We start from the raw sequence: 288,358 nt of genomic DNA, 5'->3' as shown, positions 1-288,358 counted from the left end.
GACCTGGCATCTCAGAGAACTTGTGCCACCAAGACAAACAATGAGCTGAGATTTGGTATGGAGCAGGGACAGGCCGTTCCACGGTCTTCCCGGACCCCGCCTTCGGTGTGTCCACCAGAGGCGGAGAGGGCAGTGCCAGGAGAAGGCAGGTGGCCACCCCCCTTCCTGGCAGGAACGCAGCACCTGACCACGGTGCTGGGAGGGGGCGCAATCTGCCCACCTGCCTCCCCCTGAGAGCAGCATCTGACTGCAGCATCAGGAGGGGGAGTGACCAGCCCACCCACTGGGAAAGAGCTCAGCTCCTGACCCAGTGTTAGCAGGGGGCTCGATCTGCTAGCCAACAGCCACTGGGAGCAGCACAGACGAGGGCGCCAATAGAAGGCCTCTGGAAACAGCAAGCTGATTTCATGAAACAGGGCAAAGACACAAAGACCTCTTGATAAAATCATTAAGAGTACACCATCTCCAGGAGAACTAGATAACTGATACACCTTAAGCCACAGTGCCAGAGAGATGTGAGCAATATGAAGAAGCAGAGGAACCACTCTCAATTAAAAGATCAAGAGAAATCCCCTGAAAGCACGATCAAGGAAATAGACATTGATGGCCTACTAGATCAAGATTTCAAAAAATGACTGATCAAAGTAATGAAGGAACTGAAAGAAATAGTGTTTAGAGATATAAAATATGTCAAAGATGAAATAGAAGCTATAAAGAAGAACCAAGTAGAATTAGTAAACTCATTTGCTGAAATGAGAGCTGACCTAAAGGCTGTAGAAAGCAGGCTAGATAATGCAGAGGAACGAATAAGTGACCTAGAAGAGAGGACAACAGAAAGCACCCAATCAGAACAGCTGAGAGAAAAACAAATAAAAAACAATGAAAACAATATAAGGGACCTATGGGATAATATAAAGCATGCCAATCTACACATAATAGGGGTTCCAGAAGGGGAAGAAAGAACAAAGGGGATTGAAAAGGTCTTTGAAAAAATCATGACTGAAAACTTCCCAAACCTAAAGAAGGAATCAGATACCCAAGTACAGGAGGATCATAGGGTCCCAAACAGGAAGAACCCAAACAGACTCACACCAAGACATATCATAATGAAGATGGTCAGAGTCAAGAATAAAGGATCCTAAAGGCAGCCAGAGAAAAACAAAGAGTGAGTTACAAAGGAACCCCCATAAGGCTCTCAGCTGATTTCTCTACACAAACACTACAGGCCAGAAGGGAGTGGCAAGATACATTCAAAGTCCTGAATGAAAAAAAGATGCAGCCTAGGATACTCTATCCAGCAAGGCTATCCTCTAGAATAGAAGGAGAGATAAAGAACTTCACAGACAAACAAAAACTAAAACAGTTTAGCAACACTAAACCCATGCTAAAAGAAATACTGACAGGTCTACTCTAAATAGAAAAGAAGCAGGATGCTACAAAAATGAGAAACTTATAACTGGAAAGAAGATAACTGCCATGAATTACAAAAAGAATAAACACAAAATTGTAAAAGAAGATATCTAAATCATTAAGAGTGGGAGAGGGAAGCAAGGAAAGCCACTGTGGAAAACAGTATGGAGATTCCTCAAAAGACTAGGAATAGACTTACCATAGGACCCAGGAATCCCACTCCTGGGCATATATCCAGAAGGAACCCTACTTCAAAATAACACCTGCATCCTAATGTTCATAGCAGCACTATTTACAATAGCCAAGACATGGAAGCAGCCTAGATGTCCATCAACAGATGACTGAGTAAAGAAGAGGTGGTATATTTATACAATGGAATACTATTCAGCCACAAAAACCGACAACATAATGCCATTTGCAGCAACATGGATGTTGCTGGAGAATGTCATTCAAAGTGAAGTAAGCCAGAAAGAGAAAGAAAGATACCATATGAGATTGCTTTATGAGGAATCTAAAAAACAAACAAACAAAGCATAAATACAAAACAGAAATAGACTCATAGACATAAAATACAAACTTGTGGTTGCCAAGGGGGCGGGGGGTGGGAAGGAACAGAGTGGGATTTTAAAATGCAGAATAAACAAGATTATACTGTATAGCACAGGGAAGAACACACAAGATCTTGTGGTAGCTCATAGTGAAAAAAAATGTGACAATGAATATATACATGTTCATGTATGACTGAAAAATTATGCTCTACACTAGAATTTGACACAACATTGTAAAATAACTATTACTCAATAAAAAAATGTAAAAAAAAGAAGGTTCTAATACCCTATTCCTGTTTTTAAATTTCTTTTTACATGCTTTCCTGTCCATTAATTCTGATATAAAATATTTATAACAAGTAACAAAAACAAAAATTAATTTTGTCTGCATAGTGCCTTTCCTTTCATTTCAAAAGTTTTTAAATGAATCACATATATTCACAAGCTTGTTTTGCTCATTTCCTTTTTCCTTCCAGTCTTTTAAAAAATATTTTGATAAGCTAAAAACATATTTCTAACACTAAATATCTTTAAAACTTTAAAGGCCCAAAACAAAATACAATAACACAAGAAGCAAAGATGATATTTAGTTCAAATAAACACATCCTACTTTTTAAAAATTGAAGTGGTGTTCATTGTAATCTACATAACTGGTTTAACTGCATTTTCCAATAGTTTTGCAGCCTGAATGCATCTGCTGACAACAGTTAATTCTGTCAAATATTATTACCCCAAAGTTTCCTTTTGTAGTTTCTAATTCGGTTTAATTTGGAGAAAGAATATTTGCCATAGATAGAACAACAATGAAAGATCATATTTTAGTAAAGCTTTATTTTCTAATAAGTGCTACTTTATTTTATAATAAGTGTTTCAGCAAATTCCTCGTTACTTGTAATCTTTTTACTATCACTTGTTAATGAGTTTATGCAAAGCAGTAAGACTTTCGTAAATGATTCATTATTCACTTAAAAATTTTCGTGCTTTCTGAATGTTTATCATAATGAATCTTTTAAATAACTATTTTATTGAAAACAAATTTAACCAAAGAATAGTTTTGCTTATTTTGAGTTGCATGTTGCAAAATTGCCATGATACTGACTTGATGAGGATTTCCTTTTCTGATTATTTTTTAAATTAGGAAAGTAATATTTGCTTCTGTGTTTTGGAAGATTCAAACAGCTCCCCATTCATTCTCTTTTATTAAAGTTTTTTCTAATGTTTCTTTTTGGAAGTATAACCCATACAGAAAAATGTCCTAAGTGTACAACTCAGTGAATTATAACAAAGCAAACACCCCACTGAACAACCATGAAGATCAAGGTGAAAAACATTACAGCAACCCAGAAATCACCCCTCCCAATTGCTGCCCCCTCTTCCTCCTCAAACACAACCATGCTCTGACTTCTAACACTAGAGATGATTTTTTTCTATGTTGTACTTTATGTAAATGGAGACACACTATATGAATTCCTGTCTGTCTGACTTCTTCATTCAACATTAATGTTCGTGAGATGCATTTGTATCATCATGTACAGCTAATGACATCCACTATTTGTGTGTTCATCTCACAAGTAAGCCGTCCTACTACTGATAGATAGTTTGGTTGTTTCCAGTTTCGGGCTTGGGATGGTTAATTTTGTATGTCATTTTTGACTGGGCTTCAAGAGGCCCAGATATTTGGGCAAACATTTTGGATATTTCTGTGAGGATGTTTTTGGATGAAATTAAGATTTAAAGCTGTCGACTGAGTCTACAGATTGCCCTCCTAACATGTATGGACCCAGTCCAAACAATTTAAGGCCTGAATAGAACAAAAAGGCTGACCCTCCCCTGAGTAAGAGACAATTTCTCCTGCCTGACTACCTTCAAACTGGGACATCAGCTTTTTCCTGCCTTCAGACTCAAACTGAAACGTCAGCTCTTCCTGGATCTCAAGCCTGTCAGCGTTTGGACCAGAATTACATCATCAGCTGTCCTGGGTCTCCAGCCTGCAGATCTTCGGACTTGCCAACCCCCATAGCCACGTGAGCTAATTCTTTACAGTAAAATCTCTTTATAGATACAGCCTGTTGGTTCTCTGGGGAACCCTGACTAATCCAGAGCTCTTATTCATAATATCACTGAACATTTTTGAACGTGTCTTTTGGTGCACATGTGCACTCATTTCTCTTAACTACATGTCTAGGAAGAGAACTGCTAGGTTAAAAGGTAAGCATGTATTCACCTTTAGTAGATACTGGCCAACAGTTTTCCAAAAGTGATCATGCTAGCTCTCCACCAGTCGAGCGTAAGCACTCCCCTGGTTCCACACTCAGGCCAACTTTGGTGTTGGCCTTGGGGTTGTCAGTCTTCCAAATTTTAGCAATTCTGTTGGCTGTGTCAGGTATTGCACTTTGGGTTTAACCTGCATTTCATTGATAACTAATGCGGTTGAGCTCCTTTTCATGTATTTATTGGACATTTAGTTATTCCCTTTTGTGAAGTGTCTGTTCAAATCTCTCATCTATTTTTCTCTTTGGTTGTCTTTTTTCTTGATAAGTATGATGAAGTTTTTTCACCCACGTATTGACCACCTTTGCTCAAAGTTGTTTCACTGTTCACTTTAGTTAAAGGTAGTATTTTTGACTCATAATGAAAGATGAAAATTTTAGCCCACCTGTGCTGTCTCCAGTGCTTTTCCTCTACCTCACAATTTGCGTTATAATTGTTCTAGTTTTTGTCTTAAAATTTTACATACACTTAAAACTTCTATTTTGTGATCAAATTTAGAATCTACTCATTCCTATGTAAAATAAGTCACCTAGAAAGGTCCTTCACTCACATTAGACATTCAGCTAACACTTGCTGAAAAAAAGGATTAAGAGGCTAGAGAAGATAATTACATCTGTATTTCTCTCCCAGTCTTCTACACACTGATGCCAGTAATATCATTTTGTTTACATTTTCAGGGTTTATAATGTTTACATTGTGTTCTATATTATGGTTGCCTTCCACATTGTATCCATAGGTTGATTTTTAAAAATTCAAGACTAATGAAAAGCAATATGATCATTATGATCACAACCATCACTGTGATGGATTGCATTTCCCCAAAATGGCTGCAACAGTATTTCCAGCCCCACATGTTCCTTTAGAATCACTCTCCCATCAAGAGGTGGAGTCTGTCCCCACTGCCCTGGAACTTCAGTAGCTTCTGTTGGCTGTCTTGCCTAACAGAGTCCAGGGGAAGCGATGCTCTGTGGCATCTACTACTTAGCAGTCTAAGTCATAAAGGCAGCAAAGCTTCTGAGCTTCTACCTGGTTCTTTCTTGGAACATATGCCTTTGGAACCTTGAGCCATTATGAAAGAAGTCTGACTACCTTGAAGCTGCCATGCTGAAGAAACCACGTGGGTAGGGCTACCTCTACATAGAGAGAGACACCAAAGAATTCGCAGTCCTCATCTGTCAGCCCTCTCATCTTTCCAGCTCAGGGACCAGACATGTGAGGGAGGGAGCCTCCAGGATGACCCCAGACCCAGATGCCATCTGACTGCAACCTCACAAGATGCAATAAGCCAGAACCACCTGGCTGAGCCACTTCCAAATTCCCTGCCCACAGAAAGGATGAGAGATCATGATTGTTGTTGTTTTAAGCCGTAAGTTCTGGAGTGATTTGTTATGCAGCAATAAGATAACCAGAACAATCACTTACTGTACAACCAGTTAGGGTGATTGGATGCATAGAAAAAATGAAGATAGTTTTATTTCATTAAACTTGTCTCACTCAAATTCTAACCATTAAAATCAAATCAATGTTCTCTCCTTTTCTCTGTAGCTCCTCAAAATGATGTATATTTTAGTTTGTCTCATACCTGAAAAAGGTTTTTTTGGTACAGATTTTTAAATTTTTTTGTTTTTTCCCCTGGCATTCTTTTTCCTTGTTAACAAAAGAGATGATTGCTTTATCTTTCATATTGAAATCTATTTTCTTCTTGAAGACATTCTTCACAGAGTCCTTTGACTTTTTTGGACTCACTGTCTCCTGGATTTGCTGCACAATTGTCAAACTGAGATTTCATTTCAGTATTCTCTAGATTAGTACCTTATGTTTTTGAATCTCATCCTGTCCTTCCTCTTGGGTTCCTTGTATGTTCTGTGAGAACACACACTTAAGAAACTTGTTAAGGATGCATGGAACATTGAGTTTCTGCATCACTGTGTATCTGTAATCTCAGTTTTGCCCTCACGCTTGATTTTCTAGACTCCAAATCCTTCTCCCTCAGTAGATGAGACATTACATGGTCTTCTAGCTTTCAGTGTTGCTAGAGGTCTGTTTTCCATCTTATATTTGTTCTTTGGTGATATCTTACTTTTCTCTCTGGAAAACTTTGGGATTTTTCTCTTTAGCCCTAGTATTCTACAGTTTCTACAGATGTGCATGTACAACCGAGGGTCATTTTATTCAAATTTTTGACATTTGTTGGGCTTTTTCAGTTTGTAGACCTGAGTCTTTTCTCAGATCAGAGCACTTTATTATGATAGATAAACAAGATTATACTGCATAGCACAGGGAAATATATACAAGATCTTACAGTAGCTCTCAGAGAAAAAAATGTGACAATGAATATATATATGTTCATGTATAATTGAAAAATTGGGTTGTACACTGGAATTTACACAACATTGTAAAATCATTATAAATCAATAAAAAATGTTAAAAAAATAAAATGAAAAAAAATTCACCCTATAAACACTAAAACAGAACTGAGTGGTAATTACATTTCTTTCAGCCCTCACCAGACCAAAAAAAAAAAAAAAAGCACTTTATTATTTTTTTATTACATTCTCTCTTTCATTGTTTTTATTTTTTTAACTTTTTAAATTGATCTCTTCCATTGTTTTTAGAACTGCTTTTCTTTTCTTTTTTTACAACTGCTTTTAAATACTGAATCTTTTAAAAAACCTCTTTTTACTGACTTAATTTTTCTCTTCAATTATCTATGTCTTTTTCTTTTTCATCTGGCTCCCTGGGATGTGTCTTCATTTTTATAAATCATATCCCTAATTCCATTCCACTATTTAGCTCTTTCACATAATTCTTGAAAATTCTGATAATCATTTCAAATTTCTAGCATTTTTTTCTTGTTCTCTGACTGATCCACTTTACCCCCATAGCAGTCAGTACTTTCTTTAAGGATGCAATAGCCTCTCAAATCTCTGTGAAGATAATTAGATATTTTGTAAGGTATCTCTCACTGTTTTTGCTGTTTCCTCAGAAGCCAGTCTGTGTTTATCTGTCTTTATCTTGCTTCTTGTTGATTTTCCTCGAATGCCTGGTGATCCTTTGTTGACCGTTCATACATATGAAGAATGATGTTGATTAATATAGATTGGTAGAGTGGATTTCACCAACAAGTGTGTTTACTCAGAAGGCCATTTTCTGAATGGGAGAGCTGACTGTAGCCCTGTGTAAATGGATGGATTTGCCACAGTCAAGCTTCCATTTAGCCGGCAAGTTCAGGACCATCACAATTGCCCAAGGAGGAAGAGGAAGAGCTTATCCAGGGGTGGAACTCCACTTTGGAGTGGAGCTGGATTTACGTTTATTGAGGAGGCTGTAAATCCCCCACAGGTTGGATTGTACTTCTGCCTCCACCCAAGTCCCCATTCCCTTCAGGAAGATCTTCTGCTGTCTTCAGGATGCAGTCATTTATGCTCCAGGTGAGGGTAAAGAGCTGCTCTGTATGTGGAGTGGGGAGGGAAGGCCTGAGTGGACCACCTGGTCTGTGGTTTATCTGTTATGTAGTTAGCTCCTCTGATCACTGCCCCAGGCCCATGTTTGTTCTCTCTACCCATGGGCCCCAAGCTTGGAGCCTCTAGGTGAGGATCACAGCTGAAGACTTATCACTTGTGTGTTTTGGCTTGTGCATCACTCTGCTCTAGTACATTGATACGGTCTAATCTGCTCTCTGACTCCCAGACCTTTATCTAAGTCATTGAAATTTCTGCTGATGACATCCTATTGGTTTTCAGCATTCTAATAAACTTATTCATTCTTTTTTTAAACTGAAGTGTAGTTTATTTACAATATTGTGTTAGTTTCTGGTATACAGCAAAGTGATTCAGTTATATATATATATATATATATATATATATATATATATATATATATTCTTTTTTGTATTTTTTTCCATTATGGTTTATTACAGGATATTGAATATGGTTCCCTGTGCTATATACCTTGTTGTTTATCTATTTTATATATAGTAGTTTCTAACTGAAAATCCCAAACTCCTAATTTATCCCTCCTCTATCCCCTTCCCCCTTTGGTAACCATAAGTTTGTTTTCTGTATCTGTGGGTCTGTTTCTGTTTTGTAAATAAATTCATCTGTGACATATTTTAGATTCCACATATAAGTGATATCATATGGTATCTGTCTTTCTCTTCCTGACTTACTTCACTTAGTATGATAATCTCTAGGTCCATCCATGTTGCTGCAAATGGCATTACCTCATTTTTTATGGCTGAGTAGGTTGCTTCCAACTCTTGGCTATTGTAAATAGTGCTGCTATGAACATCAGGATGCATGTGTCTTTTAAAGGTAGAATTTCCTCTGAGTATATATCCAGGAGTGGGGTTGCTGGATCATATGGCAACTCTATTTTAGTTTTTAAAGGAACCTCCATACTGTTTTCCATAGTGGCTGTATCAACTTACATCCCTACCAACAGTGTAGGAGGGTTCCCTTTTCTCCACACCCTCTCCAGCATTTGTTATTTGTAGACTTTTTAATGATGGCCATTCTGACCAGTGTGAGGTGGTACCTCATTGTAGTTTTGATTAGCATTTCTCTAATAATTAGTGATGCTGAGCATTTTTTTCATGTACCTATCGCCATCTGTATTAGACTTACTCATTCTTTATATATCTTTATTGACATTTCAATAGGATCTTGGGAGAAAGGTTAGGCAAATACACATGATCTGTCTGTCTTTTTGAACTGAGATTGTACTTATAGGCCTAAAATATTTTATTCAGTCAATAAAGCATTTCTACATTTTTCTAAAACAGAAAGAGAGGGTATAATTATACTGAATTTTTTCATGGAAAACCTGCAGGTCCAAAAAGTCAGAAGCATTATCTTGTCCATTATTACCTTCCTAATAATTAGAGTATCATAGTAATTAAAAGCCTGGTCTATGAGTCAGACAACCTACATAGACCTTGGTTACTCCACTTACTAGCTAGGTGAAAATGTGCAATTACTTAAACTCTTTGGACCTCAGTTTTCTTGTCTGTAGAATGGGGATAATGATACCTTCTTTGTGGGTGTTGTGATAATTCAAGTACTTAGCACAGTGCCTGGCACGTAGTAATGTCTTGGTGGTACCCAGCAGCTACAGTAATAGCACTAACATCCCATTTATGAGACGTTCTCCCTGTTATTCTAACTTCTCTTGGACACTGTTGTTCTAACTGATCAGAGTTATGAGACCTTTTTTGGGTTTGAGCTTTGTTTGGATGACCTTCAATCCCTGCCATGGGTTTAATCTCCAAATTGCAGGGAGCATGGTGAAGATAAGAGTACAAATTGAATACAGACGATGGAACAGCATGAACATAATAATAGTTTCCTATGCTTTTGTAGCAAAGATTTTCCAGCATTTATTTCATGTATTCTTTCAAAACATTATGATATATGTAGTTTAGGTATTTATTGAACATTTATCCGATACACTTTTTTTGGAGCAAGTTAACTTTCTGGGTGTTAACTTTCTTTTGTGGAAGACAGTAATAGTTTTCCCAATTATCAGAGGATTTTCAAAAGACCCACTGATAGCAAACGTATTTCTCCGAATAATGGGGCTTTTGTTTTAAATGATAGATACTTAGTTTTAGTAGCTAAGAGAGGCATGCTTTGGTAAACATAGAGTAAAATGCACTGTCCTACCCCGAGAGTTTAAACTTTTTGAACTCTCTCTTTTTTTTTTTTAAATAGGCCAATCCTACATAGAGCTCCAGTATATGAAACAGATGAAAATGGTGCTTTCCTGGTTGAAGAGGATTTGGGGACAAGAACTCTGTCCATTGGGCAGCCCTTTCCAGCTGCTGCCAACATGGTGGCTGCAGGGCCACATATTCACACCTCTTGGGCTCTAAGAAACAGAATTTGAAAACACTGATCTGACTTATTCCAAGGACAAGTTTTCCAGTTTCTATGAAAAAGCTACCATTTTTATGTGCCTTCTTTATGTGCCCAATCAATGTCCACAGCAGTTTTAATCCTCCTAATAACTGCTCCTGGAAGACACTTATTATCCCATTATTAAGTAAGGAAATCAAAGTTCAAAGAGATGAATAACTTACACAACATCCTGCAGTTAATAAACAGAGGACTGGCTTTTTACTTAAGACTGGCTCCAAATTCTGTCTTTCTTCTGCCTCAGAATGAACAAGAAAATCTCTAAGCTCCTTTCTAGTGATAAAATTTCATAAGTTCAAGGTATCTTCAAAGACAAGAGTACAAAACATTGACTAAAACAATGAACCCTGAGCCAAAATCCTGACAGAGAAGGAACTATAAGTACAAACAAAACACAAAATTTGAGCAGAGATTGAGAAGTCATTTTTAAGTAAATAGCCTTCTTTAGTCCGTTGGCTCTTCCTAAATTTATTATAGCAAGAAATGTCATTTTAGATGTTTTGCTCCCCAGGATCTTTGCTGTGTTTCCTCATTTTCAAAAAGAACCCTCATTGCTTACTTATTTTCCTGTTCGTGGCTACTGGGGTCCTGTTTAGTGTGTGGTTGATGATTTACTTTTGGACCTATTCTGTTCTTTACTGAATTTTCTGGGCTCTCACATGTGCAAGGCAATGCACTAAATGCCCAGAGGCATAATCCCTGACCTTGAGGCACTTATCATCAGGTCAGAATAAGGGAGACATACCTGTGTGAGATAGCAAGGAACACACACTACATACACCAGCAAGAAGTACAGAGATTATGGAAGGAATGCAGAGGTGGGAGAGGTCACTGTGCTCTGGTCCAGTCAAGACAGGCTTTGTGGAGGGAAAGGCACTTTAACTGAGCCTCTGGGATAGGTAGGGCTTTGCACAAGAGAGTGGAGGTAAGGATAATTCCAGGTAGGAAAACAGGCAACCAGGAGGACCACCTGGCTGGAGAAGAGGGCTGGTGTCTGCCAGCAGCACTGCCTCCTGGCAAGAGCAGAGGTGCTTTCTGCTGACCCTACTTCACTGTGGGAACACAGGACCGGTAATAGCACCTCATTCCCTATGAGCTGATCTTAGTCTTTGGACAAATAAAAACTAGTGTCTTATAAAAAGGGAGAAAAGAGTGCCTCCACATATGATGCTTTCCCTTGTGTCTGCATCTCGGGGCAGGAATTGTGTGGGTCAAAATCCTCCTGAAAAAACACTTTGGGATTATATGAGTTTCCTAGAGCTGCCATATAAAAGTACCACACACTGGATTGGCTTAAAATGACAGAAATGTGTCCTCTCACAGTTCTGGAGGCCGGAAGTCTGAAATCAAGGTACTGGCAGGGCCAAGCTCCCTCTGAAACCTGCAGGGGAGAGTCCTTCCTCCCTCTTCGAAGCTTCTGGTGGTTTGCTGGCCACCCTCGCCATTCCTTGGTTTTTCAGCTACAACACTTTAGTCTCTGTTGCATGGCTAAGTCTTCTTCTTGTACATTTCTGTTCCCTTCTTTTAAGCTGTAGTGGGCGAAAGCCCCCATCCCTGACTCCAGTGTGACCTCATCTTAACTAACTACATCTGTAGCGACCCTATTTCCAAATAAGGTCACACTCTGAGGCACAGGGTGTTAGGGCTTCAACACATCTTCTCGGGGGACGCAAGTTAATGCATAACAGGGATGAGCAGGATGATTGTGGATCTCTAAGAGAAGGGTTTTGGCTAAAGAGGAGAGGAGAGAGTTTGAGAGCCCATTAACATCTGCCTCATAGACTGGTCTTCTGGAGGGGCCCCCATGGACCTGTGTTTGGCTCCTTGGAGAAAATAGTTTCAGATGAAACTGAAAGGGTGCTTTCCTCAGAAATCTCTGTAAAACTTTGGGGCTGTGAAGCAGTGAATGAAGCACAAAAGCTGCAAGAAGGAGACAGGGGAGGGGAAGCAACCGGGGGGGAATGGGCCCCCAAGTGGCTCAGAGTACTTGTTTGGCAGTACTCAAGAGTGTCATTAGCACAACTTTGTGATGACAGAGCAGAATGGAGACATTACACAGACTACCATATAACATCATCTCAATGCTCATGAGATATGTCCCAGCCAAACAGGAAGAATCTGGAATTTGTAGAAAAGAGAATATTTGAAAGAAGTTAGCTGTCACTTGGTGAAAGAGTAACATACCATATCTGCTACCATAGCTGATGACATAATTGGATATTAGTTCAACTTGAACCCAGTGGCCAAGCTGCAAAACCAGTCCTGGTGGAAAAATGCCTTACTGTCAGGGTGTCCATAGAAAGGACTTGGTAGGAGAATGATCCTGAACAACCATGCGCTCACTTGTCCTGTTTTAAAATCTCTGATGGATAAAGAACCTCAACTTCCTGCAGGCACATCCCCAAATCTTTCAGAATAATCACTGAGGCTTAGGGGGAAGGTTCCATAATCACTATGCAGAGACAAGCCTAAGAGGGATGTGCTGCTGAGTGTCTCCCTGCTTTGGACAAGGACTCTTTGTTCCCACCCCATGTCCTCCCACCACTGGTATCTGGAGTATGGTAGGTCCTTATTTCTTGCCAAATACACAAAACCTGATTTCAACAAAAATAAAACAGAGTGTGCACAGAAAGGCAACAACAAAGGGAAAAATCAGTAAATGGTGGCATTTAGCCTCAAATGTAGATAACTATTGTCCTCTCATTAAAAATGTAGTAAGAATGAGTAGAAAGACAAATAGAACGAAATTAAAAGTCCAGAAAGAGACAGAATACATTTAAGGTATGATAAAGGTGGTATCTCAAATAAAGGGGGAAGTTGCACTTCTTAATAAAAGATGTTGGGACAACTGAAAAATCATTTGGAAAAAATATGAAATTGGATCCATACATCATACAGAATATCAGGAAAAACTCCAAATGGTTAGAGATCTCAATGTAACAAATGAAATTGATTTATTTTTCTAAGAAAATGGGTAAATTTCCACTTAGCAGTTGGAAAGCCTTCCTATGACTCACTGTTCAGAAGAAATAAAGGAACAGATTGACAAACTTGTCCAAGCATTAATACAGTATTTTGTGTGACAAAAACACACGAAAAATGACAAATTTGGGGGAATATCTGCAACTTACTTCAATAAGAGACTAAGCTCCCAAACAGTTAAAACACTCTTTAAAGAAATCATCATTCACAACAACAACAAAAGAAAAAATTGATGTAAAAATGGTTAAAGTGCACAGGCAGACAATCCATGAGAAAATAAAGGAGATGGCCTTTAAAAATATGAAAAACAAGGTTCAATCAATAAGGGAAATTTAGATTAAAATTGTACTGAGCTATTTCTCACCTATCAGATTGGTGGAAACTCCAAGAGTTGAACAATACATTCTGTTGGCTGGGCTTAAAGCATCTGGCACTTTACATATTGCAGGTGGGAGTGCAAAATGGTGCAGCCTCTATGGAGAGGAGTTTAGCAACAGCTAACCAAATTACATATGTATGTACCTTGTGACCCAGCTTCTTGGAAACTGCCTGAAATACACCTACCGCCACCAATATGAAACATATTTGCGTAAAGCCATTAAACGCAGAATTATTTTGTAATAGCAAAGGATTGGAAATACAAATCTCCATCAGTGAAAACCAATGAGGTTAATAAACTAGTAGTAAGGGTCTAGTACACAATGGTGTGCTTGGCAGCCACATAAAAAGAATATAAAAAGAATGAGAGAGTTCTATAGACATGGAGTGTTCTCCAGGATACATTGCTAAGTCAAAAACGGTGCAAACAGCTATGCTTATGTATAAAATCAGAGAAAATAAGATTATAAATATACATATACAAATATATTACTTACGCATTCATGCATGTATGTGTGCATATGTGTTCTAGTTCTTTTGTAGAAAGAAATACTAGAAGAATACGCCAGAAACTATGGTCACCTATAACAGATGTGAGGAGGAGTCTGGGGAAGGATAGGAATGGAATGGATAGGAATGGAAATGAGACATCTCCGAGAAAGGCTTTTTACATCGTTTTGATTTTGATTTTGAACCATGAAGATGTGTTATACAGTGAAAAATTAAATTAAGCAAAAGAGAAAAAACTAATAGGTCATTAGACAATCATCAGAACCATCAGAATTCAGACAAACCACCATCAGAAATCAGATTCTTGAGTTGAAATTTTCTCTATAAAATGGCAATACCACACAAGCCCTCTGGCACCCAGCAACCCCTGGAGATAGTAATAAATACGGAGGCTGAGAACTCAGCCCAGGTGCCCCACAACAGGCCTGGAAAGGGATTGCCTGGAAAGAAGCAAAGACTGCTGGCTCTGGAGACATGGAAAACTTGGGTTGAATCTGCCATTTGGCATTTCCTGGAAGGTGAGTTTAAGGAAGCAATTTATAAATGTCCATCAGCAGATGACTGGATAGAGAAGTTGTGGGTTGTGTATACAATGGGACATTATTTTGAGCCTCTTCCTCATCTGTAAAGGAGCTGCAATAACAGCTTTCACATGGGTCCTGTAAGGATTAAGTGAAATATTGCACAACGTAGTCCCTGGCTCACACAAAATTAGTCTCATCTTCCCTCTTTGTGGAAGGTCTCTAAATCCTAGGGACAAGAGGTGACCATGAGGCCAGGAAGCCTGTACCCCACAAAGGAGATGACTCAGGAAGGAGTGCACTTTGCTTTACGGCACACCTCTGATTAGGTGCTGGTCTCCCAGACCCACTGGAAACAGAAAGGTCTCCTGGAGGGCCTGCAGAGTACGGGGCCCCAGGAACACTTGTCCAGGGACCCAGAATTTCAACCCAGTCACTTTTGACCTCCACTGTCTGCTTCCTTTTTCCTCTGCAGTGTGGTTTCCCTCCTTCATGAAATTATACAGAAATTGCTGTGAAGGAGATTCAATTTCTTTGGTTCCTTTTGACCTTTGACTGAGAAAAGTGATTCAAAGTCTGCAACAGGGGAAGAAATAAGCTTTGGAAAGTGCCCGCAGGAGATTTGAAAATCTTTGAGCACAGTTTGGATGCTACTAGGGACCAGACCTGGGATTATTTGTTTATTCATATAATTCTGTCTCAGGAAGAAGCAGAGACGCAGATTAACCTCCCATTTCCTGGGACTGTTAAGATCTGTGCAATTGAGGGTCAAAGAAGGGCTGGAGATGCTGATGGAAATCAAGGGGCCCCTGGTCTTGGTTCCAAAGTCAAGTTGCTTCTAGTAGATAATGATTCCAGGTATGACAATCAATTTCTGAGTCTGACTGACAAGGGAAAAAGAAAAGACAAACCCCAAAACAATGTTTGGTTAAATCAGTCTTGAAGCCAGACTGAATGATGGACTGAGCATTCATTCATTCATTCATTCACTTCACTCATCAAATAAACATGTATTGAGTACCTGTTACACAAACTTACATGCTAGTTGGGGAAGACAGAAATTAAGAAACCTGATTAAGGTACTTGCCATGGTCTAGAGAATTAAAATCAGAAGGGATTTTGGATTCTTACATTTGGAAAGAATCTTAAAGGTCATTTCACATTACCCTTCATGTAGCCAATGAAGCAACTAAGGACCAGAACAGTCCTACCCAAAGCCATACAGCTGATTAATAGAACAGCCAGGAAAAGGGTCTCTTAACTCCAAGTCCAGTGCTATTTCCATCACAACTTGCTGGTTCAGAGGACAATTTTCAAGTGTATGGGAGAGAGAGAGGGGGAAAAAAAGGCTGGAAAATACATACTTATTTGATATGGTGAAGCAGGTGAGTTGATAACTTAATTCTCCTCCTTAAAATTCTGTAAGAAGAGAATTCTTTGAAGACAGGTGCTGGGTGGGTAGGGAAAATGTATTTAATTAATTATTCCAGGATCCAGTCACAAATATGGGCTTCTTGGAATAACATCCATTATGATCCTGAAGGAAGGCTTCGGCGTGCTTCGCTGCACTAATGAAAGATGAGTCACCTTACCATCTTACATACTGGCTTCCTCTTCAAAATATGTCCCTTTGAATAAAAAGGCCTAGCTGTCGTGGTTGAACTCAGATTCACTTTGTCTCCATGGCAACCACAGCAAATCCCCACAAGTTACCAGAAAAGGCACTTGACACCTTGAAGCACAATAGACAGACCCTTTGTATTATAGCCACTTCTCTCACCGCTAGAAGGGAAGGAGACACCATCAAACACACATTCCACAGCTGCAGGATAAAAACCTCTCTGCACCTGATTGCCAAGTTCAAGAGTCACTCATGAATATCACTACTTGTAAGCTGACAATTTCAGATGGCTCTCTGACACTCTCCTCTGCCACCCTTAGGCCAAGCCCAAACATAACTGGACCTAGTTATAATTTAGATCTATCAGAAATTGCTTCGGCTGCATAAGACAGACCATCCAAATGAGCAGTGGCTTAAACACACAAGGTTTTGCTCTTTCACTTAAGAAGTCTGGAGATAAGCAATGTGATGCATCTATAGCTACTCAGCAAAACCTTTAGGGAAACAAGGCTTCCTCCAGTAAACTGCTCCACCATCCATCCCTAGGGCATAACTTCCTTCCTCGTGGTGCAAAAGTGATCACAACCTCACTTCGGTGGCAGGTGGCAGGGTGATGTAACCAATGCGTGCCAACTACCTTTCTAGGCGGTTCCACTGCAGTTGCTACACATTTGTATTAATGTTTCTTTGACCAACACTTAATTACTTGGTTACATCTGGAACCACAAGGGAGGTAGGACAATATAGTCTTGATTCCTGATACCTCTGTGCCCTTTTAAAAGGCAAAGGTTCTATGAGAAGGATGGAGCAGAGCCATCTGTCCCTGGCATAACATGTAATCTAGGTCCCTTGAAGAGCTTGGATGCCTCTCAGCACAAACTATAACTCAATTTTGGCTCCCAGCTTTGGTCCACAAGCCCAGTGGTTAAAATGGTCTTCATATAATCATGAGCTAATGATGATCTGGTGAGAGTATTGGTGGAGGGTTTACCTCTTAGCGTGTAGAAGCAGCGATGTCATGAAGTTACCAGGCAGGGGGGCCTCGGGGCTTCAGTGCATGACTAGAACTCATGGGCAGACAGGTCCCCAGGTGGATGTGTGCTCCTGTTCTCTCAGCATCCTGAGGACCAGCATACTTGGGCTGGGGCACACCTGGATACAATGTGATACCACTCCTACCCCATGGACATGCTGCTGAACCCAGAGTCTGAGTTTGGGGGACAGCTGTTGAGGGGAGGCTGGGAAAGCTGGGGACTCCAGGACCTGGAGGCTCAGACCCCTGGAGGCTCAGGTGCATGGAGACTGGATTCAGGTACAGCGTCTTCTGCCCGGTTATTTATGGGATAACCTTGCTTTTCTCTCCCCAGGATTACAGAGGGTCATATTTTCAGGGTTTACAGCTTCAAGAAGGGACGGCCACAGCAGAATAATTTAGAATAAGATTTTTCAGCCTTTGAGTTCAAAACAGATTTTCGAACTCCCAGCAGATATAAGAGGTTGTCAGAAAGGGCTTTTGTGTCTCTGTGCCTGGCTCCTGGGTATTAAAAGCAAGTGTTTCTGCCATAAGCAACAGATTTGGAGAAAATGCCTGATTCTATGACATAAGAGCCAATGTGCTCAGCTCTTAAGTTTCAGTTCTGTCTGGGGACAAGGCGACAAGGAACATCAGGGAGAATAAGAGAAGCAGTGATGGGGTCTGCACCCAGCTAACTCTGGCCCAGTTTGGAAGGCAGGGGGACATGGATCCCCTACATCAATTTGAGCATTTTGTGCCCTGAATTTCCCTTGGGGCTCTGAGTGGTGGTAGGCACCCATGGTGCCTCCTGTTTCGCTGTGACATAGGAGAGAGAGATGACAGCATGGGACACCTGGAGAGATGGGCCCAAGGTGCTCCCACATAAGCCCCCTGGAGACCTATGGGGCACAGGGGTTGCAATGTTTTCTCAGAGGTCACAAAGGATGTAGCTGAGTGACAGAGGACTTGGGGCCAGTGCACTAAGGACAAGGGAATACATGCTGCATGTACCCAAGCCGGTCGACAGGGTCCACTGACCCCCTCAATGCCTCGCCTTTCTATAACGGTCTCAGAATTCAGATGGCACCCCGAAAAGATGGAGGTGCAAGTTCTGAGCTGACAGAGTTTAAAGCCGAAATGACTCAGAGAACTCTGACTTACCAAGCCATTTCTCCCACCAGGAAACTTCAGGCTCAAGACAAAAACTAAGTAGAGTTATGAAAGAACAAAGAATGCTCCACGTTTGGCACTTCTGAGTTTGTGGCCTGAGAAATTTGATCTTGCAACAAAATTGTTTATCAATCAGCTTGTTAAAAAAAATTGGGCTTTATTTCAAATCACCTGAATAAAACAGTAAGAGAAAAATGTTATTTCTGGGAGGGTCTCGTGTGAGTGAATAGAGTTACTGGGAGGTTTCTTACAAATTTTTATGAGTAACTTTTTTCTGCTAATCAAATTTAATCAAGTACTATTTAATTAGGCATTATTCATATTTGTAGATAAATAATTGGATAGAAACCTTATCAAATGATTATGGGCACAGTACCTGGTGGGGAGTCTTAGCAGTGGTTCTCTTATAGCACCTCACGTCCTCACTGAATTTCATTCTCTAGCCATGGAAAAAATAGGCTATCTGTGAATGCCTTCAGTGGAGGGTCTTCCTGGGCTCCTGTTCTGGTCACTTAATTAGGGATGGTTCCACCTGCTGGCTGAGACCCTTGGAGTCGCTATGTCACCTGTCTTAATCTTTAATTTTGGGGGATATTCATGCTTTCTGTGAGGAAATGTTGTAGGAATTAACATAAATTTCAACACCTGGCACATAGTGGGTGCTCACTTATTTCCTCCCTTTCTTGATACCTCTTCTGAACTGGAAGAGAATGGCTAAGAGTTTCCTCCACCCTCCAAATCCCGTTGGAATTTTTGAGTGTAATCTGCTGAAGTTCTGCTATAACCAGTGACTTACTTTGAGGTCATCCACAAAACTGTGTATTCATAAATTATTCTTTATTTTTAAGAGACCTGAATATTTGACTTTTCTTTAGTAGGAATACTGGAAAGCCTTGTTTTTTGTCCAAGGGGAAAAGGATTCATCAGTCAGATAAGTGTGCCCAAGCTAACTGACGTCCAAGAGCCCACTGTTTCAATGGTAAGTATTGAATTATGTTAGACAAAGATCAGAACGCTGCCTCTAACTTCCCAATGGATGCTAAAAATAGCTGGGATACTGTGATTTCATTATCTGGAGCAGGGATGAGGAGACTAAAAAAAAAACCTAGCTGAAGGCCACTCAAAGTCAATCAAGGTCCACTTAAATAAATAGCAACTAAATGTGGTGGGCTTATACAAAGAAAGAGGAAAAACAGAAATCAATTTTAGATTGGCTATTAAAATAAAGGACACAGAACATAAAACTCTATTCAACAAATACAGCAAAATATAAAACCATACACTGTAAGATTTTGATTATCAGGAGCCCTTTAGAAAGAAGCTGATAACTGACTTCTATATAGCTCAGGATTTACATTTTCAAGCAATGAATTTTTAAGACTTTAAATGGAAATCTCTCTAAAATAGACCACACTTTTATACATTCTTAAACAGAGTATGAATAACATAATTTAACCTCTTCCTGACTTGGGATCAGGCTGTTCCCAGCAGGACACCTGTCCTGCCAGATGCTTGAGATGTGTTTCCAGGAGGAGCTCTGCAATCTCCTTGGAGGTTGTGGGGCCCAGGGCACCTGGAGCCCTCTGGCCAGACTCTTTTTGCCTCGAGCAGCTTAGTGGTTTATCTCAGTTTTCTATACAAATATTATCACTTTCTATGTGTGTCCTGGTTTGAAAAATGCTGAGAAGTGCTCGTAGGTGGCTAAACTGGATTGCAAGGGGCCATGTTCAGGGGTATGGACGGCTTATGCCTTCCCTGACCTGCTATCTCCTGGCAATGCTTTATTCTTGTCACAGTAACAGGGTCATCCATGTGACTGGGTGGTTGAAGAGTTCACTGTCACCAAGCCACTGACTCAATCCTCTATGAGACAACCAAGTTGGTCCTAATATGTGAGAACTGTTAAAAATTAAGCTCATTCAGAAAAAGGAAAACTCTTACACTGTTGGTGGAAATGTAAATTGGTGCAGCCACAATGCAGAACAGTATGGAGGTTCCTTAAAAAACTAAAAATAGAGCTACCATAGGATCCAGAAATCCCACTCCTGGGCATATCTCCAGAGGAAACTGTAACTTGAAAAGATACATGCACCCCAATGTTCATAGCAGCACTATCTACAATAGCCAAGACATGGAAACAACCTAAATGTCCACTGACAGATGAATGGATAAAGAAGACGTGGTATATTTATACAATGGAATTTTACTCAGCCATTAAAAACAGTGAAATAACGCTATTTACAGCACCATGAATGGAACTAGAGATTATCATATTAAGTGAAGTAAGTCATACAGAGAAAGACAAATATCATATGATATCCCTTATATGTGGAATTTTAAAAAAGGGATACAAATGAACTTATTTACAAACCGGAAATGGACTCATAGGCATAGAAAACAAACTTACGGTTACCAAAGGGGGAAGGGGTGGGAGGGGAGGAATAAATTAGGAGTTTGGGATTGACACATACACACTACTATACATAAAATAGATAAACAACAAGAACCTACTGTAAAGCACAGGGAACTATATTCAGTATCTTGTAATAGCCTATAATGGAAAAGAATCTGGAAAAGTATGTATATGTATACATAGAACTGAATCACTTTGCTGTGCATCTGAAACTAACACAACAACACATTCATTCCACATAAGTTTATTGAGCAAAGACACTAGCACCAACTCTGAAGACACAAAGGTGAGGGACATTGGACCCCTACCCAAGTGACCTTGAGAGGGAGACGGTGTGTGATGTGGTGGAGGAAAGCTCGACACAAGTCTGGCCTTCATAGGGGATGCCTGTCCTTCATTTATCTCACGGCCCAAACGGGAGATGAACATAACATGGCAGCAACACCCCATGGCATGTCTGAGTTCCTAGGCCAGAGTTCCATGTGGTATAATGATTTGTTACATGATTGAAGTATGCTGGGTTCCTGCAGTTGCTAATCCTGACGTCCTACCTGCGGGCCTTCTAGTAATAGTCTCTGGAGGCCTCCGGGTGTCTCTCACGTTTTGCCACAGAGGCAGGAGAGCACATTTAATGCCCGGTCCCTGTCCTGCCGCAGCTGTAGACGTGAAGTCAGAAGAAAGAAGGGCACAGTTCAGCAGTCTTCCTCTGAGCCTGGCACCCAAGGTGGGCTTGTTATCTTTGCTTTTCCTTCCACTGAAACAGTTGGTTAAGCCTGAAAACTCCACACTGAGTGAAGTTGAGATTTTTGTTGCGAAGTGTTTGGAATGGAACAGATTGATCCAATTGGGCTTTAAAAAACAAAAAACTTAGCCAACCATTAGGAATAATAACTTTTGACCTATAAGAATGAGAGGAAACCAAACATGTAAACAAACCACATCCAGTGATGGCATCCTAAGTGCCTTGTTTTGCAAATCCAGGGACATTTTCAGCTTCAAAAGGGAATATGTTTATGTACAATTTGAAAGTTGTGGTTTCCTTCTTAAGTAAAATGATTTGAGATTTTGTTTAGATAAGACTTAGGAGGGCTTTGTTCTTCTGAAGACCTAAACTCTTTCGATTTAAGCTGGGGTTTTCCCTCTCTATCCAATAAGGACAAATAATGTTGAGCATTTGTTGGGGACTGTGCCAACTACTTACATGAATTATCTCTTGTAAATCTGAAATTCAGGGCATTATTGATGAGTCAAATTTTATATTGCTTTAGTGTTTCTTGAAAACATATTATTGCATGATAAAAGATTCAAGAGATACAAGAGAAAGAGAAATGGGCTATCTCTTGATATGCATGTGGCATCACTGTTGTCCTGGTGATTATCTAAAGTTCAAGATTATCCTTACAAACATGATCACTGCTCCTCTAAGACCAAGTATATTTTGAAGAGTTCACATGATCCAAGGACAGAAGCTATGTTTGTTATGAATTTGGATTCTTTTTTTGTAATTTATAGAACCCAATAATGTATCAGCAATGAACTCAGGTCTCCCATGTTGAGAAAAATGTTACTTTGGCTGTGAGGTTTCACGAGGCAAAGATTTTTAGACACCCTGAGCAAAATTTTCTGATTTTTCCAGTAAAGGTTCCTGTTTGCCAGGAAAGGTTCAGATGTCTGGAACATCTGAAGTACAGGTGCTCCTGGATTAGTGAATATTCCATCTATTCAAGTAACTCAAGGGTTGTGTTGAAAACAGGAAGGCTCCTCAGAGGCCCGGACACCAGAAAGCAACGGCAGGGCTCTGCCTTTCCTTCTCCCAGGGCAGCCCGCTTACTGGGCTCCAGTCACACTGGCCTCCTTCAAACCACACACCAAGCCTTCTCATGCCTCAGGGCCTTTGTACCTGCTGTGCCTGCTGCCTGGAAGACTTCCCTACCCCAGTCCTTTTTAAGCCTGATTATCCTCATTTCCTAGGTCTTAGCTCAAAAATCAAGATGCTTTCCCTAGCTCCCTTATCTAGGGTAGAACTCCCCGAGTGAAAGCATTTATTCTAATCTATAATTATCTTGTATCTTCACTTGTTTACCACCTGACTCCTTTCATCTCCACATAAGATCCATAACAACAAGACCTGGGTCTTGTTCACTGCTGTAACCCCACTGCTGAGCATCGTGCTCAGCAAAGAGTCATTGCTCAGTGTGGAGTGAGTGAGTGAATGAACAAATGAATGAGTAAATTAATTAATGAATAAATCAGTAACGTCGAATTTAGCTATATTAACAAAATGAGGTATTAAGAGGTAACACATAAGCCCTCCTTACATTTATATTGTCGTCTCTTTGAAAGATGTCCCCATTGAACATACAGTCTGTAACTGGGAGACTACATACAAGGGTGAAAATGGGCTAGTGCATAAGAAGTAGAAATAGCAAGATGGAGATACACAATTTGCCTCTTAAGAAGTATAAGGAAAGTCCGTTTGCCTCAAATACTCTTTAAGTCTGAAAATGTTTCATCTATCAACATCTTGTCACTCATCACTGTTTCCACTCCCGATACGATTTCTCCTGAGAAAATAGAAATGTCCACCCACATTCCTGATTGCCTCACGCGTCCCATAAAAATTGGGGGTGGACAAGCAGGGGAGAAAGTATATTTAGGGAGGTATTAAAAAAAAACCCTTCTTTTAGGACCCTAATTCCATGATCTGTTTAAGGGGGAGAATCCTGTCTTAAGCCACAGGCCTCTGAATCTGTAGAAGTCTGCAGCTAACATGGTAAGCTGTTGGCTACTAGGAAATGAAGCAAACACATATAATGCTAACTTGCTGGATGGAGGAAGGAGGACATTTATTATGAGCAGCTGAGAGTTGCCTGCAGGCTCTGAGAGATTGCTAGAATCTGGGCTTCCGGAGGAGGGAGAAAAGATTGGAGGAGCATGAAAGAAGAAAATTAACTTCTATGGTCTTGAGACCTTCCCCCAGAGACTAAGAGGCTGAGACGGAGGGCAGGGCTTAGAGGGAAGGGACTGGAGCTGCAGTTGTTCTGGGGTCAGTGCTTCTAACCCCACTTGCAGCAAAGCTGTTGAGATTCTCCAAGGTATAAGAATAGGAGAAGCGCTGCAGCCCAGAGTTTAAAGTGGCCTCAACTGTGTATGGAGAAAGATGTTGACGAGCTTATAGTTCCTTGTGTCAACCTACGAGTAAGTGGGAAGCTAATGCCTTGTGGCCGAGACCTGTCTCCAGGTCTTGGGGAGCTGGAAGCTGGGAAGAACGAGTCTGGGTTCTTCTCAGTGCATACGGCACAAGCATATCGGTGACAGGCCAGGGGAAGTCCCTGCATGGCCACAGGCACCATGAGTGGGTTCAGTTCCGTTCGGTTTTCCCTGAACCCCTGACTCTGCACATGGCAGTGTGGACCAGGTGTTCTAACCCAGACACCTGATCTGCAGCACTGTTCTAACCCAGGAGCCTGGGTGGTGCCACCTCACGGCCTCCTCAGGGTGGGGCGTGTAGTTTTCACTGATGAAGGAACTGAGGCTCAGGCAGATGGAGGCCCTTGCTTAGGGTTACGCAGTGGCGGACCAAAAACTCGAGCCCAGCTTTCGTGACACAGGAGAGAATCTTAAAGGAAGACAATTATGCCGAAAGAGGAGGTGGAAGGATTCTAAGCTTCCAAAAAGCCTTGCAGCACAACATTGCTGGTGGTGGTGACTCTTCACCCTGACTATGACTTAAGAATCACCTGGAGCGCCTTTAAAACCCCCAGGGCCCAGGCCTTACCCTGGGCCAATTAAGACAGAGTCGCTGGAGCTGAGTCCAGGCATCAGCACTTTTTAAAGCAGCCCAGATGGTGCCATCGTGCATCCAAGGTTGAGAAGCCCTGTCTAATGGCAAGCTCGGGGACAGCTGTTGAAAATAAAAATACAACAATTTAGGAACACTCTCTAAAATTAAAAAATACTGTTAATTTGCTCCTTCTTTGGTCAATCCAGGTTGTTTTTCAAGATAAAAACCTGGGTTAAGTGGGTGTAAAAGCAGGAAGAAAATTTAAAATAAATGACTAAGTGAGAAATAAAAGCCATGAATAATGTAAAAAGCAGACGAGCTGGAACAAGTAGGGCAGGAAGCAAAGCCAAGGAAATAGAATAGGGGAGGTCACTTGGGGAGGCTCTGCGGGTCTGAATACCAATGGAAGAAGGAAAGCTAGCGAGCGGGTCCTATCTTTTTGAAATTTTGGTGCAATGAGCATCTTGAATTCCAGAGGGAGATCAGCCTTTACAGATGATTGACAAGCTCCAGCCACAGACGGCCAGAGCCTCCCAGGAAGGGCAGCCATGGCTCAGTATGTCCAGGACTGAGCAGGAATGCTATAAAAAGCAGTAGAAATTCAGTAACACTAGACTCAGGCCTTTGCTGAGCTCAAAGGTGGGGCATGGGGAAAAGTGTATCAGAATCCATGGGGACAAGTGTATCTGAATCCATGGGGACAAAGACGGGAGAGGAGCCTTGTTCAGTTAGAAGAGCTCTGGACGCACTCCTGCCCTCTCCCTTCTCTTGTCTCCTCCTTCCCTCCGCCGAGAATCACTGTCCCAACAAGGGCTCACCTATGTGACCAGCTCCCCTGGAGCCCCACACAATCAGGACATTGTTTGCACTTTCCAGGTGGCTCCCTGAATGACCCAGCTTTTAAGGGTAGCAGGGAATGGTTTCAAATCATTGTCCCTTGATGACCGACTTTAGCCTCAGTCGTGGTTCCATCAAAACCTCCCAAGGGGAGGATCACTAGTCATTGCCCTTTGATCAACAGTAAATCCTCTGCGATTTGCTTCTGACAGATTCCCAGCAAGCTGAGGCTGTGAATGAAGTTTTGTAAACTCCAGATATTTTACTAAGCTGCAATCACTTATTTGCTTTATGCTTTCAGGATAATCCTTCTTAGCACACTGAAGGGAGGAGTTCACAATGTAAGATTCATTTGTTTGAACTGGTGATTCTTCATCGTTATTAATTGTGGTTGAAAGTTGAGAAGGTACCTGCGATTGCCAGGTGTGGGAGGACAACTGGAAGTCACTGAGTTTCATAAATGACCTTGATGGAATCGTAGTTGAGCTGGGGCAGGACAGCCAGGTGCATATTTGGATCAACTTTGTCCTCAGGTATTGCAGGAGTTATGTGGATGCGGTTCCCTACCTCAACCTATCTGACCTGCAAAAAGCCTTCTTGAGAAGATAGAGGAGTTTAGATTGAGAAGTACTTGCTACAATATCTGATGACCTTGTCTATGAATCTAGAGTATGTAAACAGTTACTACCTGAATCTGGCTGAAACAGAAAAGTCAGCATGAAAGGTTTTTCCTACTTTCTTGGTACACTTTCATTCAGTGCCAAGTGGCATTTTTCCCTGCTGTTAGAAAATGGTATTGTTATGGACTGAAAGTTCACATCCCCCACAGGTTCATATGTTGAAATCCTATCCCCAAATAGGATGGTATTAGGAGGCGGGGTGTTTGGAGGGCAATTAGGATTAGAGGCAGTCGAGGGGCTGGAGCCCTTAAGGATGGGATTAGCGCCTTCTAAGGGTCATGAGAGAGCTTGCCTCCTCTCCCTGCTCTCTGCCGTGTGAGGATACCACAAGAAGTCAGCATTCCAGAAGAGGAGCCTCATCAGAACCCAACCATGCTGGCACCCTGATCGCAGACTTCCAGGCTCCAGAGCTGTGAGAAATACATTTCTGTTGTTTGTAAACCACCCAGTTTATGGAGCAGCCTGAACTAAGACAGGTATGCTCTAGAATGTTCTCAAAGCATTGACTGGAAAGGCAGATATTATTATCAAAATGTGGCTAAAGATACCTACAACCTCAATGATTCACAGTGTTACTATGATTTCCTGAAGAAGGAAAAAAAGCTCCAAATTGGCAGATTGGCATAAATGGTGCATAATGAGGTATCTTTTTGATTGCCTGGCTTAGGAAACGGGTGCCTTTGATGTGAGCGTGTGTAAACGTGCTTTTGACACCTGTGTGTAAATGCGTAAAGCAAATATTATGGCCCAGCAGCAATTGCCATAAACACAAAAATTCCTACACATTTAGCCTCACAACTCTACGAAACTAATCATAATGTTCCCATTGAACCTTCTAAAATAAGACGCAAATCTCTTTTGCCCGCACAAAATTAGTCAAGCGCCTCATCTATGTGATTACATCTCTGGCAGAAACTTCCTTTGGGCCTAACCCACTTATTTAAGCTGGCCCGTGTTGTATACTCATTAATGGGAAAGGGGTATCTTGTACCTCTTAAAAGCACAACAGGGCTGGGAAAAGGAGAAATAATCACAAGCCATTTGACTGGCTGCCAGGAGAAAAGTAAACCATGGACTCATGCGTGTGTCACTGACCCCTGGGCTTGTCCAGAAGAGCACAGCAAGTAACATGCTTACTGATTAGAAGTTCCAGACCCCTGAAGCTGCCCAACCCAAAGTCAAGCCACATTCTGAGAGTCCCACTGATAGCTTCGAAGTAGATTCCAGCCTTAAAGAGAGATAGTACGAGTTGGCAACCTTTTTGGTAAAGGGGCAGAGAGTAAACATTTTAGACTTTGCCAACCATACAGTCTCTATCACAGCTCCTCAGCTCTGCCCCTGTAGCACAAAACTAGCCCTACACAATATGTAAACAAATGGTCGTGGTTGTGTTCCAATAAAACTTTATTTACAAAAGCAAGCCATGTACCAGATTTGGCTAAGGGTCGTAGTCTGCAAAACCCCTCCCCCGTCTGTATTTTTGAGAGAGGTATGGATAAGTGGAAGGTGGACATGTTCACCAATTACAGAGTACAATTTGTAGAGGCAGCCTAGGGTAGTGGTTATGAAGCCTGAATTTATATCCCAGCTCTACCGCTTCCTAGCTGGACGACCTTGAGCAAATTACTAAACTGCTCTGTTCCTCAGTTTATCCATCTATACAGTGAGGATAATAATAGAACTTAGTGCTGTAGCTTAGGTAAGAAAGAGCCCTGTGTCTTCAGCATGTAGGAGGGAGTCTAGGTGGATGGAAGGTGAAGGGTTGGTCTTAACAAGAAGTAGGTGATGAAGAAACTGTGCTCACACAAGTTGGTTCTTGTTTCTAGGATTCATCAGCAAGTGCTTATGTAACAGTCTCTGGCATGGATCAGGAGCTGTAAGCATAAGACTCTGGCCACTCCCAGAAGCTAGAGTAATGATCCAGAGTGGGAAGAGGAGGCAATAGCCATGACTCCTACCTAACCTGACAAGGCACCCATGCTACTAACGTAGAATAATCTTCAGAGACATTTTGAGACTTTGAGACAATAGCATATATCCCAACCAAAATGCTTTTGGTTGCAACAAACAGAAACAAAACCAACTGAAAGAGGCTTAAATTATCAGAAAATTTAAGTAGTATCTCACAAAAGAAAACGTCCAAGGCTGCTAAATTCATTGGTTAGGAAAAAGGTCATCGAGGATCCGGACCCTATTCTGCCAGCCTGCGTGGATCATCCCTGTCCTCCTGCTCACTCCCCTGTGGCTGAAGACGGCTGCTGCTTCTTTGTGCATCACACACAGATACAACCACATCCAGAGGAAGAAAAGACCATGTCCTCATGGGTGTCTCTTTTCAGAGTAAGGAGACATTTCCCAGAAGCACCCCCAGAACTTCTCTCTCAATTCATTGGTCACAATGGACTACAGCTCAGTCCTAAACAGTCCATGGGCAAGACGAGTAGGACCACTGAGGTTGGCTTAGGTGGGTTAGGATTTGCCCCTGGAGTTGGGCTGGGGTTGGGGTCAACTTCCCCTGATTCACACAAAGGAGGAATATTGTGGAGAAAGATTCCAAACCAATTGCAGAATTTGGAGGAAGATTCCAAACCAAATTTGGAGCTCTGACAACAAGGAAGTAGGTGGAATGTTGCCTGGCAATCAACAGTAGGATTTTAGAGACATCACGAAAGCCCACCTGATATTCCTTTACTTCCTGCAACTTCCCCCCCATCTGCAGGTGGTTAAAACCCCTTTAAATGTCCAAGGCCTGTTAACCCACAATTTCAAATGAAAAGCACAAAAATATGAATGCGACTGAAAAATAGTGAGAGTTGGATGTTTGCCCTTAAATTGGGATGTATATCTCCCCTACCACTCTCTGAGCTCATTATGGGCAGGAGACTACTATTCATTGTGTCCCCAGGAGGCAGAATAGGCTGACACTTATTTCCTGTCTTGCCAAGCTTCCCAGGTGCACATCTTGGTAGGAATCGTGATGAGACACACTCAGCTCAGGCATGCATCCCAGACATAAGTCTGGCTTATCCTGGTCTAAACGGTTCCACCCCAGGCTGGGGTACCTTTTCTTGGTCCCCGTTCTTGACAACATCTTTTTGAGAGGATTTACCCAAATCTAATGAGACTGTCTCACAAATATATACCTGCCCTTTAAACTTGCTCTGTCTTTTCTCCTGTGTTTTTAGTTATAGCCTCTCCATTTTCCTTTCCAGCGTATCCGGAAGATACTTCTCTGCTTTATCATTAACCAAATAACAGTCTACAGATTAATATCTATTATTGTTATACCACTATAGTTTTGCTTGTGGTTGGATTTATCATTTCCATCTTTTTTTCTTAGGTTCACATTTCCTGCTTTCCCCATGAATTGTTTCCTCTCCTGAGACCTGCAATCCCCATTGTTCTGTTTTTGCTAATTATCATCTTATCTTTCATAAAGGAACATCCATCAAACTCACATTTCCATCAACATGCAAAAGATAATCTGTGTGTTCACAAATACAAAAGAGGCAGTCCCAGATTTACAAATGTCTCATACAAATGGCCAACTTGTATGTACACCATCCCCCCTACTCCCCATCACATCCTTCAGTACATAGAAACTAGGGACTGTGACACACATAAATTCAGCAGGTGCTGGCAGAAGCCTACCAAGTAGAAACCTAATGTTCTTGTCCCTTCTACAGCTGATCCTATCTTGTACCCACGCAGAAGGACGCTGATATTTATTTAACTTTAAAGGGTTTATAATGTCCACAAAGGAATCTGACACCCAAATTAAAGTTGTATCCTTAGTTCACCTCACTGTGCAGCAGTATTGCAAAATATTTGGCAACATTAATTCCCATCTGGCCACCTCCACAATAGCTAAACACAGCAGGAGAACTTAGAGAAATGAAATCCAGGCATGCCTCATGATTTATTTGCTGTGTGAATTTAAGCAAAAGCCTTAGCTTTCGATATAGATTTGATTTGCAAAGTAGGCTTCAGAAGAATAAAGTGGATGTAACTTCCACTGAGGTGTGACAGGCCGTCTTTAGGCTTCTTGGAGTCTGCTGTAGTTTTTGTGGACTCATGAGATTGGGTTATATTTTGCAAACTGTGTCTCATAGTGTTTATGTATACTATACATGCAATGTAGGCTCTTCTTTACTCCACTGTGGAGATTAATGTATAGGCTGTGACTGTCTACTCCCAGTGGAACATGCTTTCTGTTCTGGAAACAAAGAGAGAATGAGTTGATGAGACACGGGGTGTTAGAGCCTTTTTAAAGGCACAGAGACCAGTGTTAAGAATGAGTTTATGGGGATACTTAGCACCAGTCCCTAAGGGAGCAGTTGCAGACAGCCTCTGAAGCTGCTTAAGGACTGGCAACATCGCAGACTGCTGTAATCACACCGGTAGTTGCACTAGATCAGCCTACTGCCGTTCTGGGCACACAGACGATGGACAAGAACCACCTGTTGAACTTAGCTGAAGCTTAAGAAGAAGGACTGAGGTTTAGTGCATGTAAGAGAGGAGGAGCGTCTAACCCTTTTTCAGAAATGAATTAAATCTCAGTGCTCCGTCTTCTATCCTCTTTGGAGTCTGAAGTCTATTTTCCTAAGATCAGTGCTTAAAGGGGGAGGAATGGGTAGCGGAAGAAGATTAAGGAGGTGGTTATAAAGACACTAGCTCACATTTACTGGGAACTTACTATAGACCGAATGTTATGATGATGCTTTACCAGGACATCAGGGGAATAAAATAAAACTCTGGACCCATGAGCGTTTAACTAACTCTGTTCTTTAATTATGAAAATTAATTCCTAATATGTCTTCACTGTATTCCAATCTACCCGGGCATTTTAAAATAAAGCAGAGGCATTTTACTTTGTTCTTATACTTGGAAACTCACGATGAAACAATAATGAGGGATTGCATTATGCCAATGAAATGAAGGCTGGGGATACAGCCAGGCTGATGTTAATAAAGCAAAAAAAATGGCCAAATTTTAGCATGATCTTGGACATTAATCACAGTAGCCTTGAAAATAACTTATTCCAACCAGCCTGCCATTCTCCTCTGAGGAATGAAGAAGCAGTGTGCTCGGGGCTGAAAAGGAGAGAAGGGCTTACCCATTCATTTATTTATTGAACAAAATTTTATTGGCTCTTATTAAGTGTCATGTGCCGTACTAAGCACAGATGTAACAATGGATAAAACAAACTCCCTCCTCCCAAGGGGCTCACGTCTAGAAGGCAACACAGAGAGGTAAGCAATCAATGTCAATAGAGTGAAAAAATTTAAATGGAGGAACTGTCAAGTATAAGGAGACGGTAAGAGGAGCATCTGGTCTCGTCTTAGGGAGGAAAGGGAGAGAAGAAGAAGGCACCTAAAGCAAAGTCCTAAAGGATGAGTTAGCAGGAAGCCAGGAGCAGGGGCAGGAACATTCCCGAGACAGGAAAGAAACGACCCCAAGATCATGGCTGGAGATAGGAAGAAACCAAAACCATAGTGGAGTCACGTGGTGAAGTAGGATGCTGATGTGGGCATTTGGGCCACATTCCTAAGGGCAATAGGACAATAACCATTAATCCAAGTGGTATAAATAATTGAAAAGACCACCAAAAGAACTAGGACATCAGACACATCAACTATATGTGAATCCCACCACTTTAGGCTCATGGCTTGCACTTGTATGTAGCGGACCACGTCAATCAAATAAAATGAACACTAAAAGCTAACATTTAATGATATGTGCACTTGTATAGAAGCACAGGCCTGTTTACCACTGAGCTGCACGCAACTGAGCTTAAATAACTACAATCAATAGCACTTTTACAGAGTTAAGCCAATTTTCTTTTCTCACTCTGTTAGCTCCTAAATATCTATTATCAATGAAATGTCATCCGTTGTACTTTAGCTCACGCTCATGTGATTGTACCCAAGTTAAGAGACAGAAATCCAGTAATATTATTTCCATGGATCTCAGGTTCTTCTCATTGCTTCACATGCTCCGTGTTGAAATAATCTATGTGTGAGTGAATCAAACAAGGGAAGTACTGGACGGTTAAACAGCAGTAGCCTAATACAGCAGGAAGAAGACCGATTTTGAAACTACAATATTTTGGGGAGGGGTATTTTTACGGTGAGACATAAAAACAACCACAGAGTAAAAGGCTTCTAAGGAAAGGCCAGAGACCATCAAGATGCATGAAAACAAGAGGGCTTATGTGATCATTGATGGGACTTCGGCTGCTGTCATTTTATATCAGGTTTCTCTTTTCTTTTTGTGAGTGTTTTTACACCAAGGGGAGTTTAGCAACAGAATAAATGGTGCAGTTCATAGCACTTATGAACAGAAATAATAAATCAATGAAAGTACAGTAGGCGAAGGCTTTACTTTAAAGATTACCATCTCAACAGTTGCAAGCACAGAAAGAGAAATCTTTGAAATTTGCACGCTGACAAGTACCAGCTCACTTAGGCTGATGGGAGCTACAATGTGACAAGCGGTAGGTCAGCAGATGAATGAGCCCTAGAAGGACTGCAGAAGCCCAGGGCCCAGGCCAACACCAGGACAGGCTTTCTCCCACCACCCCTAGTTATGGGTTCCATCATTATCCTGCTGGTGGGGGAAGGGGAGGGATGTATTGTCAGCAGTTCGACAACACAACAGTTATATCTGAACATTATTTCAAGTTTGCTATGTGTCTCCTTGTGCATGGCAGGATAATGTTCTCAGTCTCCTTCATCTGCTCTGTTTCTCTCCATCCCTGGCAATCTGAGGTTATGCAATGAATGGCAATTAATGTCAGCAAGAATAAAATTTTCTTGTCCTTTTGAATATTCTTGCTCAAAACACAGACTGCAGACCAGCAACACTGGTATCACTTGGGTACTTGTTAGAAATGCAGAATCTCAGGCCCTACCCCAGACCTACTGAATCAGAACCTGTATTTTAACAAGAAACCAGGTGCCCCAATGCCATGGATGAGCCACTCTAAAGAATCTGAAACACCTTATGGGACTCTAAGAAGCCATCACCATCCTCCAGAAGGAGCCAGGAATGAAATGTTCACAACCTTCATGACAAGGGGCACCTGTAGGACAGAGCCAGGACACTGGGAAGAGAGAAGTCGGCAGAAAGAGAAAAATGGAGGGAGAGGAACGTAAAGGGCTGTCAGGAGCACACTGAAGCTGCCTTTGAATGAACTGGGAGGTGACTTAGCTGGGTAAGTAACGTTGTGTTCTATGCTCTGGACTCTTCTTCTTTGTAACCAGCCTCTTGTAGAATTGCATTGCCTCTGTGTGTGCTATTTTATGTTATTATGAGGCATAATGACTTACCTTTTGCATTTTCTGAGGGTAACTATTTTGTCTTGTTTTGAAATGCTAGTTTGGTAGTAAGAGCCCATCCATACTTTGCTGGCTTTCTGTGCTCCCTGCTGCAGCAGGACCCAAGCTTTCTGCAATGTTTGCCCCAAAACTATTTGGGACACTTTCCCAAGGGAATTGAACATGTGCTCCCAAACTGCTACCATGTAGCATGTGTAGGACCTCCTAGTCTTTTCTGGGTAGACCCGCCTTCACTGGGGAGAGTTGCCAATGTTGAGCATGGTTACTGCTTCTGCTGGTTCCACTGTGCTTGGAGGGCTGTGGCCCATGCTGACTGGACCCTTCCCCACCACCGCTAGAGAGCTGGATCCCTGAGGGCCAGGAAACTGGTGAAGAGGGCGTACACTTGGAGAGTTACCAAAGTGTCTCACCCTGATACATGACAGAATTTTCAGTTTTTACCCTAAATCCCTCTGAAACAGCCGCTGAACTTGGCCTGTGGGCATCCCTGTTACACTGAGACTTTGTAAGTGGGTCAAGTTTATTGAGTTAGATTGAGTTCATGAGTTCTTTCCTTATTCTCACACGTGCACAGGCTTAGGATGGGGACTCCCCGCCCCACAATCCATCATCAATGCTCAGGTATTTCTTAATCCATGCAATTCTACAAAACTGAAGCTAAAGCTGGGACCACCCCACGACTACCTACAAACCATAGTAGAGAAGAATTCATGCCTCAGCATGGATTCAGCTCTCATAAATGAAGCATTTTTTTAGATGCACTAAAATTTGTAAAAGGCACCAGGGAATTCCATAGAGCTTTCCTTTGTTATTACGCCAGGGCCACCTCTCCCACTCCAAGCGCTCTCCTTATGTCCCTCTCTCATCCTTGCAGCGGGTTCAGGGACTCTCTGGCTTTCCTCTCTTCCTGGTAGCAGCAAGCAGCCTTGCTCTCCCTTCAAGACTGACTACTAAGAGGGGAGTAGTTCCCACAAATATTCCAAGTTCTTGCTGTACCTAAAAACTAACCCACAAACCGTGTACATTTTGGGTTTCATTGCCAATCCCTTTACAAAACAGATCAGGGAAAATGAAACCTAAAACCATAGGGAAGTTTTAAATTATATAATCTTACACTGTTCTTTCCATTTTACTCTCTGGATAATAAGAATAGTAACAATAATAATAACTGAGATCTATTGGGCCTTTACTGTGTGCTAATTTCTCATGAGCATATTTAAATTGAACATCACAGTTGAAGCTGGGTCTCTGATTAATTCCATTTTGCCAAGGAGAAAACTAAGGTTCATGGAGATTAAAACCCTTAGCTAACATCACACAGCTGGTCAGTGGCAGATCCACAGTCACGTTATTAAGCTTCATGCTATAATGGTTTTCTACTTCGTCTTTCTTCTGATTCACTTCTGAAACGGCATCTGGACGCTCTAATAAACTTCCCATGTTTCTATTCAACAGAGTCGTATTCAGTAAAGTTCTTCACCATCCTCTCCCACCCTCATCAGCTTCTAGCAGGAGAAGTTTATCAGGAACCAACAGCAGTGTCCCAGGAGCTATTGATACATCTTTCATTTATAAAATAGAGTCTGTGTTAAATTCATTTGGAAAGCACTGAGTTAAACAAAACTTAAGAGATTACTTTTCTGATGGCGACTATTGTATTCATGTGTAATTCACTAAAACCATGTTTTTTTCCTTCCTGAACCCTAACTAATACTGTGCAGAGCATGTGACAAACAGATCCACGCTTCTCAAACTTTAAAATGCAGGCACGAGACCTGGGAGTTTGTTAAAATGAAGATTCTGGCTCCGCGAGTCTGGGACAGGGCTGAGAGTCTGCATTTGAGCAAGCTCCCAGGTAATGGTTGATGACGTTCGTCTGAGGACCACACCTGGAATAGTGAGGCTCTGGAATACAGTTTCATCAGTGGTGCTCACGGAAGACATGCCAGCAAAAGGCTGACATTGTGGAAATTCACCTGCAGGTACAACTGAGTCAGAATTACAGATGTTCCCTTGTCTCAAAGGAGCTTTTGACATCTCCAAGGTCCTCTACTGCTCCTCATTCCTCCCTCTGGATGATTCTCCACTACAGCTCAGTGACTGTTTAGAAGAGACACCTGAATATATATACTTGAAACTCTTGAATATTGCCTGACATTGATGACATTTATAAAAGTCTTTTGTCATCTCTGAGCCACTGTATAGTTTTTTAAAATTAGTTTTATACGTATTAGTTATATATAACATAAAATTAGTTATGTATGTGCCTAATACATAGTTTTAAAAACTAGTTTTATATAATATATGACTAATTTTTTACACACCCTGACTTCTCTAAGGTTCTAAGTCCACAGTCTTACAATTGTTCATACTGTGTAAGGCACAAAATGAATAACAGCATTTTATTTCAACTAAAATTTTGCTATTTATAACTGAAAACCAAATGGCCCTGGAAGGAGAGATTCAGGAGTATGCTGCTAGGAACATTCAGTTCTTAAATATAATAAAGCCCCTGTTTAAAAATAAAACTTAAATTAATGCAACTAGAAAAATTGTATGGCTAAACATGATTCCTGCTTCTAAAAGCTGTTCTAATCATGTCAACCAACAGATTATATTAAAATAGATATAATCTGAATACATTAAAAATTGTAAAAAGATCAGGACACCTGTTATCTTGATTTTGGTAATCAGATTATTACTTGAATTTCATTTCAGTTATTTTTTCCTCCCAAGTTTAAATGTGAGCACAAATATCTGCTTTCTTTTGTTCTTGTTTTTTCCTCTTGAGTATCCCATGGAAGTGAAATCAAAGTGATGTAAAGTTCACCCTTTCTGCCACCTTTGGTCTTACAATCTGATAGACAAAGCATGTATTTCTTTTCTCAATTCTAAGACTATTGAACCCCAAAAGACAAGAGTCAATTGTAAATACTTAACTAGAGCTCTAGGAGAAAACATCTCAACTCAGAATTAGTGATCTGGCTTTAAAATTAGGGGGCAGGAGAAAATTGACACTTAGCAGCTCCATTCATGCTGTCCCTACCCCACTCCTCCTTATTGGGGTTCCCATGGCTTATCTAGGAACAAAACAACCTAGGTCCATGGCCAGCTAAGAGATGAGCCTCATTGCTGTGATCTTTTTCTAGGACACGTATCTGGAAGGCCAGTGGGGTGGGTCTTTTAATCAGTAAGCTGACATTTACATGAAGTCAGAGTGTCTCAGCTGTAACAAAAAGCTGTTCTTCACTACGTTTAGGGATGGCTGGTTGGCCTTATTCCATCTTCCTATGCCGAGTGCAGAGCTGTAACTCTATTAACATTTTCATTTCAGTCGAATTAGTGATCTTGTTCTTGACCCTGTACTCAGAGACCTGAACAATGGGGGGTTAATTTAGCTGAGAATTTGGCCTTTTGTTGTATTCATAACTAATAAATTAGCAGACTTGAGTGGCGGGAAATATGAAAAGCTAAAAGAACATAGGAGCATGTCTGAGCACCTAGAGAAAGCCAGAATTAAAAATAATTTGGGGAAATGGGCTGGGTCTTATTAAACATATGTGACGTTTCCCAGTTGGGAAAAATAGCTGCTGGGAAAGTGAGTTTCGAAGATATTTCGGTCTCACTGACAAGCACTCAATTTCGTGAGACTCTAAGTATGCATCTTATTTTCACCGATCTTTATTTCTATTCTAGTGGTCCTCAAGACTATACACACATATGATACTATGTAAAAGCTGTCTGTTCAGCTTCAACATCATGCTACATTCTTCTCCCGCTCCAGCTTTATTGAGATATAATCGACATGTATCATCATGTAAGTTTTAAGGTATACAATGTGATGATTTATACATATATATATGAACATATATATAAATACTTAGTACAATTAGGTTAGTTAACATATCTATCACCTCACAAAGTTACTTCTGTGTGTGTGTGCAGTGAGAACTTTTAAGATTTACTCTCTTAGCAAGCTTCGGATAAACAATACAATATTTAACTATAGTCATCATGCTGTACTTGATCTTCAGGACTTACTCATCTTGTAGCTGAAAGTTTGTACTATGTTACATTTTTTGGTGACTTTTATAGAATATGGATTTTTCAATGTTGATTAAGATCTTTTAGATGATTCCCTTAAAGATTTTTTTAACATACAAAACATTGAAACCTTCTTGACATAATAAAAGGCTGAAAGTCAAAGGTAAAATATTTCCCTAGTATAATTATGGTGCCATGTTTTTTGCACTATGGAGGGACATGTAGGGTAGGCAGAAGACTAGGATGTTGGCTCTTGAAGGGACTTCAGAGCTCATCTCAACCCTCCCATTTTACAGGTGAGAAACTGAGGCCTGGAGAGTGTTCATAACTTGCCAGAATCACATCCAGTTCTCATGACAATTCAGTAATTTTTATGCACTGTAATTATATCATATAATTGATTATATAACCATTATTTTAACAAGTTTAAACAAACATTATAATTAATACTTATACAATTGAATGATTTGCTTTATATTCTTTGACAAGGATTAAAAACTGAAAATGCATTATTACACAAAGCCTCTTCCCTCTCCCCAGGAATCAGACTCAACCTAATGGATCCTGATTTGTTGGTTTCCCCTCATGTTCAAAGCAACAGGAAATGTCCAGATGCTTAGATAATAAAGCGTCATAGTTGCTTTAGAAAAACAGTTTACTTAAGAAGCTTACCAGAAGCCTTTCAAAACTGAGATATTATCTGCATAAATAAACTATTTTGCTAAAAAAATATTTAAAATAAGAGATTATTGGATTTCTATTTATCATGGCTCTGTATCTCTCAGGATTCTGGAAAAATAAAATATATGTCTTTCTTTCCAAATCCAGAGATAAAATTTCACTTGAATTTTCTTTCATGAAAAGAAAGAAAATTCAAAGCAATCCCAATCAGAAGCCCAATAGGCACTGTTTGATTTCCTTTTGTTTCATACAAAAAATTAACACACTGACTCTAAAATTTATTTATAAATGTTGAGGGCCACAAGTAGTCAAGGAAAGCCTTAAGAAAAATAAAGTGGAAGAATTTGCTTTACCAGACACCAAAACTTAGTATAAAATGGCAAAAGACAGCATGGAATTGTTACTATGGTAGACGACCCAATGGAACAGAAGAGAATCCCCAAACAGTTCACGTGTATATGGTCACTTGATTTTTCGCAAAGATGACACGGCGGAAGAGTGGGGAAAGGATGATCTTTTCAATAAATGATGCCAGCTGAAGTCCACATGGGAAAAAAAAATGTGACTTCTGTCATAGACCAAAATCCATTCTAGGTAGATTATTAACTAAAGTAAAAGTACAATAGTAAAGCTTTTAGAAGATGCTGAATATAGAGATCTCTTAAACTAAATGCCAATAGGATAACTGTAAAAAAAAAACGATTTTTGGACTTCTTTAAAAATAGGAGCATACATCCTTCAAATGGTACAATTGAGAGAGGTAAAGGCAACTGAGAAGAAAAAGTAGATCTGTGTGCTATCTTCAGCACACACAGAATTTCCACAGTTCAATGAGAAGAAAATAAACAACCATGCATGAATGTTCAGCTACACATTATTTCATTTCGAGAGTAAATCCATTTCTCCTCAGAATATTTTGAGCTCACTTTGGGCACAGTGTTTCCTACTCTTAGGAAACTCCCTACTCCTCAGATTAAGCAGTAGATTCAAATAAAGAATGTGAGAGCCAGTAAATACGAAGAAACAGAACTTCAGTTACTTCGAATCTGTTATTCCGTGTGACCTCCTGGAGTTTTCATGTAGGTTTACCATCAAAAAACAAAAACAAAAACACAAAAGAGACACAAGGGAACACTGAAAGGGGTTGGATGTGGCTCTAACCTCAGTGACGGTGATGGTATGAGGGCTGATTGCACATGGCCAAACGCATCAAATTGTACAACTTTAATAAGTGCGGTTCTTTATAAATCAATTACATCTCAACAAGGTTGGTAAAAAAAAAAAGCCTAAAACTCTCGTTTATCAGGGTTATCATCACAAGTGGCAAAACCATAAAGAAAAGGAAGGAAGTGGTTACCATAGACGGTAGGGTAATGGACCACTTTGGTGGGCATAAGTGGGCTTCTGGGAGGCTGAGAAGTTCATTCCTGGTTACACAGGTATGTGTTTTATGATAATTCACTGAACTGTACATTTGTATACAGTCCTCTGTTTTTATGTCTAGTTCACAATAAAAACTTTTTTTTAAAGTTAATGGGAAATGACAAAGAGAGAAAGTAAATCTCTCTAGATTTCTCTTTCAAGAAGCTTGCTTGAAGATTCTGCCCCAGCCTCTCGAGTGAATCAAACAGGCTGCACGAACTTATGCTAATGTCATGTTATAGGCCAATTAGTTCAAGGGTGGTTCTTCTGGCAAACATAAATACCACAATAGTGGAAAACATTAGCCCTTCTGTGACGAAGTGCCTTAAGGAAAATTACAGATCATGTAACAAACCCTGGAATACAGCCCTGCTACCACCTCACTCTGGCTCCAGAATTCTTCCAGACCAGGTCTTTGTTCTCTCTCTGCTCCTCATTCCCCAACTCTCTGTCCATGTTGGCCTCATACTTTGTTCATTTCCTGCCTCGCCCCTTGGACAGATGGTTTTGAATTGCCTGGCCAGCCTCCGGTCCTGTGTCCTCTCTCAAGTCACAATTCTGCTGTTGCTTTGCAGCTCAGATGGGAATGTTTACACCACCCACAAAAGAGAGGTACAGAAGGTGTGCCCAGTGTAATGAAAACCTTGCAGCTGTAGAGGTGCTTCATGTGCAGGTCCTCACTTGGAATATATATGAATCATGCATAAGATGCAAGTATTCTGGTCTAATGGGTTAGATATCTTGGTCTTGACTGGGTATCTTTTAAAACTATTAGCTCATAAAAATATTTTTAAATAACAAAACATTTTAAGGGAAGTGTTCACCAATCAAACCACATTGCTGGAGCATTTCACAGGTTGATTCCCATTTCCAGCAGTTGAATGTATTAAGCATATGGTCTAATATTATTATTTATGTTCTAGAAGAGTCAAGAAGAGGTAGCATATTTGACACACATTGTAAAGTGATTATAAACCAATAAAAAATGTTAAAAAAAAAAGAAGTAACATAAGCAGTAACTTTACCTGGAAATGTGCATGCTATAATAAAAGTCCATATAAATCATCTTAAATCCTGCATATCAATTTTTAATTCATTTTATTGGAAATCTTTGCATTTTCCTATAAACAAAAAAGGTATCGTTTTATTTTCCCATGTCAACAAGCACTTCCTCTGCATGGAAAGAATCACTTATTCTGGAATAAGTACTTAAAAATTCTGAAATAGTTAGAGTTGATGTTTTAATAATTGACAAATGAGTACAGTGTTCTAGGCAGGTGTAACTCATTGTCTGATGTTTCATTTTAATCCAATTTTCAGCTGACTTATGCTCTTCTGGTATAGTTGAGCAGAAAAATGAAAGAATCCTTCTCCCTGGAAAGCTAAATATTTTAGTCAGGTTGAAAAAGTATGTGCACGGGCCCCATAACAGTAGTAATGAATGATGAAGGCCATTCTCCAAGGATTTGGTATAGCACGGTCATTTTTCATCGCTATTATTTTTCTGTCATGTCTTTAAAAAAAAAAACCCAGCCCATTGCCTTTTCATGTTATTACGTGTGACTTATTTTTCCCCCTCAAGATTTCTGGTCTGTTGCTATAGCAAAAGTAATGATGAAATTTTGCCTAACATTCTTTTGCTCTTGAATCTCAAATAAGGAACTCTGTGGCACTGCCTACATCTCTTGCAGTGACTACCCAGGCCTTCTTTATGCAAGAGAAAAAGTCGTTCCCAATCTTTAGCCAATCCATTTATTTGGGGGACAGTAATTTCACCAGTCAGCAACAATTTCACCATTTCTTCAAGCCATTTCCATTGGGATAGAGAATAAAGTTTCGAACTGACGTTATGTGGTACCACCTAAGCATCTTTCTCCTAAATTCAGTCAACGATCTCTGCAGAGCGTGTAGGGAAGCTTTAACTAACAAGAGTATATTACATTCGTTCATGATACAAACATTTATTATTGCCTACCATTAGCCAGGTACTAGGTACCAAGGATACAGTGTGGAAAAGACAGACACGGTCTCCACCCTCATGTCACACCCAGAAAAGTTCACATGCCCCAAGTGTTGAGAAAAGCACAGGGTACTACTGGAGCACCAGGAGGGTTACTGGATCCCATTTTAGGGAACCAGAGAAGGCTTCCTGAAAGAAATGATAGTTAAGAGAGACATAAACTATGAACAGAAATTAGAGGCAAAAAAACAAAAACAAAGAACCATAGAGACAATATCAGTTACTTCAACTGGAGCATGGATTTCAGAGGAGGGGTAGAGAAGGCAGTGTGCCAGGATAAGGTCAGAGAGAATGCAGGAGCTGGAGGGCCAGATTTTGAAAGACCTTTTAAGCTGAGATAAAAACGTTGGGTTTGATTATCTGTCTAATGGGTAGAAAAACATCGGAATGTTTTCAGCATGTGCAGTTCTGATACCAGAAGTGGCTTCAGAGGAACAGAATCTTAAGGATGAGTTCTCTAAACTGGGGACTGTTCCTTTTCAATCCCACTGGAGTCCTCTAGAGCTGTCTAGAGCTGCTGGAAGAATTTTAGTGCTTGGAGGATTGTGGGGCACCCACTGAGCTGATGAACAGCACAAAGAACCGTGGGGTAGAGGCTGACATGGCTTTGGAATTAACTGTGTTTCACTCGACTGGGAATTTTCCTCCTGTGCACTCAGGTCGAGAGTGAATTTGGAGGGAGGAAACTAATATTTAGGCTGGTCCGTACTGGAAAAGTTCAGGGCAGTCGTCGAGTTGTTCTTCCTGAAGCATCACTCGTAGTTGCTAAAAATAACATCAGCATTGCTAAGTAGAGAAAGGGTCGTTTGTAAGGCTTGTTTCTCAGCCTCCTGGTTTTCCACGCTGTGTAGGTTAGGGAGGCAGGTCACTGTTCAGGAAGCAAGGTGCAGGACCACTTCTATGGCACATAATGGGTACAAACTCAAGAGAATTGTGTTCTTCATCACAATTTAGGCTTTAATTGAACACAAATGTCAGTGCAGGCCCTCATCACATCCTCATGACTGTAGGATTGAAAGAGACTCCTTACGGGCTCCTTCCTCCAGGCCACCCCCACTCCAGGGCATCAGCTCCCTAGAGCATCAGTTCTGTTGTGTTTCTCCACTGCTCAAAAACTACCAGTGGCCCCTCAGTGCCTAAAACAGTGGTTCTCAGCTCTAACTGCACGTTAGAGTCACCTGGAGAGAATTTTTTAATACCAGTGGCCAGACTACTTGAATCAGGATACAGATTGAATGCTTGTGTCATCTCCACAAATTCATATGCTGAAATCCTAACCACCAATGGGATGGTATTAAAGAGTAGAGCCTTCAGAGGATGATTAGGTCATGAGGATGGAGCCCTAATGATTAGTGCCCTTAAGAAGGAGACTCAAAGAGCTCTCTTGCCCCTCCACCATGTGAGGACACAGAAAGAAGATGAGATGGCTGTCTATGAACCAGGAAACTCTCACCTAATCTGCCAGTGCCTTGACCTTGGACTTTCCAGCCTTCAGAACTGTAAGAAATAAATGTTTGTTATTGAAGTCACCTGGGACATGCTATTTTTGTTATAGCAGTCTGAATGAAGTAAGACAATCAGCATCTCAGTATTTTTTCATATCTCCTCAAATTATTTTAACATGCAGAAGTGTTAAGAATTACTGACCTGCATGATAGAATGTAAACTCCTTCGGTATTCAAAATCATCCAGAATCTGGTCCTCACATACATCTCAAATCTTATCTCAGTGACCCTGCATGTACCTCACAGAGTCCCACGTCTGAGCTATGGGTCCTGAGCATACACTCCTGGGAAGACTCCCTTCTCCCGTCTGCTTGTCTGCCTCCTCTCCAAGTCCTTCACCAAAACCCAATGCCACTCAGAGCCTGCAGCCTCCTGCGACCTCCCCTTTTGACTATTTATTTCTACTGTTTTCTAAAAATACGCTTTCTCAAATACAACTTTATGATAAGTCATGATGGTGGCTTTTGTGATGATTGATACGTCGTCTTATTTACTTTAGCCTATTTGTATGATTCTTATACCCAACTCAATTCTTGAACATTCTCTCAGGTCAGTGAATAGTTGTTGAATTAAAAGAATGAATAAACACAATGACAACAATAATTGCAATACTTTTTACAAAAAATTCCTTAGATCAACTGTGGTTAGGGAGAGTATGAAGGAAGAGTTAACAGAGCAGGTCTGGTTGCTTAGTTCTGCTGTCTCCAGAAGAATCTGGAACCATGACTGATCCTTGACCAACCTCTGGGAATGTGGCTCTCAGAATATCCTTCCTATTGTGACTGATGATTCTGTTTCATACACCTACAGTGTCAACCCATGCCATGCTAGCCAGTCAGGTGGCTTTTCACAAATATCAAGATTGATGACATGCGCCTGGTTTTATTCTTGGGGTCCTGAGTTGCCATGGCTGGATGCATAGCAGGAGATGCCTATGTGATCAGCTCCCCCAGCCTCACAGGGGCTTCCCTGGGCAGAGACCTACCACCCATGTCCCTATGTTTCACTGCTAGAGAGGGGATACCAGTGCAGTCTCAGAAGGGAAATGACACACAAGCCTGAGCCTGGGCTCTCTGGACACCAAAGACGCAAACCTCTTTCCTGCTGCTTTTTTGCTCTGTATCATTGCTATAATAAGCCTGATCCATGAATATAACACTTTTTGAATGAAAGAATAGGTGAATGACATGAATGCAATGAAGAATGAAATGAAACGGCCACCCAACACATGTGATGTCTATTTTTCAGTGCAGAATGGATAGATCTGTATTGAGAAACTTTAACTGTAAACTGTAGAATCCACTCTAGCAAAGCGGGACTCCACTTGGGAAAATATTTAACATACATGATCAGATAAAAATTAACGAATGCCTGAGCCTTTCAAATCTTGGATGCCTCTTGTCTTACTTAGCTCCAAAGAGACATTTCTTGGAGACAAATTTTTCTCATCAAATTGTTTGCCAAGGAGCCAGACTTCCCTATTGCCTCTTCTGCTTACCTGGTATGGTGTATCCAGAACACTTTTCTACCCAGGAAAAAAGGATGCTGCAGTTTCATGCCACATCCTCCATCATAAGGCGAGTCAGACATATGCCAGCATGTGAGTTACCTGACTGCTGGTGCAGATGGAGAATGGTTTAAATAAGAAAGGACAGAAATGAATCATAGTATTTATTGATGAAGGCTAATGTTAACTGTAATGGGGAAAAACAGGTAGCTATCCTTTGAAATCTGGATTCTGTTCATACTTTTGACAGGGAGGATGTGGCAGGAGAGGAAGTGGAGCTGGTGATGGTCTGACTGGCATGACCTTTGGGAATGAAGAGGTGAGAGGTGAAGGAGAGCAAATGTAAATGTTCAGAGTCCTTTGTATGCTTACTGATGTTCGTAATCAATGATGCTGATTTAAGTTTTTTTTTTAATCTTTCTCTAAATTCCACTGTCCTCTGTTTAAGAAGCTGTAGCAGACATTTCCTCCTGAGGTTGACATTTTTATCAGAAGAGAAAGCCTCGGGACTTTGATAATAGCTGATCACAGGGATCCTGGATAACCAGCATGGGCTTCCCCCCTTGATTCTGCTCTAATTAGGTGATCACAGCCGTCTCTCTTGACATGCCTGCGCGGGGCTGGAGATACTTGGCAATGAACCTGTCAGTCATGCAGAGAGCACAAATGGGCTGGGTTACAGAGGCAGCCAGAGCCTTGCCTTTATGTCACATTATTTATTTGGAAATTGGTCCACACGCATGAAAAGGAGGGTATAAACCATTGTAGACATATACTATATATAAACCTTGCCATATTTTATTCTAGGTTAGAAGATCTGAAATTTGAGTTATTTTATAGTAATAAAAGTGCAAGAAAATTTCACATAAACCCAGGGATACTAAAGAAAGCTATGAATAATAAACTGGGGTAAGTCAATACTGTTTTGATGTGCTCAAGTAACTTCCTACTTAAAAGAATTTTGTGATGAATATTTTCGTAATACAAGAAAACCTGTATGTTTCTCTGCAATCTAAATTGTTTCATAATTTGATTTTTCTGGAAGTTGTATAAACCAAGCTACTGTTGGATAAAAGGCATTGAATTTTGAGTTGTGGTGGTTGCCCCTTTGTCTTGCTCTCTGGGCTATTTAAGCCATGATGACATACCTGGATGACCACAAATCAGGGACTCTTTTTTTATACTTAGCGCTAATGGTATGAGGCTCAGTTGTACTACAGCAGTGCCCTATGCAGTGAGGAGGCACAAATCTAAAGCCATCTGAGCATGAATCACTGACTCCTCTCTCCCTCCTGTGTCCTGTTCAGTACAGGACTTTTGGTGTGTCTCCTACAGAGCTGCAGGTCAGGGACCCAAGAACGTTTCTTCATTGGGAGCTCTAGTGGGGAAAAAGGATTGTTTGACGGCCAAGACCATCTTTGGCTCTAAAGCACACATTCTATAATCAGACCCAGTCTTTTCAGAAAACCAGGGACAGGGCACCCAAATGCAAGCCCACACCTCGCACAGCTTGAGGTTTTCAAAGCAAGCAGGGAATAATGACTGTGAACGAGCCAGCACTGTGCTCAGTGTGGAATCCAGTTCCTCCCACTTAGTCCGCAGAGCATCACTGTGGACAGATGTTACTCTCTTTGTTACAAGGCAGGAAATTGAGAGCCTCCGAGGTTAAACTACGTGTCCACAGTCATAGCCGGCAAGTAGCAGAGTCAGAGTTCTCGCCCGGGGGTCTGGCTCCTGAGTAAATGCTCTAAAATGTTATGACCTCACCAGAGTTGCCACATGAATTCCAGCTCCGTGCTGAGCTGTTATGTCCTCCTGCATCCCTTTTCAGCTTTCTAGATCCTTTTCACGTAAGGACCCTAAATGCCTAGACTTGCTGATCATATATATTTGTATCTTTACGTATGTATTCCTGCATCCTTCTAGAATATGCTGCAAAGGAATGCTTATTTGTTTGCCAATTTATTACCCTGACTTTAGACAACATTTTTAGGCCTGATAACAGTCTTCTTTTCCATCTGTCTTGAGGCAACAAGATGGAGAGGGAGAGTTCCTGCTGATTCCTGTCATAACTCATAAGCTCCACTGGGACAGAAAGCCCTCACTGGCTTTTCAAAACTTCTGAATTAGGCTTTAAAAAGAGCACTGGGGTCCAAGCACAAACAGCAAATCTTCCTTACAATTCTAATTTTAGACCAAACAGCTCTACAGTACCAGAGCACAGTAACGCCCAAACCCAAAGTTTGCTGTTAATTTTGATCACCCCAGGGAGTATCATTGTTCCAGCCACAGAGAACCCAGTTTACCACCGTTACTGAATGGTAATTCAGGGTGTACATAAACAAAATTTATGTGAAAATAAGCTGCAAATAGTCTCAAAATACTTACTGTCAATCACTGGGGATGGAATACTGATCCTCACAATGTAGCAGAGAAATAAGACAATACCATATAATATCATATAGCACCATATATAAGTGCAAAGACTTTTTCTCTTAGTCTTTTTCTTTTTTCTTCTCTCTCCCCTATTACCTACTACCCATGCCCCTGAATCTGTTATGCACCCTGTATCTTTAGACTCACAGCTGGCTTTCATGGGCCACACAGTCTGATTTCCTATGAAGACCTCAGTTTTTCCAGAGTAGCAAAGATAAACCTGTCCCCATTTTATCTCACATAACAAAACTTAATCTTCTTGAGTTCTACTTCCTCAAAACGATTGATGGGCTCATCCAAAGGTGTTAATTCTTATGAAGTCTTAACAGTCATTTATATGTTAACAATCACTTGTATTATCTTGACTCCTATGAGCAAGACTTGAGCTGACAAAGACAATAGGTATTGAGAGACATGAACATACTGGTAAGAAGCTGAAATTTGTATAATTGTTTGCTTGGGCTTTTCATTTTTAACAACCTTATTTGGCATAATTTCTGTACAGTAAACTACACATATTTCAGATGTATAATTTGATGAGTTTTGATAGATGTAAACACCTATGAAACCACCACCACAATCAAGATAGCTAACATTTCCATCACTCCCCAAGAGGTGCAAATTTCGAACTCCTGATTTATCCCTTCCCACCCTCTTTACCCCTTGCTGGACTTTTTAACATGAGATTTCCAACCATGTCACATTTTCTAATTTGGAATACTCACTTATCTAGGCCTTCTAGAGACTTCTCTGATCTGTATATAATTTAAGAGGAGAATTTTATTTTCCTCCATAAAGACTGATTTTGTTAGTCAAAGGCATTAGCAGCAAGTTTGAATTTGCATTTTAAATTTAGTGTGATTTATTTCCAGAGAGAAGTGGATCACTGCTGCAGTTAGTCTAGGAGTGACAAGGGGACTAATAATTTATATTGAAAGACTATTAGAAATGTGAGCTTCCGTATAAAGGAAAAGATTGGCACACTTGACTTCATAATTTAAAACTTCTATATGACAAAAGACTCCTTAAACACAATGATGTGACAAACAGCAGACCTGGAGAAAAATCTTGCAACATATGTAAACAAAGGGTTAGCATCCAGGCTTCATGAGGAGCTCCTTGCACTCAATAAGCAAAGGGCAAACAACTTAATTTACACAGGGAAAAGAATAAAAACCCCTCAGAGAAAAATGCAAACGATGAATAAGCACACGAGAAGAAGCCTAATCTCAGAATCAAAGATGTGCAAACTTTCTGCTTATCAGATTGGCAAGGTTAGTAAGATTAATATTTAGTGTTACTGCTGGCAAAGATCGCTGCCAGTGTCAAGTGGGAGAGTCAACTAGCCTCGCTTCTCTGTCGAGTGATTCGCCAATGTTTATCAAAAAGATAAGGGTCTTTTGGACTCACCAAGTCTTTCAAGGATCTATCTGGCATAAATATGTACAAGAGTGGACAAACATGTATGTTCAAAAATCTTAATTGCAGCATTCAAATGATGAAGTGTTGGAAACAATCAACGCTGGCCAGCAGAGGAATGGGTAAATACAGTAAGGTACACCCACACTGCACAGGCAAAGCAGCTGAAAAATGAAAGTGTATGTGCATGGAAGGATGTGACCTGCTTTATTGTTTTAAAGTTCCAGGGCAATATATACACTATTCCCATATTTGCAAATAACAACAAACAGCAGAATCACGTATGTGGATGTAAGTGTGGGTGTGTATTCATAGAAAAATGCTGGGGATGATCCAACCGTTAGCAGTGACCTCCAGGGAAGAGCTTGGGATTGGGACAAGGGAATATTTTTATTTTTTTACCTTATTAACTTCTAAGTTGCATTTTAAAAATTACTTGAAAAAAAAAAGAAAAAAGAAAAGCATGGGAATCCAAACTCATGTTATTATTCATCCTAAAGAACAAACAGACTGACAATTGCTATTAACTCCAAATACGTGTTCCAAAGACTTCAGCTAGCCAACAAAATCCTTGTATTTGGAACGCACCCTGAAATGTTGTATTTATTTTTCTGATTTTTAAAAAATGACCATATCTTTCTGTATCCTTCAAGTTTTAGTCATTTATGGCCACTTCCCCCTCCCCCCACAAAAAAATCTCCTTTCCCAGGTTGTCCTGTATATTACAAAGTAACTGTGGTGCTCACCAACTGAACTTAATAACAGAATAATTGTGTAGTCACATTAATAAAATTATTTGCTTTCTTGGCAAAAAAATATTTACTTTCATTATTAACATACTATTAAAAAGTTCTAGAATTTTCTTATAAAATAGTGTGCCAGATGACACAGATTCCATTATAGTACTGTTATGCTTTAGAATTCATATCTCCTTTCAAATGTTCCTGTTGATAATGCACATTTGCCCAAATTTCCCACTGATTATTTAAAATTCCGGAAAGTGCACTGCACTGAAAGTCAGGACATTCAAGTTCTAGTTTCTGTTCTATTATGACCTCATTGCTACAGGTATTAGCTTTTCAAAAATTTGCTTTATGCCACTTCGGTTTTACAAAAGACCTACTTATCACCTGCTCTGGCTAAGGGAAAGAAATCCAAAGAGGATTTTCGCTTTTAGGAAAACAGGTGAAGAACGAAAATAGTTTCAGCCTTGGTTTTGAACGGAAGCCGTTACAGAGGCAGTGTGCACCTCCCCTCAACCGTCCCCAGCAGGAACAGCACCAAGCACCTTCCTCGGGGCTCAGCATCTCCGCATCCAGCCAGGATAGCTTCGACTTGTGTCTGTGAGCATCTGTGCCTTATCTCCGTTTACTCTCTGCATCTGTTAGCAAGATGCGTCCTAAGGTAATTGCTTCTTTGCTTTACACCATTTTGGCTTGCGAAAGGTTTCACAGGAACACTCTACGTTTGGGTAGTTGGGGAAATGTGTATCTCTTTGCAGACCAGTCATTTCACATTTCCGTATCTTTGAAAAAAAATTTGGGTACCATCTGTCATTTCCTAACTCTGCTCCCCACTGACTGAAGGGCTCTTCTCCCAAAAATCTACCACCGACCACCCTGCTTTTCAACCAGAGCAATTCTGTTTCTCTGTTTTACTTACTTACTTACTCATTCATTCATTCATTCACCTAAGATTTTTGTCTGATTTCTGAGCAAAAAGTTATTGGAAAATATCCAGAAGAGATTATTTTAAGGCTCCTTTCAGAACAGACACTTCTTCAGTCTATGAAATCCAGGCTCTGGTCAGGAATGCAGACCCTTTGGTCAATCCTTAAATTATCCCAGCCTGAAACCGCCTGTTCCCCCCTAGAAACACAGACCTTCTTTATTTTTTCTAGAATGTGAAGTTGAGCTTTATAGGCACTAATGGAGATGAATGAGAAAGATTAACATGCATGTGTCAGGAAGCAAGAAGCAATGCGGACTGCTGGGATTCCCCCTCCCCTCTTCCTTCGAACCACCACTGGGTCAGTTGGCATTACTCCTGGCATGATGATTTTGCTTATGAACATGCTTTGTTCAGAAATAACAGCTGGCAGAGAGCTCTGAGAATACATTCATTAGGGAGTTGTAATTCAGGCTTTACAGTTAAAGGTCAGACCAGAAACCAGCACCAGCTCTTAATCAGCAGCTGTGGGAGGAGAGAGTCAGGACTTGATCTTCACTCTCAGCACCAGTGAAACTGAGGGCCTGTGTTCAGAGTCAGCTCCATTCAGCCCAGTAAGCTGGGTAAAATTTAACAACTGAATGGACTTTTCTTTGACTTGGGTGAAAAAACAAAATTGAGAACTTCTAGAGAGTTCTAAGTGGATGTAGACATAGCAGGGTTAGAGAAAATGTTACTGTACTGCTTCCACCTGTCAAATCCTTTCAAGACACAAGATACAGACACGACAGTGCGTCTCTGGCATCCCTGCCTGCATCACAAGGTAAGGGCCCATGAAACCGTTGGCCAAAGGGAAAGGCCAAAAAATAGGGTCAAAATAGAGCACTCATGTGTCACATTCTCATTTCACAGCCCCAACATAATCTATAAAGCCACCTTAGAAGTGGAACAAATAGGTTATTTATTCAATCATTCTGTTTTTTCTATAGGAGAGTCTTAGGAACATGCTCAAAATATCACAGACAAAACCGACTTGACCCCAACACATTGAATTCCCTAGTTCCCTCTCAATACCTCTCTATATCCCACACATCACCGAACCTCATTCTTATTCTTTGGGTTTGTGTTATTGAAGGGACGGCTCTGTCCCCCATTTGTCTTATATCCCCTCAGAAGCCCAAATGAAATGCTAAATGTAGCTAAATGTAAGTTATACCCAAATAAAAGACAAAAGAAAAGAAAAAGAAGGAAGGAAAAAGAAGAATCTTACTGAGATAATTGACACCCAAAGAGAATACCAACTAGATTTTTGAGAGGGAACCAGTCGAAATGACTCTAAAAAAAAAAATACAGGAAACTAATAAATAATAATAGCCAAGAATATTCTGAGAAGTCTGAGCATTGAAAAGTCAGATCTTTCCATATATTGTAGCACATTAGAAAGTTACAATAATTTTAAAAGGCCCTGCCACATCAATTGACAGACAAATCAACAGACAGACTAGAAAGGACAGAACTAGTCCAGAATCTATGTAGGAGTTTAGAACATGATAAAGGTAGCATTTCAGATCAGTGAAGAAATGATGGATTACTTAATAAATGGTACTGTGATAACTGGATAGTCCTCTGGAATTTTTATTATATTTCTAAAATATCCTACACTAAAAAAAAGTTTACTTCTATCAAAGATGTAAAAGTGAAATGAAACACTAATAGCATGTGAGCAAAACATGAGAGTATGCTTTGAATATATTCAAAATGAAGAAAGATTGTTCAAGGTTTGACACAAAACCCAAATCCCACTGGAAACCGGTGGAGGGACTGCGCAACACAGCTCAGAATTACCCCACTGAGGAGTGAGGAGGCCAAGTTATTTGCCCAGAACTCCTGAGGCATTAATTCCCAGCACTTCCGGCTACTGCAGGCAACCTCCACAGTAGGCCAAGGGGATAGGAGAGGCACCAAGGCACGTGATGAATATGAAAAGCAAAAATTTTTTGTGTCATTCCTTAGGTGAAAGAGAGAGAACTTTATCTCCTAATTCCTGAATTCTCATGAGATTTATAACCCACCCTCTAGCACGTAAGTGCTAGCTTTTACCAAGATATCCGGGGCACTTGATGCTTTCTGCTCAATTAGCACGGTCTAATCAATACAGTGGAACAGGGCCTTGTCCTCCGGGATGATGAACTGATCAGGGTCTCTACAGACTAGGCTAAGGTAGGCGTCAGAAAGGATGTATTGCTGCTGCTTAAAAGGAAACCGCGTTGAGTGGTATCTGCTTATTGGTTAGGAGAAAAGTGTTTGTTAGATTGACATCTGCGTATCAGACGCCTGGGATTGCGCTGATTTGCTCCGTAAAAGCAGATCACATCTGTAACAGCATCTGCTGTTGGAGTTACTACCTAGTTACGTTTCATAAAATCTAACCACTCTCCCAGACCTCCAGTACTTCTGCTCTGGCCAAAGAGATGACATTAAATAGGGCTATGATTGCAGTTGATTCCAGGACATATTTTCCAGGTCCTTGATATGGTTACTAATTCTGCAGTTCCTCGAAGGATGTGGCAGTGTTGCTTTGGAGGGGGGCTCCCATGTAGCCCTTCCTCCCATAGTAGCCCTCTTTTCAAGAGTCAGAGAACAAATGTGCAATTCCTTCAATTGCCAGGTTATTATACATTCAGGAATTAGAAAAAGAAATGAAGGATGTGTACATAGAACCCACTGTGTTCACTGTGAGACAACCTTCTAATCATCTGAGAAGCAGGATTAAAACAACAATTTGGGGCCCTAATCCCAGAGGACTTGGGGGAGGGGAGGGTACAGTTTTACAAAGATGGCCTTTGAATCACAGTTTGAGAAACATTGAATAATACAGACATGATTTTCATGGTCTCCAGTCCAGATCTTTCTCCTGGGCTCAAGGCCTGAAATATCAACTGCCTGATTAATTTAGACAAATCCTGTCACCTTAAATTCATCATGCTCTTATCCACCCACCCCAAATCTACAAAAGTGTCTTTTCCTACATGCTTACTGTGATCCTCCCACTTCCTGAGACACGGCCACAAGTGTGCCAGGTCCTCTATAACTCTGAGCCCACCTACTTCCTCTCATTGCTGCCCTCTGCTAATTTCTAATGGCTTAAGTTCACCCAAAGATAGAAAGAGCCACTGACTTTATAATGTTCTGTTCTCCCCAGGTCTCTGAGTCCAGTCATTGCAATGGCTGCTACCTGCTTCAACAGAGAGAGAAGACACCAGAGGAATAAATACATGAAAAGTTCCATGCCCACATGACTTCCCCAAAACACTATTTATAAAAGGCAATTTGGTAGTCAATTTTTCTTGAAGCTTCAGAACTAATTGAGGGATAGTGAGTAAGAGCAGTGAGCAGGGTTACTATGCAACTGGTTGCTTAAAGCTGAACATTGTGCAGCCTTATTTTCAAAAATCCTTCCGTCAATCCCCCACCCCCTACCTTCTTCTCTTCTATCCAGGCCACACTTCCCACCATTTGAGCTTTCTTCCCTCTCCTCCACGTTCATCCCCTGAGACTCCCGCTTCATGGGCATCCGTCCTGCAGAGAAGTGGAGCTGTTCCTTCATCTCACCTAAGCCCATCCCCAGCACGTGTGAAGAGCAGCCTCCCCAACTCAAACGGACCATCAGCGGATTTTTAAATACAGAGATGTTTCTCCTGCAACAAAAAAAGTTCTGCTGCCAGCTCTTAAACCAACAATTTTTTTCTCCCTGTGTCATATCATTAACGGGCTCTTCTGAAATCGCTTTAATATTAACCACAGTCTGACCACAATGATGTTTTTTTATACCTTTCCTCTTGGGAGGGCGGTTAAGTCAGCTGCAACCAGATGTTAATGAGGCCGGCCTGGGGTTCAATCCTCCTGATTACTAGTTAGCTTTGTACTGGTCCCGGGGCCAGGTCTTCCTCCTCTGTCCAGTGAGCAACCTTGCCAATGCATGGAAGGCCAGTGTGGGGGGAATAACAAGGGAGGGGGGTGGTTGGGGAGAAAAGGAAGAACTTTTTTCCTCATTAACCCTAAAATATTTAAAAAATTGAAACTAGAACCCATATTTCACTGAGAGTTCTGGTTAGGATTCCAGAGTTCTAGCCCCTGCTCAACTACCTTCTTACTGTGTTACCTCAAGTATGCCGTTTAATTTCTTCCATGCTCACCTTTCTTGTATAAATTAATTAATTAAATAAATATATATGCTTTGAAAACTGGCAAGTGAAATGCAGTGTCAAAGTTTATATCACTATCATGATTCTTCACAAAGGAAGTAGAAAAATCCATCAACCCAGATATAAATAACTCAAATAACTCAGCTATTTCAATTACCTTGACTTTGGAAAACTGGTGGACACTTACAACTTAAAGCTAAAGTACAGCCAGTCAGTGTCTCACAATGTGATGGTGATAACCACCCCCCCACCACACCTTTCCTTTTCTGTGAATTTTTTTTTAATCCAAGTATTTAAACTCAGTCAAAGCTCATTACAAATCAGTTGACCTAACCAGGCTTTATTGAAGAGATCCTTAGTGTGGAGTCCATGGACCACGGGTCTGTCAATGGGCTTCAGGATGCAGGAGGTTCTAAGAAGTCTCTGGAACTCTATGCAAAATTATATGAAGCTGTGTTCAACAACAGGGCCTGTAGTTTTCATCAAACCCTCAAAGAGATCTATGATCACAAAAAGTTAAAGAATTACTACTGAAGTTTAATTGCACGAGGAAAACCGAATGGATTTGTATTTACCTAACACAATGATAGGAATAGGGCCCAAAGATGTGTGGGAATGGGAATGCAGCTAGAAAGATGTTAAGAGTTGTCCAGGGAAGCATTAAGAAAGCCTGATTCAGGGATGACAGTGGAAACAGAAAGGAAAGAGGCACCTTTTAGACAGTCAATCCCACCCTCATGTGCTTTGTCATGGATGGATTTTCATGGATGAAGGATCCTCGTCCATCGCTGGGTATTTTTAGCTCTATCTGCAAGTTCTCTCTCTCGGTATAGGGTGTTCCATTTTCCTCCTAGCCTTGTAGCTTTCTGAAATGTAATCCATAAATAATTTATCCCTCATTTTGGAAGGATAACCTGAGGCTCCTAATATGTGAGTCAGGAATAAAAGATGTTTTGCTGAGTTTGATCTGAGAAGGAATATAGAGAAAAAGGAAGACCCATCTATGGGGAAAGTGACTGGAAAAGGATTTCTGGGAGAGAGAAAGAAGAGGGACTAATCTTTAGCAAAAGGAACTCTGGAGAAAAGCAAAGCTGTTAAAAGAAAAGGAACATTTAAGAAATTATGCTGTGTGGCATGCAATAGAACACTTCATGTACTTTCTTACTGATGCTTCAGTAAAATTCACATCATGCAGACTGACATAAACCCATAGGCTAGACTAATGGTTTTCAACTTTGCCTATACATTATAATCGCCTGCAGAACTTCCAATAAATACCCAGTGTTGGCCCCATCCCAGATATTCAGATATGCTTGGTCTCAAGTGGGGCCTCAGGATCAGTATTTTTTTAGTTTTCCAGTGACCTAATGTGATTTTTAAAACCAATAATCTAGGGTCTGGAACAGCGGGTTTCAATCCTCCTCTGATTCCAATCATCAGAATCATGTTTTAAGCAATCTAGATGCACTGTTCCCCTTCCCCACCACCACCCCTCAGACCAATTAAATCAGAATCTTTGGCCATTAAGAATTTTTTCAAAAATGCCCAGGTGATTCTGATGCTACATGAGTTACAGAACCACTGGCTCTAGAAGAAAATTATATCAGGGCCTAAAAGGCAGGATGAATCCATTAAAAACCCATGGAGATGGCTTCCTAATGGCACTCAGTTACAAATTCCCTGCCCTTGGTGTCTTACTCTCAAACGGTATTTATCAGCATTTTATTTCTAGCCAAAAAAAAAAAAAAAAAAAAAGTGAAAAAGTAAGAGGCTACACAACACTGACTCTACTCTCTGGTTAAAAAAAAAAAGAGCAAGATGTTTGGGATGAAAGAAAACATCCAACATTTGTTAAAGAGTTGGAGCTTTAAGATTCGTTTCTTATTCAAAGGAGTTTGAAGTGGTAAATGACAGGAACTCTGGTTTGCAGCGATACGGGGTAAAAGAAAACGGAGACTATCTTTAAAGAGCTGAGGTCCTTTCCACATTGTTACTGTGTAAAATCGTGAAGGCTGTTGTTCCACAGCACAAAGGCCTCCCCATCACCCACCACACAGTAGCAGGGGACAATTATCACTGTTCAAGCATCTGGGGCTCAGATTTATACACATACACAAGCGCACACACACACACTCGTGTGATTTCTTTTAGCTGATTCTGCAAATGCTGCTCTTGTTCATAGTGTATGGAAGCAGTTAATTGTTACTACAGGGACTATTCCAATTATTAGGGTAATGAAAGAAGTTGCCCACAAGCCATAAAGTCTCTTTAATTAAAAAAAAAAGCCAGTGTTTTGTTTTTTGGGCAAAATTAGTTCCTTACTTGCAGAGGACAGAAACGTAATGACACAACAAACCTGCATTTTGTCACTCTGAAAGCTGCTGGCATGCCACGTGTTTAAAAAAGCAGCATGATGATTATCCGCACAGTACCTGAATTCTAATTAAGAATTTTCAGTGCTGTACTTTCAGCATGAAAAAGAAAACAGAAAAGAAAGGATGAATCAAAAGTCTAATCCTGAGGACTGACTAGAGCTAGTGAGAGCCTGTGGGCCATTCTAGAGAAAGGGAGTTGATCTTTATTCGGGAACAGCTTGAACTTAGCTTAAAGTTCAAGAGACCAGTGCCACTGAGTCAAGATCAGATTGATTATCAAAATATCCTCAAAGCAGGAAGTATACTGACATGAAAAACGCCTTTCTACTGACACATGGAAGATAATTCAGGCACGATTTGTTTTGTTCTGTTTTACCACAACAAAGTAATAAATAAAATGAAAACCTTAATCATAATATCAACTGCCATTATGGATTTTTTTTTAAAAAACTGAGTATGAATACAACAGCACAGTTTCATGCTGCTTTTTTAAAGCACTACCTTTGATTCAGTGACAAAAACAAATTTGTTTCCGGGACTGTGGTTACTTTCCCTTTGCTTCTGTGAATCAGGACAAGAGGGGAATTCAATCAGCATGTGTTTACTGAATGGGCAGAGGAGAGAGGAGAAACCATCCAGCCGGGGAACTACATGGTGAAAGGCGTGGGTAGGGATGAGCAGAGCATGGAAAGCAGGATGACAGGACTCTAGTGACATGACGGTTGGAGTTCTGACTCCTCCACCAGCTATGCAGCCCTGGAGGAGTTACAGAATGCCTGCACCTCAGTTTTCTCCTCTGTAAAATGGGGATACTAATAGCACCTACTTAGTGGAGTCGTTAGGAGGATCAAATGAGTTAATATGTGCAAAGTGCCTAGCACAGCCATAAATAAATGTTAGCCTCTGTTAGTCATCTTGGACTAATCCTTCTTCTACCTATTGCATCCAGCTCGTTACCAAGATGTACAGATTCTGTATCCACAGATCTCCTCCATCATCTCCACCTTTGCAATTCCCACTGCTGCTTTCCTTGTTCCTCATTATTTCTGATCTGAAATCCTGTCACAATCTCCACATTGGCCTCCTCATCCACTGCTTTCTCTCAGGTCCACTGTGTACACTGAGACCAAAGTAATCTTTAGAACCACAGATTGCAGCCCCCTGTCCTGCAAAAACCTGGGAGTGCCCAGTGCCCATAGAATGAAGCTCCTGGCACCAAGGCTGTGTACCCTTTGGCCCTAAAAGGCTTCCCTGCTCTGTCTCCCACTACTCTCTATACTTCAAGCCTAAGCATGAGGTATATATCTGAGCAAAATGCTGCTTGTGCCCCAAACCATCTCCTGTCCTCTGCATGGGCTGCCTCTAGGTGTCCCTCCTCTCTCCCCAACTCCCTCCCTACCACCCCATGTGAGCATTTCTGTTTGTTAAAATCATACCATTCTTTATGCTTGAGCTTAAGTGCCACCTCACCTATGAACCAGCCTCCCTCCACCTCAGCAAACAGATTCAATATCTCATCTTTGAATCCTCGTAGCACTTTCTGAATATTTCTCTAAAGTAATCTCTCTCTGCCTCCACTGTGGTACAGCCATGGGTATTCGTGTAAACCTCCTTTTGTCATTGTGAGATTTTTCAGGACCTGGCCCTGTGTCTTACTGATCTTTGTCTCCGCCGCAGTATCTAACTTATATGGTAGCGCTGATCCTGTATTAAGAACTCAATAAATGTTTATGGAATGAAAGATGTGCACTGCAATTAGAGGTTGAAGATTTTGCAATGACCAATGTAAAAACACACACAAAAAACCCCAAAAGATAGTTGGAATAACCAATCTCGAGAGGCCAAGACTAAAAATTTGAGAATATATTTCCAGCACTGAGCTGAGGCCATCTGACAAGGACATAATTATTGTGGAGGTGGTGCCACATTGCCTCTTGAAGCACATGGAAGATACTCCTTAAGGAATTCTTTGCCCTTTGTCCTAATGTTTAATGAGCTTTCTCAGGTGCCTTGTTCCTAGGAGAGAGTACTACTCAATGGTAAACACCTAGATCTTCATGGCATAAATATATTCCATAGAAAATTAATAAATTGGTGCTTTGGCCTGCAAACTACTGCAGTGTGGAATCTTAATTCAAGACCTGATCATGGCTGGCAAAGTGGCAAAGAGTTCTAGGTGGGCAGGCAGCTAAGATAAGGTTTGATCTTTCCCTTGGATGCCCTACTCAAGGCCTTAGGAGAAAGAACAAAAACAAAACAAAAAACACCCTTTAGGAGCTCACATCTCCTTTTATTAAAACAAGTTTTAAGGCTCCTTTGGGCCTCAAATCACTCCTGGACTTCTGATTCACTCCAAGCCTTTATAAGTCATCTCTTCTGCCCCCTCTACATTCTACTCAGGGCCAAGTCTAAAGGTCAAAGGAGAAGACACAAGAATGGACGTCTGGGGCTAGATACTTACAGTGATCTGCTGGCCAGGGAGAGAGAACCAGCGAGTAACTTCTGTCCCCCCAGGCCCTCTGTTTTTCCTTTAAAGCCCTGCCAATCATCCTTGTTCTCATGGAACCATCCCCTCCTCTCAGTCTTGGTTTAACTCTGGTTGGGAGTCTCTGAGTGTCAGCCTGTGTGTGTCTGTGTGCATCTGTCTCTGCTAATCTGTGATGCTATTAAAGTCGTTAGGATTGTGTATATCAATATGCAAATTTATGCAACAACTAATGCGTAACTTAGCATTTTACTTTTGAGCCAAAAGACAATACATGATTACTTTCAGTGATTTTATTTCCCCCAAAAACTTTTGGCTATTGAAAAAAATCTCTCTGCAGCTTGTCTGGTGTAGCCCTTGACTCTGTTGCTGTTTTGCCACCAAGAGAAGGCAGAGGGAACGTCAGCAAAAGGGCCAAACATATTGGTATGGGCCCTAAAAAATTAAAGCATAAAAGAGAGGTATACAAACTGCTAGCATATGGACGCCAAGAAGGGAAACTTTAAGCTGAAAACACTGAGCATAATCATTTTTAAGTGGCACAGTGTGAGTGGGAAATGTTTTGCTAACCAGTCCTTAGAGAACTGAGTTCTACACTAGAGAAGGAGGAATCAATAATCTTAAACGACCTGAAAAGAAAGCTAATATGTGGCAACACTCACCCACAGCATAGAATTAATGAGCAAAACAGCCAAACTTTGCTACATGGGTCTAAGTATCTATAAGAATAGATTTTTCATGAAGGTAAAGTCCTTTTATTTCCTGTTTATTTTATTACACAATAAATCAAGAAATTTAAAGGAGTTAGATATTTTAAGAACCTCATTGTTTGAACAAATGTCCAAAAAGTTTTTTTATTCCCAGTGTTCTGCCCCTACCCTTCAAGGACAGCCAAGGTCATTTCTCACTGCTAGGGAAGCCACGTTCTTCATGGATAGAAGCTTAGGCTAATGATTCAGGGATTGCATTTCTTTGTCAACTAGCCTCAAATTCACGTTGTTTTAAACTATTCTCCAAGGACGCCTGACTATCCAAGCAGCATGCCCCAAGCCTCTAAAGGAAGAGGCTTGGAGGTGCCCACTGGTATAGGGGCAGTTGCATTATTAGGAGGTGAAAGGCAGCCTAGTCTCTGCCCTGCGTTTTGCCTACAGAGATGTCTGGCCATGCAGTTGATTCTAACACACCCAGTTTCTCTTCTTCTCTGCCTCCTTTTCTCTCCTTAGGTGCAGTTGGTTCTAAATTCCCAGCTGTCAGGGCCTTTTATGCTTCCACAACATGTCAGTAGGATCTCTTTGGGTCATAGGTAACAAAAAGCCAACTGCAGAGGCTTAGCCAAATCAGGCTTCACAGGCTGAATCAAAAGTGTCAGCAGCCCAGGGTAGAGATTTGAGGAAGTCATCAAGGGCCCAGGCTCCTTCCAGTTTCTTCCTCCACTGTCCTTACTGTGTGCTTTCATCCCAAGGGTTGCAGGATGGGTACCCCATATACAGAAATAGTGTCTCCATTCCAAGTGGGAAGAAAAGGAAAGGAAAGAAGGGAAAGGGCATATGCCAGTTGAAACTATCCCTTCTTATCCGATAAACAAAAGCTTTTCTAGAGGTCCCTCCCTTAGACTTCAATTATGCCACCAGCTCTGGGTCACATGGCCACTCCTAGCTGCAAGAGACCCCTGAGGAGGTGAGTATTTCGTACTGGGCACATCATCATCCTAAACAAATCTGCATTTCTCTTTGTGAAAAAGAAGGAATGAATCTGAGTAAGCAGTTAATTAATCAAGAATATGGGGGTGCATGTATCACATGCAGGTAGTGGTACAGGATGTTACATGAAACAGAAAGGAGTAAGACAATCACATTACTTACTGCAGCAACACAATGGGAGTTTGGGAAGGGGCAGGAATGCTGTAAGACCTGGCACTGTCTACAGCAGGAATCTGCAAGGTCAAAACTATTTCCACGCAAAAAGATGCTCAACATCATTGTCATTAGGGAAATGCAAATCAAAACCACAATGAGGTACCACTTCACACTCACTATGATGGCTATTATCAAAAAAACAGAAAATAAGAGCTGGTGAGGATGTGCAAAAATTGGAATCCTAATGCATTGCTGGTGGGACTGTAAGTGGTGTAGCCTCTATGGAGACAATTCAGTGGTTTCTCAAAAGGTTAAACATATAACTACCACATGACCCCAAAATTCCACTCTTAAGCAGAGATCCCCAAGGACAGAAAACAGGGACTCAGAGAGATACCTGCATGTCAAATTCATAGCAGCATTTTTCACAATAGCCAAAAGGTAGAAACAACCCAAGTATTTACCAACAGATGAATGGATAAACTCAATGTGGTATATACATACAAGGGGATATTATTCTGCCATAAAAAGGAATGAAGTTCTGATAAATGGATACACCTTGAAAACATTATGCTAAGTGACATAAACCAGACCCAAAAGAACAAATATTGTATGATTCTATCTATGTGAAATATCTAGAATAGACAAATTTTTAGAGACACAAAGTATTTTTATTTTTTATTTTACTTATTTTTAGTAAAATTTTTAAAGGCTGAACTCCATTTAAAGTTGTTACAAAATATTGGCTGTACTCCCAATGTACATCCTTGTAGCCTGTCTTACACCCAATAGTTTGTACCTCCTACTTCCCCACCCCTATTTTGCCCTCCCTGGCAACTGGTAACCACTAGTTTGTTCTCTATATCCATGAGTCTGCTTCTCTTTGTTGTATTCACTAGTTTGTTGTGCTTTTTTAGATTCCACATATAGATGATATCATACAGTATTAGTTTTTCTTTGTATTGAGACAGAAAGTAGATTAGAGGTTACCAGGGGCTGAGGGGATGGGGAATGGGTAGTTATTGCTTCATGGTTTGGGGCAGTGAAAGGTTTTGGAACTAGGTAGTGGTATGGTTGCACAATATTGTGAATATAATTAATGCACTGAATTGCACACCCAAATATGGCTAAAATGGCAATTTTGGTTGTGTGTATTTTACACAATAAAAACGTAAAAGTAACGTTTTATAGTAATACTAGGATATCACTTACCATGTCTCTTTTGCTCTCACTCTCTCCTGCACGTCCAGCGGCGTCTCGCAGGGGCTGTACGATGGGGTGATGACATCATTTCTCTGGTGGCTAACGCAATGTGTGCTTATGTGGTGCTGTGTTTTAAGATGTTCTGTTTTAATTTCCAAAATAATCAATATTGATAGCACCCACATAAACAAAGCCTTTTTAGGCTCCTCAATAATGTTTAAGGTCCCAAGGCCAAAGAGTTTTCAGTACCCCAGCTGCAGATTATGCCTTGAGCAAAGTACCATTTAAGGAAAGTTAAACTGAAGCAAAGGCCTGATAGAGGAGGTATAATTTCAGACCCTGAAAACTGTGAGGGGCTCAGACAGGGAGGACCATATTTCAAACTGGGACAATTATCTGAATCTGTAAGGCGCAATTATTCTTTTTCCCATCAAGCACACTAGACAAATGATATTTATAAGTGTGATGCACTCCACTATTTTTAAGAAAGTGTATATGAATACAAACATCATCATAAGGGTACTCTTGAGTTCTCTTTAGTTTTTTTTTTTAATACCTCACTTACAAATATCAGTATTTTGAAATCTTACCAATGACTCTGACTCTGTTGATTACAGTAAAAATTCCTCTTTTAGTGGCTCTGCTTTAAATACCAAGGCAGCTGCGTCTGGCACACGCTTTACCTTTAAACTCACTTATGAGGAAAGTCTTTTCTTTATAAACAGCACCTCTCTGAGGCTCAGTTTCCTCACTTGTCAAATGAGTCCCGTGAACCAATCTCGGATGTTCCTTCCAGCTCTAAATTTAAAACTGGAATTGTCACTGCAAAGCCCATTAAAAATTCCTGGGATATAAAAATAGAATCTAGGTAATAAAATATAGTCTCACCTGTTTTTTGGTTGGTTTTTTTTTGTTTTTTTTTTTTACTTTGTGCTTCGTTTAGTTTCACTTGCTCACAGGATGCCATGCGCAGAGGCCTCACCTCAGGCACTTCAGACCAGAGTTCCTGGTGCCGAATGGCGGGCGGACACCTCAGCTCGGCCGTGTGCAGAGATGCCGCGCCGGACACTCAGGCCAAGATGGCGGCGGCGGGCTGCGTGCAGAGCCGCTGCGCTGGGCACTGCGTGCGGTCTGAGCCGCGCAGCTCCGCCCGCCCTGCGAGAACCCCACCCACTTCCCCTCCCCCCTCCCTATAAAGCAGCCCCGCTCACAGCCTGTCGCGAGAACACGGTCTCCAGAGCCCGAGCTGGCACCTCCTGGAGCTCTTCTTTCTTTGATCAAAGAACAAAGCTTTCCTTTGCTTCTGGACCAAACTCGGTCTCGTTCTATCCTCTCCAACGACACTGGGCAGGATGACCACCTCTTGTTGGAGCCTGACTCCAAAAGGTCAGTAACAGAATGAATGTCACCCATCTTGAAATGGGCACCTAGGGGCCAAAAAGCCGTGCCTGCCCCTTGGCTGCTACGACAGGTGCACACTTGTTATGCCTGCGCTGGCTTCCCAAACGGGTAACCTGTGCAGTCACAGCCCCACAGGCCCCACGCTGTCTTGAAATTTTAACAGGTCTTGAACAACGGATCCTGAATTTTCCTTTTGCACTGAGCCCTGCAAATTACATAGCTAGTCCTGTAGGTCGTTAGAGAAGAGTGATCAAGAACCCAGATGCTGAGTAAGCATATCTGGTTCCAATCTCTGGTCTACTGTTTACTAGCTGAGTAATTACCACCAAAATTCTGGTTTCTAGGCTGGCTGTTCTATAAAGCAGCATCCTTTATAGACAGTACTAAACAAGGTCTATTCCTACTTGAGAGTGCTAAGTGACGAAAGAAAAAGAAAGAAAGACAGACAGAAAAGAGAGAGGGAGAGAGAAAGGGAAGGAGGAAAGAGAGAAAAAAGAAACACATACAATGTTGAATTACTATTTACACCACTTGATGATTTTTGTGTGGCCTCAGGGAAACCTCTAACTTTAAGATAAAAGAGATGCCTGGTGGGCAAATTGTCAATCATGAATTGTTTAAAATATAACTTCAAACCCCAAATATAATGGAGTCAGTTTTGAATCTTTTGCTGAACAAAAGTAAAAGAAACCATGAAGTAAGTATTATTTAACATTCTAAAGGCAATATCCTTGTAACTGGGATAATTAGATGTTCACAGTAGAAATTCCAACCCAGCATGGTGATTCAGTCTCCACAGAAAAATCTCAATAATTTAAACCCCGCTAATGCACGCAAGAACTGAGCTGAACTTTACCTTTGTACCATCTATGAGGAAACAGACTGCTTAGCAAATTAAATATGAATAAGGATTTAGAGGGGCTATTTAACTTATCAAGAAAGTAAAACACTCCTTAGTGGCATTATTTGCCTTCAATGTACTAATTACAGTACAAATTGCAAACTGTGTTGGTGTATATTACTGGCTTAAACTTCACTTATTTTAAAACACAGTGTTGAGTAATTCAGATCGTACTTTATTTTAAAATACTGAACTTTATATTGTATTAGGCAGGTTCTAGTTCTGGCTAAGGCTCATACAAAAGAGAATCTAACTGCTTACTAAGGGTTGTCTTCGGGTTAATGCAAATCATAGTTCTGTTCAGAAATTTCTCCTCGAGCTAACTTGTGACAGGAAAGAAGTCTCTGTGCAACACATCTTTGAAACCAAGTTCTAAAAAGCTGACATGTGGCAACTGTCAAGCTCCCACCCGAATTCTGGTTCCCTGGATGTCCAAAACTATTTTTAACCAGCTTTACACATCTACTAATAAATGATTTCTCCAGCTCCACCGTTGTTCTGCGACTCATCAGTTTTCCTGAGCACAGTCCAGATGCAGGCATTTGTTCTTGTCATAAACCTGCCAGGTGGCTTGGTCTCCTCTGTGCGATACTGCCTGCGACACACTGGGGCTTCTTTTCTCTACAGTGATACATGTGTGCACTTCAGAACTGAGCTCTGGGGTTAATTGCCTACCTGTCGTGGGAAGCTGGTCAGCCCTCCTGGCTGTTTTTCATGCTGGCTGAACCAGGTGGACGCCCACCCTAATTATGGTGCTTACAGATAAAGAACAAAGGGCAGGAAATGGCTGGTACACTGTGTTCTTTGGGAATTAAAGGAATGGGATGATGTGTCTACAAGCAGAGTTGCCTCTGTGAACCTGTCAAAGGATAATTGAAGGGCATCAGTCCTCCTGGAAAGAAGCAGGAGAGCATTGAGCTTCATCTGCTCCCCAGGTCAAAGGCACCTCCTGGTAAGTCTCTTTTCCGAGACAGACGCACAGAAACACATCATAAACAAAAGCAGATGGAGCAACAGCATCACTAATTGTCAGGGAAGTGCAAACCAAAACCGTAATGGGACATCACTTTACCCCCATTAAAATGGCTATTATTTTTAAAAAATAGAGAATCACAAGTATGGTGGGGATGTGGAGAAACTGGACCCCTTATGCATTGCGAGTGGGAATGTAAAATGGTACAGCCGCTGTGGAAAACAATATGGAGATTCCTCAAAAAATTAAACATAGAACTACTCTATATGATCTAATCCCACTTCCAGGCATTTACCCACAAGAATTGAAAAAAGGGACTCAGATCTCTGCACACCAATATTCATAACGGTATGATTCACACTAACCAAAAAGGTAGAAACAACCAAATCCCCATCAATAGATGAATGGATAAACAAACTGTGGTACAGACACACAATGGAATATTATTCAGCCTTAAAAAGGAATGAAATTCTGACATATGCTACAACATGGATGAACCTTGACAACGTTATGCTAAGGGAAAGAAGCCAGGCACTGAGGGACAAATATTATGTGATTCCATTACGTGGAGTACCTGGAGTTGTCAAATTCACAGAGACAGAAGGGAGAATCATGGTCCTCAGGGTCTGGGGGAGCAGGTAATGGGAAGGTATTGTTTAATGAGGACCGAGTTTAAGTTTGGGATGATGAAAGGATTCTGGAACTAGATAGCCGTGATGGATGCACAACCATGTTAATGTACTCATTGGCACTGAATTGTACACTTAAAATGGTTAAACTCATACATTTTATGTTGTGTATATTTCACTACAATTTTTTAAAAAGAGCAAATGGGAGCAAAGGGGAAAGGTGACTTCAGTAAGGTTCATTCCATTTGCAAAGGGGAAAATTACACTGAAAATTGCTTTTGCCTCTTCTTTACAGTCAAAACTTAACTTGTCCTTCATTCTTACAGGCTGAAAAGTCTTCAGAGAAAGTATTTGTCATATCAAATCTTATCCTAAAATCAGATAAGAATGTTTAGGAATTCAGAACATCAAAGGAAATTATATAATTTCATGGCTAATCTAGATAAATTTTTTTGTTTGTTTTATTGGTAGAGCCCACATCAACTGTTTCCCCGGAGGACAGTGCAGCAATGGAATGCTTGGGGGGGCACCCCACTATATGCCAAGTCAGGTAAAGTCACTGCCAGAGGCTCCATGCTGGAGGTTGGGCCAACACGGAACACACCGTCAAGGATGCCAAGAGCAGGTGAATAGAACAGAACCAGGGCGGGGTCAGTGTGTACCTGGGCCACGGTCCAGGCTTGTCAGGTGATCACCTCTGGGATAGGCTTGTTACTTTTAATCAGTCCTTCCCTACCTTTTTTGTGATCACATTTAGCCTGCTTTGAAGAGGCCAGTCCCGTTGGCATTTGTCAAACCAGGTTTAAAGCAAAAGTATCCCTTACCCGTATTTTCTAAATAGGATTGATAATTTTTTAAAACTGTGGAAAAACTGGATAATGACTCTTGTCAAAAGCTCCAGTCACTGAAAATCTTCACAGTGGCATGAGTCAGAAAGAGAACGCCTTCAAGTGGGGTGATCCATTTATTTTATGCAGACAACTATAGCTTGTTACCTAATGCAGGTCTAGAACGTGTTTTACCTTGTTTGAGGAATCTCTAGTTTTCAGCTCTTGCTGCAGAAACATGGACTATTTCCTGCACTACCATAGACCTCTCTATGGCTATCTGAGTAACTGAGATGGAAAGTCTTTAAACTGTTCTCTTTGAGCCCAAGAAACAAAGGGACTTAAAAAAACAACAGTGGCAGCAGTCTAATAAGATGATCCCTCTTGAAGCAATTCCATTTGATGAGTGATATGACTGTCCTCTATTAGATGGTTTTTCAGATTTTCCTCAGAGACCTCAGTAAAGTGATTTTTCATTCTTGTGATGCACAACTGAATTTCACACTCAGCTTTCTGTCAACATCTAAATCAGCATCAAGATAGGGTTAGTGCTTCTACTTTCATCTGGCCCTTGGGCTCCGGGAGATATTTGCTGTTTTTGCAGAAATTTAAATGACCAACACTCTTCAAAAAGCCAAGAACTTTCAAAAAATTGTGTCTATTTCAGTCTCGTTAACACTTCGAATGAAGGGGACAAGGAGTGTAAGTTTAAATGTCAGTTCTCTGAACAAGGCTCACTGTTCTGAAAGATGTCTTCATTTTGTAGCGGCCCTTTCTGAGCCTGGAAAACCTGCAAAAAATTTGCTAGAATAGAAATGACTAAGAGATTCTTCTATTTCTAGTAATATTGTAGGTGAGTTACTCCAGATAACCTTCCTTCTGAAACAACTAAAAAATGCTGGATAAGGTTTTTAAAAATCATTGAAAATGCATGACTGAAGTGGCAGTAATGAAAGACATCCACAAAGGATGAGACAGGGAGATTAAGAAAGTAAAGTGAGGATTTATTAAGAGATGGATAGTACACTCTCAAGGAGAGAATGGGCAGGCTCAGGTGAGCAGCTTCCCTGAGTTTCCTTGGCAAGTTGGTTACTTAGGGTGTAAAAATGAATGGGTGGAACATTCATTGGGGAGGGAAGAGTTTGGGGGCATAGTCCCTGATCTTCATCCCAACTCCACCTTCCCAAAGGAAGAAGGGAGTTTTGTCCTTATTTAGTCTGGATCGGAAGTGTCATGGCATGGGTGCATGATGGGTACTTCTGATCTGCAAGGGTAATTTTATTCAAATGAGGGCATAATGAGGAACAGGTTACATTCGGACACAGAGATTCCTGCCTTTTCCCATTTTTCCTTGTCAGCCTCCAGGTCACTTGTTACCCCCAAATTTGTGACCACTTATCAGCCCAGATGTTCTTGCTTTTCTTTCTCTGCCCAGGGACCCCTATTGTTTACGTGATGTATGGTTTCCTGTATTTGGTCCATGCCCCTCCTTTTTGCTCAATTCCTGCCGTTTGGCCTGCGTCCCCCTTTCTCTGCTCATATCTAGCTGTCAGCCTGCTCTAACAATGGAAGGAAGTAAGTCGGCATTCACCCTGGGAGCAGGAGCCAACCCTGGCCACTTAAAGCCTCTGCTTTGACAGCTGCATGGGGTGCAGAGACACACAGACAAAGACAAGGGTCCACCGAGGTGGGAATCTAATAGGAGACCCTGCAAAAAGCTGGGATGCCAAAGGACTACTCTCATTGTAAAGGTCTACCAAAAATAAACCTGCCTCACAGATGGGGACAGCGAGGAAAAAGGCAGCTTCCATCTTAACTCTGCGGAAGGGAGAAAAACTCAACTCCAAACATTTATAGCCAAAAGATGACTCTCTTGAAGATTTGCTGTCCAAATTCACCCTGCCTATTTTGTCCTACAAACCTCAAGCTAATAAATTATTTTAAAGTGTCATGGGTTGGTAATGCCCACACTAGAATAGAAAAAGCCAACACAACTACTTGCTGGATAAGCCAGAGGAATTATGTATTGATCCTCAAAGAATTTCTACAAATAAAGCATGAACCTTCAGTCACATGCAAATGCGCAAATACACACACACACATAGTCACACAACAAAGAGATAAACCACCAGATGCAAGCCATCAGGAGTAACACACAGCAAAATCAAAGCCACAAAAATTTTAGAGATTGGACAGAGACCAAAAATTAACTATGATTTAACTGTTTGAAGATATGAAAGAGAGATTAAAAGTATAAATGAGACAATAAAAATGGAGGTTGAGAAAGGAAAAAATTCATTTTATTAGTAAAAATAAAATAATTAAAACATAAAGCTTAAAAGACATACTAACAGCAAAATTCACCCAATTTAAGAAAGAATTAAGTGAACAGGAAAATTGATTTAAAGAAATTGCTCAAAATGCAGCATAGAGAGACAAAGAGATGAAAAATATGAAAGATTAATAGGAATCATGGAGAACTGAGTGAGGTCAGATAGACATCTAATTGCAGTTTATTTATCAGAGAGAATGAGGCAGAGGAGAGAGTCAAAGAGATCGAATTTCTAAAATTGTTGAAAGATACCGATTTTCATATTCAGAAACCCAAAGGAGGCATAGTGGTCATATATTAGCTTCTATAAAATAATAACCATTCATTGAGTGCAGACCCTGTAACAACACTTTATATATGGAGTAATTTCACAGCCACAGACTCAGGCTTCCACAAATGTATCTTTATGCTTGTAAAACTCTACGCAGTGTTCCATCTCTAAGCCCCATTCTGTTTGATGTGGACGCTTAATCCAGTGGCTTCTGTGTGAACTCAGTCTGCCTCAGCGACTTCCCAGTTAATTCTGACTTACTGAAATCCTCTTCTCACAGTTCCCCTGCACTTCTTTCCTGGAGGTGTCTGTCAGCTTCTTGATCTAAGCCAGCAATTCTCAACCTTGGCCGCTCATAACCATCAACCAGGGTGCTTTTTGAAATATGCTAAAGCCCAGGCCCCCCGTCAAGACATTCTGATGTCAAAGGGCTGGAGTGAAGCCCCAGCACCCGTACTTTGAAACATTCCACAGGCTGAAAATCACTGATCTAAGCCCCACGTGGACCTTCTACTGCAGGTCAACCTCATCTCGTCTGGTTCTCACCTCTGCCCATGGACAGCAGCCTTCTCTAACTTTAATGTGTGAATGAGCTCCCTGAGATTTTTGCAAATTGTAGATCCTGATACAGAGGGTCTGGGAGGGGGCCTGAGATTTTGTGTTTCTAACACACGTCCAGGTGGTGCTGATGCTGCTTGTCTGTGGACCCCAGTTTGAGTAACTAGCAAGAGTGAACAGAACAGACTGAATCAGTGCTTCCCAACCTTGATTCCACATTGAAGTTACATGGGTAGTTTTTAAAACATGGTGATGCCTGAATTCTATCATCAGAGACTGTGATTATTTGGACTGAGGTGCGGTCCAGCATTGGGAAGTTTAGAAACCCCCAAGATTGAGAGGCTCTGCCTTGACTAACGGCCTAGTATGATTGTTAATTTTGTGCGTTAACTTCACTGGATAACAGGATGCCCAAAAGTATGGTTAAACGTTATCTCTGAATGTGCCTGTGGGGGTGTTTCAGAAGAGATTAGCATTTGAATTGATGGAACAAATAAAGCACATGGCCCTCCCCAATGTGGGTGGGCCTCATGCAGTCTGTTGTCGGCCTATAAATAATGTGACAGTCTTACTCCTTTCTGTTTCATGTAACACCCTGTACCACTACCTGCATGTGATTCATGAGCCCCCATATTCTTGATTAATTAATTATTTACCCAAATTCATTCCTTCTTTTTTACATATAATAAAAATGTGGATGTATTAATAAAGATTAGAGGGGGATAAAGCTTTGTGGTCCATTAAAAGTAACTACTTAACATTACAGATTCTTAGTCCTTTTACAGTCATCTTAGGTTGTCAGGCTGTAATCAACAGTGATGCGAATTCAGCTGTGAGTCAAAAATATTTTTACAATTAATATTCTTACATGTATTCTGGTTTACTTGAGGCAGAGAACGATGTTGGATAATTCCAGCTGTGTCTACACAAAGCAAATGTCTTAGGCTGAACAATGAAGTTATGACTGGGGTAAGAGTGGGGTTTTTTTTTTTTAATTTTCTTTTCATCTTCCACAAATCCTGAGCATATGGAAAGATGCAATATGGAAATATTTTGAAGAATATAAAACCACATCATTATGAAATCTCTCGGGAGTCAAAATTCAAGCCAGTAAAAGCAGCAATTCTGGAACAAGTCTTTTCAGAACCGATGATATTTATGGCAGGAAGCTTTGTTATCCTCACTTCTTGCCCAAAAGCTGTGGGAAGTTGCAGCAAGTAGGGTGAGAAGCAAACTGGTAATAAAGTTCTCATTGGCTAGGGACTCCCATACTGAGAGCAACTGAGAAAGTTAAGGAAGTCCTCTGGGTTCAGGAAGGGTTCGTCTCACAACCAGAGAGAGATTATTTTCTGTGTCTTCATGATGTTGGAGAAATAATTTGGTCACAAGCCTCTCCTTATCACAATGGCTTTTTAAAATGTTCAGTGTGAATATTTGATGCTTTCACTGTAATCACTGTATCCATGTGCCTTAGTCTGTGTTTTACCAGTACAGTTTCTAGTATGTCGCCTGTGGTACGATCAAGAATTAGTAACAAGTGTTAGTGAAAAGAAGTATTCTTTATGTTTATGACACTTTTTAGAAGTTCAGAGCATGTTTCTTCTCTCTGCATATGGCTCCTCAAACATAAATATATTTAAGCTTAAGATGTTTTCTTAGCAGGAATTAAAGAACCTCACTATGAAATGATAATCTGTGTGTTCATAAGACAATGAGAAGTGATAGGTACTTGGATTCTATTGCTGAATTTAGGACCAAAATGTGACTCAGCAGCAGATTATGGGACAGCTGGGGCTGAGGAACTAACTACATAGACTGGAGTCCAGTAGATTTTCCAGGGCCCTCTGCCTCCTCCCCCATCACAATAACAGGAAGGAAGTGGGTACTGACTGGTGTTGTGGTGGGCAGACCTTCCCTAGGCACTGTTGTGAGGAGAATCAGTTACTCCGCATCTGACACTTATGAATACCCAGCCTTCCTCAACTGAAGGCTCATCTGCTCAGTCACAGGAATTCAACCAGAGCTGACATGCTCTTCCTGTATCATCTGCTTACATTATCACAGTGAGTGGTCATTGTCACTTTACACTTTGGTCTATTCTGCTAGAACATGAGCTTGGGAATTCCTAGGACTCAGGAATTGTGCCTAATTTGTTGCTGTATCCTTAATACTTAGAACTGAGCCAGGTACACAGTAGAGGCTCTGAAGAGCTCTGTTAAATGACTGAGTAGGTTCCCGTAACAGAAAGATGGGATTGCTGCGGGTGCAGGAATCTCTCCCGTACGATGCCTTCAGCTACAAGTAACAGAAGGCCCGACTCAAAGTGGCGTCAGAGCCGATCGACCCAGCTGTTCCACGAGAGCATCAAGGCTCTGGGTCCTCTTCAGCTGTCACTCTGCCCTCCGTAGTGTCAGCTTCATGCTGGTTCTCTCCAAGGTTGCAGGCTGGTTTCCTCGAGGAAATAACATCATTCTCTGTTTGTGTTTGGGTCGAGGGAGTGCCAGCAGTCCTTCCCTTCAGCCAGATTGGTCCATCCCTCAACCATGAGCTGACACCTGGGGTGTGTCTGGGTTCCTGAATCAGTAACTAGCAAGGGGAGTGGGATTACCATGACTGATGTAAACTGATCAGGGTCTTTGAGATCAATTCTAAATAAATGAAGACTTGGATGGAATAGAGGCTTCGACCACAAGGGTACAGGTGCCAATAGAGATTTAGATAACATCATTAATTTCTAAGTGAAGTGTTAGTGGTTGTCACATTTTCCCAATTAGTGTTAGTCTTTTTGCAAATACCGAAAAGTCTACATCAAATGTCTATGCTATATCTTTGCAATGCCACACAAGAAATGAACAAGTCCAGGGTATGGTCACTATTGTTGTTATGGCTGGGGAACCAGAAATTAAGTTCTACTTTATTAATAGATGCAGAAGAGCTCAAACCCAAGACAAGTCTCCTGGAAAATGGGAATGTTTTGCTTCTACTCACCCAACTTCCTCCAGATTTTAAATCTCATGCAAAGCATCCTGGGGTGAGGAGGTCAGGGAGCAAGCTCAAGACGGCAAGACCGTTTTACAGAGAAGATTCCTCACAGCTTCATGCAAAGAGGAGATAGAAAATAAATGGAATGAACAGGGCTGGCCTGCCCCTGAGATCTAGTTCCTGAGTAGATCTGAGACAAGAAACCCAAGAGTAAGAAGGAAGAGTTTGGGCACTTACCTTCGGGACACAATAATCCCACCCATTGGTAAAATGTAGCTCAATGAATGAACCAAACACAACCAATAATAACAATTTCTCCTCCATTATGGGGTGGGCAACTGAGATCCTGGTATTACAGGTTCCCCCTCTCACTATATCTGGGAGATATTACAGGTTAACGAATATCTACAAGGCACTTGACAGTTTACACTCACAAACACTCTCTTATTCTGTGTGCAGTGACTGTTACCACCCATTTTACAGATGATGAGAGTGAGATCCAGAACTCTTCAGATGTACTAATCCCACAGCACATGCTCTTGTGTCACTAGGCTCTGAAGAAGGAAAACAAACCATCTAAATTTAGGGTAAATGTTTAATGTTGGCAAAGGGATGAAAGGGACAAGGAGGGTCAGCTTGTCTGGAAGCAGGCTGCTCAAAGTGTATTTCATGGACCAAGAGCATCAGTGTCACCTGAGGCCTTGTTAGGAAGGAATTTCAGGCCCTCCCCAGACCTAGGCAATCAGAATCTGAATTTAAACCAGTTCCCCAAGAGATTTGAAAGCACATTGAAGTATGAGAAGTTCTTGCTTAGAACGGGTAGCACCCCGCCTGGGGTCTTGGGTTACTATGGATCAGGAAGCAGGAGACCGAGCGTCCTGTGAGGATGATGTGTGGGCAGACCTGCGGACTAGGAGATAACAGGATGCCTTCTGAGTAATTGGTGATGGGAACTAGACAGTGTTACAGCCCAGACTGAGGTCTCATATGGTAGCAGCTGCTTCTGTGTCCAGAACATGTCTATGCTGTCCAGATGAACAAAGCACTCCATGGAAGATGGCTCTTGACATATTTTTGTTGGTGCAAGGTTGGCCCATTAATTGTTCAGGACTACTCTGGTTTGTGCTTCTTCTTGTGCAAAGTCTGCTACCATGATTGGAAAAACCCTTGCAAACTGCACGGTAAACTCCAGGCAAGAACTAAGGAGATTTTTAACTTTTTCTCTTTCATCTCTTACATAAAAGGAGAAGCAAGATTATTTCCTTCTACGGAAGTGATAACAATTAAGACCTGGCTTCACCGTTCCCCAAAGCAAGTTGAGTACATTTATGTCTCTTTTCAAGGAAGCAAAATTTATCCCAGCATGCAAAGCGTGCAAAGCTTAAAACTCACATGGAAATGTAGTCTTCCAAGAAAATTGGATTTTAATCATTGCCCTGTTGTAAAGCCGGCAGAGCAATCCGTGGTCAGGGAGGGGCCACCGTCCAGCAGAGAACCACAGACTACAGAGAGTTTCATATCTGCTCAGCTCCCTTTTGTGAGTTCACACAGCAAATTATGTTTCATTTTTATGCTTCACAAAAACTCTCCAGAAAAGAAAGATTTCTAAAAAAACAAAATCTCCTCTTCTATTAAAGCCCCTTTCACATAAGCAAGGCTTTTATTTCAGCTTTCACGATACTCTTTGCTCTTCTGTGCTTTGTGCTGAAATCTTATAAAATCAAGATTTGGCTCTTTTATAATTCATGGCATGTGATGTTTTTGACCCTTGAATTTTCTTGAGACAAGGAAAGTGATTATACAGTTCCGTTCTATTGCATGGGGCAGTGGGTCTTTATTTTTCTATGAAAGCTCAGGATTTAGACTTTTCTTGATTAAGTTTGGTACCTATACCCTGCTGCCTCAGAGCAAAGTCTAACAAAAAAATACAATCAAGTGTCACTTTTTTTTTTTGAACTAACTGGGTGAGAAAGCACACTAAATCCATAAAAAGTTTATTATAGACACCACTTTAAAGAAATACAATTTTATTGCTTTCAAGCACATATAAGCTCAAGTTAGGCTAATCAAGTGGTATCTGATAAAGGTCCTTTAAGGGCTTGCTTTAGCAAATAAACAACGATGAAGTGTAATTATCACAATTCATTGACTAATTAATATTCTTCAGTACCACTGGTTTATGACTAGCTCACCAATATCCCTGGTTTATTTTTATTTCACAACCATCCAGCTTCTCTAAGAAGCAAGCTTCTTAAGTTTATTTACCTAAGTAATTAAAAAATTCTCCACTGAGTCTTTTTTTACATGGTTAATTGCTTAATAAAGCGTGATTTCAACCTTACCATTTTATAGTCAAGGTTTAAAGGGACTCTAAGCATAAGATGGGTCTGCAGCTAAATGATCTTTAACTCTGATTTGATGATACCTTTTAGTGAAGTGTGGGTTAGTGGAGGAAAAAAATTGAAAGACCTGGATTGAAAACAAATTATTAACCCTCTTCGATTTTATTTCTTCATCTGTTTGGGACTGATCCACACCCTCAAAGATTGTGTTAGGATAAAATGGATTTCAAGTATGTAGAATTGCTCTTTAAACAGAAAAGCACTATTCATATGTTGGGTGTTATTGCTATTTCAAAATCCGGGTTGCTGAAGCCCAAGTTAATGGGAGTTGTTTTTTTTTTTCATGTATGAAAAGAACTTGTTCAGTTAGGTTTTTCCCAGGGTGAATCACTCCTTGTGAGTAAGGAAACTTATCAAGAAAGTCCTCCACCATTTTTAGGCCATTAACTTGGGCTCCAGCAACCCGGATTTTGAAATAGCAATAACACCCAGTTATCTTTCTGCCTCTTCTGACTGACTAGAGCCTGCAATTAGATGACATTCAACAATCACTGAAAACCGTCTAGAGAGAAGACCCCTTTGCTGGGTGCTGGGCTCGGGTGGGGGGGGTGGGATCTGAGGTGGACAGAGGGCTGAAAGGCAGATTCAACAGCCCACCTGTCCAGTCCTCAGGAATTCAGTCTGTGGAAGGACACTTGTTGGACAGTCACACCCTATCAGTCAAGTAGTGTTAAGTGCAAAATAGAGATATAAAACGTACATAGAAAGGGGAGATTAATTCGGACTGAGAATGTCTAGAAAGTCTTCTAAGAGGAGATGAGATTTTAGCCAAGCCTTGAAAAATGTATGGGGTCTGAAGAAGAAGTTGGATCACTGGTTGGATCCAGTCTGGTGAGTTTTGGGGAGGGTTAGGACAACACAAGGTGGATGGAAGAGGTTGGAGCATGAAGTGGGATGGACTGTTGAAGCAGGTAGAAATCTGCATCCCCAAACTGAGGTGTGCAAAATGGCACTTCTTTACTCTGCTGAAATCAACTTAGCCCAGACTCTGAGCCCCTCTGCCACCAAGCAGGAGGGAAATCCCATCTGGCCATGAGGAGCTGCCTTCCCTCTCCCTTACACAGCAGTGTGTGGTGCTTGTGAGGCCCCCAGAAAATGGGGCAGGGACTGTCTATGCTCTACTCAACCAGAGTCACCATTGAGGTTTTCGGTGCTTGTGACTTTCATTTTGAGATGGAAAGCAGACATCTTTGCCTCCTCTGGGTGCCCAGCAGCCTCTCTGGGCCCACCATGCAGCCACATACTTCTAACAGCCCTCACCTTGCTCGTCTTACTTGAGAAGCAGCCACTCCCAGGGCTTCTATCACCTCTCCACCCTGGGAAATTACTCCTTCTCTCCTCTTGCTACCTTCAGAGGCAGTCATATCCTTGTCCTGCCTCAGGGACCCCTAGTAGAATTGTATCAGTCAGTTCAGGTGGCTATAACAAAATGCTATAAACTGGGTGGCTTAAACAAAAGACATCTAGTTTCTCACAGCTCTGGAGGCTGGGGAGTCCAAGATCAAGGTGCTGGAAGATTTGGTTTTCTTGGTGGGGGCTCTCTTCCTAGCTTGCAGACAGCCACCTTCTCATTGTGTCCTCAAACGGCCTTTCCTCAGTGCATGTGCTTTGAGTGATGGAGCTCTTCTGTCTCTTCCACTTTTTACAAGGGCACTAATCCCATCATAAGGGTCCCACCCTCATAACCAAATCTAAATCTAATCACCTCCCAGAGGCCCCACTTCCAAATACCATGGCACTGGGGGTTGGACTTCAACATATGAATTTTGGGGAGCTACAGAACTTCAGTTAATAACAATAATGTGTGCAATAAACTCAGATCTTTGCAAATAGCAGGAGTCCTGCTGGCTCTGCACTGGAAGAAATAGAAAGGGCCCAGCTCCCTATTTGAAACAGAGGTGGAAAGGTGGAAATACAGAGGAAAAAGCTCAAGGTAATGGTATCTCAGGAAAGAAAGCAGTCACATATTTTATAGCTTTTCTCATATGACTGTATTTTGCTGTTACTCAATTCTTTATTTGGATTGATTTTTAAACTCAACTGTATTGTGTGTACCTGAAGGTCAGTAAACAGGTTTTATATCTGTTTATCCTCTCTGGCACTTAGGTGAGTTGTATAATCAGAGAAAGCACTTATGAATATCTGTTGAATGACAAGAAATGAATATTCTCCAAGACTTCCCAGCATAGTACCAAGGGCCAGCCCTACATGGAGAGGAGTCTGTGGCTTCTCAGGAATATAACACTCCCAACAATTGCCCCAACACACACACCTCAAAGGACACATCAATAAACAAAGACTTCAAAAGCACAGGATAATTTCCTATTTTGCAAGCTATTTCCTTTTTAGTGTTAGACGATGGAGAAATTCATACTTATTATCACTGTGAAAGGTTTTAATTTGCTGTGTGACCTTCACACAGGAAACTTACCCAAGAGAAACGTTATCAGATATTGCAGAAAGACCATGGGCCCATGAAGCCGCATTTCCAAACATTGCTACGGTTGGGATCCAGGGGGAGCAGTAAACTGGATGTCTTTATTACCGTTATAACCAAGCAGATCTAAAAGATCACCTTCTCTCTCACACAGGCACACACAGATATATAGATACTAGAATCCTAAATAGAGGTGGTATGAATTTTCCACGGCTGCTGTAACAAATTACTACAAAGGTGGTGACTTAAAACCATAGAACTGTATTCTCGCATGCTTTTAGGGACCAGAAGTCTGAAATTAGTGTCACTAGGCTAAAATCAAGGTGTCAGTAAGACCCACTCCTTCCAGAGGCTCTAGGCTCTAGGATCCATTCCTGGTCTCTTTTGGTTTTGGTGGCTTCAGCATTGCTTGGCTTATGTCTGCATCACTCCAATCTTCAAGGTCAACATCATCAAATCTCTCTCTGCTGTCTTCACATCACCTTCTCCTCTGCATGTGTCAAATCTCCTTCTGCCTCCCTCTTAGAAGGGTACATATGACTGCTTTTAGGGCCTATCTGGATAATCCAGGATGATCTTTCAATCTCAATATCCTTAATTTAATCACATATGCAAAATCCTTTTTTTTTCTCCCAGATAAGGTAACATTCACAGGTCACATTGAGTAGGACATGGATATCTTGTAAGGACCATTTTTCAGTCTATCATAGAGATGTTTTTATGATTAATGCCAGGGACCCCCCTATTATAATTATTAATAGGATGATTACCCAGTGTGTAGACTACTTTGGTTTTTGCTTTTCTTTTCCACTTTTCTCTTCCTTTAGCTCTGTTATCCTGGGAGTTAGGAGATAAAACTCAAAGTCAAGTTAACAATTATCAACTCTGTTGTTTTTTTTTTTTAAATTGATGTGGAGCTTTATTAATTGACTAAAATGAAAATAATATTACTGAGGACTTGTTTATTTTTTGCCTAATTGAGCTCAATCAAGAATTAATGATATATGTGTAATAGAGAACAGAGATAGATCAAAAAAATCCTTCATTTTCTTTTTGTATTTTCTTTAGGTTTTTATATTGCTAGTTTAGCAAAATGCAAATTAATAAGCCATGGTGAAGTAGATTGTGAAATACTGACCTGAGAGGCAGGTTCTGTTTCTGACTATTTACTCTGACCAGTCACTTAACTTCTTTGTGGGAAGTCTGAAAAATGTAAAGAATGATTATATATTTTTTTCCATATATTGCATTAGGATTCTTTAAAAAAAATAACAGATGTCCTGGATTCAGATTCTTTTTGTGCTAAAGCTCTAGAAAATAAAATATGATAAGTGCTCTTGAGTGTTTCTAATGAAATATTTAAAACTGTGGGTTGAAATATTTATAAATTCATTCATTTATTTATCTGTTTATTCAGCAACTATTTACCCAGTGCCAACCATGTGTCTCCCACTGTTCTGGTTGCTGGGTACTTTAAAAGCCTGAATGTGCCTTGCAGAACTCTAAAAGCATGGCTTACATACTGGGAGAAGCAAGTGTAATTAACATACGCTGGTTTGCACTCCTAAGAAGAAGGGTGTTAGAGAAATCCAAGTCAATATTGGCCTTCATTTGCTCCTCTGAGTGTCCGGTGTGCTGCAGATAGGAGCACCTCTTTCCAGTTCCTCCCAGCCTGGCTTCATCAGAAAATAGCTCTAGGGCAGCCACACTCAACCTATCAGGATGGAGACTGGAGGGCATGCCTTTGGAGGGTTTACATTTGTGTTTCAACAGCCCCTGTGAAATAGAAGTCTGGTCAATTAACCGGTTGACTGAGTCAATGAAAAGAGCCAATCAAAATTATCCTAATTCTAGAAAGGAGTTTTTTACCTGAATAGTCCACCTTAACAGTCTAATACGTCAATCAACTGAATAGTGATCATTATCAAGTCATGGGTTTAACTAAGCCTATGTGATTTTAGTGCTGCACAGACACAAACTCAAATTGTGTGTAGAGGCAGGCTCCCTTTCCTCTGTACCTCCTTCATGGCCCCACTTTGCATGCTTATAATTTTTATTATAAATAAATATCCATTCTAATGATAAGCTCATTTCTTTCTTTACTGAAACTCCTTTTTTTTACAATTTAGTCTGTATTAGTATGGTCGACTTTCTTAATTGCTTGGTGTGCAGTGGAAAAGAGAAGCAAATGAATGTAACTTAAAAAAAACAGAGTTAGCAACTGAGAGGAGGGTTAAGAAGGACATTGCGCCATCCTGGTGTTGAGAGTGTGTCTGACCCAGAAAACAGGAGTTCTCTCCTTCTGTTAGGAATGACTAGGCTATTTTTTGGCAGGCAAAACTGCCTACAGATTCACTGATCTCTTCTTTTCCTATTTAAAAAATGTGAATATTACATTTACTTCAAGGATAATCTCCGAGTATCAAAGACAAAAATACAAAAGCATCACCTTGACATTTGCACGCTCCAAACATCCTATCTACTTTTTTTCTTTTTAACCAAGAATTTTGTATCATCATAAGTGGGTGACTGGGTTTTACCTATTTGCTCACATGTGTTTAGGAAAACCATTGACTACAAGTAAGTATTAGCTGGGACACAATTGTCAGTTCCCAGCCTTTCATGGTCTTCTTTTCCTTATCCCCCAAATTTCTTTTTCCGAATTATTGGTCAGGTGATCGTTTTCTTACTTAGCTCGAATTTGTTGGATCCAGGCTGTCTTGATGACCTGGCAGAGCTGGGAAGTGTTATACCCTGCATTGATGTGACAGTGACAGAGGGGAGGATGCCAAGGGCTCTGGGGCTGAGCAGAGAGGAGCAGAAACTGGTCCCGCTCTTTGCTAGCTGCATGACCAGGGCCAACAGATCCACCCTCTCTGAACTGCCAGTTCCTCCACTAGAAAATGTAGGTGGTGGTAAGCCCAGTGATCGCTGAGTCGGTGTATTGAGACGAATGAGAGTATTTATTTACCTAATGTGTGTGGTAAGTGCTGATTTGATAGCGCTTATCTATATCCTGTTACTTCAGGGCCAAGCAGCCCTCCACACCTTGCCACAAGGAGAATTAAATAGAAGCGAGCTTTCTGTTTGTAGAAACCCCTTTTTTCCTATCAATCCTATACTCTGTCTCTGGTCAGTGCGTTTATGTAGTGCAGGTTTTACCTTTCCCTCTTGACTGTGAATTCCTTAAGGGCACAGATTTTGTCGTGCTCATCTTTGTAGAGCCACCATCTTGCAATATATAGTTGTTTCATAAATGTACACTACAATGAAATGAAAAAAAGGATGTAGAACTCACCAGAAGGTTGTTTCTCTTTCAAATATGAGTATAGATGAATTTCTGCATTCATGCATGTATCAAATTATATTGAGTACTTTTTTACGTGAAACTTCCCAAGTTCCTCTTATCAACTGTAACACATTTCAAATATACAGAAACCTTCAGTTGCACCCAGGAGGGAAAATATACATAACACTTTAAATGACTTATCTAAGGTAATTCAGCTATTCAAATGCCTTTTCACTGCAAAACACTGCTATCTATCTAGAGGTACCTTTTCTTACCAGGAGCCTCTTCTCTGAAGCCCCAGACAGCTCAGCTGACATTTTCCTTACTTTGAAGAACTCGTTCCTCATTTTCATTGCCTTGAGGAACTCAGCAAATTCTTCTGTTACTTTTATCACTGTGATTACCACATACCTTTACTGTCTTCTCTGCAGTTTTGCTTGGTCTCTCTCTACTGTCTGTTCGCGTTAGAGCGCCTTTGCATTGCGTCCTCTGAGAGAAGAACTCACTTGCTAGTGAAACTGCCCGTTGTCCCAAATGATAAATAGTAATAATAATAACAACAGCAAGAGTATATAGCTAACACTCACATAGCACTTAGCATGCACTGGGTGTTACTCTAACTACCTTACACCTAATAACTCATCTGCTCTCTGGGGCAGATGTGACTATCTCCATTTTGCAGATGAGAAAACTGAGGTGAAGTAACTTGCTCAAAGCCCCATAACTGGGAAGCAGTGGAGCTGGAATTTGAACCCTTATCAGTAGTGCCTGTATCCACCATGCTCTACTGTCATAGGGTACCATGAACTCAGTGGGTCAGCTACATTCAGAGCTTAATCTACACGCAGACAAGAGCTGCATGTGCAGGTGCGGAAGCCCTCTGAACCCTGCCAGGACTCTGGGATTATTCTCTAGTTAATCTGTAAACCTGGAGGGAGTTCACGTTTCCCCTGTACTGCCCTGGTGCCTAGCATCAGCACCATATTCAGCTGCAGCCCAAGATAGGGCTGTAGTCTGGATCAGGTGCTCAGTAAGTACTAGTAAAACACAAAGCCATGATTAGACACTAAAGGGAGAGAGCTTCAACCTTCATGGCTGTAGCCAGTAGACCTCCCTCTTATGAGATAAGGAATTACTCTATAATGTCAATGTTGTTTTTCTGTATATCCTTGTACTCAACATAATATGGTGACATTCTCAAATGGAATACAAGTGTTTGCTGCATCAAGTACATTACTCATGGCCCTTTTATTTACATAGAATTATTGTAATTTAAGTTGGCTGCCGTTACAGTTTGATGTTCAGCCGCTTGCAAACTTGATTAGCCAATGTAAACTACGAAGTTTGGAGTCAAAACGGAGATTTCCAATATGTATGCAATACAGTGATTTGGTGTGGGGGTGTCATTTTGAAAACTTCATTATCTGTTACCTAAATATCTTAAAAAGAAATAGAGTCTGTTTCAGTCTTATCTTGTAGACTGTTATAATTCCAAATGAGATCATGTCTGTAAACTGTTTTGGGCTTTTTGATGGAAAACACATTATAAACAGTATGTCTTCTTATCGTACATAATAACTTGGTTGCTGGTAAAGGGCTCAAAATTACCTTACATGGAATGTGATTTGGAAATTAATGTCAATCTCCTTTGCACTGATTTTTGGAGATGGCAAGTTTTCTAAAATGAGAAATGGAAAATTCCAGGGTCAAGTGTAGACTGTTAGAGTAAAATTTTCCTTTATTTAAAATTCTTCCCAAAACCAGAGAAACAGAATCATCTGTGTGTGTGCGTGTGTGTGTGTGCACGTGTGTATGTGCATGTGTGTGTGTGTGTGTGTGGTGTGTAATTCTTGTGAATAAACTGGGTCCATTGATTTCAGGAACTGCTCAGCCCCTGTATGACGGGGGAAGGCGGGGGTTACTGCTGTTCTCTTTGTGTGGCTCGCTATGTTATTTTCCCATCACGCACATTGATACGTACCCTGAAGTTCATTCTGCATTGGCAAGCCACCACTCAAGATAACCTGAGTGACAATAAAGGGACCAAAGCATTGCAACTTTGTAACCATATGAGGTCTTGGCATACTGGGAATTGGCGGAGGCCAGTTCTGGACCCCTCGGGTCAGGAACTGGGATCCAAGGCCATCTGCGACCATGGAGGTAACGTCATGAGCAGACAGCGTAATCGCCATGACTGATGACAGGCACGGGAGCCCTTCCAGAGCCTTTGAGAGGCACAGTCCAGGTGTGGAGTTGGAGTGGGAAATGGAAGAGTGACCAAGGACCTGCAGGTAGAGGCCCATGTGGAGCTAGCAGAATCCTCTGTGCCCATTTCAACTGGCTTCTATGCCTACCTGCTCAGGCAGAGACTTCCACTGTGAGGCAACTCAGGGGGACCAGATAAACTCTGGCCAGGTATTTCTGGCAAGCAGAAGCAATTGTACAGATTGGTGTAGGAATTGTTTACTTTCTATGGCTGCATAAAACCTGGGACAAGGTCTTCCTTCCAGGATTTTCTAAATTTGTGTCTCAATCAATGTCATTAAAACAGAGCAGAGTCACTCAACAGGATAGATGTGGGGAGGAGGCTGATGTGAATGGAAAATCACCCACAGTGCTGTCTGGTGTGGATGCTGATAACACCAACAAGACAATCCAAGGCAGGCCAAAGGTCTGTGTGTCCAAGCGAGGTGAGGTCAGGGGCTCAACACAAGGCCAGAGGAGTGCAGGACTCACGGAGACCTTGGCCAGCAGGAAGGATCATTGTTGTCCATTTCACAATTCGACCTTGGGTCTAAAGGGTCTGGGCGTGGATGGCCCTGAAGAAGCTTGCATTTCCTCTGTTTTTGGGCAAAGGTGGACTCCCTCATTTAAATTCTGAGGCTGGGAAAGAAAAAAAAAGACCATAACCATAGGGCTCAAAATATTTCACCTTGTGGAATAAATGAATTTGATCAAACCATGTGAAATTGTCATCTGTGACCTAACAAATACATGTTGCTCAAACTAATATTCCTGTTGAGTGTTGTTTAATCATATTGGTATTGTTGATTTATTTATTGCATTAATGGAAGAAACAGAAATTAGTCAACATAAGCACATCAATTAGAGGATGTTTCTGACTCAAGGGAATTATTAGTGGAATGACCTTATAAGTTGTCATTTCAAGTCAGACAAAGCCCATATAAAAAAACCAAGAGTCAACTGAGTATAATTTTAAGTATTTTTAAGTGTTGTGTGGTCCTAAAACATCAAAGAATGAAAGAGTCCATCAGATTCCAAGATATTTACAATGGCATTTCTTAGGATGCCATCAAGTTCAAGGTGTAGAGTTAAAAGGAGAATGACATTTATGTGTCTTAGGGACTTACCTACCTGAGTGGGAGCTGCAGGCTCCTCGTGGTTGACAACAGAACAGGTCATGTGCTTACCTAGGGGAGGCGTGGGTCATCACTCCCCTCTTGAACTTAGGGAACCATTGACGAAACAACTGCAAGTAGGTTAAGCACCTCACCTTGGCGTCACAAGAGAATCCAAGCAGCTCCCCACCTAAATCTCTGTTAATAAATATCATCAGTTGCAACGAAACAGGCCAATAGCAGCCTGAGGCCCTTCCAGGTATGATGATCATGAGGGTTAATTTCAGAGGACTCTCAAGTTCGGCCCAGGAGGTTTCAATTCTCTTCCAGCTGTGGTCTTCCAACACTGAAAGGGCACTTGCTGCCATCATCAGTGATCACTTCCATCCCAAGTCCTTTCTATGTGAAAGTGTGGTCTGCCAGGCCCACACTGGACTCTTACCAACATAGCCATATTGGCCAGGAGATAATGGCCACAAATATTCTGGGAAAAGACCATCTTGGCCCCAGTAAACTGTGCCCTGTGAAACTCTCTTGACCATCCTCAAAGCTGCATGCCTTTCATTGTGAGCTGGCCCTATGCTACTTACAGAGACACTTGGATAACAAGCGAAAACCACATCTAAATTGCTGTCTAAACAAGATGAGACTAGTATTCCAAAACACTCAAAAAAACCAATATCTGGCCCTTAGATTAAATAGACTCATTCATTATTCAATTGAGATAAACAGACATACACACCACCATTAAGGGATTGACAAACTGTACTAAAAATGTAATATGTACTTAGAACATTTTTCAGTAGTCTGTGAGGTCAGTATCAACTGGATCTAGAATGTCCTGCACCTCAGATACTGACATTGAAACAAAGGAAAAATAATTTTGTTAAGGTTTTTTTCATTATTCCTATAGGAGAAGAGATGAGGCTGATTTGTGCAAAGTTGGAGACCATTTAAGACCTCAGAAAAGTCCTAGAGGAATTTCCACAGCCTTGTGGCAGCTTCAGACTAAGAGGTAAAGTGTATACACACATGACTTAACCAAGATGATGACCAAGTGTTGAAGAACTGGGTAGGGAGGCAGAAGACACAATCTCAGGGCTATCGGCATGAAACGGGTGATCACCAGGCTAATACCAATGGTGGGCTGCACAAGTCTTGCCTGCAGCTACAGTTTGCTGCTCCCTAAGTGGAAGATCCTCCTTCCTTCTTCTCATCTTTTGTTTGTTTGTTTTGTGGGGAAGCAATTAGATTAATTTTTTTTAATGGAGGTACTGGGGATTGAACCCAGCATCTCGAGCTTGCTAAGCAAGCACTCTACCACTGAGCTTTACCATTCCCCTGATTTCTTCTCATTTTGACCACTTCCCTCAAGTGTCTCTTACTGTGATGGTGAATAATCACAATCCTTGGAAAGGTATGATCAGAGCTTCATGACTATACAGATACAACGTGTGGTTTCATACATCCAGAGGCAGGGTGATGAGGGACAGCAGCCTGCCCATCATCAAAATAACTTGATAACACATACCATATATTCTAAAGGTTTAAAGCACAATTGACAAAAATATTCCTGATCTTTCACTCCCTCAAGGTCACAGCCCTTTTGTTCTTCAATACATACGATGACTCCCTTTCTTTTAAAATGTGTACCTATATCTCTCTTCAGGTACATACCTCACCTTGTTTATTACCCTTGCTTTCAAACTGTTGCTTGGATCTGGTTTCAAAATATGGGCTAGAGTTTGTATTATATGTTTGTTAGCTTGTGAGTACAAAGACCTAACTCACTTCCCCTGTGGGTTGCAAAACAATTTCCAGAAAGATGGTGAGGAGAGGTCTTAGGTTGCACTCAGAACATTCACTAAAAAACATGTTAAGAATTCAGATGAGGTCGTGACCTGGTTCCTAGCTGGTGGATATCCCTCCATTTCCTCCTGCATGCAGATTTTTTTAAGCAAAAGCCGATTAAAAAAAAAAAACGCAAGTAGTGGAAGTGTTTGCAAACATAGACTTTTTAAAGACTTTAAAAGCTTATTTAATGTGTTCATAAATCCAAAGCATGTGTGAACAAAAGTGACGTGGAGACCTGATTCCAGGTACTGTTATCTTTTACGTTTTTCCTGCAATTTATATTATATCTGCAAAGACCCATTTCCCATATGAGGTCACATTCACAGGTTCTGGGGATTAGGACTTCAACATATCTTTTGAGGGACACCATTCAAACCATAACAAAGGATGGCAAAGAAACAGTCATTGTTTCTGTTTAGTGTTCGATTTTCTTCAGTGCCCTGGAATACCTTCTATCCTTTGTGTTGACAACGTGACAGCAGGAAAGAGAGAGTTTTTCCCATAGAAAACCTGAGGTCATTGAATCTACACTAAGCGACACTTGGGCCAGTCCCTCTGAAAGCAGAGCAGTGCCTGGCAGGATTCTAGATGAGAGCTTATTTCCCACTTTCTCATTGACAGTTTCAGTTAGAGAGGAGGACCTAGGGTTTCCCCCTGGCCATTTCTTCATCTTCCCTTGATCGTCTATATTGATTGACAGCATGAAAATAAAAGAGCATGTTGAAATCCCTCCTGTCCTGGAGAGTGGCATGGGCATGTAGAAAATTGTCCCTGTGAAATATTCTATCTCCTTCCAACTCTGCCCCTTTCAGGTAGGAAGAAGTTCAAGGGGTTCATCATATGGTGTCTTTATTGAAACCTGCTCAACTGAGTTAACACTCTAGCTTTGGATCAGAATGGAGAAGACTTCTTGGTTATGCTTGTCAACACCCAACGGTTGGTACAGGAATATCTTGTTTTATTTTGCTTCACAGATGTTGCGTTTGTGTTTTGTTTTGTTTTTTAACAAAGTGAAGGTTTGTGACAGCCCCATATCAAGCAAGTCTGTCAGCTCTTTTCCAACAGCATTTGCTCACTTTGTGTCTCTGTGTCACATTTTGGCAATTCTTAAATATTTCAAAAAGTTTCATTACTATTATATTTTTTATGGTGATGTATGATCAGCAATCTTTGATGTTACTATTGCAAAAATATTACAGCTCACTGAAACCTCAGATGATGGTTGGCATTTTTTAAGCAATATTTCTCAATTAAAGTATGTACATGTTTTAGAGGCAATGCTATTGCACACTAAATAGATTACAGTGTAGTTCAAACATAACTTTTATATGCACTGAGAAGCCAAAAGATTTGTGTGGCTCACTTTATTGTGATATTCATTTTACAACAGTGGTCTGGAATTGAACCTGCAGTATCTCCAAGGTCTGCCTGTATACGTTGCCACATCTGAATTATTTTATTTTCTTCTTGGTCTGTTAAACTTTTCTATGCCTGTTATGAGAAATAATATTTGGAAAGAAGGACATCCAGGGCTTCTTGATATTTATAAATACCAAATTATTTGCATGCATGATTAAAAATTTTTTTAAATCATTTAAGATAACAGAATTGTTTTGAAAAAAAGTTTTCAATTCTGAACTGTGAGCACATTGCAAGATCTTGGGCTGAAGACCAGGTGCCTGTAGCAGCAGTGACCCAAAAGCCTGTGATGGTAACCCTTGCTGACATGTCTTAAAATATATAACAGTAGGGGCCTCACCTCCCCAGAGTCATCTTGGGCACTATTTTAATTGTTGTTAAATTGATTTTATCTTACAGATAATCAAAGAAAGTAGTGCATGGTGTCCACATTACTGGCTTGTTGAATATAATTGTTCAGCCTTTCTTTGTAATTGTAAAAGAAGCATGAAAGGCACACAGCACAGAATTCTTTGGAAGCAACAGTGCACATCTGTGTCCCATATATACCTTATTGGGCTCCTTCTGATTGCTCAGAACCCTCAAGAGAGGCCACGTCCACATCAAATCACTTTGACCTAATGAAGGTGTAATCAATACTAACCTTTCAGCCCAGTTCGACAACAATATCTGATCTAAAGTACAGGTGTGCAGTCAGCCTACAAAGGATTAAAGCTGACCCACGGTGAAGCTGCAGGTCAGTCTTGCTTCAAAGATGAGACAAAGTCCAACAAAAAGACCAACAGGTGCATAAAGTCTGGTAGATTAAAGGTCTGACATCAGATATATTAAAATAGTCGTAGCCAAAGCTTTGGTTGAGACTTGTTAACAATGACAATAAGAGGTGAAAGTTGAGTTTCGATGTTGTTGTATTTTCTTAGTCTGTTCAGGCAGCTATAGCAAAAATACCATAGACTGGCTGGCTTATAAACAACAGAAATGTATTTCTCTCAGTTCTGGAGGGTGGGAAGTCCAAGGCCAAGGTGCTGGCAGATTTGGTGCGTGTTGAAGAGGACCCACATGTTGGTTCATAGGCATGCATCTGCACATGGCAGGATGCATAGGGGAGGTCCTGGGGTCTCTTTCATAGACCTTAACCCCATTCATGAGAGTGGAACCCTCATGACCTAAACACCTCCTAGTACCAGCACATTGGGGGTTAAGATTTCAAAATATAAATATAAGATTTCAAAATATAAATTTGGGGGGAGCACAAAAACATTCAGTCCATAACGTCCCAAGCATATTCCAAGAAGTTCCTTAACTTAGTTTTTTCTAATGCTCAAAGATCTTTAAGATAATGTCAATATGGCTGATACTTAAAGGTAGAGTTGGTTAGATATGGGTTAGATCAAGCAAAGATATTTTTATATCAGGCAATACATAAAGTAGGACAAATATATGAAATATGTAAATATAAAATATAACAAGATATGTGAGAGCATAACAATTTCAGCTTTCCTTAGATCATTAGATGTATTGTTATGAGTTAGGCCAAAATGAAAATGTCTAAAGGAAGAATATCAAGTCCGTATAATACTTACCCTGGAAGTCGTGCTGTTGCTGTTGTTGTATGATAAAACTTCCCCCCCGAAAATGAAAGCATGACTTTTATAAGGACAAACAATGCAACATCAAAAGCACAGAATATCTTCGCTCTTAAAAATGTTGTTCTGAATTAGGAGACTGGAACTGTTGTCTTAAAACTGAATTGCTTCCTCTTTTAGTCTAACATGTTACTGAAATGTATGGCTTTATCCTAAAGTAGAACTGTCTAAAATTTAGCATGTAGAAAAAGTATAAAGAGTTTTAAAATAAGCATTCAAAATCTAGGGGCTGAGAGGTTTTTGAGTCAGATGCTGTGTAATGGTTAGGGAGTGGAGCAGGAGCTAGCAAGGAAAGAACATTCCAAGGGGAGTTTTAGACAATATGTTAATTTTGGCTTCAAGCTAACATGTGATGTATAAGGGTAACTTTTTTTCTGTTACTTTTATTCACCATGGGAATGTTTTCCATTGTAGTGCTGGGAAGGGTGGAAGAATATTTTTTGGGCAGGCGTCAGGTGCCAAATGGGATCGGCAGTCAAAGCTTACTGTGGTACAGATCACAGAAGCGTGCTGGGGGGTCACTTCTATTTATATTTTCTGTATTGTAAGTGGAAAATCACAGCCTAGTTGGTCATCTCTCTGGCCTCTGTCCCCACAGATGTTCTGCCAGCTGTCTGAGAAAGCACGTGGTCAATTTGTTACCTAGAGGATGGCATCTTTCTGATGTTCAGTGTTTCCTTTTGCTTGTGACCCTGGGTCTCTGGCTCTAATGCCATTGTAATCCTATTTTAACCAGTGGATGCTGGGAGTATCCCAACTAGAGGCTTTATGATTTGCCATACCGGGTGGTGCATGTCTTACCGAACAAGGACTGAGTTTTATTGCTAGCAAACTGAAAACAGTGATGGATGCAATTATAGCTGACAAGGAGCTTCCCTTCTTATCCCGGCCACTGTTTATTCCAGCATCTGCAAACGTTCATTTCCTTAAGAAATTGGGAATCATTGGTTATGTGTGGCAGCTGCAACAACAGAAAGAATTTTGTTGAATCTTTTGCATCCTGGTGAAGAAATCCAATGAGAAAAAAGCCCTTATTGTGGCCTGAAAGTTGAATTGTTCTCACTCTGCTTAAAGAAGCAAAGCTTCACACTAATTTCTGTCTTACCGCTGCCCCTAGGTGAACATCAAGTTAGTGACATATTGTATTATGACAATCATTTGTTGGAAAAGTACCAGCCTGGGCTGACGCGGGTAGGAGGACGGGTGGGATTGATCCTAACATGAAACCAGAGGTTTGTTTTGAAACAGACTGTGCCTGTGTAATTGAAGACTCGTTTTCTCGTTTTGGAGGTAGAGCCAGGAAAAGGTTCACCTTCTGCTAAGCTGCTCAGGTTGTGCTCAGAGGGTGGGCTTGTACTCACCAGGTATAAGGGAAACACAAGCAAACTTGAATGCCAACCTGCCGTTAGACTGCGGGCAGAAAGCGGAATAGAGGTTCTGTTTCTCACCAGTCCGTGGAGGGCACTGAGCATGCAAGGGGGTGGGAGAGGGAAGTACCCTCTAGGTCTGCAGGCACATCTCGGGGGACACGCAGCACTCCTGCTACAGGTCTCCACGGTGGCCCAGACTGAGTGACCGCTCCATCACATCAGTTGACCCCAGAGAGAGGAGACCACCACACCAGTTTCCATTTACGAGGTCATCCGTCATGGAGAACCCCAGGCACAAGCAACCAACCAGCTTTTTAAAAATATATTGCAAGACACCAAAAACATTCTTTAGGTTTTCATATAGCACGTGCAACTAAATTTAAACTGCCACCCTACACTCAAGTTGCACAGGCCAGCTGTATGTGTGAGGCTCACCCGCTCTAGCTGGCCCAAGAGAGTCCACCAACCAAAGGAAGGAAGTCTGTTACAAAGTGGTATTTGTTTGAGGAAAACGCAGACCCTCGAAGTTCCAGGATTCCTCTGCCAAAATGCAGCATTTACATCAAAGTCATCTGAGTTTCAGTGGACATTTGGAGAGTACTGGTTTCCATGGTGAGTCCAAGGAAGGCATGGTCTCCCCAACTGTTTACTCCTTGAGTACAACCTAAAAATTGCATCACATAGGAAAGCCTGACCCACTTCAGTTTAAGAGGCGTAAGGTCACTTTCTGATTAAAGCTGTATTAATTCCGAACCTCCTATACTATTATATACACAGCGGATAATTAATGCCTGCATTCCTTCTCATAGAGACTGAAGGAAGCAGTAAGCTATCCGAAAGAAAATTCTAGGAGTGGAAGCCAAGGATTCTTCCACTGGCCCCAGATTTGTCATGTGACCTCAGGCAAACTCCTTTATATCTCTGGACCCAATCTCCTCCTCTGCATAGTGAAAAATTATGTCTGGGTCTCTTAAGGTCAGACTCAGTGCTAAAACTTTAGGAACGTCTAATTGTGCTATAGCCTAGAAAAACTGTTCAGCATTCATTTTCAAGTCTTACATCTAGAAATATGCTTTCCAAGTTTCCTTTTCTTGTTGAATCAATATTTGCATAGGAGAACATCCACAAGAATATTTCAGATACAGTCACTCTATGCAGAAATGCAGAACTCTTAAGTGTTACATCGCGTTACATTTTTGTGGGTTTGCCCTGTGTTTTCCACAAGATCGTTTCTCCTTCCTTTTATCTTGAGCATTGAAATATTGTTAATGATTATGTCAGCCACAAGGCCACAGCTGCGAATTAGAGCTGAGTTTGCCTGCGTGAGAAAGGGTTAATTTTACACTTCTAGAGAGTTTTACTCTCTCCTGTCATAAATTTTGGATTTTACGACAAGGTAGGAGTAAGCAAACATTTTTAAACAGTCATGGGAAGTTAAAAAACACAAACATATGGATGTATATATGTATGCACATAGGCATATATGTATATGTATATATAAAAGCCATGCTAATTTTCATCAGAAGTTAAAAGCAAATTATCAGGCTCCATTTAAAAAATGCTCTAGGAATATATATTAGGCAAAATACATAATATTTATAAGAAAGAAGTTTTATTGGGCGAAGGTCCTAAACCACAAGATATCATCTTCAAATCAAGACTATAAACACATTTAAATCTCTACCTGTCTTAAATCTCTACCTGTCTCATTTCAGGCCGCAGTAAACCAGCCTGACTTTTACTGGTTTTTACAGCTTGAAAAATGATTTGGATTAAGTTTCTGAGGAGAGTCTATCCTGAGAAATCTCTCCACGGCCTCAATGTTATTGTGACGGTCTCACGTCTAAGAAGGCTGCTGTAAGCAAGTCTCGATTTGGAGGACTAGAGATGTTCCTCCCCCAAACCCATACAACTCCAGACAGTTTTTAAGGGTGTGTGTGGTGCGCATGTGGGTGTACTTGCATGTGCACGCACATGTTTCCCCATCTCCTTTTAGCTTAAGCAAACAAAGCAATACATGCCAACCATTTATCTACAATTCCAACATAAATAAGACTCAATACAAATATTTTAACCTGTTTCATCACAGTGGCTGTAACACCAGTCTTCAAGTTGTATTCAGCATCTGGCACAAGTCATATTTATCTTAAACAGGAGTGGGATTTTACTTACATGCCCATAAAACAGAACCATTTTTAATATTTATAGTAGAATCATTTATGTGCTATACAAATATTTATGTAGCTCTTCATATATGCTAGGTCCTTTGCTGAACATTGAGTATTCAAAGAGCAAAAATCAAAAATACAAAGATGTTATACTAAAGGCTGTCAGTCACGAGACACCCTATCAAAGACACTTGCTTCATTGAGAGCTCTCTCCTTCACCTCCCCTTCAGAAACAGATCCTAACATGCACAGAAGCCAAGCCATGCATGAGGTTCTAACCATACCTTCTTTCCATGCCTGGCTACTTTTAAGATATGCAAACTGTGTTCATGTCTGTAAGTAAGTTCAGAACCTACTCAGTGGGATTCCAATGTGCAAAACAGGAAATTTTATTTTATTTAATGGATCTTATCTTGCTCCTGAGCTCAGAAGTGCTCCATTTTTGGTCAGTTAGAAAGTGACGGCTTATTTTCACACGTGGTGCAGAAGAGTTAATGCAGCAGGTCTGAGACTGCTGTCTTTGGAAGGGCCAGCTTGCAAGGTTGGCTCTTGGCTGGAATCAGAGAATTTGGGTTTGGGGAGGGTTCTCCCCAGTCCCAGGGCTGATAAGAATGATTCATGGTTCCCAGGCTGTCTACACAAACAACACAGTTTATGCTGCACACCTGCTTTGCTTTGGGGAGTCTGAGATTTTGGCACCTGCTAGACAGAGGGTGTCTATGTGAGCAACTTGCAGTAAAAACCCTGGGTCCCAAGTCTCTAATGAAAATCCCTGATAGATAGTGTTGCACATGTCCTGTTACAGCTCACTGCTGGATGAATTAAGGGGTCCTACGTAACTCGGCTGGGGGAAGGCCCTGGGAAGCTTGTGTCTGGTTTCCTGGACTTCGCCTCATGTGCCTTTTCTCCTGCTGATTGTACCAGGTGGCCTTTCACTGGAAGCAGTCACAGCAGTACAGCTCTATGCTGACTTCTGCCAGTCCTCCTAGCTAATCACCAGACCTGGGAGTGGTCTCCGGGGCCCTCAACACACCCATAATTATTGAGTATCTCCTATGTGCCAAGCACTTTTCTAGCAGCTGAGGACAGAGCAGTCAGCAAAACAAAAACACCTGCTCCAGGGAGCCAAGGAGAGGAGGGAGTCAGGCAATAAAAAATAAATAAGGAAATTATAGAATGTGCCTGTTGTAAGAGGTGCGATGGAGACCAATAAAGCAGGAAAGAAGGTGTGGAATGTTGGGTCTGGGACTTGTTATTTTAAATAGGGGAGTCACACAAGGCTTTGAGTTAAGAGCACAAGGAAGTAAGGAAATGAGTTGTGTAAATATCCAGGGACAGAGTTTTCTAAGCAGCGGGAACAGCTGGTGCAAAGGTCCTGAGGCACAAACATGTTCAGTTAAGGAATAGCAAGGGGGCCAGTGTGGCTTCAGGGCCGTGAGCAACCAACAGAAGGGGTAGAAGATGGGCTGGAGAACATGGAGGGGCTAGATCCCATCAACCAGCTTTTTGGCTCTTATTCTGAGTGAGACAGGAAACTATTGGAGGTTATGAGCAGAGGAGTGAGTTGATTTTAAAGCACCATTGTGGCTATTTACAAAGGATACTCTGCAGAGCAGCAAAAGCAGAAGCAGAAATAATGGTTAGGAGAAGATTGCAATAGGCCAGGATCTGTGGATGGAGCCAATGATGATTCCAAGCTTTTAGCCTGAACAACTGATGAAGCTGCCATTTATTGAGGTGGGGAAACTAAAGAAAGAGCTAGTTTGGAAATAGATCAGAATCAGAAATTTTGTTTTGGGGTGTGTTAAGTTCGAGATACCTAATAGTCTAGCAAAGAGGTACAATTATTTCCATTTTGTAGATGAGGAAACTGAGACATAGAGAGGTTAAATGACTTCTTCAAGATCACACTTGCAATCTTCAGAAGTAAAGTGACTCTCTCACGGTACAAGAGTAAACACATTTTAATAATAAATACATAAACATTTAAATAATTATAATATAACAAATACAATAAAAGAAAAATATTCTTGTCATTACTAAGCTGCAGTTTATCAGCATATGGTTGGTGGCTAAGTGATCAACCAAAGTCCAGTTTTCCCCAGATAATTGTCTATTGGGAACAGAAGTTCCAGGATTGTGCATTGCCATTTGACACTGGTTTCCAGTCTAGGATCAATGAATGATAGTTGGGGATTATTGATATGTTTCTTCAACATTACTGTCAAGATGATTTAACATTTTTATTTGTGTGTAGTATACTTTTAGAGCTGTTTAACTTTAATATGGCAAAGAAAATGCAGAAATAATCTTAATATGCATTCCAATGCAGTCCCTGCACAGATATTTTAAGATAAATAATAAATTGAATAATTCATTTAAAGGAGAGAAGGAAATACCATTGGGGTAAATATTTAATCATTATCTGAATAAGTGGTATGCAATGGTTGTAATTAAAATTCAATACTTTTTATGTGCCAAGTCCATGTTTGTAAATATCTCATTTTGCGATACCTGGAGGCTGCATTGCTAGTTTTATTTTCCTTATTAATTAGAAACAATTACCTTAACCTGGTAAACATTCCCTTAACCAAGGGATCAAGGGCAGCCGTAAATCCCGTTGATATCTTCTACCCCAGTAGGATGCAACGGGAATGGCGCTTCACCTCTTTGCGTCAAACTCAAATTGAGGGAAACGGTCTACAGAATACCCATCCTGTACTCTTCAAAACTGTCAAGGTCCTGAGAAATGAAGAGAGCCTGAGAAACTGTCACAGATCAGGGAGACTAAGGGTACATGACAACTAAATATAATGTCGTGTCCTGGAGAGGATCCTGGAAGAGAAAAAGAATGTTAGTGGAAAAACTGATGAAATCCCCTCAAAAAAGATCTCTAGTTGCATCAGCTTCTTAGTTTTGGCAAACATACCGCAGTTATGCAAGATGTTAACATTAGGGGAAACTGGGTGAAGGGTGTATGGAAACCCCCAATACTATCTTTGCAAATTATCCTAAAGACATTTATTCTAAAATGACTCCATTCCTGTACATCTATTCATACGTTTGGTAAGATACAACTTGCTTTGAGAGTTTGAACATTTATTAATTCAAAATGTTTATGTACCCTACTATTTGTCAGATAGTTCAGAAAGGACTAATTCAGCCTGCTGAATGCATTATTAAACAATGAGAACTCAGGTTGTGTTAGTCCAGGTGACATCCCATTTTCTACTTCCAAGACCAGAGGAGAAAACATTTTGCAAGCTTTGGTTGGAAGTGGAGGAAACCAGGTAATGAAACCACAGACACAAAATAACAAGCAGTAATGTGTCTACTCAAACTAAGAGTTCTGAAGAATATTAACTATGAATAGGTTGGACTGATGATCAGGAAAATAACTTCTGATTGAGGGGGAAAGCCCATGCTATTAGATTCTTTTTCACAAAGATTGTGGGAAGCAGTTTTTTTTAAACCATACATAAAGATAACAAAGACAAAACGCTTTGCTTCCTCACATCTGTGTAACTTTAGATTGTATGTCAGCTCACCTTTCAGAAAGCCTGTGTAACGTACAGTTTAAGTCACAACAGGGAAGTGGAGACTAAAAAAGGAATGCCATTTTTTTAAAAACTGAAATAAAAGGATAAAATAGGAGGAGAAAAATCGAGGGCCAGCATGAGTTTAAAGAATTCTCTGCATTTAATCTTGAAATCAGGATTGCTAGTTTAAAAAAGCCACTTGGCATAACCTGTTTTGCTAGTAATTCCCTTTTTTCGGTTTGTAAAAGTTGAAAGTCTAGCTAAGCCAAATAATAATGAAACTGCTAGCATAACTGTTTAGTGATTTTTTTTTTCAGTAGTGAGACAAAGGTTCATACAAAAATAACCCTGATTTAGAACTAGAGTCCACTCCAGGCCATCGACGCTTACCTAGATTAAGGTACGGTCTCTTATACATGATTTCGAAATGCTTTTCTGCTGCTCAGCTGTCACACTACCTACTTGGATTATACTAGTAGCTATGAGTATGCTGAATAATTGTGGTCACCACGGAGGACAGCATTGATAGACCTACTCTCCTTGAGCCCAAGGCAGGAGGGTATTTAGGACAATGCACCCAGTTCAATAAAATGATGAATCAAGTTCAACAACAACAACAACAAAATGCAGCCCAAGTGAAGTATTCTCTCACATATTCAATTAAAAAAGGAAAGGAAAAAATATAAATTTGAAACCTGTAGAATTAAACTCAAAGTGAAATACAATTGGTAATTAGAACTTTGATAATGCAGTTTCAGAATATAAACACTCGACCAAAGTGATATTAATCATTTACCAAGTGAGTTTACTAAAGGTGAATATATTAGTGGCAGGTTCTTTTTAGGTAGCAGCAGGAAATCTCAGAAACAATTTTGGTGTAATCTAATCAACCACCCTCTTGCTAATTGAGGAAACTAGCCTACAGAGTTGTAATAATGGCCAGTAATTATTGGAAGCTTATTGGCTGCCGCAGACCCTGCATAATTTCATTTAGTCCTCACCAGAATTAAGCAAGCAAGTAAATTTCTTAAAGATGAGGAAATTTAGGCTAAGCAAGGTGAGTAACTTATACATGATCATGTAGAGAGTGGTGAAAAACTCAAAAGCTTCCCACTAAAATCTGGGACAAGACAAGGATGCCCACTATCACCACTCCTATTCAGCATAGTCCTGGAAGTTCTAGCCACAGCAATCAGGCAAGAGAAAGAAATAAAAGGGATCCGAATTGGAAAAGAAGAGGTAAAAGTGTCACTATATGCCGACGACATGTTACTATATATAGAAAACCCTAAAAGGTCCACACAAAAACTACTAAAGCTGATCGAAGAACTCAGCAAGGTAGCAGGTTACAAGATTAATGTTCAAAAATCAGTTGCATTTCTTTACACTAACGATGAATCAACAGAAAAAGAAAGTGAAGAAACAATCCCCTTTAAAACAGCACCCAAAGTAATAAAATATCTGGGAATAAATCTAATGAAGGAGGTGAAAGAATTATACACAGAAAACTATAAACCATTGATGAAGGAAATTAAAGAAGACTTTAAAAAATGGAAAGATATCCCATGCTCTTGGATCGGAAGAATCAATATTGTTAAAATGGTCACACTGCCCAAGGCAATCTACAGATTTAATGCAATCCCTATCAAATTACCCAGGACATATTTCACAGAACTAGAACAAATCATAATAAAATTTATATGGAACCATCAAAGACCTAGAATTGCCAAAGCATTACTGAAGAGAAAGAAAGAGGCTGGAGGAATAACTCTCCCAGACTTCAGACAATACTGTAGAGCTACAGTCATCAAGACAGCATGGTATTGGTACAAAAACAGACATATAGACCAATGGAACAGAATAGAGAGCCCAGAAATGAACCCATAAACTTCTGGTCAACTAATCTTCGACAAAGGAGGCAAGAATATACAATGGAATAAAGACAGTCTCTTCAGCAAATGGTGTTGGGAAAACTGAACAGCAGCATGTAAAAAAATGAAGCTAGAACACTCCCTTACACCATATACAAAAATAAACTCAAAATGGATCAAAGATTTAAACATAAGACAAGATACAATGAACAAGTCTTATTCATGTCCTATACAATGTTGTGTGATTCTTTCCTCCGAAAGGGTAGATTTCATTTCTTCCTTGTGCAAACCAGTGGGGGAGATGGGAGATGGCAGAGCTGCTTTCAAAGGCCATTGATCTTCTATGGGACTCACACAGTGCTTGGGCAGAAAGCACCCCATGTTCTGTATGACTCTTAAAAGAAAACACATGTGGATTATGATATCACTGCATAGCACATTGTTCTTACAATTTTATATGTCTTATTTCCATTGTGTTAATGGACTTTAAGAAACAGAAAAATTAAGTCTATCTCCCATTGTACATTAAGAAAAATACATCTTGCTTTATATTTTGATAGTGCCTCTGTGTAACTTAATTTCAATCATGTAACAACCCAGTGTGTACAGAGGGCAGGCCTTACCCCCATTTTACAAGAAAACTGAGCCTTGGGTTGTGACTTGGATAAGACTTGCAAGACAGCCTTAAAATCCACATGAGTGCAATTTCCTAGCCTAGCAAGCTGAAGGTTGGTGGATCTTACTGATCAACCTTCAGCTTGATTTTTGCCCATGTGGATGTTGCATAAAGGACCCTGAATGAAGACTTAGAGCAGAATGATCTTACAGTCGAGGGACAGGCAGTATTGGAGGTTGGTTAACAAATGACCTACTGGTTCAACTGTTTCACAAGCTTTTAGTGTAAGCTTCACTTGACTTCTCTCTGGAAATATCTCAGACATTGTCATATGAATGCTGGTGTATATTACCCCACAAGGACAATAAGGTCATATTACCCTCGGTGTGTATCTATATAAAGATCCTTCAGTATGCAAATCCCCTTGGTGTGATACAGCTGGTTCCTTATGTTAAATTGGTTCCTTCCTTTGTATCTGAAACCACATGTTGGCGTTACAGGAAGAATCTTGAAAAGGTTCTGTGCCTTAATATTTGTCCTGGGGCAATGAGATATTATAATTAACAAAGTTCAAAGGATTTTCAGGTAATTAGAATGTATGGTGTTTTAAAAAATAAGAAAATGAGTTTAGAAGAATTTAAAGACTATCAGAACTCCCTACTACCTTTCCAGTAACCTACTTGTCCAAGTATAAATACCTGCTACACGTTATTTGGGGAAATAACCTGAATAGTTAATTAGTACCTTGAATTGGCAGAGTGGGTAGAATAACATTAATATTTATCCTTTGAAGTGCAACTAATAGAGTTTCAGTCTGTTCATAGTGGAGGTTCCTATCAAACTTCCATTACTTTGGTTGGTTTAAAATACCTCATAAAATAGTTTGAGTAATGAACTATAACAAGACTATTTTTAGTATGATTTTTTAGATAATAAAAGCAATGGTGACTCATTTATATAAAGTTCTAAAATTAAAAATGTTAGGTGTTTTTTTTTTTAAATTGCTTTTTATGAATTCCTGCCAGCCAAAACAATCACGTGCAATATTGTGGTGTATTTCCTTCCAGGTTATTTTCATGTGTAGATTTGGTGTGTATTTTACATTTTAGTAATATTACTTCACTGGTTCTTAAACTTTAATCTGCAGTGAAGTCAGGAGGGAGAGGTGATCCTGAAGGCTCTGCCAGCTCCACCTGATACTCCCAGATTCTGTCTGCTCTCTGTTCTCTACTGTTATTCGTGCTGCATATGTGAGTTGCTGTTCATCCTTGGAGTCTGCAGGAGAATCTTCCTCTTGGGTGAGCTATTCAGACAAAGGCTGAGGTACCTTGAAGGTGAGTACCCAAGGGTTAGACTGGGCTGAGGTGTCTGATAAACCATCCACACAGGACGACTGGATACCACTTGATACTTGCCTCCTTTTTCTGCTCCTTCAGTGGATGTGACACTTCATTTTCCATTGCCACAGTGAAGAGAAGGAAAGCTGAAAACAGGAACTCCAGCAAGAGCGCTGAGAAGCAGTGAAGCAGTATCATCAAGTGACCAGAGTCTCATTATTAGGGATAGTAGAAAGGTCATTGAAACTTGTAAGCGAGTCACTCATCCCCAGCACTGAGGGAGGGAATGGTGAATCGTGAATCCTTTTCATAGTTTGATTTCTTTTGATGACAGCATCCAGTGAGGGCTTTGCAGCCCTCACTTTGAAAAACCTGCAAATGAAGGTTAGTTTGGTGAAGACTGGCCAAGGCCTAACGACTGTCAATCGATCTAATTGGTATTTGATCACAGCAATTGAGGGCAGGTGTCTTAACCTTTTCTCCTAAGATCTCTAAATAAGATTTCAAGTCTGAAAGGCTTATCTATGACAGTTGATTTAGAAAACTGCAAAAATGTGTGAGGGGCATTAAGGAGAAGCTTTGGCCTTTAACAAACCTTTTATACTTCCTTGGAATAGGTGTGTTACTGTAACAGGGAAGATCAGATCTGATTCGATATTGCATGTTTCTTTTTCTTCAACCTTTGTATCCTATTGCTTTTGTTACAACTTAAGAATGTTGCCTATAGCCTGAAATATAGAGGATTGTCCATTCTGGAGGCTCTGACCTTTAAAGGTATAACACTTTTCCATTCATATAGAGATAAAAAGTTGCAGAATAGAGAATAACATTTGTCTTGTTGGAGGTTTACAGGAACATCGTGACCTGACCTACCTGGACAGTACAAGAACAAAGGATTCCAACACCAAGAAGTTTGCAACAACCAACCACACCCTCTCCCCTTTTAGGATAGAAGGAGCCTGAATTCTAATGGGTAAGATGGTTCTTTGAGACACTAGTCCACCATATTCTCCATCTGCTGGCTTTCTGAATAAAGTCACTATTCCTTGCCCCAACAACTCATCTCTGGATTTATTGGCCTGCCCTGTGGCGCGGAACAAGCTTGGACTCAGTAACATTACATTGTGGTATCTTTGCTTTTACCTTTTTTCTCAACCTGAGGGATATTAGACGAGATCTATACTCTTCAAAATATTAATGTCATTAAAGACAAAGAAAGACTGAGGAGCCATTCCAGATCAAAGATGGGTAAAGACTAACAACTGAATGCAAAGCATAATTTAAAGGTTCTTGTTTTTTGTTTTTTGTTTTTGCTCTAAAAGACATTAATGGAACAATTGGTGAAATATGAATAAGGTCTGGTTATTAGATAATAGTGTTGTATCAATGTTAATTTCCTGATTATGATAATTCTATGAGATTCTGTAAGATAATATCCTAATTTTTGTATATGTGGATATTGATTTCTTAATATTTATCTTTGCAGTATTTATGGTTAAAGGTAGCATCATGTCTGCATTTTACTCTCCAATAGTTCATAAAATAATCTTAACTGTATACATAAAGAAAGAAAAGGATAAAGCTAGTGTGATCAATATTTGAGGATTCTGGTGTGAAATTGCATGGAAATTCTTTGTACTATTCTTTCCTCTCAGTTGAAAATTTTGTCAAGTAAAAAGAAAAATCTAAATAATAAAAAATAGCTTTTAAACCTTAAAAATGTTTAACATGGTCTTATTAACATTACATAAATATTGTAAGGCACCACTGTAAATACTTAGGATAGTTTTAATTATCGATAGAATATGTTTTCCTTTTCATGACAGACACTAAAATTCTAATGGCAAAACATGATTTTACATTTATAGTAATGAATGATCTAACTGGCCTTACTATATATCATCAGGAACAGCAAATCCTGCCAGTCATCCACCAGCAAGAATTGTCCCCTAAGAGAGCTGATTTACACAGCAGGACATCAAATAGATGATAAAGGCACAGAATATAGGTGAGCAATTTAAATGGGTACTCTCATTTTACCACTATACACTTGAATATCACTTTTTCTTTTCTAAGTATTTTTGCCTATATTATCTCATTTTATAACCTGCATTCATGTACTGAGATTTGCCATTTTTCAAGTACGCATTTTCACAGCTAGATGAGATTTTTAATAATCTCTATATGTTTGAAGCTGGTTAAAAACAACTACAATCTGAGAAAGACCTCTAATGGACTGGAGCTAGAAAAGGAAGAGGAAGATTTTATTATCCTCAAAGCATCTAGAAATATAGGGGTTGCTTATTCTTAATCTGTCACAATGCTGAAAGCTAGCACGTTCCTTGAGCATTCTATCGATGGTAAATCACAATATCTTTTAATCATGATAAGAATAGTGATACCAACCCAAGTAGAATCTTATTTCCAGGAGTATATATTTGCTTTACTCTACTAAAATGAAGGTAATTAGAACTTTGTATCACAAGTCTTTCTATCTAAATCTGACCCCAGGATAAACAGATACTTTATTTTCAAACATGAAGAAAATAAAATGCAGTCGTTTTGAACAATGGATATAATTTAGACTCTGCTGTCATCCCTCTGCCTAATTCCCCCCTTATTGTCATGCTCATACTTGCCCCCAGTCAAAAAGCTTTTTCCACTGGTTATTTCCTTTTCTGGGAAGGCTTTCCCCACGGATATTCATTCACAGGACTCCTGTCCATCCATTGCATCCTTTAAGTCTTGCTTCTGTAGCTTTCTCCACGAGCTTTCCATGGCCAATTTCTCCAAAATTGCACATCATAACCCACCCCTACTTCCTGTCCCCCTTCCCTGAGTCATTTTTTTGCTTAGCATTTACAGTTTACTTGTTTATCTTGTTTGTGGTCTATTTCCCTTCCTGGAATGTAATTTTCATGAAGGTAGTTTTGTTATGTGTTCTATCATTGGTGCCTAACACATTCATGGCATATCATTCATCTGTTCAATAAACGAATGAGTGAATACTGAAGACCAAATGAATAATAGCAATAATGGTAGCTTAGCAATGAGTAAAAGTACTACTACTAATAATAGTAGCAGTGAGCAAATTTATGCACTGCCAAGGCTATCAGTTATAAGAATTTTGTTTGTTGGTTTGTTTCTGTAGCTTTCCTTTTCTTTTTTTTTTTTTTTAATATTTTTAGTGTGAATAAATAAAAGACTATGTTTAGTGTGAATAAATAAAAGTAAGTTCCACAGCAGACCCTCAGCTCAGTCAACACTTGCATCTCCTGTAAGCATGTGCTAGAAAGAGTTTTACTTTGGCTAACAAGTTACTATGTTGTTCAATGAAAATGTGAACTAACCCCTGATTGATGAATTATTAATAATTCTTTCCTTAGATCAATACTGAACTTATCCATTATATAGAAAATGTATTAAGATGTGAAATGTAGGGGGAGGTATATGGAATTGCTGCCTTCCTAAAAGCTATGGACTAAATTGTGTCTGTCCCAGTTCGTATGTTGAAGTCCCAACACTCATTGTGATATTATTTGGAGGTGGGACCTTTGGAGGCAGTTAGGGTTAAATGAGGTCATGAAGGTGGGGCCATCATGATGGAATTAGTGCCCTTATGAAAACAGACACCAGAGAGCTTGCTTCTTCACTCGTTCCATAATGTGAGGACACAGGGAGAAGGCACCTGTCTATAAGCCAGGAAGAGAGCCTTCAGCAGAAACTGGCCATGCTGGCACCTTGATCTTGGGCTCCTAACCTCCAGAACTGTAAGAGAATAAGTTTCTCTTGCTTAAGCCACCAGTCTACGGTATTTTGTTACAGCAGCCTGAGCTGACTAAAACACTGAACAAAACTAAAACCAGATCCTCTAAGGTGGGAAATAAGAAGTAAACATTCCATATAGTGTAGGCAGGAGGACTCTCACCTTTCTCTAGAATCACTCCTTGTAATTACTATTGTTGCCTCCACATTGTCCCGAGAGTGGTTCTATTTACTTTAAAACTCAGATCCAAGTGAGATCCTGAGGCCATTCCCACCATATTCTGTATGAAGTTAAAACAGGGCTGGGCTGTTTGGGCAAGTTTTACAAACAGTTAAGGGATAGCCAAGGGCAATTACACAAAAACTAATAGGTCAGCACAAGACCTGGTTTGCAATCTGGACCCAGCTCTTGCGTTGACACCAGTTTGCCACCAACCACCGAGAAGTATGTGCCCAGACTCTTCTCCTGGAAGTCTGGGCCCTAGGAAGGGCAGGATCTCCTGCCTGTTCTAAGCTGGGAAATTCCTACAACGCCCACCTAATCAGTGCTGTGTTCCTGGGCTCTAGCAGCTAAAATGTCTCTGACGGAGGGAAATGTAGGGTGAGGATCTGAGGTTCAGATCCACCAAGGCAAATTGGTAGAGACAAGGCTGCTTCCCCTCACCCTGGGAGGCAGATGGCTTCCTGTCCAGCCTCTCCCAGGAATTCTGAACCAGGGGAGAGAAGAGGGAGGAAAAAGCAGCCAGTAGAGAGTACTGGAAATTTATAGCGACTGAGAGATTCCCAGGGAGAAAGTAGACCTTTGTGTTCAAGTCAATTTCAAATCATCACAATCTCCAGAAACACAGCAAGGACAAAATATTGAATAACTGAAATAGGGGACAGATTTGCATACCAAGTGATATAAACTATGCACATGGCAGCCATAATAAGTGAGCTGGGAAGAGGTGGTGTGATTGAAGCTTAGTGAGAAGTTGCCTCACCTTAAAGCACGCCAAGTTTTCTATCTTGTTTATTAAAAAGCTTGTGGATTTTTCCAACATATACAGCTGACCTCATGTCCTTTTGCTACTTCTGTAGCATTTCTAACAGTTGTCCCTTTATCTCTGGAAGACTGATACTCCCTCAATGTGCCACTGATTTTGGGAACGGCCACCCCCACCAAGTTCTGTGTCACACCCACTCACTCAGTGTATCATGTTGGCTCCTCTTTTACAGAAAGGCATGCTCAGATATGGTGTGAGGGGCAGGAAAGAGGTGTCATTCCAGATCAGTTGGGTAGAACACCTACTAGTTAGGAGACGTTTGTGAGTTTGAGCCTCGGGCACACTGGGTCTGTCCTCTGTTCCATGGCTCCCAAGTGCATCCTCAGCATGTATCTGCCCAACTTCATTCAAGATCAGAGTGACTGTACGTCTTGTGGGTGCATCAGCACCTCGTATCACCAGACTTGAGAAACAACTGCCAAATTATTAATCATCTCCATAAGTCAAAGATAGGTATCAAAATATTAAACAAAATATTTTTGTTGTTACACAAAATGTGCCAAATTGGAAGTTATTTCTCAGCTCCAGGCATCTCTCAACTGAATGACATGTACCAAAGAACTAAGCATATCACAAAGTATGACATTCCAGGGCATACTAGGAGTTAGAAGGAAAATAAACAGAGGAAAGGGTAATATTTCAGAAAATAAAAAAAAAAAAGAAGAGAGCTGAGAAACAGTAATAGTTGGAATTTGTTTCATGGCAGTTCTTTCTGTTTATAATTTTCCTAGTATTCATAATACTAGGTTTAGATTTGGAACTCCCCATCGCAAGTGTCTTTTGCTGTTTTGATTTTTTCTCCAGAAGTTCATGTGCATTTTTTATATCACAATCAATATTTAGAGCACGTTGCATGCAAAGTTCCAAAGTAAAAACATCAATACTAACTAGAAATGCCTCACAACATACAGGTACTTCGTTTTTCCCTTGTACTTTTCAGTCTTTTCCACCTAGACTACCGTAAACATGAACTACTCCGACAACTAGAAGAAACTAGAAGAAAATTACGTAAACTGCCTGCTAATTAAGACAACGCCATTTTACATTCCAGAGTTTGTAATTCATGTGTTGCCCATTCCTTCTTTGACTCTTTAAACAGCCAGTTTTGGAAATGAGATGCTCTGCTTTGATGGTAGGCCAAGATCAAATTAAACTACTCCTGAATTTCACAAGTCTAATATTTCAAATGAGAGATTTCAGCTCACTCCACGCATTTTAACACACTTGTGCTCGATGAAGCACTGCTTATAGAATAATTAGCTTGAATAATGTGTGAAAGCCAACGGACAGTTTTTTAGGCAGTCGCTAAGTGTTCTTCCCTCCATGCTCCCACCAGTGAATGTTCAGAGCTAAAGAGGGAGAAGGGCCTTTCCTTTGACCCAGCAAAGGGGTTCTGCAGCATTATGTGCAATGCTCAGAGAGAAATGCGCACAGATAGGTATCCAGCCAGCCAGATCAGACCTCGTGCTCAAGCACAAGAAAGATTCTGCAGCCTGACTATCACATCACGTCCTACAAATATTATCTACTGCTCCGTCTTGAGTCCTTGTATATGGGACACCAAGAAAAAGGGTGGAGCTTGGGTGTATTTGATCAGCCACTTAGTTGTGGTTTCTATTTTTAAAATCTACCTTTGTGTAACTGATCCTTTTACTTTGTGGGTTAATTTTAATGCTGTCTTTAAAAGGTGATAGCTGACTGAGAGCAAAAGAAAGCAGACACATAAAATGTAGCGCCTCCATGGCTAATCCGGAACTGCCTCAGTCACAGCTCCATCCAATCCAGTTCCCACCCCCGGGCCCGGGTGTGCAGGCTCTTATTTTGGAATTAGACCCAGCTGGGGCTTGAAACTAGCTCCAGACGTTTAGCAGCATTACCAGATGGTGGGATCCTCTAGAAAGTAATTCTACTGTGGGCTTTCTATTCCCTAAGCAGGTCTTTGAGCATAACGTGCTTTCTCACCCAGTCACCAGCAAACTCAGCATTCTTCATCCTAACTAACCAGCCTCCCCCTGTCTCTACTCCAGTAAGAAATTAGGTAAGAGAGAGACCAGAGAGAGAGAGAGGTCAGGGTCCCATACTTCCTGTATTATGTTAGGAGAAGCCAGTATTCTTTTTCTTCTTGGTCTTCATGATTTCTAGCCCCTCCCCAAGTGCCGTTTTTCCCTGTTTTTAGCTTTGTTTTGTTTTCAGAAATCCTTTTCCTCTGCGGTCTTATCTATTCTGTGATCAATTTCAAAAACAATTGGAATCTTTACCAACCATCCGATAGTTGGAGCACAATCTGGGTTTGTATTAAGAAACATCCTTGCCCAAACACCGAATATGCTATTTTCAAAATAGTTTCTCCACGAAATGAGTAGTTGGTTTTGGTGTTTGGTTGTTTTGGTTTTTTTATTTTTGTTCTTGGCCAATTAATATTTCTCCCTTTCCATTCATTTTCATGCCTAGTTCCCACTGATTCTGTGAATTCCCCAAATTTGTGTACTAAATTCCTTTTTCCTTAAATTAGACACTTTTTGGTTAGCTGGCTTTGGTTTAGCCAGCTTAGTCGCTCAATAAACAAATACATTCACTATGCTGTACACCAGAAACTAATACAATATTGTAAATCAACTATCCTTCAATTTTTTTTCAGTTTAAAAAAAAACTGAAAAAAAAATTAACCAGCATAACTGCCCTCCATCTTACCGCTTGTCTCTTCTCCGGGTTCTAAAATTTCTAGAGATTAAACATGTATTAGATGACAATTATCCAAATGTTATCCCCCAGATAAATTTCCCAGATCAGTAAACTGGAATTAAGTGAATGAGGAGTTAGTTGATATAAGACAGGACTAATTTCAGCAGCTCAAAATCGCGAGGTGAATTCTTAAAAGACACAAAGACGTGAGTGCGCATGTCTGTCTGCAGCACTGAGGGTAAGGACTTGGTTTAGTTTTAGCCATAGTGGGCTTTACTGAAAGACTGTGGTAGGATCCTATCTATCAGTCTTCTGCTCTGATTGCCTTCCTGCTTCTTCAGAAATAAAGGCCACTGGAACAGAGCTAATTGGAACTCTGGGCAAGGGATAAGGGCTGGAGAGGTCATGGGCAGGCAGCCGCAGGATCTGACGTTAGGGATCTCCTTGTATATACCGGGTCGTTCAGATGCTTTTATGAGCATTGTGTCTGCTGCTGCTCTTCACAGCAGCGCTGAGGAAAGGCGGGGCAGATACTATGTTCTTCGTTTTACTGCTGAAACACTGAGCTCCAGAGAAATGAAGTCAGTTTTCAAGGGTCCAAAGCTAAAACCCACGTCTCTGGCTTCTTCAGTAAGGAAACCAAAGAGGTAGGCTGAGTAATGGCGTTGGCTAAAAGAAACAAGTGGCAAATGAGAGAACAGTTGTAGACCTCTAATTATTAATAGCTACTATTGAGTTTATACCACCTGTTAGGTTCTGAGATGCGTCCCTTACCCTGAAGATGGGGCTAACACCTGGTCACCTGAGAGAAGAGATTGGCATTGGAGCATGTGCTTACTTAATGTTTCATGAATAAATGAGATAAGGCGTAAGATGGGATGGGCAACCTGAGAGAGGGCCTTGGTGCCCTGTAAGGTGTTTTGATTCAGCACAGCGGGTAAATAGAAGCCCTTGGAGAGGGTTCACAGAGAAAGCGCTAAATCAAGTTTCCTGTACTGAACATCCGCAAAAACTTTTATACTCAGATTGTGTTTTTTCAATGACTAGGTGTAAAACAAGGAACAAAAAACCGCTTTCCAACAACCCACAGTGGCAAACCCCAGGGGAAACAGTTTTCTTTTCAGCTTTTGGGGTTGCTCTCGTTCCTATCTGCTTTCACCTCCCGAAGTGCGCTATTGGAGCGACCCAAGGCTTCTGAAGAACGGCGGCAGCTTGGAGGCGTTTAATCTTTGTAAATTCAAGCCAGACAGAAAGGCGTCCCCTCCTGGGAGCCCCGGGCGATCGCTGGCTCCGAGCAGCGTCGCCCAGCGGGCAGAGGCAGCGGCTGCGTTCCGGGGCCTCCCTCCTTCCGCCGCGCTCGGCGCCCGCGAGCTGCCACCTCCCCAGGCGGCCGGGGGAACTCAGCGGGCGCTGGGAGGTCGGGCGGCGGCCGAGCGGGTGCCACTATTGGCTGGCGGGGCGGCGGAGGATGGGCGGGGCCGCCGTGATTGGCGGGGGCTCCAGCCGAAGGGGGCGGGGCCGCTATATCAGAGGAGTCCCTGTCGCGGCGCAGACAGTCGGGCTGCTGGAGTGCGGCGCCGCGGCGGAGTCCTGGAGAGCCGGTGGGTGGGCGGGCTGGCGAGGGGGTGGCGGGGAAGGCGGCAGGACTGGGGTCTGCAAGGCTGCAGCCTCCCGAGGGCCAGCCTCGCCGAGCCTGGAGCTGGGTCTGAGCCCCGCGCACACCAAAGACGAGGTGGCTGTGGCGGCAGCGGCGGCCCCAGCCATGCTGTGCTATGTGACGAGGCCGGACGCGGTGCTGATGGAGGTGGAGGTGGAGGCGAAAGCCAACGGCGAGGACTGCCTCAACCAGGTGAGGACGAGGGCCCAGACGGGGGCCCTGGCCGGTCCCCCGAGGCTGAGGGGCCTCGCTGTGGCGCCGGGCACCGGGACGCGCCGCTTGCCAGGGGTCGGCGGCGCGTCGGCCCCGAGGGGAATGCGCCTCAGGCGCCCGGCCCGTGCGCCCTCCTCCCTGAGGCGGTGGGGTGCGCGGCCCCCTTCCCCGCGCGCCGGGTGCGCGTGGTGCCTTGAGGGTGAGGGACGCGGGGGGCGGGCTTGCCACCCTTCCCCCTTGCCTGGTACTTTCCCGGAAGAAGGTGTCCCAGCACACCTGAAGCAGGTGTGTGCGTGATGCTGCCTGTCCGGTCCCCGCGGGGCCTGGCAGCTCCACCTGCGTCCCGGGATGAGGTGGACGGAGGTGGTCGCAGGTCCCTCGGGTTGCTTGGCAGACAAGCCGGGACCTTGGTTTTGCTGCTTCTCAGACGGACCGTTCACCTACCTGCATCTCCCGATTTGCGGGGGACGAGAGGATGGTAGATTTGGTTCATCTACTCCTCTGTTGTTCTTAAGCACGCGTTTCCTTAACAGTTAAAGAAGAACGGTTCCAAGCAGTGCATAGTGGTATGGCAGACGGCAAATTGGATCTCAAGTGAAACGCTGTGCCCTTAAAGCCCCTCGACTTGAATGTTTGGAAAACCTCCTCTAAAGCTTAGATGACACTTGTGGCGTGTTTCCTCACTGTGTTTGTTTTCTTGGAGTCCAGATGGTTAAAACTGTCCAGATAATAAGCTGCCAAATCAGCTGTGCAGTTTGTGCTGGTGGAGGGAATTCCGATGATTGGAGTAAGAAGGAAAACACCCCATGGATTCCCCCTCCTCAGCCTTTCTGGAAGCCTACGTTTTGACAATTCCTTTTGAGCCTCTGTACTGCATCTAACGGTTTAGCATCACTGGAGGCTTAGAATTTTGTTCTTCTGGGTGACAACAGGAATTGTAACACGGTGGTTGAACTTTATAAAAAAAGAAAGTTGTCAGCAATCTTAGACTCAGTTGGAATCCCTGGGTTTGCTTTGATTTCATGGACCTCTTGCTCATCCACACTGCATTCATTTTTGTTTTAGGTGTGCAGGCGATTGGGAATTATAGAAGTTGATTATTTTGGACTGCAGTTTACGGGTAGCAAAGGTGAAAGTTTATGGCTAAATCTGAGAAATCGGATCTCCCAGCAGATGGATGGGCTAGCCCCTTACCGGCTTAAACTGAGAGTCAAGTTCTTCGTGGAACCTCATCTCATCTTACAGGAGCAGACTAGGTAAAGTGACTGCAAAATAAACCAATGTCAAATAGATCTCTGATTCCACTTAAGAAGGGCCATTGCACCCTCCCAGAGATGTTCACAGGCAAATGTTTTCCTAACTTAGAAGTTTTCCATAGCACAGTTCTTTAGTTAAGGTGAAAAGAGTTGCTGCATAGTTGGCCTGGGATACATTTTCCAACTCTTCCTGTGTTTTTCTTGTCTTTATAAACAATGGCAGAGCAGGGTTGAATTCTTATAAACATTTGAGAAGAGTGCCACAACGCAAAAAATTTTTAAAAAGGAAAGAAAGAAAGAGAAAAAAAAGACCCAACTGACTTCCTGATAGCAGCATTTACTGCCCGAAAGTAACCTCTGCCTCCGCGGTGTTACTATAGTTCATTGTAGACTGCTCTAACAGAAAGCAGGAAACAGTTCCTCTTGGGTTTCTTAAACTTGGTCAACTTCTTCAGCCTAGTGTCAGATTACAGTGTGTAGCAAAGAGCTCTGTCCGACTTAACGCAGAATTTTAAAAGTTTTTAAGTTTCTTGAAAACTTAGTAAGAAAACTCTTTTAGGGCCGGTAGTAACCGAACTCCACCCCACAGATATGTTACACGTGATGGTTGAGTTTAGATTGTTAAATTTATCTCTTTACTTCTAGAAAACCACCAGTAACGGTAGATAATTGGAGAATGTGGTTTCCTTTTTCAAGCAGAAAATGGTTTCTCCCCTGGACAGGCTGTAATACTTTTCTCAAGGATGAGCCAAGCTAGGAAACTAGTGTTTAATATTTATCGCGGAAATGCAGGACACCTAAATTTATAGTGGCATGTTAAAAAAAAAAGGGGGGGGATGACTTTTAAAACACAGCAAACTTTGGATCTAAGTTCTAATGTTTTTCATAATCCTTTGGCTTGGGACTTTGCCATGCACATGAAAAATGTAAGTGTGACAGTTTCTGAGTAATGATGAGTGAGCCTTTAAGAGTTTTTAACATGTCATTTTTTGGTTGTTGTTTACCAAAGAACAGATAGACACATATTTTGAAATACTGTTCATTTGAATTTGAAATCTCTGCCTTGCTTTATTACGGAGCTTTGAAGGGTGAGGGAAATGTTCAATCTCGTATCTGAGGGAAGCTAATGTATTGAATTCTTAGTGATCCTGAAAATGTCTTGCAAAAATATTCAAGAGATTCCAAATTTAAGGATGCTTTAGATGTCCACGTCAATCAGAATAGGTTGGGCTTTCTTTGTTTCTTTCTTTCTTTCTTTATTTTAACTTCAAGCTGATTTCTGAACGCTTCCACTGTGCACGTCCATGTGATAACTTGCAGTCCAGTAAGAGAAAAAAACATATATACATATACATAAAAACACATCTTAGAATTTCCATTGTGTAGCTTTATCATGATTTTCCAATTATTTCAGGGCCTCCAGATGCAAATCTATTTTGATGACACACATTTATTTTTTAAATCTGCAGAAGTTTGTAGGGCTGAATGCATCATTTAAACAATGGCTGCAGTCATAATAGTAAATGTACATTTGTATTATGAATGTTTACAGAATAAAACTACTAGATAGCCTTAACCTGTGCTTTCCTGTAACTGAGTTAATAACTATTATCAAATCCACTTTATCCATGCAAGAAATAGAGACATTTTATGAATTGGAATTAAATTTCCTACTTTATTGACTCAATTGACTTTGCCTCTTGAGATTTATGCCTAATAGCACTCAAAGAATGCACATACCTAGTTAGACTAGCTATTTTAATTGATTTTAATTCCTTTTGAAATATAGAAAAATTTGTGTGATCTAAACTTTTGACTTTTAAGATATTGGTAAATTTTACTTGTTTTTGTGGGATTGTATGAAATACAGAATTTTAAGAAAATGCCACCCAAAGTTTATATGGCATTCTGCTTTAATAACTAGATAAAGTGATTTATAATTGGTGTCGTACCATTTCATCAGGATGAGACGTTGTACTGGGTCCAGTTTAGTTACAATTAATGTTTTTATGTGCATGATACAATAGAACAGAAAGGCTTATTTTCTCTAATGTTATGTTAGCAAGATAAAGCTGGCTGATAAACTTTTTGATGTTTATTTGTTATAAAATATTTATATAAAATGCCACAAAAGTAAAATAGATCTGTTTATGTAGTGAGTAAATTCAGCTTTGCCAGTCCAGTTATGAGAGGTGATGCTTTACCATCTCTCAGTCAAGTCATGAGGATACATTTAGTATCTTGAAAGTGTCTGGACAGTTTATTAAACGGTGCTGAAATATCCTGGCCAAGTTGTCCTCTGGACAATTAAAGCAGCCTGCTCACCGTACAGCTGGCCTAACTGGGGGGCAGTTAATACATTAGTTTGCATCAGATTAGGGAGGCTGTGAGGCTGACAGGCCTGTTTGTAATAGGAGAGTTCCAGGGGCGAGGCAGAAGCCCTGCATTCTAGGTCCAGCCCAGCCACCAACCACCAGCAGATAGAGACTTCCAAGCTGAAAGCCCTGGGAGAGATTGTTTCTAAAATCCCTTCTGGTGGTAGACTGTTTTTTTTCTTTGCTTGTGCTTCCTCTCCATATTATTTTCTTAAGGCTTTTTCTAAATACATTTCTCTGAAGATAGAAAAAAACATATCCAGTGTCTGCTTAGATTGAGAGACAGAGTTAGTCTGTCTCTGATGTGGCCTAATTTTAGATTTGATTCTTTACCCTGATTATTATGTGTGCTCTTGAATGGGGGGCTCTGGGAAGTAACTGGAGAGTCTCATTTCCTTTCAAAGGCTCTCAGTTATTCACGGCAATTCAGACCAGATTTTGTCAACATTTTCAAAACCAGAGATTAAAGAATTACATGCTTCATCTTCAGGGGTGGTAATTATACCATCCACTGCCAACAAACTCTTTATATTTCTCCTGACGTTTTAGAAGAGCTCTGTGATCTTTGCTAGGGGCACCCTGCTTAGTTAAGACTTACCAACACCTGAATTCTCTATCCCGGAAAACAACCCCAATACAATTACATGTTCACAGAAATGCTGTAATCTCTAACGTTGAATCTCTTTAGGGTTTTTTTTTTAAGGTGTAAATTTTTTAAGTATAGTCAGTTTACAATGTTGTGTCAATCTCTGGTGTACAGCATAATGTTTCAGTTATACATATACATATATATATTCGTTTACATATACTTTTTCATCATAGGTTACTATAAGATATTGAATATAGTTCCCTATGCTATACAGAAGAAACTCATTATTTATCTATTTTTTATATAGTAGTTAGTATTTGCAAATCTCAGATTCCCAATTTATCCCTTCCCACCCTCTTTCCTTCCTGGTAACCATAGTTTGTTTTCTATGTCTGTGAGTCTGTGTCTGTTTTGTAAATAAGTTCATTTGTGTCTTTTTTTTTTTTTAAGATTCCACATATGAGTGATATCATATGGTATTTTTCTTTCTCTTTCTGGCTTACTTCACTCAGAATGATGATCTCCAGGTCCATCTGTGCTGCTCCAAGTGGCATTATTTTATTCTTTTTTATGGCTGTATAATATTCCACTGTATAAATATACCACAACTTCTTTATCCAGTCATCTGTCAATGGATTTTTAGGTTGTTTCCATGTCTTGGCTCTTGTAAGTAATGCTGTTTTGATCATTGGGGTACATATATCTCTTTGAATTAGAGTTCCCTCCAGATACATGCCCAGGAATGGGATTGCTGGATCATATGGTAAGTGTATCTTTAGTTTTTTAAGGAACCTCTTTTCCATAATGGCTGCACTCCATACTACATTCCCACCAGTAGTGTAGGAGGGTTCCCTCTTCTGTACACCCTCTCCAGCATTTATAGTCTATGGACTTTTTAATGATGGCCATTCTGACTGGTGTGAAGTAATACTTCATTGTAGGTTTTTTTAAAAATTTTTTAAAAAATGTTTAATTTTTTCATTGAGGTATAGTCAGTTTACAATGTTGTGTCAATTTCTGGTGTACAACATAATGCTTCAGTCATACATGAACATACATATATTCGTTTTCATATTCTTTTTCACCATAAGTTACAAGATCTTGAATATAGTTCATTGTAATTTTGATTTGCATTTCTCTGATAATTAGCAATATTGAGCATTTTTTCATGTGCCTGTTGGCCATTTGTATGTCTTCATTGGAGAATTGCTTATTTACGTCTTCTGCCCATTTTTGGATTGGGTTTTTTTTTGTTGTTGTTGTTGTTGTTATTAAGCTGTATAAGCTGTTGATACATTCTGGAAATTAAGCTCTTGTCAGTTGCATCATTTGCAAATATTTTCTCCTATTACGTAGGTTGTCTTTTTGTTTTGCTTATGATTACCTTTGCTGTGCAAAAGCTTATAAGTTTAATTAGGTCCCATTTGTTGATTTTTGCTTTTATTTCTATTGCCTGGGTAGACTTCCCAGGAGAACACTGCTAAGATTTATGTCAAAATGTTTTGCCTATATTTTCTTCTAGGAGATTTACAGTGTCTTGTCTTATGTTAAAGTCTGTAAGCCATTTTGAATTCATTTTTGTGTGTGGTGTGAGGACATGTAAAGATGCGAGCAGTGATGGGTATAACTTCAGACCTCAGCTCACTCTCCCTCCTTGGGAAAGCCTTCTCTAGGCCTGCTCAGGAGACTAACCTCTCCCAAGACATCATGTAGCTTTCCTTTGTAGCATTTAATGAGTGTGTAACACTACATTTACTTACGTGACTATTTGTTTATTGTCAGCCAGTCTGATAGTTTATATTCCATCAAGCAAGGAGCTGATCAACCTTGTGTCCCCAGAGTCTAGCAAGTGCCTGGTGCGTAAACATTTGTTGAATCAACTAATTAAGAACTTGGAAATAAATTAAAATGATGTAGACTGCTACTGGTAATACACATTTTTCTCATTGATACTGAAATGCTTGCCACTTTGCTCCTGTAACCTGAAAGGCTTGAGACTGTTTAAAAGAAATCTCACCATTAAAAATGTTTTGCAATGGTTTTTCTCGATTAAGGATTTGCTCAGTGCTTGGCCTTCTTTTGTTTGCTCCCTTCCTTCATCTCCTCCACCCTGCGCCAGGCCATTTGTTTATTGTGGCTGTTCTTATCTTGAATGAACTACCACTGTCTGGACCTTTTATGAAGTGCAGATAGTTTTCAAGCTGCAGGCTCACTTTATCTAATTTCAACCACTTTGTAGGTCCTAAGTACTCATTAAACTCAGTTTTTCCCTGTCTCCCAGTTCGAGGGAAGATGGCATCACTGAAACTCACAAAGCAAATGCCTCATGCAAACTATAGGCAGATACGAGGTGATAATCTCAGATCAGTTCCGGGCTGAATCACCTTGATCCTAGGCAGTGCCTGTAATCATGTTCAAAGTCGTATGAAACATTGTCAGCCAGCAATGATCAAGGTTGATTGCATAATTTACCTTTGTGTGATTCAGGATGGGTAAATTCTTTAGGACACTATTGCAGGAGTATTTATATTATTCATACCAACTACATACCTAAGAGTGGAATGATACTTTTTGGGGGGGAGGGTATGCCCAAACAGCATAGGCTCCAAGAAAGTAAAAAAGGTAAAAACAGACTTGTATAGTATTTCCAAAGAGAGTATTAATAACGTTTCTGAATTCTAATTTATCTGTTAAGTTCTTCTTTTTGCTCAGAATATGGCGAGTTTGTGTTGTCATTATGTTTATTGAAGCCATGGATCTCCCATCTGGGCACTTGCAGACTCTTTTTGAATTTCTTTTTTTAAAAAGATATTTTATTTATTTTCTATTATATTGTTTATTTTATTTTCGCAGAGGGGAAGGTAATTGGGTTTATTTATTTTTAGAGGAGGTACTGGAGATTGAACCCAGGACCTCCTGCATGCTAAGCATACACTCAACCACTTGAGCTATACCCTCCCCTCTCTTTTTGAATTTCTGTTATGTTATATTTGTAGGAAATACCAGAGAACATTGAGATACTGATTTTCATATAACCAAAATGAACTTTTCATTTTGAATGTTGTTATCAATAAAATTTGAATATTTATTTGGCACTTAGGGTCAGACTCCAGGTGACCAATGGGATCCGGCTCCAGGTGTATTTATTCTCTTGAATCATGTCCCACTGCAGTCTAATCCCAGACCTGGCAGCTCTCCCCACTAATCTAGATTGTTGAGAAAGAGATTGTAGTTAACACTTTTAAACTCCACCATTGCCTGGGTTGTTGTTTGCCTTGGGACCATTATTCACTGTGAGGGAGTAATCGTTTTTCAGAAGTGCACATTTTATGCTTCCAAGAATTTTTCTGGTGTGAGTTGTCATCACTTTTGAACTTAGGGATTTCCCTTACCTGTATGCTCCTTATCTTTTAACTGCTTTGGAGCCTGAGGAGGAAGCAAATTTATCAGTGACTCCTGTTTTGCATTTGGGGGTTTGAGAAGGATTTCCTTAAACCTGATTAGGGACCTGGCTTGGTGACTGTTGGGCTGTGACAGGTTTCTCAGCTGCCAGCCTTGCAGGGAATGTGGTAGGTGTGACAGTTCCTTTTAGGTACAGCTCTTCATTTGAGCTCTGCACCTTGACCTCGAACGGATTTTTACTAGTATTATTTTCTCAACCTCTTAAAATGAAAAATTTCAAACGTACAGGTAAGTTGAAGATTTTTACAGTGAACAACACCCAATACCTAGATTCTGCTGTTAACAGTTTAATATACTTGCTTTAGCACATATTTATCCATTTATTGATCCCTCTGCCCATCCATTAGTCTATTTATTTGATGTTTTTCAAAATAGGTTGTTAAGTATATATCCCCCTAAATACTTCATTATGCATATTATTAACTAGACCTCAATGTTTGCTTATGGTTCTTTTTTTTCCTTTTTACATAAAATTTACATATGATGAAATGCATAAATCCTAATTATACCATTTAATGAGATTTGGCAAATGGATGTACCTGTTGAAACAAAACCCTCATCAAGATTTAGATTATTACCATCAGTCCAGAAAGTTCCCTCCTGTCCCTCTGCAGTCAGTCCCCGCCCTCCTTCTCTACCCTGACCCACCCCAGTCCACAACTAGGTTGTATTATTTTGCAGCATAGATTAATTATGCCTGTTATACTTCATGTCGATGGAATCATGCAGTACCTGCTCTTTTGTATCTGGCTGCTTCTGTTCATCATACATTTTTTGAGGTCCGTCATGCTGTTGTGTATACATCACTGGCTTGTTCTGTTTATTGTTTGGTAGTTGTTCCATTGTATGAGCGTCCTGCTGTTTATCCACACTCCTGTTGATGAATACCTGTTTCCCAGCTGCCATGAAAAAAGCTGCTCTGAACATTCAAGTTCAAGACTTTTCTGTAGACATGTGTTTTCATTTCTCTTGAGTAAATAAGCACGGAATAGCTGGGTCATAATTGTTTAGTCTTATAAGTAACTGCCAAACCTTTTCCCAAAGCAGTTGTCCCATTCTGCACTCCTACCAGCAAAGTACTGGGGGTCAGTTCCTCCACATGCCTGGTGTGTGTAGTGGTGGCACATTGTGATTTTAATTTCTACATCTCTATTGATTAATAATGTTTAGCACTTCCTGTGTTTATTGGCCTCTTGTATGTCTTTTGTGAAGTATCTATTCAAGTCATTTACCCATTTTTACTGAGTAGTTAGTTGCCTTTATTTTTGAGCTGCACAAATTCTTTGTATATACCAATCCTTTGCCTGATATGTTTTTTTTCTTGTGGTTTGCCTGTTTTTTTTTAATTCCTTTTGAAGAGTAAAAGTTTTTAATTTTGGTGGAGTCTCATATATCCATTTTTTTCTTTTATAGTTTTTGCTGACTACGTCCTGAGAAACCTCCGCCTACCTCCAAGTCATAAAGTTACTTTCCCATGTTTTGTCCTAAAAGCATTACGGTTTTAGCTTCAAAAATATAAGGCCTGTGATCCATCTTGAACTGATTTTTGTTTCACTGGAATTTAAGATACAAAACAAACTTAACAGCAATTCTGTTTTGATTTGGTAGTTTTTAAATATAACTTGGCAGTTTGGGCTTGGTTTAAAATAAACCGATGTGGTTAAATGACTCATTGGACTGAGGCAGACACGTGAGTGATCTCAGTGGGGGCTCCCTTGGCTACAATGGATGGCCAGGTTCAGGCAGGTCTCTTGGGGAAAAATTCAGTTCAGTTATTGGGGCTGGAGAGTTTTTAAACATAGCTACTTAGCCATTCTAAAGGTGTTTTAGGTTAGTTACTTACAATTTGAGTTTAATAGGGAATGTGGATGTGGTTATTTTATATTTGTGTCGTGAAAAGTTCTTCAAAATTATGTAACTGGGAAGATAACTGGAGGACAGTAGCTGAGAGTAACTGCCCACAATGAGCAGATCGAGAACTCCCGGTTGGTTTGCAGAAAGTTCTGCTTTGATTATTAGATGATTTCTTTATGAGATAAACCGGGATTTAGAGGAGAGTGCTCTGATGACAGTTTTTGAAAGATAAATGACCTCACATTATTCCTTAACACCATGGAAAGGAATTAATTTTAAAAACAGGAAATTTGAAGTACATACTTCGAAAACAAAAACAAATTAAGAATCTGTGACTTTGTTTTCATTAAAATATGACTTATCCACATATTTAGCTCCATTTTTTTGACTCTTCCCTAATGCTGCAGTGTGAATTCGTTTGTACCCATGATGCAAAAACATGAGTCAGCTAGAATGTTTCACTTTGGGCCCCCAAACCTGATCCATGTATTAAGTATCCATTTTCTTAGTAGCTGGGTAAAACTTGAAGAATCATGAATTTCAAGGTGCAGCCACAAAAATGTTTAGAAAATGAGCTTACGTCTGTAGGACATACTAATAGACATTTGCTTAAGACAAAGATATAATTTTTTTTCAAAGGTTTTCTGTCTGTTGATGATTCTAGCAAGTAGCCTACTTTGAATTATATATGCCAACCACTTTTGATATTTAGTTTAAAAAAAAAGCATTTCACTGCAGGCATGATTTCTTTGACCACATGTCCTTGTTTTGATATTATTGGTAACCTTTCACCCACTTTTTAAAAAGGGAGTTGGGGGGGGCGGGGGTAGAAATCCATGAGCCGGACAGTTAGTTACAGGCTGATGGTTAGAGGGAAAATAATAGGAGAAAATACTTGACTCAGAACCACCCCTGACGACTGAGCCGTCACTGGATTCCTTGTTCAAGTGTTTCTCCAAGCCCTGCCACCCTCCCTCTTGGAAAGAACACGTTAAGTGGCCCGCCCCAGCTCCTGGAGGGCATCAACTTGTCACCCAAGAGCCAGTTTGTGGCCAGAGTTATTTTGATAGCATATCTTCCTTCACACCAAAAGGCTGTAAGTTCCATGGAAAAAGGAACTATCAGATATATTCACCCTGGAATCCCCCAGTGCAGGGCTCGGCCCAGAGGCAATGCACGGACCAATTTGTTGACTTGAAACGAAAAGGTTGCTTTATAGCCATGAAACGGCAAAATGCAGGAAGGGGCCTACCAGAAAGTTTATGTAAACCATAAGGAGGAGCATTTTTCTACTTAAGGGTATCAATTACAGTGCAGCCTAGAATGTGGAGTACGTAGAAAAGGCTGTTGTCCCCCTCCTACCCCGACCCACCCACCCCTTTTAAAATTCTGACTCACACAGGATCAGCATTGCTCTCAAGCTGCTGACCACCTGTTAATATCTTGTTACTACTTCTTTGCCTTTGATTTTCGAAGCTGTCTGTCCAGAAGTGGGCGTGGACAGTTTGGAAAAAGAAATTGGGTCTATTTTGAAACCCTTCATTTGCAGGCTCTGCTAGTCTCTAAACTGATGCTTGGGAAATCAGTTAAAAGATTCTTTCACATAGGCAGTGATTCAGTTGGGAAGACATAGTTCAGGTGATACTCTGAACTGGCATATACTTTCTTCTTTAATGTCAGCATATACTTAGATTTTTGTTCCCTACTGACATGACCTCTGATGAATGCAGAGATGAAGGTACATTAACCAAGATGAAGTTTACCGAAAAGTCATCTAAAAAGCCTGAAGGCTGAAAGAGTGTCATAATATCGAGATTTTATGGGACTGCTAGACCTGAGTACTCAGATAGCTATTTTAAAACAAGTTATTTGTGTAGTTATTTCTTTGCCCCAGTAGGGCCCCCTTCTCAGTTTAGCAGTATGTCAGAAATACTTTAAAGACCAGCAGATGTTTGGGTTAATAAAAACCATGCTTATCTTCTTTTGGTGCTATTATGCATTCTCACTGTGAATTCTTCATAGGGGGCTTTGAATAAAGAAAAAACTGCAGTGTTTGGCAGAGTCTGATAATTTTAAACATTTCTTTATCATTATAGAAGGCACAGAATGTTGAATTTAAACATTTCTTAGAGGAAGATTAATGCCTCTTGTCAGCCTGGAGTTTTGAGACTCTCAGCAGAGCCCCTTGTATTTCTAGCCTCACGTTCTCCTGCCTTCTTCTCTTGCATTATTCACATTTTCCCCTTGACCTGGACGTCAGATACAAGACTAGCATGTAAATAAAAGCAGTGTTGAGGACTGGAGTAAGGGTATCCAGCTGAAGCGGGGAACTGAATTTAGGACTGCTGTTCAGAGCTTTACAATGGTGGTAACAATTCATTTGTTAGTGAAAGGAGTGCTGTGGCATTTCCGCATATTGGAGAGGCTGTAACACGTCATCGGAGAAAGGTTAGACCTCTACATTTGCCAGGGACAAATTTCATAACCTAGACCAATCTGTCTGGCAGTTTAGATACTCTGTTCAGAATCTTAGGCAGTGTGGATTGGCAGGCAAAATATCTGAAGTTTTCCAGGAGTTCTAAGTCTCATACACCTTTTGGGAAATGTAGAATGTAGCATTGTGTACAGTTAGGACAGGATGAAATGGAATGAAACTAGGGTGGGAATATAAACCAATTGCAGACAGTATGTAGTTTCATGTACATTTATAGAACTCTCTGATGTTAGAACTTAGGAAGTCACTTTACCTGCAGCTAAATGTACTAGAAGTTAGAACACGTCAAGATTCTATAATAGAGAAATAAATAGTTTGCTTGTGATATAAACAAAATGATATCGAAATGAGGAGATGGGGGAGGGGGATAGTTCAGTGGCAGAGCGCATGCTTAGCATGAACAAGGTCCTGAGTTCAATCCCCAGTACCTCTATTAAAGAAAAACAATAGATAAAGAAACCTAATTACCTTCCTCCCCCCCCAAAAAAATAAAAGAAAGGACAGAAAGAGTGGCTTTCAGGACACAGGGAACAGCAGGACCAGAGACGTAGGGGTGTGAACATTTTTCCAGGAAGAGAAATTGTCCCTTCCCTGGGGCGTAGTGGCTGGAGGGAATGACAGGAAATGTGGCTGGAAATCTGGGGCTAGACATAGAGAACCCTGGGTTCATGCTCACAGAGTTCTTCCTTGACAGTGGGGCTCCCCTGAAAGATTCTGAGTAGAGAAATGGCAAGTTTATACCAGAAGCACGCAGTTTGAAAGGTGGATTAGCACAGTCTGGAAGAGAGATCAGCTTAGTGGATATTGTAAATTCTCTGACAGTTGAGAGCTGCAAGTAGGACAGAGGAGGTAAAAATGGGGGAAACACCTGAATTTAAAGAGTTTTCAGGGACAGAAAGTAGGTGGAAGTAAGATGAGGAGTCAAAAGTGAGTAACAAATCAGTCTCTGGTCTACACTGGGAGAAAAAGTGGGTTTGGAAAGGAAGACAGTTTGGTTTTGAACAAGGTGAAATTGGGATATTAAAGGGCTTCCAAACAGAAAAGTCTGTAAACACTTGGACATTTGACTATGATCCTTAGGAGAGAAGTTAGGATTAAAACTAGAGATTTGGGGATTATTTGAATATAAGTGAGGATCTTAAGATATCAGTTCTACATCAAGATCAAGTTTCTGATTAAGATAATTTATTTTAAAAAGCATAATGCAGAAATGTGTATATAATTATTTTACATTTTGTAACTTGAATGTTACTGAATTTAGGTTAGATTTGTTTTGTTTGGGTTAGACTTTTTATTCCAGAGAAACTTAATCCTTAGACTTATTTTGCCTTCATATTCACGGTAGGAAAGTTTCTTTAACAGTTAGCATTTCCAAGATAGCTTTCTTCCTTGCTCTGTTTTCCTTACTTCAAAGAAATTATGAAATTGCTAAGCAGGTTGAGTTTGATACCAAGCTAGTCCCCAAACATAACCTCATTCTTGGCGTTGCTTTGCAGGCATATCTTTTTTTTGCATATCAAGGAGGCCCTCCTGGCAGGCCACCTCCAGTGCTCCCCAGAGCAGGCAGTGGAACTCAGTGCCCTCCTGGCCCAGACCAAGTTTGGGGACTACAACCAGAACACGGCCAAGTACAGCTACGAGGAGCTGTGTGCCAAGGAGCTCTCCAGTGCCACTTTGAACAGGTGAGTCCACAGTTCAGACTCAGGTTTATCGTCACAGAGCTAGAAAATTCAGCAATGCAAGTCAGAGCAAGAGCGAGCCCCAAGGGGGAGTCAAAGTCTGTTTATGACGTAATCTTGGAAGTGAGTGGCATCCCACCACTTCTGCTACGTTCTGCTCTTTAGAAACAAGTCATTGATCCAGCCCATACTCAAGTGAAGGAAATTACACAAGGGTGTGAATACCAGGAGGTGGAGATCTTTAAGGACTTTATTGGAAGCTATCCGCCCCATAGATAAAATAAATCCTGCATTTTTCAGTTGCAAATGATCTACTCAGTCCCAAATAATGCTGTATTATAATGAAACTTATAAAGCAGATGTAGACAAATGCATGAGACGTTTGTACAGATAAATTTCTTCTGTGTATTTTTTAGAGATTTTCCATAATTCTTTTCATTCATCCCCAGCTGGCATTCCCAGTAGTTTTCATTCTGAATATTTAATAGTCAAGAACTTGAACAGTGTCTTAGAAATATTTTACAGTAAGTTTGCTAAATAAATGAAACATCAATAATATATAGCTTTATGTTTTTGTAATTCATAAATGACAGTGCCAGTATAATTCACTAGTGGAAATGATACAGATGTATCTCTAAAGACTGCATCAGTTAATCTCTCTGTGTACAGACTGCATCAGTTAATCTCTCTGTGTACCTCTGTCTTTTTTGGTGTCTTGCAGCATTGTGGCAAAGCATAAGGAGTTGGAGGGGACCAGCCAGGCTTCAGCTGAATACCAAGTTTTGCAGATTGTGTCAGCGATGGAAAACTATGGCATTGAATGGCATTCTGTGCGGGACAGTGAAGGGCAGAAACTCCTCATTGGGGTCGGACCTGACGGAATCTCAATTTGTAAAGACGACTTTAGCCCGATTAATAGGTAAGTCTTCAGTGTTTGCTTAGACCTAAGCATGTATATACTTTTGTAGCTCTGATCGTGAAAATAGGAAATGGAGAGGGATTTACTAGACAGTCATCCTATAAGAATAACATGTTTTATTTTGGGTATGTATATTCATTTTATTTAGGCCCGATAACCATTCAGTTATTTTTTTCAAAATACAAGTTCAAGTGTACTGATGTGGCAGAAATTAGCATTTTTCAAGGAAGTCATTCACTGCTATTCAAATCTTGTTTCACCTACACACCCCACCCCACCCTAAAACTCACTCCAGTGCTTTTCTCCACTTACCCACAGCTGCTTTTAAAGGAGCCGTTATAACTAGGGAGCAGAGTGACTGTATGGCAGACCCAGGCTGAGCATCTGATTTTACGGCCAGGTGGGGAGCACATGAGGGCCCTGCAGAGGCGCACACACGATGGGAGTGACACAGCTCTCCTGGCTCACTCACTTTTCTCTTCATGTCTTTCAGGATCGCTTACCCCGTGGTGCAGATGGCCACCCAGTCAGGGAAGAATGTGTACCTGACCGTCACCAAGGAGTCTGGGAACAGCATTGTGCTCTTGTTTAAGATGATCAGCACCCGGGCGGCCAGCGGGCTCTACAGAGCCATCACCGAGACGCATGCTTTTTACAGGCACGTACCCTGTTCACCCAGAGCCCCAGCATCTGCCTCAGCTCTGAGATTTCCAGGTGGCCACGAGGCTGCTATAGTTGCTGGTATTTTTGTGTCCATGAACCTTGCACAGAATTGAAGAAATCAGCTGTTTTCAGACTGTTGGTTTCTGCGGTAGCAGCAGGGTCCTTGTCAACATCGTCCTGCTCTGCCCGCAGGCCATGTCTGTGGGTGTGGGCTGCACACACACGTTTCACTGCTTGTCTGTTAACTCCTCCTCCCCGAGGTAACTGGTCGGGCCTGTTCTGCTGCCCTGTTGGCCTTTTCTCTGCAGGATGTCCAAGGTTGGCTCTCCTTCCTGGGAGAGCTGCTGTCCTGAGTCCTCAGTATGTAGTAAAGCTCTCTCGATAACCATATTGATCCGTGCATTTCCAAGGGTGCTTTAGCATTCTGATTTGATTCTTATATTTGGAAAAGTAAAGCTAAGAAATTTAATTGGCTGAACCTTTTTTTTTAATGTTAAAATAGACACACATTCTGGAGCAGAGTGGAAATTTCGTAGAAATTTTTATCATAAAGCCAAGACTTCAAAGAAAAAAGTCTTTTTTCTTGCCATAAGCTGCTTTGGACTGTAGCTTCTCTAGTCCCTGGAAGTGGAGGTGCACAGTCACTGTCCTCTGGGGCTTATGGCTGTCTTATCAGAGGGCCTTCCTTTGGGGACACTTGAGAAGCACGGAGGTAGAATCATTCAAATACTTAACACATATGGAACTGAAAGAGTTTACTTTCAAGCACCCAGACCAGAGTGTGAAACATCTGCCGACACAAAGGCTCTTGTCCCCAGCAGCCTTTGCGGTGTGGGCGGCGGGGAGCCCGGGCTCTCAGTGCTGAGGTGGGTGTTCCATCCCCGCCCGCAGGTGCGACACGGTGACCAGCGCCGTCATGATGCAGTACAGCCGGGACCTGAAGGGCCACTTGGCTTCTCTGTTTCTGAACGAAAACATCAACCTGGGCAAGAAGTACGTCTTCGATATTAAAAGAACGTCCAAGGAGGTGTACGACCACGCCAGGAGGGCTCTGTACAACGCGGGCGTGCTGGACCTCGCGCCCAGGAGCGACCACAGCCCCCCGAGCTCCCCCCTGAAGTCGCCGGAGAGCGGCGTGAACTGCAGCAGCTGCGAGGGCCTCAGCTGCCAGCAGACCCGGGCGCTACAGGAGAAGCTGCGCAAGCTGAAGGAGGCCATGCTGTGCATGCTGTGCTGCGAGGGCGAGATCGACTCGGCCTTCTGCCCCTGCGGCCACACGGTGTGCTGCGAGGGCTGCGCCGCGCAGCTCCAGGTGAGGGGCGGCCGCGGGGGAGGGGGTGGGGCGCAGGCAGGGCGGGGCCGCCTCCACCCGAGGAGGGGCTTTGTGTTTGGTGACCGAGGGGGTCCCTTTGGAAACAGTTTGGACAACACTCTTTTCAACAACAGAATTGCTCTAAATCACAGAGTTTTTTAAGTCCTGGAAACGAGACTCAGATTCATAAGGTAATATGTCTAATCAGTGGCTGAGCCACGGACCGGAATCCAAGCCTCCCGAGGGCTGGTCAGGGCTTCCTCTTCTGTTTCATGTTGCTTCCACTCCCTGACACTCAGAGGATGGTCTTTATGACTTACTTGCATTATTTGGGAAAAAAAAACTTAGGGTTTGGGGTGACAGTTAACGCTCAGTTATCCACGGGTGGGTTGTTGACTATGATTATTTGTGATTCATTTTGTTTTTTTGTTTTGTTTTGTTTTGTTTTTTACTGCCTGTGCCTCTCGGGGCGCCTTGGCTGTCACTTAGTAAGTCAAACTAATTTTAGTATTAGTATAAAAAATAAAACAAAAGCACTTCTTCCCTAGTATCTTTTTCTTTCTTACACCCTGCATTTCCTCTACAATAATTTTTTTCAATTCGTTTTCATTTCCCAGAACTGTTGGCTAAATGTCACTGTGGTTTTATATAAAATTAGCCCTAAATAACTTCTAGTCCTTCAGAAGTTGCTAATTTCAGAATTATTTTTTAGGGCCGCATATGGGCCAACAGGATGCCTGTGTCCTTCCCTACGAGTTATTTCCCAAGGGGTGGTCCTGAATTTGCCTTTTTCTACCCGCACAGTCTGACCCTCATGCCCAAGGCATTTTTTTTCCTCTTACGGCTGAGGAAGGAATGTGCTTGCTGAGAAGCCAGCTGGGGATGTGGGGCTGTGACCTGTGACTAGGAGCAGAGCCATGCTCACTGGCCACATGGCATCGCCCTGGTGACACCAGCCTGAGTCAGCTGAGCCCAGGACACACGGCCTCTGAAACGGTCTCCTGCACCCCTGCCCGAGGCTTCATCAGCCCACGTAGGGACCACAGCCTCCCTGCCCAGCAAGAAGTCATTCCTAATCACTTTGCTCATTGTGCTCGATTTCGAGTTTGACTGAAAACCTAATTCATTTCCTTCAGTGTATACTTTTTTCGTAATCTTTCTTTTTAATCCCTTGTCAAGTACAAATTTCCAAACTGGTTGGAAAGCAAAGAGCTCTCCCAATGGAAAGCTAGAAATAATTGTGATCACAACTTAACTCAGAAAACACAATATAATAGGTCCCATGAGTGAACACTGAAGACACGCATCCTCATAGGTGTACTAACCCAGGCTGTCGGCTTCTCTTTTGCAGTCGTGTCCCGTCTGTCGGTCACGAGTGGACCACGTGCAGCACGTCTACCTTCCCACCCACACCAGTCTGCTCAACCTGACCGTCATCTGACCTGTTGTGCACTTACCGGACCGCACTATTACAAACTATAAAAATAATAGATTGTGGAGAGAATGAATACTCCAACACTCATCTGCCATGCAACGTTTTTTTTTTTAAAAAAAGGAAGAATAGAAAGAATACAACTATTCCTCACCGCCAGAACATACCATGCGTGGAATCAGCACCTCTGGGGTGGTGACCAGGAAGAGCTCTGGGACCCAGACACATTCCTTGGACTTTCCTTCTTTTTATGATCAAGTAAAGGAATCTGGAAAATTGTTGACATTAGTTAAGTGACAGTTTAGACAAAAAGTGGGTACCTTTTAGAAAATGATGCTGTTACATCTCCTTAATGTATCCCAAGGTAAGTTTCCTACCTGCAGCCAATTTTGTAAGAATTCATTCTAAGGATTTACTTGGTTCTCTTTGTACGGGTCCCGGAGCTCCGGACATTTTTCATAGGAAAATTTTTCTTAAAGAGGTAGTCGTCGTTTTAATGTCACTTCTGTTTTTCTAACTTGTTCGAGAATGATTGGGAGGCAGACAGATCTCAAAATCAATTCTGGGACTTTTTTTAAAGTGGACAACAAAGTTGTCGGATTTAAACCAGTCTGGCTAGTGGAAAACAGATCACTCCACGTGGATGGTTTCCTGTTCCTTCTCCTCTCTGCCCCCAGCCACCTCCCTTCAATTATAAAGCGCTTCCAGTTTGGTTAGATGATTTCTGTGGAGTCGCCAGCACTCCTTGGGCCTCTTGAGTTGGTGGAACATTTTATTTTGAGATTGGAAGGGGAGGGCATGTTCCTTGGGAAGGGAGGGCATAGCTCGCTGAGATGAAGCTAGGTGGTGTCCACGCTCGGGGCGGTTCCTAGCCCTCCCACGCACCCTGCTCCAGCTTCACCCAGTGGGGTCGCTTTTGCTTGAGCCATCCAGCCTTTTACAGCCTTATCATAGATATCCTAGCATTGTGTGCTTTTTTTTTTCTTTTTTTGTAGTAAATGCTTAAGTATTAACTTTTTGTTGTCCCTCTGTTTAAGAGGGGTTTGGGGGTTTTTTGTTTCTGTATTCTTAATCATGTTTTCTATTCCCACTTGGGCATTTTGGACGCTGGTCAGCTTGTGGGTTTTCTAGGATGTCAGGAAACCTAGATGACCTTACTGGGTGCAATACTAGCTAAGTTAAAGCTAGAAACCTACACTGTCACTTTACTGAGAATTCTGAGTATACTTTTCATATTGCCTTAATGTAGCAGTAATGTGTTTATGCATTTGTTTCTTTGCACAGACATTTTGTCAGATATTAAAACTCTACTTTTTTATGGCACATATTAACATATAAGCCTTTATTCCAAGAGGTATTTATTTTTTCACTTGTAAAAAGTAATGTTTCCACATAAAGAACTCTGTTATATCCTAGAGGACTTCTGTCTTTTATATTCAGGATAATAAAGACTTTAAAGCAAACATGGGTGTTTGTATCGTCACAGTTATTTTCCCTTAAGCCAGTTTTTATTCATCTAGAAGAAAAAAGCATTGATAACATCATGGTTGGTGTCTAATGTGGTCGTGTGCGAAAAATGTGAAAGTGTTTAGGGTATTGGCTCTAATGGAGGAGAATGTTTACCCCGTGATTCACTCATCTATGTTTTCTGGTTTATAGGATTGGAATGTAGGTGAAAATGGGGTAATGTACACAAGCAGACGAAAAGTAAAAGTTGGGAAAAGAACTGGAAGGTATTGGAGAAGGAAGGGAATGGCGAAGTTGGAAGTTAAAAATTTAAACTCAGATGATGCCGCTAGTGCGTCTCCTGGTCAGGACAGGTGAGTGCCGGTCTGGTCCCTGCAGTGGTGGCCTCAGGCTATACATGCCAGGGCTGCATTCTGTAGGATGGCCAGCCTGCTACTTCTAGGACCTCGCTACTCTAAGTGTGCCTGTGTGTGCTCATTTGTGTTGCTCAGGAAATACTCTGTAAAGAACGGTGCACATAATACATGTAACTCAGAACTGTCTGTAGCCATTGAGTAATTTCAGCTGCTGCAAAAGTTCAGTTTGGTACAAGTGCAGTTATTTCAAGTAAATAATTTTTAAAAATTTTTTTTAATTAAAAAAATATTTTTTACTTTATTATGGGTAGGGGGAGGAAATTAGGTTTATTTATTTTTGAGAGGAGGTACTCGGGATTGAACCCAGAACCTTGTACATGTTAAGCACACGCTCTACCATTTGAGCTGTACCCTCCCCCCAGTAAATAATTTTTTAAAAATTGAGAGACAATATTTGCTTTCTACTATTCTTATATGTAAGCCAATCTCCGATCAATTTCTAGGAATTAATTCATTTGTTCATTTAACACGTTAATTGAGTACCTGCTAAGTTATTACTGAGCAGTGGAAATTTAATCATGATCAAGACATGAATGGCACAGGATGCCTGTGTCATGTACTTAACCTCTAATTTACACTAGTTTCTCTGTATATTGAAGTTAAATGATGTTCAAAATCATAAAATATTAGCACTGGAGAAGATCTTAAGTGTGGTAGTCTCTAAATGCTGGCCAGAATAATGGATGGAAGGATGAGTGTATGGATGACAGGTCAACAAACAGGTAAGATATTGTTCATCCTGTGGACCCCTGAAGCTCAGTGACTAACATGAAAACTACTATTTTACAAGATGACTTAATTGAACTATAAGTAAAGTGCTCTGAAGACCCAGAAAGTAATAGTTAATTCTCCATAGGGGCCAAGGGCAAGGGTGCTTCTCAAAGGCCCTTTGAGCTAAGCCTTAACATTCTAGGTGGATCTTACCAGGTGGCGCATACAGGGTTAGAATGCAGTTTGGTGGGGCTGTCAATGAAATGAAGAAATAAAGCTGTGAAGGGAACGTGGTTAGAGTTACGGTAATGGGTGACCTTGAATTCCAGGTTTGATTTGGATGTGGTTCTCCACTGCCTTTAGAACCAGGAACTTCAGGGATGGGAGAGTGGCAGCTCTGATTCTTACACAGGGAATTCCTACCACAGAGGAGAGGATACACAAGAGTGGGAAGAGAACGGAGGCAGGGAACATCTATCGACATGAAAATGAGACAGATCAGGAGACTTCAGAAGTATGATCAGTATTGAGTAAGACAGACAAGTCATAGACAAATCCTGCCTCTAGTTTGGAACAGGTAGTCTTTAATAGAGGGACAAATAGAGGGGAGTGGGCCATAGGAGCAGAAAGGGAATTTAATTTGATTTTGAACAGGCTGCATTTGAGATGCTTGGTGACTGGCAAACCTGGGGTCAATTGAAAACTTGGGTTGGAACTTCCAGAGGATGGAAAAAGTAAAGAGAAGCATTTGGTGGCTGTTACATTTAACTGGTATTTGAAGACATGACAATACAAGAAGTCGTCCGTAGGAACGATAAATGGGGGTCAACATGCACTGGTGGTGAGTGAGGTGGAGTAAGTCACAATGGGACCGTAGGAGCAGGCTGGGTCAAGAGAAGCATTTTGATTTTGTATTTTAAACAGGAAGACGTGGGTAGGCATAGAGGAGGGGGCCACCGAGAGGTCTTTTTCTTAAGAGTTACAAAAATTAGTGGTGCAGCTAGAGATGTTTTCCCCCACCCTACCCCATTCCCATACGTCCACCCTGTACTTACCCTGTCACACATGTGGAGCTCAGGTGCAATGCACGAAAATTCTGGGGTTGGCCCCTTAACTCTGCCATTGAGCCCTGAGGATCAGGAGCCCCATAGAGTGACTGCTTTTGGGCAAAGCAGAAACTGTTCCAAGTAAAATGTGAGAAAGGATTGCCCCATAGAATGGAAGTTTGAGCAAATTTCTAAACAAGTGTGGGGGAAAGTATGTGGACAAGTCACTGCAAGTAAGCAGTGGCAGAGGATGCTTGGGTGTTGAGAGGACTCGTAATAAACCAGGAAGGTCAGTGTTTTTAAAAGTTTTACCAAGAAATGGGGGGAAAAAAAGCCTAGACAGAGTTCAAGCACAGTCCGAATTCAAGACAAAATGCAGCCATTTTGGTCTTTCTCACTACTTATCATATTCAGTTCCTTCTCACAGAAATCCTAGAACACTGCAAATCACTTTTTTCGTATTTGCAGAATCTCTTTGAAATGAGTTTGTTTAAAATCTGCAAGATGTTAGAGTTAGCCCTATGCCTTTTAAAAACAAAACTATGTCAAGACCCCACCAATTACACAGATTTAACACACCTGCCAGATGCATACAGAAAAAAAATTCACTTCAAGCAAAAGCTAAACATCTGTTGTTCATAAACTTGTGCTAAAGCTAAGAGGAAAAAAACTCAAAGGCATAAGTAAGGCGTCTATCAAAGGGTGATTCTTCCAGGTAAGAAGAAAATTCCTATACGCATATGTGAACCAAAAAGATAATAGTTCTAAGACCAAAATACTGTGTATACATGTATGTATAGACATACGCATGTACACGTATGTGTATACATATATGCACATATGTGTATATATTGCTGGTAATTGTTCACTATAGACCCTGTTCATAAATACTTAGAGAAAGTGAAGTAGGGAGGTCACTGGATTGGGTGCATTGGGGAAGGCTTTTTGAAGTGGCTAAGTTGTTCTTTGTCTTGCAATCAGTACAGAATTTGGGTTGGTGGGAGGGAAAACAAAGCATCAGAATGTGACACATGCAGGTGAGGGACCAAGGATGTGACAGAAAAGATAGGAAGAGAGTAGAGCCAATCCGTGAAGAGAAAGATCTTAGGTTTGATTTGATGAGGGTGTGAGAGATACAGTAAGATCTTTCTTCATCTGTTGGTTCCCTCGGTTTTTGTTCGTTAATTTGGACATTGATTTATTAACCTCAGCAAATATGTATTAAGCACCTGGTATATATCAGGCTCTCTGTTAGGGCTAGAACTGTGGTTCTCACCTGGGGTCATTTTCTCCCCCAGGAGGCACTGGGCAATGTCTGGAGACAATTTTTAATCATCACATGAGGATGGGTTGCTACTGGCATTTAGTGGTGGAGGCCAGGGATGATTGCATCCTATAATGCACAGGACAGCCCCCGATACCACGGAATTTTCTGGCCCAAAATGTCAATACTGCTGCTCTTGAGAAACCCTGGACCAGAGGGTTCAGATATCCCAGGTAAAGTCCTTGCCCTTTCAGGATCACCAAGGGGAACTGGCATTGTAAACTAATAATTCCAGTCTACTGAACTCCACAGTGAAGCAGGTCCTAGGTACTGTGGAGGAACAGAATAAGATGCCACTAACTTTGCTTACATTGGAAAGATTTCTGGGAGAAAGTCATGTTGGAGATGAGTCTTAACAATGAGTTAAACCTCACCCAGATAGGAAATGTAGGCAGAAGGAAAGTGTTCAAACATGTGACACATTTGGGACCAGTGGGCAGTTAGGCATAACTGGAATACAGGGTGTGTGGTTGGATGGGTTGTTGGCGGGAGAATGGTGAGAGACGAAGCCGGGAAGTTAGGTTGGGACCACATCCAGGAGGTAGGACCCCAGCCCGACTCGATAAAAAGGACAGTATCCACAAATGTCACGTAAGGGAACCTAGAAGTAGCTGGATTCCGCAGTTCTGTTCACAGCACTCTTTTCTGTAGATTTTATTTCCTCGTCTGGGCTCCGGTAAGCGTGTGTCCTCTGAGTTTTGAGTCAAGGTAATAGTGATATAAAACCCTTGCTGATAATTTGCCCTAAAGATGGAAGCTGTCAGATAATCATCCAGAATTTAAAAGCTCATCTCAGTATTCCTTCAGATGAAGAAAACGGCAGGATGAAAACATAGCAGAGCTTATTAGTAACATCTTATCCATTTTTTCCCTAAATGGTTAGAACATACTCCCTTTCCCCGCTCTTTACACCAGCGTTTCAGTTATTAAAGCTGTCTGTTTTTCATTCTAAATCCTAGGAGGATTTCCCCCATGAATTTAACATGACTGAGGAAACTTGCTCTAGGGTAAAACTTTGCTGCAAATGATCTGAGACCAGGCTGCTGAATAAAGAGACTAAAAATGAATCACGGCCTTTTTGTAGCTTCAGATGTGGAGCTGCCTTTCTCCTTCACCCCCAATTTCATGATTATTCATAATAGAAAGAGGCCAGCCTTATACAGTGATTGCATGCAACAAATGTCCTTTGTGTTCAAAACCAGGGGCTGATGCTGCTACGGGCCAGGAGAGTGTTAGGGGGACGTGGGAGGGAGTTGGGGGTAGAGGAGCTACCATGTCTACCTTCAAAGCTTCTCCAGAGGCCACCCCTATGGGTGCGGTATGGTGCTCATAGATGGCAGGTGTGTATGACACCCGTAGGGTCAGGCAGTGCCTTCAAAATGGCACTCAGGTTATCTGTTCAGGCCCAAGTTCCTGCATGTGTAAAAATGACTTTCCTGGGTTTTAGATATGATGTCAGCTCTACCAAAAGCCGGTGTAACTTACATCACAAACTTTAAGTGGAATTACAAGTCTTTCTCAGTGCCCCCTCTTCTGTTTCTGCCTCTTGGCAGGGGAAAGAGGAAGGTAGACCCCACCCTCCAGTCTGGGAGCCATGAGCCCCACCCCTACCTCAGTAATTGATTCGGGAAGGCATTTCCCACTTCATAGCTCCCCGCTGTTTGAAAGTTCTTTTTCCTTTTGAGAAGCCGCCAAGCTTTCCCTCTCCCCTCTGGTGTGTAACCTAAATTTATACACAGTACTACGTAAGAGTATTTGCTGAGGATCCTTAGCACGGGGGCCCACGAGGTCCAGCCCTAGATGCTAGACCGGTCTAACGGCTTTATAGGAATCCACCTGTCTCATCCTAACAATGCGCCTGTGAAGTAAGTGCCCTTACGGCCTCATTTATAGCGAGAACCTGAGGCACAGAAAGATGAAGTGACTTCTTAAGGTCACAGAGCTAGAAAGAGGGAGAGCCAGGAGTCAAATTGTGATGTTGTGATTCATACTAAAAAATATATATTTGGTCTTGGTCACCGTTCCTGGCACAGAGCTCCTAAAACCCTTGGAATTGTTGTACTAAGTGATGAGATCAATAAAGACGTCTTTGAGGTGACTTCTGGATCTCACCTAAGGATGGGACTGGTTGCCAGGGAACCCAACTATGAGATGAGAGGGTTGGAACTTTCAGTCCCAACCCCCAGCCTCTAGGGAGGGGAGAAGGGGCTGGAGCTTGAATCAGTCACTAATAGCTAATGAGTTCATCACCCTATGTAATGAAGCCTCCATAAAAACCCCGAAGAAAAGGGTGCAGATGATTTCTGGGTTGGTGAACATGTAGGGATCTGGGAGAGGGGCGTCTAGACAGGGCGTGGAAGCTCTGCGCCCCTTCCCGCACACCTTGCCCTGAGCATCTCTTCCACCTGGCAGTTCCTGAGTTACTTTTTAAAGCAATGAACTGGTAGTCTAGTAAGTAAAATGTTTCTCAGAGTTCTGAGTCACTCTAGCAAATTAATCTGACCTGAGGAGGGGGTTCTGGGGACCTCTGGTTTACAGGCAGGCAGAAGCACCGTAACAACCCGGGCTTTTTCAACTTGCATCTGAAGTGGGCGGCAGGGGCAGTCTTGTAGGACTGAAGCCTTACCTTGTAGAATTGGATGCTGTCTCTGGGTGGACGGTGTCAGAATTGAGTTGAATTCTCTGACACCCTGCTGGTATCTGAATTGCTTGGTGTTGTGTGGGAAGCCCCAGCCCCAGCCCTCACGTTGGAATTAATTTACAAAAGCCACCATGGCCACGGGAGCTCTGAAGCCCCACCCAGCACTGCTGCAAAACTGCACCGGGCCTCAGACGGGCTCACACAGAACATCCAAGGGACATGATGACAAATAAATGGCTTTGTTTCTTTGCTTTTGTTTTTTAATGAGTGTGACTAACAGTCCAAATTCTCTCCCTCCTTGAGTTTGAGGGTATAACTGTGAATTGCAAGAATCCTCACTATTCATGGCTCTCACACCCTTCCCCTTTGAAACAGCCCAATTCCACCCCATGAAGCAATTTTGCTTTTAATTATTATGTTTTCTAGGGAAAAAAAATACAAACCCTTTAACAGACAGTGGGAAGGTATTCAGATAGAAACAAATGGGATTAGGAGTCCGGGGTTTCCAGCACTGTGTTTTTGACCAACTGAAAGGATTGTTGAAAACAACTGAAGGACTTAAATCTTGGCTAGCTCTGGAGCTTTCAAAGTATCAATGTTAATACCCATTTCTTTGCCAGCCGTCCTTAGCTGGCTTCATGTTACCACCACTAATCCCCAAGGAGAGAACGAGAGCCGGTGTTGCGCAGGCCTTCGAGCTGGACAGGAGAATGTGTGTGCGCTGCATCCAGCTTCTGTGAGCAGCACGGCAGGTCCCTGGAGGGCCGCCCCCCCCCCCCGCCCCGTTCCAGGTCCACACCCACCGGGAAAAGGGCTAACATCTAGAGCCACCTCCACAAAGCGTTCCTTAGAAATGGATACTTCGCGCAAGACTTTGAGGAAAGATGGGGAAAGACTGACATTATACACGCAGTGTGGCAAAAAATGTCTGAAACCCCCATGCAGGCATCTCTGTCCTTCCTTTGCTGACACCATAAACGCAACAGAGAGAGGAGGCAAGAAAGTGAGCCTAATAAAAATAGGGAAGGAAATGTGGAAGAAGAGGAAGAACAGGGAACGGGGAATATTTTTCTTTAAACTCAGGTGAACCAAATATCTTTGTTAGCTGAGTTAGCAAAGGGGAGTCAACTGGGGGATGATGGTGAAACTCCTCGAAGTATTTCCTCCTCTTCTCTTTTGGGCTGTTTATTACTTATGAACCATGAGAGTAAATTGCAGTGCCAGGAGAGTGAAGATGGTGGAATTCATTCCCTTCCGTATGTCTCCGACCATCTACAGTCATCCCTCAGTATCCACAGGAATTGGTTCCAGGATCCTCCACAGATTCCAAAATCTGTGGACACTTAAGTTCCTTATAGAAAATGGCATCGTATTTGCATGTAACTTTGGCACATCCTCCTGTATTCTTTAAGACATCTCTGGATTACTTAGAATACCTAGTACAGTGTAAGTGCCATGTAAATAGTTGCCAGCATGCAACAAATTCAAGTTTTGCTTTTGGGAGCCTTCTGGAATTTTGTTTCTTTGAATAATTTTTGATTCACATTTGGTCAAGTCTTAGGATGCAGAACCCACAGATACAGAAGACTGACCGAATGTGCAGTTGGTCAAGAGAAGACTCAAGCCACACCTCTTAATGCAAGCCTTCACTGAGGCTTGGTGCAAGAAATCATTGAGTTATCAACAGACCTCAGCTTTTCAGCTCCTGAGTTGCTCAACTACACAGTAAAAGGAAGAAGCTGTGAATCAGTCAGAGCCTCAGTTTACTGCCCTTGAACTTGAATATCAGTGGCTTGGGAATGAAGGAAAGATCATGTTTGAATGTAAATGTCTAGCTTGCTATTCTGAGTCATAAGATAGTGCCACCTGTTTTTTAAGGGAGACCAGCCTCTTGTTACCTCAGTGTTACTGGGTGTCAGCCACCAGGGCCAGCATCACCCCAGGGATCTCCTGCACCTGGATGAGGCATCCAGCTGACACATCACTGTCTGACACACTGCTGTCTATACACACATCTGCTCAGGGCACCCTCCATGTAAAATGCTCAGTAACTACCTGCTGCCAGCAGAGCTCAACCCGTACTCCTTGGAAGTCAAAATTCTTCATTACTTGGCCTCTACATACCTTTCCAGATTAGGTTTCTGTTCCACCTGTCATCCCACCACTGCTGAGACTGGAGTAAACTGTTCGGCTCTTCTGAATGTGTGTAGTGTCTCCTCTCTCCTCACTCCTGGACCTTTGCTGACATGTTTTGTAATGCCTGGAGAGCTTTTTTTCTTGCCTCTTTGCATTGTAGCTATATTCACCTGGCCTAAATGTTCTTCAGGGTCCAGCTTAGATCTCCCCACTTGCACAAATTCTTGCCTCCTCTGTCAAAATGAATTTCTGTTTCCATTATAATTCCAGAGCACTTGGCACCAACACGCAGCGTCAGAAGGTTTTGTTTGCTTTTTTAAATACATATGCCTAGATTACAGTAGTTCCTCCATTGTCCTTCCCATTATCTAGCATACTATGTATTTACTTATTTATTTCTTTATTGTCTGTCTCCATCACCAGAAAGTAAAGAGATTTTGTCTGCTTTGTTTATTGCTGTATTCCCGATGCCCGAACAGTGCCTAGCAGATAGTAGGTACTCAATAAACATTTTTTAATAAATAAACAAATGACTCCTGGGAGCCTAGAGGTCCCAGACGGCCCTCCTCATCTTTCCATCACCTCAGAGTGGCTGGCAAAGTGCTTTGCACGTGTTTCTTGAATCCAACTGGATGGGAGAGCCAGCCACCTGGATCTGGCTATGTATATCTGCTTTGAAGAGGAGATGTGAATTTAACTGCAATTACACAGCTGTGGTGCTATGAAGCAGGCGGGCACGGTGGAGGGTGAAACTCTTATAGGAAAATTCTAGGTTAATGGGCAACCCTAATTGCTAAATCTAATTAGGAAGAGGAAATAAGTTAAATTAAGAATCCTTCGTGTAAGGAAACCAAATAAGAAGCTGTTGGGCGAAATTTTTCATTCCTCATTCACTTCGATCAGCTTTCTCAGAGAAGGCGGCAAGATAGCAGGACTTCAGCAAGAGGGTTTTCTTGGCCCCAAAGCTATGCTGTCATGACTACAGAAACCAAGAGGAAAGGAAAACCTGGTCTCCGGCCACTGAATTCCTCTTTGGAATGTACTCAGGAGGAAGCCGCCACCTCATCTCTCCCAAGATCAAAAGGATTATCGCTGTGAAAGCTCGGGCTCTCATGCTTGAATCTTTGCCAACAAGCTTCCAGTTTGGAAAACTAATCCTCCTGAGTGGGCACAGTCACAGCTGTCCCCGCTCAAACAGGTGGCGCAGAAGCACCGTGCAGGTCACGCCTCCTGCTGAAACAGTTACTTGTCTTCAGTCATTTTGTCTGAAAAGATAGATTTTCCCCCCTTAATAGTTGTAGTTTTAATATGTTTACGTCCTCATCTTCTGCCACACCTTAAGTATTACAGGGTCCCCTCCTTTTTTACCCTGAGAAATCCAACAAAACTGTATTAAAGAAATGCAATAATATGAATATCTCTAAGAATGACCAACATCAATTCCAACAGAATTGTTATAGGTAAATATATGTATTCAGAAGCAGAGTGGGAACTTTAGTATCAGCTCCGTCAGGATGCTGGCTAAGCTCTGTCACTTACTAATGATGTGAATTAAGGCAAGCAATAACTTTGATTTCCTCATCTGTGAAGTAGGGATAAAAATCATGCCTGTTCACAGTTACTCTGCAAAGATTAAATGAGATAATGCTCATATCGCACTTAGCATCTAGAATATAGTAACCAATTCGTCAGTGCCGAATGAATACGTTGAAAAACTGCCAGGTATCCTTCAAACCACTGATCTGGACCTGCTACATTTCTGAGACAACAGACTTATGCTCCAAACAAGTGGGTCCCAAGCCTACTGTTTATGGCCGTGCTGGTTGTAACCTAAGGGGTACCACTCAAAGCTCATACCCCAAGGATCTGTGCATTGATTACAGTTTTACTGCATATGACAATGTTTTCCTAATAGATGGATATAGAGTTGCATGGGAAGGGGAGACTTTTTCTACTTTGCACAAAGGCACTACACGGGCAAGCACTAGCCCTGGGCAGTGAAGACAAGCATTGGCGCCAGCTCTCTGGATGAAAGCAACTCGGGCTAGACGACTGTGGTTTTAGCCACAGTTGGGCTCATTCACGGGACTCTGAACACTGTAAGTATTGTTGAACGGGGCTGAAAAGCTGCTCTTGCTGGGCAGTGTTTTGGTTTGTCAGCTAGCTACTATGTTTGCTGTCCTTACTATAATCATTATTTCATTTTACTGTATTATTTATTATGTTCAAAGTCATCACAGAGACCATGCCTGTCTCTGAAAATAGTTTGTCAGCATCATCTACCTGCCATAATGAAGATGAAAAGGCAGACCCCAGTGAGCATGTGCCATCCTGGAGCCAGCCATCTCTCTCTGGAATGAGGCCCTCTGCAGACCCAGCCTCCCTCTTTAGACTGAAAATAGATCCTGATCTGGACAGAGGACCTGAACTATGCCAACTGGCTAACGGGGGGATGACAAGAAGGATGGGGAAAAGGAAGCAAGGGTTGTGAGCACTGGGAAGCAAAGTAAATCATCAGGTCAACCACGGAGCAGCAATCAGAGATGGCCTTACCACAGCAAGGTGTCCTGGGAACCATAAATAGTCACAAGGACAAGATAGGTGATAGCCCAGGATAGGAGTCTCTCCCTTCTTTAAACCCGCATAACATGCTATTTGTGCCTTCCTATATTACACTTACACAGTGCCTGGTCATCCTCCTGGAAGTGTGTTCATAAAGGGCAAAGGATGTAAGAACCATGATTCCTGTCTCTTGTTTGTTTATACCATAACAAGTCTCTGCTGATTGATCCATCCACTTTCATAACACACTTTTCTGTATCTTAATTGCAATGGTGGTAGTGGTAGAATTATACAACTCTGCATTTGTCAAAACCCATAGAACTGTATACCACAAAGAATGACTATTATTGTGTGTCAATTAAGAGAGAGAGTTTGTGGCAGACACCATTGTTGCCTACCCAGCAGCCTTCCTCCCATACCTTTCTTCCTTGCTAATTAAACCCTGACCTTATTCAGGTATCTGTTGGTTTAGGGGAGGCTGGACCCTCCCAGCCTCTCTTGGAGATATATCTTGATTAATCTAAACCAACTGGTAATCCAATTTCTCTTGTCATGGGTTGGTCTAAGAATGGCATTTGAAAATGAAAACACTATGTCAAAGAGATATTACATCTCCACATTCATTGCAGCATTATTTATGATAGCCAAGACATGGAAACAACCTAAGTGTTCATCAACAGATGCATGGATAAGAAAGATGTGATACATATACATCAGAATAGTAGTCAGCTGTAAGAAAGAAATAATCCTGCCTTTTGTGACAAAGTGGATGGGCCTTGAGGACAGTATGCTAAGTGAAATAAGCCAGACAGAGAAAGGAAAACACTGAGGCATTTGACATAATTCTTACCAATCTAAGATGTGAAGGTCTGGAAGCTTCTGCATGAGTTCTGTCTTCTTTAGAAAGGGACTTCGGGGGGCTCATGTGCCCTCTTTTGTGGCTTTCAGTATTGTGTGAGGATGTGATGCCTGGAGTTGTTACTACAATCTTGCAGAAAGGAGGGGAGCTAGCGCACATGCAGACAATGGCCCGTCAGACAGATGGAGAGAATCTGGGTCATCGTGACAGCACTGAGCTGCTGAGTTCATTGATCCTGGAGACCCAGCCCACCCCAGCCCACCCCGACCACCTCCTGACTTAACCGCAGCGCGATGGAATGTATTTTTTTCCTTGTTGTTAAAGCTGCTTTATTTGGTTTTCCTATCACCTACTGTCGAAAGCATCCTGATGAATACACTGGCCCCATGCTGTTAGGGATGGGTCAGGAGTCCTCTTAGAGAGTTGTATCCAACAGCAAACTCGCAGCAGGTGTCTGTTATGCTGTCGCCAAGGTACATTGTTTGTTCTGTCACAGAATTGTCTTCTGATTACAAGTTGGCTTTTGCTACGTATGGAGCCACTTGTACCTAATTCAACCAGCAAATGCTAGAAACTCAAGCCAACAATGCCTTTAAAGCTGTCAAAACTTGTCTCAGTTTCTATTATGATAAATTTCCTTTTCCTCCTCTTTTTCTGGGCCCTTTCCTGCTGGATGCCGAACACTCTGTTTCCAGCTCCTTTGCTGAATTTCCTCTCAATGGGCTTTCTGATGACGTTCTGTTGTCTTCATTTTTCTAAAGCGTCATCTTTCTTTGGCATTTATTTTTATCTAAAAACTTGATTTTACTTAAAATCAAGGTGGTTCCTTTCCCTCTTGATTTTACTTAAAATCAAGGTGGTTCATTGAAAGTTTTAAGAATTCATGTGAATAAAACAATCTTTAAATCCTTTCTGCCTTTTTAAGGAACCACTTTATTCATCACCTTTGTTTTACTTTTGTTTCTCATACTTTTCTGTTGATTAAAGATGCTTATCATCTGGGTCACTGGAAGTCTCTTTATTCCTATTGAACTTTTTCAGAGTCAACATCTTTGTCCTTTATTAACTCAGATTTGATGATTTCCTTATTAATCCAACAGAAAGGGCTCCTCCTCTATCCTTCCAGCTCTGCAATTGTAAGATAAAAAATTACCTGCCACCGGCATCTTGCAGGCAATGTGCCAAGCAGTCAATACATCAAGCAGCCAATGTTTTTCATCAGAACTCAACCTCTTTCATCTCTCTCCCTCTAAAATGCCGAGTGTAATGATTTGTTGCGTAGATGCTCAATCACTTGAATTTTTTTTTAGTCAAGCAGCCAATGTTTTTCATCAGAACTCAACCTCTTTCATCTCTCTCCCTCTAAAATGCCGAGTGTAATGATTTGTTGCGTAGATGCTCAATCACTTGAAATTTTTTTTAGTACAATCAGATTGAATATTTATAGTCACTGCTAGATGACAAGCAGCACGCAGGAATTTTGGCTATTTTGGAAGGCATGGCAAAGGACCTCAACACTGGTAGCATCTTGAGATCCCGGTATTTATTTTCAAGCAACTCCGGACAGTCAAGAGCTGAATATTTATGATGTGAATTATCTAGTTCTAGTCCATTGTTTTGCCTTCTGCTTGCTGACACCTCTGGCACCTTTTATTCTAATATATAAAATATCTAGTATCTATCAATTAATTAATTAGTTAAGTGCCAGGAGTTTGGCCCTAAGAGTAAAGTTTTGAGGGTGTTGGGGGAATTGCAATATTCAGGATCTTAGCCTTCATAAGGAAGGAGGCAGGATGGGATTTGTATGAAGATTTTCAAAAAGTCTACCCAGTTGACTCTTATTTTTGACGGCAGTATGATCATATATAGCCTTCTCATATCTTACTTTTTGTTCCTTCTGTCACAAGTCCTCCGTTCTCACCTCTGATGGCAGCCAGATTTCATTTCATTCATTCATTCATTCATTCATTCATTCATTCAACAGTTACTTATTGTGATCACCTGGGGAGCCAAAACCTGTTCTGGGTGCTGAGCATATAACAGTGAACAAAGCAGACAGAACTCCTGCCCTCCTGGAGTTTACATTCCAGCGCGACAGACCCTGGAAAGTAATAAATCCATAAATTCAGGAAGCGCTCATTCTTTTTAGGTAGATAAGGCTAAGTAAGGAGCTGTTGAGAGATGACCTCTCTGAAGGGGTACTGTTTGAACTAAGGCCTGATTTTAAAAGAAGACTTCATATTTTGGGACATTCTCTAGATAGTTCCTTCTTTTGTTTTCTGTTAGAGGTATCTTGCAGCAAGGAATAGAAAGACTGAAGTCTAGTGATGTGACATCAAGAAAGTCCCTTTACTTCTCTAGTCTCACTTTCCATGACAGCAAAATTAGGAGGCTGGATCATCAATAACAACACTTTGTTCCTACAAAACACACATAAGAAATCCCTGTAGCTATGATCTGACTTTTCCAACTGTTAACATCTTTTTTTTTCATTATCAGAAATCTAAGTGGTCAATATTCTTTTTTTTTAATGAGTTGTCTATGGGCTTACTTTGTTTTGTAAGTTCTTTAAAGAGAAGTAGATACAATCCTAGCATTTTCACGAATTAGGGAACATGATTCAGACATTTTTGTTAAGAAGCATAGTTACTGGGGATGTATCTTCCATTGGGGTTTAGATTGTCAATACATTAAACCAGAGAGGTGTCTAAATCTCATCTATTTCACTTTCTCTCTCCATTTCTTTTAAGGGATGAAAAGTTTGGGAAACTCAGGAGAGAAATAAGTAAAGAAATAAATTTTGAGATCTCTTAAGGCAATTGTATCTAACCAGGAAAAGCAACCACTGAAATGTTTGTCAGTGCAAGGGGGGGAGGTAACCGTTTTGATATTTACAGAGCCCTAGTGCTCATTTCCCTCGGGGAACTTTATGGGCGTAAGTTGTCACTCCTCGCTGCAGTTAGGGCTGCCTGCTTAAAAGTCAGGTCTCATGATCTCCCGGGTAACAATTCACTTTCTTAAAACGGAAGACCCAGACCCAAATGTAATCCTGTCTTCAGGCTTGAAGAGAAGCAAAATGCTATTTTAATCTAATCCATAAGTCAAAGCAGGAAAATCCTCCCCGGAGAGTGGGAGATGTTCATGGTTCCATTGTACTTCCTGACTGTAAATGTGTGAAAGAAACCTTCAGGAGAAAATGTTCCCCAAAGTAGGCTTTTTAAATGTTAAACCAGTGCACTTTGGAAACCCAGATAAAGAGCTTTGTACTCCGAGCTATTTCTCCATTCCTTTTTCCTGAGCTAACCCTCCTGTGTAATAGTTTCTTTGGTGTGCTTTGTTCTGAAGAGATGTTTCATGCTGCTGCGCTGCCTTGTCTCAGTAATCAAAGGCACACTGAGTCAAACTTGGCCTTTGGAAAACAACCCAGATAATGACTGCCTGTAATTATATAAATGTTTAAATAACAACAGATTTTTAATTTAATTTAATGGAAGTAAAACTGAGCACATCCTTACCCAATGCCTCTTCTTGTGAGTGGCCGCCAAGTCCTGTAGGTAACTCAGAACTTGGTAGCACTATCAGAAACATAGTGAGTGCTTTAAAAATATTCAACAGATGAATCAATGAATGAATGAGTGAGTGAATGCTTAAGAAATGTGCTTGGTCTGATCCTAGAACAACTTTTTCTTCCTTTTAAAAATTTGGCCTCTTAGTCATCATTTTTTGAAGTGTTTATTTCAAAAGCATGTGAATATTGAAGAGTAATTAACAACAGAAAGTAATCAATAATATGTCTTTTTAAACGCTGCCCTGTCTTCCCAAATAAGCTCCTAAGATATGGCTCTTCAGAAATGGATGGAAAAAAAGCTGCTGAGATGGGACTGTCTGATGGCTTTTCCCCTCGTAAACCGTCTTGGGTTCAGAGCCAGGCCACAATTTTGGTGGCCTCATCCAGGCTCCCTGCAGACTTTCTTTACTTGTCTAACAAACCTGAAGTCACCAATCTTCAGGGTAAATTACCCTCATCCCCAGCCCTCAATATTCCCCAAGATTTTTCTCAGATTCAGTTAATTCTGTTTCTGAAAATGGGAAGCGTGCTTGGTCTTACCACTTGGGAAGCCACGTGTTTTAATATATTCTTTGTGTATCCTCCAGAAATACACTCTTCTGCAGTTGACCAGATCTTACTTTGAAGTGCTCCCTGGAGTTAGCCAAATAAATGGGAAAGTTTTATGTAAACTATGCAAGAATGTCAGCCAATGAATAACTGGATGATCCTAGCAGTGCTGGAACTTGCCTGACCCAGGGGAGAGGGCAGCTCTGAGAGAGGAGTTTTTAGGTCAAGGCCCCGGGATGCTGACCAAGAGGGCGGCAGGTATGGAAGAGGAGTGGAGGGAAGTGCTTAACCCCTGAGGTGTCTCTTTCTTGTGTTTATTCATTTATTGACAACGTGGAGGACCCTTTAGCATTCCTGGAGAACCTGTGTGGGAAAGTGTGCAGTGGATGGGCATGTAGGAGTGTCCATTCTCCCAGACACCCTCCCCTTTTCTCCTCCCTTCTCACTGATACAGAATCTACAGGCACAAAATCTACTGGTGATCTCTGCCACCAGCCACAAGCAGCTCCCCCAGAGGGCAAATGTGACCTCAGTATTACTTTTTAAAAAAATAAACAACTATTATTTAACTTATGGGAAAAAATTTAACAAACAAAGGCACAGAAAATAATAAGCAAGCACCTTGTGCCCACCACCAGGAGCAAGCAGATGGAAATGTCTGGCTTATTCATTTTAGTTCTTTTCTCTTTTCCGTTGAGAAATAAGATTTTATAATGCTGAAGTTTTTCCTCAGTTTAAGTGTCCCCACAGCTCTTCTCATTGTGATTTCTTTTACAGCTTGCTTTGATTTTAATTATGAGCAATTCAAAAGTACAACAAAAGAATAGAAAATAATCAGTGGATCTCTAAATACCCACCATCAAGATCATTTTGCTTTATTTGTTTTAAATCTTATTCTTTTTATTGCAGAAAACGTCAGTCATGTACAAAAGTAGGAAGAACAGTATAATGAGTCCATGTACCCATCAACTAGCTTCGATGATAATCAACTCATGGCCAATCTTGTTTTATCTATAATATAGAGAATATAGATTCTATTCCTCGATTCACTTCCCTCCCCCATCATATTAGTTATCTAAAAATATTTCAATATGTATCTCTTAAAGACAAGACCTTAAAAAAATCTGTAATACCATTAGCATACTTAAATATAATGATAATTTACTAATATTAGCTGATATCCAGTCAGTGTTCAAACTTCCAAATGTCTTATAAAAATTTTTTTTACAGTTTTTATGCTTGAATCAGAAATCAGATAAGGTCTACACATTGCCGTTGATTTGATACAACTTCTAAATCTCTTTTAATCTTTTAAGTGTCTCTTTCTCTATTCTCTCCTCCAATCCCTGTCTCTTGTAATTTATTTCTTAAGAAACTAGGTCATTCATTTTTCCTGTAGAATTTCGCACAATGTGGATTTCTTTAAGCATCCCCGTTGTGTTGTTCAGTATGTTCTTGTGTCTTCTGTATTTCCTGTAATTTGCTTTTTGGGTCTAGAGGCTGCTTGAGGTTCTAGTTATTTCTGCAGGGCTAGACAACTTCATGGAGGCAGGGTGCTCCTCCAACAGCAGACAGATAATGTCTGCTTGTCGCTTTCTGTGACGCAAGCAGCCTTGCTGCTCATTGCCTAGATTCATTCACTCATCGAGTGCTGCAGGATCACTTATTTCAATTCTGTCATTCCTCACACTTATAGCAAGAATATTTCCATGCAGAGAAAATTCCCTGCATCTACTATTTTGACCATCAGTTGCACGGTTCCTTGGGAATGACTAGACTAGTGCTTAACCAGGTTACAAAATAAGATTATTTGTTTCCTTGTATCTTCCAGTGATGATTGGTTAGGCTCTTGTTTGTTTGTTACCATTATAAACTTATGGATTAAGAACATATTTGATGTGTTTCAATCCATTGCTGTTGTCATTTTTGATGGTTAAATTGTCCCATCTTTGGCCAGTGGGAGCCTCCTTTGGTTGGCTCCTGAATCATTTGAGGTGACTCTTTGATACCTTCCTTACTGTCTGGTAGACAAGAAGCTTCCAGCGGCTCTTACGCATTTCCCGCCCCACACCAACAATCAGCGCACTCTTAAGTGGGAGATGCTATTGGAAACCTCAGTCTGAGAGCTCAGGTTGCTCACTGCCACTTGGTGGTCATTATTTCTAGGCTATTTTGGTGAACAAAGTTGGAACATATACTTACCTTAAGATGAAATGTATCAGGAGTTTATGCATACTTCCAGTTCAGATTCCAGTCCAGTTCTTTGATCTTCATCTGGACCTCCTTCTTCCCTCATGGAGAATCTTGAATCTCAAAGCAGCAGAAATGCTAGAATTTGAAATATAGCATAATTACTCATTTGCTTTATCCCACAAAACACGCCCAACAGTTTCAGCATAATAATATCAGCTCTATCCCCAACAATAGGGTTATTGAAAACAGTTCAAGAGAGTTTTGTTTGTGTGTGTGCTTTGGAAGATCTTATTTTTTCTTAGAGTGTCTTCCGTCCAGGACACATTGTCAAACTCTTGTATGTAAAATCACTAAGTAATTTTTACTGTGTGGTTTTTGCCACCATCCAGATACACATTCAGGTTCATTGTTTTCCTTTTATTTTCGGTTCTTAGGGATTATTACTTTCAATTTTAAATTGTTCAGCTAATTCCAGATTTTGTAATTATGTGTAAAATACTTACATCATGCTGGGGTCAAACGAACAAGACAATGTTTATTCAGAGAAATCTTGCTTCTACACCTTTACCCTTCTATAATAGCATTGACATTTTTAATGTTTAGCCTTCCATTGTTTGTTTTTAAATATGAACAGACTATGCATGTGTGTGCACATGTGTGCATTCGTGTGCTGTTTCTTAGCTGAACAGTGTTATACCCTTCATACTCCTCTCTACTTGTTTTTTTTTTTAATCTACAAAAATACCCTGGAGATCACTCCAAACTGGCATAGAGAGATGTTTCTCAATACTTCTTCAGCTGCATAGTACTCCGTTACGTGGGTGTACCCTGGTTTATTTAACTAGTTTCCCAACGATCGAGATTTGTTTCCAATCTTTACGTACTGAAAGTAGTCCAGTAATGACAAGCCTTGTACACGTATCTTTATATGTTTTCCCGGGGATCTTCGGTGGGACTCTCTGAGGTTGCTGTGTCAAAGAGTAAATGCACATGTCATTTTGCGAGATGTTGCCAAGTTCCCCTCTATCTGGGCTGTACCATTTTGCATCCCCATCAGCAAGGTATAAGGATGCTTGTTTTTCCACAGCTTTACCAATATAGAAAACTGTCGAGCTTTTAGATTTTTGCCAGTGTTTTAGAGGGAAATCGTCCCCAGTGGGATTTTGATGTGCATTTCTATTTGAATGAGTTTGGGCAATATTTCATAAGATTAAAAGCTTGTTTCATAAGATTAAAAGTTATTTCATTTCTTTGTCGGCAAACTCTATTTCTCGAGTACTTTCGTTTATAGCGGTGCTGTCCAATATAATTACAGGGCTGGAAGCATTCTATACCTGCACTGTGTGCTATAGTAGTCACTAATCACGTGTGTTGCTGAATATTTGAAATGTGGCAGGTGTAACTGAGGAACTAAAGTTTTTATTGTATTTAATTTTAATTAATTTAAATTTAAATAATCATATGTGCCTAGTGGCAGCTGTTTTAGACAGCACAGGTACATTGGGTTTTTAATCTAGTCTTTCTTTTTAGAAGTTCCTTGTATATTAGAGGTATTAGTTCCAAGAGAAAGAACGGTAGCCCCTGATGTTGGAGAAGGGGGCTGCCACAGCCAGACCTCAGTGCTGCCCGGAGTTTGCCTGGTACTGACAGCTGGACCCGGTGTCCCCCTGTTGGATATAAACAACCTCCTAGAGCACCAGCATTAGACAATGCCACTGTGCAACTGTGACAGACAAAGCAAAGCAACACAAAACAAAACACCATTTGAGAATCTTGTCTAAATACAGACAAAAACAAGGTTACTGTGTAAGCCACAAAAAAACAAAACAAAAAACAAAAAGCCGCACACATCTTCCTATATTGGCTCACATGGGTGACTGCTGCTTCTCAACCAATTATTGTTTTAGCTTTGATTCATTTCTCCCGCCCTAGAGATGAGGTTTATTAATATATTTAATGTAAATTTGCTTTTTTTTTTCCAATCCAGAGCAAAGCTCCAGTTCCTAGAACACTCTCCAAAGTTGCCTAACCAAAGCCCCATAGTGTATAGTCTCCTTTGTTACAAGGTGCTTTAATCCTAACGTGTTCATCCACAGGTGTATGTGTGGTGGTGCTTGGCTGGAGGGCATTGACAATACTTTGTGATTTCAGTTGCTATATGTTCCCCAGTTTGTCATTTTCCATTTTACTCTACTAAAGGCATCTTTTTTTCTATGCAAGTCTGTATTTTTAAGAAATAAAAAATAATTTTAATTGCTCCAGATTCCAAATCATAGCAAAGGAAAATTTTCCCATCCCCAGGCTATAAAGGAATTTATTCATATTTGCTTCTAGTATCTGTACAGTTTCATTTTTTACATTCAGATCTTTGTTCATTTGGACTATATCTAGGTATATGGTGTGAAAAAGGTGTAAGCTTTTCTATATGGTCATTCAATTATCCCAGAGCCACCAATAAAAATCCAACTTTTCTTCTCTGATTTGAGATGCCACCTTTGTTGCATCCTACATTTATGTATGTAATTAGGTCTATTTCTGTATTTTCCATTGCAATATCACACTGTTTTAATATAGAGGCTTCATAATATGTTGCTTTTGGAAAGTCTAGCCCCCATCCCTGTTCTGCATTTTGGGGTTTTCCTACTATTCTTGTTTTTTTTTTTTCCTTCTAGATGAATTTATAATTGAGTTTTCCTGTTCTATAGAAAAGCCCTAATGTAACTTTATTGGGATACATTAAATTTATAAACTAACTTGGTGAGAGCTAGCATGTTTATGCCATCGAGTCTTCCTGCCCAGGACTATGGTGTGCCTTTACACTTGCTCACATCTTTTTTTGTATCTTCAGCAGTGTTATCAAGTTGACCTCATATAAGTTCTGAGTGTTTAAGTTCATGCCTGGGGTTGTTTTTTTGTTTTTGTTCTTTTATTGTCAAAAACAGTGTCTTCTCTCCTATTATATCTTATATTTGATTTTAAGTAGTATATGAGAAAGATACTGGTTTGGGTTTTTTTTTTTTGGAGGATATTGGTTCTTATATGTTAATTTTGTACTGAGAAACTATTAAATTTTTCTCGTTAAGGTAGTTTTCACTGGTTCTTTGGAATTTGCTTATTTGTAAAATCGTGTCACTTGCAGAGAGTTTTACCACTTCCTTTTCAATTTTTATCCTTCTAATTGCTTTTTCTTGTCTAATTGTTTTGGCTAGTACCTCTATGCCAGGGTAAAATTGTAGTAAAGATAATGTGCATCCTTGAATTGTTCTTCATGTTATTGAAAAGTTTTTAGTGTTACCACAGTAACTTAAGTTTGGTTTTCAATTGTAGAATCCAAGGAGTCATCAATTTCTATTCTCTTGAATACTTTCAACATGAGTGAAAGTTAACATTATAAAATGCCTTATCTACCTCTGTGGAGATGAGTATATGATCTTTCTCTTTAGTTCTCTCTCTTAATATAAAGGATTATATTATTGAATTTTCTGATAATGAATCACCCTTATGCTTTCTCAGAATAAATCCCACTTGTTTGTTATATGTTATTTTTAATAAGCTGCTATATTATGTGTTTTAATATTTTATTTAAGATTTTTGCTATGGTATTCATGTGCTATTAGCCAAGAAATGGAAATAACCTAGGTGTCCTTCAGTGGATGAATGGATAAAGAAGATATGGTGTACACACACACACACACACACACACACACACACACACAGAGGAATATTACTCAGCCACAAAAAAGAAGGAAATCCTGCCATTTGCAACAACATGGATGGACCTTGAGAGCAATATGCTATGTGAACTAAGCCAGACAGAGAAAGGCAAAATAAATGTCATCTCTTATATGTGGAATCTTAAAAAAACAAACTCATTGAAACAGAGAACAGATTGGTGGTTTCCACAGCTAGGGCATTGGGTGGGAGAAATGGATGAAGGTAAAGGTACAAACTTCCAGTTACAAGAGAAATAAGTTCTGGGGATGTAATGTACAGCATGGTGACTACAGTTAATAAAACTGTGTTGTATATTTGAAAGGTGCTGAGAAAGTAGATCTTATCACAAGAAATGAAAGTTCTTATCACAAGGAATGAAAATGGGCAACTATGTGAGGTGGTGGATGTTAACTAAACTTCCTGTGATAATCATTTTGCAATATACACACATATCAAATCATTGTGAGGTATATCTTAGAAGCTAATACAAAGTTATATATCCATTATAATCCAGTAAAACTGGGGAAAATGTAGAATTATATACTTGAATTTCCTATCTGTTTTTTCAGACTACTCACTAGTGTCAGCTCAAGGAGCAGTTTGCTTTTTCATTTAGAGGTATATTTAGGCTTGTTTTGGTGAAGAAGTGTGGTGGATGAAGTGAAATGGGAAAGTGGTTTAGAAGAAAACCGAAATGCAGAATCAGAGTCCCCTCCCTTTCACAAGCATTTGCTGGTCTTCAGCCCTCTTTTCTTTTCCCTGATCCTTATCTGTCTCTCCTTTCTTTTTTGTTCTGGCGACTTGGCAGGTCAAACTTGCAAAGTAAACAGAAACACCACCACCTCGAGGCCTTTCGAGCTCCCAGTCATGAGGATGGAAGAGGCTGCTTTCTTGTCAGTCTGTGGTGGCTCCATGTCCTGACACACTTTTCGGGTTCCTGTTTATCTTGGCTCTGGTTTTCCACAGCCTGTCCCAGAAAACATCTCGGCTCAGTCCTCAACCCTGGTGTCTGCGTCAGTGTCTCCTGGAGTCTGGGCCTTCATTGCCCTGTTACTCTGCTTGCCCAGCATAGAGATAAAGCTGTCTTGTTCTTTGTAAGCAGCCTGGAGTCACCACCACCCAGAAGATGTAACTGAATCTTCCTCAAGCTGTCCATAAGGAGGGACCCGGCCCAATTCCTCAGACACATGTCAAAGACATGAAAGGTGTTTTTACTGTGTTCTAGAAAATCATTTAAGGGTATGGTGCTCGTTCAGGAAACCTGTGACAAAATCCATTGCAAAAGAGTTCATTCTTTCAACCAGGGAGCAAAACTATCCTGAGTTTTGTGACATATCAGAGTACACGGGTCAAAAGACACAAACATCACCCGGGCTTAGATGGCGTCAACGGCGGCTGTCGTCCAGACAGCTGCAGGGCCCGGGGCGCGCCGGCTGCCCGGTGCAGCTGTAGATTTCAGTCCACTGGGTATCTTGACTGGCGTAGAGTGTCCTTACTGCAGTTTAATTCCCATTCCTTTGCATTCAGATTCCATTCAGTTCTTTTTTTAATCATATTTTCTGTGAGTAGAATGAAAAAGGACCATTTGTGGTTTGATTCTGGTACAAGATTGGGAGTTTGTTTGGATTAAAAATGGTTTTAAAAGGGGGACATTCTTAGTCTTTTGGGGATACTATGCAATGCCTTTTCGAAAGAGCAGCTCTGGTATTCAAATGATCACAGCATGAGAGAACAGGGTTTTGCCTTTAGCATTTTATTATGGAATATTTCAATAGTATATAAAAATAGAGACAATTGTATGTATAGTGAACCCCCAGCCTCAGCAAATATCCCCTTAAGGCCAATCTCATTGACATATACTCCCAAACGCTCCCTGAACACCTTCCCTCTGCCTGCCCCTTTATTCTGAAACAAATCCAAGACTTCAATCGCATCTAGAAAGATCTGCATCTCTGAAAGAGTAGGACTCTTTGAAAACATAACCACTATTGTTATCACATCTCACAGATGGACAGTAATTCCTTAATACATTCAAATATCCAGTGTTCAGATTTGCCCATTGCCTCAAATATTTTTTGTATTTTTTACTCATTTATTTTCATATTTTGTTTTAATCTGGATCAGAATAAGATCCATACATTGCAATTGTTTGACATATCTCTTAAGTCTCTTTGATTTATAAAATTCTCTCTTCCTACCTCTTGTTGTGGGCGGGCCAGGGACACGGGTTGGTAAAGAATTACCAGAGGCCGAGAAGAGTTTAGCAAAGTTTAACAGGGATGCTGCTATGGGCAACAGCTGGCCACACAGGCGAGAGGTGCCTGCGTGAGCGCTGAGGGTGGGCGTGCAGGGTCTGTCACTGGGGGGAGGGACTGTGCACACAAGGAGTGGGGGCTGCATGTTCAGTTTGTGCACAGGTACCTGATTGGTTGTAAAATCTTTCAGGACTTCTCTGAACAACAGGTTTTACGACTTTGATAAGAGCAGGGTGTGAGGCCTAGGGTATTGTGAGCCAGGCTGTCTCCTGGGGCAATGAGCCTGCCAGGGTAAACACACATCCAGAGATGTTTTTATCCTGCAGAAATGCAGCTATGCGGAGGGTCCTGCAGGGAGGAGTGGGGGTTAAGGTGTCAATGGCTCCAGGCACACAGGGGGCACAGGAGTGGGGGTTTTATGACTCCAGAGTGCGAGCGGAGCTCCACACCTCTCTTGCATTGCACAACTTTTTCTAAGAGAAACCCGGTCGTTTCTTCACTGTCTGGGCAAGCTGGAATTTTCCCACAGTCTAGATTTTACTGTCTATATCCTCTTGACATCACTGAACATGTTACTCCATCCCCTCATAATGGACACACAAATCTTTTGTTCGTTTTTTTTTTCTTTTTTAACTTGGATGCAGTGAAGTAAAGCTTTTGAGCTGAAACTCAAGGACAACAGATTACACAGACTATGTTCTCCTTTTTTTGAAAAGGTGACTGTCCTTGATGTTGGGAGCTGTTTCCCTTCTTTCCCACAGACCCCACCGGTCCAGCAGGTCACCCCCTAATTTGTCTGGAGGGTTGAAAAGATAGCAACAAATCCCAGAATACAAGCAGAACCGCCTATGTATTTTCCAGAGTTTTAAATAGAAGCACCAAGGTCCTGAGTTTCATGCAATCAGCATTTGTCTACACAAAGCATCCTCTTCTTTACAGCAGCATCTGGTTTTTTAAAATAACCTAATTTTACTCACTTACCCCACCCTACTCCTGCTTGCCATCCGTCCAGCCACAAGTTAAAAAAAAAAAGTCTGTTTAGATTACTTCCCACAAGCTTAACACAAACAACCTGCAATGTTGATTCTAAAACAGCACAGCAGGCTCCTTGCCAACTCCAGGCCCCTCTCTCCTTTCCCTTCCTATCCCATCGGCCCCTCAGTCCCCAGATGGTTTCAAGAAAAAGCAAAGGACCAGCATTGTTGAGAAGGAAATGCTGAGCTGGTTCCCAACTTGCGAGTTGATTCAGATCCCTGGTCCACACTCCCCGACCTGATAGAGAGGTGACCTCGAAAAATTAAGACTGTTATCCACACACCCTAAGTTTCCTCTCCCATTATGGACCGATTATCAGTTCAGTTCTCTCAAATTCTAGGGAGTTAATCTTTTCTTCCTTCTTAAGCAAGGTCAGGTCTGGCCACGAAGAGCCCACAGAAAGGGCTGGAAGAGGTTTTCTAGAACACTCCGCAGAGCCTTTCGTGATGCCTGCTGCAAAGCAGGCTTAACTACAGTCTCTCCAAGGAGCCCCTCCTGGGGGCCTCTGTGCCCCATGGGGGACTTTGCTCATACTCCCCACCTTCGTCAGCACCCAGCACCTCCTCTATCCCCACCTGGCTGCACTTGGGTTACAGATTCCTGGTTAGTCAAAGGAAAACAGTAGCAGGTCAAGGAACCTGCCCTCATGATGTTACTTCTAAAACAAAGGGCATCTCTTGAATTAGAATGGGAGAGAAATGGAAAGAGATGCTTGGGTTTCTACTAAGATCTGCTGTTTCAGGGGAGTTGGGTGAATGAGGAGTGTGACCCCCCAGCCCGGCCTGCTGTGGTGCTGGGGATTCCACAACCTTTGTGGTCAAAGCCTTGGCTCTAGGAGAAACGTGAACACCTCAGACAGTACAGTGGTGAGTGGTGTATGTGCTCTGGAATCTTAGAAACCTGGAATTAAATTCTACCTCTGCCATTTATGACCTTTCCTACTTTGGGCAACTTTACCTCTCAAAGCGTCAGGTTTCTCATCAGGAAAAAAACCAGAAAAAATTGAAAAGCAGGAAATTGAAATATATACTTCATGGTGTGCCTCTAAAACATTCAATTCTCCATCCAACAGTATGAAATTGGATTGTTGTAAGAACCCTGTTTTTCAGCCAAGGAATCTAATGTCCATGAGTAACTTGCCTGAGGTCAGTAGGTTAGTAAGGCTGCTCAGCGAGGAATCCAGCTCAGTCTGCCCGCTCCAAAGTCCACCTTCTTGTAGTTGTCACACTCTGCTTTGCTGTGACAACAAATGAACAGCATACCGAAGTTCTTCGCAGGCGCTTAGTAAACGTTCATTTCTCTGAATCCTCCCTTCCTTCTTCAAAACTTGTATGCAGCTCATCATTTTTAGTGACTGGTCCCCATCATAATTTCAGGGCCAGAGGTTCCAAGAACTTCTGTCTTTTCCCAGAGGAAAAGAAGGTCCAGGCCAGTTTCTGAATACACACGTGCGCACGCACTCACACACACACACACAAAAAAAAAACGATACACAGAACACACACAGAATTCAGGGCTAAATGCTAAATGGGAATCCACGACATCTAACAGGTCCACATTAAAGTATTATGGACCCCCTTCCCCCAACAGTAAGTAGATGTAGTTGGAAAGATTCTGGAGGCAGAAGACTGGGTGGAAGAGAGAAAGTCTGGAAGAGTTTGCTGATGTGGAAAAGTAGATACTGTGTTGTAGGCACCATATGTATGCTTTATGAAACCAACCTGCAGCTCCAATGAGACTGCATGAAGTAAATGGCATAGTTCAACCATTTCAGTAAAACTGGATTCCTATATATTTCTACTTTCATGGAAATACATTTAGGTTAATTCCCTTCTTCCCTGGTTGCCTGAGGGGTGCAGCTTTACATATCCTCAGGGATGGAATGACTCATTCTCAGAGATGTTTGACTAGGTCCTTTGGGAGAGATAACTTGTTTTCCTTAGAGAAAACCAGGTATAGATGTTCCAGTTCAGCCTGTAAGATTTTGATGTTGCCTTGTGTTATATGAAAGACTCACTTGCCTAGGAAAATTAGCTGAAAGCTTTTAAACATCTATTTTAAACTTCTATTTTAAACTGTCCTTAAAATGGCAATCCTATATCAACTAGTGTATTTTTTTCTTTCTCGTGCATGTATAATTTTTAAAGTCTCTAAAAAAGCATACATGAGGTGTGAAATGAGAACTAGCATGGGAGAAAATGGCCAACACAGAGGTCATTACCTTTGAGATTCACCCGTCTATCACTTTCTATGTCTTTCTCCCTGCTTTTATATTTTCCAGTCTCTTCTTGTCCTCCCCTATTTATAAATTTTCTATAAACCCAGGGAGTCCCTATCCTGCACTTCTCTCTCCCCCTGCTTTTTCCCTTAACAAAACCTATTATTTATTTCATTTCAGCTCTGCTATATTTGGAAAAGCTACAGCAGACTGATTCACTTTATTGACTCATAAATGGTTTACTCCATTATCCCCTGAGGGTGGGGGAAGGGAGGGAACTTTGGGATCAGAGTTGTTACTTGTATAAGCAGAAAACAGCAGCCTGGCCAGCAAATCTCAGCAGAGGGCTTTGCACAGAGTAGGTGATCAAGAACCATCTGTGGAATGACGCATTCAATCTGATCACTTTATTAGCGGTTATAGCTTGCCATGCATACAATTAATTTGGCTACAGCTATTGTTTTTTCGAATGAAGTTGGCTGAAATGAATAACAATTGTTCTGGTCTAGTTAACAAATAAGATTAACAAGTGAAGGCTGGTACTCAATGTAGGGTGTTCCCTGTCCTAATTCCTGAGGGGAACTGGAGTCATTATCTAAAGCCTGAAAGGGTCAAATCCTTCCCAGTACATAGCTTAAGACTCAGTGAGAAGTGCTACTTAGAGTCTTGTTGCTCACACCTGCGGAGAAAGAGGTGAAGCTCTTCACAGCGTATCTAGGGCTGCGTTTTGGAACTGGTGTCCTGGGACAGGCTGACCTCTAGAAAGACAGCGTGTATATTATATCTGCTCCTTTCCTAAATTGAAGTTGAAGAAGAAATGGGGACACAAGTGTTTGTGAACAACTATTGTCAACTGTTCTTTGAAAACCATTTTTTGGGGGAGCCTAAACACGCTTAGGAAGATATGCTTCTTAAGCATTTTTCCCTCCAAAATTAAAAAAAAAAAGTATATTCTGTAAGAAGTCTAACCTATATGCTTTTTCCTTTACTCATCAAACTGATGCCCAGCTAATGGGAGTTGATGACCAAAAATCTTTCCATCATAAACATGAAAATATATTTTATTCACTCAAAGCAGATCAAAACTTGAAGATGTTTGAATTTGGTTTGAAATGTGTTGCCTTAAAAGTGAAATCTAAACTTTAAAAAAAAACATTTTCCAAGCCTTGCTCTCAATTTCATGCTTGGCTTTCAGAGCTCCTTGACATGCACAACACATTTTACTGAGAATCCGAGGGGGAAAGATAATACTGAAACCACAAGACAACAGTCAACCTCATCCAAGTCCTGTTGATTAACTCTTTAAGATCCTATAGAGCAGTTTGAGGACTAGTTATTCAAGCTGGTCATAAAAAATGGTTGGAACCTTTACCACCACCTAGAGGTCATTGAGCTGAACTGCAAAAACAAGGAAAAAATATTGCTCAAGTGACTGTAAAGTCCTATGCATATTATGGTTTTTCCATTACCATATTGAACTGATATAATATTAAATCCCTGGGAGAAACAGATGATTCTCAGAAAAGAGACAGTTTCCAACCTCTCAAACATAAAATAGATCAAGGAATGGGAAGACCAGCTGGAAAAAGAGGCTATTCCAAGAATATTCCTGACTCAAGTGTAAGTTGCCACTTCCTGTACCAGCAGCTACATTTTGAAGAACGTATGTTCAACACCTGCTCCAGAGAGGCAGTCATTAATGCCATCATGTTGCTTCCTGGTAGAGGGTGATGTAAGAGGCAAACAGCAACAAAAACGTTGGGCTCCAACCTTTTTGCAAATGTAGAATCCTACCGCACGATTTTTTATATCCTAGAACCTAGACTCCTGGTTCATTCTTGATGTATTTAGACAAGATCAGAGGATGCAGATTTAATATGTCTCCCATGATTTTATTCGATTGAAAAAAGGAGTCATTTTCTTTTAATGTATAGGAATCAAATCAAAAACCTCCCATCTGAGATATTTGAGAGAAAGAAAAGGGGGAAAAAAGAGAAAGAAAGGGTCTCTTTTTCCTCTACATTATACTTTAAAAGAAATATGTCTTCTGTGATTCAGCCTTTGCCTCTCAGTAAGGGTGTCAGTCCATTTTGCATCTTCACAACCATCAATTAAGACTAAGGTTGCTAGTGACTGAGACCATTTTAGGTCTACTCTGGGTTTGGGTGGGCTTCGTCTCTGTGGAATGCCAGCAAAAAGGCTGGTTCTGAGCCATTGGACACCAAGACCCTTTCCACAACCAAATAGACCTTCTGGTGGAGATTCTAGAATTGACTGCTTTCTGCATTTCTGCATGGGTGTTAGAACTTGTGGCCAAGGGAGCAGGTTGTTATCCACTTTGTAGGAAGCTCACCAATCCATAGCTACTTAAGCAATGACCACTGGGATCCTCCCAGGAGACCAGGGAAGCCTGTGGATACCTCCCCTGCTCTCTGCCTCTTGCCCTTTCCACGTCACCAGTATTTCCCTGGAAGGAGCTTATACACATGTCGGGTGCCCTGGCTTTTGTGTAAGGAACGAGCTTTGGATTGCCAGCAGGGCTTGCATTTATGAATCCCACAGGACGGTAGCAAACAAAGAAGCAGTTCTTAACAAGCACAGGAGCACCACTCGCCATGGCTATCCACCTGGGCCAGTCCCAAAGAGAGCAAGCAAAACTCTCCATCTCCCTGGAAGGGGTCTAATTACATACTTTTCAAGCTGCTGTCTGAAAGTCTGAGTTCCAGTCAACCAGTATCTAGGTGATGACTGTGATTCTCTCTTTTGGGACACACACAAGCCTTGGCACGCCCTCAGTGAGTGGGAGGCACCAAGAACAAAGAAAGCATCTTGGATAATCACAAAGATTTGAAAGACAACCAAGAGCTTGGGCGAAGCTGATTGACGAGGTTCACTTCTACATAAAACCAGTCTGTCAAGACTGGAAGAGGTAGCTGTTTTGTCTCATGCATAGAAGCCAATGCAGAGAGTTAAGGAAAGTAAAGAGAGGGATATGTTCCAAACCAAAAAAACAAGATAAAACTCCAGAAACGGACCTTAATTAAACAGATATCAATTGATCTACCTGATAGAGTGTTGAAAATAATGGTCATAAAGATGCTCACCATGGTCAAGAAAATAATGCATGAACAAAGTAAGACTTTCAACAAAGAGACAGAAAACATTAAAAAGTACCAAATCACAGAGCTGAAGAATACAATAACTGAACCGGAAAATTCAATAGAGATGTTCAATAGCAAACTAAATCAAGAGGAAGAAAGGATTAGCAAACGCAAAGACAGGGCAGTGGAATTCATCCAATCAGAGAAGCAAAAAGGAAAAAGAATAAAAAAGAGTGAAGAAAGCATGAGAGACTATGGGACACCATCAAGCAGACTAATATATACGTTACAGGGGCCCCAGAAGGTGAAGAAAAAGAGAAAGGGGCAGAAAGCTTATTCAAAGAAAGAATGGCTGAAAACATCCCTACCTAGGGAAGATAGATCCAGGAAGCTCAGAAGTTCTGAACAAGATGACTCCTAGCAGACCCACATCAAGACACATAATAATTTTCAAAAGTTAAAGACAAGGAGAGAATTTTTAAAACAAGAAAAAAGCAACTTGCTCCATATAAGTTCATAATACAATAGTACATAATATAAGTCTCATTAGACTATCAGCAGATTTTTCAGCAGAAACTTTACAGGCCAGAAGGGAGGGGGATGATATATTCAAAGTGTCAAAAGAAAAAACTGCTAACCAAGAATACACTATCAGGCAAGCTTGTCCTTCAGAGTTGAAGGAGAGACAAAGAGTTTTCCAGAAAAGCAAAAGCTGAAGGAGTTTAATCACCATTAGACGGGGCTTATGAGAACAATTAAAGGGAATTCTTCAAGCTGAATCAAAAAGATGCTAATTAGTAACAGGAAAACTTATCAAAGTCTATAACTCATTGATAGAGGTCAACGTATAGTTAAATTCTGACACTTTAATGTCATATTGGTGGTGAATAAACTACTTACAACTCTAGTATGAAAGTTAGAAGACAAAAGTATTAACTTTAACTAGAACTAGAATTAGAATAATTTGTTGATGAATATACAGTGTAAAAAAGATGTAAACTGTGACATCAAAATCACAAGATAGAGGGCAGTGTATAAATGCAGAGCTTTGTCTATGTTCAAAATTAAGTTGTTATCAGCTTAAACAGTCTCTTACTAAAATAAGATGTTTTATTTTAAAATATAATAAAATAAATGACCATCGGAGGACCACATCATTACAGCGCCACCTGGTGGTCCAGCCTCTTGCCCCAGCAGCCTGCTGTGAGTGGAGCTGAATGGAGCAATGCCTATGGATGGGCTCCTTGGACCATGAGGAAGGGGAGGGCATGCAGACCTCCTGTGTCTTCTGGGAGCTGTGTGTGGTGTAATGAATGACTGCTCAACATCCAAAGCAATTTGAGGTTAGTGAGCAAAATTAACCAGTAGACTTCAAAAACTAGTTTTATTCCCAATTGGAAGATTTCAAAATGAACTGCCTGCAGATGGTTTTCGTTGCATATAACTGGAAAGTGTGTGCTTTTGCCAGGTTTGCTGGCTTTTGTGACTGGGACGATGGTGGGGTATCGAATGGTCTACTGTGGTTAGAACGTCTCTCCTTTTATAGTAATGCTAGTGGCAGAGTTGGCTCCAGGGACCACAGAGTATTCATCTTTCCACTCAAGAAAATTGCCTCCCACCCAATGTGCTTCTTTGCAACACCAGGACAATACAGTTCACTGAGACACTGCTAGTAATTAACTGCCTTGGGGCCCAGGATTCTCAGATGGGAGCTCAGCATGTTTCTTTCATTTACAGGAAAAACATTCAGACCTCCTTAGATGAAAGCAACCAGGGTTGGAAAGAATTAGTATACTTTAGAAATAAGCAATTTAGAAAAGCAACAGACAGTAGGTTGGAGGCATCTCTTTGAAATTAATCAAAGTGCGAATGGCGAGAAAAATGCGACAGGAGAGGTATGGGCGGGTTATATGTTTGTGACAAATCCTGGATAACAGAGAAAAAAGTGTCACATGGATGTCAGATAGGGTCAAATGAATCTCAATTGGATGAGAATGGCATTGATTGTGTTGGAATCATATGAAGGTGAGGGTCTCTTGAGTGATACTTGGTGGTTCTAAGCCTAGACTAGGACAATAACAGAAAGACCAGTCCTATGCAAAGAGAGATTCTCAGAGATGTCTCCTCAACCATGGGTAAGCCAAGACAAGCCCTGAAAGTCAATGAGTTTGACCGAGGACAGGTTGCTTGTTGTAAGGGAAACTTTGCAGCCTATAAGGGAAGCCAGAAGGGAGAAAGTAGAAGCTAGTTGGGTCCCAAAGCATCCATTGCCTTGGTGCTAATTTCAAGAATAACTCTTATTAGAATAACCCTTTTTCATCCTTTAAGGGCTATCCAGACTGTGTGTTTGTCATTAAGAAAACTTCAATTCATAATCTATTTAAATTACACTGTGAAAATTGAGGCCCTTGAGCTAAAACTTATATAGGCTTAGGTCTAGTAAAGTGGTTCCAAACAGAAATGCTTAAGAATTTTGATTCCTTTGGGGGGGGGGAGTGTAGGTTTGAGGGTAGGAGGAAGCAGGAATAAAAACGCTTGAAAAGTACCTGGGACTAGGAGGGGAGGGTATAGCTCAGTGGTAGAGCATGTGCTCAGAGTGCATGAGGTCCTGGGTGCAATCCCCAGTACCTCAGTTAAAAAATAAATAAATAAGCAAATCTGATTACCTCCCCCCTTAAAATAAATAAGTAAAATAAATATCCTTAAAAAAAAAAAAAAGTACCTCGGACTTTATTCTGTGAAGACCCAGCATTCCTCCAGGGTTTCAAAGGGAGTGTTTGCTCTTCTATGATGATGGTGATTGGTGGTCAGGCTCATTACAGTTAATTATAACCATTTGGGAAATTGCTAGGCACAGCATAAAGCAATGGACTCATGGGCTCTGTGGGATAGCCTGCTCTAAGGAACATGGTGTTTTCATCTTATGCACTCCTAGTACTTCAAAATGCACCAGTTCCCAGGCACCCCTTTAAAACATGCAATCAGAAATACTGCTCTACACACAGAAACAAAGACACACATTCTTATGTGAGAGATTCAGGGGAGCCCAGAGTGTCCTCTGACTGGGGATGTTGCTCCTGACTCTTGTCCTTTGACAATCACCGCTGAATACAGCTCTCTCTCCCAACCTTCTTCCTTCCTGTGGTTCTGTGTAATGAGGTCTAGCTTTCCTGTGGAATTAAAGTTATGTTGTTTGGGCCTATGCTAATCTCATGTTCGTGAGATGGCCTGATCTTGAACTTGCTGGAGACAGTAACATCCCTGTGTAGGGGGATTTGCCTGGATAGACTGCAGTCTGTGTCTGCATGTTCCTACATTACCAAAAAGCCTGGATTCCCTGATGGTTTTTCCATTTTAGCATTAAACTACCCTTTCTAGAAGATCAGCCTCCCTCTTCACCTCCATACTACAGAAAGCACGAAGAGTTAACAATTCTTTAAGTTGAAAAACTGATAAGGAAGGACAGCTTGAAGGCTGTCCTCTCTTTCCTGCAGCTCAGAGTCTATATGCTTGATCAGTAATAGTGACCCAAGTTGCTCCTCTGGCAGGACCTTCTCAACAGGTCTGGACCCCTTCAGGTCAAAGAAAAGTATGGTCATCTTGTCCAGTTTCCCATTCTATAACTGATTTATAAAAATTAAAATTGAATTGAGTTGAATTGAAATGAATTGAATTGGAATGTTTAGAATGATGGCTGATTCCTGCTTGGGGAACAAACATTCATCTATGCAACAAAATTCTGCCCTTATAAAGCTCACGGCCAAACAAATGTCTTTCAGAAAAGAAGCCCAAGTGTCCAATGGGGATGGAGACAGCATTTGAAAATCCAAAAAATATAGAGCCCAAACTTGCCAAGTAAGAATGACAGGGTCAACCTTATCACAGCAGTAGAGAGGGAACAGTATTGGAACCAATGAAAAACTACATCTATAATTTAGCAACTTGAAAAATTTTCAGTTTTATTTATGGAGGCTTATGTTTCTGCACAAAGGATTTCAAAAAAGGGCCACATCAGAGGGAACTTGGGGAAATGCTTTAAAAATAATGAGGCTTTTGAAAGCAGAGTATGTATTGCAGAGTAGGCTGTTCATTTGGCTTTCGGGTGGAATCATTTCCAGAAACACAGACCATCTGAGTTCATCAAACAAAAGCTTGGGTTCCAGACATATGGACTTTGAGCAGATTTCATTACTCAATTCGGAACATAAACTTGCAAGGAAACAAACAAAGCTTTTGGCACATCTTCAAGCTTTCCAGGGACAGACCATTGGTGCTTAGAAATCTGGGGTAGGATAAAGGGGTACTCTAGCTGGAAGTATTAAGTGTGCTGTAACATCTCCCCTGTTAGCAGAGCAATGAGGTACCTCTCTAACCTCAACCCCCCCCCAAACTTGATTTGGGGCCTTTGGCAACATTTTACTGAATCCTGGCACCATCAAAAAGCCCAAAGGGACAACTGCTCATTTCGTGCAGATGGCAGAAGGAAAGATCGGATGGGAGACCTGCTTTGATACTCTGCTGATTTTCTCCAACAAAATTTCCACAGTGCTTAAGACAACATGCTTTCCTTTTGCTTGGTGGAAGCAATGTCAGTTTCTGTGGCCTTGACATACTTATGTATTATGGAGAAGAGGGAAGGGTGTCCCTACGTTAATAATCTTAGAATATCTGAAAACTCAAAGGCTAAGGGCGTTTAGTTTGGGCAATCGTTCTGGCTCTCTATATAAAGTGTGAACTATCGGTAATACACTGCGCTCTATATAAGAACACTCAGACTCAATAAATAAGTTCAATAAATATTTGATAAAGAATGAATGAATGAACAAATGAGTAGTGAACTTTATGTGGTAGAAGCCAGTCAATATTATAAGTAATCAGGGGGTGTTTTGATCCATTCTCCTTTTTAAGGTCCATAGGTAACAAATTAAAGCTGAACTTGTCTTCAAAGCTTAGCTTGAAGGACATGGGTGAAATGAGTCAAAAATTAAAGCGCCAGGTCTAGGTCAGTCACAAAGTGACTAACAAGTGCAGCCAGTATTACGTGTTGGCCATAGTTTGGCAACGAATGTGTTTGGAGTCTTCTGACAAATAGGGATGGTTTGATGGTTAGACTCCTGGGATCAAGAACCAGAAGAAGGAAAGCATGTTCCCTCTGCTCTAGGTGCCCAACAGATCTGACTCAACATCGTGACTCTCCGTGTCCCCATTTCTTTACTGTCATGATCCCAGATACTTGAAAAGCCCTCAGTTAAAACCTCTACCTGTTGAAATTCTTCCCATGCTTCACTGCCCAGCTGACTCTAACACTGCCTCCTTCATGAGTCCTTTCCAATCTGAAGTTACTTCTCCTTTTGAGCTTCTATCGTATCTTTGTATCTCAGGGTATCTTTGCGTCTCAGGTATTTCCTTGCACTGGCATTATCAGTGAGCTTGTCTTATCCGTCCTATGAAATTATAAGTTCCTGGGGAAAAAAATTGTGTGTGTGTATACATATATCTTAGCAATACATATTAATAATATGACTCAGGAATGTAATGGATACCAAGATAGCAATGGATGTTAATTCAACAAACTAAGCACCCGTGCCTGGCACAGGGAAAGACCCAGCTACAGGAAAGCACATTAAACTTTCCTCTAAGGATGTAATTTCTTAGACCCACTCATGTAATCAAGAGGTCGGCAGAGTCTCCCTGCCTCCTGGTGCCCAGAGATCTGATAACCTTGTGGAAACCCTAATTGTATGGCCTGAGATAATGCAAAGCCTTCCTCATCATTTCTGCAAATTCTTGCACCTTGTTTCCTCCTGTCCCTCAGCCTCAAAACTCTCACCTCCAGGCCTGCCGACTCCATTCTGCATCACCTTAAACAGCTAGCCGAGCTGTCTCTTCTCTCATTTCAGCAGGAAGTTCAACCCTGGCAAACGTCCCTGATGGTTTTGTAGACGCCATGCAGTTGCAGCACAGGGGCGTTCGGGCAAGTTCAGGCTCCTCTACATGCCCCCACCCCTCCTCTCACCATTCTCGAATTAAAAATAAATCCTTCCTCCCTTGCCTCATGCGGACAGCTATGCCCACACCATGTCCCTTGGGATTCTCACCTGCTACCTCAGAGGGCTTGTTGAAGTATTTCTTCCCGATCTATACGGTGGTCTTATAAGAAGATTTCTCGAGAATATTTCCTCCATTCACTGCCTGCCAATGAGCCACTGTTTTGGCCCGTGGTATAAGAAGCCTGTCTGGGGCCTTCTGGTTTTCCATATTCCTAGGACCAGATTAATCAATATTGTGTGCTTTGTTTGCTTTTTCCTGCCAGTCTTTGTTGTTTACAATTCTATCCCTCGTTCTTATTTCATTTATTCATCCATTTATGTGAGATACATTTATCGAGGACCTACCATGTGCCAAGCATTTATTTTATTAAACACAAATATGACAAATTCCCTGTCTCCAAGAACATGGTTAAAACTGAGCCTGCCTTACCTATTTGCTCACCGAGTCCAGGGGAAATAGTTCTGGGTGTTTCCTCTTATACTAAAAGGTAACTACCCGGGTACCATCGGCCTACCCTTTTGGTAGACACTTGGGCAGGCTGTGGCTTCAGTGTCTTGGTTTAGTGGAAGAAATTTTAACAAAATTAAGCCTAAGCCTAACTGAATATTAGACCTAAAGAAATACCTGAAACCCAGAATAACTAGTTGAAAGTTCAAGAATGGGCTAATTAATTCAATCCATTTGAAACAGATGAAGATACTCTGAAAATAGCCTTCCTTTTATGACCTTTAAAATGTTCCCATTAAGCCCAAATATTTCTCATCCTTGAATAGAAATACTTTCCTTTAAATATCCTTGAAGTGTTTACCAACCTCTAGAGCTAAACCCCCATGTACCTTCATTACTTATCAAAGAATGAACCAAATGTTTTGAAATGCTTGTAATATTTTTAAACTACTGTATCAGGATCCAACTTACTTTCTGACTCACTGAATTCTAGAAAGAAGAGCACGAGCTGCTTTAAAAAATACGGTGAGTTTTGCTGGTGCTGTCAGGGAAAGAACAGAAGGGAATTAACAGTCACTAAGTGTTTCCCTTGTGTCGAGTGCTGGGCGAGGCACTTTGTATGCTGTCTCGTTTAATCCTGAGGGGAAATCTCCTTAAAGTAGATATTGCTGTGTAGTTGTCCTCACTTCAGAGATAAGGAGACCCGAGGTGAAGACTGAGTCACGTCCGTGACTCCAAAGCTCATTCTCTTTACTGGTGATTCGGTTTAAACAGGGGATTTATTTGTCTCCTTACAGAATGAACTTTTCGAGAGTTAATTCATGAGCACTCCCACTCAAACTCGACTGCAGAATTCCAAAGATACTTCGTCTACAGATTATTAAGCTACTCAGAATTTCATGGGTAGTTTTGTTTGCATGAGGATTACAGTTAAGACTCATTGGTAGGAGGAAAATACATTTCTTGTGTTTCCTTAGAGGGGTGAGGAACTGTGGACAGGGTCACTTAGAGTCCTCTATTATCTGACTCTTGTCACATTTTGTGTTAAATAACATCACTAACACAGCAGCTGATGAAATCAATCGCTTTGAAATTCAAAGAGATTCTAGAGGTAATCTAGTCCGGTATTTTCTCAAATGTTGGTCTGTTTAACACGGCCTTGCTTAACAAGCTGCGGGAGCTTGTCTGCCATGTTCCTAATTACCTCTATCAGGGCCCCTAATCACCAGAAGGCAGGTGCCGCGCTCATGTTTCCTTAGCTGTCTTATGTCTCAGGATCGTTGAATTCGAGTTGCCTGTGGGATCGTCTTGGAAGAATTATATGGTGAACAATTTGTAAATACAATATTGGTATCAGGAGGGAATGAAAGCTTGCATTGTTGGTTTTTTCCTTGTGCTTAGCTCAAATAGTTACTTTCAAATATTTGTGCTTAACCCACTTCTCTATAGGTTGATTATTAATTTTTGAGTTGATTATTGACTTTTGATTCATGTTCTTACTTTTTTTGGCCTGGGCTTGTGAATTCATTTACAGAATTTTTAAATGAATTAATTTTAAAACATTTTATTTTGAAATAATTTTAAGTGTACAGAATTTCCCTCTACCCTTTACCCCAGTTCACCAGCTTTTACCAGTTTCTGTCACCTGCCACACTGAACATTGTGCAGGCACACACTCTCCCTCTCTCTCTGCACACACACAGGTCGGTTTTCTCTGAACCGTTTGGGAGCACTCTGCAGACATCATGTCCCTTTACCCCTTAATAGTTCAGTGTGCCTTTTCCAAGACCAAAGCAGTTACCAAATTCAGGAAATTTAATATTGACATAATACTTTAATCTACAATCTTATGTCAATTTCCAGCCCAACAACACACTGATATTCTTCAGAGGCACTAAGAAAGCCATATGTTATTTTGAAAGCTTTTCACTGTCACAAATTTATTTGCAATGTGGGCTTTTCATAAAGTTTATTCAAAGATCAACTAACCCATTCCCCTTAAAGAAATCAGTCCCGTCTTAAAATGACCAGGTTTGTGATGATAAATTCCCTTACACGTTCACTGAAGCATCAAAGCAAAAACAAATTATTTTAGAGGGAAGATTTGGAACTATCTGTTTGCTGTGTGCCAGTGGCCTAAGAGGTGAGGGAAAACCAACCTGTCTCCCACTTCTGTCAGAATCCTGACATGTGATGGACCCTCTATTTTCTCAATTAATTGCAGAATCCTGACTGATGAATGGGCATTTTTTTTAACCCGTGTGGACCATTTGAAATTTAAAATTAGCAATGTAATTCTATTTACTGGGGCACTGATTGAAGGGAAATTGCACTCAGCTGATGAATTTACATGTTGTGAAATGGGTCATGGCAGCAGATGGCCTTCCAAGAAGCAGAAAATAACTCTGGACTTGGTTGCTCTTTCTCCTGGCTTCTTTAATTAAACCCTGCTGCCTAAGAGTGGGACTGCTCAAATTAGGTCAGGGAAATTTGGGGTGTCAGTGTAGATAATCCAAGGGAACTGTGAGTTGTCAAAGAATAATAATTTGATCTTAAAATATATCACCATATACTGAAATCTAAGTATAAAACGAATGCTAGGTGTTTAAATCACAATTAACATTTATTTACTAAGTACTCACTGTCACTGGCGCTATTCTAAATACTTTACATGTATTGACTTGTTTAATCTGTACCACAAACCTATGAGTAAGGATTATTATAGTCTGCGTTTTACAAATGAGGACATGGGTTCAGAGAGTAAATTGACCAAGTTCTAAATAAATGTCTTTCTCTTTTGTTATATAAAACATTTCACTGAAGCTCTAGGAGATTTTATGTATATTAAGCTCCTAAAGGTCACATTTATATAGTGTTTTCTAAATACCATCTCTCAGTTAAAAAACAAAACAAAATAAAACCGGGGCACCTAGAAGAAATGACTCATTCCAGGTCTGGCACTGGAAATGTACAAGAAGAACTTAGTACACCTTGTCATACCAAAAAAACGGAAATATATCAAAAGCTATTTGGATTGTGTCAAAAAGATTCGGGAGCATTGGGAAGAGGGACACATTTGAACACCAGTAAGTGTGATAAATTAAAAAGAAGTTAAACACATAGAATATGGCTAAATCCAGTGGTTCATAATAACAAAACAGTAACACACTGATTCTTTAAAGGCTCAAAGGAACTAATGCACTACTTGGAAAACTTGTCAGTAGAAAGAATCAAGCTTGTTTTCCTTGCCTTTACTATAGGAAATGTATCTCAATGTAACCAAGTATTTAACAGAGGAAGTTTCCTTTTACAGAAGTAATCTAGCTAATAAATGAAGTAGGAATGATAGAAATAACACAGTTTGAAACTCCTAACGAATTAGTGTTTCCAGGCAGTGATCAACCATGGCTGATAACACCAAGAAAGGGACATTATATAGTGGAAGTATTCCACCCTACCTATATGATAGTCTTGCCAAAGAAACCAAACCAGCATCTCTTTAAGCCACTGTATCTTACAGAAAACACAGAGGACAGAGGAACATACTAAGAGACACCATGGGGATGTAATCCGGGCTGGAGGAAACTCAGGACCCAGTTGTTTTTTGTTTGTTTGTTTTGTTTTTTTAAACAATAGCAAGAGCAGAAGTGTAAGGAGGGAGAATTTTGACATTAAAACAGATTTAAGAAATTATTATTAACCAATGGTAATATATACACCTTTTGGGATCCTATTTCAAACAAACTGGAAAACAAAATACAGCAAAACAAACTAAAATTAGAACATTTACAAACAATTAGGAAAATAGGAACACTGATATTGAGGGATTATAGTTGCAGTTTTTAGGATATGATGGTATTGTAATTATGTTTCAAAAGAGTCCTTGTCTTCAGAGATACACACACTGAAACTAACTTTCAGATGACATATGTCTACGATTATTCAAAATACTTGCAAGTGGTTGGAGAAATGGGGGGTGATACAAAGAAAAAGGATAGCTAATGACAATTATTGAGTCAGGTGATAAGTTCATGGAATTCACTATATCATTAATACTACTTTTGCATATGGTTGACATATTTCATGTTAAAAGCATGTTTTTAAGGTGGTTCATACATCTAAAATTGGAAGTTTATTTATTTATTTGGCTATATGATATAATGCAATGTTTCTTAAAGTACCTTCTTTGGAACATTAGTTCTGAGGATGTTGATAGATGTCCTTCACGTCACAGGTTCTGCGATTATATTAGAAAACACCAAATTAAACAGGTTTCTTCACTACTCAGAATTTTAAAGATGTTAATGTAATTCTCCAAGAGGATATGCTGTGTGAGGTTTCCCAGCTTATTTGGTCCATAGAATTCTTTTTCATATAGCCTTTTGTGGGACTAATGTTCCACAGAACATGTTTTAGCCAACACTGGTGTGATGGACTGAACCACAGATGAAGAGTCCTCAGAACTTGATCCTTGTTTTGACTCTGTTAACGCTAAACTGGGTATAGTATCATCTCCCTGGCCTTCTTTGCCACCTAGGAAAAGAGAGCATGAACAGGTCCCTAGTTATCAGAGATGGGCTGAGCACTGAAGTTCTCCTGTTCTGCTTCAAGATATGATTTCCTCATCTCTCTGAGCATTCCAAGCATAACTATTTTTAAGTCCTTTTCAGAATGCTCTTTACAAGTTTATCCAGAATCAGTTTGTCTTCTGATTTTTATTTTTGGAAGCTGTTTTTGTCGTCGTCATGGTTTTTGTTGGCTCAGTGATTGTATTCCTTGATGTGTTTTGGAATTGAGGTTTGTAGGATAATCTTTGTCTTAGACTATTTCCCCATATCATTTCTATGCTGACCCCTCCCTGTCTGTAGGGTATGCAGTTGCCTCTATCATTACAAAGTCTGAGTGGGCCTCTTCTGCCCTTTGATGATAATGGTGAAATCACAGATACGAATGGAAACTTTCCTCAGTTGCTGATCAAGAGGCTGTGTCTATGTCCATCTACCTCCCCAGCTAGGCAGTATTTTATGCATAGTTCTATCAGACAGCATTTTCAACATATTTTTTTCTTGAATCAGAGACTCAAGCAGTGAGACTATTCCCAGACTCTCAATTCATGTGAAGCACTGTTAGCACTGTTCATTCTCCAGAAGCTGAATCTTTTTGCCACCCTTTATGCTTGCATTTCTGTAGTGCAGTGGCCAGTGACTTTAATTCCTGCTTATTGTTTTGTGGTTTTGTTTTGCCATTGGCTTATGGAGACATGTATCCCCATGGAGGTGTTTGGACCATAAAGTTGTCTGACTCTGTAGGCAGACATTTTTGTGTTTACTAAAATCTGTTTCCTCTATTTCCAGGGCAGGAAACTAGATGACATTTATAACCTCCTTTGCAATTAGGTATGGCCATATGACTGAGTGATGGTTAAGGAATGTGGGCAGAAGTGATACATGACATTTCTGGGCCTGTCTCAAAAAAAAAAAAAATTCCATGTCATGTTCCATGCTTGCTTTTTTTGACGTGAAGGACTCTTAAGGGATGAGAGAATTACAGAGTTGAAGGAGCTTGGGCCCCTGAGTCACTGCATGGAAGGCAGCCTCTGGACATCTGGTCAAAATTTACGTGAGTGAGAAACTATCTCTTATTATACCACTGAGATTTCAGAGATGGTCTGTTACAGCAGCGAGCATTAACAATGCACAATGTCTTCCTAGTTTTGTTTTCTATATTTATGTATTTAAAATGTTCTGTTTTCCTATTTTATATGTTATGCTGTGTGTTTGGAAGAAAAGGGAATAAATCTATACGGCCATGTTGGCTACATTTCTGATCAGACATTTTGAATAATATCTACATAACATTTTCTATTCTTGATCAAGACAAGTATCAATCACAGAGAAATGTGAAACGGTGTTGTCACTGAAAGCTCATAATCATGTTTCTGTGAATTTTATCTCCACCACTTGCAGCAACACACGGTACTTGCAGCAAGACACAACTGCCAGGAGCTCTTGATTCATTTGCTGTTATTTTAGGGAACATCAAGTAACAGACTCCTCAACACAAACCTATCAGTTTCAAACTGCTTGACTAGACATGTCTTTGCCAAATCCCTTTAATATAGGTTACTCCTAGACCAGCACCAGCTTTGTGGCAAGACCCCAAGGTACACTAAATACAGTAGCCTCCCAAAGCATATTCAGTCAGCTTGTATTTAAGCAAGCCATTCCTTAGCAAGGGAGGGCTGCCCTTGTTTTATCAGGAATAGGCAAGAAATCTGAGTCATCTTGACCACTCAGGGTAGGTTCTCCCTTGTGGCTCAAACATATGTCTGCTCTTCCTTTGACACACGGCAGCATCTCAAGAGCATACTCAATATGTTGTCTGAGATTTCTGTTTAGAGATGACAGCAGAGGTAAACGCCTCTGCCTGTCAAGTCTGATTCTGTCACAGAGCATCTCCTGCTGGGGTCTTTTAAATTCAGACTGTCTCCTCCCAGCCGTCCTTTCACTTGCTTGCTTCAAATTGTTGTTGGCATCGTTGCACTGTTTCCAAAAAGCAGTTCTGCAGACCACTTTACTCTCAGTCCTCCCTTCCCTGGGTGGGGCTGAAGTTAGGACAGAATAAACTCCCACCTAGCGCTGCTGTCGGAGGTTTCCCATAATCTTCTCCTGCATTTTCTTCTATCATTTTGCTTATTTTCACTTTTTACACTTCTGTTTCCTTTGAGATCCCCCACTGCCTTCCTTTCCTGATTTTTTGGTAATCCTTCATTTCTTGATGTGGATAATAAAGGGAAACTTTTCCAACTCCTCCTTAAAGCTCATCTCCCAAAGATGTAACTATAGAACCACGGTTTTGCTTCAGAAGACTAACCGGAGTAGAACAGCTTTGGGGATTTTGTGTTCATGTGGACTTTTTCATGGGAAGAAGTTTCATGAATTTTATTAGACTCTCAAAGTCAACTGAGATGAAAGAAGTTTAAGGACCATTATTGTTGTCAAACTAGTTTTTCCTGCAACGTCCTAGAAGTGAGGGGTGGAGAAAGCTCTTAGGATCAGTTATTGTAGTTGACAACAAAGTTTGTCTTTGGTGGGTGCTTCTGTCAATCTCACCAGTAAAAAAAATAGATCTTTGAACCAAAAGCCTTGAACTTTCTTAAATTTGATAACAAGGGGGAAAAATCATGAGCATGGTTAAAGACTTAAGACTGAAATGTAATTCTTGCTCTGTTTCAATTGCAGTAAAAACTCTTTCATTGTGAGTTAAGCAGTGAGATTAGAAGAAAGGACAAGAGCGACAGAGCAGGGTAGCCCTCTTTGAAAAGCTCGGTTTGAATTATTTAAAAATCCTAATTACAAATTTAAAGTATAACTGCAATCATTTTATTACATGCATCATATAAATTAAAAATATAAATGGTCACTAATAAAGGAAAGTGAGAGAGGTTAATGAAGAGATTACATTTCAAAGTAATGACATTAATCAGTCCTAAGCCTTCAGTGTATTAACATAAAAGAGTTAGTTCCTTCTAAGAAATCTTTATTAAAGTTTTTTTTTTATGTCGTAAGTCTCCTCTGCCACTAATTTTATGAAAGGTCACCCCACTTTCCTTCCCAGTTGTTCATGCAACTCCTCCTGTGGAGTAATATGTTCATTTTCCATTTCCATGACTTTCTTGGGGTTTGGCCTCACCAGATGTCCTCACAGATCTGTATTTTTGCTTCTGCCCTCTGGGCATTTGTTACTGACCCCCTCAAGTCACGATTACCAAGTGTCTGATCATTTGGTGTCTAAGAGCTGGATAGAGCTGGCATCCTCCTGATGACAAATCCTTAGCTGGAAGCCAAGCCTAGTCAGAGCCCAGATGTTTCTTCGGGCCCCTTTTTTTTTGCTTGACTCTCTCTGCTGTCAACATTCCTTACTGTGAGCCCAACTGGCTTCTCTCTCTCCCTGTCTTCACTTCATGAGCATTGCCTTCCAGAACTTTCTTTCCCCGGTAAATCTGCTGCAGAGTCCCAACGGCAGTAGGGGCACAAGACACCACACGTAGAGAACAGAGAGGAAAATGCTCCCAACCAGCCCCAGGTTCAATTTTAACCACACCGTTTGCTCCCTTTTCCTGATCAGATTGTTAGCAGGACTTGCCCACACTTGGCAAAACTTCTTTTATCCTCTTTTCATTCTTTCTACTGTTTGGGATCCCCTGAGCAGCAACATCACCAAAAGTCAGGAAAACTTTAAAAGGGAAGAGAGGCCCAAGGCCAGTGAACCCATGAAATGGACAATTGGCCCCTGAATAACCAGGATCTGACTGTACAGTAAACAACCCCCTCTCCTTTCTGGGAGCCAAGAGCCAAGCACAGCCAAAACCTCTCTCTGCAGGAGATCCGAGAGATTTCCTTCTGCACACACCCTGCTCCCTCAGCCTACCAGGCATTCAGGACTATAAACAATTCCCCTTCAGCACAGACACATCTTTCCTCAGATGAGTAGATTTTCTGGACTTGAATGTGAATGCAACTCACTGGCTTAGAGTTTGCAGAAGTACTGCTTCGTGGCTCTCTGAGTTTGGCCCAGTGGACAGATTTTACATCTGCTGGCAAAGCGAGGCAGTGGCACTCAGAGGGGCATTTGAAACCACATTTTTTGGCTCATTAAAGCTATTCTACCGATGTTGCTCCCCATGTCATTCAACCTATTTTCAAGCCGTTTTCTCAATGGTGCACTTCAGGGAGGTTGGGCATGGATTTTGCAAAAAACTGGATCGTGTCCATAAGCCTCATCAAAGCCAGTTTATTCTCCAGCCCTGGCAACCTTTGAATAGCTCTTCCACCTTTGCAGTCCCCCCTACAAAGCCTGCTTTGCACAGTTGGCCCATGAACCAAGATGTTTATTTCATCTTGTTTTCTGAAGTCATGGGGGCCGCCATGTTGCCCCCAACAAGGGAGCAGGGTCTGTTTCCACCTCACAGCAAAGAGCCACCACAAACATGCACAAACTCAGAGATCTCTTTGGATAGCTTCCCGAGCCCAGCCAATCAGAGAAGTGCTAGAGGCACAGAATGCTTGAAAGCATCAGAAAAACATGCCTGACTTGGAGCTGTCTCATTAATTAGGACGGCTTACAGAATTTGTCAATTCCAAGTCCGAGAGGAAAAGAGCTTACTTGGTTGGTAGACTGAAAGAGCAGTGATTTTCTTTTCTTTTCTATTTCAACCTGTAACGGGCAGTGTGGAAGGTGGGCAGGAGCTGGGCGGTTTGTCCAGGCTGTGGCTGTGGTTCTCTGTGTATGTGGGTCCCCACCTCTTCCTCGGTGAGCTCTTCCGTATCCCTCTCTGGCTGAGATCCTAAGGGCATTAGCCCTCACAGAAAGGGTTCCACATCCAAAGCTGTTCCTCTTCTCTTTCTTCCCTGATATCCCAACACTCAACCTGGGAACACTGTCATAAACTGTCCAAGCACACGCCTGATTAGTGCCGGAGACTTGTTTTGAAATATACTCAGGGACGTGTGTATCTCTCCATGTGGGTGGTGGGCTGAATATTAAGCATTAACTGGCTGGCTAAAGGTACCGGGGTACCTAATTCATCCTCCTGTGATGGCTGATAACAGAAGTTCAGCTCCTTAGACAGTTGAGATACAAATGGCCTTAGCCAGAATGAAATAAAGGAATCCAGGTTAGAGAGGAAGAAATTAAACTATGCCTATTTTCAGACGGCCTCATCTTAGTTATAGAAAATCCTAAGGAATCCACTAAAGAACTGTTAGGATTAATAAGTGAGTTCAGCAAGGTTATGCAAAAATCAGTTGTCTTTCTATGCAGTAGCAATGAGCAAACCAAAAATGAAATTAAGAAATGAATTTCATTTTTAATAACATTAAAGTAATAAAATACTTAGGAATAAAAATTTAACCAAAAAAGGACAGAACCAGTATACTTTGAAAACTACACACATTGTTGAAAGACATTAAATAAGACCTAAAAAAGTGGAAAGATACCCCATGTTCATGGATCAAAAGCCTTAGTATTGTTAAGATGGCTATACTACCCAAATCAATCTACGGATTCAATGCAATCTCTATCAAAATCCCAGCTGACTTCTTTTCAGAAATCAACAAGGTATCCCCAAAATTTATATTGCGATTGAAGGGGTCCAGAACAACCAAAATAATCTTGAAAAAGAAAAAGAACAAAGTTGGAGGAGTCACACTTCCCAGCTTCAGCACTTATTGAAAAGCTACAGTAGCCAAGACAGTGTGGTACTGGCATAAGGACAGACATAGATCGATAAGATAGATTTGAGAGTCCAGAAATAAACTCTTACATTTACAGTCAATTGACGTTCAGCAAGGATGCCAAGACCATTCAGTGAGGAAAGAATAGTTTTTCAACATACGGTGCTGGGACAATGGATAGACATATGCAAAAAATTTTAAACTTAAAACAAGAATTTGGACCCTCTCACATGCCATATACAAATCAGAATGGATCAGAACCTATGTAATAGCTAAAATGTAAAACCTTTGGAGGAAAACATAGGTGTAACTTTTTGTGACCTTGAGTTAGGCAATGGTTTCTTGGATATGACACCAAAAGTATAAGCAATTAAAGAAAACATAAACTGGGCATAATTAAATTGTGAAACTTCTGTGTTCCAAAGGATACCATCAAGAAAGTGAAAAACAAACCCACAGAATGAGAGAAAATTTTTGCAAATCGTCTGTGTAAGAGATTTGTATCTATAATATATAAAGAACTATTGCAACTCAATAACAAAAAGACAAATAACCCATTTTAAAAGTGGACAAAATATCTGAACAGACATTTCTCCAAAGAAGATACACAAATGGCCAACAAGCAGATGATGCTAAACATAACTAGCAATCAGAAAATGCAAATCAAAGCTATAGTTAGATACCAATTAACACCCACTGAGATGGCTATAATTTAAAAAGAAAAAAAGCAGAAAATCACAAGTTTTGGCAAGAAAGTAGAAAAAAAATGGAACCCTCATACACTATTGGTTAGAATATAAATGGTGCGACTGCTTTGGGAAACAGTCTGTCAGTTCATAAAATGTTAAACATAATTATCATATGACCCAGCAACTCCATTCCTACATATATACCCAAGAGAAATGAAAACGTATGTCCATGTAAACATTTAGACACTGACATTCAAAGCAACATTGTTCATAATAGTTAAAAGTGAAACCGCCTAAACGTCCAACAGTAGATGTACAAGGGTTTTGAAGAGAACAGAACCAATAGGATATATTTAAGTGTATATTTAAGAGGAGATTTATTATAGGAATTGTCTCTCACGGTTATGGAGGCCAAAAAGCCCCACAGTCTGCCGTCTGCAGGCTGGAGAACCTGGAAAGCTAATAGTTAATTCAGCCGGGGCCAAAGGCCTGAGAAGGAGGGGGTTGCTGGCATAAGCCCCAGACCCGAAGGCCTGAGAACCAGGAGCTCTGATGTCCAAGGGCAAGAGAGGAAGTACGTCTTAACTCAGGAACAGAGAGAGAAAATTTGTCCTCCCTTTGCCTTTCTGCTCTGTTTGGCCTTTCAACGGATTAAATGATGTCTGCCCACACTGGTGTGGACAAATCTTCTTTACTCAAGTCTACTGATTCAAATGCAAATCCTGGAAACACCTTCACTAATACACAGAGAAATAACATCTTACCAGCTCTCTGGCATCCCTTAGCTCAGTCAAGTTGACAAAAAAATTAACCATCACAATGGCCAAGTAAATAAACACAATACAGTATTTCCATATAATGGAATATTTTTCAGCCATAAAAAGAAGTGAGGTACTGACACGTACTAAAATATGGATGATCCTTGAAAACAATATGCTGAGTGAAAGAAGCCAGTAACCAAGGACCACATTATATATGATTCCATTTATATGAAATGCCCAAAATAGGCTAATGTATAGAGACAGAAAGTAGATTATGGATTGCCTAGGACTAGCAGGGATGGGATGGGGCGGGATGGGGAGTGATGGCTAAGGAGTGTAGGGGATTTCTTCTTAGGGTCATAAAAATATTTTGAAACTGATTGTGATGATAGACACATAACTGTGAATATACTAAACGCCATTGAATTGTACACTTCAAATGGCTGAATTGTGTGGTATGTGAATTGTATCTCAACAATGCTGTTTTTCAGGAAGAAACCAACCAACCAACAAAAGCCAGTCTTTGCCTTATGGCTAAATACTGGATTAGACTGTTCCTCGTAGGCTTGCCTATGCAATGCTTTTGCAGGGTTTTCCTTTGCTCTCTAGAAAGTTCTAGAAAAGGGATCTAGAAACCTAAGGAGTTGAGCAAGGTGGTGGCAAAGGACCCACAATCAGCTCAGAATTCCAAAGGATTGGAGTCCCTGGAGTTCAGGGGCATGGGACAAAACTATGGAAGGCAATCATTTTTGAGCCCAGACTCTTCACAAGGGTAACTGGGCAAATGATTGCACTCATGTTTTAAGATGGAATTGAAGTTTCCAGCAGAAAGCACCACAACACATTTATCATCCGCTCCAATCAGCCTGTCCTTGCAAGCAGCCTGAGGATGGAAATGACACTCCCATCTGCAAGTGGTAGTTTGGACCACGTGAGGCTGCCATTTCTGTAGGTTGGAAATGGTCCGTCATCGGCAGTTTCATGTGGTTCAGTCTAACACGTGCTATGTTGGTGAGGACAGAGGTGATGCCACTGTGCCGGAGCTCCCTATTCAAGGGCCTGTCATTTGATGCTTCTAGCTCACTCTTTTGGGCTTGTGCAAGATTCTGGTCCCTCTTGCTGCAGAAAGCTGGCCACAGGTATACACACCCGCCTGCTCACTTCTGTTCCTAGCAGGAAGCTCTGCAGCATTTGTAATACTAACCATCTTTTCTGGCATAGCTTTCCTCCAAAAGATTAGCTCAACCTTGTTGAGATTGTATCCGACTGGGAGTCCTCTGCCAACGTAGGGTGATGGAATTTTCAATGCTGAAAAGGACCTCACTGAGTGTGTACCAAACATATTAAAATGCACTTACTTTAAATATTTAATTCTTAACTCAAGAAATTGACAAGATGTTCATCATTTTGCTTCAAAAAAATCATCTGTCTATGAATAACACATCATTTACAATTAACAGTGACTTCTCAGTACAGCCAACTCAGAATTACTGTAAAGTGAGAAAATCTAACCTGATAAACTCTTTTTTAAATTACGGATTTTAAAAATAGGGATTTAAAAATGAATGAACTGGACACAATAACAACATCTTACAGACCCATGTCTTTCAGTCTGGCCATTTTCTTTTTTAAATTTGTTAGGGGGTGATGTCAATATTTTCCAGCCCCAAACAATTTTGTAGATCCTTCAAAAGCTCATGGGCCTGGAGGCTGCCCTTCTCTTGTGTAATGAGGTTCCTGAGTGAGGTGACTTGTCCGGGATGCTGCAGTCAGACGCCGTCAGAACTAGAAATCGGGGGTTTGGGCCTCCAAGCAGTTGCCCCGGCCACTACTTCCGTGTGCGATATGCATGTTGTATCTGTACAAGATCAGCGTCAGCCTTGTCTTATTTGGATATTCTTATTCTCCTCTACGCCTTGAAAACCCTCCTGGCTTGTAAAGAAAATGATCTCAAGTCAAAAAAAAAAAAAAAGCCGAAGTTGACGTTTTCTCTTGTTGTGCTTTGTTTTCAAGGCTCAGGCTAGCAAGCACAGGCAACAAAGACTTGCTGGACCTCACTTCCTGTCTGGTTCCCCAGCTCCCTGGAGACTTGCATCTCAAATAAATGTTTCTGTCAGGAGGCTGAGCTCCCAGCTGTGTAAATTGGTCACAGATGTAATTGCATTTGCCCTCTGCCCTGGAGGAAAACATGCCTGTGGTTGGGGGTTTAGACATCTCAGAATAAAAGACATTGCTCCTGACTCCGGGTAATAGCCATGAGGCCCAAAACCGGCTGCCACAGAGACGGGCCGAAGTGCAGCCAGATGTACAGGACGGTTGCTAGCCAGACTCCAGGCCTGGGCCGCCAGTTACCCAATCAAGTCAAGAACCAAGCTTTTTCATTGGCTCCTTTTACTTCCAAACAGGACTCCCACCACCCTGCACCCCCTCCCTCCCTCCCTTCCACATGCCCACAGGACCTCTGCCAACAGCTCCAATCCCTGCTTCCTTGCTCAGCAGGCAACAGCAGCCCCAGTACATCAACACCGCTGGGTCGCAACTGCTAGAATCTAACGAAAATAAACAGAGAAATACGCTGCTGACCCCCACCCAGGACCTCGAGATCCCAACACAGGGTTGACTTAAGCAAACAGCATTTCAGTGGTGCCTGGCACAGAAATCGAAGCCTTCAGACCTCAGCAGGAGGCAATGAGGCTGAGTTAGACCAACTCTTTGGGCATTGGAAGCCCTGGACATAGGACATGGGAGGCTGTCCAGGATGGAGAGTCAGAGCCAGTCTGGACTTTGCTGGAATGGAAAGGATGAGAAACATTGCCTGACAATCCCTGGAAATACTGAGAAAAGGGCTTTCTTACATCATGGCAATTTCTCCAGCTAGCTCTCTAAAGATCAGCGACCTGGCAACTGGGTAGCAAGTCTCCAGGAGACCATGATGAGTTGAGTGAACTTTTAAACAACGTTTTTGGAACTTTCCTATTTCTGGGGTTTCGTTCTCATTAAAGAACCAGCTGACAAATATGTGCTCCAAGCCCTGGGACAGAATTGGACTATCTTGTGCCCCCTGCTGTGCCAGGTCGTGGCCAGGAGTGCAGGCTCTGGGGTCAGGCTGTCTGGCTTTGAAGTCACGCTTTGCCATCTATTAAATTTGTGCCTTTGTGATTCAGTCTCCTCGGTGCCTCAATTTCTTTGTTTGTAAAATGGGAATAATAAAAGGCCATACTGCATAGAGTTGCTAGGAGACTGCACAAAATAATCCATGTCCCGAGCTCTGGAGGGAACCTGGCAGGAGGGAGAGAGAGGGACAGAGAGATAGAGAGACAGAGAAAGGAGGGGGAGGGAGAGGAAGAAGATCATCACGTGATTCCTAGCATACAATCCTGAGTTCAAGGAACTGAGTTATTTGCTGTAACAAAAGTACATCAGTTCTCATCCAGCTATTTATACAAGCTAGTTTTTCAGTGTTTATACTTAGTTATAAAAGTAAGAATGGAAATAGAATTAATGTTTAACTATATCTCAGTGCTCTAAAAGTAATTTTCATTCATAGGTATATGAACTAAATGGAGGAAACATGCATCTCCTTAATAGATGAATCTCCCATGCAGTTTTTACTGTTACGCGTTGTTATCCTTTTCAAAGTATACAAAATAGATGCGTTGCTTTGATCAATTGTGTAAGAATAATAAATTCATAATAAACTCAATCCAGATTAATGTTTAACAGTTTAACGCTTAGTCACAGGAACTTTTAAAAGAACTAATTTCATTTTTCTACTGAAGAAAAATATAATAGGGTGATCAGTAGAAGACTCTGGAGTGTAAAATGTATTATTACAAGAGGATATAATTCTATGGAGAAGTGGAATTGAGTTGCAATTTCAAGGAGAAAAGGGAGCAATTTAAAATTTATTCTCATTAAAAAAAGAACTTGTCGGTTTTAAATGGTGATGATTAAATGAGTAATGTTCACAGTCTTATTATAAAATTTTAATACTCACAGTACATCATACCAGGCAGTTAATCTTTTGCAACAACATAAAACTTATGATAAAGCCTTCTGGATGACAGTCATAAGAATGCAAGGAATTGGATAGTGTGTCAAAATTACTGTGGTATGTGTGAAAAATGTTTGAAGATGACCTATTCTATATTCCGTGTGTGTGTGTGCGCGCGCACATGGTGATTCCACTGAGACTTTCTACCTTTGGTAAGTCCATGGAAATATAGAGGAAGTCAAGTATTATTTTCAGATCTTTTTTTTTCCCTATGGCAAGGATCCCCAGTCTTTTCGTGGTGTTGCAGACTGAGTTGTGTCCCCCCAAATGCATGTTGAAGCCCGAAGCCCCATTGTGATAGTATTTGGAGATGGGGCTTTTAGGGAGGCAGTTAGGTTTACATGAGGTCTTAAGGATGGGGTCCTAACCTGAAAAGACTGATAAGAAGAGGAAGAGATGTCACAGACAGCGCACTCTCTCTCTCCACCTCTTTCTCCCCCTTCACGCCTGCACAGAGGAAAGGCCATGTGAAGACACGGAAAGAAGGCGGCCATCTGAAAGACAGGAAGAGAGACCTCACCGAAAACCAACCATGGCAGCACCTTGTTCTGGGACATTCAGCCTTCAGAATTGTGAGAAAACAGTTATCTGTTGTTTAAGCCCGTCCGTCTATGGTGTTTGGTTTCAGTAGCCCTCGCAGACTAACATACCTGGCGAAGATCTTTAAATGGGCACTTGGAAAGAAACAGTGATAATGCAAGCTGCTGACACTCACAGGCGAGACTGGGTTAGTAATTAGGCTGCAAGATCACCTGGCAGTCGGTGATCAGACTGCTGGCAAACATACGGTGACTCCTGTATCACTGGATTTCCTTAAAAATGCAGCGAGAAGAGAGGACTCAGTACAGACAGGATGGCTCGGGGTATTTCCTCCAGGACATGAGGTGAGCAGTGAAAGATGGGAGGGTTCTAGGGATGGTGTTTAGGATGGAAAGATAGTAAGACCAGTGGCTCAGAGAAGACGCCATGACTGTGCCAACAGTGAGTAGACCTCAGGCAAACTTGACCAGCTGAGGAGTGACGGGCTCTGTCCCTAATCCTGAGATTCACCAGCAGTTACGTGGAGTTGCTTTGTGTAGGAACACACTTTGCTCCCCAATTGGATTTAACCTTTATCAGGCTAAGGACTCTTTGACTGACTCTCTTCTTCCAGCTGTGGGGACCTTCTGCCCTTCTGCATTTCCATCTTGGTATGGAGGTCATCACACCCTCCCAAGACTTGACTTCTCACCTCTACACATTCTCCTTTATTTCTCTATCCTTTAGGACATCTTATGGCTGCCCACTACCCCAAACTACCCCCTGCAAGCTCTTCATTCATCAGCTTCCTCAGTACCTTCAGGGACCTCACACAGCCTGTGAATATTCTAAAAGCCTTTGAATTGTACACTTTATGATGATGCATCTTATAGTATATGAATTATATCTCAACTTTTAAAATTTGACTTCTATATTGAAAACAATCGTCCCTATAAAAAATGCAACTAAGAAACAGATTGAAGTACAAAATTATTATTATTCTGCCTAGATTAACTGTTGATGTTAGATAATCAGTATAAAGTTTTATGATATTTGTTTTAATATTAAAAAAAAACCCAGTTGGTAAATAATTGAATGAAGAGAGTGGAAAACATGGGAGAAATGAATGGAATGGAGGGTGTTTCTGTAGGAATGAGTCTGGATGAAGAGAAGGAGGAGGGAGGGGATGGGAGGGCCAGGAGGGAGATCTGTCCGGGAGGAGAATAAATGCTGGCTGAATGAATAAAGTTTTCCATTTTTGTATTAGAGTAAACAGGAAATTAATAGCAATTGCTTGCATTAACATTTGAACAAGTTGTAACACTGCTGTGCATGCCAATGGAGCCAGTTTCAAAGACTAAACCATCTTGTGTGGAACATGAGCTTGAAAATGGAACGATGAAGAATTCTGAAAGCATGTGCTGATGTCGGTTTTTACCAGCAGTGTTTGAATTTGCATTTTAATGTCATGAGAAATGTCGTTAGTGAGAAAAGCCTGTGCTTCTGGGTAAAGGATATTTTGCCCTCTACCAGAGGTTCTCAACTCTTTTACTCCCTACTTCATTTGGCAGTTCCTGGACCTTCCACGTTCTGAAGTGGGGTTCCTACCAAAGCAATCACCACCTCGTAAAAGGTACAACAGCTGGTCTTTTTATTGAAGCGAACAGCAATACCAGCTGGAGAACATCCCTTTGTTTCTCCTAGATGAGCAGGAAGCATGTGGGGGTGAGTAGGAAAGTCATGAAGTTGCAACTAGAAAACATGTTAATGGCATAGTGGTTACAATCCCCCAGTAATCCTGCAGTGACCATAAAAAGGCAAACAAGAATTAAATGTCATGGGATAACGTAATTTTTTGAGCTTAAAAGATCTTGAGAGGACACTACAGACCAACTTGCTCATTTAAAATATGGGAAAATTGAATTCCTCCTCTGGGAAGATGGAGAAGTACTTTTCACTCTCTCTTCTGCTGAATACAACTGAAACCCCTGCACATTAGATATAAGACAAACATATGAAAACTCTGAACAGTGGAGAAAGGAAGGCAGACTGGCAAAGGACCTCAGGACCAAAGGACCAATTCTACACAATCTCTTCCAGAAAACAGAAGAGGAAAGATCATTTCCCAATTCTTTTTATGAAAAAAATTATTACCCTTATTACAAAAGCACAGACAGTACAAAAAGCTACAGATAACACTGTACCTAATGTGGGAAGACTGATTTCTCCCTAAGATTGGGAATGAGGGAAGCTCTCTGCTCTTACTAATTTTATTCAACATAATGCTCAACTGAAAATGCGAACTTAAAAGTACAATACTGCTTATAACCACCCAAAACCCCAAAATACTTAGATGTGACTCTAACAGCACATGTATAGGATTTGTATGCTGAAAACTACAAAAGGTTGGTTAAAAAAAGATCAAGAAATATGTAACTAATGGAGAGACACACCATATTCATGGATTTGAAGACTCAATAGAGTAGCAATGTCACTTGTCCCCAAATATATATACAGAGTTAACACAATTCCTATCAAAATACAAGCAAGAATTTGTATAGATATAGGCAAGATTATTCTAAAATTTATATGAAAAGTCAAAGGAATTAGAATAGCTAAAAAAACTTTTGGAGAAGAATGAAGTGAGGGACACCAGCAATATTTAAGCATCACAGAGTATCACTGTATAGGCAGAGCATTTCACTAGAGCTACTATGAAATATCAGTAACGTGTAGACACAACGGACACACGGAACTGCGAGTTGGAGATTCTGAAAAACTAGACTCGAAAGCAAGTGTCAAAGTGCCCTCTAGTGGTGCATACAAGCACACGCACCCTCAGTGTCCTTTCTCCAGAGCGAAGGGAACACAAGTTGCAAAGATATAGGACTGTCGGAAGCGTGGCTTTTTGAATCCTGTTTTCAGTTTCTTTCAGAAACTCTGAGGTTCAGACAGGATGTGACACGTGAAGATTTAAGTCAATTAAAAGAGGCTTCTGGAAGCCAAGCCCAGGGAGAAATCATGAATAAGAAGAGGCTGTAGAAAATGAAACAGCTTCCACTGTATGCTGAGCATAAGCATCCTTGGCGAAATTTCTTGCCAGTCCACTCAGAAAAATTGAGTTCCGGTAGCAGTTTCTCAGCCAGGAGTGACACGCTTTGATTGGCTAATGATTTATTGCTTTATCACACATTGACCTAGAGGGGGCACCTCCGCTAAGCCCCTTCTTCAGTTTGATGACAAATAATCGACTATCTAGAATGACCAAGAAATATTCCTTTCTGAATTCTTTGTTTCTCAACATGGGGTTTAATTTGGAGTATTCAAGTTCTTCCAGTATAGGTAACAAGACTGTACCATGCTCATTAATATTTTTAAAGCCAGTAAAAATTATCTATGGTTGATTAGAAACTTTTAATGTAGTAATTGAGTTCTTACATGAGGGGAAACACACTCTTCCGAAAACAACACTGGCCTGAAAGCATGGGGACGTGGACATTGGCATTGCCTCTGCACTGACTAGGTGACTTCGAGCAAACCCTTTAACATCTCTGGGCCTCAGGTTCCCCACTAATAAGTGACAGAACTGCACTAACGGCTGATTTGCTTTTCAGCTCTAAACTAATCAAATTTATAAAATTACGAAGTACTATGTTTTTTGTGTGTAGTTCCTTCACCGGCCCCAGGGTCCCCTCTCCTGTCCCACTCCTAAGCAAAAACCAAGCTTCAAAGAACCAGCTGAACTCAGGGAGACAAAGACTAGGATGGTAGCCTGGAGAGCCTGCTTTCCTCTTCCTGAACCTAGAAAATAATAGGGGCTGGAAAAGGGGAAAAAAGAGAGAAAATGGTGAATTACTCAAATGAGGACAAAAGGCCAGGGTGGGTGGAGCTATGGGATAGCAAAGAGGAGCAGGAACTTTCTAGCTTGGGAATCAGGACCTAGAAAGGAAGGGACTCAGAAGGGTAATCCTCCTTGTGTGTGGCGGCCCACAGGGAGCCCTGCTGTCCTGAACAGAGGTGGGGCATGGGTGCCTCATGTGGGGTCAGGCACATCTCCACGACAGGGCCCAGCGCTTCTGGATGCAGGTGTGCTCCATCACACCAATGATGGAGAGGGGGATGTGTGCACATCCATTTTTATCAACAGGTCATATTTTAGAGGAATTTTTCTATTTCCTTTGTAAAATGGGAAGTAGCTTTGGCTATAGAGTTAATTTCCTCTCTTAATTAAATTAATTATCCCCCAAGAATCTAAGGCTTCCGTAATCTCTGATAATCAGCATTCAGATATGAAAAATAATTATGCCAGGACTTCTCAAAGCCCAAGCTATTATATATTGTGGCTTAAATTAGGGTTAATTGCACCAGAATTTTACTATATGAAGTATTACTCAAGATGGGCAGCTCAGCTCCTGAAATGTGGGATTCTTTCTGTTATATGGCCGGCTTGTGTGTAGTCAGGGTTTTTGTATTAAGTTTCTGTACGAAGCTGTCAGTCAGAGATGGGGCAGATGCCACAAATTAATTTTAACATGAATATAAATGTACTAAGAGAACACATTCAATCAAATATACTAGATGCCACACACACAAAAACAGGTAGTCTTGAATTTGATTAGAGATAGAGAAAACTGCACAAACCGAAAAAAAGGAGGCATTGTTTCATTACTAAAGAGAAAGTTAGTAGATATGTGTATTTGTAAATGTTTGAGTTTTTCTAGGAAGAGTTTTTAGGATGTTGTTTTTTGTTTTTAAAAAGGGGTGTTGTTGTTTTTGTTTTTAAAAAGGGGTTGAAAGAAGGCAGAGAGATCAATAAAACCCTCCTGGCTGTAAAAAAAGGAGCTGTTTCCAGGGCAACAAGGGAGGATGAAATGTTATGGATTTGAAGGAGACAGCATTTGACTAATACAAAGAAAGAGGTGAGAGGAAACAGAGACCAGGACCTGGGCCAAACTGAGAATAAGAAACGTGGGACTCAAGTCTTGGCAGCTTCTCTATTTAATGCTGCAAACTGCCCTCCCCCAGGTCCCAGCACCCATCCCCACCCCCACCCCCACCCCCCAACACAGCTTCCAGAATCTCTTCTCCCTCCAATGAAATTTCACCTCAGAAAAAGACCAGAGACACACCAAACCTCTCTACTTCTCACAGAGTCTGTGGAATTTCGACATGAGGGAACGTCTCATGCTAGAGTTTCTCCAAGGATGGCCATCACTTCTCGGGAGCGCAGGTGGCCGGAGCCCAAGGCTGGGGAAGAGTGAAATGTATGTAAAAGTCTGTGTTTATAAACAGGTTCACATTCCTTGTTAGTTCATCTGAGTTCATTTTTATATAAAAGAATACTAACAGTAACCTATTCTTACAGCTACCATGTATTAAAGTATATGTTCCAGGCACAGTGAAAAAGACTCTATACACATATATATGTACTTTTTCCAATTCCTTTCCATTATAGTTTATTACAAGATATTGAATGTAGTTCCCTGTGCTATATAGTAGGACCTTATTGTTTATCTGTTTTATATATGGTAGTGTGCATCTGCTAATCCCATACTCCCAATTTATCCGTCCCCCTTTCCCTTTTGGTAACCCTAAGTTTGTTTTCCATGCCTGTGAGTCTGTTTCTCTTTTGCAAATAAGTTCATTTGTAAGAATGCATTTTTATTGAACCTTGTGACTGCTGTTATTGGCTCATTTATTATATCAATGAAGGATACAGAAAGTAGAAAGTTAAAAATTAAAAAGCGTTATCTGACCGAAAGAGAGCTTCAGTTGACCAGCTGTGTAAGTTATAACCTCCAGTCAGTGAAGTTCACATAAAATAAAAAATATAATTACATATAATGTTCGCTGTCATCTCTTTTTTACGTATGAAAGAATGGAAGTTTCCATGAGAACTGGAGGTCTTTAAACTTAGTAGAAACCCATCAAATTTAAAGGTCTTCAGGGTTATATGAAAAAACACTGATATGTCTTCAGTTTTTCAGTGAGATGGGAGCTGGGGCCTCCTCCGTACTCCTCCTGGAGAAGACAGAAGAACTAGGTCATGTGCAAATTTTAAATCCAGGGACAGGGGTAAGTGACCATCCTCTCTTGTTGTTATGGAATCATAAAGGAATAGCAAGAACCAGCGTGTTCCATCACGGTCACAAGTGAGAATCTAGGCAGCCTTCAGCTGTGAGTCTCCCTCAGTAGAGAACGTCCGTTAACTGTAGAGTAACCATCTTCCTAAAATGGGTAAGTGTTTTTCAACCTGGTGAGATTCAGAATTACATGTAGAAATGCTTAAGAGAATCAGAACACTAGCAGCAATACACTTATGTTAAGAAGGGGTCTGCATATTTGGTATTTATCTTTTCACTACAGTTTGAAACGTGTGTTTGTGCAGTCAATTTAAATGTGTGTTTGTGTAGTCGATTTAAGTCAATTTACGGTTTTAAGGTGAAATCTTCCATGTCATTCTCAGTATTGAAACATGGAAGAGAACTTTCGGTTTACTTTAATTTATTGGATTTGTAACAATTACTTGGTGCTTAGGAAGGTTTTGTTTGGTAAATCAGGTCATCGACGTCTTAGAAGGGAAAAGCTTGGGTTCACATAGCTGCTAAAGGCCCTTGCCCCACAAAACATCCTCCCACCACCTTGGCGCCTTTGCGGTTCCTGATCCAGCCCATGCCGCCAGTTGTAAGAGGGGCCAGTGATAGAAAAGGCTGCCTGCACTTCAGCAGGCTTCTCCCTCCACCTGTTCACAAATGTGAGCTACACCTAGCTGGGTTTTCCACGACCCCATGTCCTCTTTCCTCCCCAGGACAATGCATTACACTCAGCGGCAAGGTTGGGCACAGGGGGGACAAGGGATCAGATCAAAAATGCTTCTTTGTGCCTGGCTTTTCCAATCTAACACCTCATCATGTGCTTTGCCCTGTTTGTGCCTGATGTCATTCAGGGAACCCCGTCCCACCCCGCATAGCACCCAACTGTGACGTTATCATACCTGCCCCCACCCCCTCCCACCCCCACCTGGCAATTGACTCTTCTAACCTTCCTTGGTCACTGCCCTATTCCCATGTCTCACTTGTGATACTTCTAGTCTCTGGATAGCCCGAGGCTTTCCCCTGCAAGAAGGCAATGCTATTACTGTAGCAAAAATTGCTCTAGAAATAGTCTCACCAGGGAATTTCCTTGCTAGGAAATTTCTCTTCACGCAGACTCAGCCCAAGGTTCTCACTCTAAAAGACACATTTTCCAACATGTATGCAAATGTCAGCCGTGTAACTCATACCGCCCTGTGAGCTCTGGCAAGGTAGAAAGGGCAAAAACTAAGACCTCAAAGCAACGTTTAAGTAAACTTGTTTTAAATGGCCTGAGGCCCTTCCAGGAATCATGATGAACAGGGACCCGCAATTCAACTGACCAAACACCCCTTTCAAACAGCCTTTTTGAAATTTTCTACCTTACATCTCAAAGTTCCACTTCGCCCCCATCCATTGAGTGACGCCATGAGTCTTCCGCTCTGATCCTCCTCCCCTGCTGACCACAGGCCAATCTTGGAAGAGCTCATAGGTCCTCATGGGTACTCAGATGTCGGAGAAATCGTGCAATTCAGATGATTAAGGAACTGAGGCATAGGAGTCCCCAGCTCCTGGCTGTGAGCCCTCTTCCTCTTTTCTGATACAGAATTTTTAGAAATGGCAAAGTTTCAAAATTCCAAGGCTGAGGTCTTTTTTTCTTGATCGGCCTCTGTAAGAAAATTCTTTTTTTCAATTTGACATACTTAGAATAATAAGAGTCAACTAAATTTAAAAGCTTAAGAAAAGATGAGATTTTATAATCTGCAATTTTAATACATTAAATATTAACTTTCAAAACCAAAGTAAATCTCTGAATAGTCTCTCTGTGCACAAAACACTCTCAAAGGTGCCAGAAAATTTACATTTATATAAAATATGTATGACTCCCTCCGGGCCACTATCCATAAAGTGATAGTTTGGTAAATTGTTTTACAGCTATTGCCAGACATGAGTAAAAATTGGTGATTATGTAGGATTTGTAAAAGTGGGGATGTTCTTTTGTATAATGTAAAGCAGAAACTATTCTCAAAGAGACAGTGAGGGGTGCTAATTAAAAACTCGGACTTTTGAGTTTGTGACCTCTATCCACACCTTAACTTGCCATCTGCTTGTTACTGCCATTGGGTAAATCACTGAAGCTCTCCGTGTTAGTTCTCTGGGTTGCCGTAACGAAGTACCACAAACTGGGTGGCTCGAAAGAACAAAAGTGTATTGTCTCACAGTTCTGGGGAGGAGGAATCCTGCCTCGTCTCCTCCTAGCTTCTGGTGCCCTGCCGGTGATCTTGGCATTCCTTGGCTCACAGAGACATCACTATAATCCCCCCTCTTCACATGGCATTTTCCCTAAGTCCCTGTCTTCACATGGCCATATTATAGGGACCCCAGCCCTACTGGATTAAGGACCCACCCTTCTCCAGTATGACCTTATCTTAACTAGTTACATCTGCAATGACCCCTTCCCCCAACAAGGTCACATTCTGAGATACTGAAGGTTAGGACTGCAACATGTGATTTCTTGGGGGACATAAATCAACCTATAGCACTCTCCAAGAGAGGTTACTGCCTGGTTCAAAGGTCTGCACAAGGGAAAATTAGATTACAGGTACAATACACAAGGCGTATCAGCTAACAGAGCATACGCACGATAAACAGTAATTCGTGTAGAAATGGACCAACATGAAATTTCTGCAGCTAGGTAAGATACAAATGACAAAACGTAAAAATTAAAAATAATTGTATTTTCTATGGAAGAATTGTGGAAGATTTTTTTCTCTTAAAAATGTATTAAGTATTACTCATGTTGGCTGAACTTTTATTACAATGACTATGAACATGAGGTACTGGTTAATATCAACAGCATGTCAACATAGAATCCATCAAAAAAGTAGAAGATGGGCACTCAAAGAAGTGACAGCAACACCCCAAAAGCAGCAGTGTGTGGTGCAAAACTCACTGCTTTGGTGCTGAGGGATTTAAAATAAAACATACAAGTTTTGATTCTTAAGAGGCTAAGTATCTGGTCTGTGAATTATGGACGTCCTTCTCGAACACTTAAGACTTTCAGACTCTGCTTATTGTAAGCAGCTCTGCCGTCCTTGTTAAGGCATTCCTCACCAGGTGCCCGGTGATGGAGTGGAGAGGAGTGAAATTACTGAATTTTGAAATAGATGTGAGTTTCTGGAGGATTTCCTGTTTCAGTTATGAAAAATGGTTAAGGAATGTAATGGACTGAATGTTTATGTTCCCCCCTCTCCCAAATTCATGTGTGGAAGCCCTAACCTCCAATATAATGGTATTTGGAGGTGAGGCCTGTGGGAGGTGATTAGATTTAGATGAGGTGGGACCCTGGTGATGGTATTAGCACCCTTACAAGAAGAGGAAGAGACCAGAGCTTGCTGACTTTCTGCCATGGGAGGATACAATGAGAAGCTGGCTGTCTGCAAGCCAGGAAGAGAGCATTTACCAGGACCCGAATCTCCTAGCACCTTGGTCTTCGATTTCCCAGCCAGCAGAACTGTGAGAAATGAATATCTGTTCAAGCCACCCAACTGATTTTGTTGCGACAGTCTGAACTGACTAAGACAAAGGGTAGAAGAATAAAGGATTAAATGTTAAAACAAGAAAAGGACCTTAGAAAATACCTAATCTAGCCCTTAATTAGAGCTGAAAAATTTAAGTCCCCAAAAGGTGAAGTGTTCTTCTCAGGGTTACATGGTTTGTTAGAAAGCATGTTAGAAAAAAGCCACATAAGAATCTAGGTCCCCTAAACCACATACCACTGAATTACTAGTCCTTTGGATCAAGATGTGTTGAATGAATAAAGAAAAAATAAGAACTTCAAATATGCAATACGATAGTACCTGAAACAGTGGGAGGAAATTTACACTCTCACGGGTTTGGGCAGTGAATTTTAACGCAGCACACTTAGCACTGGGGTACTTGGACCCCAGGGTCACACAAAGGCATTCTAAGGCAGACGTAGGCTTGGGTGGTTTTAAGATGGAATCAATTTCCATCCTTATGTTCAACTTCCATCCACCAGTGCTGGGGGAGCGGGTTCTCTTTTCAACCCTGCCCTTTCATAGTTGCACAAGTGAGGTTCCCTACTTCTCAAAAGAATGGAAATCCTTCTGCTCAACCTGGTCTTTACATGTGGCATTGCCCTGGCCTATAAAACCCTGGGGTGCTCTTTGAAATATTCACTTGGGTTTTGGGAGTGGGGATGACTCTTACCATAGGCAACAGATCCTTTGCTTTCTAAGTTTTGCTTTCAAGAAAAATAAAGAGGGACACAATCAAGGTGTCCGTTGGAAGATCATTGTAAGTTAACGTTTGTGTTAGATCACTGTCGGAATTTTAGCGGATAACTCAGAGGACATCAGAGAACTGAGTGTCACTGCTAAGACAAAACTCCTTCATTCCCGTCTACTTATGTGACCAAAGTTTCTCATAACTTCTGTCTATAAAGACAAGCACAGTAATAGGAATGGCATTGATGCTGAATTCTGTCTCGTTCTAGCAAAAAATTGTAGTCATGAACGGGTACACGAATTAATAGGGGAGTGGGAGGGAAGTCCTGGTTACCTACGTAGGGCTTCACAGCAATTCTAGCTCTTTCTTTTGGCTATGTGAAAGATTCACATTTCCCCAGCTCCCTTTGAAGTTATGAGACCATGTGACTTGCTTTGCTAATGAAGTGCGAAGGGAAGGGACAAGGATCACTTCCAGGAAGAGGCTGCAGAGCTTTTACACTGTTTGCCTTGTTTCCTTTTTCCTGCTTCAGTGATTATAGAAACATATGTTGAGATGAAGCCTCCAGAAGGCTGAGTCCCCGAGTCACCACCAGGAGCAGTGCCTCTTGCTGAATGGAACAGTCATAATAGTAAGAAGTACACTTGTGCTGTGTTGAGTGCCTGAATACGATCCAGCCCATCCAGATTGACCGTGTTCATAAAAGGTACATCTTAATGATATTTTGCCTTTGATGCTTTATAATTATTCATATATGTGATTTATTTAAGTTGTTTGGATAATTGTGTCATATAAAAGTTATAATGCAACCCAAAAGAAAATGTGAGTGATTAGATCATCATGATCACAGGAAATATTGAAATAGACATTTTGATTCCTATGATTTTCTGGCAGAGGAGTATGAGGGGGTGATCAGGAAAAGCCGTTTCTCCCAGTGCAATCCATTTCATAAAATTTGAAATGGATTACACCAGAATAAATTCCTGAGGGGGACACAGAATGGAAATTGGAATTCAAGGACAAAAAGGAACAAGATGGAATTTCAGCCCCAAAAGTAGAGTTTTTTCATGTGTTTTTCAAGTGAAGGTTGATGGACACTAAGTAATCCTGGTGTTAGTCTTCATGTACTATGTTTACAAATGATGTAACATTTTCAGTTGGAATAAGCTAAGAATTACATCTTTTGCAACTACACTTATAATTTAAAATTTTAGATTTCATTAAAAAATATGCAAGAGAATAAGCAGCTTTACAAAATCTTGGAGGTACACTTGAAAAAAAATTGAAAGTGCCAATTCTTACCTGTGTAGGACAAGGTGTGTAAACCCCAGCACTACTGAAATTTAACGTTGGGTAATTCTTTGTGGTGGGGGCTGTCCTACACACTGCAGGGTGTTAAGCAGCATCCTTGGCCTCTCTCTGCCAGATGCCACTTGCTTCCCACTTTCCGTGGCGACAACCACAAATGTCTCGAGACATTGCCAGATATCCCCAGGGGAAGCAAAATTGTTCCTAGTCGAAAACTTGATCTGTAGGTAAAATATTTTTGTTGTTGTTCTTCCCGTTTCTACTTTCTTCAAAGGCATGAGTTATCCAAAAACACTGACAGTGACCCTAGAATCCCCTCAACCTTATTTCTATTCTCCTCCAAGCTTAAGAGAAGTGGCCAAGAAATGATGGCTTACACCAGGACCAGTTAACTCATGCATATTTCCTGCCTGCCCCTGCTCCACACATGTGTTGGTGATGCTGGTGTAAATTGAATTCAGTTTTGGTGAAGAATGAAAAACGTGAGTTAGCACTGCTCAGAGCTGTCCCGTGCCTAACTACTTTATGCCCAATGTTGTGTTAGCTACATGAACACACACAACACGACACAATAATCCAACGTGTCCAGGAGAAGAGAGATGTCAATTTCTTGGAGATCTTACTGATTCTTAACAAATGGGGTATTTTTAGTTCTTGAGGAGGAATAGGTGGGGGGGAAAATTTTATGAATCAATGGAAAGGAAAATAAAGGCAGCTCGTGAGGGAAATGGGCTGAAGGTCAAGAGCCAAGTGGAAAGAAAGAAAAGCAGAAGTCACCTTGTTCTGTACAACCTGCCCGTGAACTTCATTAATTCATTAATACAGGAGGAGGGAACATTGTGGTTAGACGTCTGCAGAAGCCAGAGGCTATGTGAGTATTTAGCTTTTGTTTTTGGTCTGAGTTTGGGGCTGTTTTTCTTGCAACCGTATTGAACAACTGCAGCCCCGTGAGGACAAGAAGAACAAGGGGAAGAAACTCAGCTCTTGGTTTGGAAGGTCTTGAGAAGCTACTTATTTAGACACCTGAAAGGTTATGGGGAAGAGCCAGGAGACCAGATTTGACTTGAGTTTGCCGCCTCTGGTATTGGAAGAAAAAATAATCTGCTGTTTGAGGAGCCCAGAATAGCTCAGTGCTTCATTTCTTACTATGCTCTGCTCTCAGAGGAGGACTCCCTTGCCTTTAAATATAATAAATCAAAAGCATGGTGGCGAGAGATGAGAAGAGTGTTGAAATGCTCCCTCTTGCTTGCTCTCTCTCTCTCTTTTTCCCCTCCAAGTTTTCATCACCTTAAAGGAGTAAAAAGCAAATTAGTTATTGGCTTCTCAATAGCAGAATGAAAAGCTTAACTCTTCTTACTACTGCTGTTCCAGGCCACCTAGTCACTAAAAGCAAGAATGCAGCAGTCCTGGCAGCCAGTGGATCGCAGACATTAGAAAGCAGACAGGTGATTTTCTCCTTTTGTTAAAGCTATCCGGAACACTAAACGATGCTTGAGAAACGAGGAGAGTCGGGGTATAGCCCAGGACACCGCATGGAAGAAGATGGAGCTAATGGGATTATCCAGTCTCCCTGCAGCTCAGCCAAAGGTTATCACCAAGAGACTTAACAGCACCTTGTATTTGAAAAGATTCTAAAATACTTCAGTTTACCAAACATGTGTCCCACACTCAGAACTTTTGTCATTCCATTTGCTCTCTGCAAGAAATTTTCTGCCTGAAATAGCTCTCCCGTGCTCTGGGTTCTGTTACAAATCCCAGAGACTCATTCTAGAACTCAAACTCGATTGCTTTTTGTTTAAAGTTTCTTGGAAGCACTGGAGAATGGTGTTCTATGAATCAATGAATCCGATAGATACGGAGTGAGATTGTCATCATTGTCATAAATGCCTGGTTAATGAGGACAGAGGTCTACCAGGGGAAAAAACAGGACACTTTGATTTCTGCCCAACCTGACAGTGATGGTCAGTGAGGTCTGGAGAAAAAGAAGAGCATATCTCACATGAGAAGATCCTAAGGTCTGTAACACTTAAATAAGAATTTCAACCCAAATGTCTTGCAAAAAGGCCATGATTCACTAGGTTGTCTTCTGTATCACACAAACCTCGGTGAAACGCTCACGTTGGTGGAGCAGGGACTAACATTAACCAGCTGAGTAATAATAATAAAAGGCAGGGTGTATGTTTATCAAACAGCAATAATTAACAGGTATGAAGTCATTTGGGAGTTGCAAATAAATGTCTGCGGAGGTCAGGCAAGCAAAACAAACATGTAAATCAGGCGGGGGGTGGTACAGCAGAACCTGGCGGGGTCTGCCCTGAACTGGAAAAAATATATATCATCTGCTAACAGCCTGCACTTTCCATTACAAAAAGAAAGAAAGAAAAAAAGAAAAGCAAAACAAAAGACAAACAAAACCACTGTGCTAGTGAAACCAGACAATTCAGGTTTGGGTGAGAAAGCAGACCTGCAAGCCCTGTAAGTAGCTCTGGCTCTCAGTCGCCAGGTTCTGCCCTGGTCCCTGGATGAAATCTTGGAGGACAGGTTAAGCATCTGTCCCATTTATGGAAACGGCTTAGTGACTCAAGTCAAGAAATACTTATTCAGTTATATAATAGAGCCCTTTACCTACAGAATTCTTTCTCCCAGATTGCGCGGTGGGTGTACCTGGATAGACAAGTGTTGTAAATAGGAGTCATGGGAAATTCCTCGTATTTCCATCCACTGCATCACACGACGTTCTCTTGACAAAGAGAGTTTATCACTAGCAAACGCTCAGTAAAAAAAAATTCTAAAGAATGATCTTCAGAGTAAGAGAGTTACCCACATAGTAGGCCTGAGATTCGAGAAGGATAAAGTAGTAATATGTGGGTAAAAGTAACTAGATGGTGACTTAAAAGCACCAACAACACAGCGGCAATGATATTACTTACTGACCTGCTGGGGTGAAAATAAATAAATGACAAAGAGACTCAAAACACCACACAAAAGTAGCATGTAAGTCAGGAACAGGATGAATGGACTCCGTGTATTATCTGGGGACAGGCATAAAGCTTTTGATCATTTAAGAACTTAATAAGCTAAACACACATGTTATGATTTCTAGGGACTGAATAAAAGAACAGAAACAAAGAACGTAACTTTCATATTAGTAAAGGATGGAGAAAGCAAATGATAAAAAAATTCTCAGTCATGAATGGCAAAATTAGAAGAAACTTTAATGAGAAAGAGGATAATTGTATAGCCTCCAAATGGTTCTCCAAATTTATTTGCTAATTACTGGGCAACATTAACATACATCCACAAATTCTTTGATACTCCTTCCTCCAAGGGGGAGCTAAATCCCCTCTCCTCGAATGAGGGCTGGACCGAGAGACTCGATTCTAGTGAACGGAGCACGGAGACAGGAAAACGGTCACTCTGCAGTGGAGAAACCTGGCAGACACCACCTTAACCAAGTCATCAAGGCTCACATCTCCAGTAATAAGTCACGTTAATGTTACGAACCCCCTGATACAAGGCAATGAGAAGACTGCTTCACCTGTGTGGTATCCCATACACACACCCCCCATAAGTCAAGTCTTATATTAAGAAAACATCACGTAAACCCAAACTAAGGGACAAGATACATGACCAGCTGTCTTCAAAAGTCTCAAGGTCATGAAAGACAAGGAACTGAAAGAGACTAAGGAAGCTCTTGGTGATGACTGCATATCAAAATGCAATATCCTGGTTTGAATCCTGGAACAGAAAAAAAAAAATTAGTAGAAAAATCGGTGTGACAGACAGGCCTAGGGGTGTCCCTATCCTCCCCACCTCCTGGAGTTCAGGCCCTTTTATAATCCCCTCCTGCTGAGTGTGGGTGGGACTTCTGACTTGCTTCTATCCAACAGAATACAGCACAGTGATGAACTATTAACTCCAGGGATGACATTCTGTTAAACAGGACTCCATCTGGCTAGCAAGCTCAGATTCCCTCTATTGCCAGCCCTGAAGATGCATGCTTTCAGGAAGCACGTGGCCATGCTGGAGAAGCCTGGATAGCAGGATCTGTAAGCAGCCTTTAGGTGCTAGGAGAGGCCTCCAGCTGGAATCTGAAACCCTCACTTCTGCAGCTGCAGGAAATGTATTCTCACAACCATCTGAGGAAGCTTGGAGGCAGGTCTTTCCCCAGTTGAGGTTCTGATGAGATCATCCTTCTGGCAACACCTGGGTTGCATCCTGATAAAACCTTGAAGCAAAAGAACCCAAGTAAGCCATGCCCAAATGTCTGACCTATAGAAATTATGTTTGTAAAGCTATTTTTTTGGTAATTTGTTTATAACAAATATAAGTGCTAAAATCCACTCCCCCCCAAAATTTACACTTTTAAAACCTTAAATTCTTTAAGCTTTCAAATTTAGGTTCCTCGTTATATTATTCTAAGTTTAGCAAATTTTCCCATGAAGCCTTTGAAAATGTTTAGTCCTATTTATAAATGTTATTAAATTTCTCTTAAACGTGTTACACTGCATATTTAAATTTAAAATACTCTTTTTCCTTTTAGTGCTTCAATTGACTTAACAAATAAAATCTTCCCATGTATTTAAATAACTCATAAAACTACTAAATTAAAAAAAATAAATATGTTGAACCTTCTGTTCTTGTGACTGTTGCAACTTTGCATACAGACTTGGTAAGATTGTAACTTAAAATAACAAATCGTAGGGGAGAAAAAATAATTTCCCCTCTACCCTTCTGAGTTCTTAGCTGAGATCCCTGGAACATGACTTTGCGCCTGGGAAGAGGGCTGGTATGCTGGAACATGTTCCAGAAGGAAGGGAAATGGACTGTGCAAAGTGAACTTCTGTTTCTATTCTAACAGAGAGGGAGAGTGGAAGAAACCTGGAGTAACCCAGCAAGGTCAATCCAAGGAGACTTTTTCTTTAAGACGCTGTAGGTAACAATGACTCTAAGCCCACACACTTAAGCCCTATACTTAAACCCCAGGCAGATGCTTAACATGGTTAGTTTCTTTTCCCTCTTGGGAGAGTAAGTTTTAAATAACCATATAGTAATTATATTTTACTTTTATTTTGTTTTTAATTAGAAACTCAAGATCAGAGTTAAGTTCCCTTTCACTACTTTGGTAATAAACAGCCCATCTGCCTGACTCACACAACGACTTGATAAGGGTCATAAACATGTCGTTTGCCCAACTAATTGTGGTGACTTTCATCCTCTCCCAGATAACTTTCGTTTCTTCCTGTGAAATTTCAAGAACTTCCTGTAGGGCAAAGAGAATGAGAGAGCAAGTGGGATGGGCGAAGTCCTTCATCAGGTGCTGACATTTGTGTTAAATGATTAATGTGATGCATCTTTATGGTCAGCTGTACCAAATATGAGTTCTTGACAACAGTTCAAGCCTGTAGACACCTGAAAAAGATGATCCCTGTCTTCGCGCAGTTTGCAGTCTAGTCTGAGGATATAAAACACATAGTGTAACATGACCCGAAATAAATAGCTACCATTTACTGAGTAAGTATGGAACACAGACACGCATTTATTTATCACAAGAGCCTGGGAGAGGATAGCATTAAACCTTTTTCTTCCTCTCTCTTTTAACTTATGAGAAAACTGAGGTTTAGAGAAATTGACTCCCCAGAGGTCACCCCGCTAGAAAGTGGTGGGGTCAGGTTTTGAACCCAGGCAGAGAGAGGTCCCAGGACAAAAGCAGCTTTAGTTAAGGTTGTAGTACGTTTTAAGGACTGAGAGATTTATATTTAACTTTACTGCGACCTTGGGCAAGTTATTTCGTTTCTATGGTCCTCGTTTTCCTTATCTGCAAACTGGCTCCTTCTTCATTGGGTTGTTGTGAGAATGAATGAGAAGGTGCAGGCACTTAAGCACATTCCTAATGTGTAATTAGGGCTCCGTGTGGTCAACAAGTGAATTAAAAATAAACTGGCCTCACCGATAACTCTCAGAGGGACTCAGGTCCCTGGAATACCAGGATCTGCGCTGACTATCGACTTCACTGCTTTTACCCAAATGAACAAACTAACCCACCAAACCCCGAAATCCAGAGGGGATCCAAAAATTGCCTCAACAAGTCCACTGCTGCTAAATAAGTTCACCTGCGCACACTCTTGTCCTTAATGCTATCCATTTTACCAAGGGTTTAATTTTTGGCACGTGAGACGTGTGACTCAGCACTGGGTGAGCACTTGAGGCTTGAAATTGGAGAAAGGAGAAGGAAAACCGAGTGGACTTCATCTTCGGGTAAGGTAGTCATATACCAAGTCTCCTCCCTATGGGGGACCTCGGTGACAGGCTAGACAGTGTGCATTCCCCACCTCGTCCCCAACCCCCGCCACTTCGGTCGCCGCACGAGAAAGGCTGTAAACGGGCGGGCTGCATCTTAAAATGTCACACAAGCGGACTTCTTATCGGGTGTCTGGTCTGGCCCCTACTCGCCATTCCCCCCTCCCCTCCCCACCTGGGGCCCCTAGAGCCGGGGCGGGGGCGGGGCCCACGGGGCGCGGGGGCGGGGTCACGGGGCGCGGGGGCGGGCCGGGCGCGGCCTGGGGCGCCAGGAGGCCTTAAGGGCGCAGCGTGCGCGCCCGGCCGCCCGTAAGCACCCGCCGCGGCACAGCGTTCGCGCCGCCCCGCCCCGCCCCGCCCCCCGCGCTCCGCGGGCCCCGCCCCTCCGCACGCCGGGCCGCCCCCGCCCCCTCCCGGCGCCGGCGCTGCAGGAAGGAGCTGCCGGCTCCCGCTGCGAGGGCCAGAGCGCGCTGCCCGGCACCATGCCCCGTATAGATGCGGACCTCAAGCTGGACTTCAAGGATGTCCTGCTCCGACCCAAACGAAGCAGCCTCAAGAGCCGAGCCGAGGTGGGGCCCTTCGAAAGCCGCGTTGGGGTGGGATTTTTTTTTTTCCTGGGTGGCACGGGGGAGATGGGTGCAAGGCGCTGGGATGTGCCGACCTTGCCAACTTTTCTGTGTGTCTGAAGGTAGATGGGGCGCTGACCCCCTTTGCCCTCCCCACCACCAGAGACAAGGGAAAGCCAGCTGGTTCCCTGCCAGCACAGGAGGTGTCTTTATGGGGGCCTGCTCCGGTTGGGTGGGCAAGGGGAAGCGTGCAATAGAACTAGATGCCAGAGGAGTGAAGATGAAGTGGCCAACTGATTTGGAAAGAATGGAGGGAGTTGTTTAGATGAGTGAGTGTAGAGGGGATAGGACACGGTAGAGTCAGAGTACGAAGGGAGAAGGAGAATTCGCGGAGTGCCTCTTAGTGCGGAGAACTGCTGCTGCGTTAGTATCGGGTCCTGCAATGGAAATTTTTTTTTAAAGCTCTGAAACACGGGGGAAACTCCAGGGCAAAAGTTCAGGGTTTACTTTCTGCATTTCAGTGGCTTTCCGGGAATGCGCCTGGGGACATATGCCTGGTGGCACCTACTTATTGGACAGCTGCAGTCCAGCCTAGTATTTGGGGAGCTGAAAGCACTGGGGTGCGGGTGTTGAGGGTGGGGGACAAAGGCACCGCTGAGATGGGCAGTTTTGCTGGTTCTGCCTTAATGAGGTCAAAGCCTGAGAAACAGGTGGAGACCAGAGTGGAAAGAGCCAGGGTGTGGGGGCAGGAGGAAGGTCAAACCATGAAGGGTAAACTAGTTGCACAGAAAGGCAGAGTCCCCTGGAGGCCTGTGTGCTGGGGACCGTGGTTTTGCCTGGTTGGCTGAGAGCTGGAGAGGAAGGTGAGGAAACTGCTGGGTCTGGAGGCAGGGGCTGCAGAAGTAAACAGGAGAAGGCTGAGCCAGCACCCCACTCCATCGGTCCTGCTCCTGGAGCCATAAATAAATCCCCTCCAGAGGAACTGGGCTGTCTGCCTGTGTCCGGGTCTAAGTCCTAACTGCAGTGCCTGGTGCTGCCAGCTGAGGGCTTGTTTCAATTAAGGAAGCCTCCTGCTTTAGCTGATGACCAGAAGCAACCAAATCACCTTCTTAAGCTGGAGGGTTGGCAGCTGGAGCCAGAACTAGACGAGGCAAAGAATGATTAACACTTACCACCCTGGATTGGTCAACTCTGTTCCTGTCCTTCAGCGTGTCCTTTCAGGTGCTACAGAGCAGGGCAGACACTCAGAAGAAAAATAAACAGCTTTGATTGCAGGCTTGGGTCTCCTGAACTCTAAGCGGTAGCTGGTACCTAAGTCCAGATCAAGATGAGATGTGGGGATTCTGGGCAGACTGATTTGGTGGCCTCAATAGTCTGAGTATTTGTTCACAATGCACTTAGTATAGAGAAACTTATTTTAAGAAAAACTGTATGTTTAAAAATGAAGGTATATGTATTGTCTGAAGCAGAAAACCTCTTGAGAAGGTAAAACAGTTAGGATTTATGTAACAGAATGAGTTACTCTTTCCCAGGGAATAAAATGACATCATGCATCATTCGGCTTCATAATTTGGGCTGATTGAAACTATTAATGTCCCAGCTTCCCAGGACACCTTGCAGTCTACATGTACACACAGCAGTTCGATCTCTGTGCCCTTGAAATGCTTTCATATTTCCACGTTTGTGGGAGTTTGCCAGCCCCCTGCCTGGAAACCTGAGTTGACTGGTGTTGCCTTTCTAGTTAGTTCCTGTCCTGGTTTAGCTCCCTGGCTTGTGACCCCCCCCCCATCATCTGACTGCCTGCTTCAGAGATGCTGTGGGATCTCAGTAGACCTCTAGTCCCCCCTCAGCGTTTTCTCAGTTTGCTTGTGGACACCTGAAATTTCTCGTAGGGAGATAAAAACTTGGCCTTGTGCAACCGGAGAGAATCCTAAAATGTATGCCCCTAGGTGGACTGATACCTAAATGCAAATTGGAAACTAAATGGTTAGTGACCAGACTTTGAGCCTAACCAGAGAGCAGATCTGAGTGGAGCCAGGAGAGAAAACATTGGAGCCTGGAGAGAAAACATAACCTGTGACATCAGTCTGGCTGGGACGGGAGAGTTTTGACCGTTGACAAGATTTATCACTGCAGCAGTTTTGCCGAGAGCCAGGCCTGTGCCGGATCATCAGGCAGTCAGCAGGAAATGGGGAGAAAGGCAGAGCGACCTCCCACTCAGAAGTGTAGTTCTCCTGCAAGGGCAGTTCCACAGGTGTCACATAAAATGAATTTGAGGTCAACTCCCAGAGGCAGAGGGACAGGTGGAGATAGCCAGGTGGCCTTACTGTGGTTGCACTGGATTGACAGTCCACCTTAGCTGTCCATCCACTACATGTATTAATGTCCTCACCCAACCCTGGGACACAAGGATGAAGGGCCACAGGGCTGCGTGGCAGCATTTGGGTCGTCTTTTCAAAGGAGATGACGTGTCGATTGGCAAGACCTTTGTCCTTGCTTGACACACTGAAGAGGTGATGTCATTCCTTGACCCCCTGAGCATTTTCTTCCACAGGACCCGTTCCTGGCTCTCATGTCCCACCCTAGTCTTTAAGCTAGTAAGATTTCGAAAAGAACCCACAGGCCTAGCAACACAGCCGTAACTTGGGAAGTCAGACAGTGAAGGAACTTGCAGCAGAAAATTGGCCACTTACTTGAAGGGACAGAGAAGACATGACCCCAATGAGTGATCAGTCTCCTTAAGACTCCATGGTCATTTTTTCACCAGTGGTCCAGTGAGAAGTGGACTAGCGCCAGTGAGTTCTGGTCCAGCTTCAGTGGACAGCAGGCTGGCCCGAGGGGGATGAGACCATGGCAGAGAAGAGAGACTCTTGGGCTGGGAGAAAGGAGACCTGGGTTCTGGTCCAAGCTCTGCACTAATTGTTTTTAAATTCTTTTTGGGGGGGTATAATTAAGTTTGTTTATTTGTTTACCTTTTTAATAATAAGAGCAGCATTTATTGACTTTACCATATGCCAGGCACTAAGTCCTTTGTGTATATTATCTCATACATCTTTTTTTAAACTTCAGTTTTATTAAGGAGTAACTGATACATAAAATTGTAAGCTGTTTAAAATGTATGTCATGAAGATTTGCTACACTTGTACATCGTGAAAGGATTCTCCCCATCTAGGTAATTAACACATTCATCTCATGTATTTATTTATTAATTTTTTTGATGAAAACATGTAAGTTCTACTTTCTCAGTGAATTTCAATTATATAGTACGGTGTTACCAACTGTAGTCAGCATGTCTTAGGTTCTCAGACCTTATTCATCCTACAGCAGAAAGTTTATGTGCTTTTACCAACCTCTCCCTATATCCCCTACTCCACCTCCTAGCAACCACTTTCTACTCTGTTTCTAAGAGTTCAACTTTCTTTGCTTTTTTTTTTTCCCTAGATTCCACATGTAAGTGGCACTGTGCAGTGTTTGCTTTCTCTGGTTTATTTCACTTAGCATAATACCCTCAAGTCCATCCATGCTGTCTCAAATGGCAGAATTTCCTTCCTTCTCATGGCTGAATAGTGTTTAATTATACATATATATGTACGTACTATACACACACACCCCCCACATCTTCTTTATCTACTCATCTACTGATGGACATTTGGGCTGTTTCCATGTCTTGACTACTGTGAATAGTGCTGCAATGAACGTGGCAGTGCAGGTATCTCTTCCGTTTCTTATTTGTATTGCCTTTGTCTGTATACCCAGAAATGGGATTGCTGGATATGGTAATTATATTTTTAAGTTTTTGAGGAACCTCCATACTGTTTTCCATAGTAGCTGCCTCAGGTTACATTCCCACCAATAGTACACGAGCGTTCCCTTTCTCCAGATCCTCTCCAGCATTTATTTGTGTTCTTTTTTGATGATTGCCATTCTGATGGGTGTGAGGTGATACCTTATTGTGGGCTGTTTGCATTTTCCTGATGATTAGTGATGTTAAGTGTTTTCTCATGTCTGTTGGCCATCTCTGTCTTCTTCAGGAAAGTGTCTATTCAGTTCCTCTGCCCATTTTTATTCATTTTTCAGTTTTATTAGGTAGAATTGTTATAATTTGACTGCACATACACAATATATTGCATGTAAATACATATATACAATATACTGCACATTCTTTTTAGTTTACATATATGTACTGACCTTTGTTTCTAAGAACAGTTTAGAGCTTTAGCTTTTTAAACTTATGTAGTTATCAAAGGAATAAAGCCAACCACAAAATAAGAATCAACAGAATGTGGTAATCCAATCATAAAGGACAGTCAGATATGCTTACACATATTTAAGAGATCAGTCATCTAAGTTGTAAATACGTAGTTCACTTGTGTCTCTTTCTTTTTTGATTCCACATATAAGTGATATGTGGCATTTTTCTTTCTCTTTCTGACTTACTTCACTTAGAATGACAATCTCTGGGTCCATCCATGTTGCTGCAAATGGCATTATTTTATTCTTTTTGATGGCTGAGTAGTATTCTGTGTGTGTGTGTGTGTGTGTGTGTGTGTGTGTGTGTGTGTGTATATCTATATATGTATATATAGATACACACATCTTTATCCAGTCATCTGTTGATGGACATTTGGGTTGTTTCCATGTCTTGGCTATTGTAAATAGTGCTGCAATGAACATTGGGTGTCTTTTGGAATTTTATTTTTCTCTGGATATATGCCCAGGAGTAGGATTGCTGGATCATATGGTAAGTCTATTTTTAGTTTTTTAGGACTCTCATACTATTTTCCATAATGGCTGCACCAAACTACATTCCCATCAACATTGTGGGGAGTTCCCTTTTCTCCACACCCTCTCCAGCATTTATCATTTGTGGACTTTTGAATGATGGCCATTCTGACTGGTGTGAAGTGATACCTCTTTGTAGTTTTATTTTTTAATGGAGGTACTGGTGATTGAACCCAGGACCTCGTGTGTGCTAAGCATGCACTCTACCACTGAGCTATACCCTCTCCCTGTGCTGATTGTTTTATTACCTGGGCTCTGTATGAGTGTCCTGGGGCTGCTGTCACAGAGCACTGCACAGGGTGGCTCACACAACAGAAATGTATTGTCTCCCAGCAAGTCCCAGATGAAGACATCAGCAGGGCTGATTCCTTCTGAGGGCTGGGTGGGAGGCTCTCCCATGTCTTCCTCCTTCCTTCTGGTTATTTACACACAACCTTGGTGTTCCTTGGCTCGTAGGTGCATCACTGGAATCTCTGCCCTCCTCTTCAGCCAGCATCCTTCTGTGTGTGTCTCTGTTCAAATGTCCCCTATTTATAAGAACAGCAGTCATGCCGGGAGGAGACCTCCCCTAATGACCTCATCTTACCTTGATTATCCACCAAGACCCTGTTTCCAAATGAGGTCACATTCACAGGTGCTGATGGTATCTCAGTGCCTTTTTGGGGACATAGTTCAAACCATACAACCTCTGTAAATTTTGCTCCCTAACATTCGAGGGTTTGGCTTGTCTTGTTCTTCACGAATGCATCAGAATAACCTAGGGAGACACTCCAGAATACACACGGTGTCTCTCACACAAAGGTTCTGATTTATTAAGTTTGGGGCGGCCTGAGCATGTGTAACTTGGGGATCATCCTGCTGTGATTCTGATGCACACGCAGATGCTGTGGACTGGCTGCCGGGGCCTCTGTGTTTGTGGACCCTGTGGCTCTCTGGTGACGGGCGGCGGCTCGCACTTCTCTGAATCCTGACAACTGACAGCGAAGCTTCCAGGGTACCGAGCGTGTTCAGAGGACCACCCTGGGGTCCGCCGAGCGTTGCCCTGAAAGGCTAGGGGCCAAAACACAAGCTCCTTCTTATCCCTTAGCTGGACATGAATGTATTCCGCACTTTTTGAGCCACTAGGACTAAAGAGATGAAAGGCATTGTCCCTACACTTGACCACAGCTTACAGGTGAGATGGGTAATGAATAATTGATTTAATAAGAGAATTGCTTTAATCAGTGCCATCCATAGCTTTAGGCAAGAGGCCCCTGCCCCGGACCCCACTTCTGCACCTGTCCCCTCCTCACTGGACCCGAGGGCGGGGCCTTTCCCTCTAGGCTGTGCTCTAGGTACTCAGGTCCTGGGCTTCCTGCCCAAATGCCTGGAGCTGACTCCAAGGCCTGCAGGGGCCCCTTCCCCAGGTGTGTTTCCCCAGGGCCAGCCGTGCTGCTCACGTCTGAGCTCAGAGTGGCCATGTGTGCCCGGAGCTTGGTGTGCAGACTGGGGTGTCTGTGTGCACAGGAGGATGTGGGTGGGAGGAGAAAGGGGTGAGGATGTGGGCGTGGGGACGGTGGCCGGCTCCCATGACTACGTGCTGTGCTTTCCAGGTCATTAACGAAGCTGTGTTGTCGAGGTTGGAGGACAGAACAGAATTTGCGTAGCAGCTTTGTACATGTTACTCATAACCTGGCGGGGTTTAGACACGTGGTCGGTGGGCCTCCACTTGTACTTCCGGGCCCCCGCATGTTGGGCTGGAGGACTGATGAAAGCGAAGATGTGTCTGAAGAGCAGCAGAAACATGTATTTCTGAGGTGGAGAAGGGTGACTCACTACTTTCTGTGCCCTTTGCGACCAGGCTTAGTGAGGTAGGCATTTGGAGGCGCTATATTTGGTGCATTGACCGGCTGTGGCAGAGTAAATGCCAGGTTCTGTTCCTGGGAGGCTGGAATATTTAAAGTATTTATCTCTCAGCGAACAGCTGGTCTATTTTGGGCACGTGTGTTTGTCTTTCTGACCGTGTGGATAAGGCTGGGGAAGATACTTTACTTCTCACTCCTAGAATTAAGGCTTGCGTAGCCCCCGCCATGTGGAGAAGACCAGAAATGTAGGGGGATAGTTCATTGTCAAGGCTGACCTTTTCCACGAGAAGCTCTGATTTTCAAGTACTGCTGATAGGTTTTGGAGTGCTGGGGAAAACCCGCTGTGAGCTCAGCCGGGTGCGGAGTGTAGCAGCTCTCTCCTGGGCTTCTTGGGAGGAGTGTAAGTAATTTGAGAGCGAGGATTTCTGATTGTTTTCTGTCTGTGGAGCCACAATGTTAGAGGGCCATTAGCAGCACAGAAGGTTGCAACGCTGCGGCTCCTTCAGTTGTCTTTCAGAATGTAGCTCGAACTTGCTTCGCTGAAGTAGAGCCGAGCATGACAACGAAGGAAGTTGGGAAAGGGATGAGTTGCCTCCCACGTGTGGTCCCACAGTGGCAGCATCTCATTTCCCCTCGCTGATGGCTGGGTCAGGCCAGTGCCGCCACATTATGGCCTCTGTCACCCAGGAAGCCTCTGGACATGGAACGCTGTGAAAAGGCTGAAAGATCTGAAACGTTCTCTGCTATTGTGACGTGTTGATGGCAAAGTGAAGGTGGTCTCCCGTGAAAAAGTATAGAAGGCGGCTCTAGGTAAACACTGGTAGGGAATGATTATTATTACTGCTGTTGCCAGTAAGCCAGGATGAATGCAGGTCCAAATTATTTCAGAAGCTTGATTCACACCAGTGCTTCTCCTGCCAGTTCTCCTTGGAAGAGCACCCATTTCCAGGGGAGTCTGTGTCCCTCAGGGTCCAACTGAGGAAACAAACAGTGCTGAATAGTTACAACGGGAAATTTAATCCAAGGCATTGTGATACAGCTGAGATGCCAGACGGGATACTGAGGGAAGACCCCAGAGACTGGCAGCAGAGAAACCACTTCCAAAGGGGAGGAGCCCAAGGGTTGGGACCATTCTGAGCCGGAACCAAGACCATGCAGGTCAAGGCAGAGGGGGTCTGGGAGCGCTACTCTGACCACATCCAGGCCCGTCTTCCCCACTGTCCTCCAGTGTCCCACCCAGGGACTTTGCTGGCCAAACCTAGCCAGAAACCAGCCTGGGAACTGGGGCCTGCAGGGGTGGCTTCCTTGTGATAAGAGCAGAGCAGGGGAAGGATGAGCACTGCATCTGTGAGCACAGGGGCCCAGGATCTGATTTTGATTCTGCCAGTTCTTGGTGACCATCTGGCCTTTAGCACTGCTGAGCCCACCATTCTGGCCTAGCTCGTGCTCTGGGTTCCTGATCGTGGAGTTAGTTACAAATGCCCTGAAGTTGGAGTTACCATAGTATTAGAGAGCCCTCCCTCCAGGTCTTTGCAGGTCAGAGGAACAAGTGGTTTTGTGCATAGACAGAGCTACAGTGTTCTCCCTCCCAGCTCTGAAGGATGCTGATCATTCTGAAGCAGCTGAGAAGGTTAAAAGGCAAGGGATTAACGGTTTGCTGCTCACCGCAGGGTGAATTTGGAGTGCCTGGTCCTCTGGGAAGGTGAGAATTAAAGGGAGGGCCTTGGTTGGCGGGGTCGAGTGGAGTGGATTTTCCCAGAAGAGGACCAGTCCCTCCGTGTTTGGTAGTGGGGGAAGGTGACTTGGATGTAGGTGTGTAGGGCTGGAATGAACCAGACTGGGGACAGAAGGTGGCACTGGGCTGGGAGAGGCTATTGAAGGAGAGAGTTTTCAACTCAGAGGCCGGACTGGATGGCAGAACATCCAGTGCCTTGTTCTTGCTTGAGGATGGTAAGGAGCCCAGTTCAGTTTTTGTACCTGGATCACAACCTGTGACTCCAGTTCCTCAGGGACTCACTGTCTTTGGAACACCTGTTCCAATCCCTAAGAGGATCCAGGGACCCGAGGGACACACACTTCCTTTGTGTCTTTCCATTCGCTCGAAACTGGAGAAATGCCGTACCAATCACGTCAAGAGCCAAGCCTTTTTTTTCCCTTTTGCAATAGGTGGATCTTGAGCGAACCTTCACATTTCGAAACTCGAAGCAGACCTACTCGGGGATTCCCATCATCGTGGCCAACATGGACACCGTGGGGACGTTTGAGATGGCCGTGGTGATGTCACAGGTAGGATGGTGGGCTTTTTCTGTCTGCTGCTCATGCACCGGATGGGGTGTCAGGAGCCCACCTTGGACTTGTTCAGACGCAGGGAGGGAGAGAGAAGGGAGACCCTTTGGGTCATTTGCTGTGGCTGAACTGTGTAGGTCTGAATCTGAATGTTGCTGGAGACACTTCTTTTTCTCTCTTCACCCAGAAGATGGATGGAGCCTGGACGTCACATTCAGTGAGATGTTCTAGATTCTGCACCCATTTCTTCCTTGAAAACACCCACGAGAGTTTTGGAAATGATAGAGATACAAAAAGAAGTTGGATATTGTCCTGTATTATAAAGTTAGATGAGTGTCATATTAATAGGAGAGTGACAGCACCTGTAAAATTAAGACAGAACCGCTTCATCTGTCCTAGAGCATCTACATCATTATGTAGAAAACTTAGGTGCCAGACCCTGGATATGCTGTGTATGATGTGGTCACAACTCTAGCGGGCAGCTTCTTCATACAGATGAGGAAACTGAGGCAGAGAGCGAGCGAGGAGTCATTTGGCTCAAGGCACTTAGCCAGGTAGACACAGAGCCAACGTTCAAAGTCAGACTGACTCCAGAATAAGGGATTTCCCCCCCAATTTACACTGACAGATCATCATACAAGCTCCTGGTCCCGTGAGTCAGCTGCTGTCTCATTTCCTTCAAAGGGAGTGGCTAGTATTCTGGCCTTGGGAAGAATAAGGGGCAAGTTATTTGTGGGCAGAACCTTCATCTCGCACATCTGTGTCTGAGGTTGAGTGAGTCTTATTCATCATAGATGTAAAGTGTTTGCTTCTGATGTGGGGTGTCTGTGCATCTATTTCTGTGCATGGTGCCTGCCAAGTGAAAAGATAAATCCAATTAGCTGAAAGAGCGTCTTGCTGTGGGCAGCACGGCTAACCCCAGGAGGTGCTGGGATTCATTATTAGCCAGTGATTAGAAGGAAGATTTTCAAACAAATTATGAACTCACATAATGGAGTAGGGGGTGGTCTGTCTGAGTCCAGGATCAGTTGTACCATCTGTCCACGCTCAGCCCCCACCAAGCTTTGGGCTGGAGGCTAATACATTAATTGCTAAAGGAATTGGTATTTTTTCTCCCTGTCTTTTCCTCGCTCTGCCCTGTGATGATCAGCCATTGCTACTAATAAGTTATGTATTAGTGTGAAAATTCGTGGAGTCAGGAAGCAGTAAATAGCCCAGATTAATTCACATATCAGATTACCAGTCCATAAAAAACATGCTACTTGCTCTGCTCTCCTCTTGTGCACAGGGAATGAGACGATGTATACCAACGTAGCCAACTATGTGCAGGTACTATAGATTTTCTTTCTAGGATCCACTGAATTAATTCCTTGTGTTAATGTAAGTCATAGAGTTTTAGGATAGGAAACTGTAGATGGGGAAATAATAGACTGAGAGAAGTTAGGAGTGAGGCCCTGATCCTGGAGGAGGAGCTTGGGTTCTGCATTCAGATTTGTGTTTGATTCTGGCCTTTGCCCCATTTTGGCCAAGCAGTTGCTAAATTTCTTAAACTTAAGTTTCTTAAGCCCCATTTCTGCCCATAAAGCTAATATTGCTGTACAGAGTTGTTCTGGGAGGTATATGAAATAATGCGTGTGAAGTGCTTGGTTGCTGAATTGACAGTCAGAGATTCAGGACTATGAGTTATGTACTTCCCTCCATCAAGGATACCAACTGCCTGACGAGTTAACGCTTTTAGCAAGAAACATTCAGGTTACGAACACAAAGATAATGAACTCACGTACAAAAGAAAGACTCACAGACATAGTAAACAATCTTATGGTTACGGCGTGGGGGGAAGGGGGTGGGAAGGGATAAATTTGAGAGTTTGAGATTTGCAGATGTTAACCACTATATATAAAAATAGATTAAAAGCACATTTTTTTTTCTACATAGCATAGGGAACTCTTCAATATCTTGTAATAACATTTAATGAAGAAGAATGTGAAAAGGAATGTATGTGTGTATATGCACAACTGGGAGATCACGCTGTACACCAGATAGTGACACATTGTAACTAACTATACTTCAATTTTAAATAATTTTTTTCGGAAAAAAAAACAAAACCCAAACTTTTGTGTGGAAGTTGAGGTTCCTGTGGGTTAACTAGGCAGAATTTTGCCTTCCGTCTGCCCTGCTAACGAACCAGCAGGGGACCAGCTCTCTGTGCTGCTCTGGGCCTCAGTCAGGTGTGGGCTGGGCCAGGACGCTGAGGACTCTCCCTTGCTCCTTGCAACCCACCTCGCCTGCTGGCATCGCCTCCCGAGTCCTGAGCACTGCCTTGCCTGATCAGATTAGAACGGAAAACACGCTTTGGTGGCGATTCCCCTGGTTACGCCTTGGTCTGTTTTGGGCTCCTGGGAGCCTGTTCAAAGCAAATTAAGCGTGAACGCGGGAAGGCAGGATGCTTTCGTATTGTCGGATCACCCCTGCCATATGGGGGAAGGGAGAGTGGGCCTCGCTTGACTTCTCGTCCTAATGGTGCTGCTTTGTTTCCTAGCACTCCATGTTCACCGCAGTTCATAAGCATTACACCCTGGATGACTGGAAGCTCTTTGCCGCTGATCACCCAGAATGCCTGCAGGTATGACCGCACCCTGGTTATAAGTGACATCTGTTGCAGAGGGAGGAACATTGTCAGGGTTGTCAAAGGGATTTGAATTGGCAGCAGATAGATGTAAGTCTCCAGAGAGACCCGGGAAAGGCAGTAGTGGTACCCAGCCCTTCATCACTGCCAGGAATTTGCCTGTATCCTATTTTGAAAATATTAGGATTTAGCTGTTTTTTTTCCCTTAAAAAAATTCAGTGCTGTATCAGGAGAGCTTGCGGAAGACCTGGCAGTGTTTCCTGCCAGGGAAAGGGTCCATTCTGAGCAAGCCTTTTGGCTGTAGGAAGAACACCTAATTAGAACAAGTTGTTGTGGGGTGAATAAACAATATGCCCACTAGGGTGGCTTCAATCAAAGAGACAGATAATAAAAAAAATGCTGGCATGGATGTGGAGAAATTGGAATCTTCCTACATTGCTGGTGGGAATGTAAAACGGTGCAGCCGATCTGGAAAACAGTCTGGCAATTCCTCTGAAGGTTAAACATCAGAGTTACTGTATTACCGAGGATTTCCATTCCTAGTCTGGACCCAACAGCTAAATATATGTTCATATAAAACCTTGTACACAAATGTTCATAGTAGCGTAATTCCTAACAGCCAAAAGGTAGAAACAACCCAAATATCCACCAGCCGATAAATGAATACACAAAACCTGATCTGACTGTACTGTGGAATAGTTAGCTGTGGAAGGGAATGAGGTGTTATTTATGCCACAACACGGGTGAACCTGGGGAACATTTTGTTGAGTGAAAACCCAGCTACGTATATGATTCCGGTTACATGAAATGTCAAGAAAAGGCAAACCCATAGAGACAGAAAGTAGGTTAGTTGTTGTCTGAGGCTGGGGGCTGGGAGGGGTGAGGGCTAAAGGGGGTGGCCTTCCTCTTTGGGGTGATGAAATGTTCTAATATGGTGATGATGGTTGCACAATTCTGAATATACTAAAAGCCATTGAACTGTACACTTTAAATGAGTGAATTGTCGGGTATGTGACTATATCTCAGTAAAGCTGTTACTTTAAAAAAAGGCCCTTTGAAAATAACAAAAGCCCCAGGAGAACACACCTTACTTGGATCCTGGCACATTCGGGAGGCACCACACCAGTGCCCTCTCTGTGTTAGAGATGCTCCCCATGGTCAGGCCGTTTGCGACTGGAAAACACTGGCTTTTTGTTATTTTGCTCTGCCTAAGGGGATGTTGATGGGTGAGAAGGTGGTTTCCGAGACAAAAATAGTGATTCCTTCCTTCCCGCCATGTTTTATTCTAATGAATGACACCTGTTTCACCTTCTCTTCTCGGGAAGGAATTTGGGGACCAGGAGTTTCTGGCAACGCGCTGTTAATCAGAACACCATGGCTTTCATCACCATGTGCTATCATTTCACTTCCTCCCCCGCCCCCACCAAATTAAAGCAAATGAAAAAGGGAAAGTGTTTAAAACTCAGTGGCACTGAGAGAAACTAAGTGATCTTGAGTTCCCCTTGCCAAAATTTAACAGAAATGAGGGGGGAAATAAAGAAGGTAGCAGAGCTCCAGGGAGGGAAAGAACAGGTGGATTCGGGCACCGGTCAGATTGTCGGCATGAGGAGTGAAAACCGGAGTGCATGTCATGTCACCAGGCCGTTTATGCTCAGTGTCTACAGTGTAGCTACATTGTTGTGATTTGGGGGGAATAAAGAAGGTTGTTGATACGGCCTTCATCTGTGGTTTATAGTTTAGAGATAGGAGTTAAAGTATAAATATTAAATAAATGTATAAGGTTTAAATTGATGAAATATAAATATCTCATAAAAAGTGAGATGGTGACTCTAGGCACGTTCCAGTGGCTTTGTTTTATTAAGGTGTAAATTGCTAAAGACCAGAGAGCAGATTTTGAGAGGAGCAGAGGGCTGGGGTGGAGGGTGGGGGGAGAGGCTGTCACGGAGGAGGGTGTGGTGGCTTCAGGCGTAAACATGTCCAAGTGAAGATGGGAAGGGTCATTACGGGCTCATTCGTTCTTGCACTTTGGGACCTTTTGCTCTTTTAATAGGGACACTGAGACTTGCAGCTACGTGTGCAGGTTATGATCTGCATGTTGTGATGGTGTTGTATTGGGAGTAAAGATGGAAGCAGGAAGGAATTTCATCAAAGGAGTTTTACACACCTTTTCCTCCCTCTCCCTGCCCCCGCCCCAGACACACACACACACACACACACACACACACACGCACACACACACAAGATGGCTCAGGGTGACGGCCACAGCTCTGGAATCAGGAAGCCTGAGCTGACCGGCCACCCTGGTTCTGCTTGACCCTCCTACACCAGCACCTCCACGATTCTGAGGTCCACGCGGAGAGCTTGAGGAAATTAAACAAAAGCCGAGGATAAGATTCTGTGGCTGAGGTCCAGGGCCAAGGATATGTGCAATTTAATGTGGGGAAAGGCGATGAAGTCAATTTGGATAACCAGTGCATGTCCCTCACCTCTGCTGCTCTGTGTTTACTGAGCCAGGCCACTGTGTATCTGTGTGATCAGGGGAAATGTCCGGGGGTCACTGCACTGTCCCCAGGAATGGCAGGTGGCTGGGGGCAGGGTCTGACTTCTGAGTGCTTCTTACTGTTCCCGTCTTGCACCTCTTGGTGTACCTGGTACAGCATGTAGCCGTGAGCTCGGGCAGTGGGAAGAATGATCTGGAGAAGATGAGCAGCATCCTGGAAGCCGTGCCGCAGGTTAAGTTTATCTGCCTGGATGTGGCCAATGGGTACTCGGAACATTTCGTGGAATTCGTGAAGCTCGTCCGTGCCAGATTTCCAGAACACACCATCATGGTAGGTGTGGTGGGACGACCTTCTCTGGATGGGGAAGAAAGGGGGAGTTGTGCAGTGGGTTGGGGGGAGCACTATTCTCTTCAGAGCTTTTGGTGCCTTCTTATGCGAAGACTAGTTGAAAATCAGCAGGAAAGGGACCAGCAGCAGCTAAGGAAGAGCTGAAAACTGGCTCTGCTCTGTAAAAGATAAAATCCAGATCAACGCCTTTTGTCTGCTAAATATCAGCTGTTTCTTACCCTGTGAGACCTTTATACCACGGTCTGTGTCTTGCTCCTTAAGAGAGTATGTTTTTAAAGATGAAAACAACATAACTGGGTCTGCTTATCCTAAGTCACCTCTGCCCCGCGCGCTTGGCCAGCAGAAAATGCTGCTGCGAGACGTGAAATCCACAACATGAACGTTGCGCAGTGGTCAGCTATTACGTGCACATCAGCAGGTGTGTTGTTTTATCTAGGATCTTTATTTTTGCCTTTTCCTGCCCCCCTTTTGGGTAATTTTCCTAATGTTTAACACCTTCCCTAGTTAATGTGTATCTGTTATTGCTGGGAAACATGGATTTACAGGAAAAGGAAATAGAAGCCTTAGGGTTAAATTTGGGCTTTTGGGAAATCTGCATTGTAATTGTGTGCATCTTCGCTGGTCTTAACATGGGAGTTATCGATTGACCACTAGATAATTTACCTAACTCTCCTTTAAAATCTTTTTCATTTAATTTCTCCTCCGGTTTCATCACTGTTAGGAAGTTGGGAGACAGGAATTAGTATTTCTATTGACGGAGTTAAGTCTTGTGTTGAGGATTTCCAAGGATTTTTAAGAGAAGTATTTTCATGCTTTCCAATCACGTGAGAAGGAGGGATCAAGAATTGTCCCAAGGTCAACCAGCTGTACCGTGTTGGACGTGGGGTGGGCAGCAGTGGAGCTCACTTCACCTACATAATAGGGCTGCCAGTGTCGCCATGTTTCTGATAACAGGGACACCGTTCATTGAGCACCTAGCGTGTTTCCGAAGGTGTATGTCTGCTCTTTCTCTTCTTTACAACATCTCTGTAAAGGGTAGGAACTGTTGTCCCGAGTTTAGCACAGAGGAGGAATCCTAAGCTTTGATTCTTACTAGACTTTGGGATTTTCACAAGGTCAAGCCACGCTGAGCAGCAATGCTGGGATTTGAGGTCAGGTCGGTCTGAATGCGAAGTCCAGGCTCTGCCCGCCGAGACCTGTTCACGTGCTCCGTCCTTGTTCACTTTAGGGCTAAAGCCCCGTTCTTCCGTTCTTCCCTTCTTCCACTGGGTGATATGTCTGTGACCTGCTCCCCAGTTCTGAGGTGGGGCGGTTGGCGCTCTTCAGGCTTGTGCTGGGGGTGATGGGGTTACCCTCTGTCATGGCCCAGTGATGCCTGCATATCTAGTCCTGAGGCCCCAGCTGGCTCTTCTGAGAGAACAGAAAGCTGGCCTCCCGGGAGGGCCGAAGTCCCAGCCCCGAGCTGGGACCTGGTAGCCCTAAACGGCGTTTGGTCCTAAACGTAAGTTCTGTGAAACTGGGATGGTAGAAAGAGCAGGACAAGTATTTGAGCAGGAGAGGTGTCCTCGCTGACTTTCCCTGGAGGAGGAGGTTAAGGCAGGGGTTACTGTTGACATTTCTTCTGATCTGAGGTGGTGGGATATAGATCTTTCCAGATCTTTCCAGTTCATTTCTACTGTTTTAATTGCCCTGGAGACACAAGGGAGTGATAAACCTGGGAAGCTACACTGTACATCTGTTGGCGTTTTAGGGTACAGGAGTGAGTCATGAAGGCTTAGGAATCAGAAATTATACTTATTTAATGAAGCGACCTAGTGGCTCCGCTTTTTTGTCTTTAATAATGCACGTATCCAATTGTAAAATGTGACGTACAGACCAGTGCAAGAAATGTGGGTGTCCGATAACTAGTCATAAAAGGAACAGCCCTTCAGCGCCCCTGCTCCCACCTTGGACGGCAGCCCCATCCTGACTGGTGGTCATTTCCTTGCGTTGTCCTTGGTTTTGCCACTGACTGATGCATTCCCACACAACCCCAATTCACTTCTATTTTTGAACCTTATATAAATGGCAATCCTACTGCATGTCTTTCGGGTCGTCTTTGGTTCCATCCCACATCGAGATGCACCTACATTGTTACATGGAAGCTGTGCAGTAGGTAACCCACTGTTCCTGGAACGAACCTCAGTACCATTTTCTAGATGCTTCCCTGGCCCCTGCCTCACTCTGTCTACATCACCGAGTGTCCCCATGAGGTGAACCACGTTGGGGATATCACCTACCTTCTGAATCTCATTCTCCTCCCCTGTGAAAAGGAGGTCGAGGATGAAAATGGTTGGAGAATTATCTTGGGGATCAGGCGGGCGATGTTCAGTGTTCAGAGGTGTGTGTCGTGGTGAGTACCAGTGAGGGTCTGGGCCCTGAGAACTGAGCTGGAGGCAGAAGGCTGATGGAGAAGAGGAATGGGGCAGGGTGGGAGGCATTCGTCTTTAAGAAGAACAAACATGTAGCACTTTCTTAAACCAGGATAGTGATAGCTGAGGTCCGCTGGAGCCCCCGAGCCTCCACTGCATCCTCCTCGTGGCTGGCCGGCTGGCCGGCTGGCTGTGGGTTTCAGGTCCCGGATGGCCCTGCCCAGGGCTGAGCATGCCGTGGGTTGTGGGGCCTGTGCTCCACCCCTGGGGGAAGACCAGGGGGCAGGGGGCGGTGCGGGAGGGAGGTAGGCTGGCAGGACAAGGGGAAGGGCGGGCGTTGTGGCCAGTGCGGAGCCTGGGGCTTCCTCTGGGGCGTGAGGCCGGGAGGGGGAGATGGGCTCTGAGTTCCCACAGCCCTCTGGGCAGCCACCAACATCTCGTGCCTCCCCAGTGCCTGCCGGGTGGCCCAGGGAACGTGTTCTCATTGTCCGTGTCGGTTTCCCCAGCCACGAACAGGAGGCTTTGGCGAGGCAGATGTTCCGTCTACAGCCCTTCTTTGCCTGCACTGACCTCTGAAATCTGTGCTTCATTTAGAAACCTTTTGGTACCCTTACATCTTGGTTTTTAGAAATATAATTTCTCTATGGTTTTGGGGGCATCGTGAGGATGTATTTGTCCAGTGTTGGGGAACTGAAAGGTACTTAATACGGGTGCTCTTACCCTGATGGTTACAATGCAGCAAACAGAAGAGAGGCTTAGACGTGTTTTTAGCGGAGTGTGGCAACTCCAGGGTGTCAGCATCGGGTGCCCAGAACGCCCTGGATTAACCTGGAAACCCTTTTTTCTTGCCTTTTACCTAAGACAAGCACTGCCACAGGTTGGGAGGGAGGAAGCAGGGAATTTTAGAAAATGTCATTGGCAGAAAAGGATCCAAAAAGATGCCGACTGTTGGGAGAGTGTGACCAGTCCTACAGTCCTTTGCCTGGTGTCTTTCGGAGATGAAAAGGAATGGTGTGTTCTGGGTCCCGTCTCGAGTATGTGCTGTGGAAAAAGGCACTAGCAGGGACCAGGTGCTTCTCTTAATAATAACTCATCTCTGAGTAAGGATAAGAGCACTGGCTTTAGTTGATGTGAAACTTCATTGTTCACGGTCAAGAGACTTTTTGAGGCTCCTGCAGCCAGTGAGGGGTAGGCCTGAGGTTTAGCACTAGGCAGCCTGTCCCCAGGGCCTGGCATCTCCTCATTACACCCCGTGGCAGTGCTGGGACACAGAGGTCCCTGGGTCGGGGCTGGGAAGTGCTTTTCTGACCTGGTCCCTAGGACGTAGCCTGTGACCCCTCATGTGTTGCGATTGGGCTGGAGGCCCTGCTCTGCTCCGCAGGGGAATGTGTGTCAGCCACTGTTGGCTGGTCTCCAGGTAGCCAGGGCACGTCCTGGGCATTTCCGTGTGTGGCCAGTGGCTCGGTCACGTGCCTGCGTTCTTTCTCCAGCAGTCATGGTCTGAGCAGGTTCCAGGCCACCCAGAGGCACCTCCCTGTCTATACCTCTTCCCGGGGGGCAGATGCTCCAGGATTCTGTGCAGGTGTTGCCCGTGGGCAGCCAGACAGACGTACCTCCCTCAAGTACATAGGCCCGCTCAAGCCCAGTTACCTGGATTTTCTGTTTTCACCCTCTTTCTGGAACTGGTGTGAACTAGAACTTGGTGGAGGCTAGGGAGGGCCTCAGAGACTCAGCTGATATTTGTCTCTAAGAGTCACATGGTAAACTCAGTTGAATGTGACATGGAAGGTAGCTTTGCCTTGATAGCATCTCGTGCTCCTGATTCCACAGGTAGGTCGAGGGACATCTTCGTGTGCCTGGGAGAAGGCCCTGGCATTCGTGTTCCATCCTCCTGCGTGACGAGCTGGCCCACAGGCAGGTCCTGCTGCTGTTTGCTGACCCCCACCTTGGCAGAGGGCCTCAGAAGAGCCAGGAGAAAGTGGCTGGAGTAGTCACTGCCTAATGAGTATGAAATTTCAGTTTGGGATGATGCCGGAGTGCTGGTGATGGATGTGGGGGAACTTTCTTTGTAAACCTTCCAGTGACAATGACAAGTGGGTCTGATCAGCCCCACTCTGTAGTGGAATAAATGGAGACTCAGAGTTGAAGGGACTTTCCTAATGTGACGCGGTGAGTGGAAGGGCCATCATTCAACCCCAGGGCTTTCTGAACCTGTTTTGCCAGAGATGTCTGGATCTAAAGGAAAGCTGGAAGAATTGGGTCCGGTTTTGGTTTGGGTTCTGGCCCAGAGGACTTCTTAAAATGGCATCGAAGTGCTTGAAATATTGGTTTTGTCACTTTTTATGTCTTTGCCAAGGCCCTCGCACCTGTCCTTGATGTGGTTAGGGCGATGCCAGGACAGTGCTTGGCCTCCCCAGGGAGAGGGGGTGCCTAGCGGATTTCTCCACCTGCCTGCGTTGGGGCCCTGTTGAGGGTCTGTAGCTTTTATTTTGCTGTGGCTGCCTGGTCGTGACTGAACCAGATGAGCTGCCCTAGGCAGTCACATTCTGAGTCTCTGGTATCCGCCCGGGACAGGAGGTGCATGAGGCCAAGATAAGCCGACTCCCCGCTAATCACCCTTGGCGACACCCCTGCCTGGCGCATCCCACCCGGAGGCCAAAGCCACGTGGGCTGTGGGCTGGGCTTTCCTCGGAGCCCGACCACACTTCCCTTTGTCATTCGCATTTCCTTTTTGCCTTTTTTTTTCTTTTTTTTTACCTTCTTGATTTCAAACTTGGACAGACAGCTTTTTGTTCCTGCAAATGGAAACTCACCAACCTCTCTGGGTCGTCGGCTTTCTCGCCGTGTGGTCCTCATGCTGGAGGCTTTCGTAATTCCACTGGGTTTTCCCACCCTCAGTGCTCTCTGCCGGGACCGCGTTCTGACCACTGGTTCAGGAGCCACGCAGGTAGCTCAGGGGACACAGGGCCACCTAGGGGAGCCTCTGGGCTCTTAAAATAGCGTCCACTTCCTCCATGCTTTTAGACTTACTTTGACTTCACGTGGGTGTACCTGGTATTTCCATCCTGAACTGATCTGAATTAATTTATTTGGTGTGAAGTAAGCAGTTTTAAGATAAAATGGTTTGTAAGCAGCACCGGATCAGGGGAAAAAATGTCCCCTGAAAATGAAACTCTGTAGGGAGCTCAGAGTAGCTTCTTTAAGTATTTTACTTTTAACTTATTTTTAATTAATTTTAACTTTATTATAAAAATTTGTTTTGAATTTTTAGGAACCAGGAAGGAAGAATGAGAGCTTGGCATCTTGTTTTTTTGGGTTCCTACTAAGTTCTTTTTCAGGTTCAAAGTTCATGTTGGTCTTTGTGCTTAAAACAAAAACAAAAAAAAACCTAAAAAGACAAACTATCACTTTAAAAAAACAAAACAAAACAGTTTTTCAGCCACAATCTACTCTTTGCAATGGCTCTGAGAGGTACTGTGCTGGAGAGTATCTTTTGACTTTTAACATCCTTTCTTACTCCTTTCTTTTTTCTTAATGGAGGTACTGGGGATTGAACCCAGGACCTCATGCATGCTAAGCATACACTCTACCAGTGAGCTATTCTCACCTCCCGAAACTATCGCATTTAATTATAAAAGTAATGCAGTTTCTACTGTAAAATCCAGAAGATTGTAAAGACTTATTAATAAAAGTCGGAATATTCCCTCATGTGGACATAATCTGTCGGCATTTTGGTACATGTTTTCATCTACATATATGCTTGTTTTGTTTTAACAAAATGAGGTCTTACATTTCCTTCTGTTTCCCTAAATTTCCCTGAAAGGATTTAAGCATTTTCCCATGCAAAGACATCACATAGATTGTTGAACCATTCCCATCTTGGAGAATATATTTGCAGTTTTGCAGTGTTATCAATAAAACATTTTTGTAGTTAAATCTTTGATCTCATCTATGATTATTGCCTTGAGAGAGAATCCTGGAAGTTATTGGATCAAAGGCTCTACGTACTTTTGCTTTTCTCTAAATGGACAAATTGCTTTCTAGGAAAACTTGTACTTGAGTAGACATTCCAACAGCAGAGAGCGAGTGTCTGTTTCCTCTTCAGCGTTTTAGTCTTTATAATCATTGATAATTTAAGTGAAAAGTGCTACGTCACTGGTATCTTAATTTAAATTTGATTACTGGTAAGGGTGAACACTTTCCCTTTGTTTTTTGGCCACTTTAATTTCTTCCATGAGTTTGTTCATGTCCTCTGGCAGTTATTCTGTGAGGTGGCAGCATTTTTCTTGTAGATTTGGAAAAACTCTTACAATGTTAGTACTCTTAGTTTGTCATAATTGCAAATATTTTCTCCATCGGGTTGCTGATTGGTTTTGTTGTTTATATGTATGAGCACGTGCGTTTATATGTACACAGATTTTTTTATTTTTGTGTAGACAGATCTTTTTTTGTTTTCACTTGGATGCGTATTACAAGTATTCAAGGTTTTCTTCTAAATCTGGGAGGAGATAGCTTTTAGTTTAGCTCTTTCGTCCATCTGAAGTTTGTTTTGGTGAAAAGCATGAGTGATAATCTGTATGTGTCTGAAAGGTCCCTTTTCCCAGCTCTGTCTATTGAAATGTTGTTCCCTTCCTCAGTGACAGGTAATGCCACCTTTCTCATGTCCTATATGCTCTCATAATGTTCCTGTCCTTTTTCTGGGCCATCCATCCTTTTCCAGTGTCAGATGCTGTTTGGATTAAAGTAGCTCTGAGCCCTCATCACTCTTTTGAGAGATCCTTTTATACAAAGTTAAAAGTCACTTTGCTTAGATGGAAAAAGAAAAAGTCCCTCTGAGAATCAATTCACCGGAAAGACACTTGGGGCTTCAATGTCTAAAACTCAGTCGCAACAGTTAGGATGCATTTCCCAAAATAAGACTTCGCACAGTTGTGAAAATTCAGACAGGCATCTTGCCAAGTATCCTGCGTACCAGCTGAAGAATCCACAGGGCAGTGAATTGTAATAAAAAGGGCTATTTTTGCGTTCCCAGACTCCTGCAGTGAAAGAACGCGTACCATTTTCAAACCAGATGCATCCTCTGGTTTTTAGATTTTGTCGCTTCTTGGCTTATGTGTTTATTCTCAGGGCCACAGCTTTATGTTTTGGAAAGAAGTACATCCCAGTGCTGTTGGTCCATAAGGGTTCTTCTGCCCTTTCATGTGTCGGGAACCACAGAGCCCAGGGTTGGGTACCCAGGTATCTTCTCAACTGTGAGATGACCAGTGGTTCCCTAATCCTGGGCCCCAGGGGTTCCATAGAACTTCTTCAGGGCTCTGACAAACTGTAAACAACAATAAAGATTTTTAATCAGCCGAGAGAGTGTTTAATTGCTTATTTTTATGTATTTGGGTTCTCTGTAAGATTTTGTTTTGTCATCCCCTGAAATGTTCAAAAAGCCCTGACTAGGCAGCCTGAAGTCTCCTGGAGCTCTAAAATCATGCAGTTCTGAACCTTCTGATGCTATCAGCTCCCCCAGGGTATCCTCGGGTGTCCAGTTCTGTGCTCTTGTTAATAGAGAAGAAAGAAAACCTGGAGAATACTCTAGCCCCCCAGTTTCAGACTTAAAGTAGATTCGGGGAATTGATCCATTGTTTTTCCCTTTGTCCCCTGGCTGGCTGGCGGCTTCAGAACGTGCTCACTCTTGTGTTCAGGTGTGGAGTGCATCCGTGACTCGTCTTTGTCCCACCGGGATCAGTGCATGATCGCAGGCTGTGTGCTTTCTGTCCCAGGCAGGGAACGTGGTGACGGGAGAGATGGTGGAAGAGCTTATTCTTTCCGGAGCAGATATCATCAAAGTGGGAGTCGGACCAGGTAAGACTTGCTGGGGGCACCGCAGAGGTGGTGTTGCGGGGAGGACTGGGGTCTAGGGCTGGGGGTGGGGGGGACTGGAGATGCCCAAAGGGAACCAGGAGTGATTGATCACACGTTTAAAGCACATTTCTGTTGGAAGTATCTTTGGGTGTCTGCTCAGAAGAGGCTCCTGATTAGCAACGTCATTGTCACTGAGCTGCTTTCTGATGGAAGTTCTGAATGAGCTCGAACGCGGTTCACGTGCGAGGTCCTGGTTCCAGAACATGAATGGGGAGGAGAAGAATGGGATTTCTTGAATGATACTGTTCACCCTGAAGGGGAAGGAGAGGGCTGAAGAGTCCGTGGGGACAGTTAGTGTCCACGAATAGCTCAAGTTTATGTGGATGTTTGAGGGACCCCACACGTTGCAAACAGACGTGCAGCTGTGAGGCCATGTTTGAACTTGCCCCATGGCCCATGCAGTTATCACCTTGGGCTTCTCACCGTCTCAGAGTTTGCTGCATCCTCCCGCGCACTCGCTCCTGGGACTGCCACTGGCATTTCGAGCGGAGGAATGGGATGGAACCTTCCACCCTGAACCAGGTGGCTCCGTTTTCTCTTGGGGCTGATTGATGCTGGCCTTCCCCTTTGGCCAGACAGGAGCCTGAGCTTCCCTATTTTTAAATCCTTCATTGCCACATTTTAAAATTCTTCCTTGCATATCCATTATTAACCAAACACTAAAATTGGAGAGAAGGAAAGAAGGAGATAATACACTTTCAGTTGGGAATGAGAAACAGCAAAGATTTTTTATAAATATCGTCTGGCCAAAAGACACTACCAAAAAAGGCAGCGAACCATGAACCCGTTAAGAAGAGTCTGTGGGAAAGTGCTGCTGGGAGGCAGGAGATAGCGTTTGTTGTGGCCTGGCACAGTGGTCAGCCTCGAGGGACTAGGACGCAGATGACAAAAGGGCCCTGAAGGCTGGTCAGAGTACCTAAGCTTCTAACACATACGGAGGTTTTCAAGATGGGGCTTTTTCTGTTGCCACTCTCCTAAGCCAATCTGACATTCTGAGCAAGAGGAGAGACAGCTTTGGTCTTTACTGAGTGTCCGTCATTACTGAAAAGTCACGAGGATTTTAAGGCCCAGTTTTGGCTTACGGGGCGCTCTCCCCACACTGAGGATGGGCTGAAATAGACCAGGCTTGTGACAGAGTCGAACAGGCTAATCACAGACAAGGGAGACTCTTTTTTCCCCCCAAAGCAGAGTGTGCACCATCCCCTGTTCAATCAGATACACCTGGAGAGTCTCCTGGCTGCCGTGGTGCTGGGGCGCGGGCGCTGTGCGGGGTGTGAAGGGGTGTCGGCGGTCTTGGCGCTGAAAGAGCTCTTGGTGTAATCGCGCACATTCAGCCTCGTTTCCTTCATGTACATCCTCTGTGTACAGTCTCTTCCCCTGAAGACTTACTGCCCTTCTGCTGTGTGCCTCCCAGGCTGTCTGTTTAGAAAAGACGTGACGAAGGGGAGTGAGAGGCCTTCCCTGAGCCTGATGTGTTGGAGCCACTTTGTAAATTGACTGGAGATGATGTTTACATCTCACGAATTCTTTAGAGTGAAAACACTGAGTATTACATATCTAAATGACAGTGTTTTTTTTTTTTTTAAAAAAAAAAGGTTCATTCTGGAAGAACTCCTGGGAACTGGGAAAAAGCATTTAAATGTCCCCCGGCCGATCCCCAGGCTGGGAGGAAACAGGTACCCTGTTTCTTCTTTCAGCCTGGGGGTCAGTCACGACCACACCTTCGCCCACGCCTTCCCCCGTGTCTGTGCGTCTGTGCAGAGCTCTGAAGCCCCTGCCTTCCCTTGAGGATCTAGCGTTGAGTGGGAAAAGGGAAAAGCCAGGTCTGAACCAGAACCGGGGGTTATAAAACTCCAGTTGTGCCTCCACAGTATGCGTCTGGGGCAGAGCAGGGCTTGGTCAGGAGAGAAACTCACTGGCCCCAAGATAGTGAGTGACCACGTTGTAAGGATGGACGTGAAGTGATGGGCTCCACCCCGTGGCCGGGTGCAGGAGAAGGCCGCTCCCCCAGTCCTGGTTTTCCTGCTGGAATCAGGCCTGAGTGTAGCCAGGGTTCTCTGTCCCTAAAGAGCCCTGGGAAAAGTTGAGGGAAGCTGTGAGGCCATTGGTGCTGGTGGGGAGCAGGAGACGGGAGGGCCTCGCCCACAGGTCTGGGGGAGTGGAGGAGTTCACTCCCAGCTTTTACACTGGCCCCAGGGCGCCCCGTGGGCGGCACCACCAGACACCCGGGGGTCTGAGTGACTGAGCGGTGAAGCGGGGGAGACGGGGACACGGGTGACTCATTCATTAGTGAGTTCGTGCATTCTTTAGTGACTGGATAGTGCCCCGGTTACATACGAGGCTCTGTTCTCAACGCTGGATCTACAGCGATGACTCTCCATGCAGCTCACCACCCAGCAGAGAAAACAGACCCTTGGTTCTTACACAGATAATTATTTAAATGTTTTTTTTTTTTGAAACGAGTGCTGGGATGAACAACTTCCCTGAGGCAGTGACATTGAAGATGAAGCCTGAAAGATGAGAAAGTGTTGGCTGCATAAGGGGTTGGTAGAGATGGGAGCGCTCGGACAGAGAGAACATCGTGTACGAGGATCCCCGGGGTAGGGGGGACTGGCCCTGCCTGGGAAGCTGAAGGGGCAGGGTGGCCGGAGCGAGGTGAGCAGGAGCTGGAGGAGAGGAGGTGGGAGAGCTGCTGGATGCTCTGGAGCTTGATCCGGATGATCTGGCTGGGTGCTCACTTGCTGGAAGGGAGAGGAGAGGCTTGAGCAAGGGGACCGAGGGGACACGTGCTGGAGATGTTGGCACGACTCGGCCTGGACCTAACTGGGCTAGTACTCTGCAGACGGTCAGCCAGGACTGGAGTTGACTGTGGGAAAGGTGGAGGGCGAGGGGCTGAAGGCAGCGAGGTGGCTGGTGTGAGTCCCGCAGTGGAAGCGGACGGGGTGGGAGGTGGACTTGCAGGAGCCTGGGGAACAGGAGGACAGAGCCGAGGGAGAGGGCAGGGCGGGAACACCGCGCTGCCGGCTCCCCTTCCTCGGGGGCACGCTAACATCTCTTATGTCACAATCTCCACCACAGCCCTACAAGGGCAGTGCTTTTATTTCCGTATTACAGGTGAGGCACTGAGGCTTGGGGAAGTTAGTAATTTGACGCAAGCTGAAGGGCAGGAAGGCTCAAGGTAATGGGAGGGATTATGGGGAAAAGGGAAGGAAGATGGGAAAGAATCGGAGCCAGCAAGTGGGAGCTGATGTCAGAGGGGAGAGAGGCGGTGACAGGGTGTAGGGTGGAGTGTCCTGGACATCAGCATGGGATGGTGATGAGGACCTGAAGGGACACGTGGCCAGGCGGTGGTCACAACCACCTCCACTGAGCTGCAGGGCAGCCCCATCCTGCCCCCGTCCCCACCGTGGAAAGTTCGCCCCCAGTCAGTCAGTGCAGGGCTGTGTGACGGTGATGGAAGCTCAATTTGTGTCACATTCTGCTCATTCATAACCATCTCTCTTTGGGGTCTGCCTCTTCCTCCATCCAGGTTCCGTATGCACCACCCGCACCAAGACGGGGGTGGGTTACCCCCAGCTGAGCGCTGTGATCGAGTGCGCAGACTCGGCCCACGGTCTGAAGGGGCACATCATCTCCGTGAGTCTCCGAGCCTGGGAGGCCTGGGGCAGGGGGATCTGGGAGCCTCTCGGGACTGCGGGGAGGCCCCTGCTGGTCCCTGGCCACCATTCACCTGGTTGGCATCTAGTGGGCTCAGGGCACCCAGGTCTCAGAGGTGACATTCAGCAGAGACGTAGACCCTTCTCCCTGCTTACTCTGCGGCGAGGGAGGCAGCACAGGGGTCAGTTACAACTCTAGTCAATAACAGCTCGCAGTGGTGGGTAGTGCAATGGGAGATAGGTGGGCAGTTTTGCAAAAATGAGGACCCAAACCTTAGTCTGCCGTGGCTGCCATAATGAAGTACCCTAGGCTGGGTGACTGACAATGGGAAATATATTCCCATAGTTCTGGAGGCCAGAAGTCCAAGATCCAGGCCAGCAGGGCCAGGAGGCCTCAAGGGAAGAGTCAGTTTCAGGCCTCCCACACTTCTGGTGGGTCCTTGGCTTGTGGCCCGGGACTCCAGTTTCCATGTGGCGCCCCCCACCTCACCATGTACGTGTCTTTGTGTCCAGATTTCTCCTTGCTATAAGAACATCAGTCATGTGGGATTGGAGGCTCACCCTACTCAAGGGTGACCTCACTGGGGCTAATCACACCTGCAGGGGTTGTCTGATGCTGCCAGCCCGTCACCGGTTACTGTAGTGAGAGCAGATTCAGTAGCACGTTGGGGGCAGAAGGTGGATTTTTGTGGGTTGAGGAATGTAGGGGAAGGAGGGGAGGAGAGGCAGAGACAGTGGTCTCAACCACACTTTCAGGAAGCTCCTGGAAGGGCAGCACCACAGCACTCAGACACTGAATGTTAAGGACTGAATGTCAGGTTAAAATCCTCAATTGATCTCTAATTCTCCTCCACCTTTACCAACGTGACCTTCACTTAAATAGTTAGCACATCTCCCCTTCCAGATGAGATGCTCAGAATAGGACAGAACGTGTCAGGTGGAATTGGACGGGCTTGGACAGAGCCGTGGCTTCCACTCATGTGGGTGACACAGACATACATATATATTTTAAAATTCGGAAGTAGTGGCATATTTTTAATGGTCCTATAACAATGGATTCATATTGAATACAGGAGGTTAAATTTTCAGTTCTCAGGCCCCATCTCAGACCTACTGAATCAAACTTGGAAGATGAGGCCCAGGAATCTTTTAACAAGCCTTCCAGGTAAATCAGATGTGCTTTCAGAGTCAGTACCCAGGGAACCCTGAGAAAAGGGAGGGATTTGAATGACCAGATGAGTTCACTGTCCACTGATACCCAAAAAGGGCTTGGACTTTGTAGTGCATCTTAAAACCGATTAAAAAAAAAAAAGTCCTCTGGTGAGGACCACTACCGTCTGTTTACTCAAGGCCAACATTTTAATCAGTGCGTTTTATAAAGACTTAGAGAGCATGCTTCACAGAGGTCAGGTGGATTCAGAATAATCCGCAACCTCCTCCTTGTCTACACCCAGTCATGAGGGCTCTCATCCCACTGACCCCCTGCAAGGAAGGAAGGATTGATCAGCAAATTTCCTATAATTTTGTTGATTTAATGTAGTAGTTTAGGAATCGTTAGACCATTTGTTGGAAGAATCTAAAAAAGTCATTCAAAGAACTTAGTTTTGTTTGAGGCTTGAAAAATTCCCCAGCCAAATAAATTTAGCCTAGACAGAAATATAAAGGAAATAAAGATGACTAGACATGCCTTATTAAGATAACCACTGCTAATATATGTATGCTTCTAGACATTTCTAGAGTTTATTCAACCAAGGTTCTAATCTTGTTCCTCCTTTATTATAGCTGTGTGACCTTAGGCAAGTCACTCAACCTTTCTGAGTCTCCCTCTTTGTTTTCCCCCACCTACAAAATATCAGCTTCAGGTTCTTGTGGTGTTTGAATAGGAAAATGAAGTTTGTAACAATCCCTGGTCCATAGTTGGTGCTTGATTCGAAATCCCTCTGCCTCCTGCACGCTTGCTGTTATGGCCCCTTCTTTTAGGGAAGGGCAGGTATTTTTAAGAAGGGGAGGTAATGCTGACAATTCACATCGAATCACCACTCACAGTATGGTGCCTTTTCTATGTTAACACTCTTGCAAAACAAAAGTAACCCTTGGAATATTTGCACATTGTTTTCTTAAAAACTCCCTGTAGCTATGCATGTTCGTTTGTGAAAGTAAACGTGTGTCTCAGATTGCAGACGGTTTCCTCCTAGGACCTCACTGGGGCCCGTTGCCAGTAACAGGTGGCAGCCTGGTTGTTTGTCCCCCTAGTACAGAAGCACAGTGGACCTGCGTCCCAGTAACCTTGTTCTGGGTCCCTGGTATTGAAAGTATAACAGCCCCCCCCACCCCTATCCTGGCTGAACCGTGCCTGGCGGCATAAGATGACAGGCCGCCCTGCCAGGCCCTGAACCAGCCAGGGGAGCCCTGGGTGGGCAGAGTGGGTGTCAGGAATGCGTGTTTGCGGGGTACTGGGTACCTTACAGGATGGTGACTAGGAGACACATGGAATGGCTGGGAATATAAAGGAGTGAATTCAGTGTTCTTTCCAGCTCTTAAAATACTTCAGCTTTTGCGCTAAATAAATCTCCCCTCACATTGGGCAGTGGGGGAAGTGACTATTGCGTGGTAGTAAGGGGGACAGCCAGTGGCCGGGCATGGTGTGCAAGGGCTGGCAGGGTACAAGCTTCGCAGCTCCCGCTTCCTGCATCCCAGACAGCACATTGATGCCCGCTGGAGGGCAGGCAGTGGCGTGCTGGCCTGAAACGGGACGGAGGGGGCCTGGGGAACAGAAGGTGCCATGTTGAGGGGAGTGTTGGGCCTCAGCTCTGAGGGTTGTGTGCTTGGCTGGGGGCTCGGTGAGCGGGTACCAGCGACTCACGCCAGTGGAGGGGGACAGCCTGGCCCAGCTCCCGCTGACACCCTCTCTGCTCCTTCCTCTGCAGGACGGAGGCTGCACGTGTCCAGGAGATGTCGCCAAAGCCTTTGGTAAGTGGCCGCAGGGGAAGGAGATCCCTGCGGGGCTGCCGAGGAGGTGGGACTCTTCGGGAAGTTCAGGGCCCGCCCTGAGTTTCCTCTCCCTGGATTTCCGCCCACATTGGCCCAAATTCTGGCATCCGTTTGGCTCTGGTTGGTGGCAGAGCGCACTGAGTGCCCCCAGGGTAGATGGAGGGTGACATCCTGCAGCCCAGGAGGGAGTGATGTCATGGCCTAGAAGTCATAGCTGAGAAGGCTCAGGGCACACGTGGAAGAGGACTGTACCCGGTCTGATGCCTGGAAACTTCAGCCTGGGTCTCGGGGGCCTAACTTGGGGAAATCCTGTGGGAGGGACAGGAGTCCCCACGGCTGTTTCTCACCAGATGCTGAGAAGCCTGTTGCCCACCAGGGGGCAGTAGCGTCTGGCTGTGGTCGGTGTGGCTGGGCCGCGGGGCCCCAGCCAGGTGTTTTCTTGAGGAAGCACGGGGAAGTCCAGCCTCTCAGCCTGCTCTGCCCTGTGCCTGTCTCTTAACCTTCGTCAACTACGGTCAGAAGTCAGAGCTGCCGCACAGCCGGGGACTCCCAACTGTGAGGTGGGGGATGTGCGTACCTGCAAAAGGCAGAAACAAAACTACCCCCCCGCCCCCCTCCTTTCCTGATGCCAGGGCCAGGTTTGCTGAGGGTGTATTTGTTTTTCAGTGGAGGGAAGCTTTCTGCCTTGGGCATTCCCCAGGGATGGCAGTGGTTCCGCCCCTTACCTGTGTGAGGTGACGCCTGCTTAGTACTACTTTTTCTGTTTCTGTCTATGCCAGAGAACGCCTTCAGCCTGGACAGTGGTTCGTTTTTGAAATTACTTTTAAAGCACTGATGGTGACAGAGGGAAACCTGAGGCAGTGTTCTAGCAGCTGGGTTTTATAGCAACCCTGGAGAATGTCCAGGACACTGGGGCCCCAAGAGGCAAGCGACAAGGTGAGGGTCCCGCAGGCAGGGGTAGAGCAGGGCCCCATGGGACTGCTGCTGCGTGAGTGCTTCTCACCCAGTAGAAGGCTCATCAGCCAAGGGCACGTCTGCTGTTGATTTCTGAGCTGCTCGCACTTAAGACTGACAGGGGTTCCACCTCAGGCTCCCTGCTCACTGAGCACACTGTGTTCCGCACAGAGTGGCCTTTGGACCCATGCTCTGGCAGCTTTCCCTCCCCGGCTCCCCTTCCAGAAGTGCAGCCAGGCCTGTGCCAAGGCTCAGTGGAGGGAGAGGACCGGGTCAGGGAAAACGCTGGTCAGGAAAGGACACGAGAGCATTCAGAAATGAAGATAATGGGAAGCCATGTCAGAGCATCGTTTGCGTGGCTCTGGGCTCTGTGCTCCTGCTGTTTACAGCTGCTCCTGGGCTTGAGGGCAGCAGGAGGCCTGACCGGACACCATGCATCCCCTCCCCTCTTACCCTCGTGGCAGGAGGCCGAGGAGCCAGTGTTCGTGTGAGGGACCCTGAGGGGAAGAGTCTGCGGAGCTTGCCACCAAGTAGAGAGGTCCTGTCGTGCCTCACTTGCCTGACTGCCAGGCCCAGGGGCCAGCCCCACAGAGCCCGCCTTTCTGCAGTGCTGAACGGAAGGGACGCCCCTGAGTCCCCTTGTAAATATTTCAGTGACTGCAAGGAAGCGGTCGAGGCCGCGTTCCAGGGCGGCCTGTGTCTGCTCCTTTGTCCTGCACGCTGACCACTTAACGCAGTTCCCTGATACCCTTGCATTCTCGCTGTGAACCCCCCCTCAGTCTCACTCGGGGAGAAGTTGGGGTCATTTCTTCCTTTCTAGTCAGTGGAGAGCTTCTGCACAGTTATCCGCAGACAGGATGATATCTGTGTCTTCCACAAATAGACACTTTACTTTCCTGACAACCAGTTCCTCCTTGTCTGCCGCAGCCCATGCACTGTGACAAACACTGAGACGGCCGTGAGCCAGCTCTGCCGTCCCAACTGTTCTTGGTCCCGGTCCAACAGAGCCTGCAAAGGCAGCCTCAGTATTGCAGCCTCCCCTGTACCTATCCTGAAGCTCCATGTCATTCACTGATTAATAGGAGGTATTTTATACTCTGCAAGTCAAATGTTTATCACAGCAGAGGTGTAAGTAGAGTTTTGCAGGTTGTACATAGATATCTATACACATACACACGCACACACGCACACAGCTGCTGTCCTTCAGGCCCAAGCTTTAGTGCAGGTGGTTGTCTCTCCTGTGGTCCTTTCATATTTACGGAGTATGAGTGCTGAGAACCTCAGGTAGACCAGATGGCTGGTGGGCACAACGCAGAGGAGTTACCAAGTATGAGTTGCGATGAGATGCTGAGATGCTGCCCAGTTCTTAATGTTTCTGTAATTTTGAGACCTCTGGCAGGTGGTCAGAAGGGCTCATCCATAACCACTAAGGACTGTCCACAGGAAAAAAACAAAAAACTGTCTAGCGTGTTAGCCGCCAGCCTCCAGCAGCGCTGTTCTGCAGTGTTCAGATTCGTTGCTCAAGTGTCCAGTGTCCATCTCCCTGTACACGGAGGCGTCTTACTTTTTTTCTGAAGGGGGTGGTTGAGTTTTTCTCTGACTATGGCCAGGAGGAGGGAGGCTGAGTTGGCAGCACTTGGATTTTTCCAGAGCTGATTGTCTCTGAGCTCTTTTCTCTGCTTTCTTTTGTCCCCCACCACCGTTGGCCTGTAGGAGCTGGAGCAGATTTTGTCATGCTGGGAGGGATGTTTTCGGGCCACACTGAGTGTGCTGGAGAGGTGATCGAGAGGAACGGGCAGAAGCTCAAGCTCTTCTACGGGATGAGCTCCGAGACAGCGATGAAGAAACACGCGGGCGGGGTCGCTGAGTACAGGTACGCGGGGGCTGTCACTGGTGGGGTCCCGTTCCCCTCGCTTCTTACGGAAATGGGATGGAAGCAGGTCTCAAAAAATAAGAGTCTGTTTATAGGATAGACTCTGGGAGGGAGCTAGAAAACATGTCTTGCCTCTTTCGAAACAGCCATGATTTTTATCCAGGTAGCCTTTGCAGTGTGTGGGGCCCTCGAAGGGCAGTGTGGTACAGAGGTGTTTGGGGATGAGACGGGACTGGAACCCAGAGGTAGGTGAGGAGGTGGGACTCCTGCTGGGGACCTTCCAGACTTCCAGGGGGTGGGCAAGAACATCACTGCCTTGTCCTTCTGATAGTCTGTGTGGAGCCGGGGACCAGTTCAGGCGCCAAGAGTCAGGTTGAACAGTGGGTCTCCCACTGCCTCTGAGACTGGTGTGGTCGAGACCACCGCATGGAGCTCAGGCCTTTCTGGACGCTCCACCTGCAGTAGCTCCTGCAGGACTCTCACCTGCCTCCAGGCTCTGACAGTTGACACAGGCAGCATTTTTAGCCGTTTAACGATGTCGCTCCACAGAAGGGGTGCTCTCGTCTGCTTGCCTGTTTCACTTCCATTGTGACTGTGGTGCACGTGTGTGTAAGAACGTCAGGACAGGGTCCATCCACTGCCCTGCCTGGCTCCGTAGAGTCTGCCGTTGCTTCTCATCAGAGCTGGCACTGATGACGAGCTCTGCAAAGTAGACTGGACAGGAGGCCCTGCATCCTCAGAAGGATGTCCGCTGTGAGGGGGCTGGTTGCCTTTCCCCAGGAGGCCTCAGGCCCTGGGATGGTCAGCCCCCGCCCCAGCTGATACCCGACCACACTCAAAAGCTTACTCTGAGGACATGGCATTCAGATGCATTGGGTAAGGCTTGAACCAAGCTAGAGGTCAAAATCTCAGCTCCATGGAGATTTCCAGGCCGGCAGGAGGGAGGTGTGGGGTCCCCCACCAAAGTTCTGTTCTTGGGTTCTGTGGACTGACCGCAGTTCTCATTTCTCCCCTCTTCTCTCTCGGTGGGGACCTCAGTGAGGATGGTGTTGCAGGGAAGAGGAGCAGGGCCCTGCATTCACATCTTCATCCTGGAAACGTCAGGCAGAACAAGAGGGACCCCCCTTCCCAGGAGGCCTCTGAAGGCCCTCTTTCTCCCATAAGTGATGGAGGAGGCTGCACAGTTTGTCAGGGGGCAGAGGAAGGGGTTTACTGCCTCAGTTCCAACCTGGCCAAGACACTTAATGCTTTACCAGCAGCCACTGTCACTGGTCAAGGGCCTGTGTACGGGCCCTCCCTGCCACTATGCACGTGGGGCCATCGGGCCAGCCAGGGGCTCTGCCTAGAGTCCATTTTCTGCCCACCAGCTGTTGCATCTGTTCTGGGTTCTAAGCAAAGTAGGTGGGGACGGCCGGACCAGGCTGTGGCACAAACAGAAGCCACGGAGCTGATGGAAAAATCATCTCCTGTAATCTCTGCCGGGTTTAGACAAAACAGAAAATGGAAGATATGGAGTATCAAGACTCAGTGCGGATTCGAGTCTTAGGAAAGTGCTGAAGGAATTAGTACCTTAGTCCACAGCCAGCCTGAGCCCTGCAGGCTGTGTCCGTGTTCCCTATCTGTCTCATTCTGCCTCCCTCCTACCCTCTCCTCCTCACCACCATGATCCCCTCCTGAGAGCAGTTCTCCTGCTTAGACCTTATATTTAAATAAAGCAGAGTTGTGTATGTTTTGCTGGTTCCTTCCCAGTCGTTAACCACTTGGTGCTCACGCTGTCCTCGGGAGACAGATCAGAGACCTTCATTTTACAGGTGAGAAGACTTGAGCATCAATGATAAATGACTTGCAGAAGGTACCATCACCCCTTAGCACACAGGCAATGATGAGGATCTGGGTGATGTCCAGTAAGCCCCAGACATCTGTCTTCAGTGAACTGGCCATCTTTTCAGGCACCTGGGTCTGTGCTGGTCTCTGGTCTCAGAGAGCAGTGATGCAAGTCACTTCAGGGGTGGCCGGTGAGCTGGGTGCTGTAAACCAGCCACTGGACTGGCTGATGGCCTGAGGAGCTGGATTTCACTTGAATTTAGTCTGGCAGGTGTAGATTTCAGTGCACAAGAGTTAACACCCTTTTGAAATGCTGGGGAATGAGTTTTTGATGGAGATACTGTTTTTTTCAGTTGAAGAGACCAGCTCAGGAAAGCTGCAGAATTTGGTTAACTGTAAGAATTTCTAGATTGCCTGGCCCTTAGACAAGGGCTGGAGTTTTCCAGCGATTGGAGATGTCCTTCTTGGAATGCCCCTCCAGAAGCAAGTCCAGACCCTGCCTCCATTTTGCCGGAAGGGGACCTGGTGTGCACGCGAGCAGTGGCGCTTGGTGGCCTTGGGAGGAGTGGGAAGAGGGCTCAGCGAGGACAGTTAGATAGGGCTTAGTGCCCCTGCCGTGGGCCCGGCCTTCTGAATTTCTAAATGTGCCCCTGAAAATGTGAAAGATGCTAACCAAAGCCCCGAAACCTCCGGTGTGGAGAACGTCCTAGTTCTGCCCTGGTTCCACCTTGCAGGGACCCCCACGCCACGCCCACGATGATGGGTGTAATGACTTGTGCAGACGCAGGGAGGTGAGCTGGGGGGGTGTGCCCGACAAGGGGCCGGGCATGTGGAGCTACTTATCTTAGTAGTGGAGGTTTCCGTGGTCCGTTTTATCCATCCTTTCCCTGTCTTGGTCATCCCATGAAGTCACTGTCTCATTGGAGAGCTGGCAGGGGGTGCTCTGGGCTTGTTCTGCTGTAGACTGGGGAGGGCAAGTAGGAGAGGGGTGGTGGGGGTCCTTCAAGGGTCTCTTCCCCAGTCCAGAGGGATTCGGGGCTCTGGGTCAGTGGAAGGTCGGTGTATAGGTGAAGGCAGAAGGGGGAGATGGGGCACGCTGCTGAGAGTGTCACTGTGCAGGGTGACAGGCTTTGGTCTGTGACTTCTTCGTTTTGCTGATGGAGACTTGCCTTTCCCTGGCGCTCTGGGCAGCCAGCAACGAGGTCGTGCATTTTGGGCAGAGGAACGTGTTCACCTGAGATGCTGGCGTGATCAGCCTGGCATTGGTGGTGGTGCTGGGCTGGCCGTGGGGCCAGAGATGGCTTTCAGCTGCCTGGTGCCCTGGGGCTGCTGCAAGTTCTACAGATGGACTCCTCCTGGCTGGGTTTTTGAGGGAGGAGAACCAGATTGAAAGAGAAACCTCCTTTTTCTTCCAGAGCCTCTGAGGGCAAGACTGTGGAAGTGCCTTACAAAGGGGACGTGGAGAACACTATTCTGGATATTCTCGGGGGACTGAGGTCGACCTGCACCTACGTGGGGGCCGCCAAACTCAAAGAGCTCAGCAGGAGGGCGACGTTCATCCGGGTGACCCAACAGCACAACACCGTGTTCAGCTAACCTTGAGCATGAGGTGACATCTGGCTGGTGGAAGCTTCCACGCACGCCTGCTTTCCCATCTCCCTCCTTCTGTTACGGCAGAGTTTCCAGCTGCTCCAGGTGGTGGCAGGCTGCCTCCTCCTCCTCTCCTGCCACCTGGGGGCTGTGGGGCTCCCCCGGTGCCGAGAAGCCAGGCACGCATTGGGTCAGCGGTCAGAGCTCAGCTGCCGGGAAGGCATGCCTCACTGTTAAAACTAACACTCGCGCCTTTTTCTTTTCCTTTTTTCTTTTTCTTTTTTTTTTTTTTTAAGAAAATGGTTTCACTTTAATATAAGGCTCTTAAGACGCTTGAGTGCTGGAGTTTGCATTTGCAGGAACCCAGTTGTAAGGGTGGCTGGGGGAGGCCACGGCAGAGTAACCGGTATCCCCTCCCTCCAGAGTCTGGTTGCTGGAAAACAACAAAAGCAATTGACTGGACAAGTGAACTTGAATTGGTTTTCTGAGGATGCCCCCAAAGGTGTGGTGACACGTGTCCAGCACCTGCCTTACACGTGTCTTTTGGGAACAGGTCCTCTGGCGCGGTGTCTGGGGCTGCTTCGAGGAAGCTGTCCTGGTCCTGGGTTTTCGTTTCATGTTTTCCTCCATCTCTTCCTCTCCCTCCTCAGTCCCGGCTTGTCAGGCTGGCCTCTCTCCTAAAGAGATGATACATTATTTTGAAGTTCCATGGGGTCTGTCACTGAATGATCCACCAAAAAGTTGGCAGGTGGAATCCCACTGAAAAGCAGCCAAAAACCTGGACTCGTGACTTCCTAAAAGGCATTAGTTTAAAATCTGAGGCAGAACCGTGCCCTTGTCATGGCTGTTAGCACTTTCCCAGGAGGGACCACTGGGCACTGCTGTCTATCAGTCAGTTCCCTGACTGGTGACAATGGTACTTTCTCGGAGAAAGGACCTGTGACTTGGTGGGAATCCTACTGTGACCCTTGTTTAAACAGTTAGCACAGGTGGGTTAATGATGACTGGCCACTTTGAAGCATTATTCGAGTAACAGGACTGGGAAGTACATGCCGGCCAGGGTGTTTCACCTCATTTACTTCTAAAGGAGGCTAGAGAAGCAGATAAACAGGCATAAGCTTTCTTTGAGAAGACAAACGATGGCCCTGGAGTGGTGAAGGGCCACGTGGTCCCACTGTGTGATGCCAGAGTAACTGTCTCATGTCCACGGTGACCTCCGCCGCACGAAGAATCCAACCAAAGCGTCACACTCCAGGAACTTAACAGGTCCGCGTTTAGTCTAAGAGTACATTCAAAGATCCAGCAACTTGAACACCAGTGTAATACTTTTTTCCCCCAAATCCATTCAGAGTAAGTCTTGTAGAAACATGAATGTGGCTTCATGTTTGAGATGAGAGTCGAATGGATGTTGAGCATCGAGCGCGATGTTGCTGGAGGCACCCCACCTTTCCTGTTCGCTTGTCTGAGGTATGAGCCCCCTGCTGTCCCTGTGGGAGATGTGTTTTGTACTTGAGCCCTTGAGTTGGTTTGTTTTGAGATTCTTCATCGCAAAGTAAGGCAGAGGAGTGAAGGAGAGGAGGTCTTAAATCCTTTCCAGTGGGCCAGCAGCAAGTAGTAAGGAAACTCCTAGAACAGCGTCCTCCATACTCCTGTCTCAGCTTGGGGTCACCAGTGTCCTGTCCTGGCATCAGGCCCTGTTCCGCACCCTGGCGGGCAGTCCTCTCCACGGTGGCCTAGGCCTGCTTGTCCATCTGGTGCAGAGACAGCAGACGATGTGCTCTTGGAGGAAGGCAGGTCCCTCTCTCATCCAGTTTTTACAGAAGTGAAAACATTAGTTATTGCAAAAGCCAAAAACTCGTCAGGATCATTTTGAAGCAGAGGTTTCCACCTCTAAGGCTCGTCACCCTTTGCAAGGTCCATCTGTGTCTCCAGGAGCAGTGGATGTGGGGGGCCAGTGCCGGAGTGGCCCTCAGATCTGCTGACTTCAGGGCGTCTTGTGCAGGGTGGGTGCGGGTAGAGAGGAGAGCCAGTGGCTGGATGCCACTCACCTCAGGCTGCCCTGCCATGGGCTCCTGCTGTGGTTTTAGTGGTTTCAGGGTCAGCTCTGCTGCAGTGTGAAGCAAAGGCTTGTCTCTGACCAGTCTGACTGGTTCAGGCAGGTTGCACAGCTACCGGACCCCAAACTTGTCAGGACCATTAGCATCTAATATTAAAACAGCAGGGAAGCCAGCGATCAGACTGCTTCGCCAGACGTGCCCACATCTGGCCAGACGGCTCTGGAGGACAAGGAGGGCTAGGGCAGCCGTCTCGTCCGGGCTGTGAGGCTCAGCTCATCACTGCTGGTTTACGCACTAGCATTCTCTCACACGCTAGCAGTCACAGGGCGTCAGGATCTCAACTCGTAAGCCCTAAGTGGAGCATCTTGTGAGATGTCCCCAAACATACACCTAAAGACGACGACAGTAAGGGGTTACCCATCCGTCCCTGGGCTAAGTGAAAACTACATTTAATGCTGAGAGTTCTCGTCCACCTCTGCAAACCTTAACGCTAGAAACGTTTGATAGCCATGCATGCAGATGGGAGCAGAGGGGTTCACCTGCTTGGGTCCTGGAGGCATTACTTCCTGGGACAACTGCTAAGCCACGTCTAAGAGCAGGCACAGTGCAAACCTCTGAGTTTCAAACTGGCACAAATTTACAGGAAGCACAAGTGAACTCTCCACCTTCAGACCACTAACCTGGGTATAGCCAGACTGTACAGAAATGTACTGATAATGCTACCTGAGTCCACGAAGCTGCCAGTACTGTTGAGGAACAAAATCATCTCTTGGAAACAGCCATGCTGAGCTAGGAGAAATAAACAGGAACAGAACAAGCCAAGACATCAGACAGTGAAACACACCCTTTATCAGAGTCTCAAGCAGGACTAACCCTCCCATCCCCTCAAATCAGTAGGAGAGGCACCCAGCCCCACCACAACCTACCCAGTGATCACAGCCGACTACGTGAGGAGGAGGAATTACCACCCTGTCTTCAGGCTCATCCTTCTCCCAGGACCTGACGCAAGGCGAGGACACATTTGCAGTTGGCACTGTTATTTTATTAGTACGAGTATACTGAAACAATAAACTTGTACTGGTATACAGACAATTTATTTAAAACAATTTTGTTCAAATTTTGAATCAAACATTGTTTTATTATAATAATGAAATAATTTCTACCTAGAAAACCTGCAAGCACCATCAAAGAAAGGGACCATAAAATTCAATAAACAGACTCGAGTGTATCCTACAAATAGACACACCACGATTAGAAAATAGAATATGAATTTTCCATTTTTTTAATATTTGTTTTAAAAAAGCTAGTGCAAGTACAATATTTTACACTGGAATTACAGAGAATATGCACGCATATGGAAAAAAGTTCTCCTGTCACAATAAAAGCTCTTAACTATGTATGCACTTAAAATTTTCTTTTCAGTAAGGTGCAAAACATCATTCCTTCCCTAGTTCTCCTCTGTACTGGCCATGTCAGTCTGATAGTGCCCTCAAAGTTCTGGTGTCTCTTTTCCCTTGGCCGGTGGGAGGCCTACAGTTGGAAGTTTGGTGGGTAATGATCTGATACTTTACTTAAAACACAAGGGTGCCAATCTCAGAGATGGCTCTGGGACCAGGACCCCACGGGCTAGAAATTTGGATTCTGTCTTAAGGACCACCACGAATACTGGCAGGGCGCTACTGAAACCTTTCAGCTGACACTAATTTGGGTTTACAGGGAGCAGTGAAGGTTGAGGAGGGAGAAACCTCCCCCCAAGGCCAAAAGGGCAGTATTCACAGAACCAAATGCACAGGTACCAAGTTTAAGGTTCACTGACAAAAGAAGTCACCCCCCTCCTGGACCAGATCATTTAAGAGTAAGTGGTTCGTGTACGAACCAGAGGAAACCTACATACCCAGCTTGGTAACCGCTCAGACTTGTGATTCCGGAGGACAGTGTGTTACCTCGGCAAGGATTACTGTAAACAGCGCTTCCAAAGGGGGCCTTCAGACTGGCCATGGAAAAGGAGACAGGCTCATCGGCCATCCAGACAGCAAACGAACAAACTAAAGGGAAAGAAAACTTGGGTGAAGTCTCCAATGATCTGCAGTGGAAGACTGGAGTCCTTTCAGATAAGAAAAGTTATGGAAATTCTTCGAGATTGTTACTGTAGAGATACTACCTATTGGCCAAATGCACTTAATTTTAATACAGCTGAACCATTTGTACACAAATCATGAGGCTATGAAAACCTGAAGCCGCTGTTCCCTCCCGCCCGCCAGAGTTACAGGTGAAGTCAGCTACCAGAAACATCACATTTAACGGTAAAAGAGGGGCTGAGATTCTGAATTTAAGGATTGGTGGGGGATTTGCTCAATATCCCCACAGCTGTCCAGTGTTTGCTGGCTGGCTTGATTTTTTTGGACAGTATAGGACTCTTCTGAGAAGTTGCTCCACATTTATTTTGGCCTCTTAAAGAAAAATCCAAATAAAACCAAAGTAAAACGAGGCGTTTCAATTGAAATTCATGTTTTACCCCCCCATTGAAATGAGGTGTGGGGGGCGGGGGAGAGAGGGCTGAACATTGGTGTGTGTGTGTGTGTGTGTGTGTGTGTGTGTGTGTGTGTGTCCTCGTGATCAGTCCTGGTAGCTAGGATCCCTTGCTATAAACACTTCTTGTTCAGAATTATATTCTTTGGGTTTATTGGAACAGGAAGTGCTGAAAATGTCAAACATCATCTCTGAAGAAAAAGGAGTTGCAATGGCTTAAGAGTTTCAACTAAGACGGGAGCTCGGAGAAGTACTTTCAGCACAGGAATGAAGAGTATTCTCAAATTGCAGAATACAGAGTTGCTCTCCCTCCGAAGAGGGGTGGGGTCTGTGTAACAAAAACATAGAGGAAGCATAGGTGTAGTTGAAGAGCCTTTTACGTAGTAATTCTTCCAGGCCATACCATACAAATCTGATCATTTAGACATGACACATTTCTATATACAAAAAAAAAAAAACATGTAACTTTCAACCTTTATGCTTCTTTGTTTTTACAAACAAGGTATGAAACGCAATTGTTTCAACAGATCCATCTCTCTCAAACACTGAATGAATCATTTCGACATTCATTTTTCTCTTGTGCAATTTTTAAAAACATTACCTGTACTCCTCAAAGTGAGTGCTTCAAAGTTTTTTTTTTCTTCAGCGTCTCAAATTAGGTGTACATTAAAAAAGAAAAAATTCCCACAAGGTATAGTGCTACAAGAAAAGATCCTACCGGTAAGGTAACATATTTTGAAGCGAGGTCATCTATGTAAAAGAAGCGTCAGCTCCGGAGTAGAGGTGTGCAAACAGTTTGGAGTTCCCCTAGCAACAGAAACACAACACTGTGGAAAAGAGAGGAAACCAACCCAACACGATGGCGTATGCATGTGCTTTATAGAAAAAAAAGTATATTCTCTGTATAGTTATTACTGGAGGTGTTCTTAAAAGTCTCTATTTCAGAAATTCTGGGTTGAAAACAAAGGTGGAAAGCGAAGACCTCCATTCCACTTGAAAAACCAAAAAGCGTAATTCCCTTTGCTTTGTCATCACCAAGTAAGCTGGATGGAGCCCCAGAGATGCTGGCCCTTCTTTCACCTGGGATCGTCCCGGGTGACTAGGAGACAGGAAGTGCAAAGGGTTTGAGGAGAAAACAGACCATGGTTTGTTGAACTGCTTGCTGTTCCTGAAACCGTAGCCATGACAACCAACACAGCTCAAAAAGCCTGGCCTTCCAGCCCCACAGCTCTGCCGCTTCACCCAGATCTGAAATAGCATGGCATTAGTGTCTTCAAAAGCATTTGAGATTTTTATTTTCTATTAAAGAAATAGGTTTCCTTAGTAGTCACAGGTGGTAAAGGGTCTTGTCAGTTGTTTCCTTAAAGAAACAAACAAAAAATTCCAAAGCTACACCACAACAAAAATAAATTTTGGCAACGTATTTCAGTAAAGATCAAACTGTGCAAAGAGTGGATTTTAGGATTACTAGGAGCTACTGTTCATCTTGAACATGCAGCATTATATTGCAATCTATGCAGTATCTAAGGAGGAATCCACAAGATGCAGGAAATCCAAACATTCCTTAAAGTTGTACAACCCTACTCCAGAACAGTCAAAGTGCTGCTTCCGGACACGTCAGTGTACCACACACACGCCAGCCCCGTCCCTGAGTTAGAGGTGTGGAAGTTTCCGCAGAGTTCCTTAGAGGGGAGAAGGAGGGGTGCTGCCACTTCCCGGTGGGGGAGAGAACCCAACACACTCACCTAACAGAAAACACACAGGGTCACGGTTCAGAGTTAGAAATGGGATTGACGACGGCCACGCAAAGGAAAAGGAAAAACCAAATCATCCGAAACCAAACTGGGTCAGTTGGAGAAAACAAAAAATTGACTGACATAGAAAAATGATCCTGAACATCCAAATGCAAATGCAGTTTCGGATTTCCACTTGAAAAGATTTGAGGTAAGTGGCATCCATCTCTGTATCCCCCCCGCCCCCAATGTGGCCCAGACAAACCGAAAGAATTCTTAAACATTCTAAGGAACAGTCATTGTATATATTTAGAAATCCCTATAAAGAGAGGTTCTTGTTTGTTGGTTCATTATTGTTTTTTTTTTTCTTCTGTTCGCCCTGACTAATTTCTTGGTGATTGTGTTCCACTGTAAACGCAAAAGGCCTGCTGTTATTAGTTGAAAAATGGGAAACAGGAAAGAAAGAACAAAAGACAGGTTTGGTAAATATTGCAAAGTGGACATTAGTACAGAGGCACATGGCTGATCCTCGTAAGCTGCACGGCACCGAAGAATTTCTCTGCCTGTCATGGTTAGGTCTGCTATGCAGGAGCGGTGACCAAGGCTGCCCTGGGAGCCTCGGGGCTCGCCAACGTCTGCAAACAAGAGGAGGGCCCCTGTCCTCTGGATGTCCTTCCTATTTGAAGAGAAAGCTGCCACAAAGGAGTAGTGACCAGTGTTCACAGGTGGCCCCCTCCACAACCAGTGAACGGATGCTCAGGTCACGCACACCACAGGCCACCACGCTTCCTGCCCACGCTCAGAGGCTCCAAGTCTCAAGGACACAGACCTGAGGAAGGGCCTGCCCACTGGCGGAAAGGACCGTGGAAAGGGTTGATCCTGGCTCTATTGCTCCAGAGGGTGCCTTAGAAATGACTCCGCCTCCTTCCTCTCCACACCGCACGGTCACCATTCCTCGTGGTGACAGGGGAAGAGAAGTCCTTCCCCCACATCCCTTTCACTGGCTCTTTCTCCAACCAGGCGACAGACAAGACACCCAGGGCTCCCGAAAACTCCCTGCCCCAGGACGTGGCATCCGCAGCAGGGGGAACTCGCAGCGGGCAGCTCTCCCCTTCCTGGCTCCTTCCTTCCAGCCCTTCTCTGGCCAGGACAGGAAAGATGGACGGAAGAAGGAAAAAGCCCAAGGGGTCTGAGCTTTCTCTAGAGCACACCGATCAGACTACTGGCACAGGAAGTATTGCACATGCTAAAGAAGCAAATGGGAGCTGGAATAAGGTGTAGAAAGAACCGATTAGTTGATAATTCCTATACCTGAAAACAGAAGCACACAAGTGATGATGATGTTCCTATTGCTCCAAACCACGTATGTTTCCCCATTTTAGTGTTGATGTTGTGATCCAGTCAGTTCACTACTCGAAAGAAGCCAAAAGGTGGTGGGTGTTTCTCTGAGTCCACATGAGTTGCTGTCATCAGTGGCACTAATGAGGACAGAGTCTCTGTGGCAGCCCCGTCTTCCTCTTACCATCAAAACAGAAAGAAAAACAGAACCTAGTAATTGCAAGTGCCCTGAGCAGAATATATGGAAGATTAAGCAAGTTCTCTGAACAGAAACGTTTAAAAAAAAGAAAAAAAGATACAGCACTAAATAAGCAGTATGACTGCAAGAATGGGTCCACCCAGCTCCCTGCTAGCACGCTGAGAGGGTGAGGAAATTCGAAGAAAGTCCAGGACCAGTTCTGGCTGTTCTAAACCTATGCAAATGTTTTTGGTACACCCCAGAAAATGGTTTATAAAAATCATTAGTTCTGGTCAGAGCTAAATGTGGAGGAATACTAGACAGCCCAAATAGGTGTTGATATTACAATTTTTTTTTAACTTGTGAAGTGGAAAGAGTACTATTTCCAATGCTAAAAGAAAAATCAGGTATTTGTTCAGATTAGTTGTAGCCATTCCAAGTAAGAATATTTAAAAAGGTCTCCTTCCTTATAAAACTTTTTTTTTTTAAAGCGCTTTTAAGATGCACACTCAAACCCCACAAATAATAGTGCAGAACTCTGGCAATAAAAGATTTTAAACTGTAAAATACCCTTTCTGGGTTTGTACCAAACATGAAATCTTGATTTGATTTCAGATGGAAAAAAAAAAAGTCATTCTGAAAATAACATTAATAACAATAAAGTAATTGTTTCCTTAAAAAAAAAAACTTGCTCACAGATATGTCTTTATGGAAAACTCTCTCAATGAATCTGAAGAAAATTCTCAGAGTTGTCCTGCTAAGACCTGGTTTCATGTGACAGATGCGGCAGAAAGACCAAAATGAATTTTGAAAGGAACATAACCTTATAAAATGGCCTAGAGTTTAGGCAGGTTAGAAAGTAATTTTGCTACATTTATTTATGCTCGTTCAGTCCCCCAAACCTTTCCCACAATGTTATTGGATAAAAACTGCAGGAATATCACACAAATTATAAACTCAAGATGTGCAAATTGCAAGGTTCTTTAAAAGTTCATCTTAAAAAGAAAAACACTGGACAAAAGTGAGTATTCTTTTTTCCATCCCTTTTCTCTCAGTTTCTCTGCCAGCTCTGCATATGCTTTTAATTCTTTCTCGAACATCAAAGTGAAGAGTGCCTCCCGTCAGGCTGTTCTTGGTGGTCATTCATTGTCACATACTCATAATTCACATTCATCCCTTTAAACCACATTGAAACTTTCAATATCTTGCTCCGTGAGAAACTCTGCAGAGCTGAAATGTAGTTACAGTGTTGAAAAAAAAAAAAAAAAAGAAAGCAACTTGTTTTTTTTTTTCTTTTTTGTCTTTCTTCCCAAAGAGTTTAAAGTGAGATACAGTACTTGTTGAATGATAGACCAAGATGCTTGGTAATAAAGTGTGAACAGCATTTTTAAGTGCTTAGAGATAGTAATATAGATGCTCATCTTCAAAATCTAATTCCTCACATCACACTGGAATCTGAAAAAAGTGGCACCCGAGTTGTCCATAGTCATGAACTATAAACAGTACTAGAGTTAAAAGACAAAAGATTTGCAAACCCAACGAGAAGAGCTTCCGTGGCTCTCTCGAAGGGTAGTTTTCATCTATCTCTTGGGAGCAAAGTCAATGCAATTAACCTGATTGGTTTTCCTAACACTGCACAGAATCCACAGTGGGTGTTCACTCTCCCCCACCCCCGCCGCCCACCACGTGGAGCGATGCCAGCAGGGGCTGCCCTGCCCACCACGACGCCCTGCCCACATCACTGCACTAGTATAACAGAAACGAAATCCCACGGGTGGCAGCTGCTCCTTAAAAAAATATCAGTGCAGTCAGGCCCCATGGGGGAAATATATATCTCTATGATTAAAAGTTGCTTTTATTGTAAAATATGTTGGAGGAAAAAGAATGTTCTTTCACACGGTTAGCTTTCCACCTGCTGTCTGATCCCTCTCTACGCTGCCCTGAATGCAGCTGGGTTCCTGACATTGGTTTTGCACGGGAGAACCTCCCGAGGACATTCCTCTGGACCTCCGACCCCATGCTGAGAGCAAGAGAGAGGGAGACAGGACGAGGCGGAGAGAAAGAGACCCTCACTCGCCGTGGCACCCGCGCACCCCCAGACGCACACACGCACGCACTCCCCCGCAGCTCCCTTCCCGCAGAATGTCCTCCCCAAACCCGCAGAAGTCGGCGCCCAGTGGGTGCATCCGTGCGGCTGGAAAAGGCAGGCGCCGTGAAGCCACATTCGTTTCCACCAGGATGCCCGCCCCGAGCCTGGACTGGGGCCACCCCGGCCCCCCGCACGCGTGGAAAAAGCATATGCACCAGTCTCCTGCCCGACACCCGCTGTAACTCTAAGGACAAGGTTATAACAGAAACCTAAAGTAAGAGAATAACATGTAAATACTGTGTTATTTAGCCTACAGTACAGTAATCTGGATACAAACGGCAAAGGAGGGCCGGACTTCCTTTCCTCTCGCTGCCTCTACTTGCCTACGTTAGAGCGGCCTTCAATGCAAATCTTAACCTCCTGAGAAATGAGAGAAGGCTTAGGAAGAGTCAAAGGGGGCTCGTCTTCCGACTTCTCCAGTTTGCGCGTCTCCGGCGCCGACCACCTCCTCTTCCTCGTGGCCGTGGGCTTGCTGGGTTCTGTTTTGGTGAGCAAGGGCGCGGCCGGCAATCCTACTTTTTCTGGAAACTTCAGTTCGCCGTTCTCGGAGAGCATCTGGGCACTTCCCTGATTGATCCCGTTTTCCTGCTGGGCATACCTGTGTCTACCGCCCGCAAGGCCGTCGGTCTTTGAGTGCTTCAGCAGGACGCTGGCAGGATCCACGGGCTGGCCCTTTTTAACAGAGCCGTTCTTCAGGTTTTTGAGGGTGAGCGAGATGCAGACATCCCCAACGGAGAGTTTGGAACACGGCAGGTCAAAGAGCTGGCTGGTTCTCTCCGGGCAACAAGATGACCAGCCCTGTCCAAACACAAAAAAAGGGTACTCTACCAAAACTTCCACGCTGACCTGCGGAAACAGCGAGAGACAGGGACGGGGAAAAGGAAGGAAAGAAATGAAGACATTTTACTCTCTTTATTTTATACACACACGTACACATAGAAGCTGAATGGAAGAAAATAAGACTTAGTTCCACGAACCTCCTCCACCAACACACGCAAATGAGGCTCTGAATGTACCTGTACCTGCTGTACTGCACGTGCCGCTTACAGATGTGGGGCAGAAGCCAGGAAAAGTCCGTTCGGTATTCAAAATACAGTTTTACCAAGTATCAGCTCTCTAGCTGGTCTCCGTTAAAACAAGTCAATTGACCGCCAAGGATGACGGAACATCTGCTAAACGTTCAGCACCGGGCTGGGCACTGCATGCGACCCAAGCCCGAGGTGTGATCTTGTGCTTTATTAGCTCACTGGATAGATGCTATTCTCCTATATGACAAGGCTAAATATGGGTCAGAGTTAGGCTGTATTTAACCTCCACAAGGCAGGCACTTGCGGGCTTATCATTGTGTCCCTTGTCCCCAAAAGAGTACCTGGCACGTGGTTGAAACCGAACATTTATGGGACAAATGAATGTGGACTCTAGGAATTTAGGGGGAGCAGAATCAGTGAGGGCTGGAGAAAGCAGCGAGGGCTTTCCCAGGACCCCAAACGACGGGCAGGATTTGGAGGGGTTTGAGGGGAGGACAGCACTGGGAAGAGGGTTAAACAGATTCAGCTCAAGGGCTTGGCCCATCTACATGGTCAAGCCCCAGGGACTCATATCAGTCTCTTCATTTGTTTGAAAAACAAATATCAAAAATGAGGGACTCTCCCTTCAACAGCTGCCCTTTTCTCCATGCTACCCACATGCCATGCACTGTGATAAGGAAATAAATGGAAAACAGTCCTGGTCCCCAGGGAGTTCACTATCCAATGGGCAAAAGAGGCACACGGACAGTAACTGCCATCAGTGTGGTAAGCGTGGTCACAGAGTGAGGCTGTCACACCTTGCACAGTACTCAGTTGGAGAGCAGAGGAAAGGCATTGGAGAGGTGAGCAAGGAAGTCTTTCTGGATGAGGATACACCGTGCTGAGTTTGTAAAAATAATGGAACTAGAATCGAGGAATGGTCACAAGGGAAAGAATCTCAGGGAAGCAGCGATCTAGAACAAAGGCAAGAAGGTGGTATGTGTAGGGATTTGCACACTGGCCAGTGAAAATCTTACTACTGCCATTAAATCAGGCTGAAATGCACTTGAGCTGTTTCCCCCAAGGGTATCTGTATATTCCAAAGTGGGGCAGTTATGAAACCAAGGGGGCTTTGGGTAAGCCCGAGAGCACAGGGGGTGGGTTTCAGGGGGCGGGGAATGGAGTTCAGGGTACACCACAGGAGGGTGCTCTCTGGTGAACTTTTGGGCTGTGACCCCCAAAGCACTGAACTCTAGAAGTGAGATGAAGCAGAAACAGATGGGCCCTCTCAATGTCTGAAGCTCAGAGTTTCATCATCTCAGTCCCTAAAATTGGATTAAGGTCTTGAGTTATTTCCATAATTTTTCAAATAAAAGATAGTCAGTTGAAAAAGGGGGAGAAGGCCCATGAACAGACCTGAGGAGATGAATAAAAATCAGCAGGAACAATAGATAATATAAACAGACCCACAAAAGCTTCTGATACAGAGTCATCAGATATAAACTCTGAAATGACTAAGTTTACAATATTTAAGGAGATGAAAGACAAACTTGAGGATTTTGATAGAGAACTAGAATCTATTTTTAAAAGACCCAGGGAAATCCTAGAATTAAAAATAAAATACATCCACTAAGCTCAAGAACGCAATGGATTTTTCCAACAGAATAAATATGGTTGAAGAGAGTCGGTGAACTGGATTCTTTAATTAGATTTAGAAGAAACAAATGCAGAGACAGAAGGATAGCTAATATACAGAGGAGAGGGCAAGAGAAACGGAAGACTCATTGGGAAGATCTAATAGACACATGATCAGAACAAGGAGGAAAGAGAGATCATAGGACGGAAGTAATTCTTGAGAGGATAATGGCTAAGGATTTTCCAGTACTGATAGGAGACAATAAGCCACAGGTTCAAGAAGGCCTGACCCCTAAGCAGGAAAAATAAGAAAACTATGACCTGCTGAGGTGAGAATTAACTGCTGTAAATCAGAGACGGGGGAAAAACCTGTCTCCGAACAGAGTCTACATTACCTCCAAATAAGCAACGATTAAACTCATAGCTGACTTCAGAATTAAAAAAAAAAAAAGGAATCTAGAAGACAATGGAATATCTTTAAAGTGCTGAAGAAAAAGAATTGCCAACCAGGAACTCTCCATCGAGCAAAGAGACCCTTCAAGAATGAAGGAGGCCAAGTAAAGACATTTTTCAGACAAGTAGTAATTGGAAGAATACACCATAAACAGATCTGCACTAAAGAAAGTCCTTAAGAGTGTTCTTTGGGTAGGGGGAAATGAACCTAGATGGAAGTTTGTAGATGCAGGGAGGAATGAAGAGCAAAGAAAATGATAGATATGTGAGTAAATTAAAATAATATGATTGTGCCTCAGTATCCACAGGAGGTCAGTTCCAGGACTACTTATGGATACCAAAATTCAAGGATGCTCAAGTCCATGATATAAAATGGCATAGTATTTGAATATAACCTATGCAAATCCTCCTGTGTACATTAAATCATCTCCACATTACTTGTAATACAATGTAAATGCTACATAAATAGTTGCCTAGTGTGTGGGAAATGCAAATTTTGCTTTTTGGGACATTCTAGAATTTTTTCCCATAAATATTTTCAATCTGTGGTTGGCTGAATCCGCAGATACAGAACCCACAGATGTGGAGGGTTGACTGTACTGACTGAATACAATAATACTTAAAATGTTCAGTTGTATTTATACACAGGCACGCACACAGAAACACGTAAGTAATTAAAATATCCCGCTTTAAAAGTAGTAAATTTCCATGGATTATGGCTTTTCTATTTAACCCACTTTTACCTTTTTTTGGTGACTATGATTGATCTAGTTTTAGACACACTTCTTGAATGATATACTTTATATGCTCCTTGGAAGACATGAGTGTTCTTAGAAAGAACTAGAATGAACTTATATGGAAGCCTATTATTATAGAGTGTGTGTGTGTGTGTGTGTGTGTGTGTGTGTGTGTGTGTGTGTGTGTGTGAACACGAGCCCATGTAAATGTGCATATTATCTGAGGAAAATCTCATTGTTCTGGGCTATCTTAATAATGTAAAGAGAACTAAAATTTTTTGAGGCCTACTATCTGTCAAGCATTTAGGTACACTTTACAAAATACTTTGTTTAATGCTCATAATATGCTGTTCTTCCTGTTTTATAACTAAGGAACTAGAGTTTCACAGAGATTATGTGGCTTCTAGTGTCACAGCTATAAACTGATGGGCGTTGGGATTTAATCCCAGTCTCTTTGGCCCCCAAACCCATTTCTATTTCCTACGCTCCTGCTCTCTGCCCCATAATACCACCAAAAGACAGAATTTCACACTCCCACTGCCTCCAACAGTGGTGACTATTACTTGAAATAAATAGCATCCAATGACACGAGATCACGACTTTGTCTCATGACACAGAAAACTGTGCCACAGCATCAGCCTTACATCTACTACACAACACTAGTCTCTATAAGTGTGTGACGAGGCTAATGCTCAATTACAGAACACATTGACACCACACAGACATATATGTTTGCATAGACATGTGTGTAAATATACTTACACGTTACAGCATCAGCTGGGGATGCCCACTGAGTTCCAAGTGGAAGAACCAACCCGGAACTGGCTCCATAAATCCTGTCCCAAATCTCTTAGAGCCACTAACATCATACAGCTGAGCAGAAGGAACAAACCCTGCTTCCAGTGAGGGTCGTCTAGCTGCACTGCCTAGATGATCCCCTGCTCCTGGGCAGGGTCTCGCTGATGGGCGGCCCCCACCTTCTAAGGAACAGCCTTTTGCTGTGTGAGCCACATTCTACAGACTCCTCAGAGCAGCCAATATTTCATGTCATGAAAATAACATCTAGTGTATACAAATCTATCTGAAGACTTCCGCACGTTGCCAAGTGTCTGCAGACTCATTGAGAAGAAACGTCTTCAACAACCTTGTGACAAGTAATATTACTGATTATTCTGGAGGCTCTGACGCAGACGCATGTGCTCCCCATTACATACCCCACAATGTTTTGGGGGTGTTGTGAAAGCCCTTCACGACCCCGTCATCTCAGAACTCTGAAGGCAGGTCTTAGAATTAAAAGCTGTGAGGTGGCCGATAGCTTCAAACACTCTACCTAAAAATTGATGAAAGAAAAGTGACAAGGACAGAGGAGATTATTTAAGAGGTGTGCTAAAAAGAGCTGATGATAATGGAATTCATTTTAACCCGGACAGGTTTGGGGAAATCTGCTCCACCACTTTCAAGCTGGCCTTTGGTCCCTCCTTCCTAAATGCTGGCTTTGTCTTCCCCGCACAGAGCCTGGGAGAAGGCGCCACGCCCTCGCCTGGGTCCAAACAAAGTGGGAGCTAGAAAGTCAGCTAATCTGATCACTGTAAGCCGTGGACCGGACAGCTCGGGCCGAGTGTTCTTTTCCTCCTAATTATTTAGCCTCAATAATATTTATCCTCACAAATATTTTTTCTAATTACTTAGCCTGAATTATCTAGACAATGCACTTTTTTTAAAGTCTGCACATATGTTAACTAAGTTCTTCTTTCTTTGATAAAAGTTAAACTCTTGTTGCACGTATCTCAAATGTGCCCACTGAAGTAGTCATAAAAATTCTATTTTTATTTCATAATTAGGTTTGTCAGGACATAAACATTCTTAAAGGTTAACTGATCATTAACAGTTAATGAAGAAACCACACTCGGGGATTTTTCAGTGAGGATATACGTGGTTGGGTCTGTCTGCTCGAAACTCCCTCGGAGAGGCACACTGCCGGCCTGAAAACGTGCTGCTGATGCCAACGCGTACTGTTCTGGGCGTGAAACAGAGATGGCGAGGCCTCGAGACATGATGTCACTTCAAACCAGAAAAATGAGTCTGAATTCCTTGAACCTGAGGCCCACGTGGGTCTTCCCTTTGGTGCTGAGAGCTTCAAAATACTATTAAGTGTTCACACTCCAGGCTTTGCAGTTTTAATAAAGTTTAAAATGTTCACTGAGCACCTGCTGACTGTTAGGGACTCACCAAGACCTAGTTCCTGCCTTCAGTGGGGAGCCAGAGCGTGCATGCAGAGCAAGTAACTTCACCAGGGTATGTATCTGGATACCGGCAGCCTGGTGATGTCCACCTGAATGTCTGCTGGCAACTGAAACTTAACGTGCCTGAAACAGACCCCCTCACCGTTACAGCCCTGCCCACTGGTACATCCTGGGTTCCTCCCCATCTCCAGGAACGGCATTCCCTGTCTTCCAGTGTCTGAGTCCACGGCCTGGACCTCATACTTGGCTTGATGCCGTCTCTCATACCACACACGTCCAAATCACAAGCATGTCATATCGGTTTTCTCTTTCACATATATCGAGAAGAAACCATTTCTCACTGTCTCCAACACCACAGTCCTGCCCAAGGAGTCCAGCATCTCACCAGGAGGAAAAGCCACCAGGACTCAGCCTGGCGTGGGCTGCATCCCACCCCCTGCTCCCTGCACTGAACGTGGTGACACCAGTCTCTCGTCAGTCCTTTCACTCCAAAAGACACTTGTGTCTCTGGGCCTGTGCATCTGCTGCTCCCTCCATTTGGAATCCTTTTGGCCCTGCGTACTGTCCCCTCCGGCTCCCCTTCTCTGAGAGAGCATCACCGACCACGCTATTTAAGACAACGACCCTCCACCCCTATGTCCCTTTCCTCTCTGGGCTGCCTTATTTTTTCCCACAGCACTCATTATCTTTTGATGCATTGTTTTCTTTACTTACATATTTGTTTCACTTCTTCCGATAAACCCCCACAGGACACTGTGTTCCATGGGGGCTGAGGAAGTGTCTGGTTTGCTCACTGTTCTATCCCCAGGGTGCAGAATACCTCCTGGCACGTCATAGGTGCTCAGCACAAACCTGGAAGACAAGTTCTGTTTGCCTCTCCTGTGTAAAACCACCGCAGTGGAACAGCTGGCCAGCAGAGGTCAATGTTTAGATGCTGGAGAGGCTCTGCCCGTCCTTGCTTCCACCAGCCAGGACTCAGCTGGGCTCAGAGTCCCCCGGGGAGAGGGGCAGCACCCTTCCTGGGTCCTGCCCACTCCCTCCCAGGCAGCTTTCTGGGCTGAGTACAGTAGCTGCCTCACTCCGCGTTCTCCTGGTGGACGCTGAGCTCATCCTGATCTCACTGAATCCCACTTCAGTTACTCTCTCTCCACTCCTGAGGCTTCTTTTTGCTCGTTCAGCTGTCCTAATAATTAATTCACTCTATGACCTTGTCAGGGTTCAAACAATCTCTGATTACACCCCAGTGGAAATACATTCCTGGGGGCAGTACCATATAAAACCAAAGCATGTTGTTACATAACTCCTGGCAGCTCAACACAGCCCTTTTTTTTTTTCATCCCATAAATACATCCTCTTCTAAACACTTAAAGCAGTCCAGAGGATGAAATGGGAGCATGAATAGCCTTTGTCCTGGTGTCAGCTTGAGACCCCTCTGTCTTTCATCTCCCAGCGCCTTGTATCCAGAACCTCTTTGTTAGGGGCAATCACCTCCCATCCTCCTGTGCCCTTTCCGGCCCTCCTCCTGCAGCTGCAGCCACACCCACTGCTCACCGCTGCTCCCAAGAGAAATCTGCCCACCCCTCCCTCCCTCCAGCCCCGCTACACCAACTCCTCTTTTAAAACGGTCACCTCTGACTTCTATTCAGGATGGAGACACCAAGACAGGGAGGCAACACCTCCTCACTTCTGGGCTGATGATTATTTATTCAGTGTTGCCTTCCTGATCTGGCTAATGACTGCTTGTACCATCCTCCTTGGCTCCTCCATAAGTTCAGTAAATTTCCTTTAGTGACTTGGTTTGTTTTATCTAAACACTATGTATATACACATATTTATGCTGTTTGGTTGTACGTTTCAACCATAGATTGGTGCTATGTCTACACACACACACATATGCATATAACACCAAAAACAAGATACAAAGGAAACAAAACGTCTGTTGTTTAAATTTGTCTCCCTTTTCCTTCACGAGAATCCCTGTTTTCACAAATGTGAAGGGCATCTGTTTTACAAAACATCTTTGCTTGATCCCATCCCAAATGTACAATTTCTGCGCGTCTCCGGGAGCAAGGACATGGCTCAGAAGCTGGGTCTCAGTGACTACGTCTTGCTTTTGGTGAAATGATTACATTGAGAATTCCTCACTTTGTCTGCAAGGGAAGTTCCTGGTCCTGTTTCACCTGGAGAGAAAAGCCAGTCTGTTTTCCCTGAAGGCCAGTTTGCATCACCACATTCTCCACGTCCAGAAAATCCAAAAAGCCTGGAGCAAAGATTAAGGGGCTAACAGAGGGACCCATGTACTTAGATGTTGAAAACTTACTAATAAAAGCAGTCACACCTCTTCAGTCGAGCGTAAGAGAATCTGCGAGTCTTCTATTTAAAATATTTAATCACGTGCCCGCTCAGCCTGACTCAGTCTTTGGTGGGAGCGTTTCAGGCTGTTCATGAAACTCACAACCCAGCGCGTAGACGCCTCCGAACACAAACCGCCCGGGACGCGAGCTGGGCTCTTCTCACGCTGTCCCTCGGCTCCCAGAGCCTCCACGGCGGGGAGGCCCCGTGGGGCCCACTTGGCAGGTGACCAGGGCAGCTCTGGGGCACACGGGTCTACCCCACTTGCCTGCCTTCTCTTGGGTCTTAACGTGTGTGCTTCAAAGAACAAGGACGTATTATTCAGCGCTAAAAAGAAACGAGCTCTCAAAGCCACAAAAAGATCTGGAGGCATTTAAGGAAATGCCCATTTAAGTGAAACTGCCAGGCGAAACAGCTACACACTACAGGAGTCCAACCATGTGACATTCTGGAATGAAAGAGATGTAAACAGATCAGTGGCTGCCAGGGGTGTGGGGTGGGGAGTAGGACCCATAGGTGAAGCCTGGAGGATTCTTACGGTGCTTGGAGCTGTTCTGTAATGCTGGATACGTGACGGTACACACTTGTCACAGCCACAGGACGCCCAGCACGGTGTAAACCTTAGTGTGAAGAATGGACTTTAACTACCACTAATGTGTCAGTATTGGCTCATCAGCTGTCACCCATGTTCTACACAAACAGAATGTTTCAATCTCGGAAAACTCTAGGCGTCTAGGAACTCTCTCTACTTTCTGCTCATTTTTTTTTTGTAAACCTAAAACTACTTTAAATGATAGTCTATTTTTCACAAAAGCTACAAAAAACAATGGTCCGAGAGAATCTGCTTCAGTAACTAGGATCCCCAAGTTGGAGACACTCGTACCACACGCAGGCTAGACGGGGACCCGATTCTTCTTTTTAGGAAGGTGCATGAACACAAACGTGTTTGAGACCATTTCTCGGCCGGAGCCTTTCCAGTGTTAGAGCCGAGAGGATTTTCCCCAGTCACCGGACCCCGGCCCAGCGATGAGCTCTGCACCGAGGGCAGCCACCACCTACTCCCTGACTCATCAGGGTTCATTTCCACCAACCCCGCGTGTAAAATCTTTGGCAAGCGGGTCTGCCCTGGCTGCTGAGGGACTCTCCAGGCCTGTGTGCTGCTTGCACCAAGGCTCTGGCTATTTTTAGGCAACAGCTAATCCATTAAACACGTACTGCTGCCACTGATGCCTCACAGAACACAGCAATCAAATTAAAAAATAGTGGAATGAAAGAAAAGCCACTGGCAGACCTGCACTGAGAATGTCACTAAAACACAGTCTGAGTGTGTGTGCGCACACACACACACAAACACACGCGCGCACAGACCACCGGGAGAAGAGAATGGCACTGAATATTAAGCAAGCTACCAAGGAGGTAAAAGGAAGCAGTCACCTTGGGAATCTGGGAAGCGACAATCCTCATAACACGGAGCCCAGCGCTTAGGAAAGGAGCAGCCAATGATGAGCGTCACCCCAGAGCATCTCACTAAAATGTACTACAGTTCTGCTGAGCAAATTCTGTGTCTTCCTCAGAAGCGCTCAACCTGGGGGGCACCAATAAAACACTGTTTTCCGGACAGAAGCCAAGGGCTCCCCAGGTAGGGGAGCAGGACGCTAAGATCCTCTCTGCAGAAGAGAAATGCAGGAGCCCCTGTTTCAGCGATGGTCCTCTTCCTGATGTGCAGGGCTGGACCATCCAACCATCCTTCCAGTCCAGCTCGCACTCGGAAAAACAGATGGTATTATATGCACCCAGGCTAGCGTGAGGTCATTTCGCCTTCCTTATAGGAACAGTGGGAGGGGCGCTCCGGGGCCACTCATGGGAACACATCACCAGAAGAGAGGCCGAGGAAAAAATGGCTTATTGTGCTCACTGGAAAAGCTGTCTCTCCTTCCATAAAACTCTTTTTGTAGAGCATGAGCCTTTTATTTATCTTTCAGAAGCTAACGTTTCTCTTCTTAGGGATGAAGTCACCCACGCTGAAGCAGGGAAGGGAAACCAGCGTTGGCGAGGGCCTACTACGTGCTCCATCCTGTGCTGGTTCCTTTGAATGCATTTTCTCTCATTCTTACAATAACCTTTACTTTTTGCACTACAACGAAAGCCAAATGGAAGGCTCACATGTCACTTGCACCATGAAGTATTTGTCAATAACCTGTCCAAGATGTGCACAAGGTCCAGGGCTATGGCGTGGGGAGTGTTGGAGGAGAGATCCAGGCGTGGGTCTTTTTGCCTTAGGTCCTGCATTTTCTAACCAGCTAACCTGCTTCCCACCCAAGCAGACAATGCTCTATCTTCAAACTGAGTCACACCGGCTCCCACATTGATGCTAACGCCCGGGGATCCCTTTGGGGTCTCGCCACAGACTTACGGACTTGAACTTGGAGAATGTTAAGTGGTTTATATTTGGAAGTGAGGCCCAAGGGAAGCAATCCCGCCAGGGTCACCAAGCTCAAGAGGACAGCGGCATGGAAGCAGTGACTCCTGCCCACCTGTGGTGGAAAGGCTACCTGTCCTTCACCAAAAGAGGAAGGAGACCGCAGGTGTCCACCCAGAGGCTCTGTGCGGTGCACAAAGCACTGACAACACCTGCCGTGACCTTTTGCTTTCCCACTGCACAGGGCAGGGGACCTGGGATGCAGGGACGTTTCTGGATATGACAAAACCACAGGGTGGTGACAAATACGCAAAAGCATTTTTCTCCTACGCTGCTTCCTCTAGAGCTTTAGCCAGAGACCACCCTGGAGGTGCCTTCCCACAATAATAATTAGGAATTCGGCTCCTTAAAATAATCCTCCCAATGAAAACTCCCTGAGTTCCATACAGGATGCGCTCCCGCCTACGAGGTCCAGGTGCTTCATGCTTTATTAGCATGAAGTCAGGGAAGTTTCCCTTTATGTCCCTGACTCTGGTTTTTGGCTAGTGGACGCTAGTACATTTTACGAGGGCTGTTCTGCAAGGCGGGAAAGTGAAGGGTTACAAAAAGTAGAGGTGGCCTGAGAAAGGATCTCCTATCAGGGATCATTTGCTGGTTGGAGAGATGAGAAAAACCCCAGCTCTGAGAGGTCAGACAACTTGTCTCACCACCAACCAGACCCCAGGCTCGTGGCTCCGCCCACCAGCCACGTGCGCTCACGGGGATGCCTGCGGTAGGCTACCTAGTCATGCATCCCCCTGGTCCTGCTTCTGTGGAGGATTCACGCCCGGGGCAAAAAGCCACCTGCCCTATAGAAAACCACCCCTTCCTTCCACAACAGCACCAATGAAATGTGTGATTTTTGCCAATTAAGTCATATACTTAGCACATTTCTAAATCTCCCTGTGGGTGCAAATGCGAGTGCTTTCTAACGAGCTGAGAAGCTAGGACTGGTTCTCCAGGCCAGCGGGCGAAAGCCAAGCGACACTGAGGAGGGAGGGAAGCCCTCCGCCCTCGGAGGGTAAATTAAATCCAGACGTTCGTTCTCCCCAGCCCTCCCCTCTCCTCCTCTCGCCTTCTGTCTCTGATTCTCCACTGACTGCTCCTGGCACCTGTGGCAAACACAGCTGGGGGAGTATTTTAGCTGTGATGATGTCAGCCCGTTTCTGATAGGTTTCTCGCTCGGTAAAATGGATACATCATCGGTTGTGTCTGGGCCCCACACTTCTGTTTCTACAGCCTGAAGCCCCAGCCAGCCCTTTTCACCAACCAGGGCGCCCTCCTGCCTGTCTTTGCAGAAGCCCTTCCCGGCGCGCAGCACGACCACACAGGGGCCGCCCGACAGCCCTAAGAACAGGCCACGACGAATACGCTGCCTTCTCGTTTGCACCTTGGTTGTCAGCAAAGAGACTGGTGGTTTGGCTACAGGGAAGGAAATGAGACTTCACACATGGAAGCCGATTTCTCGATCGTTTAACCGTTCATTCTGCAAAGCATCGAGCAGGGAAAACATAGAGAGATGCTTCCTCTCTAAGACATGCCAGGTCGACTGGAAACCTGGAGGTCTGTGAAGTTCTCATCCGCAGAGGCTGCAGCGGCCCACGGATGCCGCCCACAGCTCAGAGCTGCTCTTTATTGAAAGTTGAAAGAGGTGCCTGGCAGGGCCAGTAGCATTTCAAAGTAACCCCTCCTTCCACGCCCACCTCTGTTCACAGGAACGATTAAAGGGGCCACGGAAAAACACATTTACTTTTCCCTTCTTGTTTATTTTCCATGCTCCACCTGGGGTGTGTTAAAAGACAACTTTGCTAAAGACAGCCCGTTCTTTCAACTACCACCTGCCCTCATCCCTGGAGGAAGGTGGCGGTGAGCAGCAACTACAGATGGGCAGTGGATTCTGAATAATGACGCCCTTTCCCAAATATCCTGCTTTTTTTTTTTTAAATCAGAACTTTGAGAAATCTCTCTAGGGCCTTACCAAAGCCCACAGTGACATCTCACCATAAAAAAGAAGAGTCTTTGGGACTCAAAGCTCCTGGCAACGCGGGCCCCCTGAGATTGTGCAAGGTCCCATGCCTGGACAGTCACAAGCAGTTCTGGAGACACTTTGGAAAATCGCTCTTCCCTCCCTCACTTGGTTTTTTTGTTTTTTTTTTTTAACATACTCAGAACAATGCAAACCATTAACTGGTTTGTCTTTGTTGTTTATTTTCTTGGAATGTCCCAAATACCAGCTACGCCATGACCATTTTTCGACTCATTTCAACCTGAAGGAGGTGCTGTCACATCTCAGTGTTTCAAAGTTCTGGTGGAACCATTCCCAGAGTGGGTGCGGCTCCACAGCCAGGGAAGTTCCCGGTCCAGGAGTCAGATCTGCTGGACTCCAAGCAAGCTGGGCAGCGAAACTGCTGTTTCATACAAATGGGTGGAATAAATGCATTCAAGCGACTTAAGAGACTGGAAAACAGTGGACTGAAGGAACTCATGGAAGTTAAAGAGAGTTCATCAAAGCTGCAGTTTTAACACGACTCAGCTGGGCTGCATCTGACCCTTGCCCTTGGGGCTCCTATTTACCAGAAGACCTAGGACAGCCCTGACTTTCCAGATTACATGAACCATGCCTTTTATTCTCTGTATCTGATGCTTTGATATCTTGGGGCCCTGCTGACTCTGAAGGGACTGCCCTCCCAGGGTTAGCTAATTACTAGAGATCGCTAACAACTCACCTGCCTAGGAGTGTGTCCTTCATATGCAAAGCAAACACCCACATCCCAGCCACTACCTCTAAGGGGCTCTCACTCTCTAAGCCACTATCCACCTGCGCTGATCACCCCAGGGCCACGTACCAGACACCAAGGGACAGCCCCTATGCCCAGAAACTGCTCAAGTAATTCAAACTTGCCAATCCCGTTTACCCTGCCTGCTTCCCAAGGAAACTACAAACCACAATAAAGGCTCTTGCCCACGTCTTCTCCTCTCTCCCTGTGCCTCCTGACGGACCCTGGTGCTTCTGCATGTTGCCTTGCATGGCCGTGCATGCCCCCTCCTCTTGGGATCTGAGTATAAGAAACTATCTTTTCTAATGGCAGTTTCATCTCATCTGTTGGCCTAAATAACAAAACCTAACAAAACCTACATTTTAAAACACGGATATTGGAATAAGATGTGGTGACTCTAGGTACCTAACGTTCTCATCCAGCACTGTCTCTTTTGGATTAAAAAAAAAAGGCAGAATGACTTTTTAAAATCAGGGTTCCTCATCTAAACCACAGAACAACAACAAAAAAAATAACTTCAGTGGTGACTTTCTTAATTGTCCCGAGGATCGTACCCGACTAGCCCTACTCTAGATGCAGAGAAGTTAACTCATTACAAACAGTAGGTGCCTTGGTGCATTAGGGCTTAATTCTCTTAGAGAACTTGGCCGGGAAAGATGACGTGTCTAACCCCTAGGTATACGTGAAATCCCTTAATCGTCCCCACAGCACAGACAGGTCTGCCTCTTGGAAGAAATTCACTGGGCCAGGAAATGGGGAAGGCGGTGCGGTGGGGCGTCCCCCTACCTGCGCGACCTGGATGAACGTTACCTGTGCTCGGTGATCCCCGACGGCAAACTGTATCACGGCGACGCCCGGGCTGGGGCTGTCCTCGATCCTCTCCACGGTGCTGGAGTCGATCTTTAGGTCGCTGCTGATCTCTGCGCTCTGGATGAAGTCTTCCGTTTTTAAGTCCTCCACCTTCTTCAGCTCCCCGTTGGCCAACTGGATGATGGAGCCTTTCATGAAATAGGGAGGCAGCGTAGGGGGGGCTGCTGCGGGCGATGCCACGGACTGCACCACAGGCAGGTGGATCTGGGCCTGCACCATGGCCGGATAGGCGGCCTGGGTGACCAGGGCCTCTGGGCTGAAGTTCTCGCTCTTGGGAAGGGCGGTGGTGACGAACGTGTGAGGCACTGCAGCAAACTGGGGTGATGAAGTGACTATGGCCGAGGCCGCTCCGGACCCCTCCATGTCAGCACTGCCGACCGGGATGAGCAGGGGCTGGGTGCCGGGGATGACCAGGTGCTGGGGCAGGCCGCCCGCGTACGTGATTGCTTGCTGCTGGCTGCTCAGGTAGCCGATGACAGGCGGCTGGGTCCCCGCGTAGAAGGCCGTGGCCGGCAGTCCGACCGGGAGTGGCTCTGAAGCACTATGTGTGGTCTGAATGACCGTGTGGGGGGACAGCGTGGCCACGGCGGCGGCCTTCACGCCTTCCGGGCCCAGGGCCTGTTGGGGCGACAGCGCGTAGGATCGGTGCCCCGGCTTCCCTAAGTGCAGGCCACTTTTGTCGTTGAGGGTGGAGGGGGAGGCCTCCCGGTGCGTGACCTGCTGCACCTCCAGGTCGGAGGCAGGGGTGCCGCTGTTGGGCAGGACCATCACAGAGGCCCGCACCCCCGAGGAGTCTCGGCTGCTGTAGTCGGCGGGGCTGGGGTGGACCACCACGTGCCTGGACTCGTACGGGTGGGGGTGGGGCACGGGCTTGCCGCCCGCCTTCACCAGGCCCAGGTCGGCCGCGGTGGGCGGCCCGTACCGGCGGCCCTTCTCCAGCTCCCCGTTCAGGAGCTCCTTGGCCTGCACGGCCTGCTGCAGCCGGCTGCTCTCGGCTTTCTTGGTGGCCTCGCGGGTGACGAAGTGGCTGCCGGAGTCGGTGTACTGCACGACGACCTGCGGGGAGGGCCCCAGGGTGAGCGTGTGCGGGATCATCGTCTGGTGGGGGTGGAGGTGGACGGGGAGGGCCGGCGGGGAGGCCGGGCGCGCGGCGTTCTGCGGAGAGCTGGAAATGTGCACGTACTGGTTCTGCTGGGTGGGCGGTGGGGACCCCGGGGGGAGGAGCCCCGCAGTCCTGCCCAAGTGCTGCTGCTGCTGCTCAGCCTTGTGTCCCGAGGCTTGGCTCAGACTACCCATGTTGGCCAGCAGAGTGGAATAGGCCTCCAGCTGGGAGCGCTGGGACGGAGTGGCGGCCCCGGCGGCAGAGGCCACCGCACTGGTGACCGGGCTGGCCGTGGGGGAGATCAGCTGGGAAGGGATGAAGCCGGCGTAGGGCCCGCTGTACTGGGAAGACCCGATGAACTGTAAAGTGTGCGGCAGGTGGGCGTACTGCACGGGCGACACTGGCGCCCCGGACTGCGGGGGCGGGTACGCCGCGGGCAGCGTCGTGGTCGCCGGGACGGACCGGGGAGCGCTGGGCGGGGAGTAGTCCAGCCCCGCGGACAGCGCTTTGTGTAAACCTATTCCCTGTTGTAAACCGAGCTCCGCCGGGGGCCCCGCCGGCCCGAGCCGCCCGCCCGCGTGGCCCCGGCTGCCAGCGCTGCCCGGGAGCCATGCCACGCCCTCCGCGCGGTGGTTGTCGCTGGGCACGGCCGCGGCCTTGTCCTCCGAGGGCCGGCTGGTGGCGGGGATCTCGCGCTTCTTGGGAGGCAGGCATTCGTTGCTGCGCTCTTGGTTGGATTTCATTTTTCGCCGTCCCCCCTCCACGGTGACTGTTTCACTGTCTGGCGGGCTCTGGTTTTAGTCTGATAAACGGAAAGTCACATTTGATTTCGGTAGGGGATCCAGGCTCTTCATGAGGAATCATCTCCCCGCGGGTGCGATCCGCCAGCAGCCTCTCTGGAATCTGGGAAAATGAAAGGATGGGGACAAGGGGAAGAAGGGAGAGGGAATCAGAACTTGAGCACCGGAAAAGACCGCCCTGCGCGACGGTAACACTAGGCTTCTGATTTCAGTGGGAATTCCAAACACCCTCCATGAACCCCAGTGTCAGAGCAGGGCAAAGGCTGGCCGTGTTGGATAGCACATCGGGAAGATTATGAAGACACGGAGCAAGCTGAAACCTTTGGATGGATTTGGCAACTCTCCTAAGACATCTCTCTCAATACCCTCTCTTCTTCTTCTTCTTTTTTTTTTTCTCTTTTCTTTTTAGAGGGCAGATAGAGAAGTTTCTTAGTTTCCCTTGCAGAAATGCTGGTCCCACTCCTCATCTCTTTGCTACCTCACTGAACAATTAAAAGGTAGCCCACAAGGAGGATGAGGACCAGTGAAGGCCTGCAGGACCTGCCCTCTAAGCCGGGCACTGGGAGGACAAAGTTAGGAACCGGGGACTCCTGTGTTATCTATGGTTCCTCCTCTACCACCAGCACTACTTAAAGATTCCTCTGACTCTGGGTCCATTCCTGAATCTACCTGGAATCTCTCTTCCCCAACACACACACAGGCCAACTCAGCAGATGCAGCCCCAAATAACCCTGTTCTCCACAAGTTTCCAAACAGTTCCCAGTACAGCTACTCATATGGTAACAGAAAGCCAAAAGGAATCTGTGAGACAGTTAAAACACCAATGAGGTAACGGTTTTTAAAAATGGAATCATCAGGATGATGCACTGAGGGTGCCCTGAATGAGGGTGACATGCTTGCTTCACGCCTACCTCTTCTTTTTCTTTACAAGTGGTCTTTGAATTTTCTCTCTACACTCTCCACCCCTTTCTCCTTGGAAAAGGCCAATCCACTCTTAACCCCAGAGATGAAACCTCTGCCCAGCCAGTCAGGCCTGTGTGTTTCCACCTGGACATCCAAGTAGTGAGCCTGGAGCCACTTTACATGGACACATGTCTCAGTCTTTCAGGAACCACCTCACTCCAAGTGACCACGGGCAGACAGACGTCCACCTGGCAAGAGGCGATCATCAGTGGAACCATCAGGAACCAGGCTAACAGGCAGCAGATGTGAGGGCTGCCTATGGGCGGGTGCAGCTGCCGCCGTGGGCAATGAATGTCAGGTGCTGTGACCCCGGGAAGCCGGGGGACGGGGCTCTGGGAACCCCAGGCCCCAAGTTTTAGCATTTCTCCTACCCAGACCCCCCTTCTCTACGGTCTGAGGTTAAAACAAACACAAGCAGGCAGCAGTCTCTGGCATTTGAACCTTGTCCACACCGAAGCGATGGCAATGCCCCTTACTTATAACACAGCCCTTTTCTCTCTGCCACCCTGTGCTCCCCCCTCCCTGCACCAGCTCGTCCCACATCTCTGCTTGACAGCTTACACTTCCCCACCCTCATCTGAAATTTTTTATTTTTGGCCAATGATTTAGTGGCCCTTGTTGGTTTAGTTCCACATCATTAATGAACATTATGGTGAAAGGACAAATGACATACACAAAAGTTCTCCATCCTTCACAGTTGTGAAGGTATGTGACCAGGTATTCAGGAAGGTAGAGATTTAGAAATCTGGTATCTCAATCCAAAGGGCATTTCCTTAAGAATAAGGCATCTTACATGACAAGGGAGGCACTTTCAAGACTGGGATGGAAACAAAAAAACAAACAAAAGAAGAAGATCTAAAATATTAACGCTGAAGAAATATCTGTGTCAAAGGAGTAATGTCAATTATTTTCCCTCATGACCTAGGGCTTTGTAAGTCCCAGATAACTATGTTCTGCATAGCCATCTCTTATACCGCACGTAATTTACACCCCATAGTGCAAATCAATTAAGATGACAGTGCTGTTTTCAAAACAATGATAGAATAAAATTAAACTGCAAAAACCAAAAACAGTTGCCCATTTTGGCTGCTTAAGAAGTACTGATAACGATCTTTTATCTCTAGATTTCAAGTCACTCTAAGAGAGAAAGTGTATACACTTTGACATTCCCATACCGACTAGCAAAGAAAAGTCATTTAGGGAATGGACTCAAAACAAACTGCTCCACGCGCCCCCTGCTGGCTCTACAATAGCACTGATCTAATAAAACCTCACAGGATTTCATTAGGGATGTTCAGGCAAGAGGGGTATGTCAGAATCCGGAATGAGAGTATTTGCATATAGTAGCCCAGCCAGTAAGGGAATAGGTTAATTAGCCCACGGCAGCTCCAGGGAAGAAGAAAAAACAGCAGCATAAAAGTCCTTTCAAAGCCAAAATGTCAAACACATTCTGAAAGACGTCTATTAGCAATGCAAATGTAAAACTGTACGACCAAATGCATGAGACACAAAACTAGAAAACCCCGCTGAAGGTACTTTTTAAAAAAGAACTCAGCTTTAGTGAATTTGAAGAAGAATGCTGGCTTGCTCTTCAATAGTGCCTTGGTTTGTACACACTTTTATTTGAGAGACACTGGCTTAGTGGGCCCGGAAGATCTCAGTATAGACTTCGTGGCTGGTCTTCTGCTCATGGACCGCTAAGATATACTGGCCTTAACACATAAATCCAAATGTATTCTTCTGAAAAGCTGTCCACTGATAAACATCTTTTCCAGTTAAGACTAATGATAAATCAAAGATACAAAGATTAACTGGAGTGACCCGGGACCAGACTGATACAAATTTCAACTTACCCTCCTCTTAGATTTAGAAAGACCATGTCTCCTATTTACAAGTGCAGTTTAGAGGATTCGGGGCTCTTTGATTCCAGGGCATGTGTCTCTTCTGTGTGTTTCATTAGCTCTCTGTACTATCTGTATCTCCCACCAGGGGAAAATCATTGTGAGGGTAGGGACTGTGCCTTGCTGTATTTTCAGTGAACCACGAGAGGGCGCCACAGTACACCACCGTGTCTCTGGTACACTGGATGATAGTTCACGGGATTAAAAGAATTGAGAGGTAAATTATGAAGGTGAAAATACAGTAGGGAGAAGGACGGGAGAGAGAAAGACTAGGGAGAAGAGAAGAAAAAAGTGGAGCGGGATGTCTGCTTTCAGGGTCTCTTTCTAGCTGTAGACAAATGGCCACTGTGTCCCTAATTGTCATCTCAGCGCTGTAACACACCAGCGGCTCAGCAGGTCGCTGAGATCTCACCTCTGGGTGTACCTGCCACGACAGAAAGATTTCGTGGAAACATGGGGCCACATGTGGTTATAGAAATGCTGTTATCAAAGAGCCACATATGCAGAACGTATGTTTAAACATTATGATTAGGAAAAGGAAAGTGAACAGGAATTAATAAAAGCATCAAGACGAATTTATTTAGGGTTGGCTAAGTATGGTTTGCCTGATCATCACTGTTCTGAACACGTTCATCTTTAGCATCTTTATACCTACATTTCTCTCTCTCTCTCCATCAGTATTTGGAAATTTAGCTCAGTGACATAAGGCCTTGCTCTTCCAAGTGTGGTCCTCAGACCAGCTCCCCCAGTAGCTTTAGAAATGCAGAAGCTCAGGCCCCACCCAGACCTCCTGGTTCAGAGCCTGCATTTCAACAAAATCTCCAGATGACTCCTATGCACTGCGAGGTGTGAGACACTCAGCTTGTGCCCAGAAGCTCCTGAATAAAGCAAACATCTCTAGCCTCTTTCTAATGGAGCAGATGCTGGGAAACAAGCTAGATGCTGCCAGCAAACAGCAATGATGGAGCCTCGGACATAAGCAGCTAATACTCAGGTGGAACTCGGCGGCTGACTTTGGGGTCACCTTGGCCACCTAACGCAGTTCCAAGTAGCAGATGCTCCTTTCCTTCTGGTTCTTTCTATCTTCAAAAACTATGGGAAAACACACTTTAAAAAGGCTATCATCATAAATTTTTATATGTGACTCAATCATCTCTAGGAAGAAAAACAAACTTTAAGGAAGCCCCATACATCTATCTTTGCTAGAATTCAGAAACCCCCGCCCTCCCATTACCGTGGATTCAAGATGGTTTCAGAAGTGATCCCCACGGACTCTGAGTCGTGTAAATAACAACCAACTGCTTTGAATGGAAGACATGCCCAGAATATGATAAAGAAAGTCTTAAAATGCATAAACCGGGTTGCTCTGACCAGCACCCTCCATCCTGTGAGTTCCTCAGCTTGAGTGAAACCCATGACTGTGTGGCATGTATGTCTATGCACAGCAAAGGCATGATTTCAGTTTCAAAGAGGAGGAAACGCAGCCTGGTGAGCTTGGGTCAATTCTGGAAAAACCATACGACCACTGAGGAGACAGAACACCTGGACCTGGTGGGAGAGGTCACTAGGACACAGGAAGGATTCTTCAAGTCCTGACACGCAAATCTCTTGTTTTACTATGTTATTAAACAGGAAGACCTGTGTCGTGCAAGGGCAGAAGGCACTCCATTTACATTAAATATTAAAAAACAGGTGTGACCCTAACATCCTTGGGGTTTCCAGGATGGAGAAAGACAGGCTGGATGATAGGATAATTAGTTACCTTCATGGTTGACTGAACAAGCATGCCCCCAAAGAAAGTGGATCACATATTCATTCATCAAACACTTACTTTGTTTCCAGTACATACAGTGGACCTCAACTGTTCAATGTTAGTGTGGAGCAAATGGTATGCCAAAACTCTATTTTTAGTTCTATTCAACATTTTATTAGTATTTTGGTTATCATATTTAGAGGTAACAGAAAGCTGGAATGGAAGCTCCATGTATTACTGCAATTAATATCCAAAAATATCTTGAAAAGCTAGAAGTGAGGGCACAAAACCAAAAAAAAAAAAAAAGAAATTAAGATTAGTAAGAATAAATATAAATGCCCTGCCCTGAGTTTCAATACTCAGTTAGTCTAGTAGCAGGGTTAGAGAGATTGGGCTTAAGTCAGATCAAAGAGCCTAGGAATTTTCTGTTTGACTATCCATTCAATATGAACCAACAGTCAGGTATGGTGCCTACAAGTTGGTGTTAACTGTAAACTTCATTTAAAAAAAAAAAAAGCACAATGTTCCCAATAAGGTAATAAACAGTGTCACAGTATTTGGCAACAGTAAAGCCACAAAGCACTGAGGCAGGAGGACATTGGCGGGCATGTCCAGGGTGGGGTGATGGGGTTAGTGGGAGGCCTGGACTCAAGACAGGCAAGTAACAGCTCAGGCAACTGGAGGGCGTGGTCTGGGGAAGGATGGAAAGAGCTGGAGCAGAGGTGCGATGCTCAGATCCCTACAGGGCCGCCCGTGGAAGGCAGGAGAAAAGAACTGAGCTCCAAAATACACTGGTACACAGCTGACGCTTGAAGAACATGGGCTTGAACTGCACAGGTCCTACTCACATGCGGAGTTTTTTCAGTAAATACTCTACAGTACTATGCAATCTGTGGTTGGTTGAATCCATGGATACAAAACCATCTACACAGAGGGCCAGCTAAGGGTCTTGAGCACCTGTATCTAGTAGTACACATGGGAGCTCCTGGAACCAATCCCCATGGATGCTGAGGGATGACTGTATATGCAAGAAATGAGAAAGTAATCAGAACACTTAAAATGGGCCAGGCCGTCTCATGAGGTAGGGATCCCTGTGTCTCCCAAGCGTTGAGGCAGAGTCGGGGACTCCAGCTGATGGCCTCAGGTGGGAAAGAGGCAGAACCCGTAGGGATGAGCGGGAGAGACCATGCCCAGGGCGGCCCTGGGCCCCACATGGCACTAATCGTGGGCTTGGGGGCGTGGCACTCAGTGTTAGAGGCTGAGTTGGGTAAAGAAAGGAAATCAAGCTCTTCCGACTTCACAGGCAAGCGAGCCCGGGACCCCTAGCACCACACAGCACCAAGCTCAACGTGCCCACCTGATGGTGATCCGGCTCCCAGCAGAGCTAAAAACCCAGAGGGGGATCCTGCACGGGTCAGACGTGGGGAACCGCGGACACCACCCTGCGGCGTGAACAAGCTCTGTCTCCCTCCAACATCACACAACAGCTGCGAGCTCAGGTCTGCATCAGGGTGCAGGACCCCTCGGTCAGCGCCGTGATGCATACCACACAGGGCTGTCCTTAGAGGCGGGCACCTGCCACTCCCGCAGACAGCTGGGATCCCAGTGGGACGGGGACCGGCGGGGGCAAACAGGCCCCTTCTGTATATTACTAGCACCAGGAATAAGTTTGGAGGGGAGCCCTGTTCATCTGTAGATCTGGGAGCCATGAATGCAATGACTACATGTAATGCGATAATTAAAAAATTTAAATCCACCCATAAGAACGCAGCCACATTTGGGTGCTCCCTGGCTGGGGGAAGTTCTGGGGGCAGCAGAGTGACGCAGAGCCACTGTTCTGGTTAAAGGCCTTGACAGGGATGCTGACGGGGATTCGGCAGGACGCACCACTGTTAGCCTATCTGGTCCACGCGAGAGGAGCGGCGCCGGGGGTGTTTCTAGCGCGTCTGGCCACCTCTGAAAACACAGGGAGATCTGTTCTGCGGGTGGCGTCCACTGCATGGGGGACATGGCCCATGTCTGCGTCCGCAGGAGGTCAGGCCTGAGGGGGAGGGCAGAGGGCCGAGGCCCACAGCTGGCCGGGGCTCCCCCCGGGGCCGGCTCACGTGCGACATGGCTGCAGCATCTGGGCAGCCAGTGTCCCCTGGCAGCCTGCCTGTGCTGGGATTCCTGGAAAGGCTCAAGACGGAAAAGTAATCACTTGGAGGGAGAACCATCTGGATCAGAACCGCTCCCAAATGAATTGTCCGAGAGACGTTGTGTTTGAGTTTTTAAGAAAAGCTGGAAATGCCTTTCTGTCAAGACCTTCCCTGGTTCAATACATAAGCAAATAAATACCTTTCTGCTCTCAAGTGTCCTGTGTGCCGGGTCGGGTCAGCTCCCCAGGCACCCAGATCTCTGTTTATCCACCACTCTGGCTGAAGGTACTTTCCACCACCCCGTCCTCAGGGGTTCTTATCCCGCTCCTGGGTGAACTGCTTTAAGGAAGGACAGACAGACCACTGGGACAAGAGGCAAAGAACCGGCCATAGTAACATGGTTAGACGTGGGATGAGGAGATGAGACTCTCATTTTTTTTACTTTCAATTTAAGGTCCTTAGCACTGCAGTCAGCTGTCATTAAGCATTCACATCCATCGGCGTATTTGGAACATCAGGATAAAATATTATTAGTAGTAATACCGATAGGAAGGTCGCACATTAAGAGTCTTACTAGTACCAGTGAGGAGGACACAGAGCAGCACAAAGGGGCGGCTGTGGTTTCAGGTGGCATACAAGTTCAAAACCTGGCTTCACTCCGACTGCCTGTGGAATCCTTGTCTTTCTTTTAACGTGATTTTTATGTTACTCCAAATTATACATGCATCCAGCTTAGGGAGGTATTTCAACCATGTGAAATCTTGTAGTTACTACCTCTGCCTATACAGTCGGGAGGAAGTCGCATGCCCGCGCCCGGCGTACTGCGCGCGCTCAGTGAGTGGCGGTCGTCCTGACCGGAATTCGGCAGGTCTCCTCACGATCCCCTGGTTTTCACCCGCACTGACTTGCGGCCCTTCTGTCCTGGTTCCGTGATCCGATCAACACAATACCTTCAAAACCCTCAATCCTTTCCAGCATATCTGTTTTCTGGTTTTTTTCCCTCACACCTGTGATTTACACTAAAGAGAAAGTCCTGGATGTTTGAGAATTTATTTTCTTTCTTCAGCTGATAGAAAGGATTCTATTTATAACAGTTCCCAACGCACAATCCCCCATTCACACCAAAAAGCTCGAAAGAATCAACGGCAAGGTGCAATGCTCAGCGCGTCTTGGTAAGGGTTAAGGGCAACGGGCCCTGGGTCCACCCTGCCTGCTCTCCCACAATACTTAGATGCCGAGTTCCCCAAGGCCTGCTGAGGAGACACAGGATCTGCTCTCCACAGCCCACGGGGAAGGCTGCCAGCTGTCCGCTCACACACTCTCATCGGCTCTGCTACATGCCACAAAGTGCCGGGCCAGCAGTGGCTGGAGCTTCGGGAGGTGAGATAGCCCACGTTTACAAACAGACAATGTGAAAACCTCCATCAAGTCAGAAAAATGCCTCTCTGGAACCGAGGTATTCTGAGAGGGTCGTGAGGCATCCACTGGCCTTGACGTGGCCGCGTGGAAAGGACATGGGAGGCTCCGGATAATCATAAACTAACCAGTCCTTCCTCTTGGAAGTTCCCCGGTGGCGTTTTCCAGTCTCTGGGACACTACAACTCTTCCGTCCTCTTGATGGCAAAGGCCCTGAGTCCTCCTGGGACCCAGCGTCTTAAGGCAAAGCAGGTGTGATGGAAGCCCCCGCGGCTCTCCTTGTGTTGACTGCAGCAACGCTGTCATCCAAGCAACAACCGGGGTAAGACGTCCCTTGTAAAGATGAGGACACTGAGCCTCAGCCTGTTAAGTGACCCCCTTCAGGTTACATGGATGGCAGAAGACAGACACCTTGGCTCATCTGATACAAACACCTGAGCTCCAGTTCCTGGGTTATGCAGTGGATCTGCTGGGATGTGGTGCAGGGTTAACCTCATCCAAAGAGTTCTGGCCTTTGCCCTTGGCTCCTGGGAGGTGATCTTGAGGCGGCTGGAATGTGCTGTCTGATAGGAGTATATCTGTTCGCCTGGGGGCTTTGGCCACCAGTCTACAATGAGATTTATGATGGGGGCTTTGGGCCCCATGCGGTATCGGTTGCAATGTCTGGAGGAACCAGTGACTAAAAGCACTCAGCCAACCTTGGGGTGGAGCTGGGGATGTCAGCACGCGGGCGGTGTGTGGCTGAGCTCCAGTAAAATCTCTAGACACGGGGGCTCAGGTAGCCCCCCTGGTGGCCTCCTCATTCACTGTCGTACTTCAGGGCTGCTCCCCGCGAGCAGAGGATGCCTGGAAGCCCTGTGTTCGGAACCCTCCAGACCTCTGCCCTATATGCCTCCTCCTTGGTTGATTTTAATCTGTATCCTTCTCTGCAGTAAATTGTAACCATGAGTGTAACAGCTTTCAGTGAGCTCTGGGAGCCCTTCTAATGAGCTGCCGAAACTGAGGCTGCTTTGGGGAACCCCTCCTCCCACAACTTGTAACTGGTGTCAGAAGTGAGGGCAGTCTCGTGGGAACTGTTCTCTACCTCTGTAAGTGGATCATAAACTCCTTCTTATAGCTCACGATGGTTCAATGCTTAAACTAAAATAGATCACGTAATAAAATAAGCATAATAAAGGCCACCAGGGTTAAAGGATAAGAATGTATCACGAACCAAGGACTAGATCAATCCGAATTCATATGCCCCAAAGCAGTGGCCAGTGGCCAGGCAGATGCGTGGACCCGCAAGAGCGAGGGGAACATACAGCCCGGTGTAATCTGATCTGGGCTGGGCCCTCACAGAGAAAGCCTCCTCATGGGAGTGACCCCGTGGCACACACACGTAAGGAGCACTGAGGGTGTCGCTTTTCTGGGTGCAGAGTTCCAAGTGTTGGAGCAGCGGGGACAGCCGGTCAGCTGACTTGCCGGTGTCTCAGTCTTCCCCGCAGCAGACTGAGACGTGACTTACTAGGAATCTCCTCTGGCCCCGGGGATGCTGAACGTCTCAGTGGACTAAAGGGAGGGCTGGGCTTCACCTCTGGCTCTCCAGAGTTTTGAGGAAGTGCCACCCCCACAGCCCTGAGGATGCTGCGTGTGGGCCTGCGACAGTCTTGCTGAACAATGAACGTCTCAGTGGCAGCGGCTCTGGGTGGAGAGACAGGAAACCCGGGAGCCTTGGTCTCAGTGCTTTGCCCTCCTCACCTGCAGATGAAGAAGTCAATCCTGGCTGCACAGCGGACTCACCGGGGGAACTTTAAAAAATAATACCTATGTCCAGACTCACCCCAGACCACCTGAATCAGAGCCCCTGAAGGTGGAGGCCAGCACTGGCATTAAAAAATGTGCAGCTGGGGGAAGCACCCCTGGTATAGGTGATCGTTAAGTCCGCTTTGAAGTCTATCACCCCCGGCAGGAAGTCTGTGATGTTTAAATACAGCCTCCAGCCCTTGGCCCCACCCCTGCCAGCATAAAAATGGTGTCCTCGCCTCCCTTAACTGCACTTTAAAAATAAATTACACATCCACCATGAGATACCACTTCACATCCATCAGGATGGCCATTATTTAAAAGAAATACAGATAAATAACAAATGTCAGTGAGGATGTGGAGACACCGGAACACTTGTGCATCCCTGCTGGGAATGTGAAATGGTGCAGCTGCTTTGGAAAAGCCTGGCAGCTCCTCAAAGAGTTAAACATAGAATTACCATCTGACCCGGCAATCCCACTTCTGCCGATAGACCCCAAGGAACCGAAAGCAGGGACTCAAACAGATACTGTGTGGCAACGCGCGCAACACCATCACTCACAGCAGACAAAAGGGAGGAACAACCTGAGTGTCCGTCAACAGAGAAACGGATAAACAGAACGGGGTCTATCCATCCAATGGACTGATTCAGCCTTCACGTTGAATGAAACTCTGACATCGGCTATCAGACCACTTCACAAAATGTTACGCTAAGAGGAAGAAGCCAGGCACAAAAGGACAAACATTGCACGATTCCACTTACATGCGGTACCCAGAACAGGCAAATTCACAAGATGCCTCATCACATACACACCCCATCCTGGGACTGTCTGCAGCCCCCACCCAGGCTAACGCTGCCACCTCCTCCACGCCTTTGCCACAGTGGGCCCCTGACGGCGACTTCCCTTTGTAATCATTCCTAAAATCTCGACAAAGCCACTCACGACCACTGCCACGCTGCACATCCAGCCCTTCCTTCTTCGAGGCTCGCCAGCTCTTAGACAATGTGGTCGCTGTATTTTTTTTTTAATTTATTTTCATGCATCTTTCTCATGAGACTGCAAACTCCCTGTGCTGGACGCAGGCAGAATTTCTTAACACCGTGGGATTCTAGGGCTGGGTTCCTTCCTCTTTCTGCTTTACTGTTCTTACCCTGTGCCTGTCTACTGCTGTCCGGTCTCCCTTGGAAGTTGGCTACTAAAAGGCAAAGTGTTTCTGGATCTTCTAAATTTCTGGATGTCATTGTTCAGTGTTGGATCAGAAAGGGAACTCATGACAGAGGGACAAGAAATACGGTGTATCCGAAAGGCACTTGCACTTGGAGATTCCATTTCTCACACAAATTCTCATGTGAGATGATGAATCCCGGACACTTCCCGTAGCAAGAAGTAAATGTACGCCGTGTGAGACGCTGTTACGGATGTGTGCCGCACGGGAAGGCCCCTAAAAACCCACAGTCTGTTGCCCAAAACCGTGTCCAGACGGTCCGCCCCTTAATCCCAAGGCAATGCTGCTGATCGTCTTTGGGTTTGCTGGACGGAGTATGTATTTACAAAGACAACAATTTTATTAAAACCAGCCTAGATCAAGCGTAGAAAGAACAGGGAGACGAGCTGGAACCATCAGCCAGGGTAAGAATTCGCTCTGAAATGTTTGTTTTAAAATTAGGGGTATGACTCACACTCACTGAATGGGTGGCTGAGTTCTGACCCTCCAAAGATGAACGGCTCATTTTGAAAAACAGAGCAAGTGGGAAACCTACTTTCTACCTTTATTATTATTGTTTTTTTAATCCAGCGTGAGGCTGCGCAGTGGCATCCAAGATGCCCCTGCGTCGTTTCCAATCACCAGCAAAACGGACCATGGGAATGGCTCGCTACCTGCAGCTGTTTTCCATCAAAACGCTGAGTGATCACCACAGCCGCCCTCGGGGGGCTCACACGGGGCCCGGCACGAAGCCGGTGGAATATTAAGGACGCTGAATGAGCTGCCAGAAATTTGGCTGCCAAACCGCTCCTCCTTGCCCTGGCTCAGCACCGTTAACTTAATCAGGTGTTCACTCAGTAAGGACATCCTCTACGCTCCCTGGAAGGGTGCCACCGCCCTCCGATCGAGGCACACTGACAAATCGACAGGATTCAGCAGGAGACATCACGGATGGCTTTCTATTCTTTTATTTAATTTGGGGTCTGGGAAGAAGGGAATCCCTCTCCAGGCAGGACTTTTTGGATATGCAAGGAAGGGAGGTTACAATGAAAAGCTGGTCAAACACTAAAGAGAAGACGGACCTTGCTCATCCTGTGCACTTAGAGACATCCAGCACGTTCTGCCACGGCTCTTACTGCCGGGCGGTCAGCAGATGGTTGACTCTGATGTCACAGAGTCAACCTGGGCTAGACTTCTGGCTTTTGGCATTCGGTGACTGGTGACTTTAGGGAAGGCATTCAACTTGCGAAGCTTTGGTTTCCTCTTCAAGAAAACGGAGGCGACAGTGAGCTCTGTTTCACGGGGTTGTTAGGGAATTGCATTCTCCAGCACGCAGGCTGGAGAACCTCAAAGGAAGTTTTCCCCAAGCAGTGACCTGCTCCCACGCATCAAATGACCTCCTATCGTGGCCGTTGCGGGCACAGGCTTGGGATCCTAATTGCCAGAGTTGGAGCCCTGGCTCCTTCACCCACTGGCTGTGCCTCAGTTTCCTTATCTCTAAGGTGGGAATTATACCAGTGCTCAACCCACATGGGCTTGCTGTGAGTCACACATTCAGAGAAGTAGACCAGGGCCTGGTCCAGTGCACCGCCTGCAAACACCGGGCTCACGTTACCATCCCCTCTTGAGAAGGGCCCTCCTCCCCACCTCCTTCACTTGGGTCGTGTTTTCATCTGTATTAAAATTACACACTTTTCCTCCCTTGAGTTCTTTCCCAGGTCACTTCACGCAACACATGTGCCAGTCAATTGCAGCAAAGATGCCGGCTGAAACAGTCTCTAATTACAAGAGAGACTCTCCTCCGTTAATGAGGGATTTCAAGTCTAGGCAGTTCAGAAAGTTCAGTAAGTCTCTAAAACTTCTAGAAAATAATCCATACCAGTGCACTGATAGCTCTTCCCCCCTGGCCGGACTAAAGCTTTGTCTGTGGGACAAACGGTCTGTCGCGTCTACATTTGAAACTAAAATTCAAATGCACTCATGTTTTAAATTTGGGGTTGTTTGTCTTATCTGCTGTTTCTTCCTGCAGTATAAATAGAAGCTCTCTGGCTTATTGGAACACAGAGCATGGTACACATTTTAGACACAATTACTCATTACAAATTAAATCAATCCCTTTCCTGTTTAACCTCTTTAGAATCCCGCCCCCTCATGAGAATCACACAACACTAGAAACGCACCAAAAAAAAAAAAAAAAGAAAGAAAGAAAGAAAAAAAGAAAAAAGGCCAGCTATTTTCTTTAAGACCCTAAGAGCAAGTGAGAGACAACAAATGCTGCTGCTGTAGGCTGGCAGCATTCACTGACTAACCTACATCGATCAGCAAGAAGATGTCACATGGACACACAGAAATGCAAAGAAAGGGAGTCGGTGCCCCGCTGACAGCAAAGCTCATTTTCTTTACTAGCACCGTGGCCTTGGAAGACAGTTAACCCGGCTGAACCTCAGTTCCCTCATCTGTAACGTGTGAAGGATGATGATCATATTTTCAAGAGACTGCCGTGAGATGAAGTAAGAGGATGTATGTGAGAAAGGGTGATGTTTATCACTAAACATCCAAATTTGTTCTCTTCCCCGAATGTCAGTCTCAGCTTCAACTGCCTGTCGGGAATCTTCACGAAGCTGCTCCAGCCTCCCCTTATTACCCTTCTTGAACCAGCATCTACCCTGGATCCACCCTGGCGTCGCTGTTCTGTGCCGTTTTCCCAGGGCTAAAGGCAGAGCATCGATCCGATGCCTCCCTCCCACTTAACTGCTGCATCCAGCTACTCCCCTGCGGGTGTCAATCTCTCTTCCAAAACATCTCAACCACCAGCGAAGAAGCCTCACAGCTGTCCCCTTTTGCCCCATCCCACCATGGAGTAAGGAATTTGGCCACGCCTTCCCCCCAAAGGGCCAGCTTTTGCCTTCGGCTTCTGCATCTGTGTTACAGCTAATACGAGTACATAGGGTAGGGACTCTGAGTCACATCAGGTTACTTAATTCAAACCTCTGCTTCCTCGTTTTAAAATATCCACCCTGCTGGGTTTGGATGACCATAAAATGAGATCATGTATGTTAGCACAGCGTATGCACTCAATGTTAGCTAAAAGAAAAAAAAAAGGCTCCTTGAATTCAGTAGGAACCATATCCACATTAATTTCGTTTCCCCTCATATTTACGAAAAGATGATGGTCAGTACACGCTAATTCTGTCAACAGAGTCAGCATTTGCATTCTTTGCTGACGTAGTATTTTCATTTTGAGTTTTGCTGCTGTTCTTCTAGGAAATCTATTATTTTTCCCAATTGATTTTTCTAGTTCTGCTTCAGTCGGAAGTATGGAGGGTCAATAAGTTTCCCTTATAACGTGGTCCCAACCGAGTGAAGGGAAGTGGGCCCCATGTCAGGGTTTTCGGCTCCCATCCACCCTCATCCCTGACTTCACGATGTGCGCTCCAAACGCTCCCAGGTGCGTGCCGAGGGCCGCCTGCTTCCGGCTCTTCCAGAGTGGACTTTAGATTGGGATGTGGGAGAAAAGGCCTTTATTTCAGTATGAGACAATGTCTCAGAATAAATGAGTTAGGCTTTTCCTAAAGTAAACAAAAATGCAAACAAAAAGAGGCTTCCATTAGAAAAATGACTTAATGTTACGTAGGAAAATGCACCCCTTCGTTTTGAGACAATATGATCTTCATCTCTGATATATTCTTACTTTTTTTTCATAAGAACATGTCTCAAAAACCGGGATCTTTCTCCGTCTATATGTTTGAATAATCTCCAGTCTGCTTCCGTTCTGCTGTGGTTAAGTCACAGGGGTGGTGGATGGGATGGTGAAAACCAGCAGGAAAGCAGTGACAGTCAATTAATAACGTTTCCGAGGTAAACGATGGGATGAACCCATCATAAGCCTATTTAGTAAAATATACTATTAGCTCCCAAGACCCTCACAGAAAGCTCTCAACAGGAGATCAGAAAGGGACCAGCCAGGGAGGCTCACGCCAGCCACGAACAGCCAGGCGCAGGTAACGCTTTAGACGGGTGGGGTTTGTTTCCTACTTCACAGCTGATTTGAAACTTTCCTCTAGGACAGTGTGGAAGATGTGCTAATTCAACGCCTGGATATACAAGCTCCCCTTCACTGACTGCCTGGATCATTTCATGTTGAATGGATCTCAGGATGGTGGGAGACCTTTAGAATCAATGACCAGAGCCAGACACAGCCCGAAAACCTGCTTTGTGGTTCAGCAGCAGCACAATGGGAAAGTTACTGTCAGGCTGCAGCAATGGAGGCGGCAGTAGGCATCTCTAGATGTGGGGATCCAGGAAAATACCCCACAAGAAAGGCATTCTATCTTAACAAGGCAGCAGACAAGTTCCCAGACAGAAACGTGGTCGGGAAAAGAGCTCGGAGAATCAGGGGAGCGGCTGGCGGGTCGGCAGCCCTCGAGCACTGGGAAATTCTCACTAAAAACGACTACGAATACACTTGGCGGCTACCCAGACGAGGGAAAGTGGCTTTGTTCATGAGACTAAAGGAATTAAAACTGCTAGAAGCATTACAGTTTCTAGATCACAATTGTGCCCGAGTACATTACATGGAGAGCCCCCGGGTGGGTTATGAGAAACCCTTATGACTCTAAGAACATTCATTCCTTGTTGTTTTCCCAGACTCAGCAGATCCGTGCTGGGCCCCAGGAAACCTACGTGTTTAAAAACTCCGCTGGTGATTCTGACCGGCAGCTACGCTGGGGAATCTACTATCCCAGACCCATCGGCAGCATGTTAGAAACATCTGGGGAGATTTTTTTTTAAAGTCCTGCTGGTCAGGCCACACCCCAGCCCACCATGTCCTAAAGCCTAGGGTGGGACCAGGCGTCCAGAATCTTAGCTGAGGCAGGGAATCACCACACAGGCCCGCGGTTCCCTGAGGGAGGAACACACTCATTTACGTACGCCCCACCCCAGCACCTAGGACGGGGCCTGACATAAGGCAGGCACTCCCCAGTGAAGCCAGAAGCACTGTTTCCAAAGCCTACACACATTCCAGCTACAGAAAAATGCAAATGAAATGCTGAGTTCCAGAACAATCTATGAATATACTGAGCTCCAAGCTGATTCATCGGCCCATACGGAATTTGCTTTCATTCAACCACGCTTTTTCCAGGAAAAAAAAAAATCTATTTTTTTTTTTGAGATGTTTAGAGGACAGTGTGATTTTCTATGATCTTGGGGCACAGAACTCTGAAAGGAGCCCCGCGTTGCTCAGAGGCCAGCCTCTGGGTCAAGAGGAAAGGCTGGCTGGAGCCTGGTGCCATCTGGGCTGTGACAGGGACAGGAAATACTCCCCCACTCATGTCAGGCCCCCAGTTCTCTTATGAGCAGGAAGCTAGGTGCAGCAATGGCCACGTCCCTTACATCTTACGGTCAGAAGCACAGCCAGCCAGGCTGAAACTAACAGGGGACCCTGCTGCCAGGTCCCGACAGCTCCGTGCTCCTGTGTCCTGAGGTCAGCCCACCCCGAGTCTCCAAACCCTGTCAGACACATCCTTCCTCTTTCTCCCGTTGGTGGAGGGATGTTTATTTCAATGAAGACCCCTGCAGTGTAGAGTGTTTGGCTGCCTCCAACGCACTGCGCAAAATAGACGGAAGGTCCCTGGCCTGACCGAGGCCTGCTCTTGCTTCCTGCGGCTCAGAGCAGAATCCAGCCAACTGTGTCGCCCACGGATGCTACTGTCCTTCCACACGACCTTGTGCACGGAGCCCCTGACTCAGGGGCGCCACGTAAGGGTCATCCGATTGTGTGGACAACTGCAGGGATGCTTCACTGCCTCCTGCCATTTTCCTCAGTGCTGAGAACACCTACTCCCAGTGACAGGTGACTGTCTACCACATTCCTAGCTGGCTCTTCTAGGTTAAGAAACAAAATAGAGCAGTTTCAACCCTGATGGATGAGCTTGGTAGGGTAGAGAAGGCTCACTCCACGAGAAAGGCATGCCTTTTCCCTTTCCGCTCCATGAATCATCACCCATCCTTTAGACTGGAGACTGGAGCCGCCCCTCCTGCCTCCCCCCCTGACTACAAGCATCAATGGCTCCAAACACCACTCCCTAAAAAGAGTGGATGAAGGGCTGACTCTGGGCTGGCCACTGAACGGGCTCATTCCGTCCTTGGGACCGCTCTCCATTTCTCCTTCTGAGGGGTCTGACATCACTGACCACCAAAACAACTGATTGGTACGTGGCCTCATATGTTCCCGTGCTTACATCTGTGCAAGTTAGACACAGCACATAAAGCAAGTGCCTGGATTTCTTACCTCTGGAGACACGGGAGACACCCAAGAAGTGATGCCCCTCCTCCCTCTATGCTTCCTGCCCACAGTGTCCACTTTTGGACAAAAGAATCAGGAATGAAACAACGGACCAGGTCACGGAATTTTTACTTCTTCCCCACTCTTGCCTTGGAAGTTTCAACATAAATGTTTTTCTGACCTAATTTGACCTTCAGTGGAAAAAAGTTTCCACTCTTCTCTCAAGTTTCATAGCTAAGGTGAACTAAAGCAGGGCTGTATTTAATTCCAAGCATCATCTCTTTGCTGTTGGCAGGGCTCTGGGAATAGTAGTGTATTTTGCCCTTCAGTGAACACATTTTTCAGAATCCACAGTCAAGGGCCAAATGACTGTTGGTGTTTTCCCCATACTGCTTTACAATTTTCCTTGGCAGGGAGGTGGATGACATTACAATGCCTCAATTTCTTATTTCGTATAAACTACCGAGACCAACGTGAACTGTCCTGAAGCCAAAGAATCATCAGGAAAAAATGAGATGACGCCGGGAGAGCTGCCTGACATTCTTCAGGGGGAGGCACATAATTTATGCAGATCACCCCAGATTACCTGATTTAAAAAAAAAGTCCCAGCATACTAACTATGTACAAACTTCACGTGAGCCAGGTTTCTCTTCAAACAGTAGCTCAAAGACAGCCAGCTCACTTTTAATTTAGGTTATCTGTCAAACATTTTTGGGGAAGATAAACTTGAACAAACAAAATTTTGATCATATTCAGGAAGAACACTAAGAAAGAAGTAAAAATACATGCATCAAGTGTGGCTACTTTGGAGTTCTAGATTGAGAAGGCAGGAATCACGGAATCGACTAATACAAAGTATTGTGTGTGACTGTGAAATGGACTGTAACACCATCTTTTATCTTTTTCATCAGCATCCTCAAACTCTGGTTTCAGCCTAAAGCCAAGAAACCCAAAGCCATGTGGAATTTATACAAACTCCATATAGGTTTATATTTATTTATAGTTATTCCATTTATAAAACATAACTTCTTACCCTTTAGGTGGCAAAACTGAGACCCAGAGACCTGATGGGGATGGTCAGGGTTAGAGAGCATGTGGTGTGTTTTAACAAAATGCAGAATCAGGACCAGGATTCAGTCCCTCCAACCCCTACTCCATCATGCATTTCACTCCATGCCCAGCTCCCTGTGCACAAGGCTGCTGTCAAATCCGTGCAGGTTTCTAGGGTCTAGGCTACAGCAGGAACGGTGAGTGTGGAAGACAGGTAAGGATAATTAGCAAGGCTTAGTGATTGACTGAATTAAGCTGAATTAAGCCAAAGGAATCAAGAGTGCTCAGTTGGGAATAAGAAGGGTACCACTGCTATCAGATGAATGGAATGGGAAGGATGCTATTCTGGAGGAGGAGAGGATAATCAGTTTAAGACTCATTCAGTTTTACATGGCTCCAAGACGGACACATGTCACTCACCTGGGAGAATAGAGAGCAGGAGAAGGGATCAGGATTTCAGAAGCAGTCCTAATTAACATCGCAGGAGGGAAGTTGAGGCTGGGAGAGATACTGAAGGACAGTAAGAAGGGAGAGCAAACACCTAACTCTGGTTAAAGAGAGGGACAGTAGTTAAGAAGGTGGAAGAACACAAAGACATCAGCTACGTTAGCTGTAGCAGAGAAACTGAGTCAGACACAAACTAAGGAAGGCCACTGAGCCAACAGAAACATGAAAAGGTGCTCAACATTGCTGATTATCAGAGAAATGCAAATCAAAACTACAATGAGGTATCACCTCACACTAGTCAGAATGGCTATCATTAAAAAGTCCACAAACAGTAAGTGCTGGAGAGGGTGTGGAGAAGAGGGAGCCTGCCTACAGTGCTGGTAGGAGTGTATATTGGTGCAGCCGCTATGGAAAACAGTATGGAGGTTTCTTTAAAAACTAAAAATAGGCTTACCATATGATCCAGCAATCCCACTCATGGTCATATATCCAGAGGCAACTCTAATTAAAAAAGATACATGCCCCTCAGTGTTCACAGCCGCACTATTTACAACATCTAAGACATGGAAGCAACCTAAATGTCCATTGACTGATGACTGGATAAAGACATGGTATATTTATACAATGGAATACTACTCAGCCATAAAGAAGTATGAAATAATGCCACCGGCAGCAGCATGAATGGACCTAGAGATTATCATACTAAGTAAAGCAAGTCAGACAGAGAAAGAAATTATCATATGATATCACTTATATGTAGAATTTAAAAAAAAATGACACCAATGAACTTTTTCACAAAACAGAAACAGACTCATAGACATAGAAAACAAACTTACAGTTTACCAAAGGGGAAAGGAAGGGGAGGGATAAATTAGGTATTTGGGATTAGCAGATACAAACTACTATATACAGAATAGATAAACAATAAGGTCCTACTGTATACCACAGAGAACTCTATTCAATAGCTTGTAATAACCTATAATGAAAAAAATATATATGTATAACTGAATCACTCTGCTGTACACCAGAAAATAACACAACATTGTAAGTCAACTATACTTCAATTAAAACAAAAAGAAGCCATTGATTAGACCAGTGGTTCTCAATCCACACTGAACATCAGAAGCACTGGTAGCTTCTAAAAGATACTGATTCAGAATCTGGGTTAATGAGGGCTGGATTAAACTGTATGACCACAGGTGACTTCAAAGAGAACAGCTTTATCGTCCTACTTTAAAGGAAGGGAATGGATATACGGACTAGGTGACACTTAACATGTTTTCTAGCTCCTAGATTCTATGGCTAAATTTGCATTATCGATTATCTTATTTTAAATTTACATATGTCAATGGGCAATAACGTCCTTAAATAACGTCCTCAGAGCTTGGAAATCTCATGCCAGGGATGACACTGGCTGAGCCTCCCACATCATCAAGCAAGTGCTCGAATAAACAGATGGGCTTTGTACAGGTGCCCTGAGAGCCAGGGAACATAACTATGTTTCAATTCAAGGGAAGTAAACCTCTTGGAAAACACTGTTCTTGTGGCTTGCTCCCTTTTCAACTGGTTTTTAAGCCCAGGGCTCATTCATGGGAGCCCTTTAGCCTGTCTCAACTCCAACTCTGTGTGAGGTAATGCAGAGCATTACGAGTAATGTGTTCTTGTAGGTTTATGTCTGAAGAGACACAGTGGAGACCACACGCCAACACCTGACTCCCAATACTTAACCTTGTCTCCATCACCCCAACAGATCACGAGTCTTTTCCTATAGTCGAAAACTACAGGAAAATTGACTATAGTCAATTTATGATGGAACAACCCACCAAGGTAAGAAGTTTGAATCCAGCAAGTGAGAAGGTCTTTCCTTGTTCTAAGTAAGTCCCAGGAAGTAGCGTGTAGCTAGCAGCTTCGTTAATGTTGTTGCACATTTACAACAGGCAACTGACTTATTTTAGGTAATTAAAATGCTCAGTAGTTAATATTTCTCTGGGCCCTTATGGAAAGCAAGCAGCCTAATGCCCAAAGACATGAAGCAACTGAAAGGCAGAAGAATGAGTGAGGAGGACGTCTCTATCCAGGGACATTAACTTCATAGTCAAGAGGCCAACTGTGATTATTACAAAATCCGGAGTAAGACGGGGGAAAAAGAGAGAAGACAGAACTTAATGTTTCATTCAAGTTCTGTTATGAAACAGGATTCAAAAAGGATACTGTACCATTTGGTATTAATTACTTTGGTTCGTGCACAAGGCTAATTATTTCGACAGCATTTAAGATCTCTTTAAAACAAACATATTTTGCACATACACACCCACCTTTTAAAATATGCCTTTTATCCCCTTTTCCAGAGCCTTGAGGAAACTTCTGGAAGTGAATGTGGATTGTATGCAAAAAATGTAACTGGCCCCTAAAACTCGTATAAACAAATGAACAAAAAGGACATTGCAGCATTGAGGGTATAAACAAAATGACTCTCAACTTTAACTTGCAGATTTTTTTTTTTCAGTGTTCACTGATGAAGTTTACTCCCAGAAGATTCCACTGTCCTCTGTCTTCTCAAACGTCTTCTTTCCCTGACATCCTTCTAGTTGTCTTTATGTCGGACCCACAATTCAGTTGTCAGTTTTGAACCCCTTAAAGGAATCCTTGCACTTGATTTTCCTGTGAGGCCAACCTTGAGTGAGGACCTTCTGATCCTAAACGGTCAATATTTGTGGACCCTGAGAATCGTGAAGTTAAGGAGTTTCACCTTTTTGAGGCCCTGTGTACCCAGCCGCAAGAATGTCGTATCACACTGCGTGATTACCTGGTGAATTTGGGTGACTCTAGAAAATGTCACAGATTCCTTTACCTGAATTGCCTGATCTAGCGTGGATGGCCTTAGTTCCCGCTAATCAGCTGGCTGAGTCAATCTTCTTGTGTCGCGTCCTATCTGCAGAACTTCAGGACCCAGTGCCCTGTGGGACTGCTGAAGTTTGCTTCAAACCAAAGCACAAATCAGAGACAATGGAGGCCATTCCTGCCTCCCCTGCCTTCCCCTCGACCCATACACACCCACCCAACTAATTCTCCTGAGTGGATCGCATTGAAGGCCCGGCTCTCGAAGCTATTTACAATCTTCCGGAGCACTGCGCCCCTAAAGCAAGAGGCTTGTTCTCATCTGGGCACTTCAGAAAAAAGACAAGAGCTGGCATTGGGAGACATTCCAGGGAAGTCACTCCAGTGTCTGCTTGTTAGCCCTGTCTTCACAGACTCACACTCTCCCACACTGGTGCTGGTCCCCACCCTCCCTCTCACTGCCTTGGCCTCCATCACCACCGTCACTTCATTCCTGTCTGGTCCCTCTCCTCTTCCTGCCAGAAGCACCAAGGAGATGCTGCTGTCATTTCTTTGTAAATAGAAGCTGATGTTGGGCAGAGAAACACGATTGAAGCCTCCGCAGTTAAGCTAAGATTTCAGATCATTTTTGTCAAGATATAATGAGAAAATTTTACTCTCATTCATACTATACAAGGTTCTCTATTCATACAGATATTATGCTCAGTTTATGTAGAGGCTTAAATTCCAGCACTCAGTTTCATTCTCTATCCACTCATTTAACAAGGCTTTTTGCAGAGCCTACAATGTAGCAACAAGAAGTAGGAATAATAATAGCTAATATCTGTAAGGCACTTCCTACATGCCAGTGCCTTATAAGGAACATCTCATTTGAGAAAGCACTCCCCTAGACGCCATGATAAAATCTGATTAAATGAGATGATTCATAGGTGCAAGCACGGAGCTGTATGACATGTACGTGAGTAGCTCCTTTGTAACTATACCCCCCCCATTTCCATCCCACCCCTGCCTGTTTGTCTCATTTCCCCTTACTACATTATCTCATCCCTAACAGAGTTTTTCTGGAAAAAAAATGGATGCTTACTAGATGTCAGTTGGCTGTTCAGTTTCAGAATTACAAGTGGAGAGACACAGAACATCTCTAGACCCTAACATCCCAGACGGTGTAAGCAAACGTCTTTCCTTTTCCCCAACCCTAATGCTGTGGCACAGTGCCTGCCACGCGTGCTACCTGTTACACAGATGAATTCCATGATGTGCTAAGTATCGTGTCTCATGATAATCCTGAGTGTTTAGTAATATTTGCTGACTGGGCTCTTCTGGTGCCTGAGGTGCCGCTGAAAGACACACACCAAAATCAGGGGTCAATTCAAGGTTCTGCTAAGAGTAAACAACGTATGAAGTGGGACTTAAGCCAGGGTTTAAATAAGCAAAAGCTGATGCTCTTTGATATGAATCGATCTGTTCAGCAGGGTTGGTCTAACCACAGGAGGAGGCAAGGCTTTTCCTCCACGCAGAGAATGGAGTTCCTTCTGAGATTTGTAAAGTGGAGCAAAAACAGGGGCAGTGTTTCCACCCCCTACCATTTAAAATTAGCTGGTTTTCACTGCATTCTCAAATTTGATCCACTTTTTTCCCTCCTTGTAACCCCTCCTCTTTCCATTCTAGCTTGTCTCTTGGATTGACTTAGGGTGGGGAGTGGAGGCAGGAGTGAGTCTGGAAGCATTTCATCTCACCCTAGGTAAAGGGTGACATGATGTACCTGGCGGGCCTGCTGGGGCAGCTGTCGGAACCAGAGAGAACTGATAAATACGGGGCTGTGACATCAGGTGAAATCTTTCTGTTAAGTGACTGAAAGACAGTCCCAAACGGATACGGCCACATCTGTGGGTATTTCCTGGGGCATCCACATTAAGCAGGCCCTAGAAATCATTTTGATTATGAGACAATGCATTTCAGCATCAGGCACTGGCTTTAATTTCCAAGCTTAGAGCTTACAATTGTCCAGTTTACTAAGTCACCACCTAGCGTCTACTAAAGGTGGGTCTCGAATGATGACTGAAGACCTTCTGGTATTTTAATTACACTCAACACTGGCACTTGGGTAGCTGATAAAACTGAAGTCAGACTATCAGGAATACCTCATTGACAAAAAATAACTCCCCAAACTGAATTCCTTGTGTTTGATGAAGTGTGAGGCATCATTTTGAAATGCTTTCATGCCAAAGTTCTGGATATTTTTTAGGCTCTAAGACAAAAGCACGGTTTTCCCCCAATAGCCCAGTAGAAAGCTGTGGCAGCGCACAAGGGCCACACTGTTCATGAACGTAACCTCCTACTTATGCCCCATTATTAATTAGAAAGTGACCCATTCATTTAAATTATTCAACAAACACTGTATGGACCAGGTAGAACAAGAGGGTTGTGGCATATGAAGTAGCATATGACCTGGTGCCTTGTCTCCAGGCCAGAAGTGGGGACAGGAGGCACGACTGATGATTACAGTCCGAATCTTTCCAGCATCATGGTGTTAAAGAGAGAAGTGTGCACGGCGTGGATGGAAAACAGATGTGTTGTGTAAATCAGCACTGATTTTTTTTTTTTTCAAAGAGTAGAACAAGGGGGACTCAAACTGCACTACTGGCTTTCAAAGTGTCCCTCCTTCTTCTGCTTTATACTAGAGGAGCATCAAACTGACACGGTGGGGCCTTAACTTCCCGTGGCCTTAGCCAGATCCGTTAGTGGCAGAAAATAACATAATCATATCGAAACTCTCTTGAAAAAAATATTTTACTTTTTCATCTTGTTTTCCATTCAAATCAACTCATAGCACAGAATAGAGTCCAAAAGCACATTCAAACTTGCAAGCTGTTTACAAGCCATGTTTAGGTAAGACAACGGGGGCCCTATTGCGTCCAAACGACCTGAAATGACCTCAAGTTTAACAATTACCCTTTCTTTTCCTTCCCTTCCTCCTGCCATAGAAGCCTCCTGCTGCTTCTCCATATTTATGTTGAATTACTTCTGTCTGTGCCTACATATTAATCACATCTACTTTCACGCACCTGCCTGTAGTGGGTCCAGTCTCCCCTATGTAGCATGTCGTCTATACCAGTGTGAAAAAAATTTATTTTTAGCTTACCTGTTTGTTCCCCTGACTTCCTGACCTCTTCTCAGCATCAGGGATTACGTTTATTTTTGTGGCTGTATCTTGCTCAGACCAATAGCAACACTAAAAAAAAAAAACTCAGGTGTCCTTTTATTACCTATGAGGCCTTGTTGATATTTGGAAAGGGGACCTCTGTGATGGGTTTTCATGACATGTCTGCCAGCTCAAAACAACAACAGTTCCAGCACCACCTCCACCTTCCTGACCACTTGTCCTCCTGGAGGTGAGACGGATACTGGCAGTTTCCTAGGAAATGACATTGTATCACACAGCGATACCACATGAATTGAATCCCCCACTCAGCTAAATTCTCGCTCTGGTATCTATGAGCCGACCTCTTCGCTACAATCAGGAGCAGAAAAGGACTTAGAATATTAGAAGAGAGACTCCTGGATTTTGTTGGCTGATCAAAATCTCAGGGACACTTAAAAAATATGCATGCATTGAATAAAACAGACCCAAACCTCCAAGCAACCCACGTATAACATATTCACAAACATCCCATGGAGATTCTGGCCCAGAATAGAAGAGTCCTGGCTTTA

General features: G+C 43.3%; 4 protein-coding genes and 1 long non-coding RNA gene across 9 annotated transcripts; 3 read left to right on the top strand and 2 right to left on the bottom strand.

The window, feature by feature from the left end:
- Window positions 1-5,287: 5,287 nt before the first annotated feature.
- LOC140687626 (uncharacterized) lies at window positions 5,288-10,353 on the top strand. Of its 2 annotated transcripts, none has more exons than XR_012062022.1 (3): window positions 5,288-5,350; window positions 7,572-7,660; window positions 9,941-10,353. It is a non-coding gene; the product is annotated as an uncharacterized lncRNA (long non-coding RNA). The 2 variants fall into 2 exon arrangements; XR_012062021.1 differs by having other exon boundaries at window positions 5,295-5,595.
- A 99,102-nt stretch (window positions 10,354-109,455) lies between these two features.
- Window positions 109,456-129,263, top strand: MYLIP (myosin regulatory light chain interacting protein). Its single transcript, XM_006198623.4, has 7 exons — window positions 109,456-109,744; window positions 110,831-111,021; window positions 123,292-123,477; window positions 124,196-124,393; window positions 124,887-125,051; window positions 125,948-126,368; window positions 127,720-129,263. The coding sequence occupies exons 1-7, from the start codon at window positions 109,658-109,660 to the stop codon at window positions 127,807-127,809; spliced, it is 1,338 nt and encodes a 445-aa protein (XP_006198685.1). The 5' UTR covers window positions 109,456-109,657; the 3' UTR covers window positions 127,810-129,263.
- A 194-nt stretch (window positions 129,264-129,457) lies between these two features.
- GMPR (guanosine monophosphate reductase) lies at window positions 129,458-236,777 on the top strand. Of its 4 annotated transcripts, XM_072945628.1 has the most exons (13): window positions 129,458-129,620; window positions 187,139-187,270; window positions 187,503-187,615; window positions 188,331-188,426; window positions 193,206-193,379; window positions 209,640-209,759; window positions 212,299-212,382; window positions 215,043-215,216; window positions 223,417-223,498; window positions 227,088-227,194; window positions 230,142-230,184; window positions 232,873-233,032; window positions 236,272-236,777. In XM_072945628.1, exons 6-13 carry the CDS (start codon window positions 209,715-209,717, stop codon window positions 236,450-236,452), a joined length of 876 nt encoding a protein of 291 aa, XP_072801729.1. In that variant the 5' UTR covers window positions 129,458-129,620; window positions 187,139-187,270; window positions 187,503-187,615; window positions 188,331-188,426; window positions 193,206-193,379; window positions 209,640-209,714; the 3' UTR covers window positions 236,453-236,777. The 4 variants fall into 4 exon arrangements, with proteins under 4 accessions (XP_072801729.1, XP_072801731.1, XP_006198683.1 ...); XM_072945630.1 differs by lacking the exons at window positions 187,139-187,270; window positions 187,503-187,615; window positions 188,331-188,426; XM_006198621.4 differs by lacking the exons at window positions 129,458-129,620; window positions 187,139-187,270; window positions 187,503-187,615; window positions 188,331-188,426; window positions 193,206-193,379 and adding an exon at window positions 200,695-200,850.
- Window positions 236,778-246,653: 9,876 nt separating this feature from the next.
- Window positions 246,654-262,807, bottom strand: ATXN1 (ataxin 1). Its single transcript, XM_072945627.1, has 2 exons — window positions 260,903-262,807; window positions 246,654-247,276 (listed from the first exon to the last, which is right to left on the bottom strand). The coding sequence occupies exons 1-2, from the start codon at window positions 262,805-262,807 to the stop codon at window positions 246,746-246,748; spliced, it is 2,436 nt and encodes an 811-aa protein (XP_072801728.1). The 3' UTR covers window positions 246,654-246,745.
- A 31-nt stretch (window positions 262,808-262,838) lies between these two features.
- LOC140687792 (uncharacterized) lies at window positions 262,839-262,928 on the bottom strand. The gene has a single exon (XM_072945631.1). It carries the CDS (start codon window positions 262,926-262,928, stop codon window positions 262,839-262,841), a length of 90 nt encoding a protein of 29 aa, XP_072801732.1.
- Window positions 262,929-288,358: the final 25,430 nt, after the last annotated feature.

Source organism: Vicugna pacos, chromosome 20, assembly GCF_048564905.1.
Source record: "Vicugna pacos chromosome 20, VicPac4, whole genome shotgun sequence".
Lineage (NCBI taxonomy): Eukaryota > Metazoa > Chordata > Mammalia > Artiodactyla > Camelidae > Vicugna > Vicugna pacos.
This window is presented reverse-complemented; position numbering and strand designations above follow the sequence as displayed.

Bases quoted from the DNA above. Each gene is read 5' to 3' on its own strand.
- MYLIP (XM_006198623.4), top strand. From the start codon at position 109,658: ATGCTGTGCTATGTGACGAGGCCGGACGCGGTGCTGATGGAGGTGGAG. The intron at 123,478-124,195 runs GTGAGTCCACAG...GGTGTCTTGCAG, and splicing joins TCCAGTGCCACTTTGAACAG to CATTGTGGCAAAGCATAAGG. The intron at 125,052-125,947 runs GCACGTACCCTG...CCCCGCCCGCAG, and splicing joins GAGACGCATGCTTTTTACAG to GTGCGACACGGTGACCAGCG.
- GMPR (XM_006198621.4), top strand. From the start codon at position 200,764: ATGCCCCGTATAGATGCGGACCTCAAGCTGGACTTCAAGGATGTCCTG. The intron at 227,195-230,141 runs GTGAGTCTCCGA...CTTCCTCTGCAG, and splicing joins TGAAGGGGCACATCATCTCC to GACGGAGGCTGCACGTGTCC. The intron at 233,033-236,271 runs GTACGCGGGGGC...TTTTTCTTCCAG, and splicing joins GGCGGGGTCGCTGAGTACAG to AGCCTCTGAGGGCAAGACTG.
- ATXN1 (XM_072945627.1), bottom strand. From the start codon at position 262,807: ATGAAATCCAACCAAGAGCGCAGCAACGAATGCCTGCCTCCCAAGAAG. The intron at 247,277-260,902 runs GTAACGTTCATC...CTGTTTCCGCAG, and splicing joins TCGGGGATCACCGAGCACAG to GTCAGCGTGGAAGTTTTGGT.
- LOC140687792 (XM_072945631.1), bottom strand. From the start codon at position 262,928: ATGATTCCTCATGAAGAGCCTGGATCCCCTACCGAAATCAAATGTGAC.